At 44.0% G+C, this 288,358-nt stretch overlaps 7 protein-coding genes, 1 long non-coding RNA gene, 23 other non-coding genes and 1 pseudogene across 31 annotated transcripts; 15 read left to right on the top strand and 17 right to left on the bottom strand.

Annotated features, from left to right (window-relative positions):
- Nucleotides 1–48,026: 48,026 nt before the first annotated feature.
- LOC145362558 (putative G-protein coupled receptor 139) lies at nucleotides 48,027–55,119 on the bottom strand. The gene is made up of 3 exons (XM_080218563.1): nucleotides 54,996–55,119; nucleotides 50,906–51,001; nucleotides 48,027–48,925 (listed from the first exon to the last, which is right to left on the bottom strand). Exons 1-3 carry the CDS (start codon nucleotides 55,117–55,119, stop codon nucleotides 48,027–48,029), a joined length of 1,119 nt encoding a protein of 372 aa, XP_080074689.1.
- A 54,642-nt stretch (nucleotides 55,120–109,761) lies between these two features.
- LOC145362557 (Ig heavy chain V region pseudogene) lies at nucleotides 109,762–110,319 on the top strand (annotated as a pseudogene).
- A 25,358-nt stretch (nucleotides 110,320–135,677) lies between these two features.
- Nucleotides 135,678–135,748, top strand: trnag-ccc (transfer RNA glycine (anticodon CCC)). The gene has a single exon. It is a non-coding gene; the product is annotated as a tRNA-Gly (tRNA).
- A 409-nt stretch (nucleotides 135,749–136,157) lies between these two features.
- Nucleotides 136,158–136,231, top strand: trnan-guu (transfer RNA asparagine (anticodon GUU)). The gene has a single exon. It is a non-coding gene; the product is annotated as a tRNA-Asn (tRNA).
- Nucleotides 136,232–138,019: 1,788 nt separating this feature from the next.
- trnan-auu (transfer RNA asparagine (anticodon AUU)) lies at nucleotides 138,020–138,093 on the top strand. The gene has a single exon. It is a non-coding gene; the product is annotated as a tRNA-Asn (tRNA).
- Nucleotides 138,094–140,498: 2,405 nt separating this feature from the next.
- trnak-uuu (transfer RNA lysine (anticodon UUU)) lies at nucleotides 140,499–140,570 on the top strand. Its single transcript has one exon. It is a non-coding gene; the product is annotated as a tRNA-Lys (tRNA).
- Nucleotides 140,571–143,361: 2,791 nt separating this feature from the next.
- Nucleotides 143,362–143,434, top strand: trnaf-gaa (transfer RNA phenylalanine (anticodon GAA)). The gene has a single exon. It is a non-coding gene; the product is annotated as a tRNA-Phe (tRNA).
- Nucleotides 143,435–144,822: 1,388 nt separating this feature from the next.
- On the top strand, nucleotides 144,823–144,895 carry trnar-acg (transfer RNA arginine (anticodon ACG)). Its single transcript has one exon. It is a non-coding gene; the product is annotated as a tRNA-Arg (tRNA).
- Nucleotides 144,896–147,582: 2,687 nt separating this feature from the next.
- On the top strand, nucleotides 147,583–147,677 carry trnai-uau (transfer RNA isoleucine (anticodon UAU)). Its single transcript has 2 exons — nucleotides 147,583–147,620; nucleotides 147,642–147,677. It is a non-coding gene; the product is annotated as a tRNA-Ile (tRNA).
- Nucleotides 147,678–150,208: 2,531 nt separating this feature from the next.
- On the bottom strand, nucleotides 150,209–150,282 carry trnaf-gaa (transfer RNA phenylalanine (anticodon GAA)). The gene has a single exon. It is a non-coding gene; the product is annotated as a tRNA-Phe (tRNA).
- A 983-nt stretch (nucleotides 150,283–151,265) lies between these two features.
- Nucleotides 151,266–151,338, bottom strand: trnav-uac (transfer RNA valine (anticodon UAC)). The gene has a single exon. It is a non-coding gene; the product is annotated as a tRNA-Val (tRNA).
- Nucleotides 151,339–152,793: 1,455 nt separating this feature from the next.
- On the bottom strand, nucleotides 152,794–152,883 carry trnap-agg (transfer RNA proline (anticodon AGG)). The gene is given in 2 exon segments: nucleotides 152,794–152,829; nucleotides 152,848–152,883. It is a non-coding gene; the product is annotated as a tRNA-Pro (tRNA).
- Nucleotides 152,884–154,523: 1,640 nt separating this feature from the next.
- trnaq-uug (transfer RNA glutamine (anticodon UUG)) lies at nucleotides 154,524–154,595 on the top strand. The gene has a single exon. It is a non-coding gene; the product is annotated as a tRNA-Gln (tRNA).
- A 9,540-nt stretch (nucleotides 154,596–164,135) lies between these two features.
- On the bottom strand, nucleotides 164,136–164,208 carry trnae-uuc (transfer RNA glutamic acid (anticodon UUC)). Its single transcript has one exon. It is a non-coding gene; the product is annotated as a tRNA-Glu (tRNA).
- Nucleotides 164,209–165,399: 1,191 nt separating this feature from the next.
- Nucleotides 165,400–165,473, bottom strand: trnan-guu (transfer RNA asparagine (anticodon GUU)). Its single transcript has one exon. It is a non-coding gene; the product is annotated as a tRNA-Asn (tRNA).
- An 851-nt stretch (nucleotides 165,474–166,324) lies between these two features.
- trnav-aac (transfer RNA valine (anticodon AAC)) lies at nucleotides 166,325–166,397 on the bottom strand. The gene has a single exon. It is a non-coding gene; the product is annotated as a tRNA-Val (tRNA).
- Nucleotides 166,398–167,413: 1,016 nt separating this feature from the next.
- trnat-ugu (transfer RNA threonine (anticodon UGU)) lies at nucleotides 167,414–167,486 on the top strand. Its single transcript has one exon. It is a non-coding gene; the product is annotated as a tRNA-Thr (tRNA).
- A 1,819-nt stretch (nucleotides 167,487–169,305) lies between these two features.
- On the bottom strand, nucleotides 169,306–169,377 carry trnae-cuc (transfer RNA glutamic acid (anticodon CUC)). The gene has a single exon. It is a non-coding gene; the product is annotated as a tRNA-Glu (tRNA).
- Nucleotides 169,378–170,661: 1,284 nt separating this feature from the next.
- On the bottom strand, nucleotides 170,662–170,734 carry trnav-cac (transfer RNA valine (anticodon CAC)). Its single transcript has one exon. It is a non-coding gene; the product is annotated as a tRNA-Val (tRNA).
- Nucleotides 170,735–171,154: 420 nt separating this feature from the next.
- On the bottom strand, nucleotides 171,155–171,226 carry trnae-uuc (transfer RNA glutamic acid (anticodon UUC)). The gene has a single exon. It is a non-coding gene; the product is annotated as a tRNA-Glu (tRNA).
- Nucleotides 171,227–171,774: 548 nt separating this feature from the next.
- trnan-auu (transfer RNA asparagine (anticodon AUU)) lies at nucleotides 171,775–171,848 on the bottom strand. The gene has a single exon. It is a non-coding gene; the product is annotated as a tRNA-Asn (tRNA).
- A 1,685-nt stretch (nucleotides 171,849–173,533) lies between these two features.
- On the bottom strand, nucleotides 173,534–173,607 carry trnan-guu (transfer RNA asparagine (anticodon GUU)). The gene has a single exon. It is a non-coding gene; the product is annotated as a tRNA-Asn (tRNA).
- A 415-nt stretch (nucleotides 173,608–174,022) lies between these two features.
- trnag-ccc (transfer RNA glycine (anticodon CCC)) lies at nucleotides 174,023–174,093 on the bottom strand. The gene has a single exon. It is a non-coding gene; the product is annotated as a tRNA-Gly (tRNA).
- A 1,060-nt stretch (nucleotides 174,094–175,153) lies between these two features.
- trnaq-cug (transfer RNA glutamine (anticodon CUG)) lies at nucleotides 175,154–175,225 on the top strand. The gene has a single exon. It is a non-coding gene; the product is annotated as a tRNA-Gln (tRNA).
- Nucleotides 175,226–175,485: 260 nt separating this feature from the next.
- trnar-acg (transfer RNA arginine (anticodon ACG)) lies at nucleotides 175,486–175,559 on the top strand. The gene has a single exon. It is a non-coding gene; the product is annotated as a tRNA-Arg (tRNA).
- Nucleotides 175,560–182,115: 6,556 nt separating this feature from the next.
- Nucleotides 182,116–231,765, top strand: LOC145362537 (uncharacterized). Its single transcript, XM_080218558.1, has 7 exons — nucleotides 182,116–182,186; nucleotides 182,690–183,011; nucleotides 188,306–189,249; nucleotides 189,728–189,734; nucleotides 230,428–230,661; nucleotides 230,746–230,980; nucleotides 231,065–231,765. Exons 3-7 carry the CDS (start codon nucleotides 188,663–188,665, stop codon nucleotides 231,685–231,687), a joined length of 1,686 nt encoding a protein of 561 aa, XP_080074684.1. The 5' UTR covers nucleotides 182,116–182,186; nucleotides 182,690–183,011; nucleotides 188,306–188,662; the 3' UTR covers nucleotides 231,688–231,765.
- On the bottom strand, nucleotides 194,080–218,827 carry LOC145362490 (uncharacterized). Its single transcript, XM_080218509.1, is given in 5 exon segments — nucleotides 194,080–194,757; nucleotide 194,862; nucleotides 195,011–195,400; nucleotides 211,663–212,346; nucleotides 217,931–218,827. Coding segments are annotated over 5 exon segments (2,205 nt in total). The 5' UTR covers nucleotides 218,602–218,827; the 3' UTR covers nucleotides 194,080–194,298.
- A 3,796-nt stretch (nucleotides 231,766–235,561) lies between the features above and the next one.
- On the top strand, nucleotides 235,562–278,659 carry LOC145362465 (uncharacterized). Its single transcript, XM_080218478.1, has 5 exons — nucleotides 235,562–236,761; nucleotides 253,205–253,269; nucleotides 256,376–257,131; nucleotides 264,510–265,265; nucleotides 277,397–278,659. The coding sequence occupies exons 1-5, from the start codon at nucleotides 235,562–235,564 to the stop codon at nucleotides 278,229–278,231; spliced, it is 3,612 nt and encodes a 1,203-aa protein (XP_080074604.1). The 3' UTR covers nucleotides 278,232–278,659.
- Nucleotides 246,516–249,850, bottom strand: LOC145362540 (uncharacterized). Its single transcript, XR_013889991.1, has 3 exons — nucleotides 249,735–249,850; nucleotides 249,278–249,366; nucleotides 246,516–247,937 (listed from the first exon to the last, which is right to left on the bottom strand). It is a non-coding gene; the product is annotated as an uncharacterized LOC145362540 (long non-coding RNA).
- LOC145362521 (uncharacterized) lies at nucleotides 260,089–261,669 on the bottom strand. The gene has a single exon (XM_080218541.1). The coding sequence runs from the start codon at nucleotides 261,442–261,444 to the stop codon at nucleotides 260,599–260,601; it is 846 nt and encodes a 281-aa protein (XP_080074667.1). The 5' UTR covers nucleotides 261,445–261,669; the 3' UTR covers nucleotides 260,089–260,598.
- LOC145362523 (uncharacterized) lies at nucleotides 271,351–273,019 on the bottom strand. The gene has a single exon (XM_080218543.1). The coding sequence runs from the start codon at nucleotides 272,924–272,926 to the stop codon at nucleotides 272,084–272,086; it is 843 nt and encodes a 280-aa protein (XP_080074669.1). The 5' UTR covers nucleotides 272,927–273,019; the 3' UTR covers nucleotides 271,351–272,083.
- A 5,649-nt stretch (nucleotides 278,660–284,308) lies between the features above and the next one.
- Nucleotides 284,309–285,642, top strand: LOC145362511 (uncharacterized). Its single transcript, XM_080218531.1, has one exon. The coding sequence runs from the start codon at nucleotides 284,327–284,329 to the stop codon at nucleotides 285,305–285,307; it is 981 nt and encodes a 326-aa protein (XP_080074657.1). The 5' UTR covers nucleotides 284,309–284,326; the 3' UTR covers nucleotides 285,308–285,642.
- The last annotated feature ends 2,716 nt before the right edge of the window (nucleotides 285,643–288,358 follow it).

The raw sequence follows: 288,358 nt of genomic DNA, 5'->3' as shown, positions 1-288,358 counted from the left end.
CACCTTAAACCTGTGTCCTCTTGTAGCGACTGTTTCAGCCCTGGGAAATAACCTCTGAGAATCCACCCTATCTATTCCTCTCAACATTTTATAAACCTCTATCAGGTCGCCTCTCAACCTTCGTCTCTCCAGGGAGGAGAGCCCTATTCATCCGGATAAACCCATGAACAGGAAGAGCATCAATAGAGAAAGCTGGGATTCAGCCTGGGCTGGACACAGAGAGAGTTCCAGAATAGAGTGTCTCCAGGTCAAAGTGGGAGATTGGTGACCCCAGCGGTTCTGCAACCTCACTGCACCCCCGCCCACTCAACCCCCCTCCTCCCCACCCTCCCCACCCTCCATCTCATTGATGAATGTCCTCTATTCAATCTATTGATGGTGAATCGAAGAAGTGGAATCGAGCTGAGTGACTGGTGTTAGTCTGGGGACAGGGAAGGGGGGGAGTGGTCGGGGAAAGAGATGGGACGGGGGGACGGAGGCGTTGGGGGGCGTGGAGGGATAGAGGGGGGAGGGCATGGGAAATTGTGATGGATACTGGGATGAAAATGTCCATGAAATACTCGCCCTAAACTCCCATTGAGTAACTTTCAGAGTCAGATTGCAGCTGGGAGCAGAAAATTGGAGAGTCTGTGACTACATTTAATAAAATCCAGTGTTAGCACTGGACAGTGAGATTGGTCTAATCACTCAAATCAGTGCACAGAAAGTCACTTTGGAGCGTTCATGCAATTTGCAGTGTGTGTGTTTTATAGATCAGAGTGAGTTAGGGATGGAAATGTGCTGGGGTCAAAAATTATAACAAGGAACTCCATTTAAATCTACACAGAACAGAACATAGAGACTGGGTTCGGCTAGAATTCTGAAGGGGCTAAGGAAAAAGATGCGAGTAAAATAAATGGAAAATTCAGCGAAAACGAGATATGTGTCCAATTATAATGAACAATTATTTAATAATATCTGGGTGAGAAAGCAGACAAATCTTTCAATCAATAAAAGATAAGGTTATAAAATAATTAGCTGGTAATCGACATATTTACTCGCGGGAGGTATTAAATCCACTATCCTCCGGCCAGATTTCCCTGTGAATATTACTGACAGAGAGATTAATGCAGTTACTTTACTAATTGTTCCCATTCTGGAGAAACAGGGAAATAAATTTTCCCCAAATCTCTCCTCAAACCTGCTGCACTTTCTTGTGATTAGAGTGATACAGCACCACCGTCTGCTGGCGCCCCACTGTAACTGCAGGCGCTGGTGTTTGTGAGTCTGGGAACCGCTGAAATGTGAATACTGAACGATATTATCCGTGATTGGAGTTTCCAGAAGGAGTTCCCCCTTTTTTATAACCTGACACCGCACATAAACCGTGTTCTTCATTCCCCACAGGGGGGATATTGTCCGGAGATTGAAGTTGGGATTATTTCAGACTGCAAATTGTACATTCGATGCAGTTATCAGATGCCTTAAAATGATAGTGTTTTCAATCGTGCAAGTATCTTTGTGTGAAATTTAGATAATTATAATGGAAATATTAAAGGTTATTTACTAGTGTCACAAGTAGGATTACATTAACATTGCAATGAATTTACTGTGACAATCCTTTCGCAGGATCTGTGTGTATGTTCGCACCCTTGTAAGTCTGTGTGTGTGTGTTTGTTAGTATGTGTATGTGTTTGTCAGTGTGAGTGTGTGTGTGTGTGTGTGCCCCTGTAAGTCTGTGTATGTGTGTGTGTGTGTGTGTGTCTGTATGTGTGTGTGTGTGTATGTGTGTGTGTGAGTCTGTGTGTCCCTTGAAAATGTCTCTGCCCTTGTGCCCTTGAAAGACAAAACCTTGAAAAATTCTGAGAAACGGAGTACAGAAGACAGAAAAGTTTACCCACTAAGATTCTGAATGTGATTAACATGTGATAGCTGCATCGAATGTACAATTTACAGTCTGAAATAATCCCAACATCAATCTCCAGACAATATCCCCCTGTGGGGAATGAAGAACACGGTTTATGTGCGGTGTCAGGTTATAAAAAAGGGGGAACTCCTGGAAACTCCAATCACGGATAATATCGTTCAATATTCACATTTCAGCGGTTCCCAGACTCACAAACACCACCGCCTGCAGTTACAGTGGGCCACCAGCAGATGGTGGTGCTGTATCACTCTAATCACAAGAAAGTGCAGCAGGTTTGAGGAGATATTTGGGGAAAATTGATTTCCCTGTTTCTCCAGAAAGGGAACAATTAGTAAAGCAACTGCATTAATCTCTCTGTCAGTAGTATTCATTTTAACGGCGTTTATTAACATTGTGTCCGTCCTGGATAGATAAAATATTCCCATTTTGAAGCTTTTGGTCTACATTACACAAGTTACCCTGATGCAGGAAAAGATCACCGGCGTTGGAATGAAAATGCTGAACCCTCATTCCTGTCCCGATTTTCCCTGCCAGTTATAAACATCAACAGCTTTCACATTTATTTAGCAGGAAATGTTTTGGTGTTGGTTCTTGCGCAACAGGCGGTCCCTAAAACACAATAAACAAAGAGGTTAAATGTTGCTTCAATTGTTTCTGTTGGTTCTTCCCTTTCTCTGATGAACGGGCATCTCTGACATCTCCTCCACTCACACAACCCTGTGAGATGTCTGTACTGATCTTATTGTGGCATCATGAGTGTTCCACATACAACATGACTTGTATCTATAAACTCTCATCTTGAACATTTCAATTGAAATTTCAAGGCGAGCAGAGTTGTTTGAGCAGAATGGTGCAGATTCCCATCCCCTTCAATGTGAACAAGTTGTTTCTGATTTCCCTACAGAGCTTGTCTATTAAACAATGACTGAACACAGGGGGTGAATGTGAGAAGCTGAAGTTTCCAGTTGAAGAGGTTCCCAGTGTCTCTGAGCAGCTGAACTGGGGAAGCATTTGGGCGGAGACTGTGCTGCTGCTATTTCCCTTCCTGACCACCGGGGGTCGCTGTAACACGCCCGGGCGCTGCTCCGCCCAGTGTCACCTCTTGCCCGCTCCGGCCCGGCCGCTGCTCGTTGGCGGAACATCCAGGGCCTGTAGAGAGGCGGGGCCAGCCGCCATATTGCCGCGACGTCACCATCAGCCCCTCCCCCCCGTCGAGGAAAAAGCGGCGGTTCAGAAATGTAGAAAGTGAGAGAAATTCCCACCCGGAAATCCCGCCCGGAGCGGAATTAAAATTAAATAAAATACATATTTTTATAAAGAGGCAGGTGGCGGAACCGCGCATGTGCTGTAGTATTTTCCCAGAGCGCACCGCGCGGGTGTGATTGAAAAACAGACGGAATAAAAAACAGAAACGATTTTCCCGAATGGAGAAGGAACCGAAAGTCTGACGGGTGAGAATGTGAATAATAATCATCAAGATTCAAAATATTAAAAGATTAACATGTAACTGTCTGGGCGCATGTGCAGGAGGGGAATTCCCCCATAGTGCAGCGCGCGGGACGCCGTCTCCCCGGCAACGCAAGATGGACGCCGGCCGTCTCCCCTGGCAACGCAAGATGGACGCTGCCGGCGGCGGGTGTGATTGTGGCGCAGGCGCAGTGAGGTCTGCCTGCAGCCCATTGTCCAGATTGCCCCCAGTGGATGTGGTGGGGATGGTGCAGCAGATGGAGCAACAATCCCAGTTTCAATGGGGGGAGAGAAGCTGCAATGCTGCTTCCTGTTGTTCACTCCTCTCCCCAGTCTCAGCATTGCAGAGTGGTTAAACAAGAGGGTGCAATGTCACAGCAGCAGGGTCTCCACGTCCTTCCGGTAGTAAGGTGACCAGAACTGGACGCAGTACTCCAAATGCGGTCTAACCAACGTTCGGTACAACTGCAGCATTAGACCCCAGCTCTAATACTCTATACCCCTTCCTATAAAGGCTAGCATTACGTAAGCTTTCTTTGCAACCTTTTCCACCTGTGTTGCCACCTTCAGAGACTTGATCACTTGCACTCCCGGGTCCCTCTGCATTTCTGTACTCTTAATTGCTCTACCCTTTATCATGTTACTCCCCTCCACATTATTCCTTCCAAAATGCATCACCTCGCATTTATCAGGATCAATATATATCTTGAGAAATTTGCCTACCTCGGAATTACTCTCGCAGAGATATTACCACGATGCCACTGTCACCCTTTGAACATTGATAGTGTACTTACAGCAGAGAAGGAGGCCATTTCGAAGCGTCATGTGTGTGTTCGCCCTCTAAAGGACCAATTCATCGAATAAAACTCTGTACCCCACAGTCTAGCGTTTAGTTCATTTTCAGACAATTATCCAATCCCATTTTGAACCCATTAATTGGCTTTGCCTGCAGCACACTCTCAAACAGCACATTCCAGGTCTGGGTCACTCACTGTCTGAAAATGTTTTTTCGTGATGTCTCAATGTTTCCTTCACCAATTTACTTCAAACCGTGCCCTCTGTGTCAAAATCCTTCTGCCATTGAAAGTTTATCTCTATCTACTCTGTCAAGACCCCTCAGGATTTTGAATGCCTCATTAAAGTCACATCAGCAACTTTCTGTCAAGAAAATTAGTCCCAAACTCTCCAAAATATATTCGCCACTGAAGTTTCTGATCTCTGGATCTATTCTCGTGTTTTTTCTCCTGCATCCAGTCCACTGATTTTACATTCTGCCTTACGTTCGGTCAGTTAGTGCCTGCTTGAACACATGAAACACAATCTTTCTTCATGCCTTGGAGTGAAGATTCGGAGCAAATTCATTTCTCATTTCTGGCGGACTAAGGGGAATCAGACAAGGTTAAGGGCAGTTTAAATGCTGCTGGTTCTCCATTAGAACATAAGAAAGAAACATGAGAAATAGGAGCAGGAGTAGGCCATCTAGCCCTTCGAGCCTGCCCCGCCAGTCAATAAGATCATGGCTGATCTAAAATGGATCAGTTCCACTTTCCCGCTTTCTCCCCATAACCCTTAATTCCCCTGTCTGTCAGAAACCTAGCTACCCGCGACTTAAATATATTTAGCGAGGCAGCCTCCAACACTTCAACGGGCAGAGAATTCCAGAAATTCACCACCCTTTAATTGAAGAAGTTCCTCCTCAACTCTGATCTAAACTGCACCCCTCCCCCCCACCTCCCTCCCTCCCTCTACCCTATGCATCCCTTTCATTATCTTATACGTCTCTATAACATCCCCCCTCATCCTTCTAAACTCCATGACAGACCAGTTTATGAGTGAATTCACCGAGGTTCTCCTCATTCTTCACTCATTCTGTCTCTGGATTTGATCAGAAAAAGGCAGAGATGAAGGTGTCTTTACACGGGTGGGTCACTGGGTGGCGCAGTGACTCTGTCTCTAAAGGGTCCTGAGTTCAACCACATCCCACCCATGACTGGGGGGGACATGCCTGTCTGGGGAAGGGGGGAAACCGTGTCACAGGGAAATGGAGCGGAGTTGATCGGTTCAGGAGAACGGAATTAAGCCAAGACAGGGATGGTTAAACTTTTATTCAAAATTTATTTAAAAATTCAGAGAATATTTTACAGCGAAATTGTTTTTTTTTAAAGTTAGAAAAGTGAACATAGCGATCGAGGGTCACATTGAGAACAGGAGACATGTACAGAGAATCCGTCAATATTTGTACATCTGTTACATACACCAGAAAGAGAATACAGATCCTTAATAGAAAGAGGAATTAACAAACGGGAATAAGGAATGAGAAATTATTTATACATGAAATTTAAACTAGGGGGAAACTATTAACCACAATAACATTATAACAAAAAAAAACTCGTACTTTTCACACTGAAAACTGAAATAATGTCTAATGTTGCCTCAGTTACAGATCCAGAATGATAAACTGAGAGAAATTTACTGATAGATTCACCGAGAGCAGATATTGTATTGGAGACATACACAGATCTTTATAATCAGCTGAGGGAAATCTGCAGCGTCCAAAATTCAACCCATCATTTGATCTGTAAAATAAAGAGGCAATATTGAAGCAGATGTTTCTGATGCAGGACGTTAATCTTTTTAATCAGTGAAACATTGAGAGATTTTTCAAATCCATTCTGCCAGTTTGAAATGTGAGTGAATTGAATCATCTCACCTTCATCAGGGTGACGGCAATGCTGTAGAAAATGCTCAGGAAGAACAGGACGATGAATGTGGAAGCGGTTGTCCAGATGTTGCTGTTATCATCCTCATTGCCTTCAATCCAGATGCGGTCGGTGGGGTCTAGGGGACAGAGACCAGGAAATGGAATTAGATTACTTTATTTATCCAGGGAATCTCATTGTTTTCTTTTCCCTGTTCTCCTTCATAAACTGTTCATTCATTCTCATGTCTAATTTTCAATGTATATCTCCTGTTAAATTCAGGACACTCAGTAACAGATCTCCATAACTATTTTCACACCTGATCCTTATTGGTATTCCATGGAGAGTCCATGTCAGAAAGCACTGAAGGTGTTTTCTTGAGAATCAGTTCATTTTGAACTATTTGCCACGAACCCTTATTGAAGAATGTTCTGACTGATATGGAGGAACATTCCCCTGTCAATGATTGTTTCCACAGATGGTGACTGATCTGTAAACTGTGAATGCTGCTGTTTAAGATCTGGGATGCAATTTCTAATCTTTGCTTTTTTACGGTGGAAATGTTTAGTAAATCATGAGCTTAATTCAGTTTCTCAACGTGTTTGGCAGTGTTTTGAGAATTGGGATAGTTATCGGTGTGCATGTCCATTCAAATTCACACTTAAATTTTACTTTCATCATTTACCTTCCGTTTATATTTAAGATTGTGTGTGTGTGTGTGTGTGTGTGTGTGTGTGTGTCTGTGTGTGTGTGTGTGTGTGTCTGTGTGTGAACACTTCCTGAGCTGCATTAATCTTTGGTCCTGAGTTAATCTGTGTGTATGAGGGATTCATTTGCCTGTGTTTGTTGATTTGTGTAGTTGTATGTCTGTGTGTATAATTTATTCTTCAGACATTGTGGATAATTTGTATAATTTATTCTTCAGACATTGTGGATAATTTGTATAATTTATTCTTCAGACATTGTGGATATATGACTATTATTGTGTGAAGTCTCTGTATATTTATTAATGTCACTCTCAACCTGTGCCCGTGTTTCTGCCTACTTCAATATCTGAATTTCTGTCACTCGAGTAATGTTTCCTTCCCTTTCTGTGTGTGCCTGTTCCTCCGTGTGCTTGTGTGTGTATCTTGGAACATGTTAGTGCATGTAAATCCGTGTTGACAGTTATTTATAACAATGTGTCAGCATATACCTGTGTTTCCATGTGTAGTATTGTGTCCCGTGGTGTTCTGTTCTGTGTGAGCATGTGAATGTTTGCATCCACATGCTTGTGTGAAAATATTTTGCTCTCTGTTTATCTATATGCAGTGTGTTAATATTGTTACATGTATTTCCCTGTATAAGTGATAATGTGTATAACATTGTGGGTCTCTATATCTGTAATCATTTCAGCGTGAACATGTGAGAATATGCATTTGTTTGAGTGAATGTATCTTTTGTGTATGTTTTGGACCTGCATGCATGTTATCTGTCCGCATTGTGTGTACACATGTATGTGTTTGTGTTTGGGTCTGTGTACCTAGTCACGTATGTTTAGGTAAGTGTGTACTTGTGTGTTTGTATGTGGTTCTGCGTGCGTTTGTACATATTTGATAATTTGTGTGCATGTTTTGTTTTGTGCCTTCTTGTACAAGTACGTGCCTGTGTGTGCGGGTGTGGCTGTATGCCCCCTTGTGCATGCATGTGTGTGTGTGTGTGTGTGTGTGTATGTGTGTGTGTGTGTTTGTGCGTGTGTGCATGGTGCGTGTGGGACAGAGAGAGCGAAAGAGAAACGGAGAGAGAGTATTTGTGTACGCATGTATTTTTGTTTGTATACGTGTGGTCCATTAGTGTATTTGTGGGAGCGTGCTTGTTTGAGTTCGTTTGTGCGTATATTGTGTGTTCTTCTGATCCATGAATGCGCATTTTTATTTATGAATGTATCTGTGTTTTTGTTGTGTATGTATTTGTGTGTATTGTGTATTTGTGAGATTCTGTGTCTGTATTTGAATGTGCCTGTCTATATTTCTGTGTGTGGGAGTATGTGTATGCGTATGTGTGTGTACATTAACATTCTGTATTCGTGTGCATACGTATGAGTATGTATATTTGTGCAATTGTGTCCACGTGCCTGTGTGTGCATATGTGTGTGTGTGAGTGTGTGTGCCTGTGTGTGTGTGTGAGTGTGTGTATGAGTGTGTGAGTGTGTGTATGTGTGTGTGAGTGTGTAGTGTGTGTAGTGTGTGAGTGTGTGTATGAGTGTGTGAGTGTGTGAGTGTGTGAGTGTGTGAGAGTGAGTGTGTGAGTGTGTGTGTGAGTGTGGGTGTGTACGCCTATGTATGTATGTATAATTGTGACAGTTGTGTGCAGTATTATCAGTGTGTGTATTTTTTTAACTGTTGCTCCAAGTTTCACCGACAACAGTGAACTGAATATGATCCAGACAACCCGAATAATGGAACATATTTTCAATGTTTTGTTGTAGAAATGTATTTTATGTGAGGGGCACGGTGATACCAGGAGAGAGAATGAAATAATTCATTGATGTATCGCAGAAACCTCAGGACAGAACAGTTAAAACCCGGGGAGGAATCAATGACTTGTTTAAATTTGTATTCTGGGAAATCAATGCCAGCACATGGTTAACAGGAACAAGAGTGTTGAGACATTTTAAAATTATGTTGCATTCGTATAGATATATTTCAATGATTAAGATAATGATACTTCAAAATCTGTAGCAAATAAACCGGAAACTAATTTGTACTGTTAGAAACTGGTCCTTATAGTAGAGAACTGTTCCCTTCCAAACAAGGGAGAGGGAGGAGAGTGAGCTCAGAGTTTCCCTCTCTCTACCCGGTGGTACAATGTCCCTGATGGTTCTAACCACTGAGGAGGTGGAGGTGAGTGGATTAAAGAATGACATTCCTCCTCTTTTCATTGAGGAAGTTTTGGGACATGGATTAGCTCCTGCTCCTTCCCTCTCTTTGCTGGGTTAGTGGGAATCCAGGATGTTAACAATTTCACTCTCCCTCAATCCGATGGGGGGAATATTTTTCCATGTCTTTTTGTGTGACCCTCACTTCAGTTCCCAGTGGGTGCGGTGCAACAGCTTAAAGAGGTGGTCAATGAGAGAAGCAGGGACACAGAGATCTAAATGTTGTGTTTGTGTGTCAGACATGTTAAAAATGTCGGATTTTTTCCCCTCAGCGGGAGGAAAGTCAGTGAAGATATTTTGCAGAATCCTGTAATGAATGTGCTCTATTCTATCCCTGACCCAGTGTCTATCTCCGCTGGGAGCACTGGTTCAACAATGTTGGGTCCGAGACATGAAAATATCTGACTCAAAATCAAAGATATGGAAGTAAAACTGAAAAACAACCAATTAAACAATTGGGTATTTCATTGATCGTTAGAGGAAAATGTTTTTATTCTTTTTATTGTAGTTTTTAATGGAAGTGAGAGACTCTCAGTGACATGAATTAACCGTGTCCATCAGTGCAAGGGAAATGTTCACAAAACTGGGTTTACCGCTGGATTTGTCAACTGTTCTGTTGATGATCTTCAAGGGGATGGCTTCATGTCCCACCACACAGGAGTAAGAAGCGCCGCTGGACCATTCCTCTGCTGCAATGGATAACAGGCTGTACATGAAGAAGGAGCTATCGCCGTTCTCCGCCACCACCTCGGTGTTCCTGTAGTTGCCGGGATTCACCGGCTTGTCGTTGATGGTCCACTTGACGAAGATCTCTCGGGGGGAGAAACCTCTCACTAAGCAGCTGAGGGAGACGGAACTCTGAGTGGAGACTTCTTCTGCCGAGGGCAGGAGGACAGAGACGACCGGTTCCCGCGGATTTGGATCTGCAGAAAATGTACAATAAATGTCAATAAACTGGAGAGTTCTGGAGACAATGAACCCACTGGTTAGACCTCAGGAAAATGTGCTTCGCTTCTGATTTTAACTGTTCCCATTTTTGATTTGCAGCTTGGAAGAGAGGTGAACACAATTGTTTTCTCAAATAACTCGGGGGGGGGGCGGGGGTGGAGTGGAAAGATTCAGAAAGTTTACAGCACAGAATCACGCCATTCGGCCCAACTGATCTACTTTTTCTTTTTGGTTTTCCGGTTTTTGATGCTCCACATCAGACTCCTCCCTTCTTCTTCGATCTAAACCCAATAACATCGCCTTCAGTTCACTTTTCACTCATCAACACATCAAACTCCCCAGAAAAATATCACTCGGCTCAGAGTCGTTTCGTTCAGGGGAGAACATTAATGCACTGAATACTAAATATTGAGTAGTACACTTTCACTGGAGATAGACACAGTGATGCATTTACATAGAAACATAGAACATTACAGCACAGTACAGGCCCTTCGGCACTCAATGTTGTGCCGAGCTATGTCCGAACCCAAGATCAAGCTATCCCACTCCCTATCATTCTGGTGTGCTCCATGTGCCTATCCAATAACCGCTTGAAAGTTCCAAATGTGTCCGACTCCACTATCACAGCAGGCAGTGCATTCCACACCCCAACCACTCTCTGAGTGAAGAACCAGCCTCGGACATCCCTCCTATATCTCCCACCGTGAACCTTATGGCAATGCCCCCCTAGTGACAGTTACATCCACCCGAGGAAATAGTCACTGAACATCCACTCTATCAATGCCCCCTCATCATCTTATAAACCTCTATTTAGTCGTCTCTCATGCTCCTCTGCTCTAAAGAGAAAAGCCCCAGCTCCCTCAACCTTTCTTCATAAGACCTACCCTCCAAACCAGGCAGCATCCTGGTAAATCTCCTCTGCATTCTCTCCAATGCTTCCACATCCTTCTTATAGTGAGGTGACCAGAACTGCACACAATATTCCAAATGTGGTCTCACCAAGGTCCTGTATAGTTGCAGCATAACCCCACGGCTCTTAAACTCAAACCCCCTGTTAATAAACACTAACACACTATAAGCCTTCTTCACGGCTCTATCCACTTGAGTGGCAACCTTCAGAGATCTGTGGATATGAACCCCAAGATCTCCCTGTTCCTCCACATTGCTCAGAACCCTGCCGTTGACGCTACATTTATTGCTTCAATCTCTCAGATCACCTGTTTCCTTGTGGATAGATGTTCTTAGAGGAGTCGGCAGATCCTGATGGCTCACCACGCACTCAAACACAGCCGCACTCAGCCAGGCTTGTGTGGAGATGCTTAATTTGCTGATCACGCTGTCACGATCCGCTCCGGGCTTTTCGGCAATCTCTGATTTCAAATACTTCCTGTCTCGGATCCAGGACACGTTAACTCCATCAGGGGCATGAGAAATGATGCAGGTTAAGGTCGCGGTCGCCTCCAGTAAGACCTGTTCTATTGGTGGTGGCTGTATCTTCACTGTGGTATCAAGGCACTGGGGAGGATCTGTGAATGAGAAATGGAAATGAACCCTAGTTCCCCTTCAGAAGCAGGTCAGCAGTCTTCAGCCTGAAGGAGACAAAGTCGCCTTCAATATATCAATCTCTAACTATCGCCTTTCACCTTCCATGGCGAATGGGAAACCAGCTTGCTCTATGGAATTATTCCCTGTATTAAATATTGGAGCAGCGGTAACAGTTCCATGAATCAGAATTGGAGAATTCCCAAACAAATACACCATCCTGAACTCAGGGAAAAAGTACTGACCGTTGGTTTATAAATAGGGTGGATGCACTTTCTAATATTTTACCCCTGTGCTGTGACCTGTGAAACAGTCTCACACCTACTGTCTCTCCAAATTTTACCAGCTGTCTCAGGGACAAGCTGACATCAAGGCCACCTCACTCACTATATTGCTTCAAACTGAAAGGGGGCACTCTTTTAAGGGGAGGCAGTGGCATATGGTGTTGTCAATGGACTTATAACCTCGGGCAAGACTCTGGGGACACAGATTCGAATCCCATCATTGCAAATATGAAATTTGAATTTTGTAAAAATCTATAATTAAAAGTTGAAATGGTTCTCATGAAGCTATTGCTGTAAAACCCCTCCTAGTTCACAAATGCTCCTTAGCAAAATCAACCTGCTGTCTTTATCTGGCCTGGCATGCATGTGACTCCAGATTCACAGCAACGTGAGTGACACTTCAGTGCCCTCAGGTTTGGGAAATAAACACACATCTCAGGAAAGGATAACAAAAAAATTGTTTTTCTGATGAAATTCTGAATGAAATATTGTCCTAATGCAGCAAACTACATGACAATAACTTACAAGTTGTTCTATGCTTATTACCAACTTTAATAGATCCCTAATTCTGATTAACATCAGAATGATATATGTTGTCCTCTGTTTGAGTCTCTTACCCTGAGATGCGCTGATGTCCAGACTCTGAGTGTGTCCTTGGTGAGTGACCTGGCAGGTATAGACTGCTTTGCTGAACCATTCCCCAGCGGAGACTGTCAGCCGACTGCTGGCCGAAAAGTTCCCGTTCACTTCACAGGGGGAAGAGGTGACAATTCCTGAATGCGTGGGTTCCCCATTCTTCAGCCAACTCACTTCCATTGACCCTGGCTGGAAATCGATGATTGAACAGACGATGATTGCGAATTTCCTGTGTGAGATTTCTTCACTGGAACTCACGGTGAGGATAACAGTTGGATGGATCTTAGGCTTAGGATCACCTTCAGGAAATAAAAACATACCAATTAAACATTTGTCAACAGAGGGTAATAAGGGCGTGGAATGCCCTGCCTGCAGCAGTTGCGGACTCACCAACTTCACGGGCGTTCAAATGGTCAGTGGATAGGCATATGGATAACATTGGAATAGTTTAGGTCAGAGGGTCATTAGATTGGTTCCACTGGTCGGCGCAACATCGAGGGCCGAAGGGCCTGTACTGCTCTGCAATGTTCTATGTTCTAACTCATTTGCAGTCAATAGACACTATCTGGACCAATCCAGAGGGCCGGATTATGCACATCTATTTCAATGAGTTCTCACCAAGGCCCGACATGTTAACCACAGTGTTTCTGTTTCACACAAGTTCCACAACACTTACATGGTATTTTAACGCTCTTGACTGTGCTGATGTGTCGAACCTCACAGTCAATTCTGGGACATTCTCCCGCTGAGTCGCTGATGGTTAACTGGCTGCTCAGGGTGTAGGTTCCCTTCGTGTTTCTCACTGATGGGTAAGTCTTAAACCCACTGGGGACCGTTTGCCCATTTTTCTTCCAGGTCAGTTTGGAAACATCTGGAGAGTAATCCATCGCCAAACATCCGAAGGTGATGGAGCCGTCGGAGTTCTGTTGCTGACAGGAGGAGACCAGGCCGTAGAGATTGGGCGCAGATGGTGTCGCTGGGAAAGAATAGCCAATTGAACAAGTTAGACTCGTGCGTTTATTAAGTCAACAAACATATTGTTACAAATAGGTTTCTATATGAGATATAGCTCTTGGTGTTAAAGGGATGAAGGGATATGGGTAGTAGGTGTGATCAGGACAGTGATGAGCTCTGACCAAAGTGAATGGCGGAGTAGGCTCCAAGGGCCGAATGGCCTACTCCAGCTTCTATTTTCTATTTTTCTATCTCGAACATTCATTAGAATTATGAACTTATCCCTAATATTTCCCGATTAAATCTTTCATCCGCCTTTGAGATGATGTTACTTCTATCATTTGGGAATTGTCATCTCTGTAGAAACTCATATCCCTGTCTCCACTTCTATCAAATTAGGAAAAAAAAACACATTCTGTTAGTCTCACAATGACATGTCATTCATTGGATTAACAGAGAACAGCAAAAATTTTCTCCATTATTGCAGCAACTATTTATTTCTCAACAACAGCAGTGTGTGATGAACCGCTGTTTATTTCTCAAACAACAACACTTTGTAATGAAGAAGTTCTCCCTTCATTCAGACTATCCACTCACCTGATGAGGGAGCTCCAACAGCTTGTGATTCCAAATAAACCTGTTGGACTTTAACCTGGTGTTGTGAGAATCCTTACTGTGCCCACACCAACCTCACTCTGGCATCTCCACACTAGTTTTGGAAATTGCCTGGGTTCAAACTGATTGGTGCCCCTTACTCTCTCCAACTCACTGTCTCTCACTGCACAAAACGGAGATTAGTGACTTTGCTTCAAACATACCTCCGGAATGAATACTTACTGAATGATCAGGAAACTCTAAATGTGATTATAAATTCAAATAAATCCAACACTGACTCATTGAAGGATCATACATTAATAGCAGGAGTTGGCCATTCGGGCCCTGAAGTCTCCTCCATCATTCACTGAGATTACAGATGAGCTGACTGTGGTGCTAGCTCTATTCTGAACCTCCTCACGCCGCCCGTCCATCACCCGCCCTCTGCCCATTTCCCCAGCTCTTTGCCCTTTCCCCTGGCTCTCTGGCTTTCACGGTGGCTCTTTTCCCCTTTCATCCGGCTCTCTGTATTTCCACCTGGTTCTCTACACTTCCCTCCAGCTCTGTGCCCTCTCTCCCGGCTCTCTGCTCTTTCCCTCAGCTCCCTACGCTTTCCCTCAGCTCTCTGCCCTCTGTCCCTGCTCCCTCCCCTCTATCTCCTTTCCCCCAGCTCTCTGACCTTTCCCCCTGACTCTCCTGCCCTTTCCCCTGGGCTCTCTGCCCTTTCCCTCGGCTCTCTGGCCTTTCTCCTGCCTCCCTGCCCTTTTACGTGCCTCCCTGCCCTTTCTCCTGGTACTTTCCCCTTTTCCTGGTCTTTCTACCCTTTCCCCCATCCCTCTGCCCTTTCTTTCGGCTCTCTCCCCTTTCACTGGTCTCTCTCCCCTTTCCCCCTGCTCCCTGCCCTTTCCCCCCTCTCTCTACCCTTTCCCCTGGCTTTCCGCCCTGTTCCCCGGCTATGTGCCCTATTCCCCGCCTCTCTGCCCTTCCCCCAGCTCTCTGCTGTTTCCCCTGGCTCTCTGCCCTCCCCCCACCCCGGCTCTCTGCCCTTTCCCCCGCCTCCTGTTCTCCCCTGACTCTTTGCCATTGTCCCTGGCCCCGAGCCCCCAGCGATTCCCTCCAGCTCTCTGCACTCCCAGGGCAGCTCCCACCTTTGAACACCAAACTGCCGCTTGAGATCTTTCTTCTCTCTCGTTGCAGGCCTTCCCCACACAGATTCAGTGAGTGTGAGTGGGAGAATGTGAGTGTGTGAGGGTGAGTGATTAAATGAGTGAGAGTGGATGAGTGATGTGTGAAGGAAGGTGCGTAAGTGAGGGTGAGTGAGTCAAGTTCTTTGAGTGAGGATGATTGATTGAGGGTGAGTAAGTGTGGGTGAGGGTGAGAGAGCGTGAGTAAATGAGGGTGTGTGAGAGAGGGTCGGTGAGTGAAGGAGGCTGAATGTGAGTGAAGGTGGCTGGATGAGTGTAGGTAAGCAAGAGTGAAAAAGTGTGGGAGAGTGAGTGAGGATGTGTGAAGGTTAGTTGAGATGGGTGAGTGGAAGTGAGTGAGATTGAGTGAATGAGGGTGAGGGAGTGAATGTAACTGTGTTTGTGAGGGGTGAGAGTGAATGAATCAGGGTGTGTTATTGAGGGTGGTGTGTGAGGGAGAATGAATGTGGATGGGTGGGAGAGTGAGGGTGAGTGAGTGAAGGTGTTTGAGTGAGGATGAGTGATTGAGGATCTGTGAGTTAGGGTGCGTGATGTTGAGTGATGATGAGGATGTGAGGGTGTGTGAGTGAATGTAAGTGCGTGAGTCTGAGTGAGTCTGAATGGGTGAGGTGGCGCAAGTGAGAAAGACACAGAGAGAGGGTCATTGAGCTTGAGTCTGTGGGGGTGAGTCTGGGTGATTGAGGGTGGGTAGGTGAGTAAGTGAGTGAGTGTGAGTGAGAGTGAGTGAGACCGGCTGAGTGAGGGTGGGTAAGTCCGGTAAGTGAGTGACTGTGAGAGAATGGGGTGAGTGAGTGAGAGTGAGTGAGACTGGGTGAGTGAAGGTGGATTAGTAGGATGAGTGAATGACGGTGAGTATGAATGTTGGTGACTGACTGAGGGTCTAAGTCAGTGAGTGTGGTTTAGTGAGTGAGGTTGAGTGAGTGATGGTGTATGAGTGTGGGTGGCTGAGTGACAGTGAGTTAATGACGGCGCATGAGGGTGAGTGCGTGAGGGTGAGTGCGTGTGAGTGAGTGAGTGAATGTGGGTGCGTGATGAGGGTGTGAGAGTGAGTAAATGTGAGTGAATCAGTCAGGGTGTGAGAGTGAGTGAGGCAGGGTGTGTGATTGAGGTTGAACGAGTGAGGTTGAATGAGTGTTTGTGGGTGAGTGAGGATGGATGAGAGTGAGTGAGCGAATATGAGTGAGTGACTGTGAGTCAGTGAGTGTGTGAGGGTGTGAGGATGAGTGAGTCAGGGCGTGTGTTTGAGTGAACGAGTGAGGTTGAATGAGGGTGTGTGAGTGCTTGTGTGTGTGAGTGGCGATGGATGAGAGTGAGTGAGTGAATATGAGTGAGTGATTATGAGTGAGTGAGTGTGTGAGGGTGAGTGACTCAGGGTGAATCAGGATCAGTGAGTTTCTGAGTTTGAGTGCATGAGTTTGAGTGCTTGAGGTTGAGTGCATGAGGTTGAGTGCATGAGGTTGAGTGCATGAGGATGAGTGCGTGAGGGCGAGTGCGTGAGGTTGAGTGCATGGGGATGAGTGCGTGAGGGCGAGTGCATGAGAGCGAGTGTGTGTGAGGGCGAGTGCGTGAGGGTGGATGAGTGAGCAAGGGTGAGTGAATGAGGGCGATTGAGTAAGCGTAAATGAGAATGAGTGACTGTGGGTGAGTGATTGTGGTTGAGTGAGTGAGGGTGAGTGAATGAGGGTGAGTGAGTAAGATTGTGTCAGTGAGGGAAGGTTGGTAAGTGAGGGTGAGTGAGTGAAGTTATTTGAGTGAGGATGAGAGATTGAGGGTGAGTGAGTGAGTGTGGGTGAGGGTGAGAGAGTCAGTGAGCCACCTCCTCCTCTCCCTCTCCATCGATCTTTTCCCGATTCTCTCCATTGATCAGCTTTCAGTAACAGGGCTGTGTAAAGTCAGGAATCAGTGTAGATCACCGGGCAGCTGCTTTAATGTCGGGGCCTTTCTTTCAGAAACACGGATCAGTGAACAAATAGACAGACTGAGGGAGCTGGAAGGGAAGCTTCCAGCAAAACTAGGGTCACACAGGAATCAAACAGCAAGTTTACACCAGTATTGGGGAGCCAGGCGGACTTAGTCTCAGCCAGATCCCTTCTTATTGATCGTGTCTTTGTGTCCGGTGTAACACATGGAAATCCCTACTTCTGACCTCATGTTGGATGGAATGTGTCATTGATGAAGCAATAGAAGATTGTTGGTCCCAGAACAGTCCCCTGCCGAACTCCTGCAGTGATTTCTCAACTTAGATGTTTGACCTCCAACAACCATCACCATCTTGCTTTGTGCTAAATATGACTCCAAACAGAGAAGAATTTCCCGCTGAAACTTATTCACATGAGTTTTACTCGGGCTCCTCGATCCCACCCTCATTCAAATGTTAGTGCGGGAGGGGGAGGGGGTGGCCGAGGTGGCACAGTGATTAACGCTGCTGCCTCACAGTTCAATTCCCGATATGAGACATTGTGTATGGAGTTAGTAAGTTCACCCCGTGTCTGCTTGGGTTTCCTTCGGTTGCTCTTGTTTCCTCCCACAGTCCAAAGAAGTTTGGGTTCAGGGGACTGGCCGTGCTAAATTGCCCCTTAGTTTCAGGAGGTCTAGTTAGAGTAAACACATGTGGTTATGGGGATAGGGCTTTGGTGGGATTCCTGTTGATGCAGACTCGATGGGCTGAATGGCCTCCTTCTGTACTGTAGGATCTTGTGATTCTATTCTATGATGCAAATGACTGTCTCTCTGACGTATGTGAGATGGAAAGTGTGTGAGGTGTGTTTGGGTGTGTGTTTGATAGAGAGAGAGGGGTGAATGTGTGTGTGTGAAGGTGCCTGTGTGTGATAGACTGTGTTTGCACATGTGTGTGACAGTGGGCTGCGTTTGCAAGAGGGGGCAGTGTGCCTACTGGAATGCAAAATAATCTGTTCATGAGTGTGTGGAAGTGTGCATGGGATTGTGTGTGAGAGAGAAAGATGTGTGCAATGTGCGTGGGTGATAGAAGCAAAGTGTGTGTGTGTGTGTGTGTGTGTGTGTGTGTGTGTGTGTGTGTGTGTGTGTGTGTGTCAGAGAATGTTTGCGCGAGACTGTGCTTATGTGAGAGACTGTGTCTGCGTATAAGTTAGAGTGTGTGCATAGGTCTATGTTTGTGAGAAAGTGTTTGTGAGAGAGCTCGTGTGAGAGGGCAAGAATGTGCAGGTGTGAGATAGTGTGTGCAAAAGGGATAGAAATATGTGTGTGTGTGAGAGAGAGCGATGCGTGTGCAAGAGGAATTGTGAGAGAGTGTGTGTGAATAAATGTGAGACAACTTGAGCGTGTGTGACAGAGTTTGGGAGAGAGAGTGCGTGTGCGAGAGCGTGAGACTATGCTTATGTGTGTGTGTGTCTGAGTGTAAGAGAGAATGTGTGTGGACTTGTGTGCGTGTGAGTGTTTTTGTGTATGAGAGATGAGAGACTGATTGAGAGAGCGAGAGTATGTCTGTATTTGTATTTGAGACAGAGTCTGTCGGCCGTGAGAGAAAGAGGATGTGTGTGAGATATCGTATGAGAGAGAAAGTGAGTGTTTGTATGTATGTGTGAGAGAATATGAGTGTCTGTATGTGTGTATTTATGTGTGTGAGAGTGTGTGATGTGGGTAAGTCTCTATCTGGCTGATTCAGTCTGGAAAAGCACCCTCACTCCACACATACTCACCCACTCACACAGTAAGTGGGAGTGACAAGCGAGCACAATACGGACTGTGGGGCACGGGTTGGAAAAACATTCAAATCTTTCACAAGTCAGTCACAATTCAATAATTTCCTCTTTCCTCAATGAGAGAAATTTGTAAAACCTCACGGAATCTGACACAATCCAGGGCAAAGCCACCCACAAGTTTACCCACCTCCTCATTCACCCTATTCACTCTCTCCATCACTAACAAGCAGTGCCAGCACTGTGTGTATTATATACAACATGCACTGCAGCAACTCACCAAGGCTCCATAGATTACACTGTCCAAACCCGCTGCCTTAACATCCTAACAGGACAAGGGCAGCAGCCACATCTGAAACACTATAACCTGTAAGCTCCCCTCCAAAACACACACCATCCTGACCTGAAACAATTTCTCAATTCATTCATAATCGCTGGGTCAAAATCCTGGAACTTCCTGCCTAACAGCAGGGTGGATGCCTGCAGCATATGGACTGCAGTTGTTCAAGGATGCTTCATATCAACACTTTGTGAAGGAACAATTAGATTAAAAATTCTGGCCGAGCAAATGACTCTAAAATGCTTTTAGAAGATTAAAAATAATATGCAAGTGAATTTGACCCTCAGCTGTCAAACTGAACAGTTCAGGGGCTGCTGTAGTACGGAGCACAATAGAGTAAATCTCACTTTGTATTTGTTCATCGAACATTCCCAAGGCCGGTACATCACTGCTTAAAAATCACCCAATTCTCCCTCTACAGCCTGATGTTTCTGCTTCTCTGATGGACACAATATGCTTCAGGGATTTAATTTCTGAGACACCGAGTCAAATAGTCACATGTCTCACAGATACAAGTGCACTGAAGAAATAAATCAAATTTCACTTCCTGCAGTACAGGAGAAGGAACCAGAGGATTTATAACCAGTCAGGGAGATTCCTGGTCCCAACACAGTGACCACACGCCCAGAAACAGAACAGACACAAACAGTTCAACAGCCGAGTTCCCAGCAGAAAGATCTGTTCAATCTGTCAATTTCAAACTACTGGATTCTCATTGATCAATAGTCAACTTACAACAGAAAATCAATAACCTATTTTAAATTAAACTGATATTCATTTCAGAACTCCTCTCGACTTTTAATTATTTCTCCCTGTCTGTCTCACTTCTCGAAAACTGTGTAAAAATGTAATTTCGCTGAAAATGAGCAAAAATAACAGATTCAGGACAGTTCAATGTCCCTAACAGAGATACAGTGACACACTAACAGTTCAATGTCTCTAACAGAGAAACAGTGACACAGTAACAGTTCAATGTCCCTAACAGAGATGCAGTGACACAGTAACAGTTCAATGTCCCTAACAGAGATACAGTGACACAGTAACAGTTCAATGTCCCTAACAGAGATACAGTGACACAGTAACAGGTCAATGTCCCTAACAGAGATACAGTGACACTGTAAGAATTAAACAAACCGGGAAATATTTACATTGGATCTAATTTATTAATTAAATGTAATGAACAAAATAATCAAAGCAAATCACTTTATCGAAAAATATTCAAGGTCTTTTGTTTTGAATTAAGCAGCGTCAATATTACATTTTAAGTTATTGTTAATTGTCCTGCCAGCTGATTTGAACTCTGTAATAAAATGAGTTTTCAATCATTCAAAACGTGCTTCTGCCCCCAACATTGTTAAATAATTAGGTTACAATTAAATCTCAATGTTAAACTATAATTTCAAATTACTGAATGGAAACATTCAAACATCTGTCATTCATTTACTTAAATCTAATCACATTGTAACATTTTACTTTTTCACTTTTACTACAAATGCCTTCTTATAACCAACAAACGTGTTCAAAATGCAGATTTCTGAGTTTGTATAGACTGTAACTGCCTGGCCGTTTGAAATCAATAATACTGCTTCCCAGATTTAATAATTTAGACCACTCGTATAACTTCATTACTGAACACATTGTTTAATTAAAGAAGATCTGAATTAAACAGTGCAAACACAGAGACGACAATTGATTCAAATCCTCCGTAACGCTAAAAACACGATGCAGAATATAAGTCTCAACCTTTTCTTCATTATAATATTTAATAAGAATTAAACATAAGCTTCAGTTAGTATGAATTCTTCCATTTTGTCATTTATTCTTCCTATAATTCTATCCTGTGTTTAACATTAATGGGAGACATGATGTTATTAAGTGCAGAGCTAATACTATTTTTATAATATTTATAATATCATACTATTTTCATACAAAGTAATCTTTTTGAATTTCAAGCATTTAATTGTCAATCTGTAACCAGTTTCTGTTGACACTTTACTGCAATTCAAACACAATCAGTTGAACAATTTTGCTTGAGTGTCAGCGAATTCCATTTGTCAGAAAACTGTGTTCAGTCTGTCAAATTTTTATAAACTGTTTGATTCTAATTGATCAAAGGTCAAATTACAACAGTGAAAACAAATCAATAAACATTTTAAATCAACCTGATGTTCATTTTAAAACTCCCTTTGCCTTTTTGCTATCTCTCCCTGACGGTCTCAAATCCCACAAACAGGGCAATTATTTTTTCTGAAAATGAGAACTTCGAATATAACAGATTCAGGGCAGTGTAATGTCCCTAACAGAGATACAGTGAATTGTAATTCATGTTTTATTTTAATATGTAAACATTAGTTAACATGAATAAAATGCCCTAACATATGTGTATTTTATTTTCCAAAACTTTTCTGCTTTATCCCTACAAGAATATTCAAACGCAATTTTATTTTCGTTTAGCCAAAACTGCTCAGTTTCACTGAGCTGAAGCATTGTAAAAACAATGGAAGAACACCAAACAATTTCACAAAGTTTGAGATGAGATAAATAATTAATTATCTCGGTATCTAATTTTAAAAAAAACTTAGAACGAATAATCTGGTTCCAATTGCATAGAAAAAAATTAATAATCGGATACAAAAATTTCCAAAAAGGAAATTATTCTGCAAAACTCGTATTCCAGTAAATGCGAACTTAATCTGGGATATACCGATTAATGCAAAATATGTTGTTCAACTGAGCGCTGCTGTGAAAACAGCAGGTTATCATTGAAATAGCTTCTGGAATTGTCACAAAGTATTTCCGGTGTGGAAAATGTTCTAGTCATGTTAATTGTTAGAAAAACACAACACAACTATTAAAAGGGATTATTGCTAAATTATTAATATAAAATAATCTGTGGTGAATATGGAGTTAAATTACTGATTAATAATTCTTTGATTTACATTAATTTTACTATTAAACTTGTTTATGAGAAGTTTGTGATTGCAGCAAAGACTAAGTGTCGGAATGAGCGTTGTAAGTCATGACTCACTTGAATTTGTAAGAGTTAGTTAAAATTTATAAAAATGCTGTGATATCTTTTAGATTTTTTTTCCCCAAACCTGCTTGTTTTCTCCCTACAAGGATTTTCAAACTCAAAGATTGTTTGCATTCAACCAGAAAACATCTAAACTCTCAACGGCACCGTTGAAACACTATCCAAACAACACAGAAATAATGCCACAAAGCCAAACCATTGCACAAATTTTAAACATTCACAGTGACTGCACCACAGAATCTCCTCAGCAGAAACACAACAAAATACATCAATGAGGGAATGAATCAATTTCACAGAAAAACAGCTCAATTATCCATTCAACAGAATCAAATGTAACATTGCAAAATAAATCTCAATATCGAATCCAGCAAACCAGCTCTTAACCAATTATTAAACGAATCAGAAATCTGGAATAATAGCCATAGCATTGCGAGGAGGTGGAATATGTCCAACAAATTAGTATTGAAACTTTATCACATCTTATTCATATTGGGTCATATTTCAAACATATTTAAACATTTGGATGGTAAAAGTTCCAGCCATCAAATGCCACCGAGATTAAACATTGCTGGTACCCCAAAATCTGAATGCAGTGACAAACTATGTTCCGAACCAGCAGCGTAAGCCGTTATCACTAAAGATTTTAAACATACAAGTACAATAAAGCCTGCTTTATTTCTCCCTGCAGTCATGCATCAAGCAGTTGCGACCCGCAGAATGTTGTTTTTCAATCACAAAGTGTGTAACAGCTCAGTGTCACTAAGTTCAAACAATGCAGAAACACCAAATTAATTCACAAATTTTACGTGTTTAGAGTCACCCAGATACATAATCTCGTCACCAGAGAAAAAAACGCATCACCGAGAGACTGAACTCCGCTTCTTGCAGAAGCAGCACAAATCTTCAAACACTTTCAACTGGATCAAATATAACATTTACAGAAATGTTTAATATAAATTCCAGCCAATTCGCCCAACACCGAACTAATTAATGTTTAGAATAAGCAGAAAATATTGCACAGCAGCGCCAGCATTGAGAGTGAGTGGAACAGTTTCACTGGATCTAGAAATTTTAGATTTTTGAAAATTTTTGGTTTAAATTTCAAACAGTTGTGCAGTAGATGGTACAACCCGCAGCCACTAGATGTCGGCGAGATTAAACGCTGCAGAAACGCTGAATTGTTTAACAGACATTCGGATTTTAAAGTAATCCAACCACACAGTAATCTCAACAGATAAACACAAAATCCCAACAATTTGGGATTGAATCCCTCAGCAGCACCTATTGTCCAGAAAGAGCGGAATTCTAAAACCCCTTTGCAGCAGAATCACAGGAAATATTGTAACAATTCTCAACCGAGAATCCACCAAACTCACATTTATGTTACCACATGGATTATTAGTACAGATAAAAATATAAAACAAAGACACATGTAAACCAATTACTCAATAAGTGGATGGTTCTTACCTGTAGTCACCGTTACCATGGTGCCTTGTCCCCAGTAGTCGAAAGCATCAGGTATCACAGTGAGACACAGCATGACAAACATTGAGACGGACTGTTAGCTGTAAAATACAGACAGTTAATTTCCCTGCTATTTCAAAAGCCTGTTTCCAGCTCGTTAAGGGTGACTCAGTGAGATATTTCAATTTTTACTGGTCATGATATTGATAAAGGGGGTTAGAAACTTTTACACTCTCTGTGCACATTCAGCGTGTAAATCAATAACAATAAAATTGAAGCATTTTACATCTTAAAAGAAACAATGCGGTTTCTTAGTGTTATTTTGTTGAACCCTCATTTACTTTGGCATTCGGCAATGGCATTGGTCACAAATTTAAGCAACGTCCTTTTCTGAGGTTTTTGTATGAGGATGGCGCTTTTCTCAGCACTGTGACTCCCATAGTATATCACAGTGACACACACCCATACAAAAACTGCGCTCACTCTGTTCAGTACTGCTGTTCAATATTCACTTTAAATGGACCATGAGTTTTGATCCAATGTAAAATGTAGACAACTGTTTATATAACACAATCTATCAGAAATATTAAAAAGAGCAATATATCGTGTGTCCTACTTGCTGAAGCTACAATGAATATAAAGACAGTGAAAAGCTCAGGTGAGTTTGGGAAGTTTTACTGTTAAATGTTTTCTGTCTTACTTTTTTTTAAACACCATTATAGTTTGTTTCTGACCACTGTCGATCATATTGCATTTAAAACAGATACTGACCTTCAGGTTATGATGGAAGTTGCGGAATCCCCTCTCGGGCTGTTCTTGTCCGGGTGCAGCCCTGGATCCTCTCGCTGTGGTTTCTTGCACAGTAATAGATGGCCGTGTCTTCAATCTTTAGGCTCGTCATGTCCAAAGAGAAGATGTTGTTTGAAGTGTCTTTGGACGCAGTAAATCGACCCTGAATTGATGGCGCGTAGTTGCTGCTGCCGGAGCTATGGTAGCTAACCAGCCACTCCAGGCCCTGTCCGGGAACCTGCCGGATCCAACCCATCCAGTAGTTGCTAACATCGAAGCCGGTTTTACAGGTCAGTTTCAGGGAGCCTCCGGGATGCCCGGTCTCTGCCTCTGGCTGGGTCAACACAACATCCGACTGGACACCTGTAAAAATAGATCAAAAACACCAGGGATTAATCTTAGTGAATTTATTGCTGACTCTGGAGCATTCCAGAGAGAGACTAACACTGAGACAGTAACAGTGAGAGACTTGAAGAATAAAAAAAACTACTCACCAGATAAGAAAGTCAGCAACAAACTGAGAGAAATGGCCGACCTCATCTTTCTGGTGATTTGGGGGAAATGGTTGTGTCAGGAACTCAGTGAACAAACCAGCTCCCGGACTGTTGGATTCCGGTCCCAGTGAGCGGTATTTAAATACCCGGCAGAAGGGGGCGGCTTTCCAGGCGCCGCCTGTTGATTCCCTGCTGGAGGCGGCGCCTGGATCCACGTCCCACCTTCCGCACCCCCAACAGAATGGAGTCCGAAATTTACAATAGATTAATATTAAAATGGACATTTCATCTGTATCAGGACAATTGTTTGGCTAAAATGTTCATTGTATTGCCCCCATTATTTCTGATGATGATATTACAATTCATCATCTCTTTACTTTTACAATAACTCATTCCATTGTAAATATGATGATTTCATTACCACACCCCCAACAAGAAAAGAAATCTAAAAATGATGAACTAACATTTTGGAACATTAGACAATTTTGCAACAATTCCGTGTCTCTGCCACATTATAACAATAAAGCACAATTTATCAGAAGAAAAAACATCGATTTCTGTAACTAGTTGTGTACAATATACAAAGTGATTCTATTTACAGTGTGGATGGCTTTCACTGTACAATTTGGGTTTGGACATGAGAAGAAACTCTCACACAACACAATGTTTCACCTTATATTTTCAAACTGCCCCAATCTCGAAGGCAGGCCTTTGAAAATAATAAGAATCCCAACCTCCTGATAATTAAATTGTGAGTTGACAGAGAAACATAAAATTAAATTGATTTTTGACACAGAAGTTAATGAATCGGAACGTACTTGGAGATCATTAAAGTTCTCCTTCAGTATCCAGTTCATTGCAACTCATTCTATTGGCCACCGGCTGTCTAACATTTGCTGGTATTGGGAACACACATCGCACATTGCACAGTGTCACAAGAATAAATGTTTTATCTTCCACTGAATCAGGTTATGAACTGATCATTTCTCCACTCATTGGCAGTTATGAGAGGAACTTTTCAATAACAGAAATGAGATTATACTGTACAATAGAGCACGGTGCTAATCAGGTACAAGAGACGCTGCTGTTTCAATGTGATACAGAAATTTCAGAATATTACAGGAATCCCCGTTGTTCATGTCAGTTTTATGATGTTGTTTTAATATTATTTCATGTCATTGCATCGATTTCACTTCGCTGGGGAATTGGTCCCATCAACATCTCTCTCTCACATTTCATGAAGTGGTTAATAAAGATTAACTATTGGAATGAAATTTACTTGGAAACTATACAAATGAAAAAAAAGAACATTTGGTTACTTTATTGTTTTGTGATGCTATTTACATACATAATGAACAGGACATTGAAGGGAAATATTTGATTAGAATGATTACGCTTTAAAATGTGTCTTTCTTGAGGGAATCAAACATTTATTGTTTAAATGGCTGAATCCCATGTTGTCCATTCAGGTTCACGCTAATCTGTCCCACACAGTATTTGGCAGCAATCCAGGTTGCTGTCAAATGCTCAAAGTCATTGACAGGAAACATCTGGGGCTGTTTGTGCAGTAGATCAAAGACCTGTTTCCTCAGTACTGACCACTTGGCTGCAAGCCAACTTAAAACCCTTCATGTTGTCAATGCGGACTATTTATATACAAATCTACCCAGCAACAGTATTGGAGGCACTTTAATTTTTAAAAGTTGTGAATTTAGATGATGTTTCCCATCTCTAAAGAAAGGAAAGTCACCCAGATTCTTTGGCACCCCGTTAGCAACAAATATGTTTTTTTTCCCCAAGGCATCAGGATATTGTGATAGATGGATGGGTATAAAGAATTACATGCAAACTGAGAGATGTCTCAGACAGATGATACATGAACATGTATGTTTGCGTTTTATTTCCCTTATTTTTCCTTGGAATGTTTGAGTTGGTAGAAAGACCAGCAGTTTTGCCTGCCACAAATTCCCTTGGACTGACTCCTTCTCTAGGCCACTTCTGAGAAAACATTCAGTCTTGGGCTAATGAATGGCAAGTAACATTAATGCCACACAAGTGGCAGGCAATGACCATCTCCAATAAGGGAGATTCCAACGATTTCCCCTTGACAATAATTAGCATTATTATCGCAGAATCCCTCACTATCAACGTCCTGGGCATTAGAATTCATGAAAATCTGAACTGGAACAGGCATTTAAATCATGCGGCTGCAAGAGCAGTTCAGATGCCAGGAGTTCTGCTGTGAACAGCTGACTTCCTGAATTCCCAAACCCTATCCGTCATCTACAAGACAAAAGTGAGGAGTATGAACAAAGAAAAAAGGGCAACACCGCACATGAACAGGCCTCTGTTGCAACATAAACGATTGAATATTCTCTACTTGTCCGACTTGTGCCACTTAAAAATCTCAATACCATTCGGGAAAAAGTAGCTGTGTCGAAGAATACCTCACTCACCAGCTTTCCAAAGCCTGTCACCACATTCTCAAAGGAAATTAGGATATAACAACAAAAGTTGACTTCACCAGTGACGCCAACATCTTATGAAATAAGGAGGCTAGGGGAGAGAAAAAAAAAGAGGGCATAGGTTAAGGGTGAAAGGAGAAAAGTTTAAAGGGAATATTGGGCGTGGGGGGGGGGTCGTTCTTCACGCAGAAAGTGGTAGGAGTGTGGAATGAGCTGCCGGATAACGTGGTAAATGCGGGGTCACATTTAACATTTGAGAAAAACTTGGACGGGTTCATGGATGAGAGGGGTGTGGAGGGATATGGTCCAAGTGCAGGTCAGTGGGACTAGGCAAAAAAATGGTTCGGCACAGACAAGAAGGGCCAAAAGGCCTGATTCTGAGCTGCAATTTTCTATGTTTGTTTTTCTAATTTTAAACTATTATATTTCTGCCTATACTCAACTCGCCTCTGACTCTGTAGTGTTACACTAAAGTCTGCTTGGATCACATTCTAGGAGGTGCTATCTAAGTTTTATCTTCCTGCACTCGGCTCAATTTCAGTTATTCATATATGAGGTAGCGCCCCTGTTAATATTATAATTTCTAAGTTATGATCACAATTACCTGTGTCTCTTCTAATCTGACAAGAGGCTGTATCTTAATTCTTACTGCCTCACAACATTTGCCGCTGCATACTAATCTGGAAATACAGTCTTCATGCGTTACACATGGTTCTGCCACAGTTACTATGCTAATAGTTCATTAGTCATGTCTAAGTCATGTCTACGTTTACGCTGCACAATCAATGTGTTTGATTATTTAAGACTACGCCATATCTCAATTTTATTGCAGTTTGCAACACTTTCTCTTTGCTGCATTGTCCGAATCTCAGGGTGTATCAGTCTCGGTTCTGTATCAACAATTATTACGAATAAAGTAGGCTCTGTCTTAATTTGTATCAGTCAGGATTCTGTATCAGTAGTTATCACTAATATTCTGGACTCTGTCTCAGATTAAACGTGTCTCAATCCTGTACCAGTCATTATTACTAATGTACTTGGCTCCACCTCAGCTCATATAAATCTCGGTCCAGTATCATTAATTAGTGGGCAATGTCTCAGTTCATGTCACACAAGCTCCAATAACAGTAAAACTGCAGAATACACTGTCTCAGTTTTCTTTTCCTTGACAATGACATTTCTTTTTAATGTTTCTTTCATGGGATGTGGGTGTCATTGGAATCTGGCATTTGACCGCCCCCACATGGCACTCGGCACTCACTCATTTCTATTTTGTTGGATCAGGCCCCTGTTTATATTAAAATACAGTCTGGCTCTGTTAATACTCTGCTAGATCAGAACTCAGTTTACATTGCACTCGACATTCTCTGTGGGTATGTAATGTTCGATACTGACCCTGTATATATTTCAGTAGAATGTGTCAGTGTTATTCCTGCACTTAAGTAAACCTCTATTTGAATTATGTCTGTATTAATACACCGTTCTTCGAGAAGAAGAGATAATATGTCGGGATAAAATTATTGCTATCAGGCAGGATCCAGAAACGGGCAGTATTGGGTCGTCAGTATTTGGTTGGTGCAGTCTTGGAGGGCCGAAGGGCCTTTTCTTGTGCTGTAATTGTCTTTGATTTTTGTTCTTTGTTGACAGTGCATTCTACACAGGAATTGGTATCCATTTTGAATGCAGTCAGCAGAAGTAGAATTCAGAAATCGCTTCTTCTTTTACAAAGCCCAAAATCTCATAGAGTTTGCAGTTGCAGAAGAATGCAGAAAATTGTGCTCTTCCGGCCAGTTTTATCATTACTGGCCTTGACCAGTGCAATAAAAACTGAGACCATGTCTCATGCAATATATACATGGACACGGTCAATTTCAGAAACAAGAATGCATCTAGTTTGATACAAACCGAGAAATATCTAAATTAATATAAGCAGAGACAACGTCTCGCTTTACATAAAGAGCAAAATTACGTACAACATAAACAGGGACAGCGTCTAACTTAGTATAAACAGATAAAAGATTAAGTTTAATATGAGTAGAGACAGGCAATATAAAATTCTACATGCAATACAAAATGAGTTAGGCTCCAGTGAAACATAAAGAAATACATAGCCTCATAATATAAGTTGACACAGGGTACATTTACTGTAATATGAAGAGACAAATTCAATCCCCATGAAATTTGCAGAGATGGCGATTGCATCATCATAAACTTGCAGGACAGGAGTAACATGGGCTTAGGTGCAGAATGCAAAATTCTGTCTGCATTGCCAAATTAAATACTCCCAAGTCAGGAATAGCATGAATCAGTACAAAGTGAATCTCCCTCTACAGTATTCAAATCCAACATTCCCGGAACAGTATCGTGTACAGAAACAGAGTGAACCTTCCTGTACAAACTCAACTCAAACAAAATGAAGGCAGAAAAAGAATGGACTCTATTCGACGTAAACCTTCTCCTGTACTTTTTCTTTAGACATTCGGGATGCAGATGCTAGGTACAGAGGAAAAATCGGCTACACACTTCAATAAAACACATCCAGGTCAGGTACAACAGAGATTAGATACGGATTAAATTTTGATATTGACAAAGTCACATCGAACATTCAGAAGGCAGCTGCAGTGAGTTGAGATGCAGAGTAAATGTTCCTCCACACTGTCCAGTCAAACACTCCAAGGACAGGGATCACACCGGCTAAAACTAGGGAAAGGTCCCTTGGTGCTGCCACATCGAATTTTTACCATTAGCTACACCCGAGGTTAGATGCAAAAGAAAATGTAGCAAGCATTTCAAGATCATGGAATGTCCAAGAGATCTTTTAGAGCACATCTCACTGACGGATTCAAATTAATTTAATTGTATATTTTAGAAGCTTGTAACTCTGGCTCAGAGAATACTTTGGGCAGATATTGACTTTATCTGTGGAGTGAAGACGATGAACCATCGTGGAGAAACACGACACAGAACTACACAGGAGAAAGACAGAGAAAGAGATGAAACACAGGAGATGTTCTGTGTTTTCTGTGTCATTTTATTTCGGGATCAGAGGGATTACTTCCTAACTTCGAATATAGATATCATCATGATGTTTTTCCTCACATAACTGATGAATAAACGATGTTGAAAAACAATCATTACTGGAATCCGTTGATTGATTTGCATGGTTGTCTCTATTTCTGTGCTGTGTTGGTGGGGAAACATTTCTTGTGTTTTTGTCTGTCAATAATCTAATTTGAAATTTCTATTTTTGTATTTATTAACATAAATACCTCACTGTTTACAATGAAATGTTCATGACAGCAAAAACAGATAAACCGTCACTTATTGATCATTTTCAACTCAAAATAGCGATTTATCTTAAGAATTTTAACAGTTGGTTCGAAATGAATAGGATCTTTTGAACATTCATAACACCAGTTGTATTTAATTAAAAGAAAATGATACATTTCATTTCAGAATTAGTTCTGAAAGTTCTGATGTCACAATTAATGAAGCATCTGTGAACAGACAGGTATTCTTCTGAATGTTAATCTGATTGAGGTTTTAATCTGTTTAAACTAGACAACTTCAATTAAAAAAAAGAGACCTGATGTCTCAATATTCCTGTCACAAATAGTGATTACACTCACACGACAGAAGAGTAAAAAATCCAATGTGGTTATCACTAAGAGATACAATTAATTTTGCTGCCTCACAGGGAAACGCGTTCGATTCCAACCCTGGGTGAATGTGAGTGGTTTTCACATTCGACCCATATCCATGTGAATTCCCTCTGAGTGCTCCAGTTTCCTTCCACAGTCCAAGGATATGCAGGTTAGGTGGATTGGCTTTGATACATTGCCCCTTAGCGTCCAAAGATGTGCAACGTAGAATCACGGAATCCCTACAGTGCAGAAGGAGACCATACTGTTCATCAAGTCTGCACCAGCTATCCAGCAGAGCATCCTTCACAAGGTGGATTGTCTATGTTAAATGTCCTGTTAGTGTCCAGCGATGTGTAGGTTCGGGGGATTAGCCTGTGAATATGTGTCGTTGTCGGGATAGGGTGAAGGCTGTGCCCAGGTAGGGTGCTCTGCTGGAGAGCCGCTGCAGACTTTTTGGACCAAATGGCCTCCTTTTGAACTGTAGGGATTCTATGATTTGATGCTGCTATGATCAGGCAGAAGAATGAATATATCCACAATAATCTCAGCGCTTCGAAAAAAAATGCAACGTTCATTTTGGTGGAACTTGCATTTATAGAACATTTTACCCGACCTCATGCCGACCCAACGTTCTTACAGCTCACTAATGTACCTTTGCTGAATTTAGTCACTGCTATAATGTTGGAAATACCGTAGGTAATGTACGTATAACTTGCTCTAACAAACCGAGATATGATAAATGACCATCACAATGCGATTTTATTTGAAAAATGAGGATTTGTGTCGGATATTGGGACTTATAGTGATATCAAGAGATTTTGCATCCTCGCATCGACCTTAGATGTGAATCTGCTTCTCTCTCTGCTGATTCCCACTGAGCTGCTAAGTAGCGTTTTTATTGTTTAGATTTCTGGAACCTGCAGCAGTTTGCGCTGTTTTCATTGATCCTCTGGATGTGAGCATCGCCGACAAAGCCAACATTATTTACCCCTGCTGAAAAGGCGGATGTGAACCACCTTGGTGAAACTTGCCCTCGAGATGATTTTATTGTTTGACTCTCTGTAAAAGCTTTGATACAACTGGGTGGTTTGCTCGGAAATTTCAGTGGTGGTGAAGGGTCATTTTCCTCACAGTGGAACTGGAGTCTATCTGGGACAGACAGAGTAAAGGTAGGAATATTTGGTACTAGTGTTATTTCCAAAGAACGGTGTTGTTTGAAGTATAAAAGTAAATTACTGTGTATTCTGGAATTGAAACCAACAGAAAAAAAAAATGCTGGAAAATCTCAGCAGGCCTGATAATATCTGTAAGGAGAGAAAAGAGCTGACGTTTCGAATCCAGATGACCTTTTGACAAAGCGTTGGTGAAGGGTCATTGGACTCGAAATGTCAGCTCTTCTCTCTCCTTACAGACGCTACCAGACTTGCTGAGATTTTCCAGAGTTTTCTCATTACGTTTTTTTACGTGTCTTTGGGCGGAGTGAATTGATTCTGAATCCCTGGGACGAAGGAATTGTAGGTTGATCCAAGACTGTTGTACGGAAGAAGACCCTATAATATTGTCCAGGGACCTGTGGGAACCAGGCCAAGCTTTTCTTGAAAGCTTGGGATGAAACTTGTAGCGTTCTCTTGCCCAAAAGAGATTGAAGAACATAATAAACGCATGCCACTTTGCACTGTAAATGGACACTAAATGGTAACTGAGCATGGCCATTCCTACCACCCTGTACATCTTTGGAATGTAGAGGGAAAGCGGTAAACCTGGGGGAAACCCACGCACACACGGGGTGATTTTTCAAACACCATACAGTTACACAAGGCCGAAATGGAACCTGTGTCCGTAACAGTGTGAAGTTCCAGTGCTAACCACTGTGTAAATAATTCTTACTAACTTGAAAAACGATATGAGTAACATATTCAGCATTTACTTGCACATTCTATGTCTCAGTCAATGCCTAAATGTAATGATTTGCCCGGGGCTCCCTTGAATGTGATGTACAGCTGACCATTCCGCTGCCAGTGCAATGCATCTTTCAAATGACTCACTGAACTTCTCGCCTATCTTTCTCTGCCTCAGACTGCACCTAAATCAGATAAATTTTGTTCTCTCCCTCAGTCTCCATGAACTCACTTACACGGGTACCCAGGAAACGGATCTGGCTACTCGTTGATAAAAAAAGTTTATTTACTTTTTTGGTTACGACACCTTTGACTAAAAAGGTGAAGCACAAAAGTCTCAACAGTGGAAAATTCAGTGTCGGAAACAAACCAGCTCAATCGCTTAAACCCCTCTCCTCAACTCTGTTACACAGCACTGAACACACTTAAACTTCCTACTTTAAAACACCTCGGCGGGAAAGAAATGTTGCTTTAACGTTTCCTCTCAGTGACAATCTTTAGTCCATTTCCCTTCAATTAATCTGTTTAAACCTCCTAATATGATAATTTTCTGGATTCATTAAAATGGGAATGGGGGTGACTGTAATGCTGAGACGGGCAGCAATCTGTATGGTTGTTCTTGATGGTTTCAGAGTGAGTTCACCCTCACAGGCAGGAAGACTGTTCACGGTGATAACATCAAACTGGCCCCGGTTGTTTCATTCTCAGGTAACACAACTTCCTGTTTCTCTGCTGCCGGTTCCAAACCGCACATCTCACTTCTGAGCAGAAAATAAATCCAGAGACCACAATCTGGTGAGAACATCTGTCAGTGCGGCTTATATCCGCCCACAGAGTCTGGGCAGAGTCACACAGATCACATTGCGGTGACATTAACAAATGATTCTATTGCGATCTGTTCAGAGGTTCCATTCCCGGACATTATCGGAATGGTCAGTGGATCAGTCACTGAACTCCCCCGGATTCCGTGAAGGAAGGGAATGATAGCTGTTATCTTTCCTTGTTTGATCATTTTCTGTCCATCTGTTATTTATTTTTGTTCCTCAGCTTTTATCTGTCAGCACCCTGTTCTTCTTTCTCCCAAATTTCCTTTTGTCTCTCTCCATTTCCTTGTCAATCATTTGAACACTTTAATTCGAGTTCAAAATCGTGAAGTTGTGAGTGGGGTAATTAAAGAGAGAATATTTCTACTCGAAGGACGGTCGGTAACCAATGGGAAAAGATTTATTTTATTGAACAGGGCGACAGAATTTTAATTGTTCACCTTGACACAGCAGTTGTCATGAAATGGAATAAAGAGCTTGAAAGGCTGATAGAATCAGATTTCACAGTAACTTTGGAAAATTAATGAGATATATCCTTCATAGAGTTAAAATTTGAAGGATTTTTCGAGAATAGGTCCATTTTAATGGCCTTTAAGTGTCATTGTCCAAGCACCGATTCGGTACCCCTCCCCCCACCACCTCCCCCCCCCCCACCCCCCCGCACCCCCGGCCTTCATTGAGCCTGAATAAAATGCAACATTCATACAGCTTTCATCTTGTGCTACTCTTATCTTGTGACAGCACTTGTGTTTGTGTGTGTTTGTGTGTGTGCGTGGGGGAGGAGTGCTGGGGGGTGGGGAGGGTGGGGGCGGGGAGGTGGACTGTTCCGAAATTCAATTACTCAATTCTATATACAAGCCGTCACTTTGAACAAATTAGCATTGGATCGAACTTGTTTAGGAAAAGCACAACAATCGTTAACATTTATTGCACTGTTCTTTTTGCCTCCGATGATGTTTTTATATTTAGTTTTTTCAGTCTTCACGTGTCCTAATTTTGACTGTAACTGCAGGACTATTTGTAAGAATGAGAGGGACCAGATTATTCACAATTATTCACCATTATTGCCTCAGATAACAGGAAAATATGGAGTCTCCCATGACTAACTGCCCCCCCCCCCCCCCCCCACCTTGGGAATAACAACTCTTAGTCAGGTGGAGTCAGTCACTCCTGCGGTTGCCATAGGGTTTCCAATCCGTGTTTGCCACACAAATCCCTGCGTCACTCGTCATGACAACGACACCCGGGCTAAGGCCCTAGAAATAATTGTTTTTTTTATATCAGGTCCCAGTCTGCCTCCGGGCCCAGCTGTCTCTGTTAGTGCTACACTGAAACTAGTCATTCACATTATAATGTTCTAATTCCCTGTGGCTATTTTTTGGAAAGCGTTACCCAATCAGTTGTGAATTAGAACCTGAATCTGATTTCCTTCATTGGACACCTGTCGATTATTATTGAACAAATTACTTTTTTCCAGAATTATCAAACGCACAAGAAATGTTTATTTAAATATGATATCATGCTCTGTCTCTCTTACTCTAGAGATCCCATACATTGCTTTACATGACTCTCTTGGTCAGTTTATGTCATCATTGTGCGAGAATATCTGTCTATATTAGATTCGATTCTTCCTCTGTTGTTACTGCATAATTTTTAATCATAGGTGTGGGCAGCACTGACACCTGTTGCCCTTCTCTAATTGCCCCTGACAAAGTTGTGATGAGCTGCTATCTTGAATCGCTGCAGTCCATGTTCACCAGGCAACATCACTGTTCATATCACATAAGTTCTGGCCATCCTTATGATACACCTGATCCTGATTCATCGTATTACGTCGATTGTACAACCTATACACAATAGAAAATATTCAGGGTGGTTACCATGGGATTGGTGAAGGTAACGGTTAAACAGAAATATTGTTCCTTCTGTAGAGAGTAGCAGATGTTTCACTCCTTTGTATCAATAGAAATAAGAAGCCTGAGAATTCCAGGTGTAATTATCTCCTGTCGGCTATATATCCAGGGTCATTTTCGCCAACATTTTCACAAATCAGCACACAATTGAGTCGTACATCAGGGAGTTTAGTGAGACACTGAGATCAATTTTCATAATCTCCCCGTCATTCGAGATGTGATTTATCCATTTTCCAACAGATCTCGAAAGACAGATATGTCAACGCCGGGAACAAAATAGTGAGGCTGGAATCATTTTGGACGCAACAGCACACAACAGAATGGTTGCCAATAAATAGTTACATATTAAATGTTCTTCAGTTGAAGCTCATGAACTGTTTGGTGTTTTCATGCATTCATGGAAGGCAGTGATGGGCTGACGGTTATCTCTGGGAAAACTGAAGGGGAATTGCTAAAAGAGATCATTTCTCCAAAGGGGGTTATTAGAAAATACAATATATAAAATAAACAAGCACACAAATGTCTATGATATTTCTTAGACATAGAACCGTAGAATTCCTACAGTTCAGAAGAAAGGCCATCTGGCCCACCGAGTCTGCGTCCCACCCCAGGTTCTCCCCTCTGCCCTATCCCCGTTACCCCACACATTTACCATGGCCAATCCACATACTCTAAGGTAAAATAACGGGCATTTTTGCATGGCCAATCCAACTAATATGATCTGTTGTAATATAAACGAGGAATGGGTTTTGTGCAGTAATACAGAGGCAGAGCCGAATGCACTAGGTATCGATACAGCACCTGTCCTAATATGAATGCAGACTGGGTCCAGTTCAATCATTACTGAGGGAGTGTATACAGTATATTACGAACCAGAATGGTGGTTTCTCATCTAAGTAGAGACTTGGCATACTGAGTTTTGACAAAGACAAGGTCTATTCTAATATATGCAGAGATCCAGGAAGAGGGGAAAGAAGCAATTGGGGGGACAACCCCCTGGGGCTGTTCCCCTCCAAAATAGGTTTTCGGTCCTGGAGGCTACAGTTGAGGAGGAATCAACTGGGGATAACCGAAGGGAGCAGGTCTCTGGGGGTGAGCCTAGTGTGAAAGCTCAGGTGGTTAGGAGATGTAAAAGATTGGGCCTCGTGATTGGGGACTCTATAGTTAAGGGGACGGATAGGAGAGTCGGAAGTAATGGTAGGGATTCAGGGCTGGTGTGTTGCCTACCAGGGGCTGGGGTCCGCGATGTATCGGAAAGGGTATTCAGGACTCTTAGGGGAGAGGGAGATCAACCCCAAGTTATAGTTCATGTGGGGACGCATGACATAGGGAAGTTAAGGGAAGGGGATATTAAGCAGAGATTTATGGAGTTGGGGTGGAAACTAAAGGCCAAGTCAGAAAGAGTGGTTATCTTCGGACTCTTGCCTGTGCCACGGGATAGTTTAGAGAGGAATAGAGAGAGGGAAAGTTTGAACTCGTGGCTGAGGGGATGGTGCAGGAGGGAGGGGTTCAGGTACTTGAGCAATTGGGGCTCGTTCTGGGGAAGGTGGGACCTCTATAAGAGTGATGGTCTACACCTGAATCAGAGGGGAACCAATACCCTGGGGGGTAAATTTGCTAAGGCTATGCAGGGAGGTTTAAACTGATTCGGAGGGAGGGGTGGGATCCTGAGTAGAGGGGGTGAAAGTGAGGGGGGAATAGATGGGGACTGCAATGCACGACATTGTGGGGGTAGGGCAGAGCAGGGGTTGAAATGCGTATACTTTAATGCGAGGAGTATTCGCAATAAAGTGGATGAACTTGCAGCGTGGATCAGTACCTGGGACTTTGATGTTGTGGCCATTTCAGAGACAGGGATAGAGCAGGGTCAGGAATGGCTGTTGCAGGTCCCGGGGTTCAAATGCTTTAGTCGGAGTAGAGAAGGAGGTAGAAGGGGGGGAGGGGTAGCATTATTGGTCAAAGACTGTATCACAGTGTCAGAGAGGAAGTTTGATGAGGACTTGTCTGTTGAGGTAGTATGGGCGGAGATTAGAAATAGGAGAGGAGAGGTCACCCTGTTGGGAGTCTTTTACAGACCTCCTAAAAGTTCTAGAGAGGTTGAGGAAAGGATTGCGGAGACGATCCTGGTTAGGAGTGAAAGTAATAGGGTAATTGTTATGGGGGACTTTAACGTTACTAATATTGATTGGAATTGCTATACCTCTAGCTCGTTAGAGGGGTCAGTTATTGTACAAAGCGTGCAGGAAGGTTTTTTGACTCAGTATGTAGATAGGCCAACTAGAGGTGAGGCTATATTGGATTTGGTGCTGGGAAATGAGCCAGACCAGGTGCTAGACTTGGAAGTTGGTGTGCATTTTGGTGATAGTGACCACAATTCGGTTACGTTCACCTTAGTGATGGAAAGGGATAGGCATGAACCTCGGGCCAGTAGTTTTAGCTGGGGGAAGGGTAATTATGAGGCTATTAGGAGAGAATTAGGAAGCATGGGTTGGACGAGGAGATTACAGGGACTGGGAACGGCCGAAATGTGGAGTTTTTTCAAGGAGCAGCTACTGCGAGTCCGTGATAGGTATGTCCCTGTCAGGCAAGGAGGAATTGGTAGGGCTAGGGAACCGTGGTGCACTAAAAAAGTTGATTCGTTGGTTAAAAAGAAAAAGGAGGCTTATGTTCGGATGAGACTTGAGGGTTCGGGTAGTGCACTAGAAAACTTTAGATTGGCTAGGAGGGAGTTGAAGAGTGAGTTAAGAAGGGCTAAAAGAGGACATGAGAAGACTTTGGCTGATAGGATTAAGGAGAATCCTAAGGCGTTCTATAGGTATGTCAAGAACAGAAGGTTGGTTAGGGCAAGATTAGGGCCAGTTATAGACAGCAGAGGGAAGTTATGTGTGGAACCGGAAGAGATTGGAGAGGCATTGAACCAATATTTATCTTCGGTGTTCACGCAAGGGGACATGGATATAGCTGAGGAGGACACTGGGTTGCAGGGGAGTAGAATAGACAGAATTACAGTTGATAAGGAGGATGTGCTGGATATTCTTGAGGGTTTGAAAATAGATAAGTCCCCTGGTCCGGATGGGATTTACCCTAGGATTCTCTGGGAGGCAAGAGAAGTGATTGCAGAGCCTCTGGCTCTGATCTTCAGGTCGTCGTTGGCCTCTGGTATAGTACCGGAAGATTGGAGGATAGCGAATGTCGTCCCATTGTTTAAAAAGGGGAACAGAGGCTTCCCCGGGAATTATAGACCGGTGAGTCTCACTTCTGTTGTGGGCAAGGTTTCAGAAAAAATTATTAGGGATAGGATTTATAGTTATTTGGAGAGTAATGAATTGATTGGAGATAGTCAGCATGGTTTTGTAGCGGGTAGGTCGTGCCTTACTAACCTTACTGAGTTTTTTGAGAAAGTGACCAAAGAGGTGGATGGGGGTAAGGCAGTTGACGTGGTATATATGGATTTTAGTAAGGCGTTTGATAAGGTTCACCATGGTAGGCTTCTGCAGAAAATGCAGGTGTATGGGATTGACGGTAAGCTAGGAAATTGGATCCGGAATTGGCTAGCAGATAGGAGACAGAGGGTGGTGGTTGATGGTAAATATTCGTCATGGAGTTCGGTTACGAGTGGTATCTGTTTTGGGGCCACTGCTGTTTGTATTTTTTATTAATGATCTGGATGAGGGTATAGTTGGGTGGATTAGTAAATTTGCTGATGACACCAAAGTCGGAGGTGTGGTAGATTGTGAGGAAGGGTGTCATAGTTTGCAGGAAGACTTGGGCAGGTTGCCGAGCTGGGCCGAGAGGTGGCAGATGGAGTTTAATGCGGAGAAGTGTGAGGTAATTCACTTTGGCAGGAATAACAGACATGTTGAGTATAGGGCTAACGGGAGGACTTTGAAGAGTGTGGATGAACAGAGGGATCTAGGTGTATGTGTACATAGATCCCTGAAAGTTGGGAATCAAGTAGACAGGGTTGTTAAGAAGGCATACGGTGTCTTGGCGTTTATTGGTAGGGGGATTGAACTTAGGAGTCGCAGCGTCATGTTGCAACTGTACACAACTCTGGTGCGGCCGCACTTGGAGTACTGTGTGCAGTTCTGGTCTCCACATTACAGGAAGGATGTGGAGGCTTTGGAGAGGGTGCAGAGGAGGTTTACCAGGATGTTGCCTGGTATGGAGGGGAGATCCTATGAGGAGAGGCTGAGGGATTTGGGGTTGTTTTCGCTGGGAAGAAGGCGGCTAAGAGGGGATCTTATGGAAACATATAAGATGATTAGAAGTTTAGATAGGGGGGACAGTGATAGCCTTTTTCCTCGGATGGAGAAAGCTAGCACGAGGGGGCATGGCTTTAAATTAAGGGGGGGTAGTTAAAGGACGGATGTCAGGGGTAGGTTCTTTACCCAGAGGGTGGTGAAGGATTAGAATGCCCTGCCTGCTGCGGTTGTAAATGCGCCTAGTTTGGGGGCGTTTAAGAGATCAGTGGATAGGTTTATGGACGAAAAGGGATTGGTTTAGGTTAGAGGGTCATTGTTTTGTAACTGGTCGGCGCAACATCGTGGGCCGAAGGGCCTGTTCTGCGCTGTAATGTTCTATGTTCTATGTTCTATAATGTGCGTTGTAATTTAAGCTGAGACTGGTTCCAGCGTATCACCGCTAACAGAAAATAGGGACATGATCTAGTGTGATATAAACAGAGATGTGGCCCAGTGGAATAAAAAGTGAGGCAATGCAGAGTAAAGTAATAATTGAGAAAGGATAATGTGTAAAATGAACAGAGGTATGGTTTGGCACACTGATAAAGGAAAGCATCTAGCACAATAAAACTGTCACCCAGTGTAATTCTGTCTGATTCTGGTCATTTTATGATATAAACTGAGACAAAGCCGATGCAGTAATTCCAAACCAAGCCTTTAGATTGATATAAGCTTTGACAGGGGCAATTGCAGAAATAAATAAATCATGAAACAGAATAATAATTAGAGACAGGATATTATTCGGTATAAACAGGGAGGCGGACTAGTGCAGCAGTGATTGAGATATTGTCAATGTTTCTTTTTGCCTGGCAGGTTCCAGCAATGTAATAACTGAGACAGAGCCTCGTGTAATGCAGGCAGTAACATGTCCTGGTGCATTATTGGGAGAGAGAGGACCCAGTGAAGTAACAGCGGAGATATGGAGTTTCATGACATTAAACAAGAATTAATTCCGTGCTGTCATAACTGCCAGAATGAATGGTGCAATGAGGCTTGGTGCAGTATAGTAACAACTGGGATTTTGCTGAGCACAGAATCAACTGAGAATTATTGTTATATAATCAGAAATATGATTTCGTGTCATATAAACTGGGTCACGTTTAGGATGGACAAAGACTGAGTCTATTACAGAAATAACTGAGGCGATCATCTGTATCGTGTCGTGCCAAAACAAACACTTTTTCACTGCCATCTGCTGGACTAGCTTTGCTATTGCCGGTGGTGTGAAATCATGATTTCAGTTGCAATTTCTTATTTTTTGGCGGTCTGTATATCCAGATGGTAAGGCCAGCATATATTGGCAATCGCTAATACACTGAATTTACTGGTTTTCTAGACCATCATAAAAGGCACGTAATCGCCAAACACGTGTGCGCCTGGAGTCAACTCTGGGCCAAACTGGGGGATGATGGAAATTTTCCTTTTCTTCAGGACATTAGAGAATCTGACATATTTCTTGTCATGGCAACAGTTACAGAAACGAACTATAAATTCAAAATTGTAATTGTGTTTTAAAATCTTTTGTAAGTGGACTTGAAGTTCTATCTTGAGAAATTTGCCTACCTCGGAATTTCTCTCGCAGAGATATTACCACTCTGACACTGTCTCCCTTTCAACATTGATAGATTACTTACAGCAGAGAAGAAAGCCAGTTTGAAGCGTCATGTGTGTGTTGCCCCTCTAAAGGAGCAATTCGTCCAATAACACTCTGTACCCCACAGTCTAGCATTTTGTTCATTTTCAGACAATTATCCAATCCCATTTTGAACCCATTAATTGGCGCTGCCTGCACCACACTCTCAAACAGCACATTCCAGGTCTGGATCACTCACTGTCTGAAAATGTTTTTCCTGATGTCTCTATGTTTCTTCCACCAATTAACCTCAACCCGCGCCCTCTGTGTCAAAATCCATCTGCCATTGACCAGTTTCTCACTACCTACTCTGTCAAGACCCCTTAGGATTTTGAATGTCTCATTAAAGTCACATCAGCAACTTCCTGTCAAGGAAATTAGTCCGAACCTCTCCAAAATATTTTCGTCACTGAAGTTTCTGACCTCTGGACTTTTTCTCGTGTTTTCCGTTACATCCAGCTTATTGACTTTACATTCTGCCTGAGTTCGGTGCCGAAAATTGGACCGAATTTTTCGTTTGACGATTTTCAAAGTGTTTTCTACAAGTTTTCTACAAATTTAGCACAACTTCCTTGCTTCTGTATTGTTTTCCCCAATAGACAAAAACTATTCCTTTTTTTTGTTTGCAGTTGTCTCAACCTGTCTTGCATCATGAATGATTTATACACATATTCACTCAAGTCCCTCGGCGTCTATATTCAGTTTCATCATTTCCATTTTTCTCTTCACATTCTGTTGAACAAAACTGATCATGTAACTTTTCTCTGCAATAAATTATTTATGCAAATTTCTCGTCTATTCAACCAATTAGTTCTTTTTGCCCTGTCACCATTTACCTTAAATCACCATCCTCTGCTTTCCAAGCTTTCCCCCAATGTGCCGATTATCCCCAAGCTGATTCCCCAATTTCCTTCAATTCATTTATATATCTATGACAAACAGCAAAGGTCTCAGAACTGATCCCTGAGTCACAACACAGCATTCAGAAACACACACTTGCACAGCTACACTCTGTTTTCTATGACCGAGCCAGTTCTCCATCCACCTAGCCAGGTCACCTCTGGTCTCATTTTACTGCACCTTCTGTACCAGTCTGCCATGAGGGACCTTGTCAGAGTGTTTACTGGTGTCCATGTAGATAATATCCACTGCTCTGTCCTCATCAATCATCTTCGTCACTTCCTCGAAAAAACTCGATCACGTTATTGGCACACGATCTGGCCTTCAAAAAAAAGTTACCTCTCACTAATACATCCACTTATTTCCAAGTGGGATTAAATCCTGTCTCGAAGAATTTTCTTCAATAATTTCCTGACTACTGACATAAGGCTCATTGGCCTGTGCTTATCTGGATTATGGTAGCTATTCTTGCTGAACAAAAATCAGCTCTTCTCCAATCCTCGTACTTCCACTATAGCCAGTGATGATACAAAGATTTCTCTCAAGACCCTAGCAATTTCCTCCTGGCCTCTCGCATTATTCTGCGGTATATCACATCAGGCCCTGGGGACTTGTCTACCTTAATGTTTCTCAAGAACCCCAATATCTCCTCCTTTTTGATCTCAACATGACTCAAACTATCTGTGCATCCTTTCCCAGACTCATCATGCACTAAGTACTTCTCTTTAGTGAATACCGATGTAAAGTATTTAATACCTCGCCATTTCCCTGGCTCCACGCACAGAATCCCTCACCTGCCCTCGGGTGTGCCAACCCCTTGCCTGGCTAAACATTTGCCCTTTATGTATGTGTAAAACGCCTTCAGATTTTCTTCCATCCTGCGGCCAAATAATTCTCGTGACCCCTCTTCGCCCTCTTTATTCTTTGCTTAAGTTTTGTTTTACTTTCCTTGTATTTCATAATTGTTTTGTGTCTTCCTAGGTTAGAAAAAATCTTTTTTTTCACTTTAACGAGGCTCATAATTTCTCTCGTTTTACAATGTTCCCGAAATTTGCCATACCTACCCTTCATTCTCACTGGAATGTGCCAGTCCGGAATTCCTATCAACTTGCACTTGAAAGCCTCCCACGTGCCAGATGTTGATTTGCCCTCAAATATTTGCCCCAATCTACATTCTTCAGTTTCTGCCTAATATTGTTATAATTAATCATCCCCCAGTTTAGTGTCTTCACTTGAGTATTACACTTACCTTTCTCTGTCCGTACCTTAACGCTTACTGAGTTGTGCTCTCTGTTCCCCAACTGCTCCCCCACTGAAATGTCGACCGCCTGTCCAGGCTGATTCCCTATTTCCAGGTCCAGTTCAGCAGCTTCCCTAGTTGGACTACCGACATAATGTTTCGGGAAGCCCTCCTGAATGCTCCTTACAAACTCTGCCCCATCCACACACTCAGCACAAAATGAGTCCCCGTCAATTTAGAGGAAATTAACTCTCCCACCACAATAACCCTGTTATTTTTCCATCTTGCCAAATTCTCATTCATATCTCTTTCTCAATCTGCCGCAGGTTGTTGGGAGGCCAATAGAAAATGCCGAATCTTGTGAGTACACCCTTCCTATTCCTGTACTCTACCCATACTGCCTCGCTGTATAAGCCATGTGAAGTACATTGGGTGCAGTCCTCCTGCAGTGCTGCTGCAATATTCTCCTTACCAGTCTTGAAAATGTCCTTCCCCTGTTACATCACTCTCTATCCTGCTTGAATCATCTGTATCCTTGTACGTTAAGCTGTCATTCCTCTCCTTTCCTTAACAAAGTCTCTGTAATAGCAGCAACATCACAGTTCCAAGAACGAATCCAAGCTCCAAGTCCATCAGCCTGTCCTGTTACACTTTTTGTATTGAAACAAATGCAGTTCAGCCTGCCGGACCCGCTTTAATTAGGAGCCACACTATTTCTGCTCTTTCTCTGAGTCTTACTGGCCCTGTTCTCTAGTTCCACTTCAGCGAATTCACCTTTGCTTTATTCCCCTCTCCCTGGTAGATTTCCTTCCCTAAAGGACATTAGTGAAAGGAATTGGTCCTTTCGACAATCAAATATGGTTTTATGGTCATCAGTAGATTTTCATTTCCAGACATTTTTTATTTAATTCAAGTTCCATCAGCTGCAGTTACCGGATTCGTACCTAGAACATTAACAACATGAGGAATCCTTCCTGAAGTTATGACATCAGTAGGAGCTACTCAGAAAATTTCCTCAGTTTTCCTTTCAAAGACTTACTCAACAATCAGCTGCTTCTGTTGGTCCCACGTCACTTTCTGAACTGTAATACCTGATAGACAGCTACCCAACTGGACATTGCAGTATGGACCGGGTAGTAAGGGACACAAGACACAGCAACACCTCTCTACCCACTTCCCTAAACTCCCACACTTTCCCCAACTCTCAGCGTTTCACTCTCTGCAACTTACAGTCTGTGGAGATCCCTCAATAGGCAGATTTCACAGGCCTCAGTTCCGAAGTTCATACTTGGTCATGCCCAAATCATTAATCGATTTTAAGTTATTACACCCCTCCCCCTCTCGGTCTGAGTAACCGCCGAGGGCTGACGGGCTTGGAAGCCTTTCTTTGAAATTTCAATGCTGGGTCTGGTTCCTCCTGCTCAGCCTCGGAAGTGAGTGGGGTTCAGCAGACCGGGGCTCGCCTCTTCCACCATGAGCGTTGTGGCCCGAGTTACCTTTATCGGGAGACAATGTGGCCGAGAGGCTAAACCCGCTGTGTCCATTTCAGACTCCGAGTTTCTCACTGGTGGAGATGGAGAGCAGGAGCCGGAGTATCTGGAATTCTTTCCAAAGTTCTGGGTGTGCCGGGAATTGATTTTCCCTGCATGTCTTGGGGTTTCACGGTTTGTAGATGTTTGAAACATTCCCATAGGATGGTATCTCCCAAGCGGACTTGATAGAAAACTGGCCCTGTTCCTGACCTGAACGTGCCTCATAACCAGCGTATCCATTGCCATGATTCTTAACTAATAGCCTAACAACTGCCTTTAACAGCCTGTCCCAGTTGATGGAAACGGCACTGGGTGTCAGCTCCCACCCTCGGAGGATCAGACTTAACTTTGGGAAGAGTGATCATGAGCAACTCTGCTTGGGCTGTTCCATTTGTTGAAGAGGGGAGGGGACTGGTGATTGGGGGGATGTTGCCCTGTAACTGAAGCTGAATCTGGATAGTTTGGTGTCAAAGGAGACTGTGGGATAGTTTTTTGAACCTCTTTTTACTGTTTGGGCCGCTCTTTCTGCCAGACCGTTGGATGATGGGGAATATGGACACTGTCCTAACGTGTCAAATTCTGTTCAATTTGTTGCAATGCACAAAGTCCTGGCAGTTGAAGGGTGGTCCATGTTCAGAAACCAACGCCTGTGGGATCCCGGGTGTCAAGAAAGAGGAGTGAGGTTTCTCCACTCTTGTCCTTGTGTTTGATGATCTCACCCTCTGTACGGCCATCCATTGTGAATCAGCATCTACCATTATCAGGAACATAGACCCCATGAACGGTCCGGCACTGACCATGTGCAGCCACGTCTACGGCTGTTCCAGCCATTCCCAAGTGTGAAGAGTAGTGACTGGTGACATTCGTCCCTTGTTGACATTGCCAACACTGACCCACGACCAAATACCTGTCCTCATACCTGGCCACAGACGTGGCAATTTGGAGGTTATTCAGTTTGTCACTCCTGGGTGGCCACGAGTACCGTGAGGATAAGATGGTGAACCTTGGCTCAGGATGATACTCTTGAACCCAATTGGCGTGTGCCATCTTCCACAGTCAGCTGTCCTCTGCCACTCCAATATGGGTACAATTCAGGCTGTAACGGCCTTTTGGTTTCCCCCATCAGCGCTCGCTGCTTCAGTTTATTCAGGACTGGGTAATTTTGTATCCAAAGCCAAATATTATTGGTTGCCACTGGGAGAGTTTTGAAAAAGTTCATGATTACCTTCTCTTCCACTGGGGATATGACCAGTGTATGTTAATTGTAGCCAACTCAAGGCATCCTCCTTTGCAAATCTGATGCCTAGTTGCCCATGTTCAGAGGGCAATGAAGTGTCAACCACATTGCTGTGGCCCTTCCCTGGGACATTGATAAACACAGTAAAAAGTCTGACAACACCAGGTTTAAGTCCAACCGATTTATTTGATAGTAAATTCACTAGCTTTCGAGGTTACCCTCTTTGTCAGGTGAATGGAGAGTTCTGGTGACGAACATTCACCTGACGAAGAGGGTAACCTCGAAAGCTAGTGAATTTACTATCAAATAAATCGATTGGACTTAACCTTGGTGTTGTCAGACTTTTTACTGTGTTTACCCCAGTCCAACGCCGGCAAATCCACATCATGACATTGATAAACCAGATGGGTCTTTCTGAAAATGGACAATGTTTTTATGGTCACTAACGAATTCTAAACTCCAGATATATTTACTCAAGTTCCACCATCTGCGGTGACGTGATCAGAATCCGTGTGCCCAGAACATTAGCTGAGTTCTTGCATTACTGTTCAAGTGATAAAACCAACAGTCCATCACATCCACACCTGAGTGTACACATCCTGAATTCCAGTTACCCAGACACACCATACTATGCATGTCTGCAGGGCTCCCGGATTGGACAGCATTAACTGCCTCAATCAGGGAGCTCATATTCCAAAGCTCCACTTGATGGTTATCGTTGAAGTCCTTAGATATATCTCTCTACCTCTTTCTATGTTTCTTGTGGCTCTCTCTCTGTCACTCTTTCTCTATGTCTCTCTGTGCCTCTGTCTCTCTCGATGTTTCACTCTGTCTTTTGCCGTCTCTCCGCCTCTCCCCCACTCTCCCTCTGTCTCTCCTGCCCCCCACCCCCCCGTGTCACTCTCCTACTCCCACTCCCTATCCCTCTTTAATTTATTTGTCTCTCTGCCCTCCCACCCACCTCACTCTGACTTTTGCTCTTGCTTTGTCCATTGTGCTTTTTCAGTCCCACTCCTTCCCATTCACTCCTGCTCTGTGTCTCGATATCTCTGTTTCTATCTGACTCTGGCTATTTCCTTCTGCATCACTTTTTGTCTCCCGTTCCCCCACCCGCCTTGTCTCCCTCTCCCTCTCGCATTACAAACTCCAATCTGTCTTCCTCTATCTCCCTTTCTCATTTCCTGTATATCTGTCTCGCCATTTTCCTCATTATTTCTGTCTTTCTCATTCCCTGTTTATCTCTCTCGCCATTTTCCTCACTATTTCTGTCTTTCACATTCTGTGAGGCTCTGTCTTTGTCTCTCTTCTATCTCTCTGTCTCCCTGTTTATTTTCCTGTACCTGTTAGAAACTCTTTCAAACTCTTTGCTCTCCAAGTCTTCGTGCCTTTCCCTCTCTTTGCCACTCTCTGTCTAATAATCTCACTGTTGCTAACATTGTCCTCTCTATCTATCTGTCAGTCTTTCTATCTCTGTGAGGCTGTTTGGTGATTTACAGTTTGAATGCCCAATAGGAAGAGTCAGAGGTCTTGTTGTTGTCATTTCCTCTCAGGCTGTATTGAGTTGAAAAATTGCAGTAAGGGGATATTTCAGTAGATTTTTTAGCTGCTGCCTGAACTGAGTTTGTGTCACAGCATAAATGGCAGTATTTGTACAGCAACTTGTGAGTTGCAGCATGAAGCCCAATTCCATAACATAAAAATCTAATCGCAAATGATAGCCCAAATCATACATGCGATTCCATACTGAATAAGCCATGAATGTTGACCATAAGATGATGAAATTGGCTGAGATAACAAATAGGAAAATGATGGATTTCCTTCGGCTCTCCAACTCTGGGTCTCTGGGCTTCTCACCGCTGCGGTGAGCCCGGAGTCTCCTCCGGGCTCTGCTGCTCACTAAAATGTGTCTGACGGTAAAAGCATTCAGCAGCAGAATCAGGACGAATGGGACACACGGGTTTAGAATGTAATGGAGGAACTCGATTGTTCCCCAGGCCAGAGATTCTGTGGCATCGCCTGTGAAGTGACAAAACCAGGGGAGGTTCCGCAGCCGATATGTATTTAATAACATAAAATACCAGATAATGTTCTTTAAACAGCTCAGCACCGTCACTGTTCCCAGAACCACAGCCGCCGATTTCTCAGTGCAATATCTACTTCTCAGCTTGGGGCAGCAAATGGCCACAAATCGATCAAAGGTGAAAGTGACGGTGAACCAGACAGAACAGTCAGTGGCTGCATAAAGCAGGACGGCGTGGATGTTACACACGGGGAGCGAGCGCACAAAATAAAAGTGTTCCAGATAAAGAATGGGAATGTGTCTCAATATCAGGTCGAGGATAATGACCAGCAGATCCCCCGCTGACATGGCCACCAGGTAACGAGTGACACATTTGGACAGACCACAGTTTCTGCTCGTCAACGTCACAATTGTGATTATGTTCACTGTCAGGAAGGAAGTAAAGAATAAAATTAGACATGATTCAATGGAAGGAATTACCATTTAGACTTACGATGGGTTAATTTTTTTAAAAAAGTACAAAAACATAACAATTGGAATATATATTTTTAAGCCAGCATGTCTTTCGGAGTGTGAGAGGAAAGTAGAGCATCTGGAGTAAACCTGTACAGACACAGAGAGAATGTACAAACTCAACACAGACAATGACCCAAAACTGGAACCGAACCCACGTCCCTGATGCTGTGAGTCAGCAGTACTAACCACTATACCACCGTACTGCTCCTTGGCAGAGACACAAAGTTAACATTTGGGCGAGAGCTTTCCAGTGAGTCCTCAACATTATCCCTCACTCAGCTACAGGTAAATATCCCCTCTGCCTGTGAAGGATTTGGAGGGTAAGAAGGATGAGGCAGTAAACCCTAACAGAAGATGCGGAGTGGAGTCCTGTAGGTGGTAATCTGTTGTCTCTCAGACAGCTCACTGACAACTCCCACAACAGAGCTGGTACCAAACTGTGTTGGTTTGACCCTTTCCTCTGGACAATACTAACAGTTGGCAGAGGGAGATCCTGATGCCCTGAAGCACAGAATCTCTATTATATTTACATCTCCATGAGTCCTCCCTTGGCAGGAATGTTGTCAATATATGCACCAGGTAAAAACTCAAACAAAGGCCAGTAGCAAAGGAAAAGCCAAGCAAGCTGCCTAATGATTCTCATCCTGTGACTCCGACATCCAATATTATGAAATGCATGAAAAGGTTAGTCATGGCATGAATCAGTTCTGGCTTCCCAGGCACCCTAGATCCACTACAGTTCACTACATCCACAACAGGTCCAAAATGCCATCTCTCTGACACTACAGTCAACCCTGTAACACCGACTCATGTTTATCAACGACAGCTCAGCCATTAACACCATTATTCCTGTGCATGTGTGTGTGTGTGTGTGTGTGTGTGTGTGTGGGTGTGGGTGGGTGTGTGTGGGTGTGTTGTGTGTGACCACCAGACTACCTGATGAGTGTTCTTAAGTGTATGTTATTCCGGAGCCTTACAACAATTTTGGCTTCTGAATTTGTGTGTGAGTGGGAGTAAGTGCCTAAATCTGATTGCTTCTATCAGTAAATGTTTCTCTTAATATATGTACGTTTGTGTTTCTGTGACTCCAGGAAAGTTTGTGGTGGTACAGGGGACAATGTTGCCTCATAGCACTAGGTTCCCTGGTTCAATTTCAGGCTTGGCTACTCTCTGTGCAGAGTCTACTCGTTCTCACTGTGTCTGCGTGGGTTTCCTCCAGGTGCTCCGGTTTCCTCCCAAAATCTGAAAGTTGTGCTGGTTTGATGCATTGGCCGTGCTAAATTCTCCCTCAGTGTACCTGAACAGGCGCCGGAGTGTGGCAACTCGGGGATTTTTATAGCAACTTCATTGCAGTGTTAATGTTTGCATACTTGTGACATTGATGAATGAATTTCAATATGAAATATTTTTTCTCTTGAGATCCTGCTGTGCAAACAGGATCAATTAAATGCATCCTGCAGCCCGGTGACTGGGTGGGCAATTGCAGTGAACTGGCGTTACATGTAGATGGTAAAAAAACGATTCTGCTTTATATTTTTCTCACAAAGGATTTGTGTTAGGTCACATGTCTATGGATAGTCACAGCACACAGAAGACACCCTAGCCCATAGGCCCTGAGACAATTGTCAGCGGCTGAAAGAATTAATAACAGGATATAGGGATTCAACAGAAACAACAAGAGCAGCAAACCCAGTACAGTAAATGACAAGGAAATCAATACAGTTAAACAGCCTTTCTAGAATTAGGAACTGGGGACAGAACTTTACAGCCTCAATTTTCCGAAAACTGCAAAATCCTACCCGTGTTCAACAGACCATCCCATGCTCTGACGCCTGCCTGCTCCGATTCCAGTGGCAGTCGGACTGGTACAATTCCAGACAGGGACTTACCTGGAACTCCAACAATCGCCAAGATGGGATAGTAAACGTACTGAATCACCTTCAGTAGACTTTCAATCCGATAAGCTAATGGCATCCTCCAATCATCTAAGGTAAACAAATAAATCCAATAGTTTAAACTTTTGTCCATGGCTGGAATCTTCCAATCCATTGTTCCCAGATTCTGATCAATTGTTGGAACATTCTGGGCCATTGCTCCCAGATTCTGATCTCTCCTCTCTCTCCCTCTCTCTCCACAGCCGCTGATCGCTGTTAGTGTTGGAGTTGTCGCTCCCGCTGACTCAATGGGACAACACACTGAACGGAATCCCTTATTATTAGAAGGGGGAAATCCCTCCAGGCACACTAATCAGATCCATGGAGACTCACATCAATTACAGTCACTAAACAAACAGCTTCACCTCACCCTGTTCAATCCAACACTTTTTACACGCAAAGAAGAGAATTTACAGCCTAGATGGGGTGTTGAGGTTCAGGGAAGTATGGGAAGTTGGAAATAATGGAGAGGCAGACATGACTGTGCAGAAGGAGGCCATATGGCCCATTGAGTCTGCACCGAGTCTCCGACAGACCATCCTACCCGCATTGGAATGATCATAGTATATGTTTTCTTTTTAAGATCAATGTAAAGGTTTAAGTGTGGAGACCTGAACGCGCCTCTCAATGCACACATATTATTGGTTTCGAGGTATTTTACATTAGCATTAACATAAACCCATTTATATTATATCAGGATATGCCCCTAAATATTACCGTAAGGATAATATACATCATTGAACTTTTTGCCATTCATCGCCTCCAATAAATTTGTGACTTGATTCATTCAGCGCTAAAATCATTCATCATTTTTTTTCAGGCTTTAGAGTAAGAACAAAGAAAATTACAGCACAGGAACAGGCCCGTTTGGCCCGCGAAGTCTGCACTGACCATGCTGCGTCGACTGAACTAAAATCATCCCCCTTCCAGGGTCCATATTCCTCCGTTCCCATCCTATTCATGTACTTGTCAAGACGCCTCTTAAAAGTCACTACCGTATCCGCTTCCACTACTTCCCCCGGCAATGAGTTACAGGCACCCACCACCACTTCTGTAGAAAAAAAAATCTGCCTCGTAATCTCCTTTAAACCTTGACCGTCGCACCTTGAACCTGTGCCACCGAGTAAATGACTCTTCCACTCTGGGAAAAAAAAGCTTCTGACTACCCACTCTGTCCACCCCTCTCATAATCGTGTAGACTTCTATCAGGTCACCCCTCAACCTCCGTCATTCCAGTGAGGTCAAATTACGTTTTTCCACCTCTCCGCCCAAGTCTCCAATCGATCCATATCTTGCTGTATCCTCTTATGGTCCTCACCGCTATCTGCAAATCCATCAACTTTTATATCATCCACAAACTTGCAACCGTTGTGTCATACACAATGTTGCAAAAAGGGAAGTTCTCAGCTCTGATCCTGAGGAATGCCACTTGTCATAACCATCATTCAGAAAAAGACAACCTCCCACTGCTACACTCTGTCTTCTTTGACCAAGCCAGTTTTGTATCGACCTTGCCAGCTCACCTCTGATCCCATGTGATTTCATGTTCTGCATTAGTCTGCTAAGAGGGATCTTGTCAAAGGCCTTACTGAAGTCCATGTAGATAACATCCACTACCTTAACCTCATTAAACATCTTCCTCGAAAACATTCGATCAAGTTAGTGAGACACGATCTCCCCTTCACAAAACCATGTTGCCTCTCACTAATACGTCCACTTACTTCCAAATGGGAACAGATCCTTCTCGAATAATCCTCTTCAATAACTTTCCTACCGTTGATGTAGGGCTCATGGCCTGCAATTAACTGGATTGTTCTTGCCACTTGAAGCATAGACAGCAAAATCACTAGCGACTGCATTGTGGTGGCACATTAGTTAATAGTGTTGCCTCACAGTGCCAGGGACCAGATTTTGAGTGCTGGCCTTGTTCACTGTGTGGAGTTTGTGTGTCCTCCCCTGTGTCATCATGGGTTTCCTCCAGGTGCTCCGGTTTCCTCCCACAGTCCAAAAGACCTGCTCGTTAAGGTGCATTTGCCATGCTAAATTCTCCATCAGTTTTGCCCGAACAGGCGCCAGAGTGTGGCTACACTTGGATTTCCACGTGTTGATATAAGCAGACTTGTGACATTACTAAATAAGCTAAACTCTTCGTCTCCATCCAAACCAAAGATATATTCCAATAACCTCAACATAAGTTAGGGAGGAAATGGCCGAGTGGTATTATCACTTAGACTATTAATTGAAAAACTCACCTCATGTCTGGTGGATCATTGGGTCGAATCCCACTACAGTAGATGGTGGAATTCGAACTGAAGGAACGTGTCAGTCTATCGCTCTCAGAATCTGAGGCATTGCTGTCTATTGTTCTCAGTTTTTTATCCAGTATTGGAACATTGTAGCCTATTGTTCTCAGATTCTGATCCAGAATTGTAACATTGCAGTCTATTGTTCTCCAGTGCTGCGGAATTTTTGTTATGAAGTGAAGTTGAATAGACTGGGGAATCCGCCCCCCTTTCCTATTCTGGCCTACACATCACTCCAAATCCTCATCACTATGCCTACTTCATAACTATCCTGTAAAAGGGTTAAGCAAGCCATTGAGTTGATTGGTAACTAGACACAAGCTACAAATGCTGGCCCAGCCAGCGACATCACGTCCATGAATGAATGAAAATAAAAATAGTCATTCACATTGTGTTTGCTTTCTTATGGAAAATGGTGACACATCTGGTGTATTATTATTATTTAAAATGGGTTTCCTTTCCTTATTAACCTTACCTAACCAGTGGATTGGTGTGATGTCTCACAGCACCAGGGACCTGGGCTCGATTCCTGGCTTGGGTCACTATCTGTTCAGAGACGACATGTTCTTTCCGCGTCTGGGTGGGCTTCCCCCGGCTGTTACGATTTCCTGCCAAATTCCAGAGATGTGCGGGTTAGGTGGATTGGTCATGCAAAGTTGCCCCTTATTGTCAGGGGGATTAGCGAGGGTAAATGCGTGGGGTTATGGAGATAGGGCATGGGCTGGTTTGTGTTCAGTGCAGACTAGAATCGCCTCCATCTTCACTGAAGGATTCTATGATATTCCCTATGTTATTAAGGCAGGTGTGGTTCAGAACGGGAAAACTGAACAACCTTTACCCAAAGACAAGACATTGCACATATTACAAATGCCATCTCACAACAGAACATTTTGTGAAACTGAGGGAAATGGAGAGCATGTTTCATTTCGGTGGTTTTTTATTAGGAAGAATTCAGATATTTAGGTTTTTTCTAACCAGTGCAGAGTCAGGGAAAAGACAGAGGGAGAGGAAGAAAGAACAAATGGTCTTGTGATAAGAGGGAAGGCTGGAGTTTTTTTTTATTATTTGACAAAGAGAATGATGCTAAGAGACAATAAGAAATCTCACAACACCTGGTTAATGTCCAAAAAGTTTATTTGGAATCAAAAACTTCTGGAGCGTTGCTCCATCCTCAGGTGAGTGGAGAACTGGGTTTACAAACACGGCATATATATACTATAAACACACACAGATGCAAATGCAAGTAAGTAGTTGGAATGCGGGTATCTACAGGTAATTAAGTCTTTAGAGCTACAGAAAACGCAATTGTCGAGAGGATGACTCGCAGGTTAAAGAAGTATGAATTGTCTCAAGGCAGGATAGTTAGCAAGATTTCACAAGCTCAGGCCAAATACTGAGAACGATGTGCAGTACAGCAAGAACTCAACGTTGAGGCCGCCCTCGTGCAGAACTTGGCTATCAGTTTCTGCCCGGTGATTATGCATTGCTGTGTGTCTTGAAGGCCACCTTTGCAGGACGCTGACCCAAAGATCGGAAGATGAGCGGGATTGACTGCTGACATTTTCCCCGATCAGCATTGCATTGACCCCCTCAGAATTTAAACAGAGGACATGACAGACACATTATCCTTCATCATCCAGTACTTTCACGGACCAGAAAAGCTATGAGATCTTCTTCGGAGCCTTCAACATGTCATCGATGAAGACAAACATCTGGTCAAGGCCTCCCCATACTCCCAATACCTGCCTTCAGACAACCACACAACCTCAAACAGACAATTGTTGCAGCAAACGACCCAACCTTCAGGAAAATAGCGATCTGGACACCAGACAACAACTTCTGTAGGACGTGCCGGATCATCGACATGGATATCACCATCACAAATGAGGACACTATCCAGCAGGCACACGATATATACTCATGTGACTCGGCCAATGTGGTCTACCTTATACACTGCAGGAAAGGATGTCCCGAGGTGTGGTCCGTTGGTGAAACAAAGGAGACGCTACGACATTGTATAAATAGATACCGCAGGACAACCACCAGGCAGGAGTGTCTCCTTCCTGTCGGAGAACAGGTCAGCGGTCAGGGGCAATCAGCCTCTGATCATTGGGTCAGCGTTCTCCAAGGCAGCTTTCAAGACATATGACAACACCAAATCACTGAGCAGAGACTGATAGCCAAGTTCCACATGTGTGAGGATGGTTTCAACCCGGACCTTGGGTTCGTGTCACACTATATTTAAACACAAACATTTGGCCAGAGCTTGCAAAATTCTACGAATTGTCATGGTTTGAGACAATGCATACCTCTTTAACCTGTGATCATCTCTCTCTCTATTCGCATTATCTGTAACTGTAAAGACTTGATTACTTGCAAAGACTTCAGTTGCAACCATTACCTTGCAATTCTGTCGATCTATATAGGCCCTGTTTGTGAACTCTCCATTCACCTGATGAAGGAGCAGTGCTCCAAAAGTTGCTACCAAATACAGCTGTTGGACTTTAACTTGGTGTTGTGAGACTTCTTTCTGTGACGACTCCAGTCCAATGCCAGCACCTCTACATCATGGCTATCACCAACAGCCACAAACCATCGGTTCAAAGTGGAGAGGATCTTCAACGATACCACCCACATCAACACAAACATCAAATTCCTACAAAATGCAAGAAAGCAAACAAGGTCCCAAAAGGATACAGGTCACGAACTCAGTCAATGCGGCCGACAATACAGATTATGCCGAGAGACGTTGCTGTTGCATCTCTCTCACACTCCTCACTCACCTTGTACATTACTCTACAGCGGATGTCACAGCCTGGAAACTAAGGTAGAGGCAATATTGAAGGTGGCAGTGCAAGTGGAGAGTGTGGTGAAGAAAGCCTATGGTATGTTAGCCTTTATAGGAAGGGGTATAGAATATAAGAGCTGGAGTCTAATGTTGCAGTTGTACAGAACGTTAGTTAGGCCGCATTTGGAGTACTGCGTCCAGTTCTGGTTGCCTTACTACGGGAAGGACATGGAGAATCCGGAGAGAGTGCAGAGGAGGGTTACCAGGATGTTGCCTGGTATGGAAGGACTGGGGTATGAGGAAGGATTGAAGAAATTGGGGCTCTTTTCCCTTGAACGACGCCAACTGAGGGGGGATCTTATAGAGGTATATAAGATTATGAAGGGTATAGATAGAGTAAACAGAGGTAAGCTATTTCCTGTAATAGAGACACGTAGGGCAAGGGGCCATGGACTTAAGGTGAGGGGGGAGAGGTACAACACAGATATTAGAGGGAGATTTTTCACACAGAGGGTAGTGGGGGTATGGAATGCTCTGCCAGGTAAGGTGGTGGAGGCAAACACGCTAGAGTCCTTTAAGAGCAACTTAGACAGGCACATGACTGAGTTGGAGATGGGTGGATATAGGAGATCCTTTTAAATAAGGGTCATTGACAGTGGGGCGTCCCTGGTAATGTAAATGGGTATAGTATGATAATAATGCTTTCTCTCTTTTCATTCACAGGTTTAAAACGGCCCACCTCGTGTCCAACGAGGGGCATACACGCGATGGGTCGTACTGGGGCTGCTCTCGGTTGTTCGAGATTGGCCTCGTGCTTCATGTTGTTAGTGTGTGCCTAAACTGGACCAGATACTGGGCAAGACGACAGCTCAGTGACTATCGCTGATTGCTGTGCAGACACATGGATTTGGGCCGGTGTCTGTGGGAGTTTGCGCATTCTCCCCGTGCTTGCGTGGGTTTTCTCCGGGTGCTCCGGTTTCCTCCCACACCCCAAAGAGGTGCTGTTAGACTGATTGGCAGGAATAAATTGTCCCTAAATCAGTTTCCCTCAATCTGGATGGCCATAAAATATTAGACAGGGGTCGTGGGTAGAGAGGTGGACTGGCGGTGTTGAGATGGCAGCGTGGGCTCGTTGGGCCGAAGGGCCTGTTTCCCGGGCTGATTTTGTTCTTTTTCTTTGTTCTTATTCTGAACTTGTGCTCATGACACAGCAGACCAGAAAGTACAGGCCACCAAACAGACAAGACAACAAAACTACACCATCTGCATGGACAACAAGAAGATGAAACTTGAGAAACTCGACATTCCCACCAGCAGCAACCAAGCCTCCCCCATACCACAGTGGAAAACAGTACCAATACAGTGAAGTCCATTGTCAACTTGCCGGACTACACCCTTCAACCAGATGAAATCGAAGCTCTCAGTCGAGGGCCCAATTTCTGCCCCACTAACAAAATGGACCCATTGGTCATGCGGCAGAAGGAGAGAAAAACATCAGTCGAATGAGGCTCAGGCAGCCCTTCGACAAGCCTCTTGAGGCTCACAGCCAACCCAATGAGACAACCAGATTATCTCAGCTGATGAAGGAGCAGCCCTCCAAAAGTTCACAGTCACAAATAAAACTACTGGACTTTAAGCTGGTTTAGCAATCAAATATCTGTTTGACTGAAAAAGTCGTTTAGCAATCCTGACTCTGATTGGCTGAGGCGGTCGCTCTACATTCCAGTTCCTTACATGATGATGCGCTCAGTTATGGAATTAGTCTCTGATTGGCTGAGTTGGCTGTTTGGCCAACTAGTCCCTTATTGGCCGAAGCAGTCATTTAGCGATCTAACCTCTGATTGGCTGAGGTTGTCGGTCGCTACTTTATCGGAGGGAGGAGATTGCACGAGGTGGATGTACTGGCAAAGGATATACTGGCTCTGGAGAGGGTGCACAGGAGATTCACTGGGTTGATTGCGGAGTTGAGAGGTTTGGCTTATGAGGAGAGACTGGGCTATACTTACTGGAATTCAGAAGAATGAGAGGTGATCTTATCGAAACATATAGGAATATGAAGAGAATAGATAATATGGAAGCAAGGAAATTGTTTCCACTGGCGGATGAAACTAGAACTTGGGGGCATAACCTCAAAATAAGGTGAAGCAGACTTAAGAATGTGTTGAGGAGCAACTTCTCACACAAAGATTTGAGAATCTGCAGAATTCCTGCCCAGTGAAGCAGTTGAGGCCACCTCACTGAAAGTTTTTAAGGCAAGAATAGACACATTTTAGAAAGGTAAAGGAATTAAGGGTTGTGGTGAGCGGGCGGGTAAGTGGAGCTGAGTCCATGAAAAGATCAGCCATGATCTTATTGAATGGCGGAGCAGGCTCAAGGGTCCAGATGGCCTACCCCTGCTCCTTGTTCTCATGTTCTTATGTAGAGGAGATTCACTAGGATGCTGCCTGGTATGGAATATCAATGTTTTGAAAAAAAAATGGATAGGCTTGGGTTGTTTTTGTTGGAACAGAAATGACTGAGGTGCAATCTGATCGTGTTGTCCAACATTGTGGGACAGAGGGACAGAGTGGAGAAGAAAGAGTTGTTCCCCTCAGTTGGATGGCCAGTCACAAGGTTTAAGGTGAGGGTAAGGAGGGTTGTGAAGTTTTTTTTTTAACCCAGTAGGCAGTGACAGTATCGAATGCCCTGTATTGCAGATTGGTAGGAGTGATTTGATTCGCAAACTTTAAAAGAAGTATCTGGATGAACACTTCACACTTCCGTGCTATGGGCCAAGTGCTGGCAGATGGGGTTAGATGTGATTTTAACTGTTTATCGCGTGCAGGTGCAGACACATTTGGCCAAAGTGCCCCTGCGCTGTATGATTCTATCGTTCTATACCTCTCTCTTTTTTGTCTCCTTACTGTCCCATTTCCTCCATTTCTCCATAGGGATCTCCAAACAGAATCTTCGAAAACTAAATAAAATGTTCGTCCTCCCCCACCCCCTTCTCCTGTCCCAATCTCAGTGTCCAGAAGCTACTCAACTCCCTCTCTCAGTTTGGGATGGGGCTGCAGATTCCTTCCTGACACTTCTAAAATCATTCTCCCAGGATATTTCTCCACAAGTTCAGACTATCTGAAAGGGTATGATTGGAGTTGCATCTAGTGACTATACTCTGGAGGCTTTCACGTCATGTCTCTTTCTCATATTCTCTTCCTCCCTCACCATCTCTATTTTGACCTTTTGTTCCCCCTCCCTCTGTTTCACCTACATGCTTCCTTTCTCACCTTCTGCTCACTCTCTGTAATTGTGAAGATGGATGATCTTATCTAGGTCGTGACCCCGCATCAACCCACCCACAACCTCTCCTTCTATCCTCCTTCTAAGTACTTCTAACTGTCCATATCTTTTCAACTTTCCCTGCCTCTCATGCACTCTGTTTTCAAAGGAGTGATGCAATATTTCTGACCATCTTTGCCAATAACCACAAATCAAATTGCTGCGAGGGGCTGAGAAGTGACACAGGATCTGGGGTCTCCAGGTTGGGGTTATTGCCCAGCTGCCAGTCTCTGAAGAAAAGCATCAGCAACAACCCTCTGGGATTGCTGATTTATAGACATCAATCAATGTATAAATAAACAAACAAATTAATACATTAATAAGTACGGGGTGGTGGGGGGGGGCTTATTTTAAAACAAACTACCAAAGGAATTTACACAGTATGTTGTCATACTGTGTGCGAGTGTGTGTGTGTGTGTGTGTGTGTGTGTGTGTGTGTGTGTGTGTGTGTGTGTGTGTATGTGTGTGTGTGAGAGAGAGAGAGAGAGAGAGAGAGAAAGCACGTGCATGCGTGTGTGTGTGTGTGTGTGTGTGTGTGTATGTGTGTGTGTGAGAGAGAGAGAGAGAGAGAGAGAGAAAGCACGTGCATGCGTGTGTGTGTGTGTGTGTGTGTGTGTATGTGTGTGTGTGAGAGAGAGAGAGAGAGAAAGCACGTGCATGCGTGTGTGTGTGTGTGTGTGTGTGTGTGTGTGTGTGTGTGTGTGTGTGTGTGTGTGAGAGAGAGAGAGACAGAGAGAGATAGATGCTGGGGGAGATGAAAAGGAATAGAGACAAATAGAGAGAGATGGGGAGAAATGTCTTTAAATATATTGCCAGTAGGGTTGACAAGGGGGAGCCAGTCCAAGTGGTATACTTGGACTTTCAGAAAGCGTTTGCCAAAGTCACCTATAAGAAATTATCCTGCAAGATTAAATCACATAGGATTGGGGGAGTTGGATTGAGATGGTTAGAAAACTCGTTGGCAATGATGAAACAAAGAGTAGGAATTAATTGGTTCTTTGGAAATTGGCAGGCAGTAGGTAGTGTGATGCTAGAGGGATCAGTGCTGAGGCCCTAGCTGTTCATAACATATATCACTTATTTGACGCGTGAACAAAATATAAATACAAAATATGGCATCTCAAAGCTTGTAGTTGATACCGAATTGGGTGGAAGGGAGAAGAGTGACGAGGATGCAGAGGTCCATCAGCATGACGTGGATAGGTTGGGTGAGTGGGTAAATTAATGACAGATGCAGTATAATTTGGATAAATGTGAGGTTATTCACTTCGGAAATAAAAACAGACAAGAAGACAGATTACTGCCTGAATGGCTGTAAATTGGGACACAGGAATGTACAATGGATCCTGGGTATCCATGTGGACCAATCGCTGAATGTAACCGTGCAGGTGCAGCAAACAGTATAGAAGGCAAATTGTATGTGGGCCTTCATGGCGAGAAACTTCGAAGTAGAGAAGCAGGAATGTGTGTTACAATGTGGCTTGGTGAGGCACAATTGCCATATTGTGTGCAGTTTTTGTTCGGTTTTCAGAGGAAGGATGTTCTTGCTCTCGAGGAAGTACAGCGACGTTTAATAGGCTAATTCCAGGGGTGGCCGAACTGATCTATGAGGAGAGATTGGTTAGCTTTGGATAGTTTTCGCTGAAATTCAGGTGAATGAGTGGGATTAAGAACATAAGAAGTAGGAGCAGGAGTAGGCCATCTAGCCCTTCGAGCCTGTCCCACCACTCAATAAGATCATGGCTGATCTGAAGTGAATCAGTTCCACTTTCCCACTTTCTCCCCATAACCCTTAATTCCCCTGTCTATCAGAAACCTATCTACCCGTGACTTAAATATATTCAGCGAGGTAGCCTCCACCACTTCAACAGGCAGAGAATTCCAGAGCTTCACCACCCTTTCAGTGAAGAAGTTCCTCCTCAACTCTGTTCTAAACAGCCCACCACCCTTATCTTGAGGCTGTGCCCTTTCGTCCTGCTATCCTTTCTAAGCGGGAAGAATCTCTCTACCTCTACCCTATCCATCCCTTTCATTATCTTATACGAGTCGATAAGATACCCCCTCATCCTTCTGAAATCCAACGAGTACAGACCCAGTCTATTTAGTCTCTCTTCATAGTCTAACCCCCTCATCTCCGGTATCAGCCTAGTAAACCTCCTCTGCACTCCCTCCAAGGCCAAAATATCCTTGTGCAGGTGCGGTGACCAAAACTGCACACAGTACTCCAGCTGTGGCCAAATCAGTGCCCTGTACAGTTGCAGCAAGACCTCCCTGTTTTTACATTCAATCCCCCTCGCTATGAAGGCCAGCATTCCATTCACCTTCTTGAACACATGCTGCACCTGCAGACTCATGCACAAGGACCCCCAGGTCCCTCTGCACCGTAGCATGCTGCAGCTTTTCACCCTTTAAATAGTAATCCCTCCTACTATTATTTCTGCCAAAGTGGATAACCTCACACTTGCTAACATTATACCCCATCTGCCAGGTCCTTGCCCACTCGCTCAGCCTATCCAGATCCCTCTGCAGACCTTCCTCACCTTCCACGCAATTTGCTTTACCACTCATCTTCGTGTCATCAGCAAATTTCGTTACCCTACACTCAGCCCCCTCCTCCAGATCATCTATATAAATGGTAAACAGCTGATGCCCCAGCACCGATCCCTGCGGCACTCCACTAGTCACCAACCGCCAATCAGAATAGCACCCAGAATATCACCCTTTGATACCATTTCATACAGACTCATAAAATTCTAACAGCGCGAGAACAGATGTTTCCGATGGTGAGAGTGTCCAGAACCAGGGGTAACAGTCTGAGGAAACAGGGTAAACCGTTTAAGACCGGGATGTGGAGCCATTTCTTCACTCAAGCAGTTGGGAGATTGTGAAATTCATTACTGCAGGAAGCACTTGATGTCAAAATGTGTAGTGTATTAAAAAGGCGACTAGATATAGCATTTGGGCTGAATGGGATGGAAATTTATGGGAAGAAAGCAGCATTAGGCTATTGAGTTGAATGATCAGCCATGATTGTGATGAATAGCGGAGCAGGCTCGAAGGGCCAAATGGCCTCTTCCTGTCACTATCTTCTTTGATTCTATGTTAAACAGAGAGTGAGAGAGATGTTGGAGACAGGCAGAATAGATATGGGGAAAGTGAGCGAGAAATATTCGAAGATAGATGGATAAATATGGGGAAAAAGCTGGACTGCGAGTTAAGAATGGAAAGAGGTTGGATGGGACAGAAACCTGGAGATCGAGGAAGAAAACTGCAAAGGGAGAAAGGGATAGGATGGCAAGAGTCAGATTAGGAAAGAAGTAGGGGAGATGTAGAGACAGGGAGACAAGAATGGAAAGAAAGACAACCAGAACAAGGAATCTGGAAACTAGAATCAGAAAAAGCTGGGGGGAAATAACAGATTGAGGAAGAGATTTGAGAAGGGAACGAACAATCCTGAAGTGACATCAAAATTCATCAGCTGACCCGTCTAAAGAAGTGTTCAATCTGCTGTGGTCTTTTACAATTGGGTGCAGGAACAGATGGCAGATTGTACTGCCAATCTCTGACATACTTCTGTCCATTTCGGGTCTAATTAGAAAACCCGCCCTGTGTCAGCTAATCCTGTAACACAGATCAGATGAGAAATCCAACCTCTCGGTAATATTTGTCTGATCATAATTTGCAGATGTGCTCCATCAAATTGATAGAAGTGCAATAAACAGATTTCTGATCCCCTGCCCCGATTAACCAGGAATGGTGTATTGGCTGTTACCAATCTGCAATGCTAATCGTGAACTGAACTCCTCTAACAACAGCACCACATAGGAAAGTCCTGCCCGTTAGATTGATGCTGAAATCTTCTCCTTATTGTCAGTTCAGAGATGGAGAAATATTCACATTTTTTGTCACTAATTTTCAGGTTCTTATCCCTTGTTTTTTTTTCTCTGACAGTTAATGTACTGGGAATTGTGATCCTGAGTCGGGGAAAGTGTGGCCTCTCCACCTGCACAACTCGCTACCTGGTGGCGATGGCAGTGGTGGATCTACTGTTCATCATCATAAACCCCATTCTCAACTACATAAATAATTATTATTTCCCCCTGAATTTCCTGTCCCTCACATCTGTATGTCGGATGAAAGCTGTCCTGGAGACTTCAACTGCAGACTGTTCTGTCTGGTTCACTGTCACTTTCTCCTTTGATCGATTTGTGGCCATTCGCTGCCAAAAAATGAAAACTAAATGTTGCACTGGGAAAACTGCAGCTGTGGTTCTGGCAACAACTGGCATCCTGCTCTTTGTGAAAAATATTCCCTTCTACTTTGTATTTCAACCTCAACTGATAATCGACAATGCCGATTGGGGCTGTAATGCCAAGCCAAGTGTTTGGACTGATCCCTGGTGGATTGGTTTTAACTGGTTTAATCAGGTTTTAACCCCACTGCTCCCGTTCAGTTTAATCTTGTTGATTAATGCTCTAACAGTCAGTCACATTTTAGTGACCAGTCGAGTGCGGAAGGGTCTGAGGGCTCAAAGTAAAGGAGATAATCGCAGAGACCCTGAAATGGAAAACAGAAGGAAGTCAATGATTTTACTCTTTAGCATATCCTGAGCTTTCATTCTGCTCTGGTCGGTTTAAGTTGTGAAATTTTTCTATGTAGATATGAGAAGATTAATGTATCTCACTATTCCTGAATATACATTTCAAATAGTTGGATTTATCCTGCGGGATTTAAATTGCTGCACAAACACATTTATTTACGCAGTGACTCAATCCAAATTCAGGGAGCAGAACAGAATCGCGGTGAAATATCCGGTGATAGCAATTACTAATTTAATGAAGAGACAAAACTGAGTGACATCCAACAAGCTCGGGATGATTAACTGACGTCCTCAGCCAATAATAGGCTGGATCAATAACTCACCATCTCAGACAATCAAAGACTAGATTTCTAACAACTGCCAGAGCCAATCAGAGACAGGATTGCTAAACGACAACCTCAGCCAATCAGAGGTTAGATCGCTAAATGACTGTTTCGGCCAGTAAGGGTTTCGGCCAGTAAGGGTTGAGGTGTCTGTTGGCTGAACAGGCACCTCAACCAATGAGAGACTAATTCCATAACTGACCGCATCATCATGTAAGAAACTGGAATGTACAGCGACCGCCTCAGCCAATCAGAGGCGGGATTACTAAACGACTGTTTCAGTCAAACAGATATTTGATTGCTAAACCAGCTTAAAGTCCAGTAGTTTTATTTGTGATCGTGGCTTTTGGAGGGCTCCCCTTTCATCAGCTGAGATAATCTGGTTGTCTCATTGGGTTGGCTGTTATCCTCAAGAGGCTTGTCGAAGGGCTGCCTGACCCTCATTCGACTGATGTTTTTCTCTCCTTCTGCCGCATGACCAATGGGTCCATTTTGTTAGTGGGGCAGAAATTGGGCCCTCGACTGAGAACTTCGATTTCATCTGGTTGAAGGGTGTAGTCCGGCAAGTTGACAATGGACTTCACTTTATTGGTACTGTTTTCTACTGTGGTACGGGGGAGGCTTGGTTGCTGCTGGTGGGAATGTCGAGTTTCTCAAGTTTCATCTTCTTGTTGTCCATGCAGATGGTGTAGTTTTGTTGTCTTGTCTGTTTGGTGGCCTGTACTTTCTGGTCTGCTGTGTCATGAGCACAAGTTCAGAATAAGAACAAAGAAAAAGAACAAAAACAGCCCGGCAAACAGGCCCTTCGGCCCAACGAGCCCACACCGCCATCTCAACACCGCCAGTCCACCTCTCTACCCACGACACTTGTCTAATATTTTATGGCCATCCAGATTGAGGGAAACTGATTTAGGGACAATTTATTTCTGCCAATCAGCCTAACAGCACCTCTTTGGGGTGTGGGAGGAAACAGGAGCACCCGGAGAAATCCCACACAAGCACAGGGAGAATGTGCAAACTCCCACAGACACCGGCCCAAATCCACGTGTCTGCACAACAATCAGTGATAGTCACTGAGCTGTCGTCTTGCCCCGTATCTGGTCCAGTTTAGGCACACACTAACGACATGAAGCACGAGGCCAATCTCGAACAACCAAGAGCAGTCCCAGTACGACCCATCGCGTGTATGCCCCTCGTTGGACACGAGGTGGGCCGTTTTAAACCTGTGAATGAAAAGAGAAAAAACGTTATTATCATACTATACCCATTTACATTACCAGGAACGCCCCAATGTTAATGACCCTTATTTAAAAGGATCTCCTATATCCACCAATCTCCAACTCAGTCGTGTGCCTGTCTAAGTTACTCTTAAAGGACTCTAGCGTGTTTGCCTCCACCACCTTACATGGCAGACCATTCCATACCCCCACTACCCTCTGTGTGAAAAACCTCCCTCTAATATCTGTGCTGTACCTCTCCCCTCTCACCTTAAGTCCATGGCCCCTTGCCCTACGTGTCTCTATTATAGGAAATAGCTTACCTCTGTTTACTCTATCTATACCCTTCATAATCTTATATACCTCTACTAGATCCCCCCTCAGTCGGCGTCGTTCAAGGGAAAAGAGCCCCAATTTCTTCAATCCTTCCTCATACCCCAGTCCTTCCATACCAGGCAACATCCTGGTAACCCTCCTCTGCACTCTCTCCAGATTCTCCATGTCCTTCCAGTAGTAAGGCGACCAGAACTGGACGCAGTACTCCAAATGCGGCCTAACCAACGTTCTGTACAACTGCAACATTAGACTCCAGCTCTTATATTCTATACCCCTTCCTATAAAGGCTAACATACCATAGGCTTTCTTCACCACACTCTCCACTTGCACTGCCACCTTCAATATTGTCTCTACCATAGTTTCCAGGCTGTGACATCCGCTGTAGAGTAATGTACAAGGTGGGTGAGGAGTGTGAGAGAGATGCAACAGCAACGTCTCTCGGCATAATCTGTATTGTCGGCTGCATTGACTGAGTTCGTGACCTGTATCCTTTTGGGACCTTGTTTGCTTTCTTGCATTTTGTAGGAATTTGATGTTTCTGTTGATGTGGGTGGTATCGTTGAAGATCCTCTCCACTTTGAACCGATGGTTTGTTGCTGTTGGTGATAGCCATGATGTAGAGGTGCTGGCATTGGACTGGAGTCGTCACAGAAAGAAGTCTCACAACACCAAGTTAAAGTCGAACAGCTGTATTTGGTAGCAACTTTTGGAGCACTGTTCCTTCATCAGGTGAATGGAGAGTTCACAAACAGGGCCTATATAGATCGACAGAATTGCAAGGTAATGGTTGCAACTGAAGTCTTTGCAGGTAATCAAGTCTTTACAGTTACAGGTAATGCGAATGGAGAGAGAGATAATCACAGGTTAAAGAGGTATGCATTGTCTCAAACCATGACAATTCGTAGAATTTTGCGAGCCCTGGCCAAATGTTTTAGTCTAAATATAGTGTGACACGAACCCAAGGTCCGGGTTGAAACCATCCTCACACAGGTGGAACTTGGCTATCGGTCTCTGCTCAGTGATTTGGTGTTGTCATGTGTCTTGAAAGCTGCCTTGGAGAACGCTGACCCAATGGTCAGAGGCTGATTGCCCCTGACTGCTAACCTGTTCTCTGACAGGAAGGGGACACTCCTGCCTGCTGATTGTCCTGCGGTATCTATTTATACAATGTCATAGCGTCTGCATTGTTTCACCAATGTACCACACCTCGGGATATCCTTTCCTGCCGTGTATAAGGTAGACCAAATTGACCAAGTCACACGAGTATATATTGTGTGCCTGCTGGATAGTGTCCCCATTTGTGATGGTGATATCCATGTCGATGATCCGGCACGTCCTACAGAGGTTGTATCTGGTGTCCAGATCGCTATTTTCCTGAAGGCTGGGTCGTTTGCTGCAACAATTGTCTGTTTGAGGTTGTGTGGTTGTCTGAAGGCAGGTACTGGGGGTATGGGGAGGCCTTGACCAGATGTTCGTCTTCATCGATGACATGTTGAAGGCTCCGAAGAAGATCTCATAGCTTTTCTGGTCCGGGAAAGTACTGGGTGATGAAGGATAATGTGTCGGTCATGTCCTGTGTTTAAATTCTGAGGAGGTCGATGCAATGCTGATCGGAGAAAATGTCAGCAGTCAAGCCCGCTCATCTTCCGATCTTTGGGTCAGTGTCCTGCAAAGGTGGCCTTCAAGACACACGGCAATGCAAAATCACCGGGCAGAAACTGATAGCCAAGTTCTGCACGAGGACGGCCTCAACGTTGAGTCCTTGCTACACTGCATATCGTTCTCAGTATTTGGCCTGAGCTTGTGAAATCTTGTTAACTATCCTGCCTTGAGACAATTCATACATCTTTAACCTGTGAGTCATCCTCTCAACAATTGCATTTTCTGTAGCTCTAAAGACTTAATTACCTGTCGAGACTCGCATTCCAACTATTTACTTGCATTTGCATCTGTGTGTGTTTATAGTATATGTATGCCGTGTTTGTAAGCCCAGTTCTCCACTCACCTGAGGATGGAGCAACGCTCCAAAAGTTTGTGATTCCTAAATAAACCTTTTGGACATTAACCAGGTGTTGTGAGATTTCTTATTGTCTCTTAGCATCATTCCCTTTGTCAAATAATAAAAAAAAACTCCAGCCTTCCCTCTTATCACAAGACCATTTGTTCTTTCTTCCTCTCCCTCTGTCTTTTCCCTGACTCTGCACTGGTTAGAAAAAACCTAAATATCTGAATTCTTCCTAATAAAAGACCACCGAAATGAAACATGCTCTCCATTTCCCTCAGTTTCACAAAATGTTCTGTTGTGAGATGGCATTTGTAATATGTGCAATGTCTTGTCTTTGGGTAAAGGTTGATCAGTTTTCCCGTTCTGAACCACACCTGCCTTAATAACATAGGGAATATCATAGAATCCTTCAGTGAAGGTGGAGGCGATTCTAGTCTGCACTGAACACAAACCAGCCCATGCCCTATCTCCATAACCCCACACATTTACCCTCGCTAATCCCCCTGACAATAAGGGGCAACTTTGCACGACCAATCCACCTAACCCGCACATCTTTGGAATTTGGGAGGAAATCGTAACAGCCGGGGGAAGCCCACCCAGACGCGGAAAGAACATGTCGTCTCTGAACAGATAGTGACCCAAGCCAGGAATCGAGCCCAGGTCCCTGGTGCTGTGAGACATCACACCAATCCACTGGTTAGGTAAGGTTAATAAGTAAAGGAAACCCATTTTAAATAATAATAATACACCAGTTGTGTCATCATTTTCCACAAGAAAGCAAACACAATGTGAATGACTATTTTTATTTTCATTCATTCATGGACGTGATGTCGCTGGCTGGGCCAGCATCTGTAGCTTGTGTCGAGTTACCAATCAACTCAATGGCTTGCTTAACCCTTTTACAGGATAGTTATGAAATAAGAATAGTGATGAGGATTTGGAGTGATATGTAGGCCAGAATAGGAAAGAGCGGCGGATTCCCCAGTCTATTCAACTTCACTTCATAACAAAAATTCCGCAGCACTGGAGAACAATAGACTGCAATGTTACAATTCTGGATCATAATCTGAGATCAATACGCTACGATGTTCCAATACTGGATAAAAACCTGAGAAGAATAGACAACAATGCCTCAGATTCTGAGAGCAATCGACTGTAATGTCCCTTCAGTTCGGGTTCCACCATCTGCTGTAGTGGGATTCGACCCAATGATCCACCAGACATGAGGTGAATTTTTCAATTAATAGTCAAAGTGATAATACCACTCGGCCATTTCCTCCCTAACTTATGTTGCGGTTATTGGAATATATCTTTGGTTTGGATGGAGACGAGTTTAGTTTTTTTAGTAATGTCACAAGTCTGCTTATATTAACATTGTAATGAAGTTACTGTGGAAATCCACGTGTCGCCACACTCTGGCGCCTGTTCGGGCAAAACTGATGGAGAATTTAGCATGGCAAATGCGCCTTGACGAGCAGGTCTTTTGGACTGTAGGAGGAAACCGGAGCACCTGGAGGAAACCCATGATGACACAGGGGAGGACACACAAACTCCACACAGTGAACAAGGCCAGCACTCAAAATCTGGTCCCTGGCACTGTGAGGCAACACTATTAACTACTGTGCCACCACAATGCAGCCGCTAGTGATTTTGCTCTCTATGCTTCAAGTGGCAAGGACAATCCAGTTAATTGCAGGCCATGAGCCCTACATCAACGGTAGGAAAGTTATTGAAGAGGATTCTTCGAGAAGGATCTGTTCCCATTTGGAAGTAAGCTGACGTATTAGTGAGAGGCAACGTGGTTTTGTGAAGGGGAAATTGTGTCTCACTAGCTTGATCGAGTGTTTTCGGATAAGATGATTAATGAGGTTAAGGTAGTGGATGTTATTTACATGGACTTGAGTAAGGCCTTTGACAAGATCCCTCTTAGCAGACTAATGAAGAACATGAAATCGCATGGGATCAGAGGTGAGCTGGCAAGGTTGATACAAAACTGGCTCGGTCAAAGAAGACAGAGTGTAGCAGTGGGAGGTTGTTTTTGTTCTGAATGATGGTTTTGACAAGTGGCACTCCTCAGGGATCAGAGCTGGGAACTTTGCTCTTTGCAACATTGTGTATGACAGAAAGGTTGCAATTTTGCGGATGATACAAAAGTTGGTGGATTTGCAGATGACGGTTAGGACCATAAGAGGATACAACAAGATCAGGATTGATTGGAGACTTGGGAGAAGAGGTGGAAAAACGTAATTTGACCTCACTGGAATGACGGAGGTTGAGGGGTGACCTGATAGAAGTCTACACGATTATGAGAGGGGTGGACAGAGTGGATAGTCAGAAGCTTTTTTTTTCCCAGAGTGGAAGAGTCATTTACTCGGTGGCACAGGTTCAAGGTGCGACGGTCAAGGTTTAAAGGGGATTACAAGGCAGATTTTTTTTACAAAAATGGTTGTGGGTGCCTGTAACTCATTGCCGGGGGAAGTAGTGGAAGCGGATACGATAGTGACTTTTAACAGGCGTCTTGACAACTACATGAATCGGATGGGAACGGAGGAGTATGGACCCTAGAAGGGGAAAGATTTTACTTCAGTCGACGCAGCATGGTCAGTGCAGGCTTCGAGGGCCAAACGGGCCTGTTCCTGTGCTGTAATTTTCTTTGTTCTTACTCTAAAGCCTGAAAAAAAGATGAATGATTTTAGCGCTTAATGAATCAAGTCACGAATTTATTGGAGGCGATGAATGGCAAAAAGTTCAATGATGTATATTATCCTTACGGTAATATTTGCGGGCATATCCTGATATAATATAAATGGGTTTATGTTAATGCTGAAGTAAATTATCTCGAAACCAATAATATTTGTGCATTGAGAGGTGCGTTCAGGTCTCCACACTTAAACCTTTACATTGATCTTAAAAGGAAACATATACTATGATCATTCCAATGCGGGTAGGATGGTCTGTCGGAGACTCGGTACAGACTCGTTGGGCCATATGGCCTCCTTCTGCACAGTCATGTCTGCCTCTCCATTATTTCCAACTTCCCATACTTCCCTGAACTTCAACGCCGCATCTAGGCTGTAAATTCTCTTCTTTGCGTGTAAAAAGTGTTGGGTTGAACAGGGTGAGGTGAGGCTGTTTGTTTAGTGACTGTAATTGATGTGAGTCTCCATGGACCTGATTAGTGTGCCTGGAGGGATTTCCCCCTTCGAATAATAAGGGATTCCGTTCAGTGTGTTGTCCCATTGAGTCAGCGGGAGCGACAACTCCAACACTAACAGCGATCAGCGGCTGTGGAGAGAGAGGGAGCGAGAGGAGAGATCAGAATCTGGGAGCAATGGCCCAGAATGTTCCAACAGTGGATCAGAATCTGGGAACAATGGATTGGAAGCTTCCAGTCATCGACAACAGTTTTTACTATTGGATTTCTATATTTACCTTAGATGATTGGAGGATGCCATCAGCTTATCGGATTGAAAGTCTACTGAAGGTGATTCAGTACGTTTACTATCCCATCTTGGCGATTGTTGGAGTTCCGGGTAAGTCCCTGTCTGGAATTGTACCAGTCCGACTGCCACTGGAATCGGAGCAGGCAGGGGTCAGAGCATGGGAAGGTCTGTTGAACATGGCTAGGATTTTGCAGTTTTCGGGAAAGTGAGGCTGTAAAGTTCTGTCCCCAGTTCCTAATTCTAGAAAGGCTGTTTAACTGTATTGATTTCCTTATCATTTACTGTACTGGGTTAGCTGCTCTTGTTGTTTCTGTTGAATCACTATATCCTGTTATTAATTCTTTCAGCCGCTGACAATTGTCTCAGGGCCTATGGGCTAGGGTGTCTTCTGTGTGCTGTGACTATCCATAGACATGTGACCTAACACTAATCCTTTGTGAGAAAAATATAAAGCAGAATCGTTTTTTACCATCTGTATGTAACGCCAGCTCACTGCCAATTGCCCACCCAGTCACCACGCTGCAGAATGCATTTTATTGATCATGTTTGCACAGCAGGATCTCAAGAGAAAACATGTTTCGTATTGAAATTCATTCATCAATGTCACAAGTATGCAAACATTAACACTGCAATGAAGTTGCTATAAAAATTCCCGAGTTGCCACACTCCGGCGCCTGTTCAGGTACACTGAGGGAGAATTTAGCATGGCCAATGCATCAAACCAGCACAACTTTCAGATTTTTGGGGGAAACCGGAGCACCTGGAGGAAACCCACGCAGACACAGTGAGAACGAGTAGACTCTGCACAGTCAGTAGCCAAGCCTGAAATTGAACCAGGGAGCCTAGTGCTATGAGGCAACAACACTGTCCCCTGTACCACCACAAACTTTCCTGGAGTCACAGAAACACAAACATACATGTATTAATAGAAACATTTACTGATAGAAGCAATCAGATTTAGACACTTACTCCCACTCACACAGAAATTCAGAAGCCAAAATTGTTGTAAGCCTCCGGAATAACACACACTTAGGAGCACTCATCAGGTACTCTGGTGCTCACACACAACACGCCCACACACGCACATACACACAGACACATGCATAGGAATAATGGTGTTAATGGCTGAGCTGTCGTCGAAAAACATGAGTTGGTGTTACAGGGTTGACTGTAGTGTCAGAGAGATGGGATTTTGGACCGGTTGTGGATGTAGTGAACCGTAGTGGATCCAGGAAATCTGGGAAGCCGGAACTGATTCATGCCATGACTAACCTTTTCATGCATTTCATAATATTGGATGTCGGAGTCACAGGATGAGAATCATTAGGCAGCTTGCTTGGCTTTTCCTTTGCTACTGGCCTTTGTTTGAGTTTTTACCTGGTGCATATATTGACAACATTCCTGCCAAGGGAGGACTCATGGAGATGTAAATATCATAGAGATTCTGTGCTTCAGGGCATCAGGATCTCCCTCTGCCAACTGTTAGTATTGTCCAGAGGAAAGGGTCAAACCAACACTGTTTGGTTCCAGCTCTGTTGCGGGAGTTGTCAGTGAGCTGTCTGAGAGACAACAGATTACCACCTACAGGACTCCACTCCGCATCTTCTGTTAGGGTTTACTGCCTCATCCTTCTTACCCTCCAAATCCTTCACAGGCCCAGGAGATATTTACCTGTAGCTGAGTAAGGGATAATGTTGAGGACTCCCTGGAAAGCTCTTTCCCAAATGTTAACGGTGTGTCACTACCAAGGAGCAGTACAGTGGCATAGTGGTTAGTACTGCTGACTCACAGCATCAGGAACCTGGGTTCAGTTCCAGTTTTGGGTCATTGTCTGTGTTGAGTTTGTACATTCTCTCTGTGTCTGTACAGGTTTACTCCAGATGCTCTACTTTCCCCTCACACTCCGAAAGACGTGCTGGCTTAAAAAATGTATTCCAATTGTTATGATAATGTACTTTTTAAAAAAAAACCATCGTAAGTCTAAATGGCAATTCCTTCCATTGAATCATATCTAATTTTATTCTGTATTTCCTTCCTGACAGTGAACATAATCACAATTGTGACACTGACGAGCAGAAACTGTGGTCTGTCCAAATGTGTCACTCGTTACCTGGTGGCCATGTCAGCGGGGGATCTGCTGGTCATTCTCCTCGACCTGATATTGAGACACATTCCCATTGTTTATTGGGAACACTTTTATTTCCTGCTGTCACTCCCCGTGTGTAACATCCACGCTGTCCTGCTTTGTGCAGCCACTGACTGTTCTGTCTGGTTCACCGTCACTTTCACCTTTGATCGATTTGTGGCCATTTGCTGCTCCAAGCTGAGAAGTAAATATTGCACTGAGAAATCGGCGGCTGTGGTTCTGGGAACAGTGACGGTGCTGAGCTGTTTAAAGAACATTATCTGGTATTTTATGTTATTAAATACATATCGGCTCGGGAACTTCCCCTGGTTTTGTCACGTCACAACTGGTGTTACGTACTCTCTGGTCTGGGGAACAATCGAGTTCCTCCATTACATTCTAAACCCGTGTGCCCCATTCGTCCTGATTCTGCTGCTGAATGCTCTCACCGTCAGACACATTTTAGTGAGCAGCAGAGTCCGCAGGAGACTCCGGGCTCACCGCAGCGGTGAGAATCCCAGGGACCCAGAGTTGGAGAGTCGAAGGAAATCCATCATTTTCCTATTTGTTATCTCAGCCAATTTCATTATCTTATGGTCAATATTCATGGTTTATTCAGCATGGAATCGCATGTATGATTTGGGGGTTAAATTTAGATTAGACTTTTATGTTATGGAATTGGGCTTCATGCTGCAACTCACAAGTTGCTGTACAAATACTGTTATTTACGCTGTGACACAAACTCAGTTCAGGCAGCAGCTAAAAAATCTACTGAAATATCCCCTTATGCAATTTTTCAACTCAATACAGCCTGAGAGGAAATGACAACAACAAGACCTCTGACTCTTCCTATTGGGCATTCAAACTGTAAATCACCAAACAGCCTCACAGAGATAGAAAGACTGACAGATAGATAGAGAGGACAATGTTAGCAACAGTGAGATTATTAGACAGAGAGTAGCAAAGAGAGGGAAAGGCACGAAGACTTGGAGAGCAAAGAATTTGAAAGAGTTTCTAACAGGTACAGGAAAATAAACAGGGAGACAGTGAGATAGAAGAGAGACAAAGGCAGAGCCTCACAGAATGTGAAAGACAGAAATAGTGAGGAAAATGGCGAGAGAGATATACAGGGAATGAGAAAGGGAGATAGAGGAAGACAGATTGGAGTTTGTAATACGAGAGGGAGAGGGAGACAAGGGCGGGGGGTGGGGGAACGGGAGGCAAAAAGTGATGAAGAAGGAAATAGCCAGAGACAGATAGAAACAGAGATATCGAGACACAGAGCAGGAGTGAATGGGAAAGAGTGGGACTCAAAAAGCACAATGGACAAAGCAAGAGCAAAAGTCAGAGTGAGGTGGGTGGGGGTGCAGAGAGACAAATAAATTAAAGAGGGACAGGGAGTAGGAGAGTGACACTGGCGGGGGGGGGGGGGCAGGAGAGACAGAGGGAGAGTGGGGGAGAGGCGGAGAGACGGCAAAAGACAGAGTGAAACATCGAGAGAGACAGAGGCACAGAGAGACATAGAGAAAGAGTGACAGAGAGAGAGCCACAAGAAACATAGAAAGAGGTAGAGAGATATATCTAAGGACTTCAACGATAACCATCAAGTGGAGCTTTGGAATATGAGCTCCCTGATTGAGGCAGTTAATGCTGTCCAATCCGGGAGCCCTGCAGACATGCATAGTATGGTGTGTCTGGGTAACTGGAGTTCAGGATGTGTACACTCAGGTGTGGATGTGATGGACTGTAGGTTTTATCACTTGAGCATTAATGCAAGAACTCAGCTAATGTTCTGGGCACACGGATTCTGATCACGTCACCGCAGATGGTGGAACTTGAGTAAATATATCTGGAGTTTAGAATTCATGAGTGACCATAAAAACATTGTCCATTTTCAGAAAGACCCATCTGGTTTATCAATGTCATGATGTGGATGTGCCGGCGTTGGACTGGGGTAAACACAGTAAAAAGTCTGACAACACCAGGTTTAAGTCCAATCGATTTATGTGATAGTAAATTCACTAGCTTTCGAGGTTACCCTCTTCGTCAGGTGAATGTTCGTCGCCAGAACTCTCCATTCACCTGACAAAGAGGGTAACCTCGAAAGCTAGTGAATTTACTATCAAATAAATCAGTTGGACTTAAACCTGGTGTTGTCAGACTTTTTACTGTGTTTATCAATGTCCCAGGGAAGGGCCACAGCAATACGGTTGACACTTCATTGCCCCCTGAACATGGGCAACTAGGCATCAGATTTGCAAAGAAAGATGCCTTGAGTTGGCTACAATTAACAGACACTGGTCAGATCCCCAGTGGAAGAGACAGCAATCATGAACTTTTTCAAAACTCTCCCAGTGGCAGCCAATAATATTTGGCTTTGGATACAAAATTACCCAGTCCTGAATAAACTGAAGCAGTGAGTGCTTATGAAGGACACCAAAAGGCCGTTACAGCCTGAATTGTACCCATCTTGGAGTGGCAGAGGACAGCTGACTGTGGAAGATGGCACACGCCGATGGGGTTCAAGAGTGTCATCCTGAGCCAAGGTTCACCATCTCACCCTCGCGGTACTCGTGGCCACCCAGGAGTGACAAACTGAATAACCTCCAAATTGCCACGTCTGTGGCCAGGTATGAATACAGGTATTTGGTCGTGGGTCAGTGTTGGCAATGTCAACAAGGGACGAATGTCACCAGTCACTACTCTTCACATTTGGGAATGGCTGGAACGGCCGTAGACGTGGCTGCACATGGTCAGTGCCGGACCGTTCATGGGGTCTATGTTCCTGATAATGGTAGATGCTGATTCACAATGGATGGCCATACAGAGGGTGAGATCATCAAACACAAGGACAAGAGTGGAGAAACTTCACACCTCTTTCTTGACACCCGGGATCCCGCAGCTGTTGGCTTCTGAAAATGGTCCACCCTTCATGAGCCAGGAATTTGTGCATTGCATGAAGTTGAACAGAATTTAACACTTTAGGACAGAGTCGATATTCCCCATCATCCAACGGCCTGGCAGAAAGAGCGGCACAAACAGTAAAAACAGGTTCAAAAAACTATCCCACAGCCTCCTTTGACACCAAACTATCAAGATTCAGCTTCAGATACAGGACAACAGCCCCCCCCCCCCACCCCCTCCCAATCACCAGTCCCCTCCCCTCTTCAACAAATGGAATAGCCCAAGCAGAGTTGCTCATAATCACTCTTCCCAAAGTTAACTCTGATCCTCCGAGGGTGGGAGCTGACACCCAGTGCCGTTTCCATCAACTGGGGCAGGCTGTTAAAGACAGTTGTTAGGCTATTAGTTAAGAATCATGGCAATGGATACGCTGGTTATGAGGCACGTTCAGGTCAGGAACAGGGCCAGTTTTCTATCAAGTCCGCTTGGCAGATACCATCGATGGGAATGTTTCAAACATCTACAAACCGTGAAACCCCAAGACATGCAGGAAAAATCAATTCCCGGCACACCCGGGACTTCGGAAAGAATTCCAGATACTCCGGCTCCTGCTCTCCATCTCCACCAGTGAGAAACTCGGAGTCTGAAATGGACACAGCGAGTTTAGCCTCTCGGCCACATTGTCTCCCGATAAAGGTAACTCGGGCCACAACGCTCATGGTGGAAGAGGCGAGCCCCGGTCTGCTGAACCCCACTCACTTCCGGCTGAGCAGGAGGAACCAGACCCAGCATTGAAATTTCAGAAAAAAGGCTTCCAAGTCGGTCAGCCCTCGGCGGTTACTCAGACCTAGAGGGGGAGGGGTGTAATAACTTAAAATCGATTAATGAGTTGGCATGACCAAGTATGAACTTCGGAACTGAGGCCTGTGAAATCTGCCTATTGAAGGATCTCCACAGACTGTAAGTTGCAGAGAGTGAAACGCTGAGAGTTGGGGAAAGTGTGGGAGTTGAGGGAAGTGGGTGGAGAGGTGTTGCTGTGTCTTGTGTCCCTTACTACCCGGTCCATACTGCCATGTCCAGTTGGGTAGGTGTCTATCAGGTATTACAGTTCAGAAAGTGACGTGGGGCAAACAGAAGCAGCTGATTGTTGAGTAAGTCCTTGGAAGGAAAACTGAGGAAATTTTCTGAGTAGCTCCTACTGATGTCATAACTTCAGGAAGGATTCCTCATGTTGTTAATGTTCTAGGTACAAATCCGGTCACTGCAGCTGATGGAACTTGAATTAAATAAAAAAATGTCTGGAAATGAAAATCTACTGATGACCATAAAACCATATTTGATTGTCGAAAGGACCAATTCCTTTCACTAATGTCCTTTAGGGAAGGAAATCTACCAGGGAGAGGGGAATAAAGCAAAGGTGAATTCGCTGAAGTGGAACTAGAGAACAGGGCCAGTAAGACTCAGAGAAAGAGCAGAAATAGTGTGGCTCCTAATTAAAGCGGGTCCGGCAGGCTGAACTGCATTTGTTTCAATACAAGAAGTGTAACAGGTCAGGCTGATGGACTTGGAGCTTGGATTTGTTCTTGGAACTGTGATGTTGCTGCTATTACAGAGACTTGGTTAAGGAAAGGAGAGGAATGACAGCTTAACGTACAAGGATACAGAATATTCAAGCAGGATAGAGAGTGATGTAACAGGGGAGGGACATTTTCAAGACTGGTAAGGGGAATATTGCAGCAGTACTGCAGGTGGACTGCACCCAGTGTACTTTGCATGGCTTATTCAGCGAGGCAGTATGGGTAGAGTGCAGGAATAGAAAGGGTGTACTGGCAAGATTCGGCAGTTTCTATTGGCCTCCCAACAACCAGCAGGAGATTGAGAAAGAGATGTGAATGAGAACTTGGAAAAATGTAAAAGTAACAGGGTTGTTGTGGTGGGAGAGTTAACTTCCTCAAAATTGACGGGGACTCATTTTGTGCTGAGTGTGTGGATGGGGCAGTGTTTGTAAGGAGCATCCAAGAGGGTTTGCCGAAACATTATATAGGTAATCCAACTAGGGAAGCTGCTGAACTGGACCTGGAAATAAGGAATCAGCCTGGACAGGTGGTCGACATTTCAGTAAGGGAGCAGTTGGGGAACAGAGATCACAACTCAGTAAGCGTTAAGGTACGGACAGAGAATGGTAAGTGTAATACGCAAGTGAAGACTCTAAACTGGGGGATGACTAATTATAACAATATTAGGCAGAAACTGAAGAATGTAGAATAGGGCAGATGTTTGAGGGCAAATCAACATCTGGTACATGGGAGGCTTTCAAGTGCAAGTTGATAGGAATTCCGGACTGGCGCATTCCAATGAGGATGAAGGGTAGGTATGGCAAATTTCGGGAACATTGTAAAACGAGAGAAATTATGAGCCTCGTCAAAGTGGAAAAAAAAGATTTTTTCTAGCCTAGGAAGGCACAAAACAATTATGAAATACAAGGAAAGTAAAACGAAACTTAAGCAAAGAGTAAAGAGGGCGAAAACGGGTCACGAGAATTATTTGGCCGCAGGATGGAAGAATATCCGAAGGCGTTTTACACATATATAAAGGGCAAAAGTTTAGCCAGGGAGGGGGTTGGCACACCCGAGGACAGGTGAGGGATTCGATGCGCGGAGCCAGGGAAATGACGAGGTATTGAATACTTGACGTTAGTATTCACCAAAGAGAAGTACTTAGTGCATGATGAGTCTGGGAAAGTATGCGCAGATAGTTTGAGTCATGTTGAGAGCAAAAAAGAGGAGAAATTGGGGTTCTTGAGAAACGTTAAGGTAGACAAGTCCCCAGGGCCTGATGTGATATACCACAGAATACTGAGAGAGGCCAGGAGGAAATTGCTGGGACCTCGAGAGAAATCTTTGTATCATCACTGGCTATAGTGGAAGTACGAGGATTGGAGAATAGCCGGTTTTTGTTTAGGAAGAATAGCAACCATAATCCAGATAAGCACAAGCCAATGAGCCGTATGTCAGTTGTCAGGAAATTATTGAAGAAAATTCTTCGAGACAGGATTTAATCCCTCTTTGAAATAAGTGGATGTATTAGTGAAAGGCAACATGTTTTGTTTTTGAAGACCTGATCATGTCTGACTAACGCGATCAAGTTTTTTTTTGAGGAAGTGACGAAGATGATTGATGATGGTAGAGCAGTGGATATTATCTACATGGACACCAGTAAACCCTCTGACAAGGTCCCTCATGGCAGAGAGGTACAGAATTTGCAGTAAATTGAGATCAGATGTGAGCTGGCTAGGTGGATGGAGAACTGGCTCAGTCATAGAAAACAGAGTGTAGCTGTGCAAGTGTGCGTTTCTGAATGGAGTGTTGTGGCTCAGGGATCAGTTCTGGTACCTTTGCTGCTTGTCATGGATATATAAATGATTAGAAGGAAATTGGGGAATCAGCTTGGGGATAATCGGCACATTGGGGGAAAGATTGGAAAGCAGAGGATGGTGATTTAAGGTAAATGGTGACAGGGCAAAAAGAACTAATTGGTTAAATGGACGAGTAATTTGCATATTTAATATATTGCAGAGAAAAGTTACATGATCAGTTTTGCTCAACAGAATATGGAGAGAAAAATGGAAATGATGAAAGTGAATATAGACGCGGACGGACTTGAGTGAATATGCGTATAAATCATTCACGATGCAAGATAGGTTGAGACAGCTGCAAACAAAAAAAAGTGAATAGTTTTTGTCTATTGGGGAAAAGAATACAGAAGCAAGGAAGTTGTGCTAAATTTGTAGAAAACACTTGGAAAATCGTCAACCGAAAAATTCGGTCCAATTTTCGGCACCGAACTCAGGCAGAATGTAAAGTCAATAGGCTGGATGGAAAGGAAAACACGAGAATAAGTCCAGAGATCAGAAACTTCAGTGACGAAAATATTTTGGAGAGGTTCGGACTAATTTCCTTGACAGGAAGTTGCTGATGTGACCTTAACGAGGTATTCAAAATCCTGAGGGGTCTTGATAGAGTAGATAGAGAGAAACTGTTCATTGGCAGAAGGATCTTGACACAGAGGGCGCGGGTTGAATTCAATTGGTGGAAGAAACGTGGAGGCATCAGGAAAAACATTTTCAGACAGTGAGTGATCCAGATCTGGAATGTGCTGTTTGAGAGTATGGTGCAGGCAGCGCCAATTAATAGTTTCAAAATGGGATTGGATAAGTGTCTGAAAATGAACAAAATGCTAGACTGTGGGGTACAGAGTGTTATTGGATGAATTGCTCCTTTCGAAGGCCAACACACACATGACGCTTCAAAATGGCTTTCTTCTCTGCTGTAAATACTTTATCAATGTTGAAAGGGTGACAGTGACAGAGTGGTAATATCTCTGTGAGGGTAGGCCAATTTCTCAAGATAAATGTTCAAGTCCAACTACAGCAGGCTTCAAAATGCAATTACAATTTTGAATGTAAAGGTCATTTCCGTGATTGCGGCCATGACCTGAAATATATCAGATTCTCTAATGCCCTGCAGAAAAGAAAACTTTCCATCATTTCCCAGTTTAGCCCAGAGGTGACTCTAGGCGCACACGTGCTTGGCTATTACGTGCCTTTTATGATGGTCTAGAAAACCAGTAAATTCAGTGTATTAGCGATTGCCAATATATGCTGGCCTTACCAGCTGGATATACAGCCCATGAAAGAATAAGAAACAGCAACTGAAATCAGCATTTTACAACACCTGCAATAGCAAAGCTTGTCCAGGAGATGGCAGTGAAACTGCATTTTTTTGGCACGACAAGATACAGGAGATCGTCTCAGTTGTTTCTGTAATAGACTCAGTCTTTGTCCATCCTAAACGTGACCCAGTTTATATGACACGAAATCATATTTCTGATTATATGACAATAATTCTCAGTTGATTCTGTACTCAGCAAAATCCCAGTTGTTTGAGTATGGCATGTCTCTGTTTATATGAGAAAACACCACGCTGGTTAGAGAGTGTTCGATACTGTATACACCCTCTCAGTAATGACTGAACTGGACCCAGTCTGCATTTATATTAGTACAGGTGCTATATTGATATCTGGTGTATTCGGCCCTGTCTCAATATTACTGCACGAAACCAGTCTCTCGATTATATTGCAACAGATAGTATTAGTTGGATTCGCCATGCAAAATTGCCCGTTATTTTCCCTCAGAGTATGTGGAATAGCCATGGTAAATGTGTGGGGCTAACGGGGATATGGCAGAGGGGAGGACCTGGGGTGGGATGCAGACTCGATGGGCCAGATGGCCTCTGAACTGCAGGAATTCTATGGTTCTATGTCTAACAAACATCATAAACATTTGCGTGCTTACTTATTTTAAATATTCTATTTTCTAATAACCCCCCATTGGAGAAATGATCTCTTTTAGCAATTCCCCTTCAGTTTTCCCAGTGATAACCTTCAGCCCACTCTGCCTTCCACGAGTGCATGAAAACACAAAACAGTTCATGTGTTTCAACTGAAGAATGTTCAATATGTAATTATTTACTGACAACCCTTCTGTTGTGTGCTCTTGCATATAAAATTATTGCAGCCTCACTATTTTGTTCCCGGTGATGACTTATCTGCCTTTAGAGATCTGTTGGAAAATGGATAAATCTCATCTCGAATGACGGGGAGATTATAAAATTTGTTCTTCTCAATGTCTCATTAAACTTCCTGATATATGACTCAACTCTGTGCTGATTTGTGAAAATGATGGTGAAAATGACCCTGGATATATAGCCGACAGGAGATAATTACACCTGGAATTCTCAGACTTCTTATTTCTATTGATGCAAAGGATTGAAACATCTGCTCCTCTCCAGAGAAGGAACAATATTTCTGTTTAACCGTTACCTTCTCCAATTCCATGGTAACCATCCTAAATATTTTCTACTGTTTGTGGGTTGTACAATATCGGTAATACGATGAATCAGGATCAAGTGTATCATAAGGGTGGCCAGACCCTGTGTGATATAAACAGTGATATCACCTGGTGAACATGGACTGCAGCGATTCAAGATAGCAGGTCATCACCACACTGTCAGGGGCAATTAGAGAAGGGAAACAGATGTCAGTGCTGCCCACATCCTATAAATGATTAAACATAATGCTCCAACAACAGAAGAAGGATCTAATCTAATATAGACAGATATGCTCGCGCAATGATGACATAAACTGACCAGGAGAATCACGTAAACCAACGTATGGGTTCTTTCGAGTAAGAGAGACAGAACATGATATAACATTTAAATAAACATTTTTTGTGCGTGTGATCATTCTAGAAAAAGTGATTTGTCCAATAATGACAGACAGGGGTCATATGAAGCAAAATCAGATGCAGGTTCTAATTCACAACGGATTGGGTAACGGTTTCCAAAAATAACCATAGAGAATTAAAACATTACAATGTGAATGACTGGCTCCAGTGTATCACTGACAGAGACAGCTGGGCCCGGAGTCAGACTGGGACCTGATATAAGGAAGGAATCATTTCTGGGGCCTGAGGGCAGGCTTCTTTGTCATGAGGAGTGAGGCAGGGATTTGTGTGGCAAACACGGATTGGAAACCCTACCACAACCGCAGGAGTGACTGACTCCACCTGACTGAGGCTTGTATTCACAAGGTGGGACAGTCATGGAGGACTCCATACATTTCTGTTATCTGAGGTACCGATGGCGAATCTGTCAGAGGAACAGAAAATAATCTCTTCCTTCTCATTTTTACAAGCAGTTTCACATTTACAGACAGAATTAGCACACGTGAGGACTGAAACGACGAACTATGAAACCCTCATCGGAGGGAGAAAAACAGTGCAATAAATGTTAAGGATTATTGTGTTTTTCCTTAAAAAAAGTTCGATCCGATGCTAATCTGTTCAAAGTGATGTTTTTTAAATAGAATGGACTTTCGGAATGGTTCCTGGCAATTACACACGCACAAAACACACAGATTCACACATACACACACACACACACACACACACACACACACACACACACACACACAACACACAAACACACACACACAAACATACACACACACAAACACATATACAAACACACACTCACACACACACACAAACACACACACACACAAACACATATACAAACACACACACACACACAAACACACACACAACACACACAACGCGCACACACAATCACAAACACAAACACACACACAACACACACGAACACACACAACACACGCAAACACACATACACAGACCCACACACACAACACACACACACAACACACAGGTGCTGTCAAAAGATAAGATTAGCACAAGACGACAGTTGTATAAATATTCCATTTTATTCCGTCTTAATGAAGGACAGGGAGAGACACAAAAAGGATGCTGGGACACTGATATAGATGAACCTTAAAATGCTCTCATTCTCGAGAATCCTTCAAAACTTCATCCCATGAAGGATATATCGAATTTATTTTCCAAAGTTTCTGTGAAATCTAATTCCATCACCCTTCCAAGCTGTTCATTCCAGTTCTTCACAACTCTTGTGTAAAAGTAAACACTTATCTTTCTGTCTCGCTGCTCAATAAAATAAATTTGTGCCCATTGGGTGCTGACCTTCCCACAGTTGAAAGATTCTCTCTTTAATTAACCCGATCACATAAGGACATAAGAACATAAGAAATAGGAGCAGGAATAGGCCAACTAGCCCTTCCAGCCTGCCCCGCCATTCAATAAGATCATGGCTGATCTGTCGTGGCTCAGTTCCACTTTCCCGTCCTCTCCCCATAACCCTTAATCCCCTCTCTTATCAAAAACCCATCAACACGCGTCTTAAAAATATTTAGCGAGGCAGCCTCCACAACTCCATGATTATGAACACTAATAAATGTGTTGAAAAGACTGGCAAGGAGATAGAGACAGCGGGAGAGTTAGGAGAAAGCAAACCGGGGGGCGGGGGGGGGGGGCTGACAGATAAAAGCTGAGGAACAAAAATAAATAGCAGATGGAGAGAAAATGATCAAACAATGAAAGATAACAGCTATCATTCCCTCCCTTCACAGATCCCGGGGGAGTTCAGTGACTGATCCACTGACCATCCAGTTATGTCCGGGAATGGAAACTTTAACCAGATCACACCAGGCTCATTTGTAAATGTCACCGCAATGTGACCTGTCTGACTCTGCCCTGACTCTGTGGGCAGATATAAGCCGCACTGACAGATGTTCTCACCAGATTGTGGTCTCTGGATTTATTTTCTGCTCGGAAGTGAGATGTGCGGTTTGGAACCGGCAGCAGAGAAACGGGAAGTTGTGTTACCTGAGAATGAAACAACCGGGGCCACTTTGATGTTATCACCGTGAACAGTCTTCCTGCCTGTGAGGGTGAACTCACTCTGAAAGCATCAAGAACAGTCACACAGATTGCTGCCGGTCTCAGCATTACAGTCACCCCCATTCCCATGTTAATGAATCAAGAAAATGGTCATATTTGGGGTTTAAACAGATTAATTGAAGGGAAGATGGGCCGAGGGTTACCACTGAGGGAAAAGAGGGAAAATTAAAGCAACCTTTTTTTTCCTGCAGAGGTATTCCAAAATAGAAATTTTAAGTGTGCTGGGTGTTGTGTGCGAGAAATAGAGGAGAGAGGTTAATTGAGTGAAATGGTTAAGTTCCTACAATGAATTTTCCTCCACTGAGATCTTTGTGCTTTATCTTTTCAGTCACAAGGTGCCTTAAGGGAAAACAAGAAATAATCTTGGAGTCAGATCCGTCTCCTGGGAAGCTGTGTGAGTTAATGGAGACTGAGAGAGAGAAGAGAGGTTATCTGATTTAGGTTCAGTCTGAGACAGAGAAAGAGAGAAGTTCAGTGAATCATTTGAAAGATGCATTGCCTTGGCAGTGGAATGACCAGCTGTACATCACGTTCAAGAGCGTCCAGGACCATTTATTAACTTTATTTGTTGACTGAGACATAGAATGTGCAAGAAATACTGAATAAATTACAATATCATGCTTAAAGTTAATAGCAATTATTTACACAGTAATTAGCACTGGTACCTCACACTGTTAGGGACACAGGTCCAATTTAAGCCTTGTATAACTGTGTGGTGTTTACACATTCACCCCGTATGTGCGTGGGTTTCCTCCAGGTTTACTGCTTTCTTCCTACAGTCTAAAGATGTACAGCTTAGTTGGAGTGGCCATGTTGAATTGTCCTTTAATGCCCATTTGCAGTGCAATGTGGCATACATGCATTCTGTTCCTCAATCTCTTTTGAACAAGAGGATGTCACAAGTTTCATCCCAAGCTTTCAATAAAATATTCCAGGCAATGCGAGAGCAATTAAATATGATGCACAACACCCAGTAGTTATTAACAAGACGAAACACATTCTTCGAACCCCATTCATCGACACAATTGTATTACATTTTTAAAGCTAATTTCCATCTTTTCATCTCGTTCTCTCCTTTTCTTTCCATCTGTCTAACGCATTTTACAGAAAACCAGTTACTGAGACAGTGTTAGCTTCACTATTAGTGTCCAATATAATACAAAGTAAGGCACGGATGTGTTCAGTAGTGCATGACACAGAGCCTAACACAATCATATCTGAGATGGAGCCTAATGTCGCAGGAATGTTCTCTTGGCCGAACAAGAACTCAGAAATGATGATTTGTAGCATTTATCACGGCGTGTCATCGTATAATAATAAATGGAATGGTGTGTTATGTAATATAAACAAATATAAGATCTATTGCAATAATGATTCAAATGAGTCGCATGCAGTAAATAAAGATACAAAGCCCAGTGTCTTGCTGTACATGTCTACAACAAATGCGTGTGCGAGAGAGAGGGAGAGAGAGAGAGGGCGGCAGGGGCAGAGGCGGGGGGAGAGAGAGACAGAGAGAGAGAGAGAGAGAGAGAGAGGGAGGCTGGGGCAGAGGCGGAGGGAGAGAGAGACAGAGAGACAGAGAGAGAGCCGTAAACCTCTCCACTGATGATGAATGATCCACTGAGTGTTTCTAGCATTTTCTGTTCGGATCTCAGGCACCCACAGCATCTTGCTTTTGACCAACGAGATATTTGAACAGGTGACTGAAAGGATGGCCAATACAGGGACAGTTTTATGGATTGACTTAGACGAGGAAAGTGAAATAAGGAGATTTAGGGAGGGAATTACAAAGCTTAGGCATTGGCAGATGAAGACATCCGAAAGTGAAAAATAATTTCGAAGGTATCAATACAAATTACAGAATATATAATTCTATTCAAACATAACCTAACTGTCAACACTCGTTCTGTGGCGATTTCGTTTTATTTCTCTCCGAAACAGATAAGTAATTAATGAGTGGATAGATATTTAGCCTCTGGGAGACCATCTGGCGATATTGCGAGTACAGAATTCTGTCTCACTCTGTCAGTGTGTCTGTTGGATGCTATAAATAAGACAGGTCAATCTTTATCTCTAAAGTCTGTGTCAAATTGACACAGTGCAGTGCAATATTCAACTAATAAAATGTATCACAACGGTGGTTGTTTGAAGATATTGTAATGAGCACTGTAGGATTATTCAGATATTGACCTGTCCCCGAATACCAGTGAATCACTGAGAAATTGTTCAAACTGAATATTACTCACACAATAACAGAGCAATTAGATATTTCTCACAGCTACTTATCGAAATTAGTAAAAATTAAACTTACTGCTCCAAACAAGAATGATTAGTGTCAGACAGGCACACCCATATTATATCGGACTGATAATATCTCGGCAGGCAACATATTCATGGTCGTATGTTAGGTTAACAGAGACAAATTCTGATGTCATTCAAAGGGACAAATCCCGTGTAATATCAAAAAGAGATGAGATCTGATGAAATATGAACAGATCCGTGGTCTACTGTCGTATTAATTGCAGTTGTAAATGCGCCTAGTTTGGGGGCGTTTAAGAGATCCGTGGATAGGTTTATGGACGAAAAGGGATTGGTTTAGGTTAGTGGGGTCATTGTTTTTTTTTAAACTGGTCGGCGCAACATCGTGGGCCGAAGGGCCTGTTCTGCGCTGTAGTGTTCTATGTTCTATGTTCTATGACCTAATGCAGCATAAATAGAGAGATGGCCGAGGGTGGCATAACGAGAGAAATAATCGAATGCAGTGTAAAAAGAGACAAGAACTACTGTCATATAATCAAAGACTGGCTCTGGTACAACACAAATAGGAGTAATAAATAAAGTGGCATTTTATGTAAGGTAAACAAATATAAGGTCCGTTGTAATAATGAATCATTTGAGTCACATTCAGTACATGAAGAGGCATATCCTAGTGTATTGTAATCAATCTTCTGTATACTGGCCCTCTTGTCAGTGGGTAACAGTTTCTTTCTAATGAGTAAAACATTCCCATTCATCACTTTGAGCGTCTGTACTCAATCTCCCATAAACTGCTCAGTTCTAAGGGAGCCAGTCCAAGTGTTCAGCTGTTCTGATAGTGCAGCTTATACACGATTAACGTCAAGCCCGATATGACCTTCTCTACCTCACCTGTTCCCCCTTGTCATTTCATGAATTGATGGAACTTTTACATGGATTCCCATGAATCATTGTCATTCTGTCAGAATAAGATTCAAGGCCAGGAGAAGACTTGCTTCTGACAGTTAAATGCCAGGCAACATATACATGGTCATATGTTGAATGAACAGAGATGGATGTAGATATACAAATCCTGTGTAATATAAACAGAGATGGGATCAGATGTAATAGGATCTACTCGGGTACTGATTGAGAGGACCTAATGTAGCATAAATAGATGGCTTAGTGTACATAACGAGACAAGTAACCGAATGTAGCATAAATTCATCTGTAATGTATTCGTGTTATAAATGTATAGTGTAATATTGGACATAGATCTCAGTCTTTAGGCACACTGAGTTAAATGCCATCATGCCAAAACACAAAATGTGATCAGTTAAGAATGGAAACAACATCATTTCTGAGTCAAATGGTAATGTATTCAATTCGCACAAGATACCTCACGATCCAACCTGTGACCCAGTACTGAATGTTCAATTATTCCATTAATAAATGTGATGATATTTCAGTCTCAGGTGTAGTATAGCAATATCATGATTAAGCTAGTATTCCAGAAGCTTGGGGCAGGAGTTCCAGTTCCACCCTGGCAGCTGGGGAATTTCAACTCAGTTTATTGATAAAGACATCGTGTGTATTTAAAGGTTTGAAGTTTATTTATTCGTCACATATAGGTTTACATTCACACTGTAATGAAGTTACTGTGAAAATCATATATGGTCAAAGCTCATCTTTTTCTCGGATGTCTTTCAGGGGAGGAAATGTTACTTCTTAGTTAAAAGATACATAAAATTACCAGAAGAAGAAACAAGCCTGAGGTTTTGGAGCGTTTTAAAATTCAACAAAAAGAAGTCCGAATAATCGACGGGGGAAATAGAGAATGGGAATAAAATTGCAGGGAACATAAAAATTAATTATAACCGTTCATATCAATACCTGAAGAGAGAAGGATTTTTTAAGATAAATGTAAATCCCTTAGAGCCCGAATCCAGGGAAATTATAATGGGGAATAAAGAAATATTGAATGAATAGAACACTAAGTTTGACACTACCTTCACACAAGTACCATCCCAGAAATGTTCGGGAACCAAGGGGGTAGTTGTAAGACGGTATTGAGGGAAACCAGTATTAGTAAAATCATTCTGGGTAAAATAATAGGGTGAAATTCTGGTAGGTCACTAGGGCCTGATCATCCCAGAATATGGAAGGAAATGGCCCAGGAAATGTTGGATACATTGCTGCCCATCTTCTAAAATTCTATACAGGCCGAAACAGTTCCTACAGATTGGAGGGTGACAAATGTAACCCCGATATATACAGAGAAAGACTGAATAAAACTGATAAATTACAGACTGACTTTAGCATCAGTTAGAGATTGTTATCAAATCCATGATAGGAGAATATTTGGAAAGCATTGACGGAGTTTGATGAAACCAGTATGGGCTTAAGAAAGACATGTTTATCTTAACAAAACTACTTGCATATTTTGAGGATGTAAATAATAGGTGGGGGCGGGGGAGGGAGGGGGAGGGGGTTCTTTCGGGTAGAGAGGGGGAGGGATGCAACCAGTTTACGTGATGTATTTGCACTTTCAGAAGATATGTGAGAAGGTTCTTCATAAAATATTGGGAGGCCCAATGAAAGCACGTGAGATGGGGAGTGATGTGTTGGCCCAGGAAAAGAATTCATTGACAGATAAGAAACAGAGAGTGGAAATAAATGGGTCTTCTTCCGAGTGACGGTCAGCTAACGGTGGGGTACCGCAGGGCCCCACATGTTAAATGTTCATTTGTCACAAATAAGCGTATGTTAACACTGCAATGAAGTTACTTTGAAAATCCCCCTAGTCGCCCACACTCCGGGGCCTGTTCGGGTTACACTGAGGGAGAATTTAACACGGCCCAATGCACCCTAACCAGAACATCTTTTGAACTATGGGAGGAAATCGGAGCACCCGGAAGAAACCCATATAGGCACGGGGAGAACGTGCAGACTCCGTACAGACAGTGACCCATGCCAGGAATCGAACCCAGGTCCCTGGCGCTGTGCCACTGTGGGATCTGGATGAGAGAGACAAATGTAACATATCCAAAAGGATTGGTGATGCGGAACTGGGGGGAATTGTGAGCTGTGAAGAGGATGGGTGGGGGTGGGTTGGGCGGTGCTTCAATGTAATCTGGACAAGTTGTTTGAATGGGCGGACACATGGAATTTGGAGTACAATGTAGCTAAATGTGCAGTTATATACTGGTGTGTAAAGCAGAAAGCAATATATATGAGGAAGTGTAATGTACAAATGGATCTGTGTGTCCTTGTACACCAGTTAATGAAATTGGAGAGACATATACAGCAAACAGTTTGGAAAACCTTCATTGCAAGAAGATTGGAGTTTGGAATTAGGGAGGTATTCCTGTGGTTATGCCGGGTCTTCATCAGACCACCCGTGGTGTAGTACATGGAGTTCTGATCTCACTCAATAAGAAAGGGTCTGGGGAGAGTACAGTTGATACCAAGATTGTTGGGGCTGTCCTATGAGGCGAGATTGATTTGACTGGGCCTTTATTCGCTTGACTCACCTGATGAAGAAGCAGTGCTCCGAAAGCTTGTGATTCCAAATAAACATGTTACACTTCAACCTGGTGTTGTGAGATTTCTTTCTGTGTCCACACCAGTCCATCACCGGCATCTCCACCTCATGTATTCACTTGAGTTTAGAAGGATGAGAGGAGATCTGATTGAAACCCATAAAATTGTGATTGAACCATATAAAACATATAACATGAGGGCGGGGCGGTGGTACAGTTGCTGGCACTGCTGCCTCGATTCCCACAGTAGGAATTGAGACTCAGCCAGATTAAAGTTTTTAAAATTACTTATTAGTGTCAAAAGTAGGTTTCCATTAACAATGCAATTAAGTAAATGTGAAGATCCCCCAATAGCCTGTTCGGGTAGAATTTAGGGGAGAATTTAGCCTGGCCAAAACGGACCTAAACAGCAAATCTTTCGGACTGTGTGAAGAAAGCGGAGGATCCGGATGAAACTCACCCAGACACAGGGAGAACTTGCAGATGCCAACAGATAGTCCCCATAGCTGGGAATTGAAGCCGGGTCCCTGGTGATATTAGACAGCAGTGATAACTATTGTGTCACCGTGCCGCCATCTTAACTGAAGCATAGTTCAGTAATCCAGTTTTAACTTAGAAAGTATCGTCTATCATGTAGGAGCAACTGATAATGAGCCGAGTAGAGAACTAAAGGAAATGTTGTATTGTTATCGAGACATGGCCTATTGCAATACAAACAGAGATGGGAGCTAGTTGAATGTAAGCAGAGATATGACACGGGCTCCCGGGCTCGAGTAGCCAACTCCTGTTCCAATCTTATCCTGTGAAAGGTATTGAACTGCTTGGAAACTGGCATCTGCGATGCTGGGGGCCTCAGGAGGAGGCCGAGATGGAAAATCCTCTCGGCACTTCTGGCGGAAGATTGTAGCAATTGTTTCAGGTTTGTTCTTCTCCATTTGCTGAGTTCTCACATCATTAAGAATGGGGGTTTTATTTGAGGCTCCTGCTGCTGTTAATTGCTTTAATGTCCACCACCATTCAGAACTGTATGTGGCAGAACTGCAAAGTTAGATCCGAACTGGAGAAATTCGGATCAAGGTGATTGTGTGATGTATACATTGACTTGTACTGGTGCAATACATGTTTAAACAGCGTGCTATATGTTATAGTATATTATAATCATGGACAGGGTCCATTCTAACATATATACATACGGAGGCCAATTCAAAATGAACAGATGCAGGGTCCAGTGTATTGCGGCAGTACACGCTTCATGTTATGTCACCCACCAAGATTTATTTCCATCTGCTGGCAAAACCTTGTAATTACAGTTAGTGTGAAAATATCATTGTCAGGTATGATCTATGGTATCAATGGAACAAGAATTCACACCCATTAATGTCATATCATATCCCCTTCTGCAAGGTGCCAAAATTTGTGGTGCAATGAATTGTACATGTCCGTTGCTGAATTATGCAGATGAAGTGGTGTATGCAGGAATCTGTCTGGGGCCTCAATTATTTACAATGTTCATTAAGGGCTTAGATAATGGGACAAAGAGTCAAATATCCAAATGATAGATCAAGATATAATTTTTAGAAGGGACAACGCTAAATTTAGTGGGTGCCAAACAGGATTTGGGGTTCGGCACATAGTTTCTTGAAATGTCACGATCTGCTGCAGAAAATAATCATTAAGACCAATGGAATGCCTCCCTTCATATCCAAAGGACTGGGGATACGGAGGCAGATGTTGTGCTGCAATTGTGCACAATCCTTGTTCCGCCCCAATTAGAGTACTGTGAGCAAGTATGGGCAACACATCTTTGGGAAAATGTTGACTCTGGACGGAGTTCAACGCAAGTTGCAAGGAGAGATCAGACGAATTAAGATATTTTTCTCTCGAATTCAGAAGGTTGAGGGCTGTTCTGATAGAAACCTATGGAATACCTACAGGGAAGGACTGTTTCCATTAGTTGAAGGTTCGAGATTAAAAGACCATAGTTTAAAAAAAAATAGGGAAAGGCCTTTCAGGAGAGTTGATAGAAAACATTAGTACATGTCATAGAACATAGAACATAGGACACTACAGCACAAACAGGCCCTTCGGCCCACAAGTTGCGCCGATCACATCATCACCTACCAACCTACAGACCTATCTATAACCCTCAATCTCATTAAACCCCATATACTCATCCAGGAGTCTTTTAAAAGACCCCAGCGAGTTCGCCTCCACCACCACTGACGGCAGCCGATTCCATTCACTCACCACCCTCTGAGTGAAAAACTTACCCCTAACATCACTTCTGAACCTCCCTCCCCGCACCTTAAATCTGTGTCCTCTCGTAGCGACCATTTCAACCCGGGGAAATAGCCTCTGAGAGTCCACCCTATCTATTCCTCTCAACATTTTGTAAACTTCTATCAGGTCGCCTCTCAACCTTCGTCTCTCCAGGGAAAAGATTCCCAGCTCCCTCAACCTAACTTCATAAGGCATGCCTCCCAGTCCAGGCAACATCCTTGTAAATCTCCTCTGTACCCTTTCAATAGCTTCTACATCTTGCCTATAGTGAGGCGACCAGAACTGCACACAATACTCTAAATGAGGCCTGACAAGGGTCTTATAAAGTTCCAGCATTACCTCCCGACTCCTAAACTCAATCCCTCGATTAATGAAGGCCAGTACACCATACGCCTTCTTGACCACCTCCTCCACCTGCGAGGCCGATTTAAGAGTCCTGTGGACCCGGACCCCAAGATCCTTCTGCTCCTCAACACTACTCAGACTTCTGCCCTTGATAGTGTACTCGTTCATCCCGTTGGTTCTGCCAAAATGGACGACTACACATTTATCCGCGTTGAAGTCCATCTGCCACTTCTCTGCCCAGTCCTGCATCCTATCTATGTCCTGCTGCAACTTTTGCCATCCTTCCAGATCATCCACAACACCACCGACCTTCGTGTCATCAGCGAACTTACTTACCCATCCCTCCACTTCCTCATCCAGGTCATTTATGAAAATGACAAACAACAAGGGTCCCAGAACAGATCCTTGAGGCACTCCGCTGGTGACTGACCTCCATTCAGAAAAAGCCCCATCCACAACCACTCTCTGCCTTCTGCAGGCAAGCCAGTTCTGGATCCACAAGGCCAAAGGCCCTTGGATCCCATGCCCTCTCACCTTCTCAAGAAGTCTTGCATGGGGGACCTTATCAAACGCCTTGCTGAAGTCCATGTACACTACGTCCACGGCAGAGAGGTGAATGATTGGAACTCTCTTTGGCAATTGCCGGTGGGAGCTGGTACAATTGTTAGATACAAGTCTGAGGTCTTTTTTAACTGAACAGGTGTATCAAGAGATATAGACTTAGCGAAGCCAAAATGGATTCAGCCACAGATTAGCCATGATCTTATTAAATGGTGGGGCGAGTTCCAGGAGCTGAGTGGCCTACTCCTGTGGCTGTGTCCCGATGTTGCCAGGGCAGCATCAGATGAAAATGGCTCAATCCATGGGAATGTATTTTTGTTGATTTTGGTTAAAAGTAGGGATGTTGCCCAGGGAGCTGTTGGAGACCACGGGACCTTTAATGTCCAGCTCAGCAAACATGGCGTTGGGGAAAATGTTCGTCATTCCATTTGAAATGTAGTTGGGTCTCTGAAGACTCCCAGGAAGCCAAGATGTAGTTTTAAGTTGAAAGAAAATGTGTGTGTGTGTGTGTGTGTGTGTGTGTGTGTGTGAAAGGGAAACAATTTGTGGGAAAGAATGAGAACGACAGAATATATGTGTGTGTGTCTTTGTGTGTTGTCTGATAAATGTCATATAGTTTACAAATCAACATCACAATTAAAACCGGCATCCTTCCATTTCCAATAGAAAAGTTAGAATCACAGTAAACAAATGTCCACGGTCGGCAAGTGGGAGGCTTTCAAGGGAAAACTGAAAAGGTTGCAGGAAAGACATGTGCCGGTTAAGAGGAAGGATGGAAAAGGTAGCATTAGAGAGCTATGGATTACAGGGGATATTGAGGACTTGGTCAGGAAGAAGAGAGAGGCATATGTTAGGTCTAAGCAACTGGGAACGGAGAGAGCACTGGAGGAATATAGAGAGAGTATGAGGGATCTCAAAAGGGGAGTCAGAAGGGCGAAAGGGGGCATGAAATGGCTTTGGCGGATAGGATTAAGGAAAATCCAAAGGCATTTTACTTTTACATTAGGAACAAAAGGGTGGTTAGAGGGAAAATCGGTCCTCTTAGGGACAAAGGAGGGGAACTGTGCTTAGAGTCTGAGGGAATGGGGGAGATCCTGAATGAATACTTTGCGTCGGTATTCACGAAGGAGAGGGGCTTGGTGTCTTGTAATGCCTTGGAGGGAGCTGTAGACCAGTTGAAGGAAATATCCATTACGAGGGAGGAAGTGTTCGGGTTTTTAGGCAGCATAAAAACTGATAAAGCTCCGGGGCCTGATGGCATTTATCCTCGGCTGCTTAGGGAGGTGAGAGATGAAATTGCTAGGCCTCTGACGCAAATCTTTGTCTCTCTTTGGACACAGGTGAGGTCCCAGAGGACTGGAGGGTAGCTAATGTGGTACCGTTGTTTCAAAAGAGAAGTAGGGATAACCCTGGTAATTATAGGCAGTGGTAGGAAAGTTGTTGGAAAAAATTGGATGTATCAGCATTTGGAGTGTTGCGACCTGATTAGGGATACGCAGCATGTCTTTGTTAAGGGGAGGTCTTGCCTTACGAATCTGGTAGAATTTTTTGAGGAGGTGACAAAAACGGTTGAAGAAGGACGATGTTGTCTATATGGATTTCAGTAAGGCGTTTGACAAAGTCCCTCATGGTGGGTTGGTTGAAAAGGTTAAGGCTCATGGCATACAGGGACAAGTATCTAGATGGATTGAAAACTGGCTAGTTAACAGGAGACAGAGAGTAGTAGTGGAAGGGTCCTTTTCTCGCTGGAGGTCTGTCACCAGTGATGTGTCGCAGGGCTCAGTACTGGGACCTCTTCTATTCGAAATATATATAAATGATTTGGAAAAGGGCGTACGTGGTGTGATCAGCAAGTTTGCAGATGACACAAAGATGGCTGGATTGGCGGCCAGTGAGGAGCAGTGTCTGGCAATACAGCAGGATATAGATAGGCTGGTATATTGGGCAGATAAATGGCAGATGGAATTTAATCCTGATAAATGCGAGGTGATGCATTTTGGAAGGAATAATGTAGAGGAGAGTTACATGATAAAGGGTAGACCTATTAAGAGTATAGAAATGCAGAGGGACCTGGGAGTGCAAGTTCACAAGTCTTTGAAGGTGGCAACACAGGTGGAGAAGGTTGCGAAGAAAGCTTATGATATGCTAGCCTTTATAGGAAGGGGTATAGAGTACAAGAGCTGGCGTCTAATGCTACACTTGTACAGAACGTTGGTTAGACCACATCTGGAGTACTGCGTCCGGTTCTGGTCACCAAACTACCGGAAGGACGTGGAGACCTGGAGAGAGTGCAGAGGAGGTTTACCAGGATGCTGCCTGGTATGGAAGGACTGGGTTATGAGGAAAGATTGAGTAAACTTGGGCTGTTTTCCTTAGAAAGACAGAGATTGAGGGGGGATTTAATAGAGTTGTATAAAATAATGAAGGGTGTAGATAGAATAAAAGTGGCAAGCTTTTTCTTAGATTGGAGACAAATATCACGAGGGGCCACGGGCTTAAGGTGAGGGATTTGGATGCGAGAGGGAGGTTTTTCACACAGAGGGTCGTGGGGGTATGGAATGCACTGCCAGGTAAGGTGGTGGAGGCAGGCACGCTGGACTTGTTTAAGGTTTACTTGGATAGACACATGAGCAAATTGGGGATGGAGGGTTACAGGAGACTGTTTTAAATAAGGATCAGAGCCTCGGGACGTTACTGGAAATCTAATGCTACACGTGTTGATGTTTTTCTTTTTTACTCCACAGGTGTGTCGGCCCACCTTGTTGTCTAACGAGGGGCATGCACACGGTGGATCGTGCGTGGGCTGCTCTTGGATGTTTCGAGCGTAACCTAGTACTTTGCGTCGTTTGTGTATGCTTAAAATTGGACCAGCAGATGGGCACCACAACTGCTCAGTGACTATCACTGTTAGCTGTGCAGATACATGGATTTGGGCCAGTGTCTGTGGGAGTTTGTGCATTCTCCCTATGGTTGCATGGGTTTTCTCAGGGTTCTCCGGTTTCTTCCCACATCCCAAAGAAGTGCTATTAGGCTGATTGGTGTAACAAATTGTCCCTAAATTATTCTCCCCTTAATCTGGTTTCCAATGGGGGTACCATAAGCATAGACACGGGTCAAGGGTGGAGGAGGAAAAACACATTGTTAAGACGGCGGCGCGGGCTCGTTGGGCTAGATGGCCTGTTTCCCGTGCTGTGTTGTTCTTTGTTCTTTGTTCTATTCATTTTAGTTTGGTGTCTTTTTTCATACTTCACATTTGTTGATGACTGAGGAGGACAATTTTTGAGAGGTTGATTCAACCCTAAGTGTTGTCCATGAAGCTATCAGTTGTGTTGTAAATTGTCCTTTTCTGTGCCATAAATGAGACCGAGAATTTTTTGATGGCGAGCTTAGTTCCCCCAAATGTTGTCGTCTCTGACCTGATGTTAGTGTCGAATGTCTTACTGAGATACACCAATGTATGGGTATGATATGTATACCTCTATACATATCATATCTCTATACATATCTCTATATATAGATATACATATCTCTATGCATATCATACCCATACATTCCCATACCCATACATGGTGATACCCATCATCCCAACACAAACATAACACTGCGCTTCAGCTTAATCCCGGTCTTCAAGCAGGTGAGTAACAAAATTGTCATCCTATCAAAGGCCTGTCCCGTAATGTTATGATTGAGATACACCTACAGATGTTACCGTCTCTTCTATCCGCCTTGTCTTCGGATAATGTGATGTTTCTGAATCATGAATCTCCTGTGGAACGGAACCTCTCTTCTGGCAGAGAAAGAGAAGGTCATAAATGTTCAGAAAGTTGATATTTATTTCCATCAACTGCTATCCATTTACAAAGATGCCCAATTGTGTTCATTAGTTATCATCCATTCATAAACATTGATATGTTGGTGTTTTAATTTAAGGGATATGGGCGTTGCTGGCCTAGTCAGTATTTGTTGCCTATTCCTCATTGCCTTTAGTAAACTGGTGGTAAGCTACCTTCTTGAATTGCTGCAGATCCTGTGGTGTAGATACCCATACAGTCCTGTTACAGAGGGAGTTCTAGGATCTCGGTCCCGCGATAGTGATGGAAGGATGATATATTTCCACATCAGGTATATGGCTGACTTGGAGGGGAATTTATAGGTGATATTTCCTGGTAACTGTAACCCCTGTCCTTGCAAATGGCAACCCACCGTGTGGCTGCCTAAGGAGCCTTGGTGAGGTTCGGAAGTGAAACTTGTAGATGGTACATAATGATGCTCTGTGTGGTGGAGGGAGTGAGCATTTGCAAATATTATTCCTGTCAAGCCGGCTGTTTTGGCCTGAATGGAATGAGGATTTTTGAATGTTGTTTGAGGTGTACTTATTCAGGTAAGTGGAGAGAACCATTTTTGTCTCCTAATATGTGTCGTGCAGGTGGTGCACAGGTTTGGGGAGTTAGGAGGTGGTTTACTCACAGCAGGCTGAGCTGATATTCCAGCTGGAGCATGTATATACCCAGCTAACTTAGCGATTAGCCAATGGTAACCTCGAAGATGCTGATAGTTATTGATTCAGTGTTGCAATATCATTGAGTGACAAGGGGCAACTGTCAGATTCTCCCTTTTTGGAGATGGTCATCGCCTGACGCCAATATTACCAATAATTCTCCAGTCACAAAAATAAATAGTAACAATTCACAAAAATAAATAAAAATAAATAAATTCACAAAAATAAACAATAGTAGGAGGGATTACTATTTAAAGGTAGAAAAGCTGCGGCTTGCTCTGGTGCAGAGGGACCTGGGGGTCCTTGTGCACGAATCGCAAAAACCCAGTCTGCAGGTGCAGCAGGTGGTCAGGAAGGCAAATGGGATGCTGGCCTTTATAGCGAGGGGGATAGAATATACAAGCAGGGAGGTCTTGCTGCAACTGTACAGGGTACTGGTGAGGCTGCAGCTGGAGTACTGTGTGCAGTTTTGGTCGCCGCACTTGTGGAAGGATATTTTGGCCTTGGAGGGAATGCAGAGGAGGTTCACTAGGCTGATACCGGAGATGAGGGGGTTGAACTTTGAAGAGAGGCTGAATAGACTGGGTCTGTACTCGTTGGAACTTAGAAGGATGAGGGGGGATCTTATAGAGACGTATAAGATAATGAATGGGATGGATAGGGTAGAGGTAGAGAGATTCTTCCCGCTCAGAAAGGACAGCAGGACGAGAGGGCACAGCCTCAAGATAAGTGGGGGGCAGCAGTTTAGAATGGAATTGAGGAGGAACTTCTTCACTCAAAGGGTGGTGAATCTCTGGAACTAAATTAAATTAAATTGAGATTAAATCCGACCATGGCAGCTGGTGGAATTTGAATTCAATCAATAAATCTTGGTTCATACTGATAGCGACGAGATAACCCTCTGATTCCCCAATGAAGGACATCTGCCATCCCTACTTGGTCTCAGCAGGGTGTAACTCAAGATGGACCGCCATATATATAACTGGGCAATGCCTTCTGAGATGCCCTAACACACCACTCAGCTGAAAAGGAATTAAGCACAGGAAATAAATGTTGTTCTTTCCAGGGAATCCCGCGTCCCATGGAAGAATAAAGTGAAATAAAACACCAGCCTACATATTTATGCAGTATAAGATATACCACCTCTCTGAATCAACTCTCACAATCAGCCTGTATTTATTTCTATCCATCCATCACAGTGTATTGTTGGGTCGGAGAGATCATCATTGTTACTAACAAGGTGCCAGAGAATCTGGGTAGCTTTTTTTCCCAATGAAATGGAAGCATTCATATCGGTTTACAGCTTTAAAAAAATAATACTTAAGATTGCCTCCAGTTGTTGCTGGGCAGATTTGTTTATAAATAGGCTCTATTGACAATGCTAAGAGTTTGAAGTTGGCTTGCAGCCAACTGTTCAGTACTGAGGAAACAGATCTTTGACTTACTGAACAAACACCGTCAGGTGCTTCCTGTAAATATCTTCGGGCAGTTGGCAGCAGGTTGGACTGCTGCCAAATACTGCGTGGGACAGATTAACGTGAATATGTAAGGATAAAATGGGACTTATCCAGTTATACAATAAATGCTTGATTCCCATAATAAAGACACGTTTTTAAATGGTATTCCTTCCAAGCAAATATTTTAAAGGGCTGCACTGTGATTAAACAGTATGGGGAACGAGTAAATTGGCCAGATGCTATTTCATTTGTCTAACTTCCAAATAAATGTCCTTCCAACAATTAAAGCCACTTTGTGAGTAACTTCATGGCCTGCAAGGAAGAGATTTTGACCTCCCCACCTCTTCAGTCCAATGAGATCAGTGCAATGGCCCCAAAATGAAAATAATTAAAAGTAAAATAAAATCATATAATTGTCTTGCAAAGCGCGGATACCTGGAATATTCTAAGTGTTCTGCACCTCTTTAAAAAGACAACCTCTCTTATACCTGATCAGCACCATGTTCTGTTGTCCAGCACAATCTGATTTCGATTGTTTAACAGTCGCTCTCATAGCTGCCAATGAGTGAAGAAACGGCCTGGTTTAGTGGAAGACCAAACATTTATTTTTTGTGATATTGTGCAATATGCCACAAAGTCCTAATATCCTGACTTCCCACTACCAGTGAATGTTCGACAGCCGATGGCCAATAAAATGAGCAGCAATGATTTGGATGTTGACGAAGAGCTCTCCTGATCACCATGTCCGTTCGGATTCTATAAATTCTCTGTCAAAGGTTGATGTCGATGTCATGTTTCCCTGTCAACTCAGTCAATTATAAGTCAACCAGTTTTCTTTCAGTGTTAATTTTCACAGGGTAAAGGAGCCGTTGGGGAAATCTAACGTGTAATATTGCATCATATGAGGATTGTCCTTTTTGAATTAATTTGTGGATGGCACGGTGGCATATATGTTAGGGCTTCTGCCTCAAAGCGCCAGGGTACCCGGGTTCAACTCCCGGTTTGGGTCTGTCTGTGTGGAGCCTGCATATTCTCCAATTGCCTGCTCGTTTACTCACATTGTTCAAGGATATGCCGCTTCGGTTGATCCACAATGATGAATAGTCCAATCGTGTCAAGAGAATTCGCAGGGAGTATACGTGGGGTGATGGGGATAGACTTAGGTGGGAATGTTGTGCGTTTGGGCCTGACAGGCCAAAAGGCCTCCTTCTGCTCTGTAATGATTCTATGGACATGGGCATCTTTGGCTGATCAGAATTGATTGCCTACTTCTTGCCCGAGGTCAGTGAGAGCCAATCACATTGCTGTGGCTCTTGGATCACACATAGGCCAGACCAGGTAAGGACGGCAGATTCCCTTCTCTAAAATACATTCGTGAAGCAGGTAGGTTTTTACACAATCGACAATGATATCATGACCATAAGTGGATTCTTATTTCCAGATGCTTTTTTTTTACTGAATTTAAATCCCACCATCTGTGGTGGTGGGATTCGAAGTCGGGTCCTGAGAACATTAGTTAAGTTTGTGCATTAATTGCCGAGCGATAACATGAGGCCATTTCTTCCCTCCTTCTTGTACCCAGTCCCAAATTACAGTGACAGCTATCCACGCCTGAAATAAAATCATTCCAGCAATTAGTTACATAAATCAAGAACAATTCTTCAAATGGATTATATTTTTGCTGCCATGTGCAAATCAGACTGACGTTTTTACCCTGGTAAGGTAATGTCATCTTCTTTATGTCTATTCTCTTGTGAAGGGGGTGCAGAATTAAGGACTTGATTTACAATCAAATTGTTTTTCTCTCTATAACAGAGGCTCAAATATAATTTCACCTTTTGGACTAGCAGATACGTTCCAATGGATTTCACTCTTTCTGCCTCAGTGTTAGTCTGTCTCTTGAATATTCCAGTGTCAGCAATCAATTCACTGGGAATAACCCTCGGTGTTTATTGATATATTTTATTTGATTTATTATTATCACACAGACTAGTCCACAGTCTTGCGCACTGTACAGACAGAGCATACTGTGCATAGAGAAGGAAGGGAGAGTGTGAAGAATATTATGTTGTAGTCACAGCTCGGGTCTAGAAAAATATCAATTTAATGCGAGGTAGATCCATTCAAAAATCAGATTGCAGCTGTAAAGAAATTGTTTCTGAGTCGGTTTGTAGTGCCCTCAGACTTTGTTTTTATCTAGTCCCCGGTGGAAAAAGGTGAGAGAGTATGTCCGGGGTGAGTTGCGTTTTCTTTTCATTGTTTTTTTTTTAAGTGTCGAATCAGAGGTTGTGTTGACTCAGCGAGAGGCAGAAACCGGGCATCCCTGAGGCTCCCTGAGACTGAGCTGTAAAGACAAAGTGTTCAATATGGGCAGCAACTGGATGGTCTGGGTCCGACCCGTCCCTGATAGTGTTTATAGTCTCTCCTTCAGTATGATAGTCTTGGATCAACCCACAATTCCTCCGCCCCAGAGATTCAGAATCAATTTATTCCACCCAAAGACACTTAAAACAACGTGAAGAGAAAATGCTGGACAGTCTCAGGACATCTGGACTCGAAACGTCAGCTGTTCCCTCTCCTTACAAATATTGCCAGGCCTGCTGAAATTTTCCAGCATTTTCTCTTCGGGTTTGAATTCCAGAATCCACAGAATGGTTTTTATACTTCAAACAACACATTCTCTTTGCAAATAACAATAAACGGAGTATTCCTATCTTTCCCCTGTCTGTCCTACACAGACTCCAGTTCCATGTGATGAAAATAACCCTTCACCACCACTGAAATATCCGAGAAAGACACCCAGTTGTATTAAAGCGGCACTGGAAAGTCACCCATCCAGAGGGCAGGTTTCAGCAAGGTGGTTCACAATCACCAATTAATGTTCGCTTTGTCAGTGACGCTCGCATCCAGAGATTCAATAAAATCAGTGCAAATTGCTGCAGATTCCGGAAATCTAAAACTGAAACAGCAACAGTGCTACTCAGCATCTCAATGGACATCATCAGAGAGAGAGAACCAGATTCGTATCTAACATCAATGCCAGGATGTAAAATCTCTTGATATAATTATGAACAGCAAGTCTGTTCTGTCCAATATCCTACCCAAATCCTCATCTGTCAAATAAAATCGCAAATTAGTTGGCCATTTATTACGTCCCGGTCTGTGGGAGTCTGTGGTACACAACTTCCCTGGTTAGTTGCAACATGAGAACAGTGACTAAATTCAGAAAAGGTACATCAGTGAGTTTTAAGAACTTTGGGGCGACATGAGGTCGGGTAAAATGTTCTATACATTCGAGTTCCCCCATGATTTGTAAAACTTTGGAATCGTTGAGATTAATGTGAATATGATCACTCCTCTGCCTGAACATAGTAGCATAAAATCATAGAATCCCTACAGTTCAACATGGTCATTCGGCCCAATAACTCTGCAGCGGGCTCTCCAGCAGAGCATCCAACCTAGCAAGCTTTCATCTGATCCGGGCAACCACACATATTCACAGGCTAATCCCCCGAACCTACACATTATTGGACACTAACAGGAAATTTAGCATAGACAATTTACATTGGGCCTGGGAAGGATGCTCTGCCGGATAGCAGACTTGATGAACCGAATGGTCTCCTTCTGCACTGGAGGGATTCTATGATTCGACTTTGCACATCATTGGGCGCTAAGGGGCAATTTATCATAGCCAATCCACCTAACCTGCACATCCTGGGACTGTGGAAGGAAACTGGAGCACTCGGAGGAAACTCACATGGATAAGGATAGAATGTGAAAACCACACACAGTCACTCAATGTTAGAATCGAACCTGCTTCCCTGTCGCCTGTGAGGGAGCAAAAATAATTGTATCTCTTAGTGATAACCATATTTTTTACTCTTCCCTCGTGTGAGTGTGATCACTATTTGTGAAGGAATATTTCAGACATCAGATCTGTTTTTTTTAATTTAACTTGTCTAGTTGAAACAGATTAAATCCTCAATCAAATTATCATTCAGTGGAATATCTGCCTGTTCACAGATACTTTATTAATTGTGACATCAGAACTTTCAGAACTAATTCTGAAATGAAATGTATCATTTTATTTTAATTAAATACAACTGGTGTTATGAATGTTCAAAAAGTTTCTATTCATTTTGAACCAACTGTTAAAATTCTTAAAATAAATCGTTATTTTGAGTTGAAACCGATCAATAAGTGACGGTTTATCTGGTTTTGCTGTCATGAACATTTCATTGTCAACAGTGAGGTATTTATGTAAATTAATACAAGAATAGTAATTCCAAATGAGATTGTTGACAGACAAAAACACAACAAATATTTCCCCACCAACACAGCACAGAAATAGAGAGAACCATGCAAATCAATCAACGGATTCCAGTAATGGTTGTTTTTCAACATTATTTATTCATCAGTTATGTGAGGAAAAACATTATGATGATATCTATGTTCAGAATTAAGAAATAATCCTTCTGATCCCGAAATAAAATGACACAGAAAACACAGAACATCTCCTGTGTTTCATCTCTCTCTCTGTCTTTCTCCTGTCTGGTTCTGTGTCTTGTCTCTCCACGATGGTTCATCGTCTTCACTCCACAGATAAAGTCAATGTCTGCCCAATGTGTTCTCTCAGCCACAGTTACAGGTTTCTAAAAGAATATAATTCAATAAAATGGAATCCATGACTCAGATTTACTCTAAAAGATCTCTTGAGAAATCAATGATTTGAAATGCTTGATACATTTTCTTCTGCACCTAACCTCGGCTACACCTGGTGATAAGGATTCAATGTGGAATCTTTCCCTATGTTTAGCCGGTGTTGTCCCTGTCCTTGGAGTATTTGACTGGACAGTGTAGAGGAACATTTACTCTGCGTCTAAACTCATTGTTCCTGGCTTATGAATGGTTGATATATCTTTGTCAGGGAAGATTTAATCCGTATCTAATCTCTGCTGTACCTGGCCTGGGTGTGTTTTGTGGAACTGTGTGGACGGCTCTTTCCCCTATACCTAACACTAATTTAAACCTGCCTCCTGGATCTCTGAAGGAAGAGTGCAGGAGAGTTTTTACATAGAAGAGTGTCCATGCTCTTTCTGCCTTAATTTTGTTTGAACAGATTTGTAGACGGAGTTTCACTCTGTTTATAGACAGTATACTGTTGTGAGAATGTTTGAATTGGATAGTTTGGAGGGAGATTCACTTTGCATCTCACTCATGCTATTCCTGCTTTGGGAGTTATTAATTTGCCAGTACAGAGGGGACTTTGCATTCTGCAGCTAACCCCATGTTACTCCTGTCCTGTAAGATTTTGATGGGACAGTCGGCCGTCTTTACAAATTTCATGGGGATTGAACCAGTCTCTTTATATTACAGTAAATTTACCCTGTGTCAGCTTGTATTATGAGCCATGCCTTTGTTTATTTTCCACTAGACCCTAGCTCTTTTTATCTTGCACGTAGAATGTTATGTTGTCTGTCTCTGCACATAGTAAATTGGATATATTATTTGTCTGGACTAAATTAGACGCTGTCCCTGTTTATATGATATGTCACCATGTTTCTGTTTATATTAAACTAGACATTGTCTCTGTTTATATTAATTTAGATCTCTCTCTGTTTGTATCAAAGTAGATGCAATCTTATTTCTGCAATTGTCCATATCCACGTTTATATTGTATTAGACATGGTATCAGTTTTTACTGCACTGGTCAATGCCACTAATGATTAAAGTGGCTGGGAGAACACAATTCTCTGCATCCTTCTGCAAGGGCAAACCGTATGAGGTTTTGGACAGTGGAAAAGAAATCTGAAATCTACTTCTGCTGGCTGCAGTGAAAGTGGATATCAACTCCTGTGTAGCATGCACTGTCAATGAAGAACAAAAAATCAAAGAAAATTACAGCACAATAAAATACTGGTGATCCAATACTGCCCGTTTCTGGATCTTGCCTGATAGCAATCTTTTTTATCCCAACATATTATCTCTTCTTCTCACAAAACCGTGGAGTAAAACAAACATAATTCAAAGAGAGGCATAGTGAAGTGCAGGAACAAAATTGCCACAGTGAAATATATACAGGGTGAGTATCAAATATTACATAACCAGAGAGAATGCCGTGTGCAATGTAAACTGAGCTCTGGTCTAGCAGAGTATTAACAGAGCCAGGCTGTATTTTAATATAAACAGGGGCCTGGTTCAAGAAAATAGTAATGATTTAGTGCCGAGTGCCATGTGGGGATGGTCGAATGCCAAATTCCAATGAGACCCATATCCCGTGAAAGAAACATTTTTAAAAATAACATTGTCAAGGAAAATAAAACTGAGACAGTGTCTCGCACAGTCTAACTGATATAGGAACTTCTTATGCATGAACTGGGACAGCGCCGAGTAATTAATGATACTGGACCGAATAAGGAGAATATAGAATAAATGTCCAGAAAGATAATAATTATTTTCACGAATTACCATCCATTTGCAATTTGATTATTTCATTCACCAGATCTCATTCATATATAATGAGGAGTATACTTAAAATTAGTCTATGATAGGAAGGCGACGTTGTCTAGGCCCCCATTTATTCCCCATTGCTAATTGCATTCGGTAAGCTGGTGGTGAGCCGGCTTATTCAATTGCTGCAGAACCTGCAGTGTAGGTACACCAACAGTGCTCTTCGGGAGGGTGCTCCTGGACTCGGACGAAGCGTAAGTAAAGGACTGGTCCAAGTGAGGATTGTGAGTGTCATGGAGAGGAATTTGCAGCCGGGGTTGTTCCAATTCCCCAGTTATCATCAATTCATACAGATAAACAATTAGTTCACCAATTATGTTCATCAGTTTGATAAAAGCAAAATACTGCAGATTCTGGAAACTGAAACAAAAATAATGAATGCTGGAAAATCTCAACGGGTCTGATAGCATCTGTGGAGAGAGAATAGAGCCAACGTTTCGAGTCAGTGTGATTTTTTTTTGGAAGAAATTGAAGAGGGTGATGACATTGAGAAATGATGTGGGTGGATAGGGATTAGGATGCTTTTTTAGGATATAGTTCGTGATTGAGACGTTGATTAGTTTAGGATGAAGAAGTTTGTTGTGATATTTGGGATCACTCTGTGAATTGTTGCAACTTGTGTGTGGCTTGAAATAGTATCTATTATTTCTGTTATTCCCATCTCACAGGAAATTTATGCAGCATTCCTGACACGTTGTAGGAAACAATGATGATCTCTCCAAAGCAGTAGGAATACTCTGCTGAAGGGTCATCCAGATGTGAAACAAAGGCTGTATTCTGTCTCCACAGATGTTACTGAGATTCTCCAGTATTTTCTGTTTATTTTCGGCATTTCATTCTATTTAATATATAACTGTACTTTGCTTCGTATAATTTATTGATTTTAAATTTTATTGACAATATATTGGCTTTTTTGACACCAAGGAATGAAATCTGTCCCAGAATTCAGTGGGGAATGGAATTCATTCAGACCGAGGAGAATGAACAGCTACCCAGCAGCCTCTGCGCTTCATTGACAAGTCATCACCTCATCATCACACAGAAAGTCCTGGTACATAGCTGGGGTGTGTGATGGTTTTCAAAGTGATGATATAAATGGAACTACCTGTACTTCATGTGAAGTTACTGAATCTTTAAATTCCGATTCATTATTACACTGTTTTGGGAAATAATGTGACAGTTGTAGTTTTCCAGTGAGTTTCACAAATATTTCTGTTGCCACCTTATTTACTTTTCACCCTGTTGCCTTCACTAATTTGGGTGAGGGTTTGTTGATTGATTTGTTGTATATGAAAGAGCCAGTATTTTTTACAGTACAATCATTCCTCCTTAACCAAATCATGCTCTCTCTTTCTGTCCTGGATATGAAGATTCAGCATCAGCAGAGAAATGAACCATCCGAACTGCAGGGAAATCTCCCCCTACTCTTCAAGAGGATCAGCTTGCTAACTCCCGAGAAACTCGGAATGTATTTCACCCAGACACTCTGGAAGGATTGAAGGTATTAGATGGGCACACATTGAATAAAGGAGTCGTTTCAATTTATGAAGTAGTCAAACACAAATATGGAAATGTAGAACAGCATCATTCAGTACCACTTATCAATGAATCCACCAATCCATTCACTAATTCCTCAATCAAAATATTCAGGCATCCAACAGTCATTCAACCATCAGTCATTCAAATGTCATTCATTCCTGTGTCAACACAGTCATACATTTATTGTTTGTGTAGATGGTGACATCAATTATTTTAGTTGATCCAGCGATCCAGAGGCCCAGGGCAATGATGTGAGGACAGGGATTTAAGTCGGGCCGTTCCCACAGGTAGATTTTGAATTCTATTGATAAATCTGGAATGGATACTAATTGCGATCATTGGAACCGCTCTGATTCCCCAATGGAGGAAATCTGCCATCGGCTACATTGCCTCACAAGGATATAACTGCAGACTGAAAGCAAAATAGCTGACTCTTTAATATCTTCAGAAGTGTCCGAGAAAACCAATCAATTTAAGGGAATTTGGGACAGGCAAAGAGTGTCGGTCTTTCCAAACAAACATCCCATGGAAAGAAAAAAGGAAATAAAATATAAATGTGCATGCTCAAATATAACAGCATGTATCATCTCTCTGAGCCATTTTTCAGTCAGCCTGTGATTATTTCTGTCCGTCCATCACAATATCCTGATGTGTTGGAAAAATCATCATTGTTGTTAATAGGGTACCAGAGAAGGTGGAAAATAATCCTTTCTTTAGAGATGAGAAAACATCATCTAGATTTATAACTTCCAAAAATTCAAGTGCCTCCAGTACTGTTGCTGGGTAGATTTGTTTATAAATAGACCTTACCGACAACATGCAGTGTTTTAAGTTGGCTTGTAGCCAAGCGGTCAGTGCTGATGAAACTGATCTTTGATCTACTGCACAAACACCCCCAGATGTTTCCTGTCAATAACTTTGAGCATTTGACAGCAGCCTGGATTGCTGCCAAATACTGTGTGGGACAGATTAGCGTGAAGCTGAATGGACAACAAGGGATTCAGACATTTAAACAGTAAATGTTTGATTCCCACAAGAAAGACACATTTTAAATCGTAATCATTCGAATCAAATATTTTCATTCAGTGTTCTGTTCATTATCTGAGTAAATAGTATCGCAAAACAATAAAGTGACCGGATGATTTTTTTCATTTGTATAGTTTCCGAGCAAATTTCATTCCAATAATTAAAGTCTGTTTATTAATCACTTCATGAAATGCGAGAGAGAGAGAGATGTTGATGGGCCCAGACAGCCCGGCTAATAGAGTGAGCTGCAAAGATTTGGATACTGAAGGAGAACTTTAATGATCTCAGTGTCCGTTCCGATTCATTAACTTCTGTGTCAAAAATCAATTTAATTTTATGTTTGTCTGTCAACTCACTATTTAATTATCAGGAGGTTGGGATTCTCATTATTTTCAAAGGCCTGTCTTCGAGATTGAGACAGTTTGAAAATATAAGGAGAAACATTGTATTGTGTGAAAGTTTCTTCTCATCTCCAAACCCAAATTGTTCAGTGATAGCCATCCACACTGTAAATAGAATCACTTTGTATATTCTACACATTTAATTACAGAAATCGATGGTATTTCTTCTGATAAAAAGTGCTTTATTATTATAATGTGGCAGAGACACGGAATTGTTGCAAAATTGTCTAATGCTCCAAAATGTTATTTCATCATTTTTAGATTTATTTTCTTGTTGCGGGTGTGGTAATAAAATCGCCATATTTACAATGGAATGAGTTATTTTAAAAGTAAAGAGATGATGAACTGTAATATCATCATCAGAAATAATGGGGACAATACAATGAACATTTCAGCCAAACAAATATCCTGATACAGATAAAATGTCCATTTTAATATTAATCTATTGTAAATCTCCGAGTCCATTCTGTTGGGGGTGTGGGAGGAGGGACGTGGATCCAGGCGCCGCCTCCAGCAGGGAATCAACAGGCGGCGCCTGGAAAGCCGCCCCCTTCTGCCGGGTATTTAAATACCGCTCACTGGGACCGGAATCCAACAGTCCGGGAGCTGGTTTGTTCACTGAGTTCCTGACACAACCACTTCCCCCAAATCACCAGAAAGATGAGGTCGGCCATTTCTCTCAGTTTGTTGCTGACTTTCTTATCTGGTGAGTTTTTTTTTATTATTGTTCAAGTCTCTCACTGTTACTGTCTCAGTGTTAGTCTCTCTCTGGATTGTTCCAGACTCAGCAATCATTTCACTAAGATTAACCCCCGGTGTTTTTGATCTATTTTTACAGGTGTCCAGTCGGATGTTGTGTTGACCCAGCCAGAGGCAGAGACCGGGAGTCCCGGAGGTTCCCTGAAACTGACCTGTAAAGCCAGCGGGTTCGATCTTAGCAGCTACTACATGGGTTGGATCCGGCAGGTTCCCGGACAGGGCCTGGAGTGGCTGGCACGCTATGATAGTGACGACGGCAGTTCCTACTACGCGCCATCAATTCAGGGTCGATTTACTGTGTCCGGAGACACTTCAAACAACATCTTCTCTTTGGACATGACGAGACTGAAGATTGAAGACACGGCCATCTATTACTGTGCAAGATACCACAGCGAGAGGATCCAGGGCTGCACCCGGACAAGAACAGCCCGAGAGGGGATTCTGCAACTTCCATCATAACCTGAAGGTCAGTATGTGTTTTAAATGCAACATGATCGAGGGTGGTCAGAACCAAACTATAATCGTGTTTAAAATAAAAGTAACACAGAAAGCATTTAACAGTAAAACTTCCCAAACTCACCGATATAACTGGTGAGCTTTTCACTGACTTTATATTCATTGTAGTTTCAGCAAGTACCACACACGATATATTACTCTTTTTAATATTTCTGATAGATTGTGTTATATAAACAGTTGCCTACATTTTACATTAGAGCAAAACTAATGGTCCATTTGAAGTGAATATTGAACAGCAGGACTGAACAGAGTGAGTGCAGTTTTTGTATGGGTGTGTGTCACTGTGATACTACAGCAGTGGGTCACAGTGCTGAGAAAAGCGCCATCCTCATACAAAAACCGCAGAAAAGGACGTTGCTTAAATTTGTGACCAATGCCATTGCCGAATGCCAAAGTAAATGAGGGTTCAACAAAATAATACTTAGACACAGCATTGTGTTTTTTTTAAGATGTAAAATGCTTCAATTTTATTGTTATTGATTTACACGCTGAATGTGCACAGAGAGTGCAAACGTTTCTAACCCCCTTTATCAATATCATGACCAGTAAAAATTGAAATATCTCACTGAGTCACCCTTAACGAGCTGGAAACAGGCTTTTGAAATAGCAGTGAAATTAACTGTCTGTATTTTACTGCTAACAGTCCGCCTCAGTATTTGTCATGCTGTGTCTCACTGTGATACCTGGGATGGCACAGCAGTTACTGTCAATACAAAAACCCCTCAGCACTGATTGACTGAAACTGGATCAGTGTGACTTTTAAATTCCAACTGTAATCACAGCACAGTATTATTTATGTCCAGCACTGACCACATGACAAGAATAAACATGGAAAATCTTGATAATTACTCAATTATCGATGTGTGGTTTCAACAACATGTTCACCTGTAACTCTGAGAAATATAAAACATTAGGGTCATTTATGAATGTCAAATGATATCCAGAAATACAATTATAATTTAATGAACATTAATTGTCTTTGCTTTTCCTTGGGTTTGTGGATGTTTAAAATAATGGTGATTTTGTGTCTATTTTGTACAGGGACGGTTATTGTATGACACAGCCTACGGAATGTGACACTGTGATGCTTTCGACTACTGGGGACAAGGGACCATGGTGACGGTGACTACAGGTAAGAACCATCCACTTATTGAGTAACTGGTTTACATGTGTCTTTGTTTTATATTTTTATCTGTACTGATAATCCATGTGGTGACATAAATGTGAGTTTGGTGGATTCTCGGTTGAGAATTGTTACAATGTTTCCTGTGATTCTGCTGCAAAGGGGTTTTAGAATTCCGCTCTTTCTGGGCAATAGGTGCTGCTGAGGGATTCAATCTCAGATTGTTGGGATTTTGTGTTTATCTGTTGAGGTTACTGTGTGGTTGGTTTACTTTGAAAGCCGAATGTCTGTTAAACAATTCAGCGTTTCTGCAGCGTTTAATCTCGGTGACATCTAGTGGCTGTGGGTCGAACCACCTACTGCACAAGTGTTTGAAATTTAAACCAAAAATAGTAAAAAATCTAAAATGTCTATATTTATCCAGTGAAAATGTTCCACTCACTCACAATGCTGGTGCTGCTGTGCAATGTTTTCTGCTTATTCTAAACATTAATTAGTTTGATGATGGGAGAATTGGCTGGAATTTATATTAAACATTTCTGTAAATGTTATATTTGATTCTGTTGAAAGTGTTTGTAGAATTGTGCTGCTTCTGCATCAAACGGGGTTCAGTCTCTCAGTGATGCTTTTTTTTTTCCCTCTGGTGAGGAGATTATGTATTTGGGTGACTTTAAATACGTAAAATTTGTGAATTAATTTGTTGTTTCTGCATTGTTTGAACTCAGTGACACTGAGCTGTTACACGTTTTGTGATTGAATATGAACATTCTGCCGGTTCGCAACTGCTTGACGCATAACTGCAGACAGAAATAAAGCAGGCTTTATTGTGTTTGTACGTTTAAAATCTTTAGTGATAACGGCTTACGCCACTCGTTCAGAACATAGTTTGTCACTGCATTCACAATTTGGGGTACCTGCAATGTTTAATCTCGGTGGCATTTGATGGCTGCAACTTTTACCATCCAAATGTTTAAATATGTTTGAAATATGACCCAATGTGAATAAGATGTGATAAAGTTTCAATACTAATTTGTTGGACATATTCCACCTCGTCGCAATGTTACTGCTCGTATTCCAGATTTCTGGTTAGCATAATAATTGGTTAAGAGCTTTTTTTGCTGGATTCGATATTGAAATTTCTTTTTGCAATGTTACATTTGATTCTGTTGAATGGATAATTGAGCTGTTTTTCTGTGAAGCGGATTCATTCCCTCATTGATGTGTTTTGTTGTGTTTCTGCTGAGGAGATTCTGTGGTGCAGTCACTGTGAATGTTTAAAATTTGCGCTGTTATTTGGCTTTGTGGCATTATTTCTGTGTTGTTTAAATAGTGTTTTAACGGTGCCGTTGTGAGTTTAGATGTTTTCTGGTTGAACACAAACAATCTTTGAGTTTGAAAATCCTTGTAGGGAGGAAACAAGCAGGTTTTGGAAAAAAAAACTAAAAGATATCACAGCATTTTTATAAATTTTAAATAACGCTTACAAATTCAAGTAAGTCATGACTTACAACGCTCATTCGGACACTTAGTCTTTGCTGCAATCACAAACTTCTCATTTACAAGTTTAATAGTAAAATCAATATAAATCAAAGAATTATTAATCAGTAATATAACTCCTTATTCACCACAGATTATTTTATATTAATAATTTAGCAATAATCCCCTTTAATAGTCTTGCTGTGTTTTTCACACAAATAACATGACCAGAACATTTTCCAGACTGGAAATATTTTGTGACAATTCCAGAAGCTATTTCAATGATAACCTGCTGTTTTCACAGCAGCGCTCAGTTGAACAAGATACTTTGCATTAATCGGTATATCCCAGATTAAGTTCGCATTTACTGGAATCCGAGTTTTGCAGAATAATTTCCTTTTTGGAAATTTTTGTATCCGATTATTATCTTTTTCTATGCAATTGGAACCATATTATTCGTTCTAAGTATTTTTTAAAATTAGATACCGAGATAATTAATCACTTATCTCATCTCAAAATTTGTGAAATTGTTTGGTGTTCCTCAATTGTTTTTACATTGTTTCAGCTCAGTGAAACTGAGCAGTTCTGGCTAAATGAAAATAAAATTGCGGTTGAACATTCTTGAAGGGATAAAGCAGAAAAGTTTCGGAAAATAAAATAAATATATGTTGGGGCATTTTATTCATGTTAACTAATGGTTACATAATAATATAAAACATGGATTACAATTCACTGTATCTCTGTTAGGGACATTACACTGCCCTGAATCTGTTATATTCGAAATTCTCATTTTCAGAAAAAATAATTGCCCAGTTTTTGGGATTTGAGACAGTCAGGGAGAGTTAGTAAAAAGGCAAAGGGAGTTTTAAAATGAACATCAGGTTAATTTAAAATGTTTATTGATTTTTTTTCACTGTTGTAATTTGACCTTTGATCAATTAGAATCAAACAGTTTATAAAAATTTGACAGACTGAACACAGTTTTCTGACAGATGGAATTCACTGACACTCAGACAAAATTGTTCAACTGATTGTGTTTGAATTGTAGTGAAGTGTCAACAGAAACGGGCTACACATTAACAATTAAATGCTTGAAATTCAAAAATATTACTTTATATAAAAATAGTATGATATTATAAATATTATAAAAATAATATTAGCTCTGCACTTAATAACATCATGTCTCCCATTAATGTTAAACACAGAATAGAATTATAAGAAGAATGAATGATAGAATCGAAGAATTCATACTAACTGAAGCTTATGCTTAATTCTTATTAAATATTATAATGAAGAAAAGGTTGAGATTTATATTCTGCATCGTGTTTTTAGCGTTACAGAGGGTTTGAATCAATTGTCGTCTGTGTGTTTGCACTGTTTAATTCAGATCTTCTTTAATTAAACAATGTGTTCAGTAATGAAGTTGTTATTTGGGTGGTCTAAATTATTAAACCTGGGAAGCAGTATTATTGATTTCAAACGGCCAGGCCGTTACAGTCTATACGAACTCAGAAGTATGCATTTTTAACACGATTGTTGGTTATAATAAGACATTTGTCGTAAAAGTGAAAAAGTAAAATATTACGATGTGATTAGATTTAAGTAAATGAATGACAGATGTTTGAATGTTTCCATTCAGTAATTTGAAATAATAGTTTAACATTGAGATTTAATTGGAACCTAATTATTTAACAATGTTGGGGGCAGAAGGACGTTTTGAATGATTGAAAACTCATTTTATTACAGAGTTCAAATCAGCTGGCAGGAGAACTAACTGACAATTAACAATAACTTAAAATGTAATATTAACGCTGATTAATTCAAAACAAAAGACCTTGAATATTGCAACAGCGTGCAAAATATCATCAGTTTTAGAGAATATTTAATTGTATCAAAATGAATTCCAAAACAAAACATTTCTTTACTCAGCTGTGCTCGGCTCGATAAAGTGTTTTGCCTTGATTATTTTGTTGGTTACATTTAATTAAGAAATTAGATCGAATCAGGTAACGATTTTCAATGAAAATATTTCCCGGTTTGTTTAATTCTTAGCGTCACTGCATCTCTGTTAGGGATATTGAACTGTTACTGTGTCACTGCATCTCTGTTAGGGACATTGAACTGTTACTGTGTCACTGTATCTCTGTTAGGGACATTGAACTGTTACTGTGTCACTGTATCTCTGTTAGGGACATTGAACTGTCCTGAATCTGTTATTTTTGCTCATTTTCAGCGAAATTCCATTTTTACACAGTTTTCGAGAAGTGAGACAGGCAGAGAGAAATAATTAAAAGTCGAGAGGAGTTCTGAAATGAATATCAGTTTAATTTAAAATAGGTTATTGATTTTCTGTTGTAAGTTGACTATTGATCAATTAGAATCCAACAGTTTGAAATTGACAGATTGAACAGATCTTTCTGCTGGGAACTCGGCTATTGAACTGTTTGTGTCTGTTCTGTTTCTGGGCATGTGGTCACTGTGTTGGGACCAGGAATCTCCCTAACTGGTTATAAATCTTCTGGTTCCTTCTCCTGTACTGCAGGAAGTGAAATTTGATTTATTTCTTCAATGCACTTGTATCTGTGAGAAATGTGACTGTTTGACTCGGCGTCTCAGAAATTAAATCCCTGAAGCATATTGTGTCCATCAGAGAAGCAGAAACATCAGACTGTAGAGGGAGAATTGGGTGATTTTTAAGCAGTGATGTACCGGCCTTGGGAATGTTCGATGAACAAATACAAAGTGAGATTTACTATATTGTGCTCCGTACTACAGCAGCCCCTGAACTGTTTAGTTTGACAGCTGAAGGGTCAAATTCACTTGCATATTATTTTTAATCTTCTAAAGGCATTTTAGAGACATTTGCTCGGCCAGAATTTTTAATCTAATTGTTCCTTCACAAAGTGTTGATATGAAGCATCCTTGAACAACTGCAGTCCATATGCTGCAGGCATCCATCCTGCTGTTAGGCAGGGAGTTCCAGGATTTTGACCCAGCGATTATGAATGAATTGAGATATTGTTTCAGGTCAGGATGGTGTGTGTTTTGGAGGGAAGCTTACAGGTTATAGTGTTTCAGATGTGGATGCTGCCCTTGTCCTGTTAGGATGTAAAGGCAGCGGGTTTGGACAGTGTATTCTATGGAGCCTTGGTGAGTTGCTGCAGTGCATGTTGTATATAATACACACAGTGCTGACACTGCTTGTTAGTGATGGAGAGAGTGAATAGGGTGAATGAGGGGCCGGGTAATCTTGTGGGTGGCTTTGCCCTGGATTGTGTCAGATTGCGTGAGGTTTTACAAGTTTCTCTCATTGAGGAAAGAGAAAAGTGTTCAATTGTGACTGATTTGTGAAAGATTTAAATGTTTTTCCAACCCGTGCCCCAAAGTCCGTATTATGCACGCTTGTCACTCCCACTTACTGTGTGAGTGGGTGAGTATGTGTGGAGTGAGGGTGCTTTTCCAGACTGAATCAGCCAGATAGAGACTTACACACATCACACACTCTCACACACATAAATACACACATACAGACGCTCATATTCTCTCGCACATACAGACACACACTTATTTTCTCTCTCATACGATATCTCACACACATTCTCTTTCTCTCACGGTCTACATAGTCTGTCTCAGATACAAATCCAGACATCCTTCCGCTCTCTCAATCAGTCTCTCATCTCTCAAACACAAAAACACTCACACGCACACACCTCCACATACATTCTCTCTTACACGCAGACACACACACACACACATAAGCATAGTCTCACGCTTTCGCACACGCACTCTCTCTCCCACACTCTGTCACACACGCTCAAGTTGTCTCACATTTATTCACACACACTCTCTCTCAATTCCTCTTGCACACGCATCCCTCTCTCTCTCTCTCACACACACACATATATTTCTATCTCTCTTGCACACACTACCTCACAACTGTACATTCTTGCTTTCTCACACGAGCTCACACATAAACACTCTCTCACAAATATAGACCTATGCACACACTCTAACTTACACACAGACACAATCTCTCACATAAGCACAGTCTCGCGCAAACATTCTCTCTCTCTCTCTCTCTCTCACACACACACACACACACACACACACACACACACACACACACACACACACACACACACACACACACACACACACTTTGCTTCTGTCACCCACACACATTGCACACATCTTTCTCACTCACACGCAATTCCATGCACATTTCCACACAGTCATGAACAGTTTATTTTGCTTTCCAATAGGCACACTGCCCCCTCTTGCAAACTCAGCGCACTGTCTCACACATGTGCAAACACAGTATATCACACACAGGTACCTTCACACACACATTCATCCTCTCTCTCTATCAAACACACACCCAAACACCCTCTCACACACTTTCCACCTCACATATGTCAGAGCGACTGTCATTTACATCATAGAATAGAATCACGAGATCCTACAGTACAGAAGGAGGCCATTCAGCCCATCGAGTCTGCATCAACAGGAACCCCACCAAAGCCCTATCCCCATAACCACATGTGTTTACTCTAACTAGACCTCCTGAAACGAAGGGGCAATTTAGCACGGCCACTCCCCTGAACCCAAACTTCTTTGGACTGTGGGAGGAAAGAGGAGCACCCGAAGGAAACCCAAGCAGACACGGGGTGAACTTACTAACTCCATACACAATGACCCATATCGGGAATTGAACTGTGAGGCAGCAGCGCTAATCACTGTGCCACCTCGGCCACCCCCTCCCCCTCCCCCACTAACATTTGAATGAGGGTGGGATCGAGGAGCCCGAGTAAAACTCATGTGAATAAGTTTCAGCAGGAAATTCTTCTCTGTTTGGAATCATATTTAGCACAAAGCAAGATGGTGATGGTTTTTGGAGGTCAAACATCTAAGTTGAGATATCACTGCAGGAGTTCGGCAGGGGACTGTTCTGGGACCAACAATCTTCTATTGCTTCATCAATGACACATTCCATCCAACATGAGGTCAGAAGTAGGGATTTCCATGTGTTACACCGGACACAAAGACACAATCAATAAGAAGGGATCTGGCTGAGACTAAGTCCGCCTGGCTCCCCAATACTGGTGTAAACTTGGTGTTTGATTCCTGTGTGACCCTAGTTTTGCTGGAAGCTTCCCTTCCAGCTCCCTCAGTCTGTCTATTTGTTCACTGATCCGTGTTTCTGAAAGAAAGGCCCCGACATTAAAGCAGCTGCCCGGTGATCTACACTGATTCCTGACTTTACACAGCCCTGTTCCTGAAAGCTGATCAATGGAGAGAATCGGGAAAAGATCGATGGAGAGGGAGAGGAGGAGGTGGCTCACTGACTCTCTCACCCTCACCCACACTCACTCAGTCACCCTCAATCTCTCATCCTCACTCAAATAACTTCACTCACTCACCCTCACTTACCCACCTTCCCTCACTGACACACTCTCACTCACTCACCCTCATTCACTCACCCTCAATCTCTCATCCTCACTCAAACAACTTCACTCACTCACTCTCACTTACCCACCTTCCCTCACTGACACACTCTCACTCACTCACCCTCATTCACTCACCCTCAATCTCTCATCCTCACTCAAAGATCTTCACTCACTCACCTTATCTTACCTACCTTCCCTCTCTGGCACACTCTCTCACTCACTCTCCCTCATTCACTCACCCTCACTCACTCATCCACAATCACTCACCCTTACTCATTCTCATTCACGCTTACTCACTCGCCCTCACTCACTCATCCTTGCTCACTCATCCACCCTCCCACACACTCCTTCACACTCACTCATCCGCACTCACTCACCATTACTCACTCACCCTTACTCACACATTCTCAACCGCCCTCACGCACTGGCTCTCACGCACTCGCCCTCACACACTTGCCCTCACACACTCAATGATCCTGTTTCACCCTGAGTCACTCACCCTCACATACTCACTCACTCACTCACTCACTCATATTTGCTCACTCACTATCACCCATCCTCACTCACTCACCCATAAGCACTCATTCAACCTCACTCGTTCACTCAAACACAAGCCCTGACTCACTCATCCTCACGCCCTCACACACTCATTCTCTCACTCAATCTCATCCATCCTCACTCACTCACCCACACTCACCCACAAAACACTGATTCAACCTCACTCGTTCATCCTCAATCTCATGCCCTGACTTTCTCATTCTCACACCCTCACTGACTCACACATTCACTCACTCTCACACCCTCAGTCACGCACCCACATTCACTCACTCACCCTCACGCACTCACCCTCACGCGCCCTCATTAACTCACTGTCACTGAGCCACCCACACTCATACACCATCACTCACTCAACCTCACTCACTAAACCTCACTCACTGACTTAGACCCTCAGTCAGTCACCAACATTCATACTCACCTTCATTCACTCATCCCACTAATCCACCCTCACTCACCCAGTCTCACTCACTCTCACTCACTCATCCCACTAATCCACCCTCACTCACCCAGTCTCACTCACCCTCACTCACTCACCCCATTCTCTCACACTCACTCACTCACCCCACTTACTCACCCTCACTCATCCAGTCTCACTCACTCTCACTCAGACTTACTCACTCACCTACCCACCCTCAATCACCCAGACTCGCCCCCACAGACTCAAGCTCAATGACCTTCTCTCTGTCTCTCTCACTTACGCCACCTCACCCATTCAAACTCACTCAGACTCACGCACCTACCTTCACTGACACACCCTCACATACTCAGCATCACTCAACATCACGCAACCTAACTCACAAATCCTCAGTCACTCATCCTCATCAAACACCTTCACTCACTCACCCTCACTCTCCCACCCATCCACATTCATTCTCCCTCACACACTCTCACACAACACCCTCAATAACACACCCTGACTCATTTACTCTCACCCCTCACTTACTCGGTTACATTCACTCCCTCACCCTCATTCACTCAATCTCACTCACTTTCACTCACCCACCTCCACTAACCTTCACACATCCTCACTCACTCTCCCTTAATCTTTCAATCTTGCTTACCGACACTCATCCAGCCACCTTCACTCACATTCAGCCACCTTCACTCACACACCCTCATTTACTCACGCTCTCTCACGCTCACCCACACTTACTCACCCTCAGTCACTCATCCTCACTCAAAGAACTTCACTCACTCACCCTCACTTACCCACCTTCCTTCACACATCACTCATCCACTCTGACTCATTTAATCAGTCACCATCACACACTCACATTCCCTCACTCACACTCACTGAATCTGTGTGGGGAGGGTCTGCAACCAGAGAGAAGAAAGATCTCAAGCGGCAGTTGGTGTTCAAAGGTGGGAGCTGCCCTGGGAGTGCAGAGAGCTGGAGGGAATCGCTGGGGGCTCGGGGCCAGGGACAGTGGCAAAGAGTCAGGGGAGAACAGGAGGCGGGGGAAAGGGCAGAGAGCCGGGGTGGGGGGAGGGCAGAGAGCCAGGGGAAACAGCAGAGAGCTGGGGGAAGGGCAGAGAGGCGGGGAACAGGGCACACAGCCGGGGAACAGGGCGGAAAGCCAGGGGAAAGGGTAGAGAGAGAGGGGAAAGGACAGGGAGCAGGGGAAAGGGCAGAGAGACCCGTGAAAGGGGAGAGAGCTGAAAGAAAGGGCAGAGAGATGGGGCAAAGGGCAGAAAGACCAGGGAAAGGGGAGAGAACCAGGAAACAGGGCGGGGAGGCACGAAAAAGGGCAGGGAGGCAGGAGAAAGGGCAGAGAGCCGAGGGGAAGGGCAGAGAGCCCAGGGGAAAGGGCAGGAGAGTCAGGGGGAAAGGTCAGAGAGCTGGGGGAAAGGAGAAAGAGGGGAGGGAGCAGGGACAGAGGGCAGAGAGCTGAGGGACAGCGTAGGGAGTTGAGGGAAAGAGCAGAGAGCCGGGAGAGAGGGCACAGAGCTGGAGGGAAGTGTAGAGAACCAGGTGGAAATACAGAGAGCTGGATAAAAGGGGAAAAGAGCCACCGTGAAAGGCACAGAGCCAGGGGAAAGGGCAAAGAGCTGGGGAAATGGGCAGAGAGCAGGTGATGGATGGGCGGAGTGAGGGGGTTCAGAATAGAGCTAGCACCACAATCAGCTCATCTGTAATCTCAGTGAATGATGGAGGAGACTTCAGGGCCTGAATGGGAAACTCTTGCTATTAATATATGATCCCTCAATGAGTCAATGTTGGATTTATTTGAATTTATAATCACATTTCGAGTTTCCTGATCATTCAGTAAGTATTCATTCCGGAGGTATTTTTGAAGCAAAGTCACTAATCTCCGTTTTGTGGAGTGAGAGGCAGTGAGTTGGAGAGAGGAAGGGGCACCAATCAGTTTGAACACAGGCAATTTCCAAAACTAGTGTGGAGATGCCGGAGTGAGGTTGGTGTGGGCACAGTAAGGATTCTCACAACACCAGGTTAAAGTCCAACAGGTTTATTTGGAATCACAAGCTGTTGGAGCTCCCTCATCAGGTGAGTGGATAGTCTGAATGAAGGGAGAACTTCTTCATCACAAAGTGTTGTTGTTTGAGAAATAAACAGCGGTTTATCACACACTGCTGTTGTTTGAGAAGTAAATAGTTGCTGCAATAATGGAGAAAATTTTTGCTGTTCTCTGTTTATCCAATGAATGACATGTCATTGTGAGACTAACAGAATGTGTTTTTTTTCTTCCTAATTTGATAGAAGTGGAGACAGGGATATGAGTTTCTACAGAGATGACAATTCCCAAATGATAGAAGTAACATCATCTCAAAGGCGGATGAAAGATTTATTCGGGAAATATTAGGGATAAGTTCATAATTCTAATCAATGTTCGAGATAGAAACATAGAAAATAGAAGCTGGAGTTGGCCATTCGGCCCTTGGAGCCTACTCCGCCATTCGCTTTGGTCAGAGCTCATCACTATCCTGATCACACCTACTACCCATATCCCTTCATCCCTTTAACACCAAGAGCTATATCTAATATAGAAACCTATTTGTAACAATATGTTTGTTGACTTAATAAACGCACGAGTCTAACTTGTTCAATTGGCTATTCTTTCCCAGCGACACCATCTGCGCCCACTCTCTACGGCCTGGTCTCCTCCTGTCAGCAACAGAACTCCGACGGCTCCATCACCTTCGGATGTTTGGCGATGAATTACTCTCCAGATGTTGCCAAACTAACCTGGAAGAAAAAAGGGCAGCCGTTTACCATTGGGTCTAAGACGTTCCCGTCAGTGAGAAATACAGATGGAACCTACACCATGAGCAGCCAGTTAACCATCAGCGACTCAGCGGGAGAATGTCCCACAATTGACTGTGAGGTTCGACACATCAACACAGTCAAGAGCATTGGAATGCAATGTAAGTGTTGTGGAGTTTCTGTAAAACAAAAACACTGTGGTTAACATGTAGGGCCTTGGTTATAACTCATTTAAATAGATGTGCATAATCCTGCCCTCTGGATTGGTCCAGTTAGTGTCTATTGACTTCAAATGAGTTAGAACATAGAACATAGAACATTCCAGCGCAGTACAGGCCCTTCGGCCCTCGATGTTGCGCCGACCAGTGGAACCAATCTAATGACCCTCTAACGTAAACTATTCCAATGTTATCCATATGCCTATCCACTGACCATTTGAACGCCCTGAAAGTTGGCGCGTCCACAACTGCTGCAGGCAGGGCATTCCACGCCTTCACAACCCGCTGTTGACAAAAGTTTAATTGATCCACATCTTCTGCAGGAAATGACTGATCTGTTTTTTTATTCTGAAGGCCCTCCGATTGTGATCCATCCAACTGTTATCCTCACCGTGAGTTCCAGTGAAGAAATCTCAAACAGGAAATTCGCAATCATCGTCTGTTCAATCATCGATTTCCAGCCAGGGTCAATGGAAGTGAGTTGGCTGAAGAATGGGGAACCCACGCATTCAGGAATTGTCACCTCTCCCCCCTGTGAAGTGAACGGGAACTTCTCGGCCAGCAGTCGGCTGACAGTCTCCGCTGGGGAATGGTTCAGCAAAGCGGTCTATACCTGCCAGGTCACTCATCAAGGGCACACTCAGCGTCTGGACATCAGCGCATCTCAGGGTAAGAGACTCAAACAGAGGACAACATATATCATTCTGATGTTAATCAGAATTAGGGATCTATTAAAGTTGGTGCAAAGCATAGAATAACTTGTAAGTTATTGTCATGTAGTTTGCTGCATTAGGACAATATCTCATTCAGAATTTCATCAGAAAAACAATTTTTTGTTATCCCGTCCTGAGATGTGCATTTATTTCCCAAACCTGAGGGCACTTAAGTGTCACTCACGTTGCTGTGAATCTAGAGTCACATGCATGCCAGGCCAGATAAAGACAGCAGGTTGATTTTGCTAAGGAGCATTTGTGAACTAGGAGGGGTTTTACAGCAATAGCTTCATGAGAACCATTTCAACTTTAAATTATAGATTTTTACACAATTCAAATTTCACATTTGCAATGATGGGATTCGAATCTGTGTCCCCAGAGTCTTAGCCCGAGGTTATAAGTCCATTGACAACACCATATGCCACTGCCTCCCCCTAAAAGAGTGCCCCCTTTCGGTTTGAAGCAACATAGTGAGCGAGGTGGCCTTGATGTCAGCTTGTTCCTGAGACAGCTGGTAAAATTTGGAGAGACAGTAGGTGTGGGACTGTTTCACAGGTCACAGCACAGGGGTAAAATATTAGAAAGCGCATCCACCCTATTTATAAACCAACGGTCAGTGCTTTTTCCCTGAGTTCAGGATGGTGTGTTTGTTTGGGAATTCGCCAATCCTGATTCATGGAAATGTTACCGCTGCTCCAATATTTAATACGGGGAATAATTCCATAGAGCAAGCTGGTTTCCCATTCGCCATGGAAGGTGAAAGGCGAGAGTTAGAGATTGATATATTGAAGGCGACTTTGTCTCCTTCAGGCTGAAGACTGCTGTCCTGCTTCTGAAGGGGAACTAGGGTTCATTTCCATTTCTCATTCACAGATCCTCCCCAGTGCCTTGATACCACAGTGAAGATACAGCCACCACCAATCGAACAGGTCTTACTGGAGGCGACTGCGACCTTAACCTGCATCATTTCTCATCCTCCTGATGGAGTTAACGTGTCCTGGATCCGAGACAGGAAGTATTTGAAATCAGAGATTGCCAAAAAGCCCGGAGCGGATCGTGACAGCGTGATCAGCAAATTAAGCATCTCCACACAAGCCTGGCTGAGTGCGGCTGTGTTTGAGTGCGTGGTGAGCCATCAGGATCTGCCGACTCCTCTAAGAACATCTATCCACAAGGAAACAGGTGAGCTGAGAGATTGAAACAATAAATGTAGGGTCAACGACAGGGTTCTGAGCAATGTGGAGGAACAGGGAGATCTTGGGGTTCATATCCACAGATCTCTGAAGGTTGCCACTCAAGTGGATAGAGCCGTGAAGAAGGCTTATAGTGTGTTAGTGTTTATTAACAGGGGGTTTGAGTTTAAGAGCCGTGGGGTTATGCTGCAACTGTACAGGGCCTTGGTGAGACCACATTTGGAATATTGTGTTCAGTTCTGGTCACCTCACTATAAGGAGGATGTGGAAGCATTGGAGAGAGTGCAGAGGAGATTTACCAGGACGCTGCCTGGTTTGGAGGGTAGGTCTTATGAGGAAAGGTTGAGGGAGCTGGGGCTTTTCTCTTTGGAGCGGAGGAGGTTGAGAGACGACTAAATAGAGGTTTATAAGATGGTGAGGGGGAATTGATAGAGTGGATGTTCAGAGACTATTTCCTCGGGTGGATGTAACTGTTACTAGGGGGGCATTGCCATAAGGTTCATGGTGGGAGATATAGGAGGGATGTCCGAGGTAGATTCTTCACTCAGAGAGTGGTTGGGGTGTGGAATACACTGCCTGCTGTGATAGTGGAGTCGGACACTTTTGGAACTTTCAAGCAGTTATTGGATAGGCACATGGAGCACACCAGAATGATAGGGAGTGGGATAGCTTGATCTTGGGTTCGGACATAGCTCGGCACAACATTGAGTGCCGAAGGGCCTGTACTGTGCTGTAATGTTCTATGTTTCTATGTAAATGCATCACTGTGTCTATCCCCAGTGAAAGTGTACTCGTCAATATTTAGTATTCAGTGCATTAATGTTCTACCCTGAAATAAACGACTCTGGGCCGATTGATATGTTTATGGGGAGTTTGATGTGTTGATGAGTGAAAAGTGAACTGAAGGCGATGTTATTGGGTTTGGATCGAAGAAGAAGGGAGGAGCCAGATGTGGAGCATCAAAAACCAGAAAACCAAAAAGGAAAAGTAGATCAGTTGGGCCGAATGGCCTGATTCTGTGCTGTAAACTTTCTGAATCTTTCCACTTCGCCCCCCCCTGAGTTATTTGAGAAAACAATTGTGTTCGCCTCTCCTCCAAGCTGCAAATCAAAAATGGGAAGGGTTAAAATCAGAAACGAAGCACATTTTCCTGATATCTAACCAGTGGTTTCATTGTCTCCAGAATTCTCCAGTTTATTGATATTTATTGTACATTTTCTGCAGATCCAAATCCGCGGGAACCGGTCGTCTCTGTCCTCCTGCCCTCGGCAGAAGACGTCTCCGCTCAGAGTTTCGTCTCCCTCAGCTGCTTAGTGAGAGGTTTCTCCCCCCGAGAGATCTTCGTCAAGTGGACCATCAACGACAAGCCGGTGAATCCCGGCAACTACAGGAACACCGAGGTGGTGGCGGAGAACGGCGATAGCTCCTTCTTCATGTACAGCCTGTTATCCATTGCAGCAGAGGAATGGTCCAGCGGCGCTTCTTACTCCTGTGTGGTCGGACATGAAGCCATCCCCTTGAAGATCATCAACAGAACAGTTGACAAATCCAGCGGTAAACCCAGTTTTGTGAACATTTCCCTTGCACTGATGGACACGGTTAATTCATGTCAATGAGAGTCACTCACTTCCATTAAAAACTACAATAAAAAGAATAAAAACATTTTCCTCTAACGATCAATGAAATGCCCAATTGTTTAATTGGTTGTTTTTCAGTTTTACTTCCATATCTTTGATTTTGAGTCAGATATTTTCATGTCTCGGACCCAACATTGTTGAACCAGTGCTCCCAGCGGAGATAGACACTGGGTCAGGGATAGAATAGAGCACATTCATTACAGGATTCTGCAAAATATCTTCACTGACTTTCCTCCCGCTGAGAGGAAAAAAATCCGACATTTTTAACATGTCTGACACACAAACACAACATTTAGATCTCTGTGTCCCTGCTTCTCTCATTGACCACCTCTTTAAGCTGCTGCACCGCACCCACTGGGAACTGAAGTGAGGGTCACACACAAAAAACATGGAGAAATATTCCCCCCATCGGATTGAGGGAGAGTGAAATTGTTAACATCCTGGATTCCCACTAACCCAGCAAAGAGAGGGGAGGAGCAGGAGCTAATCCATGTCCCAAAACTTCCTCAATGAAAAGAGGAGGAATGTCATTATTTAATCCACTCACCTCCACCTCCTCAGTGGTTAGAACCATCAGGGACATTGTATCACCGGGTAGAGAGAGGGAAACTCTGAGCTCACTCTCCTCCCTCCCCCGTGTTTGGAAGGGAACAGTCCTCTACTATAAGGACCCAGTTGCTCACAGTACAAATTAGTTGCCGGTTTACTTGCTGCAGATTTTGAAGTATCATTATCTTAATCATTGAAATATATATATACTAATGCAACATAATTTTAAAATGTCTCAACACTTTTGTTCCTGTTAACCATGCGCTGACATTGATTTCCCAGAATACAAATTTAAACAAGTCATAGATCCCTCCCCGGGCTTTAATGTTCTGTCCCTGAGGTCTCTGAGATACATCAATGAATTCTTTCATTCTCTCTCCTGATATCACCGTGCTCCTCACATAAAATATATTTCTACAGCAAAACATTGAAAATATGTTCCGTTATTCGGGTTGTCTGGATCATATTCAGTTCACTATTGTCGGTGAAACTTGGAGCAATAGTTAAAAAAAACACACACTGTCAAAACTGCCCCAAACTGTCACAATTATACATACATACATAGGCGTTCACACGCACACTCACACACTCACACACACATACACACACACACACACACTCACACACACACACACATACACACACTCACACACGCACACACTCATACACACACTCACACACTACACACACATACACACACTCACACACTACACACACTACACACTCACACACACTCACACACTCACTCTCACACACTCACACACACACACTCACACACACATGCATACACAGACTACACACTCACACATACACACACTCACACACTCACATATACAGACACACTACACACTCACACACTCATTCACACACTCACACACACACAAACACACACACATACACACACACAGACACGTGGACACAATTGCACAAATACACATACTCATACATATGCACACGAATACAGAATGTTAATATACACACACAAACGCATACACATACTCCCACACACAGAAATATAGACAGGCACATTCAGATACAGACACAGAATCTCACAAATACACAATACACACAAATACATACACAACAAAAACACAGATACATTCATAAATAAAAATGCACATTCACAGATCAGAAGAACACACAATATACGCACAAACGAACTCAAACAAGCACGATCCTACAAATACACTAATGGACCACACATATACAAACAAAAATACATGCATACACAAATACTTCCCTCTCTTTCTCTTTCGCTTTCTCTCTGTCCCCACACGCACCATGCACACAAACACACACACACACACACACATGGATGCACACAAATTATCAAATATATACAAACGCACGCAGAAACCATGCAAACACACAAGTACATATTACCTAAACATACGTGACTAGGTACACAGACCCAAACGCAAACACATACATGCATACACACAATACGGACAGATAACACGCATGCAGGTCCAAAACATACACAAACAGATACACACACTCAAACAAATGCATATTCTCACACGTTCTCGCTGAAATGAATACTGATATAGAGACCCACAATGTTATACACATTATCACTTATACAGGGAAATAGATGTAACAATATTAACACACTGTATATAGGTAAACAGAGAGCAAAATATTTTCACACAAACATGTGGATGCAAACATTCACATGCTCATACAGAACAGAACACCACAGCACACAATACTACACATGGAAACACAGCCATACACTGACACATTGTTATAAATAACTATCAACACGGATTTACATGCACTAACATGTTAACAGATCCGCACACAAACACACGGAGGAACAGACACACACAGAAAGGGAAGGAAACATTACTCGAGTGACAGAAATTCACACATTGAAATAGGCAGAAACACGAGCACAGGTTAAGAGTGGCATTAATAAATATACAGAGACTTCACACAATAATAGTCATATATCCACAATGTCTGAAGAATAAATTATACACACAGACACACAACTACACAATTCAACAAACACAGGCAAATGAACACGTTCATTATCCCTCATACACACAGATTAACTCAGGACCAAAGATTAATGCAGCTCAGGAAGTGTTCACACACACGCACACACACATATACAAACACACACACACACACACACACACACACAGACACACACAAATACACACAGACACACACACACAGAGACACACACACATACACACACACACAGGCACACACACACACACACACACACACACAATCTTAAATACAAACGGCAGGTAAATGATGAAAGTAAAATTTAAATGTGAACTTGAATGGACATACACACCGATAACTATCCCAATTCTCAAAACACCGCCAAACACGTTGAGAAATTGAATTAAGCTCATGATTTACTAAACATTTCCACTGTAAATTAGCAAAGATTGGAAATTACATCACAGATCTTAAACAGCAGCATTCACAGTTTACAGATCAGTCACCATCTGTGGAAACAATCATTGACAGGGGAATGTTCCTCCATATCAGTCAGAACATTCTTCAATAAGGGTTCGTGGCAAATAGTTCAAAATGAACTGATTCTCAAGAAAACACCTTCAGTGCTTTCTGACATGGACTCTCCAAGGAATACCAATAAGGATCAGGTGTGAAAATAGTTATGGAGATCTGTTACTGAGTGTCCTGAATTTAACAGGAGATATACATTGAAAATTAGACATGAGAATGAATGAACAGTTTATGAAGGAGAACAGGGAAAAGAAAACAATAAGATTCCCTGGATAAATAAAGTAATCTAATTCCATTTCCTGGTCTCTGTCCCTCAGATCCCACCGACCGCATCTGGATTGAAGACAGTGAGGATGATAACAGCAACATTTGGACAACCGCTTCCACATTCATCGTCCTGTTCTTCCTGAGCATTTTCTACAGCACTGCCGTCACTCTGATGAAGGTGAGATGATTCAATTCACTCACATTTCAAACTGGCAGAATGGATTTGAAAAATCTCTCAATGTTTCACTGATTAAAAACATTAATGTCCCGCATCAGAAACATCTGCTTCAATATTGTCTCTTTATTTTACAGATCAAATGATGGGTTGAATTTTGGACGCTGCAGATTTCCCTCAGCTGATTATAAAGATCTGTGTATGGTTCCAATACAATATCTGATCTCGGTGAATCTATCAGTAAATTTCTCTCAATTTATCATTCTGGATCTGTAACTGAGGCAACATCAGACATTATTTCAGTTTTCAGTGTGAAAAGTACTAGTTTTTTTTGTTATAATGTTATTGTGGTTAATAGATTCCCCCCTAGTTTAAATTTCATGTATAAATAATTTCTCATTCCTTATTCCCGTTTGTTAATTCCTCTTTCTATTAAGGATCTGTATTCTCTTTCTGGTGTATGTAACAGATGTACAAATATTGACGGGTTCTCTGTACATGTCTCCTGTTCTCAATGTCAACCTCGATCGCTATGTTCACTTTCCTAACTTAAAAAAAACAATTTCGCTGTAAATATTCTCTGAATTTTTAAATAAATTTTGAATAAAAATTTAACCATCCCTATCTTGGCTTAATTCCGTTCTCCTAAACCCATCGACTCCGCTCCATTTCCCTATTACACGGTTTCCCCCCACTTTCCCAGACAGGCATGTCCCCCCCAGTCATGGGTGGGATGTGGTTGAACTCAGGACCCTTTAGAGACAGAGTCACTGCGGCACCCAGTGACCCACCCGTGTAAAGACACCTTCATCTCTGCCTTTTTCTGATCAAATCCAGAGACAGAATGAGAGAAGACTGAGGAGAACCTCGGTGAATTCACTCATAAACTGGGCTGTCATGGAGTTGAGAAGGATGAGGGGGGATGTTACAGGGACGTATAAGATAATGAAAGGGATAGATAGGGTAGAGGGAGAGACATTGTTCCCGCTTAGAAAGGACAGCAGTACAAGAGGGCACAGCCTCAAGATAAGGCGGGGAGGGGTGCAGTTTAGATCAGAGTTGAGGAGGAACTTCTTCACTCAAAGGGTGATGAATCTCTGGAATTCTCTGCCCATTGAAGTGGCGGAAGCTGCCTCGCTAAATATATTTAAGTCACGGGTAGATAGGTTTCTGATAGACAGGGGAATTAAGGGTTATGGGGAGAAAGCGGGAAAGTGGAACTGATCCACTTCAGGTCAGCCATGATCTTATTGAATGGCGGGGCAGGCTCGAAGGGCTAGATGGCCTATTCCTGCTCCTATTTCTCATGTTCCTTTCTTATGTCCTTATGGAGGACCAGCAGCTTTTAAACTGCCCTTAACCTTGTCTGATTCCCCTTAGTCCGCCAGAAATGAGAAATGAATTTGCTCCGAATCTTCACTCCAGGGCATGAAGAAAGATTGTGTTTCATGTGTTCAAGCAGGCACTAACTGACCGAACGTAAGGCAGAATGTAAAATCAGTGGACTGGATGCAGGAGAAAAACACGAGAATAGTTCCAGAGATCAGAAACTTCAGTGGCGAATATATTTTGGAGAGTTTGGGACTAATTTTCTTGACAGAAAGTTGCTGATGTGACTTTAATGAGGCATTCAAAATCCTGAGGGATTTTTACAGAGTAGATAGAGAGAAACTTTCAATGGCAGAAGGATTTTGACACAGAGGGCACGGGTTGAAGTAAATTGGTGAAGGAAACGTGGAGACATCAGGAAAAAACATTTTCAGACAGTGAGTGACCCAGACCTGGAATGTGCTGTTTGAGAGTGTGGTGCAGGCAGCGCCAATTAATGGGTTCAAAATGGGATTGGATAATTGTCTGTAAATGAACTAAATAAGAGACTGTGGGGTACAGAGTGTTATTGGATGAACTGGTCCTTTAGAGGGCCAACACACACATGACGCTTCAAAGCGGCCTTCTTCTCTGCTGTAAGTACTCTATCAATGTTGAAAGGGTGACAGTGGCATCGTGGTAATATCTCTGCGAGAGTAATTCCGAGGTAGGCAAATTTCTCAAGATATATATTGATCCTGATAAATGCGAGGTGATGCGTTTTGGAAGGAATAATGTAGAGAGAAGTTGCATGATAAAGGGTAGACCAGTTAAGAGTATAGAAATGCAGAGGGACCCGGGAGTGCAAGTGCTCAAGTCTCTGAAGGTGGCAACACAGGTGGAGAAGGTTGCCAAGAAAGCTTACAGAATGCTAGCTTTTATAGGAAGGGGTATATAGTATAAGAGCTGGCGTCTAATGCTGCAGTTGTACAGAACGTTGGTTAGACTGCATTTGGAGAACTACGTCCAGTTCTGGTCACCTTACTACCGGAAGGACGTGGAGACGCTGCTGCTGTGACAATGCACCCTCTTGTTTAAACACTCTGCAATGCTGAGACTGGGGAGAGGAGTGAACAACAGGGAGCAGCATTGCAGCTTCTCTCCCCCCATTGAAACTGGGATTGTTGCTCCATCTGCTGCACCATCCCCACCACATCCACTGGGGGGCAATCTGGACAATTGGCTGCAGGCAGACCTCACTGCGCCTGCGCCACAATCACTCACCGCCAGCGGCCATCTTGCGTTGTCAGGGGAGACGGCCGGCGTCCATCTTGCGTTGCCAGGGGAGACGGCCGGCGTCCATCTTGCGTTGCCAGGGGAGACGGCGTCCCACGCGCTGCACTCTGGGGGAATTCTCCTCCGCACATGCGCCCAGGCAGTTACATTTTAATCTTTTAATATGTTGAATCTTGATGATTATTATTCACATCCTCACCCGTCAGACTTTCGGTTCCTTCTCCATTCGGGAAAATCGTTTCTATTTTTTATTCCGTCTGTTTTTCAATCACTGCCGCGCGGTGTGCTCTGGGAAAATACTACAGCACATGCGCGGTTCCGCCACCTGCCTCTTTATAAAAATATGTATTTTATTTAATTTTAATTCCTTTCCGGGTGGGAATTTCTCTCACTTTCTACATTTCTGAACCGTCGCTTTTACCTCGACGGGGGAGGGGCTGATGGTGACGTCACTGCAATATGGCGGCTGTCCCCGCCTCTCTACAGGACCCGGATGTTCCGCCAACGAGCAGCGGCCGGGCCGGAGTGAGCAAGAGGTGACACTGGGCGGAGCAGCGCCCGGGCGTGTTACAGCGACCCCCGGTGGTCAGGAAGGGAAATAGCAGCAGGACAGTCTCTGCCCAAAGGCTTCCCCAGTTCAGCTGCTCAGAGACACTGGGAACCTCTTCAACTGGAAACTTCAGCTTCTCACATTCACCCCCTGTGTTCAGTCATTGTTTCATAGACAACCCCTGTTGTGAAATCAGAAATAACTTGTTCACATTAAAAGGGGATGGGAATCTGAACCATTTTGCTCAAAAAGCTCTGCTCGCCTTGAAATTTCAATTGAAACGTTCAAGATGAGAATTTATAGATACAAGTCATGTTGTATGTGGAACGCTCATGATGCCACAATAAGATCAGTATAGACATCTCACAGGGTTGTGTGACTGGAGATGTCAGAGATGGAGTGGTTAAACATAGAGCTACGGAGTCTGAAGCTCAGTTTTGGGTAAAGAAGAACGGCAGTACAAAGAACAAAGAAAATTACAGCCTAGGATCATGCCATTCGGCCCTTCAAACCTTCACTGACCCTGCTGCCCCACTTAACTAAAACCCCCTATCCTTCCGGGACTATATCCCTCTATTCCCATCCTATTCATGTACTTGTCAACTGACTTAAAAGTCACAACTGCATCCTCTTCTACTATGTCTCCCCGGCAGCGAGTTCCAGGAACCCACTACTCTCTGTGCAAACAATCTGCCATATTCATCTCCTTTAAACCTTGCCCCTCGCACCTTAAAGCATGCCTTCATCGGCCCGGCCATTTTGTTCCTGAACATTATCTGAATCTCGATGTTACACCCATAGTACCTTCGCTCTGACCTCGGCCTCAAATGCTTTGTGTGAAATAAGAAATGATAAATTGTTTGATGCAATGCCAGGAATGAAACGTTCCTATTTTGACACCTGCACATATCAGCAAGTCATCCAGTCTACAGGACAATTCAATAGGTTTAGGCGCAGACTAACATAGTTCATCAACATCTGAAACATGCTAGGGTGAGGGAAGTCTGTATGATTTCAGTTTGGTGCTGAATATTATCACAAACTCGATGTTACAGTCATATTATCTTTGCACTGACCTCAGCTTGAAATGCTTTCTCCAAAATCAGAAATGCGGAATTTTATGAAAAAAATGATAAAATTCTGTAAATTTTCTAAGACATGTTGAATTTTGTCCAAAATGTATTTGAGTTTAGCATTTATTTAATATCCTAATCTTATTAAACGATTTTTTTTCGAAAAAAAATAACTTAAAATAGTCGGTTGCTCTTCTTTAGCAATCTCCTAAAATTACTTTCTCCAGAGAAGCTGAAAATATGCTTGCCTGCATTTGTCTGAATAAGTATAAAGATATTGAATAACTTTTTCATCGAAAGTAACAAGGAATTAGTAAACACCTTTTAAAGGTTGGTACTGAGCCAACCACGAGTCGAACCGGGAATCTTCTGATCCGTAGTCAGACGCGTTATCCATTACGCCACTGGCCCACATGCAATCATTAGGATAGTTGTTACATATTAGCTCGATGTTTCGAAAGTTTCAGGCACAAGAACTGTCAGAAAGTTTGCTTTTACTTGTGAGGAAAAGGTCCATGATTGAGATTGTCTTTGTTCATTTACTACCAATCCTAATTGCCCTTGAATTGAGTAACAGCAGTTGAACAGGCTGTCAATTTTTTCTTTCGATTAGGATTTGGTGATAAACTTAAACGAAACGCCCTTCAGCCAATCCATCATCTGTATTTGCAAATTAAAACAAGGTTCATGCAGAGATTTGAACTCGGATCCCTGGATTCAGAGTCCAGAGTGCTCACCATTACACCACAGAACCCAACATGTGGTGAAACTTGAAAATCGTGGATCAATACTTGTGCCAATTTGAACAGCAGGGATAAATACCAGTCCCGTTGTACAATTATTCATATTTATATTTCCCTTGCTGGTTCCTCCTGTAAAAGCGAGTAGGCTCCCTTCCACTGCATTAAATTTCACTGTAACTGACCACATTCAAACGCCAATGTTTGCATCGAATTGATATAAACCTTACTGCAGTAAATCCACTGAACAACATCAGCTTATCACAGCTCTGCTTTCATCACACTGGAAGCCAATGTGGAAAATATAAACAATTTCAAATCTTAACAGACAGGAAGGAGTGTGTGAGTGCGGACAATCGGCGCTGTGCACATTCCTGTAACCAGTATCTGGGAGAATCAGGTAGACGGGATGCTGGTAGTCTCGTGGTTAGAACAAAGAACAAAGAACAAAGAACAACACAGCACGGGAAACAGGCCCTTCGGCCCAACGAGCCCGCGCCGCCGTCCTACTATCTCAGTGACCTATTCATGATTTTAGTCTACGCCTAACGTGCGAGGATCAGGGAGGTCCAATTTAGGGACAATTTTAGTACCCATTTTTTGGTTTTTTTTGGTTAGAATTCATTGCTTTCAGATGTCACAGACTGGCCTCGATATATGAAGATTTAATGCATGTTTTTAACGTAAGAGTAAAAAGCTTTGGGGTTTTCCTTTATCCAACTTGGCAAGGACTTCTCATGCCTCCTCCTAGCTCGCCTAAGCCCTATTTTTTTAACTCATTCCGAGCTAACTTGTAACCCTATATAGGCGCCATCAAGTGTTGAAAGTGGAAGTTTGGCCTGGTGTCGCACTGGGTACCAGCTTTGAAGAAATGTAGCAGCTTAAAGCTTTTGCAGAATTGCATGGTGCGTATTGTAGTGATATGAGTTGAGTGGAAGAGACAGTGTGCAAATGATTTGAATACGTTTTAAGCGTGTTTAGACTGATGTGGTGAAAGCAGAGGCATATTTGGGAGAATGAGACGGTGTGAGAGGGGAATTGTTGCAGAGTGCTTGTGTTTTGGAGGAAGGTTCAAAGTTTGAAATGCGGTTGTGAATGAAAGGAAGGTGTTGAGCAGCATGAGAGGCTTGTGCGATATTGCGTTGAGATTTGAGTGAGAGTTTTTGTGGGCATTTGGGGAACGAAAGGACAAAGTAAGGAAATTACAATGCTGCTGAGTGTGAAGGAAGAGAGAGCATGTGGGGGTTGCATTAGCAAGAGCAGCATTGGTGGTTCAGTGGTAGAATTCTCGCTTCCCACGCGGGAGGGCCGGGTTCGATTCCGGGCCAATGCAAAGCTTCTTCTTTCTCCATTTACTCTGTATATTGAAGTGAATCTCCTGTCAAAATTGGGGGAAAACAAGGGAAATATTAAGTCTTGGAACTAAATCCTGAGGGAAATGGTTCACAATATTCGGAAGGAGGTGCAGCTGTGAATGGTGTTATTGATGATTGAGTGGAATATATTGGATCTTTGCGCTACTGGTCGTTAGTTCCCTTCCTGCCTGTGATAAGAGACATGGATTCGTTTTACCTGCCCGTTCATAGGAGAAACACACTCCAGCAGTGCTGCAGGATCAACGGAACTAAAGAGACTTGCATCGAATTGTAAACAGTGCGGTCATGCTGCAGTTCTGGAACAGGTTTTCAGAAATAGAATTGCGGCCAGTGACACACTAGTTTAGAATATATTTAATTACTGCTGTCTCTGTGGCGCAATTGGTCAGCGTGTTCGGCTGTTAATCGAAAGGTTGGTGGTTCAAGACCACTCAGGGACGGAATTTTGCTATTTTTCTCACTATCAGCATTCACGGGCAAACAGTTGCCTGCTTGAACTCATTGAAAAGTCTGGAACTACGAGAGAGAATTCGGCAGTGTACAAGCTGAGACATTGTATATGCCTCTGATTCTGTGTGTGCCCTTGTATCTTTCGAGTTACGAGGATCTCTATATGTCTGCGCCTGAATCTAGTGTGCCCCTACATCTATATGTGTCCCTGAATCTGTGTATGCCCCCCTGTATCCCTGTAGGCTCCAATACCTGCGTGTGTGTGTGTGTGTGTGTGTGTGTGTGTGTGTGTGTGTGTGTGTGTGTGTGTGTGTGTGTGTGTGTGTGTGTGTGTGTGTGTGTGTCCCTGGAAATGTCTGATTCTTTGTGCCTTTTTTGAGACTAAACCGTGAAAATGTCTGACAAACGAATTGTAGAGGGCAGCAATGTTTACCCACTAAGATTCTGAATTTGATTAACGTCTGATAACTGCACCGAATGTACAATTTGAAGTTTCAAATAATACCAACTTCAACCTCCAGACATTATCTCCCAATGGGAAATGAAGAACACGATTTATCTGCGGTACCTGGTTATAAAAAGGGCGAATACGCCAGCCGAGATCCTTCTATAAACTCCAATCTCGGACAATATCGTTCAATATTATTATTTCAGCAACCCGTTCGCAGACTCACAAGCACCAGCGCCTGCAGTTTCCGTGGTCCGCCAGCAGATGGTGGTGTTGTATCACTTTAATCGCAAGGTTAGTGCAGCAGGTTTGAGAAGAAATTTGAGGAAAATTTATTTCCCTGTTTCCATGGAAAGGGAACAATCAGTAAAGCAATGGCATTAATATCTCTGTCAGTAACATTCACAGGGATATCTGGCCGAAGGATAGTGAATTTAATACTTGCATTCATATTTACCTTCCGGCTAGTGAACATGTCGATTACCAGCTAATTATTGAATAACTTTACATTTTTGTGATTTAAAGATTTGTCTATTTTATCATCCAGACATTATCAAATAATATTTAATTATAATTGGACACATGTCTCTTTATCGCTGGATTTTCCATTCCTCGGCTCTCATTTTTTTCCTTAGTCCGTTTAGAAATCCAGCCGAACCCTGCCTCTATGTTATGTTCTGTGTATATGTTAATATAGTTCCTTGTTATAATTTTTGACTTCAGCACAGTTCGAGCCCTAACTCACTCTGATCTATAACACAATTTCATCCACACAATTATATTGCACTTTTTAGTTCATATCCATCTATTCTTCTCACTCGCTCTTTGTTCGATTCCATCTATTAGACACATTTTATAGAAAAACAATTAGTGAGAAAGTGTCTGCTTTATTAGTGATACACGGGTGTGTTCAGTAGTGCATGACATAGAGCCTAGCACAATAATATCTGAGATGGAGCCTAATGTAACGTAAGTGAACTCTTGCCTAAGTAATAATAGTTCAGAGACGATGACTTGTCGCATTTATCATGGCATGTCTACATGTATTAATAAATGAAGCGGCATGTAATGTAGTGTAAACAGTGCAAAGTCTATTGCAATAATGATTCAAATGAGTCAAACGCAGTATATAAAGAGACTTGGCCTAGTGCATTACTGTACAAGACTGCACCAAATTGTAGTGAACACTGCCATGAACAGTCATAAATGAGACAGGGTTAATTGTAGCCCTTATAGAAGCAAAGCCCAGTGCATTAATAACGAAATTAAGCTTCAGATTGCGTGATCATTGGTCACAAACTGGTTTAGAATATGTTTTGCGGCTGTTTCAGTTTCTGTGGCGCAATTGGTCAGCGCGTTCGGCTATTAACCGAAAGGTTGGTGGTTTGAAGCCACCCAGGGACGGAATTTTATTATTTCCTCACCATCAGCATTCATGGTTAAACAGTTGCCTGTTGGCAATGGGTTCGTGGGTGCCAATAAAAAATAGGTGCGAATTGTTCCCGGCTGTACTGTTATCTGGTATTACCAACATTATATAATGACGATTGACTTCAAGCATATTACATATAACATTATATATACATATACACATATATATATCTGTGCACCATTACATATATATCATAGATATATAATATGTATGTGTAATTATACCTTTAAACATAAAAAAAACACGATTGAAAAATGAACTTGTGGCTGAGTATTTGTTCCAATTCCATATTCCTGTTTCCATTCATTCCTGGAATGATCATAAATCTGTCTAACCCAAACTGAAATGTGTTCAATGATGGAGCATCAGAACCCTCTGGAGTAGAGAATTCCCAAGATTCACCAGCCTTTGAGTGAAGCAATTTCTCCTCATCTCAGTCCTAAATCATCAGCTCCTTATCCTGAAATTGTGTTCCCTGTGTAGAAATGAAACAAAAGGCAGGTGGCTCATGGATAAATTAATATTTCCAAATTAGCCAGTTTCCCTGGTGGTCTAGTGGTTAGGATTCGGCGCTCTCCCCGCTGCGGCCCTAGTTCGATTCCCGGTCAGGGAATGTAGATTTATTGCTGTACAACAGTCCTGCGTTACTTCCCAGTCTGTACCAGTTCTGTCGGAATCAGTATCAGGGAGATTTCCTTTTCAGTATCTGAATTGGAAATGTCAGATTTAAAGAACAAAGAAAAAAGGGAGCGACAGGTTACAAAGCGCTGATGATACAAATGCTGAGATTATTCGAAGAAAGATGAAAATGATGCATTAATGAATGGGTAGAAATCATTGCTCCCTTAGATATTTGCGAGACGAACGCTTTTAAATGTTGATGTTGGGGATAAGATGTACAATCAGATTGAAAGTAACGGTTATCTTCCTGAATTCAGTGACATGGGCTCTCAGTCTGACTATCGGAACCTGCAGGAGCACAGCGTAGTTGAACATTGCAGACAGGCTGATTTGCTCCATTAGTTTTCTAGTTGTTTCTGTAGTGTAGTGGTTATCACGTTCGCCTTAAACGCGAAAAGTTCCCGGTTCGAAACCGAGCAAGAACAATCATTTATCTTGCTTATGTCGGGGAAGGGAAATTATTTGGTTTCAGTTTGTTGCTGCACATTATCCGAACCTCGATGTTACATGTTATCATTTCTCTGATTTCATCTTCAAATACTTTCTGTGAAATAAGGTGCACTGACGGGGAAGTTCGATTTTGACACCGAACATTTATTCGCATCTCGTTCAGTCTCCAACAGAATTTAATAGGTTTATAGGTGCAGACGAATATGGTTAATCACCATCAGAAATTTCTGGTAGTAGTGTGTGCTCAAACAGACAGATACAAGTAATACTGTAAGTGAACTAGAGGAAAAGGCGCACATTTCACAGAAGAATCACCTGACGAAAACAACACTGCACACACTCCTGCATTCAATCTTACAACAGCAGTAAGTATCAAAATTTAAATCCATTTTGCTCGCGTTGGGATTTGAACCCACACCTCCACGGAGAGTGGAGCCTTAGACCACTCGGCCATACAAGCACATTAACATACGTCACAATCATATTATTTAATGGAAATGTTACTGAAATTCGTTTAAAGAAATGGAGTTGGGAAAGGCCATCGGGAGGATTGAGCCTGATCCTTCTCTGAATTAGGTCAGCTTGAACTGTGTAACAAACAGAAATCATCTCACTTTAGAAACACAATGAGCTGCACTGAAGGGACACCATCATTTAAACTGTCCTTAAGCTCGTCGTTTCTTAATTTCCTGTTGCTCTGTTTTTTGAAGGGAAGTAGTGGGGGCGTGGAGATGGCCTTCGCGTGATATTCGTCTCCATCGAGTACACACTGAAGGCTCTGAAGAAGATGTCACAGCTTCTGAACTCTGGGGACTTACTGGGGGTGGGAGAACACTCTGACTGCCGGGTCCCGGAGTAACAAGGTAACACTGAGCTGGTGATGGCGGAACCCGGGTGTTCCAATGGTGCAACGCCATCGTTTTCACCACCATGGGCTCGATGACAGGTGTCAAGTGTGGAAATAAGCAGAGTATGTTTTTATAATGAGAAACCTGCCTATTGTGTGACGGAAGAGAACGAAGAGAATGGCTAAAATGACGATGATCCACTGATTGGGAAAGTCAGCTTCCCTGTTGGATCAGTGGTTTGGATTCTGCACTGTGGCCACAAGTTTATATCACTTGTGTGTGATATAAACATGAAAATGTGAAGGAGAAACTTGTATTTGGTGAATAAAAAGACAGAAACAAAACAAAAGGCAGGTGGCTCATGGATAAATTAATATTTTATAAAGTTCTCATCAGTTTCCCTGGTGGTCTAGTGGTTAGGATTCGGCGCTTTTACCGCCGCGGCCCGGGTTCGATTTCCGGTTAGGGAATGTAGATTTTATTGCGGTACAACAATCCTGTGTTACTTCCCGGTCTGCACCAGTTCTGTCGGAATCAGTATCAGGGAGATTTCCTCTTTAGTATCTGAATTGGAAATGTCACATTTAAAGAACAAAGAAAAAAGCGAGCGACAGGTTACAAAGCGCTGATGATACAAAATGCGGATGATTATTCGAAGAAAGATGAAAATTTATGGGTAGAAATCATTGCTCCCTTAGATATTTGCCAGACGAACGCTTTTAAATGTTGATGCTGGGGATAAGTTGTTAAATCAGATTGAAAGTAACGGTTATCTTCCTGAATTCAGTGACATGGACTCTCAGTCTGACCATCGGAACCTTCAGCAACACAGCCTAGTTGAACATTGCAGACAGGCAGATTTGCTCTTCTCTGTTACCAGTTGTTTCTGTGGTGTAGCGGTTATCACCCTCGCCTCACACGCGAACCGTCCTTGGTTCGCATTCGGGCAGAAACTTTCATTAAGCTTTCTCATGTCGGGTAAGAGAAAATTGATTGATTTCAGTTTGTTGCTCAACATGATCCATACCTCGGTGTTAAAGACATGTTATCACTGTTCTGATTTCACCCTCAAATGTTTTCTGTGAAATAACGTGCACTGAGGGGAAAGTTCGATTTCGACACCGAGCATTTATTCGCATTTCGTTCAGTCCCCAACAGAATTTAATGGGTTTATAGGCGCAGATTAAAATGGTTAATCACCATCTGAAATATCTGATAGTAGTGTGTGCTCAAAAAGGCAGATACAAGTGATACTGGAAGTGTTTGCAGTCTCGATGTTGTGCTAGTTGTTATAATTCACACTCAGTTACTGGTTTGAAAAGAATCATATTGAACTCGGAAACTTAACTCCACATTTGTTGCAAACCCTGCTGAGAAATTCCAGTCCTTTCTGTTTTTATTCTAACAGGAATCATAGGAGGAGGAGCAGACCACTCGGTCCATCGCGATTTCCACCATTCAATACCATCATGGCTGATCTTGGGATACAACTTAGTTTTTCCACCAGCTCCCCGTATCCCTGAATTCTCCAAGAGATCAGAAACCTGCTTATCACAACCTTAAATGTGCTCGATGATGGGGCGAACATAACTGTCAGGCACAGAAAATATCAAAGATTCTCACCCTTTGAGTGAAGTAATTTCTCCTTATCTTAGCCCTAAATGACCAACCCTTCATCTGTGTAGCAGGGGGTTAGATTCCCGACCAGCAGAGAAAAAGAAAATCTCTCAGCCTCCATCCTATCAAACCGAATCCGCACTGTGTAAGTTTAAATAGATCACCGCTTATTCTTCTAAACTCCAGAGAATTTCATCATAGGACAACTCACTGACCCCAGGGAACAATCTGGTGAACCTTCTCTTTACCGTTTCTAATGCAAAGCATAAACATTTTTAAATGTGACTGTCACTTCTGCGCAGAATATTCAACCTGATTTCAACAAAATCCTGTGTAACAGCAGAAACACCTCATTATTTGTAAACTCCAGTCTGCCGGCAATGAGAACAAAATGTAATTTCCCTTCCAATTACCTGCTGCACCTACATGCTAACTTTATACATTCCTTATACAAACGCATCTACTCTATTCTTAATGTCAACATTTATATTTCTCAGCTCGTCAAATATGTTCTGCTCTTTCAATTTCTTTTCGCGAAGAAGAATATCGTCTTGTTTTCCAAATTAGCATCTAATCAGCCCCTCCACTCATAAGAGGACTCCGTTTCACCTCCCACTCCATTTGCCTTTTTCCAACAGTTTGTATTAGCTAAACCTTGGGCGGAGGCTCCATCAAGAATTGAACTCACGACTCATGGTTTTACAAGACCAGTGCTCTAACCACTGAGCTATGGAGCCAAATGCAACTTGCACCTTCCGGTACTAGTAAGATTATCAGTGGATTGAGGAGCAGGATGGGGTTTGTGGTGGGGGATTTTTGATGAATGTGGAAATGTCTGAGGTGGAGAGCAGGAAGTTAAAAGACACACCTTGAAAGTGACATGATTTGACATGTGTGTTGTGTGTGTATCTGACATGTATGTTGTGTATCTGGCATGTATGTTCTTCAGAGTTTACCATTAGTGTTACATCTCTGACTTCCCCAGCTCCGATGCCAGTTCATCCAGCTGGAAGATTTAGATGTTGTTCCCTTCACAGACGCTGTGGGGCGTGTTTTCATTAAATAAAGAATTGAACAAAAAATGATTCACTTCGTGACTGGGAATCGAAACCGCGTCACGGCGCCGATCCTGATCACTGGACCTTCAGTGATGCTGATGTAAGAGATTTGTAATGAATTGACCATCTCTGTGCCCATTGCTTTATTTCCAGTAATTTTCAACAAAAATAAGTCACGATGAGAAATGACGGAAGCGAAAATGACAGGATTTGAACCTCAGTTAGAAAGTCCCAATCCATCCTCTGGGCAGGGATTGCAGTCTCAATGTTGGCAATTCTGTCTCTTACACCGACAAACGGCCATTCAGCCTGTGTTCCTGTCTGTCTTCTCGATCGGAGTAACTCCGTTTGATAAATTGTCATCTGGACTCGAAACGTCCGCCCTTTTCACTCCTTACAGGTGCTGTCAGACATTGGGATATTTTGGAGCATTTCCTCTTTTCCCATCCGCAGTAATTTGTTTTTATCACTGAGGAAATTTGGTTGAGATTATTTGAAGAAAGATGAAAATGATGCACTAACGAATGGACAGAAATCATTGCTGTCTTAGATATTTGGGAGACGAAAGCTTCTAGCTTTCCCGCTAGCCGAAGTAGCTCAGTTGGGAGAGCGTTAGACTGAAGATCTAAAGGTCCCTGGTTCAATCCCGGGTTTCGGCAGGATCACGTTGTTGGTTTTCTGTGCTATATGCTAATTAGCGCAGCATTTTGCCTCACACTGTCTTCAAACATCAGTTCACACAAACTGTAACAGACCAAATACCAAATGGCTTTCTGCTGACTGGCTCTGTAAAAAGGCAGAGTTTAAGAGCACGGAAAGAGCCCACTCGGACACCCACATGGCAGGCGCCCACACCCATCTTGGACGGGACAAGTTAGTTCTGATTCCCGCTCCACAGATAGTGCCAAACGTACTGACATTACCCAGTATTTTCTGTTTTTATTTCAGATTTCGGGAAGTCCGCAGTCGGCTACTTTATGTTTGTGTTTGGAGCTGACAAATGGCAAGCAACATTGGCGCCACACAGAAAGCTGAGAGGCTTGGTGATGCTGTTGTCTGTGTGGTGTTGGAGGGGTGCGGGGGTGCTGCCGGGTGGAAGTGGTCTTGTGTTTGGAAGGTGCTGTCTAAGGTGCCTTTGGTGGATTCCTGCATCATGCAGACAAGTGGGGAACATTCTATCGCACTCCTGACTTGTGCCACGTCGATGGTGGACTGTTCCACTGATTCAGGGACTATTTCCTCGGGTGGATGTAGCTGTCACTCGGGGGCATAGCTATAAGGTTCATATAGGAGGATGTCCGAGGTATGTTCTTTACTCAGAAAGTGTTTGAGGTGTGGAATGGACTCACTGCTGTGATAGTGGAGTCAGACACTTTAGGAACTTACAAGCGGTTATTGGGTCGGCACATGGAGCACTCCAGAATGATAGGGAGTGGGATAGCTTGATCTTGATCTTGATCTTGGGTTCGGACAAAGCTCAGCACAACATCGTGGGACGAATGACCTGTACTGTGATGTACTGTTCTATGTTCGATGTTTTTTGGGAGTCAGGAGGAAAGTTACTCCTGCAGGATTCCCAGCCTCTGACCTGCTCTTTTAGCCACTGAACGAACTGATAAAATGTGTGCTGAGTCAGAATAGGTCTATCTTCTTTCCTGCTCTGTGTTGTCCTGAATTTTCAGCACTTTTGTCTTTTCCTGAATGTATTTTGAGGCTGAAGTAAGAGCCAATGTCATATGATTGTAAGATCTGTGTTCAGGTAATATTCAATAGTGGATTCACTGGCGGGAGGGGTGCGGTTTCCAGCCATGTTGTTGACGCTGGATTGATAACGCAGAGAAGCAAATGGACGCTCTGAGAACCAGGGTTCGAATTCCAACACAGCAGGTTAACTCAATTCAAGGCAAAGTAGAATGACTGTGAGTGAGAATAGCAAATTTCAATTATGTAACATTTCCTCACTAAATCGAATATGTTTTGACCATGTTTCCGCCAATTTTGAAGCTTCGGACGGATATGTAAATAGTGCTGCAGGTGGTTTTGCTGTGGGCCAGTGGCGCAATGGATAACGCGTCTGACTACGGATCAGAAGATTCCAGGTTCGACTCCTGGCTGGCTCGTTATGATACTTTACTTCGAAAACTCCATGTTCGTGTTGATGAAAAATATTTTTTCATTAATTTTAGACCAATTCAGGGAAATGTTGACCAAATGCAATCAGCTTCTGTGAAGATATTTATCTTAGCTACTTATTTTTCAAAAAAACAATGTTGACAAAAAAAATGAAAAAACTTTTCTTTTGAAAGAAAAATGTTTCTTTTTTAAATGAAAAATTCTCGTTAAAGTATTTGGGAAAAATACGTCAGCAAGCTTAAGCTACCTTTTAAAAGTTGGAAATTTCTCGAAAAATAAACATGGAAACATTACATTTTTCAGAATGGTGAAAATAGTTTCTAAAAAAGTTGATGAAATCTGTTGAAGAATTTATTTTAAGCATGTTTAATTTTAAGAAGCAAAATACAGAGATTTTTTTAAGCTGACAAATTTCAATTAAAACAGATGGAGGAATTTCTTCGGAGTAAGTTTTATTCTGAAAAGTTCAAATTAGCCAGAAGTTTCTGGTTTGTGATGCTGGGATTGTTGTCCATTGGGGAGGAGATTGAGGAGTGATTTAATCGAGGTGAACTAGATTAGGGCAAGTTTATAGGGGGAGCGGCAATTTATAAAATTTGGGGCAAGTCGGGGACATCACACATGCACACACACCGACACACTCTCTATCTCTCTCTCTCACGCTCACACACACACACACACTTGCTCAATAATTGCCAGACTCGAGTCGAATTGCTATTATGCGACACAAACCGCTTCTTTTTATTTTCCAACAGAGGAATTAAAGAGCAGCAAAAAAACGAAAAGCACTGACATTGCAGACACCTGGCACCAGAGGATTATCACACTGTGCATTGTCAGACCAATTGAACTGGCTGACAAATTGTGCTCTCGATTGGTGCTTTGTGATACTTTTAAACAAAACACTCTTCAGCAAATCAACCATCTGCATGTGAAAACAAGGTCCCACCCAGATTTGAACTCGGATCGCTGGATTCAGAGTCCAGAGTGCTCACCAGTACACCACGGAACCACACAAGCGCACCGAAAATCCTCATTCAATATTTCTGCCGCCTTGAATAGCAGAGAGAAATGTAAATCCCGTTGAGCAATCCCCTCAATGGCCAACACCCATTCATACTTGCATTGCCCTTACTGGTTCCTCCTATAAGAATGCTGGAAAATCTCAACATCTTTAACGAGAAACAATAAATAGTACTACAAAACTGAAACGTTAGTTCTCCTGATCCGGGAATCTCAAACACGGGGACACAATCTCAGGATAAGGCGCTGATGATTTAGGACTGCAATGAGGAGAAATTGCTTCACTCAAAGACTCGTGAATCTTCGGAATTCTCTACTCCAGAAGGTTCCGATGTTCCATCATTGAACACATTTCAGTTTGAGTTAGACAGATTCATGATCTATCCAGGAATGAATGGAAGCAGGAACATGGAATTGGAACAAATGCTTAGCCACAAGTTTATGTTTCAATTGTATTTCTTTAATAGTATAATGGAAGCATATATATAATATGTTTGAAGTCAGTTGTCATTAAATAATGTTGGTAACTCCAGATAACAGTACAGCTGGGAACAATTGAGAGCTTTTTTTATTGGCATCCACGGACACTTTGCAAACAGGCAAGTGTTTGCCGATGAAGAGAAAATAATGAAATTCCGTCCCAGTGTGAGTCTCGAACCACCAACCTTTCGCTTAATAGCCGAACGCGCTGACCAATTGCGCCGCAGAGACTAAGATAACCGCCGTTAAATACATTCTAAACTAGTGTGTCAATGACCACAATTCTATTACTGTAAAACCTGTTCCAGAACTGCAGCATGACGGCACTGTTTACAATTCTATACAAGTCTCTTTCGTTCCGTTGATCCCGCAGCACTGCTGTAGTGTGTTGGTTATTCACTTTCTCCTATGAACGGACAGGTAAAATAAATCCATTTCTCTTATCACAGGGAGGAATTTAACGGGAGGGAAGGGAACTGACCACCAGTAGTCCAACATCCAATGGTTTCCACTCAATCATCAATAATACCATTCACAACTGCACCTCCTTCCGAATATTGTGATCCATTTCCCTCAGGATTTCTTCCAAGATTTAATATTTCCCTTGTTTTCTTCTAATTTTGATATAAGATTCGCTTCAATATACAACACAAATGGAATTTCAAACCTGAGGTTAAACCTGGGAAACAAGTCACTGGATAGCACAAATCCCATGGTGCTCATTTCCAGATTCCCAACACTCAGCTTTTCAACCAAATGGAGGAATTTATCACTGAAAAGTTTTGGAAAGTTGGTGTGAATTTTGTTTGTGAATCACTCGGGTGTTGTGTAAATGCTACTCGAAGGTTCAGTGAGCGGGATATAATCTATCTGCGTTTTGCTGAGCTTGTGTTCGGTGTATGGGGAGGTTTGAACGGGGTTGGACCTTGTGTCCCGGGGATGGGCAGTAACCCGCTGATTGAAGCTGCAGTCACCGCTTTCTGCTGGCGACTGGAGACTGCGGGATATAATCCTGCTGCTTCTCCCTGTCTCACTCACTGTGGAGCCGGGGAAAAGAGAATCGTTGATGGGTTTGTTTCCCGGTCTGAAATGTGGCCTCGAATAGCGGTTATTAACGGAGGTAACGCTGCGGGAGCCTTTAATAACCGGACAAAAATGTGCGCAACGTAGTGCTCCAGTGGCGCAATCGGTTAGCGCGCGGTACTTATACAGCAGTACAGCCAGCGGGCTATGCCGCGGTTGTGAGTTCGAGCCTCACCTGGAGCATCTGTTTTAGGTGAGCGGATCGTCCAGTGGTCTAATCCCACCAGCTCATCATCTGGCAATCACCAGAACGGTCGTGGAATTTGAATACAACAAATAAGATTGGAATAGAAATGCATTGATGAGCATGAAACTGCTGTCTATTGTTGGAAAAAAAAACATGATTCACGAAATCATTCATTTCGGGTGCAGAAAATGCGAGTGGAGAGTGGGATAGTGACAGGTTAAAGCAGTGTGAATTGTCTCACGCCTGGCCAGTTTGTAGGATTTTGCAAGCCCAGGAAAAATGGTGGGGGTTAAAAGTCGTGTGACATGAACCCAAGATCACGATTGAGGCCATTCTCATGTATATGGAATTGGGTTATCAGTTTCTGATCAGAGATTCTGTGTTGTCGTGTGTCTTGAAGGCCGCCTTGGAGAATGCTTATCGGAAGTTTGGTGGTTAATGCCCTTGACTTCTTTAGTGTTCCCCACGGGAAGGGAATATTCTTGCCGGTGATTACTGAGAGATGATCCTGAAATGTGCAGCAAACAAAACCCATCTCCAGTCAGAAACACAATGAGCTGCAGTGAAGAGCCCGCTCTATTTAAACTGAATTAACCTCGTCTGGACCCCAGAAAGAACAATATGGTTTCCTGTTGAATTGGCTCAGGGTCTTCACTTGAGAAAGGACAGGATACAAGGCGAGACTGAGATTGAGCGTTCTGCCAGGAAATAACTGATATTTATTGTCACGGATTGGAGGAGGGCAATAAATCTTCATTCCCTGACCTGCAATCAAAACAGCAGTGAAAGCTTCAAACTCTAACCACCAGACCAACAGATTACAGCGGGTTTTACAATTTGCTTTGTCCACGATCCTTTTGTTATTTTAATTTCCACGTCAGACCACTTGAACCACAATCTGACACCTGCAAAATGGCACCTTCTTTTTCAACACCAGGGACATGATCTAGTCTGATATAAACAGAGATGTGGCCCGCTGGACTAAAACGTGAGGCAATGCAGAATAAAGTAATAACTGAGAGAGGATAATGTGTAATATGAACTGTGGTATGCTTTCGCGCAGAAATAAAGGAGAGAACGTCTAACACAATAAAACTGACACCGCGCCTAGTATAATTCTGTGTGGTGCTGAACATTGTATAATATAAACTAAGAAAAAAATCAGGCCAAGCCGTTAGATTGATGTAAGATTTGACAGGGGCAAGTTCAGCAATAACTGAATGATGGAATGGAACAATAATTAGAGACAGGGTATTATTCGGTATAAACAGAGAGGTGAACTGGTGCTGCAGTGAGTGAGATATTGGCGAGGTTCCTTTATACGTGGCAGATTCCAGCAATGTAATAACTGACATAGAGCCTCGTGTATGCAATCAGTAACATGTTCTGGTGTAGTATCAGGAGAGAAAGGTTTCAGTGAAGTAAGAACAGAGATATGGAGTATAATGACATCAGCCAAGAATTAATTCCGTGCTGCCATAACTGCCAGAATACCCTGTGTAACTTCAAATGAGACTTGGTGCAAGATAATAACAAGCGGGATTTTGCTGAGTGCAGAATCAACTGAGAATCACTGTCATATAGTCGGAAATATGATTTTGTATCATATAATCTGTGTCCAGTTCAGGGTAGCCAAAGGCTAAATCTATTGCAGCAATAACTGAGACGTTCTATGTTTCGTGTTCGTGCCAAAAATCACTGCTTCACTGCCATCTCGTGGATCTCCTTTGCTATTGCAGATGTTGTGAAGCGCTCGTTTTCGTCGCTGTTTCTTATTCTTTCATTGGCTGTCTCGCCTGCTGCAGTAATTTCTGTTTAAGGCCTTAGATTGATATAAGCTTCGACAGGGACAAGTACAGCAATAATTGAAACATAAAATTGGTCAATAATTAGAGTCAGGATATTATTCGGTCTAAAGAGGGAGATGGACTGGTGCAGCAGTGAGTGAGATATTGTCAATCTTTCATCATACGTGGCAGGTTGCAATGTAATAACAGAGATGGAGCCGTGTGTAATGCGTGTTCTGGTGCAGTATCAGGAGCGAGGGGGTCTAATGGAGTCACAACAGAGATATGAAATATTGTGGCATTAGCCGAGAATTAATTCTGTGCTGTAATAACTGGCAGAATGAACGGTGTATAATCAAATGAGGCTTGGTGTAGTATAGTAACAACTGGGATTTTGCTGAATGTATTTTCACTGCCATGTAAAAGCGGACCTGACATCTGCACTGAAATGTGATGAGGTTGGAAAAACTCAGGATGTTACATGGCATGTGTGCATAAGGAAACAAAGATAAGCCTTCACCTCCATCACCTTTCATTAACATCGGGAGTGTTTAGAAATAGAGGAAGTTTTTTTAAAGAAGTGAAATCCAACAAGGAGGAAATATAACAACATCTGGTAGGATGGAAATTGCGATGGGTATGTGGTCTGTTACAGCTTGTGTGAAATGAGGTTTGAAGACAGTGCGAGACAAAACACAGTGCCAATTAGTAGGTAGCACAGAAAACCAGCAAGGGCATGCTGCCGAAGCCCGGGATTGAACCACGGACCTTTAAGATTTTCAGTCTAACGCTCTCCCACCTGAGCTATTTCGGCTGCCTGGCTAGCTAAACGCTTCCGTCTCCCAAATATCTAAGAGAGCAATGATTTCTGCTCACTAGTTAATGCATCATTTTCATCTTTCTTCGAATAATCTGAATCAATTGTACTCAGTGATAAAAGCAAATTACTGCGGATGGGAAAAGAAGAAATGCTGCAAATTTTCCCAATGTCTGACAGCACCTGTAAGGAGTGAAAAGGGCAGACTTTTCGAGCCAGATGACACTTCATCAAAGTTCATTGTACAATTGTACTCACTATTCATTTCAATATTTCGTATCAATGCATTTATCACATACGTCTTCATTATGAATTAAATATTTCTGAACTTGAACATCACTGAATTGAAAACATAACTGACCAACAGAACCAATCCAATCACCGGGTAATACAAATCACATTTTTGAGATTGACTATCGTTAGCTTTTAAAAAAAGTCAACTTCATTTAAATGGAGGAAAATCAAGAATTATCTGTTCATGACACTTGAGCGTTTTTTATTATGGGTGTGAAACATTCAGGCGCATACATTCCGGCCCATTTCAGGAAAGTCCAGTAGATCCCCACTGAGTTTCGATTCCCTTATCTGTCTGAGTGGCTTTTCCTGTTTCTTAGAGATGAAAAACGATTTAAAAAAAAATTCTTCTGTGAAATGTTCACCATTTCCCCTAGTTCACTTACAGTATCACTTGTATTTGTCTGTTTGAGCTCACAGAACTATCAGATATTTCAGATGGTGATTAACCATATTAGTCTGCTCCTATAAACCCATTAAATTCTGTTGGAGAATGAACGGGATGGGAATAAATGCTCGATGTCAAAATCGAACTTTCTCGTCAGTGCACCTTATTTCACAGAAAGTATTTGAGGGTGAAATCAGAGCAATGATAACATGTCTTTAACACTGAATTTCGGATAATGTTGAGCAGTAAACTTAAATTTAACAATTTTCCCTTATCCAACATGAGGAAGCTTAATGAATGCTCCTACCCGGTTTCGAACCAGGGACCTTTCGCGTGTAAGGTGAATGTGATAACCACTACACTACAGAAACAGCTGGAGGCATAACAGAGGAAAACTGCCTGTCTGCAATGTTCAACTAGGCTGTGTTGCTGCAGGTTCCGATGGTCAGACTGAGAGCCCATGTCACTGAATTCAGGAAGATAACCGTTACTTTCAATCTGATTGTACAACTTATCCCCAACATCAACATTTAAAAGCGTTCGTCTCGCAAATATCTAAGGGGGCAATGATTTCTACCCATTTATTAATGCATCATTTTCATCTTTCCTCCAATAATCATCCGCATTTTGTATCATCAGCGCTTTGTAGCCTGTCGCTCCCGTTTTACTTTGTTCTTTAAATGTGACATTTGCAATTCAGATACTAAAGAGGAAATCTCCCTGATACTGATTCCGACAGAACTAGAAGTAACACAGGATTGTTGTACAGCAATAAACCTACATTCCCTGAGCGCGAATACGAACCGGTGTCACGGTGGTGAAAGCGCCGAATCCTAACCACTAGACCACCAGGAAAGCTTGTGCAAGTTTCATAAAATATTACTTCATCCATGATCCACCTGCCTTTTGATTTATTTCTGTGTTTTTTCACCAAATGCAAGTTTATCCTTCACATTGCCATGTTTATATCTCACACAAGTGACTGTTTCAGCCAATGAAAGCAGTGATTCCTGTTAGCTGGCACAGGAAATGGACAGTGAGGTGAAATAGTCCCGCAAACTGCTCATGTGACACTTTCAATTTCCAAAACCCACCAACCTCATCACTGTGTCTCCTGTGAAACTTGGAAGGTAACACACGGCAGGAATTCATCACGGAGGGTAACGGGCACAAGACATTTACCAAACGGTATCATGTCGCTTCTCTTCCCGTTTCTGTCGCTGCCTCTCATTCAGCTCGCTTTGGTTGTCCAGCTCCAAGGTTAAATTAGCCATGGAAATGTGGAGACTGTGGGAAGGCATTCGATTACCCACCCCAGCTGTAGATTCATCGGCGCAGTCACAGTGGGGAGAGATCATTCTCACCTGCTAACAGTGGGCGATTCAGTGATGGAAAAACTATTGAATGTCAAGGGGCTGTGATTAGATTTTCTCTTACTGGTGATGGACATTGTCTGGCATTTGTGTGGCGCGAATGTTACTTGCCACTTGTCAGCACTTGCTAGCCCAAAACATAAAGCCTAATAGAACGTAACATACTGCGGGCTTTCGAAATCTGAAATAAAATCAGAAAATACTGGGTGCTGTCGGTATTTCTGGCACTATCTGTGGAGCGAGAATCAGAACGAATGTTTCCTGTCCAGATGTCACATGGCAGACGCGGACATGATGAGTGTGGGCTCCTGCCATGTGGGTGTCTGAGTGGGCTCTTTCCGTGCTCGAAAGCTCTGCGCCTTTTTTTTCGGAGCCAGTCAGCAGAAAGCCATCCCGCCGTTTGCGCCTTAAACAAATCACAATGTTTGACTTGGTCAAAAAGAAGCGAACAAAGGGCTCGTCCGGGATTTGAACCCGGGACCTCTCGCATGCTAATATCTTGAGATACCCTAAGCGAGAATCATACCCCTAGACCAACGAGCCCATACGTCAGTAGACAGCAAAATAAAATTGTTTAACTTTCTACAAAGCAGTTCTGACACCTCGAGTGAAAGTCGAAACTGGTGAAAACAAACTGACCGCATCAGCATTTGTGAACTTTAATCTGCCAAATATTGTTATCTCGACTGTTTGCAACTGGGGGCTTTTGTTTATAAAGTACACATGTTACAGTCAGTAATTTTAACTCAGCGACTTCAGTATGTAGCAACTCTGATTCTGCCTTTGATATTTGATCACTGTTGAAAGGTGTGCTCTGTCAGACAGTTGAAAGATCTGGAACAGTTAAAGTACAGATTGATGACGTTGTTCACCTGGGAGATCTGCGGGTTTGTGTGAATGGGGAAGGATTGGACTTGATCCGATAGTAATATGAGTAAATTATGAGTATATGTCAAATTCCCCAACAGTGACAATCCTGAACCTCAGTGAGGCATTGGACTGTATTGTCACGTTCACTATGAGTAAATTTTCTCTGATGTTCAACCCCATGTGTTGCCCTGACATTGAATCATTGATTATCACCATGTGCCAGATTATCTATGAGGCCAGCGAGAGCCTCATTCTCTGTGGCTCTCAGTGCACAGTAATACACGGCGCTGCCTGTCACCTGCTAATCCTTCATGGACAAGTGAAAATTGTTTTGCTTTAGGTTGAGATTCCCGCTGAAGTTTTCAAAACCCGTTGTTTTTAAACTTTGCTGTTTTTCTGGGTGAACTTCAGCTCTCTATTCTCCCGGCAGTGCCGCCTCTCAAACTGAGACTTTCTCCATTCTGCTTTGTTAATCTCACAGTTACTGCTTCCTGAATGGAAACTGCTTGCAATCGGTCAAGGTCAAAAAGTTTAGTGTTCCATTCATGGAGAAGTTTTCTTGTCATTTTATTCAGAAATGAGTGATAATTCTGTCAAAACAAATGGTTAAATTTGACCCGTTACCATCCAGATTTGACCTTGTATCACCATCTCTGTCGGCAGCGTTTTACATCATATCACTGTCTTTCACTATCTGTGTTTGTTCTTGACCTGCTGCTCATGTGACATTTCCAACCCGGAATCAAAAGTGCAAATCTCACTCCACCGATTCTGGCAGAGCTGCTTTGGACTAGGAAGGATTGCTGGTTTGTTTATAAAAAAAATCATTAAATCTGAATGTATCAAAGACAGCCTGTGACCCTGAAAGTGTCGAATCCTAACCACAAGGCCATCAGGATCCCATCTGCCTGATTCTCCCAGATACTGATTACAGGAATGTGTACAGCGCCAATTGTCCGCACTCACACACTCCTTCCTGTCTGCGAAGATTTGAAATTGTTTATATTTTCACAGTGGCTTCCAGCGTGGTGAAAGCAGAGCTATGATAAGCTGTTGCTGTTCAGTAGATTTACCGCAGTAATGTCTCTATCAGTTCGATGCTAACATTGTTCATTGAGTATAGTCAGCTACAGTGAACTGTAATGCAGTTGAAGGTAGCCTACTCATTTTTACAGGGGGGGCCAGCAAGGACAATGTAAATATGAATTGGTGTTGGCCATTGACGGGATTGGACAATGGGACTGATATTTCTCTACGATGTTCAAAATGGCACAAGATTTGAGCGACGATTTTCAGCCTGCGACTGTGGCTTGGGTTATGTGGTGTAATGGTGAGCACTCTGGACTTTGAATCTAGTGATCCGAGTTCAAATCTCGGCGGGACCTTTCTTTAATTTGGAAATGCAGATGATTTGTTTGCTGAAGGGAACTTCGTTTAACTTTCTCACGAAGTTCTCATTGAGTGGGCTATTTGTCAGCCAGATTGAATCTGCCTATTGACTTTAATGGTGCTGATCTGAACATCGAGTGCAACTATGCTGAAATGGATCAGGTAATATTTAATTAAAACACATAAGCAGGATCTGGCTCACCGCATGTAAGTGTGTTAACCTGTATAGTTCCACAATGAATGCACTGACAGATGTAATAAACTGCACAGTCCGAGAGATTTTCCACAAGAAGGAACATGATTGCTCATCGTGTAGACTGGATATTGACCAGGAGAGAGAATTAGGCAGCGTTTTCATTCTTGACTTGAACAAAACTGTTCATTATTATTTGATGCAGAGACTACTTAACTCAGCATGAACTGATTAAACCCATTTATTGTCTTTTGTACAATGCTCATTTCACTACTTAAAAAATCCACGATTTAATTCTCATTATTTTTATGGAATAATTTAACAGGGAACATACTATACACTCTGAGTGTGGAAACACATCAGAACCTATGAAAAAAAATCTTAAACACATGGTGCACAATAACTTTGCCAATGTGTTTGTTTTGATTAGCACAATCCATGTATAAAAAAAAAACAGATCACTTAATTGTCTCCCTGGAGCCTGACACCAAGGATAAATGTGGTAATCTCTGAGTACAGTGGAGAAGACAATTGGGGACTTTGATCGAAATGCACTCATCACCGAAAGGTCTTCTGTTTGCCATTTACTATCCCGTCATTGCTGCTATTGGAGTTCCAGGTAAAGTCTAACGATGAATTATTCATTATGAAAATCATTGTTTATCCCTCCCGCAATTCTATTTTCTTTTCCCAAAATGTTTCTCTACAGTGCCGATATTGTGGGATTTTTTTCTCAGTTAAGTTGACAATCTTCTTCTTACCTGCTGTGATTTACCCTATTTTGCTGGAGATTCACCTTCTGCACCATGACAGTTTTCATCCTCCATTTTAATCATTACATTTTTCCCTCTGTCTGGCATAATTACTCGACCTGGCTGGAAATACAATTAGTTGTGCTCTCATTGAACATGAAGAGAACAGAGAATCCAAGGCTGGGCGAGTGGAAACACAATGGGTACCATTATTCTGGCAATTTGGCAGCAGATATTATCAATATAGTGAATGACAACATGCATCACAAACAATGTCTATTACTTAAAGTGTAAGGAGCAAATTTCCTGACGTAATTAACGATTTGGGTCTCATGATTGCGTATGAATTGAAGCAAGCTTACTGTAATGTGTTGTTTCTCGCTTTTACCGATATGTCTCTGCATTATCTGCATAACTTACCCTCTTTAACAATATACTATATTACCTTAACCAGGGTAATGTTATCACTTCAATCTTACAAGTTCGCCTTCTTTCTATTCCCAACTCATATTGTAGGTGAACCATTTGGTTGTTCATGCTGTCACTGTGGCTGCATTACCACAACACTATCCTCAGAGTAAAGTAAATTCTGGTGTGATTTGTCACTGTGAATGTGGGAACATTGCCGTACTCTAAATGTAGCTCTGTTATGTTGTTGAGGCTGTTAGTGAATAGTCGCACATTTATCCCGATGTGCGTGTTTTTTTGTTGTTTTTATTGTTTTGTTACTTGCAATGGGAAAGACAGTCCTCTGTAAAGTTGGTGTTGATTTTCTTTTAACGTTTTATTTAGACAGTGTCTCAGGTTATTGTTTTTATTCCAGAGATGAAATCATAGCCAATGCAAAACTCCATGTGTGCTGAACTCTTGGAGTAGATCTAAAGTCCACAACCATTCGGCAGTTCCACTGACTGAATCGTGTTGTTAACATTTCAAGTAGAGGATATTTTATTCACAACTCTGAACCATTTTTTCAACAGTTTCAATGAATGAAAAACCTGGAGTCCAAAACCATTCTCAATTGAAAACACATTCTTGTGTTCTAAATGAAATACATTTCCAGTTTTCTTCTCGCTTATGAGGGACTTGACGTGTTTGTACAATGAAAATTATGTGATGCATTTCTGCTATATTAATATATATTTAATATTAATAGCCATCGGATTTGCCAATGACTTGGTCGTGTCTTCTCTCTTCTCTATTGGTGGGACAAGACGCAAACTGATTGTATTTCCTGTAGCTGATCAAACAGTGAGGTTAACATTCAATATGTTTTTGTACTGACAGTTCAGTGCAGTATTGAAAAAATGCTTCATTTTAGGAGTTTTTTTTACTCAGTGAATCAGAGGGTTCTTCAACTAGGATTGCCAATTCTGATCTCTCATCATGTTTGCTTCCTGATGCTTCAACAGTATAATGATTTTCTCTTCTATTTTTCTATTTTGCATACTCATTGAGCTTATTTTGTCTCCAACACAGCAAATTTGGCAGTGATTGTGATCCTAGCCCGTGGAAGATGCGGTCTTTCTGGATGTATCACTTACTATTTGATATCAATGGCGGCCACAGATCTCATGGTCATTATTGCAGCTGTGATATTAAACCGGATTGCCCGTATTTATTTCCCATTCAGCTTCCTCTCCATCACTCCGGTCTGTAGTCTCAGTTTTGTGATAATTTATGGAGTCAGAGATTGTTCTGTCTGGACAACAGTCGCGTTTACCTTTGATCGATTCGTTGCCATTTGTTGCCAGAAGCTGAAGACGAAATATTGCAGCAAGAAAACGGCGGTGAGGGTTATAGGGACAGTTTGTGTTCTGAGTGGTGTTGTTAATACTCCCTGGTACTTTACATATGAGCCGTCATTTATCATCGACGGCATACCTTGGTTTTGTAATGGAATAGCAACATTTTATACGTCACTAATATGGACTGCATTTGACTGGACTCTTATCATTTTAACACCTTGTCTCCCATTCATTCTGATTTTATTGCTTAATGTGCTGACTGTCAGGCACATTGTAATGGCCAACAGAGCCCGCAGGAGACTCCGGGCACAGAGCAATGGAGAGAAGCCGAGTGACCCAGAGATGAAGAAACGGAGGAAGTCTATTGTTTTACTCTTCTGTATCTCGGGGAGTTTCATCTTGTTGTATTTGTTATTTTTTATAACCATTCTCTATGTTCAACTTGCGAATGTTACATACTCCTCAGTTTCTGATTCCAGCAACTTAGCATACATGCTGGATGAAAGTGGGACTATGCTTCAGCTTTTGAGTTCCTGCGTCAACCCTTTTATTTATGCAGGGACCCAGAGTCAGTTTAGGAAAGAATTAAAGAATGGGGTAAAATATCCCCTGACACTCATTGGCAAATTATTTAATTAATCAATTCAGTGTAATCCACCTGAATTGCATATTAATATCAAACTTTAGCCCTGATTGTCTATGTAAGGTCAAGCATTCACTCCCATATCCACAGTGGCATATTAAGGCACGATATGTAGTAAATAATATATAACTTGTCTAAACTGTTGTCAGTTAATCCCCAATCCATTATCTGAACTAACTGGCGTCAGGCGCTTTCCAGGAAGCCCTGAGAGCCCCATAGTTACTCTACATTCACGTAGAGACACAGAGTCCGATTATTAACTGTTACTGGCTTACCAGATTAAAGAAATATAAATATCCAGCTTTGGTATCATTCAACCCGAGATGATAGAAAATTTTCTGAAATTTAACGTAAACATGCCCTCAAACTCTGTCATCTGCGCACGAGGCGCTTTTCCACGTCCAGATTCCTGGGCCCACAAACATAGAAGACAGGATTTGACACAGGACAATTGATAAAGACTAAATGCAACTAGTTCAGCTTCCATAAAAGAAGAGAAGTACTCCGGAAGGTGAAGATAAAAACATAAAATGCTGGATAAGCGCAGCAGGCCCGGCCTCATCTATGAGGACAGAAACAGCGTGAATATTTCGAGTTCACATGACATTTCTTATTTTTTTTCCATTCGGTGATGCTGCCAGGGCTTTTATGGTTATCTAGCTTTTCCATTTTTACTTTATCTTCCATTAGGGATATTGACCAACAATGCCTAAATATCCAGGGCTATCGAAAGTTATAAAATGAAGGGAACAAAAGTACATATTTGGAAATATTAATTCACAAATACATCGTTACAATGTTTCAACTGTAAGGAGAATCTTATCTCCACTGTCTCCAAAACATAAATTTCGTCTGATAGCCGCAAGATACAACAGTAAAGCTGTTCTCTCATATTTACAATCAATCTGAATCAATTCGTTCACAAAAGATTCATGGAATGAGATAGGCCTCTTTCCAATTTGTGCAACTTTTAGTAAAAGGGAGCCGAAATTCTTTGCATGGGTGCAAAGGAGCACGGGTGACTTCCTGTATTGGGTCTGATGGCAGCAAGCTGCTTCCGGTATGGAAAAAAAAGGAGAGCAACGATGTACCTTTTGTGTTTCCAAACAAGGCTTTCCTGACGACACAAACAACATTCCCTGATGTGATTCCAATATTCCTGATTTGGTCCAGGAGGAAACAAGCGAGGTAAATGTGCATCCCACTGCAACGGATAAGATGTATATTGAATCCAGAATGCCTTTGGTAACTTGATTGCATACAAATAAATTGTCAATGCCCTATATATCCTGTTCCAATGTGTTTGGAAGTATCCTGGACTGGATTGGAGTGGCAGTGATGAGCTTCTGAATTTCACAGAGAGTTTTGTCATACGGATGATGCTATGGACTTGGTGACTTGCAAATGCTGCTCTGATCCATACTGATGTTATGACTGGATACGTCACATCCGAAGATGGGACTTAGAATGATCGATCATAACATTGAAGAGTGTGACAGAGGTTACTGATGAACATACCAAAAAAAAATACGAGAACATGCAGACATTGGGACCAGAAACAGAGGTACGAAACTTCAGCCCTTTGAGACTGTTCTGCCATTCAATCGCATCATGGCTGATCTCTCCCTGGCCTCAAATTCACCTCCCCACTTGTTCCCCTTGTCCCTTTTTACGTTAAAAATATATGTATCACCATCTTGAAAGCCGCGGAGCAAGTGCGACGGGGCTCGAAGTAGATGAAGGCAGCTCACATGAGAGTCGAGATTTCCAGTGTTACTTTGAAAAGTGATTAGTTATTCCCTTGATCATGAAAGTAGCAAAAAGGGGCACGTTTGAAAAGCTGATGGTAGTGTTTGTTTGTACAAGGAACGCAGGAATTCGTTTGCGAGCAATCAGTTCGAAAGAGAAATGGCATTTTGAGCTTTCTTGTCAAAGGATTGGCGTACAGCAATAAATAGGTATTACTGCAGTTAATAGAGTTTATTGAGACCGCATGAGGAAAATTCTGCGCAATGCAGGTCACCATATTTAAGAAAAGATATTCTTGCATTGCAGACAGTGTGGTGAAGGGTCACTAGTTTGCTCCGTAAGCTCGGGTTTATTCTGTGATGAGGGGTTGAGTAAATTGGGCTGAAATTATCTTGTGTTTAGAGGAATGAGAGGTGATCTCATAAAAACCTGCTCCATTCTGAATGGGGTCGAGAGGATGGACGCTGAGAGATTGTTTCCTCTGTGCGGGAATCTAAAACAGCATCAGCAAAAAGAGCGTTTAGGGCAGTATGGAGCTTGTACATTCTCCCCGTTTATACATAGGTTTCCTCCCTGTACTCTGGTTTCCTCCAACAGCTCAAAGATGTGCTGGTTAAGTCGATTGGACTTGGCAAATTGTCCCTTAGTGCCCAAAGGTGTGTAGGTTAGAGGGATTAGCAGGATGGGTGCGTGGGGCTGCGGGAATGGGACCTTGATGTGGTCTCAGTCGGATAGTCGTTGCAGAGTCAGACGGGCCGTATGGCCTCTTTCAGCAGGGCAGTGGTTCTATGAGATCAGAGGAATTTACTTCATGCAAAGTGCTGTGCATCTTTGAAACTCTCTCCCAAAGAGGGTTATCGCTGCTCCTTCATTGAACACGTTTCAGTCTGTGATGGGAAAAAAATACGGTCTGTCTGGGAATTAAGGGATATAGGGAGCTAGTGGGAAAATGGAGTTGAAGTCCAAGGTCGGATATGATGGCATTGAATGGTAGAGCAGGCTCGATAGGCCGAGTGATCCATTCCTGCTCCTATTTATTGTGTTCATGTGTATGAGAAAAACAGTAATTCATGTTTTCAATAAAAACAGATTGCTCCAGAGGTTCTCAGCAGGTTGGGAAGTCTTGTTGAAGTTGTACAAGACATTTTAAGGGCACATTCGTAAAACCGTGTGCAAATTCTGGTTGTCCTATTATAGAAAGGATGTTATTAAACTAGAAAAATTGCAGAAAAGTTTTATTAGGATTTATTAGTACTTGACGGATTGAGTTATAAGGAGGGACTTTTATTTTCTCTGGAGCTTAGGAGGCTGAGGAGTGACCTTATAGAGGTCTATAAAATAATGAGGGACATAGACAAGGTAGATAGTCAATATTTCTTCCCAAAGGTAGGGGAGTATAAAGCTAGAGGGCTTAGACTTAAGGTGAGAGGGGAGAAATCCAGAAGTGTCCAGGTGGGAATTTTTTACTTCATACAGAAAATTCCTGGGGTGGTAATGGATGCGGGTACAATTTTATCTTTAAAAAAATAGATAGTTACATGAGTACGATGGGAATAGAAAAATATTGGCCAAATGCGGGCAATTGGGATTAGTTTCGGGGTTTAAAAAACGATGGCATGGACAAGTTGGGCCGGAGGGCCTGTTTCCATGCTGTTAACCTCTATGTCTCTATGAGCAGGTCTGGCAGCAAACATAAAGAGAAAAACAGAGTTAAGTTTCAGAATCCAATATAATGTTATTCAAAACAGTAACATCTTCGAGTTATAACAATTTGCACAACATCTAGACAGGGAATTGAATTCAATCCAGGCAACGAATGTCCTGAATTTAAACTACTGCTATATTCCTGTAGTAAAATTATTCAGGAAAGTTAGCTGTTATTTGAAAGGCTGGAGGCTTGATCGCACCGTGAGCCACACAGTTTTCCTCTATTCCTGCTTCTACTTATATTCTCAACATAGACACACTGTGTGTCCTTCTGCAACAAAGAAACGTGGTTCAAGCTTTGCTGTTCTCACTGTTATTCAGTAAGTTGATATACAAATAGATATATGAATATTGATTTCAAATAATACAAGAGCTATTAGATTACGCTTTGGTATATTTCCAAACTATTAGAAACACTGTGTTCACAGTAACTGATAGAAGTTGTTGCTGTGATTGCAGATATAGAACTGGAACCCACCATCACACCGAGTGAATCCACTGACTGTTTAAGTGTTGATCAGTGAAAATGCCAGTTATCCTCTGTGACATACAGATACCACATCAATAAGTAAAAGCCAATCAAAATAGAAACCAGAATCAGTCAATCTTTCTCTCTGCTTTCAAACATGTTGTTATTTTCTGTACCATTTGCCAGTGAGGTGAATGAAAAAGTGAACACAGTTTGTGATGTAAAAATGTGCTCACTCCTTCTGGGAACAAAATCACATTGATGCACAGAGCAACACACACACACACACAAAGACGGACTGAAACTTGGGGAGATGCAAACATCCAGAAATCAAGGATGTCAACAATTGGTTTCAGTCTTGTTCAATTTCTGGCTGGAGTTTAGCAAGTTATCGCTGATGAGCATTAATGAAGGAATCTGAAAGTGAAACAAGAAAAAAAACTGGAATATTTGGAAGGATTTGATTGCATTGAACGAAGAATTAATTCTGCAGTCACCTAAAGGAATGAATGCTGAGCAGAGCAGTGGGTGAGGTTCAAATCTTCGTGAGAAAACATCAGTTTCAAATCCACTTTCACTGCTGTTTTGATTGCAGGTCAGGAAATGAAGGTTTATTGCTCTCCTCCAATCCGTGAAAATGAATATCAGTTATTTCCCGGCAGCAGACACAAATCTCAGTCTCGCCTTGTGTCCTGTCCTTTCTCAAGTAAAGACTCGCAGCAAATTCAACAGGAAGCCATATTCTCCCATCTGAGGAGCAGACGAGGTTAAGGACAGTTTAAATGGAGCCGGCTCTTCACTGCAGCTCATTGTGTTTCTGACTGGAGATGGTTTTTGCTTGCTGCACATCTGATTCGGTGACGATTTCTTCATCGCCCATTCCAACTCCACTGATTTTAACATGTTTCAGTATCAATGCAGTGAAATGACATGATTATCACCTCTCCCTATGTGGTAATGTGGCCGAGCGGTCTAAGGCGTTGGTTTTAAGCTCCAGCCTCTATCGAGGCGTGGGTTTGAATCCCACCACTACTAAAGAGCGGTTGAGTGAAGGGGTGTGTGTGGTCTCGTGCTTTTTTTTGACAAACACCCTTGTAAGAACGGGATATTGCGCTTGACTCATCGATCGACAGTTCCGACGCGCCATTGCAAAAAGAAAAACTCACCGACCTCCTCAGAAAGCATACAGGGGACAACGTTAGAGTCCCTTCCTTCTCCAGTACGTCCCCAGAGTGGAGAAGCGACGGCATCTTCTTGGGAACCTTCAGCATGCAACTGATGAAGACAAATATCTCGCGAAGGCCATCTCCACACCCCCCTACTTGCCTTCAAAACACAGTTCAACCTCAAACAGGCCATTGTTCGCAGAAAACTACCCAGCCTGCAGGAGAACAGCGACAATGACACCACACACCACCGCCACGGCAACCTCTGCAAGATGTGATGGATCATCGAAATGGATGCCATCATCAAACGTGAGGACAGAATCCACCAGGTAGACGATATATACACATGTAACTGAGCCACCGTGGCCTACCTCATCCACTGCATGAAAGGATATTCCGTGTCATGATATATCGCCCAGACCATGCAGACGCTACCACAACAGATGAATGGACACCGCTTCACAGCCGACAAGGCTATTCCATTCCTGTCGGGGAGCACTTAAGCAGTCAAGGGCATTCAACCACCCATCTTCGGGTAAGCTTTCTCCAAGGCGGCCTTCAAGACACACCACAACACAGAATCGCTAAACAGATCTGATAGACAAATTCCAAATACACAGAACGGCTTCAACCGGGATTTTGCGTTCATGAAACACGACTTGTAACCCCTACCTTTTGGCACGGGCTTGCAAAATACTAGTAACTGTCCTGGCTTGGGATATTTCACACTGCTTTAACCTGTCCTTATCCCCCTCTCCACTTAATCTCACAGTTACTGCTTCTGAGTGAAAACTGCCTCTTCTTCACTGGAGGTAGGAGAGTTCCTGCTTAATTCAATGAAAGTGTTTTCTTGTCACTGAGCACAAGATTTGGACCCAGATCTGCGAGATATTTGTGTCAGTAGAAGGAATAAATTTTCCCCAATTAACAGCCAGATTTTAACATCAGCATTTTATATCATCTGCGCTTTGTAGTCTATCGCTCTCTCTTTTTTTTTCGTTCTTTTCATGTGACATTTCTAATTCAGATGTAAACGAGGAAATCTCCCTGCTACTGATTCCGACAGAACTGGAAGTAACGCAGGATTGTTGTACAGCAATAAATCCACATTCCCTGACCGGGAATTCGAACCCGGGCCGCGGCAGTGAAAGCGCCGAATCCTAACCACTAGACCACCAGGGAAGCTGATGCAAATTTTTTAAAAGATGAACTTATCCATGAACCAATTTCTATTTATTTTATTTCAGACTTTTAAATACACCAAATACAAGTTTATCCTTCACATTGCCATGTTTAGATCACACACAAGTGACTGTTTCAGCCAATGAAAGCAGTGATTCCTGTTAGCTGGAACAGGAAATGGGCAGTGAGGTGAAATAGTCCCGCAAACTGCTCATGTGACACTTTCAATTTCCAAAACCCACCAAACCAATCACTGTGGTTCCTGTGAAACTTGTAAGGTAACACACGGCAGGAATTCATCACGGAGGGTAACGGGCACAAGTCATTTACCAAACTGGAAAGCAGGGAAAGCGAAGGGATGATACACGGCATTGAGAGGAGATGGAGTTTACAGGTAACAGTACAAAGAAACACAGATATCTTATCTTCCCGATCCAGTTACTGATTACAGGAATGTACCCAGTGAGAATTATCCACTCTCACACTCTCCTTCCAGCCTTGAGCACGGAGTTAAGTTTTGAAGTGTTTGAAGCCTTGCTCCAGTAATTCACGGTTTTGTTGAGACCACATTTGGAACAGTGTGTGCAGTTTGGATACCCGCATTTTAAACAGCATCTTAGCAAAATCTGAGGATGGTGGAATCTGAATCAAAAACAGAAAATGCTGGAAAATCTCAACAGCTTTAACGGGAAAGAATAGATAGCATTGAAAAACTGAAACATTATTTCCTCTGATCCGGGAATCTGAAACACGGAGACACAATCTCAGGATAAGATGCTGATGATTTAGGACTGAGATGAGGAGAAATTGCTTCACTCAAAGGCTGGTGAATCTTGGGAATTCTCTACTCCAGAGGGTTCTGATGTTCCATCATTGAACACATTTCAGTTTGGGTTAGACAGATTTATGATCTATCCAGGAATGAATGGAAGCAGGAATATGGAATTGGAACAAATGCTCAGCCACAAATTCATGTTCCGACTGTATTTTTTTTATGTTTAGTGGTGTAATGGAACATATAATGTAATATGTGATGATTAGAAATCAATCGTCATTAAATAATGTTGGTAACACCAGATAACAGTACAACCGGGAACAATTGACAGCAATTTTTTTATTGGCACCCACGGACCCATTGCCAACAGGGAACTGTTTACTGTGAATGCTGATGGTGAGAAAACAGTAAAATTCCGTCCCTAGGTGGGATCGAACCACCAACCTTTCGGTTAACAGCCGAACGCGCTGACCAATTGCGCCACAGAGACTGAGATAGTACAAGGTAAGTATATTCTAAAGTAGTGTGTCAATGACCACAATTCTATTTCTGAAAACCTGTTCCAGAACTGCAGCATGACCGCACTGTTTACAATTCTATACAAGTCTCTTTAGTTCCGTTGATCCCGCAGCACTGCTGTAGTGTGTTGGTTATTCCCTTTCTCCTATGAACGGGCAGGTAAAATAAATCCACGTCTCTTACCACAGGGAGAAATTCAACGGAAGGCAAAGGAACTCACCACCATTTTTATTATGGGATTGAAACATTCAGGCACATAAATCCGGTCCGTTACAGGAAAGCCCAGTAGATCCGCACTGAGTCGCGATTCCCTCATCTGCCTGAGTGAATTTTCCTGTTTCTTAGTGATGAAAAACGATTTAAATAAAAGATTCTTCAGTGAAATGTGCGTCTTTTCCCTAGTTCATCAACGGAACTAAAGAGACTTGTATAGAATTGTTACCAGTACGGTCATGCTGCAGTTCTGGAATAGGTTTTCAGAAATAGAATTGTGGTCATTGACACGCTACTTTAGAATATACTTAGTTCACTTTTTGAGCACACACTACTATCAGATATTTCAGATGGTGATTAACCATATTAGTCTGCACCTAGAAACCCATTAAATCTGTTGGGGACTGAACGAGATGCAGATAAATGCTGGGTGTGAAAATCGACTTCCCTGACTTTTCGTCAAAATAACGTATTTATAATTTCACAGAAAGTATTTGAGGGTGATATCAGATCAACAATAACGTGTTTAACGTCGAAGTTCGGTTCATGTTGAGCAACAAACTGAAATCAAACAGTTTTCTCTTCCACCACATGAGAAAGCTTAATAAATGTTTCTGCCCGGTTTTGAACCGGGGCCCTTTCGCGTGTTAGGCGAACGTGATAACCACTACACTACAGAAACAGCTGAAAACACGGTATGGCGAACCTGCCTGTCTGCAATGTTCAACTGCGCTGTGTTGCTGCAGGTTCCGATGGTCAGACTGAGAGCCCATGTCACTGAATTCAGGAAGATAACCGTTACTTTCAATCTGATTGTACAACATATCCCGAACGCCAAAACTTAAAAGAGTTCATCTGGCAAATATCTAAGGGAGCAATGATTTCTGCCCATTCATTAATGCATCATTTTCAACTTTCTTCGAATAATCTCAATCAATTGTACTCAGTGATAAATTCTCCCAATGTCTGACAGCACCTGTAAGGAGTGAAAAGGGCGGACGTTTCGAGTCCAGATGACACTTTATCAAACGGAGTTACTCCGATCGAGAAGACAGACAGGAACACAGGCTGAATGGCTGTTTGTTGATATAAGCGACAGAATTGCAAACATTGAGACTGCAATCCCTGCCGAGAGGATGGATTGGGACTTTCTAACTGAGGTTCAAATCCTGTCATTTTCTCTTCCCGTCATTTCTCATCGTGACTTATTTTTGTTGAAAATTATTGGAAATAAAGCAATGGGTGCAGAGATGGTCAATTCATTACAAATCTCTCACATCAGCAACACTGAAGGTCCAGTGATCAGGATCGGCGCCGTGACGAGATTTCGATTCCCAGTCACGGAGTGAATCATTTTCTGTTTGATTCTTTATTTAATGAAAACACGCCTCACAGAGTCTGTGAAGGGAACAACATCTAAATCTTCCAGCTGGATGAACTGGCATTGGAGCTGGAGAAGTCAGAGATGTAACACTAACGGAAAACTCTGAAGCAGAATCACATGACAGGCACAACATACATGTCAGAAACACACACAGCACACATGTCAAATCATGTCACTTTCAAGGTGTGTCTTTTAACTTCCTGCTCTCCACCTCAGACATTTCCACATTCATCAAAAATCCCCCACCACAAACCCCATCCTTCTCCTCAATCCACTGATAATGCTATTCGTACCGGGGGATTCTGACAGTATTTGGCTCCATAGCTCAGTGGTTAGAGCACTGGTCTTGTAAACCAGGGGTCGCGGGTTCAATTCTCGCTGGAGCCTCCGTCCAAAGTTTAGCTACTACAAACTGTTGGAAAAAGGCAGACAGAGTGGGAGGCGAAACGGAGTCCTCTTATGAGTGGAGGGGCAGATTAGGTGCTAATTCGGAAAGCAAAACGATTTTCTTCTTCGTGAAAAGAAATCGAAAGAGCAGAACATATTTGACGAGCTGATAAATATAAATGTTGATATTAAGAATGGAATAGATGCGTTTGTACAAGGAATGCTTAAAGTTAGCATGTAGGTGCAGCAGATATTTGGAAAGGAAATTACATTTTGTTCTTATTGCCGGCAGACTGGAGTTTAAAAATAACGAGGTGTTTCTGCTGCTACACAGGATTTTGTGGAAACCAGGTTGAATATTCTGCGCAGATGTGACAGTCACATTTAAAAAGGGATATGCTTTGCATTAGAAACGGTAAAGAGAAGGTTCACCAGATTGTTCCCTGGGGTCAGTGAGTTGTCCTGTGATGAAATTCTCTGGAGTTTAGAAGAATAAGTGGTGATCTATTTAAACTTACACAGTTCTGATTCGGTTTGATAGGATGGAGGCTGAGAGATTTTCTTTTTCTCTGCTGGTCGGGAATCTAACCCCCTGCGGCACAGATCACCGGCTGGTCATTTAGGGCTAAGATAAGGAGAAATTCCTTCACTCAAAGGGCAAGAATCTTTGGCATTTTCTGTACCTGACAGTTATGTACGCCCCATCATCGAGCACATTTAAGGTTGGGATAAACAGGTTTCTGATCTCTTGGAGAATTCAGGGATAAGGGGAGCGGTTGGAGAAACGAAATTTTATCCCAAGATCAGCCATGATGGTATTGAATGGTGGAAATCTCGATGGACCGAGTGGGCTGCTCCTCCTCCTCTGATTCCTGTTAGAATAAAAACAGAAAGGACTGGAATTTCTCAGCAGTGTTTGCAATAAAGGTGGAGCAAGACACAGAGTTAAGTTTCCGAGTTCAATATGATTATTTTCAAACGAGTAACTGAGTGTGAATTATAACAACTAGTACAACATCGAGACGGCAAACACTTCCAGTATCACTTGTATCTGTCTTTTTGAGCGCACACTACTATCAGATATTTCAGATGGTGATTAACCATATTAGTCTGCACCTATAAACCCATTAAATTCTGTTGGGGACTGAACGAAATGCGAATAAATGCCCGGTGTCAAAATCGAACTTTCCCCTCAGTGCACTTTATTTCACAGAAAACATTTGAGGGTGAAATCAGAGCAGTGATAACATGTCTTGAACGTCGAGGTTCAGATAATGTTGAGCAACAAACTGAAATCAAACAATTTTCCCTTCCCCGACATGAGAAAGCTTACTGAAGGTTTACTGCCTGGTTTGCGAAGCGGGGACCTTCCGCAGGTGAGGCGAATGTGATAACCGCTACACTACAGAAACAGCGTGAAACGCGGTGGAGCAAATCTGCCCGTCTGCAATGTTCAACTGCGCTGTGTTGCTGCAGGTTCCGATGGTTAGACTGAGAGCCCATGTCACAGAATTCAGGAAGATAACCGCTACTTTCAATCTGATTGTACAACTTATCCCCAACATCAACATTAAAAAGCGTTCGTCTGTCAAATATCTAAGGGAGCAATGATTTCTGCCCATTTATTAATGCATCATTTTCATCTTTCTTCCAATAATCATCCGCATTTTGTAGCCTGTCGCTCCCTTATTTCTTTGTTCTTAAAATCTGACATTTCCAATTCAGGTACTGAAGAGGAAATCTCCCTGACACTGATTCCGCCAGAACTGGTGCAGACCGGGAAGTAACACAGGATTGTTGTACAGCAATAAATTCTACATTCCCTGACCGGGAATCGAACCCGGGCCGCGGCGGTGAGAACGCCGAATCCTAACCACTAGACCACCAGGGAAGCTGGCAAACGCTTTATAAAATATTAATTTATCCATGAACCACCTGCCTTTTGTTTTGTTTCTGTCTTTTTATTCACCAAATACAAGTTTCTCCTTCACATTGTCATGTTTATATCACACACAAGTGATATCAACTTGTGGCCACAGTGCAGAATCCAAACCACTGATCCAACAGGGAAGCTGACAGTGACTTTCCCAATCAGCGGATCATCGTCATTTTAGCCTTTCTCTTCGTTCTCTTCCGTCACACAATAGGCAGGTTTCTCATGAAAAAAAAAACGCACTCTGCTGATTTCCACACTTGACACCTGTCATCGAGCCCATGGTGGTGAAAACGAAGGCGTTGCACCATTGGAACACCGGGGTTCCGCCATCACCAGCTCAGTGTTACCTTGTTACTCCGGGACCCGGCAGTCAGAGTGTTCTCCCACACCCAGTAAGTCCCCAGAGTTCAAAAGCTGTGACATCTTCTTCAGAGCCTTCAGTGTATACTCGATGGAGACGAATATCACGCGAAGGCCATCTCCACGCCCCCACTACTTCCCTTCAAAAAACAGAGCAACAGGAAATTAAGAAACGACGAGCTTCAGGACAGTTTAAATGATGGTGTCCCTTCAGTGCAGCTCATTGTGTTTCTAAAGTGAGATGATTTCTGTTTGTTACACAGTTCAGGCTGACCTGATTCAGAGAAGGATCAGGCTCAATCCTCCCGATGGCCTTTCCCAACTCCATTTCTTTAAACGAATTTCAGGAACATTTCCATTAAATAATATGATTGTGACATACGTCAATGTGGTTGTATGGCCGAGCGCTCTAAGGCTCCAATCTCCGTGGAGGTGTGGGTTCGAATCCCAACGCGAACGAAATAGATTTAAATTTTGATACTTGCTGCTTTTGTAAGATTGAATGCAGGAGTGTGTGCAGTGTCGTTTTCGTCATGTGATTCTTCTGTGAAATGTGCGCCTTTTCCTCCAGTTCACTTACAGTATTACTTGTATCTGACTGTTTGAGCACACACTACTATCTGAAATTTCTGATGGTGATTAACCATATTCGTCTGCACCTATAAACCCATTAAATTCTGTTGGAGACTGAACGAGATGCGAATAAATGCTCGGTGTCAAAATCGAACTTCCCCGTCAGTGCACCTTATTTCACAGAAAGTATTTGAGGATGAAATCAGAGAAATGATAACATGTCTTTAACATCGAGGTTCGGATAATGTGCAGCAACAAACTGAGACCAAATAATTCCCCTTCCCCAACATAAGCAAGCTTAATGATTGTTTCTGCCCGGTTTTGAACCGGGGACCTTTCGCGTGTGAGGCGAACGTGATAACCACTACACTACAGAAACAACTGGAAAACTAATGGAGCAAATCAGCCTGTCTGCAATGTTCAACTAGGCTGTGTTGCTGCAGGTTCCGATGGTTAGACTGAGAGCCCATGTCACTGAATTCAGGAAGATAACCTTTACTTTCAATCTGATTGTACAACTTATCCCCAACATCAACATTTAAAAGCGTTCGTCTCACAAATATCTAAGGGATCAATGATTTCTAACCATTTATTAATGCATCATTTTCATCTTTCGTCGAATAATCTCAGCATTTGTATCATCAGCGCTTTGTAGCCTGTCGCACTCTTATTTCTTTGTTCTTTAAATGTGACAGTTCCAATTCAGATACTAAAGAGGAAATCTCCCTGATACTGATTCCGAAAGAACTGGTGCAGACCGGGAAGTAACGCAGGATTGTTACACAGCAATAAATCTACATTCCCTGACCGGGAATCGAACCCGGGCCGCGGCGGTGAAAGCGCCAAATCCTAACCACTAGACCACCAGGGAAGCTGGCTGCTTGAAAAATGTTAATTTATCCATGAGCCACCTGCCTTTTGTTTTATTTCTACACGGGGACACAATCTCAGGATAAGGAGCTGATGGTTCAGAACTGAGATGAGGAGAAATTGCTTCACTCAAAGGCTCGTGAATTTAGGGAATTCTCTACTCCAGAGGGTTCCGATGCTCCATCATTGAACACATTTCAGTTTGAGTTAGACAGATTTATGATCTATCCAGGAATGAATGGAAGCAGGAATATGGAATTGGAACAAATGCTCAGCCACAAGTTCATTTTTCAATTGTATTTTTTTTTATGTTTAAAGGTATAATGGAAGCATTTATATATGTAATGGTGTACAGGTATATATATATATGTATATATAATGTTATATGTAATATGTTTGAAGTCAATCGCCATTAAATAATGTTGGTAATACCAGATAACAGTACAGCCGGGAACAATTGACAGCTATTTTTTATTGGCACCCACGGACCCATTGCCAACAGGCAACTGTTTACCCGTGAATGCTGATGGTGAGGAAATAGTAAAATTCCGTCCCTGGGTGGTTTCGAACCACCAACCTTTCGGTTAATAGCTGAACGCGCTGACCGATTGCGCCATAGAGACTGAGACAGCAGCAGCTTCTGACCAATGATCACGCAATCTGAAGCTTAATTTCATTATTCCTGCACTGGGCTTTGCTTTTATAAGGGCTACAATTAACCTTGTCTCATTTATGACTGTTCATGGCAGTGTTCACTACAATCACACATTTGGTGCAGTCTTGTACAGTAATGCACTAGGCCATGTCTCTTTATATACTGCGTTTGACTCATTTGAATCATTATTGCAATAGACTTTGCAACTGTTTACACTACATTACATGCCGCTTCATTTATTAATACATGTGGACATGCCATGATAAATGCTACAAATCATCGTCTCTGAACTATTATTACTTAGTCAAGAGTTCACTTACGTTACATTAGGCTCCATCTCAGATATTATTGTGCTCGGCTCTATGTCATGTACTACTGAACACACCCGTGTATCACTAATAAAGCAGACACTTTCTCACTAATTGTTTTTCTGTAAAATGTGTCTAATAGATGGACTCGAACCAAGAGCGAGTGAGAAGAATAGATGCATATTAACTAAAAAGTGCAATATAATTGTGTGGATGAAATTGTGTTATAAATCAGAGTGAGTTAGGGCTCGAATTGTGCTGAAGTCAAAAATTATAACAAGGAACTATATTTACATATACACAGAACATATTACAGAGGCAGGGTTCGGCTGGATTTCTGAACGGACTAAGGAAAAAAACGAGCGCAGAGGAATGGAAAATCCAGCGAAAAAGAGGCATGTATCCAATTATAATGAAATATTATTTGATAATGTCTGGATGATAAAATAGACAAATCTTTAAATCACTAAAAGGTAAGGTTATTCAATAATTAGCTGGTAATCGACATGTTCACTAGCGGGAAGGTAAATAGGAATGCAAGTATTAAATTCGCTATCCTTCTGCCAGATTTTCCTGTGAATGTTACTGACAGGGATATTAATACCATTGCTTTACTGATTGTTCCCTTTCCATGGAAACAGGGAAATAAATTGTCCTCAAATATCTCCTCAAACCTGCTGCACTAACCTTGTGATTAAAATGATACATCACCGCCATCTGCTGGCGGACCACAAAGACTGCAGGCGCTGGTGCTTGTGAGCCTGTGAACCGGTTACTGAAATATGAATATTGAACGATATTGTCCGAGATTGGAGTTTGTAGAAGGATCTCGGCTGGCGTATTCGCCCTTTTTATAACCAGACACCGCAGATAAACCGTGTTCTTCATTTCCCATTGGGTGATAATGTCTGGAGATTGAAGTCGGGATTATTTGAAACTTCAAATTGCACATTCGATGCAGTTATCAGACGTTAATCAAATTCAGAATCTTAGTGGGGAAACATTGCTGCCCTCTGCAATTCGTTTGTCAGACATTTTCACGGTTTAGTCTTAAAAAAGGCACAAAGAATCAGACATTTACAGACACACACACACTCACACACACACACACACACACACACACAGAGGGGCATACACAGATTCAGGAGTACACTAGATTCAGACGCAGACATGTGGAGATCCTGGTAACTCGAAAGGTACAAGGGCACACACAGAATCAGAGACATGTACAATGTCTCAGCTTGTACACTACCAAATTCTCTCTCGTAGTTCCAGACTTTTCAATGAGTTGAAGCAGGCAACTGTTCACCCGTGAATGCTGATAGTGAGAAAAATAGCAAAAATCCGTCCCTGGGTGGTCTCGAACCACCAACCTTTCGGTTAACAGCCGAACGCGCTGACCAATTGCGCCACATAGACTGAGGCAGTAACTATTAAATATATTCTAACCTACTGTGTCACTGGCCGCAATTCTATTTCTGAAAACCTGTTCCAGAACTGCAGCATGACGGCACTGTTTGCAATTCTATACAAGTCTCTTTAGTTCGGTTGATCCTGCAGCACTGCTGTAGTGTGTTTCTCCTATGAACGGGCAGGTAAAATGAACCCATGTCTCTTATCACAGGCAGGAAGGGAACTGACCACCAGTAGCCCAAAGATCCAATACATTCCACTCAATCATCAATAACACCATTCACAACTGCACCTCCTTCCGAATATTGTGATCCATTTCCCTCAGGATTTAGTTCCAAGACTTAATATTTTCCTTGTTTTCCCTCAATTTTGACAGGAGATTCGCTTCAATATACAGAGTGAACGGAGAAAGAAGAAGCTTTGCATTGGCCGGGAATTGAACCCAGGCCTCCCGCGTGGGAAGCGAGAATTCTACCACTGAACCACCAATGCTGCTCTTAGCAGTGCTAACCCCCACATGCTCTCTCGTCCTTCACACTCAGCAGCATTGTAATTTCCTTACTTTGTCCTTTCGTTCCCCAAATGCCCACAAGTGCTGTCACTCAAATCTCACACGCAACATCGCACAAGCCTCTCATGCTGTTCAACACTTTCCTTTCATTCACAACCGCATCTCAAACTTTCAACCTTCCTCCAAAACACATCCACTCTGCAACAGTCCCCCTCTCACACCGCCTCATTCTCCTAAATACGCCTCTGCTTTCACCACATCAGTCTAAACACGCTTAAAACGTGTTCAAATCATTTGCACACTGCCTCTTACACTCAACTCATATCACTACAATATGCATCATACCATTCTGCAAAAGCTTTAAGTTGCTACATTTCTTCAAAGCTGGTACCCAGTGCGACACCAGGCCAAACTTCCACTTTCAAGACTTGATGGCACCTATCTAGGGTTACAAGTTAGCTCGGAATGAGTTAAAAAATAGGGCTTAGGACAGCTAGTAGGGGGCACGAGAAGTCCTTGGCAAGTCGGATAAAGGAAAACCCCAAAGCTTTTTACTCTGACGTTAAAAAAATGCATTAAATCTTCATATATCGAGGCCAGTCTGCGACATCTGAAAGCAATGAATCCTAACCACGAGACCACCAGCATCCCATCTGCCTGATTCTCCCAGATACTGGTTACAGGAATGTGCACAGCGCCAATTGTCCGCACTCACACACTCCTTCCTGTCTGTTAAGATTTGAAAATGTTTATATTTTTCACATTGGCTTCCAGTGTGATGAAAGCAGAGCTGTGAAAAGCTGATGTTGTTCAGTGGATTTACTGCAGTAAGGTTTATGTCAGTTCGATGCAAACATTGGTGTTTGAATGTGGTCAGTTACAGTGAAATTTAATGCAGTGGAAAGTAGCCTACTCATTTTTACAGGAGGAACCAGCAAGGGAAATATAAATATGAACTGTGCAACGGGACGGATATTTCTCCCTGCTGTTCAAATTGGCACAAGTATTGATCCACGATTTTCAGATCGCCACTTTGTGTTGGGTTATGTGGTGTAATGGTGAGCACTCTGGACTCTGTATCCAGCGATCCGAGTTCAAATCTCGGTGTAACCTTGTTTTAATTTGCAAATACAGATGATGGATTGGCTGAAGGTTGTTTCATTTAAATTTATCACCAAGTCCTAATCGAGAGGAGAATTTGCCAGCCCGTTCAACTGCTGTTACTCAATTCAAGGGCGATTCGGGTTGATAGGAAATGAATCAAGACAATCTCAATAATGGACCTTTCCCTCACAAACTTTCTGACAGTTCTTGCGCCTGAAACTTTCGAAACATCGAGCTAATATGTAACAACTATCATAAAGTTCGCATGTGGGTCAGTGGCGCAATGGATAACGCGTCTGACTACGGATCAGAATGATTCCAGGTTCGATTCCTGGTTGGCTCAGTGCAAACCTTTAAAAGGTGTTCATAAATTCCTTGTTACTTTCGATGAAAAAAGTATTTAATATCTTTATACTTTTTCAGACAAATGTTGGCAAGCATATTTTCAGCTTCTCTGGAGAAAGTAATGTTAGGAGATTGCTAATGAACAGCAACTGACTATTTTACGTTATTTTTTTCGGAAAAAAAATCATTCAATAAGATTAGGATATTAAATAAATGCTAACCGCAAATACATTTTGGACAAAATTCAACATGCCTTTGAGAATTTACACAATTTTGTCAATTTTTTCATAAAATTCAGCATTTCTGATTTTGGAGAAAGCGTTTCAAGCTGAGGTCAGTGCAAAGATAATATGACTGTAACATCGAGATTCTGATAATATTCAGCACCAAACTGAAATCATACAGACTTCCCTCACCCTAGCATGTTTCAGATGGTGATTAACTATGTTAGTCTGCACCTAAACCTATTCAATTGTCTTGTAGACTGGATGACTTGCTGATATGTGCAGGTGTCAAAGTAGGAACGTTTCTTTCCTGGCATTGCATCAAACAATTTATCATTTCTTATTTGACACAAAGCATTTGAGGCCGAGGCCAGAGCGAAGATACTATGGGTGTAACATTGAGATTCAGATAATGTTCAGGGACAAAATGGCCCGGCCGATGAAGGCATGCTTTAAGGTGCGAGGGGCAAGGTTTAAAGGGGATGGACATGGCGGATTTTTTTGCACAGAGAGTAGTGGGTTCCTGGAACTCGCTGCCTGGGAGAGATAGTAGAAGCGGATGCAGTTGTGACTTTTAAGTCACTTGACAAGTACATGAATAGGATGGGAATAGAGGGATATGGTCCCGGAAGGATAGGGGGGTTTAGTTAAGTCAGGCAGCATGGTCAGTGAAGCTTTGAAGGGCCGAATGGCATGATCCTGGGCTGTAATTTTCTTTGTTCTTTGTACAGCCATTGTTCTTTACCCAAAACTGAGCTTCAGACCCTGTAGCTCTATATTTAACCATTCCATCTCTGACATCTTCTCCAGTCACACAACCGTGTGAGCTGTCTGTACCGATCTTATTGTGGCATCATGAGCGTTCCACATACAACATGACTTGTATCTATAAATTCTCATCTTGAACATTTCAATTGAAATTTCAAGGCGAGCAGAGCCTTTTGAGCAGAATTGTTCAGATTCCCATCCCTTTTAATGTGAACAAGTTGTTTCTGATTTCACTACAGAACTTGTCTATTAAACAATGACTGAACACAGAGTGTGAATGTGAGAAGCTGAAGTTTCCAGTTGAAGAGGTTCCCAGTGTCTCTGAGCAGCTGAACTGGGGAAGCCTTTGGGCAGAAACTGCGCTGCTGCTATTTCCCTTCCTGGCCACCGGGGGTCGCTGTAACACGCCCGGGCGCTGCTCCGCCCAGTGTCACCTCTTGCCCACTCCGGCCCGGCCGCTGCTCGTTGGCGGAACATCCGGGTCCTGTAGAGAGGCGGGGCCAGCCGCCATATTGCCGTGACGTCACCATCAGCCCCTCCCCCCCCGTCGAGGGAAAAGCGACGGTTCAGAAATGTAGAAAGTGAGAGAAATTCCCACCCGGAAATCCCGCCCGGAGCGGAATTAAAATTAAATAAAATACATATTTTTATAAAGAGGCAGGTGGCGGGACCGCGCATGTGCTGTAGTATTTTCCCAGAGCCCACCGCGCGGGTGTGATTGAAAAAAAAACGCAATAAAAAAAACGATGTTCCCGAATGGAGAAGGAACCGAAAGTTTGTCGGGTGAGGATTTGAATAATAATTATCAAGATTCAAAATATTAAAAGATTCAAATGGGACTGCCTGGGCGCATGTGCAGGAGGGGAATTCAACCAAAGCGCAGGGCGCGGGACGCCGTCTCCCTTGGCAACGCAATATGGCCGCTGGCCGTCTCCCCTGGCAACGCAAGATGGCCGCCGGCCGTCTCCCCTGGCAACGCAAGATGGCCGCTGGCCGTCTCCCCTGGCAACGCAAGATGGCCGCTGGCGGTGAGTGATTGTGGCGCAGGCGCAGTGAGGTCTGTCTGCAGCCCATTGTCCAGATTGCCCCCCAGTGGATGTGGTGGGGATGGTGCAGCAGATGGAGCAACAATCCCAGTTTCAATGGGGGGAGAGAAGCTGCAATGCTGCTCCCTGTTGTTCACTCCTCTCCCCAGTCTCAGCATTGCAGAGTGTTTAAACAAGAGGGTGCATTGTCACAGCGGCACCTTGACCTGCAGTTTAGTTTTATTTATTAGTATCACGAATAATTAGGCTTACATTCACACTGCAACGCAATTCCTGTGAAAATTCTCTAGTCGCCACATTCCTGTTCGGGAAACACTGATGGAGAATTTGGCATGGCCAATGCATCTAACCAGCAAGTCTTTTGGACTGCTGGAGGAAAGCAGAGCATCTGGAGGAAACCCGTGCAGACATGGGGAGAATGTGCAAACTCTACACAGACAGTGACCCAAGCTGGGAATCGAGTTTGGGGCCCTAGCGCTTAGAGGCAGCAATGCTAACCACCGTGCCACTGTGTTGCAACACTCTCCCCCAGATATCAAACTACATCCCCCGCCCCCACCCCCCCCCCCCCACCATTAAAATCATAAAATCCCGACAGTGCATCAAGTCTATATCAAGAGTATTTAGCCCGATTCCCGTAACCCCACATTACTCTCAAATCCCCCTAACCTTCACATCTTTGGACATTAAGGGATGGTCAATCCACCTAACCTGCCCATCTTTCAGACCCCACAGATATTCTGGTCACCCTATTATAAAAAGTATATTATTAAACTAGAAAGAGTGCAGAAAAGATTTACAAGGATGCTACTGGTTCTTGATGGATTGAGTGATAAGGAGAAGCTGGATAGACTGTGACTTTTTTCACTGGAGCATAGAAGGCTGAGGGGTGATCTTATAGAGGTCTATAAAATAATGAGGGGCACAGATCAGCTCGATAGTCAATATCTCTTCCCAAAGTTAGGGGAGTCTAAAACTCGAGTGCCTAAGTTTAAGATGGGAGGGGAAAGATACAGAAGTGTCCAGAGGAGCATTTTTTTTCACACAGAGGGTGGTGAGCATCTGGAACAAGCTGCCAGGTTTAGTCGTAGACATGGGTGCAATTTTGTCTTTTAAAATGCATTTAGACAGTTACATGGGTGTGATGGGTATAGAGGGATATGGGCCAAATACAAGCATTTGGGATTAGCTTAGGGGTTTTTGAAAAGGGCAGCATGGAGCAGTTGGGCTGAAGGGCCTGTTTCCATGCTGTAAACCTCTATGACTCTATATGGGAGGAACATGAAAACTCCACACAGACAATGACCCGAGGCTGGAATTGAACACGGGTCCTTGGCACTAGGAGGCTGCAGTGCTAACCACTGTGCTAATGTGCTGCCACTCAGGCAAATGTATTTGGAGGGAACACAGGACAGGTGGGCGTGGGGGGGTGGGGGGCGGTGGGATGACTTCTAACTCACTTTGATGTGGGGAGGGGTGGAAATCAGAAAAAAAATCAGCTTTGCCTCAACATTTTCCCTCATTCCTGCTCTTGTTACTAACTAAAGACCAGCTCACTCCTCCATTCTGCCCATCAGTAGGGCAATAGGGAAAAGGTTGTGGCACAGAAAGAGGCCATTCAGCCCATCATATCTTCACCAGCTTGGGAAATAAAGATTTGCCATTCATTCTAATCCCACTTTCCAGCGATCCAGCCCCTAGCCCCCCCTTACTACAGGTTCCAGCATTTCAGCTATAGATCTGTGTGCGAGGCGAGTGAGCCGAGAGATTTCTGCCTGAACCATCAGTTTAGGCAGCAAATTCCAGACACCCACCATCCCTTGAATGAGAACCCTTTTCCTAATGCCCCCTCTAATCCTTCCACCAATCACTTTATATCTGTGCAGCCCCCACTAACCCCCCTCCCACCTCCCCCATCCCCACCCACCCACAATAAGTGACCTCTCTCTGCTCAGGGGAAACAGGCCTTTTCTATCCACCCTGTCTTGGCTCCCTCATAATTTTGGACACCTCAGTTCGGTCCCCCTCAGCCTCCTCTGCTCTGAGGAAAACAAACCTTGCCAATCCAGTCTTTCCTCATCACCACAATTCCCCAGCCCTGGCAACACTGTTGTAAATCCAAATGGTTATCCAATCCGACTAAACTGTCCATTTAACATTGTCCCATCGCCAACTGTGAACAACCACCAGATACTGGCACCACTGTGGCACACTGGTTCGCACTGCTGCCTCAAAGGGACTTGGTTCAGTTCTGGCCTCGTGTGACTGTGTGGAGTTTGCATGTTCTCCCCATGTCTGCGAGGGTTTCCTCTGGGTGCTCCAGTTTCTTCCCACTGTTTAAAGATTTACGGGATAAGTTGATTGGTCATGCTTTAGTGACAGGGGGAGTTGCAGGGTAAATGTGTGGGATACGGGGACAGGGCATGGATGGGATTGTGGTTAGTGCAGACTTGATGGACCGAATGGCCTCCCCGTGTACTGTAGGGATTTTACACACAAATGAGAAACAGAGACTTTGCAAATGTCGGGGTAATTATTCAGGAATCAATGCGATATCTGTTGACATGTTCAGGTAAATCTCAATGATGGTCATTGTCCAGGTCTACAATAATGCAATCCAAGGTTAAAAGTCATTTATCCTGAAATTGGACATTGCCACTGACTCCCAATATAACCAAGAGATGCAAACTCACACCACACCCTGATGTGGTGAAGGCGACCCCTCTCAGTTATTACAATCTGGGCCTTGTGTCAGTAATCTCTTCCCAAAACCCATCTCAGTTATTACAATCTGGGCCTTGTGTCAGTAATCTCTGCCCTAAACCTCTCTCAGTTATTACAATCTGGGCCTTGTATCAGTAATCTCTGCCCTAAACCTCTCTCAGTTATTACAATCTGGGCCTTGTATCAGTAATTTCTGCCCTAAACCTCTCTCAGTTATTAAAATCTGGGCCTTGTATCAGTAATCTCTGCCCTAAACCTCTCTCAGTTATTACAATCTGGGCCTTGTATTAGTAATCTCTGCCCTAAACCTCCCTCAGTTATTACGATCTAGACCTTAAGCAGAGGACACAGAGATTTAATATAATTGACAACAGAGTTGAAGGGGGTGAAAGGAGATTTTCTTATACAATAGTATGATCTGGAATGCACAACCTGACAGGTGCTAGAAGCAGGTTTAATCATAACTTTAAAAGGAAATTGGATGAATATTGACAGAGTTATTGTGAATTGGATTAATGAAATAGTTCACTCATCCTTGTGACATTTTGAATGGTTCCCCCGTAAGATTTTAATATTGAATCTTTTCCTTCACAACGTGTCTGAAACAGAAGATTAAACCCTTGGGTTTGATGAACTGTCAGATCTGTTTCCTATGTGTCTGTGTAACTTGAGAACTGCAGATAACCATGAGAAGGAACTGATTATTTTCAGTTCCTCTAACAGATATACCTCAGATATCAGAAATCTCAGGAGATCCTCATGCCTTCATTATTCTCGCCACAAATATAACAGCTCTCAGTCAGGCTGAGTCAGTCACATGTGTCACTGTTATGATGTTTCCACTTCTATTTCATCACTCACTTCCCAGTGACACTCACCATAACACAGACACCTTAAAATATCATTGCTCCCTTACATCTTGTCCTCCTATTGTAATCGGATGTTTGTTGGGCCTCTTGTCTCCCTTAAGGTCAGATTACCTGCAGTTCAAATGACCTCTGAGATACTGAAACCGACCTTTGTGATTATTATTATACCAGACTCCAGTCAGCCCCAGGAGCTGCAGTTGTAAAAAACAATAAGAAGTCTCACAACGCCAGGTTTAAGTTCAACCAGCTTATTTGATAGTAAAGCTTGTGGGATTACTATCAAATAAACTGGTTGAACTTAAACCTAGTGTTGTGAGACTTCTTATTGTGTTTACCCCAGTCCAACGCCAGCATCTTTATGTCATGACTACCATCGACGTTGTAAAATACAGCAGAATTGGAATAACAGACAGGTTATTGGTTGATACTGACAGTGGCAGAGTCACACACACTGGAATTTAAATACATTATATCAATAGACCATGACTCACTCACACTATCAAATGAAACCTAAACTTTGGTTATGGTGCACTGGATACTGACTGTATTATCATTACATTGGATCTAATGCTGTGTTCACTAACATACTGCAATGTGACTCTTATTATGTGAACAAACACTGTTTATGTTACACTCAGAGTCAGTCAGTGTTTTGCTGGGTTTTCTCTGTGCTCCATCTCCACTCTGATTGGACTGGAGCCTGTGTGTGAGTCATTGTTACACTGAGACTCTGTTATTATTGGACAAGCAGCAAGTCACTGTCACAATGCCCGGCTGATCGACGGCGACGCGAACCAATGGGAAGAGGAGGCGGTGCTGGAGGACTGAACGGGAGCGCTCGGTCCTCCAACCAATAGGAGCGAAAGAGGGGCGGGCCCAGCTCTGATTGGAGCATGCGCACTGTGAGTAATGGCGGTGGAAAGCCGGTTTTGTTTTGGGCTCGGAAATCTGTTAGAGCTGATTGACGGTACGGAGAGAGCAATGGATCGCCCAGGTGGGTGAAAACGCTGCGTAAGCATGTGGTGTAAGCAGCAAATCGCGGAAGAGAGCTTCCCGGACCTGGTTTGTTCCGAGCAGGGCCGCAGCTCCTCAGGTTCGCTCCGGGTTAACGTTCGTCATCTTTATTGGGGGCCACACAGCAGTGCGCACGCGCGGTCGCCATGTTTGTAGAGGGCAATGATGTCATTGAGTGGGAGGAGCTTGTTCCCCATTGTTCAGAATGGAGACAACTTGTCCATCAAACTGCATCAACCCTCTGAGTCCCAATGTCTCATTGATGAGGCAGAGCGGTGACAGAGAAGGAAAAATAAAGGGAAATAAAAACAGAAAATACTGGAAAATCTCAGCAGATCTGACAGCATCTGTGGAGAGAGAATAGAACGCTCTCTCCACTCACATTGTCTGTACCTTTAAGACTTGATTACCTGTAAAAATTTGCATTTTAATCATTATTTTGTGAATTGAGTTTGTGTCTTTCTATGCCTTGTTTGTGGACAGAACTCCCACTCACCTGACAAAGAAGCATCGCTCCGAAAGCTAGTGGATTTTGCTATCAAATAAACCCATTGGACTTTAATCTGGTGTACTGAGACTTCTTACTGGGTTTACCCCAGTCCAACACCGCCATCTCCACGTCAGAGAGAATAGAACCAACGTTTCGAGACTGGATGACCCTTAAAGCTTGTACATGTGTACAAAGAGCATGTAAACTTCAACACCTCCATGTACCTTTGTACACCTCTATCAATCTACTTTGCTCCAAGGAAAACAACCCCGATTTATCTTAAAAGAAAGACACTGCAACAAGGTAAAAGTGAAGGTAAGAGTTTTATAAATTTTCTTAAATAATTGGTACTCGAAATGTCAGCCTGTGGGGTTAAGTGCTGCACTTGTGAGATGTGGGAGATCTGTGATGCTTCCAGTGTCACAGATGACTACGTCTACAGGAAGTGCACCCAATTGCAGCTCCTTACGGACCGCATGGATAGGTTGGAGCAGCAGTTGGATGCATTTCGGAGCATGAAGGTGGTGGAAAGTGTCACAGTTAGGAGCTTTAGAGGCATGGTCACACTCAAGGTGCAGGCAGATAAATGCATGACTGCTAGAAGGGGCAGGCAGTCAGTACAGGAATCCCCTGTGGTCATCTCCTTCTCTGACAAATATACCGTTTGGATACCATTGGGAGGGGGTATAGCTTATCAGGGGATAAATAGAGCAGCCAGAGACCTGGCACCACGGCTGGCTTTGTTGTTAAGCAGGGAGGTACAAAGACCACTCGAACAATAATTACAAGGAGCTCTGTACTTAGGGGTGCAGATAGGTGCTTCTGTGGATATGAAAGAGACTCCAGGATGTTGTGTTGCCTCCCTGATGTCAGGGTCCAGGAAGTCTCTAAAAGGGCAGAAAGCATTCTGAAACGAGAGGGTGAACCAGCCAGTGGTCATGGTACATATTGGCACAAAGGTAGGACGAGGTCCTACAACAGCAGTTAAGGGAGTTAGGTAGAAAGTTAAAAAGCAGGACCTCTTCGGTTGTAATCACAGGATTGCTCCCTGTGCCACCTATCCACTGTCATCTCTTTAAGTAACTCTCCCCAGTTTATCAAGGCTAACTCACGCCATTTGTCAGCCCACTGGCCCAATTGATCAAGATCTCATTGCAATCCTAGATAACCTTCTTCACTGTCCACTATGCCAGCAATCTTGGTGTCATCTGCAAACTTACTAACCATGCCTCCTATGTTCTCATCCAAATAATTAATATAAATGACAAATAACAGTGGACCCAACACTGATCCCTGAGGCACACTGCTGGTCACAGAGTTCCAATCTGAGAAACAACATCCACTCTCTGGCTTCTGTCATCAAGCCAATTTTGTATCCATTTAGCTACCTTATCGTGGATCCAGTAAGATTTAACCTTGTGCAACAACCTCCCATGCGGTACCTTGTCAAATGCCTTGCTAAAGTCCTTTTAATCTGTACAGATGCTGCCAGATCTGCTGAGATTTTCCAGAATTTTCTCTTTTGGCTTGCTAAAGTCCAGATTGACAACATCAACTGCATTCCCCTCATCAACTTTCTTGGTTACCCCTTCAAAAAACTCAATCAAATCTGTGAGACACTCACAAAGCCATGCTGACTGTCCCTAATCAGTCCCTGTGTTTTTAAATGCCTGTGGATCCTGTCTCAAAATATCTTCTAACAGCTTACCCACTACAGATGAAAGGCTCACCGGCCTGTAGTTCCCAGGCTTTTCCCTGCAGCCCTTTTTAAACAAAGGCACAACATTTGCCACCCTCCAATCTTCAGGCACCTCGTCTATGATTATCGATGATCGAGGGGACCCACAATTTCCTCCCTAGCCTCCCACAATGTCCTGGGATACTCTTCATCACGTCCAGGGGATTTATCCATCTTGATGTGCTTTAAGCCATCCAGCACCTCCTTCTTTGTTATATGTACACTCCTCAAGACATCACTATTTATTTCCTCAAGTTCCCTAACATCCATGCACAGTGTCAGCTATTTCTGTAGTGTAGTGGTTATCGTGGATGCTTCCCACACAGTAAGTCCTCAGTTCAAAACCGAGTAAAAAAAATTCTTCTTGTAATTATAGGCCAGTTAGTCTTACTTCAGTGGTCGGTAAGTTAGTGGAAAAGGTCCTGAGGGATAGCATTTATGACCATTTGGAAAGATGCAGCTTAATCTGGGATGGTCAGCACGGATTCATGAGGGCTAAGTCTTGCCTCACAAATTTGATTGAATTCTTTGAGGAGGTAACTAAGTGTGTGGATGAAGGTAGAGCATTTGATGTTGTATACGTGGATCTTTATAAGGCATTTGATAAGGTTCCCTATGGTAGGCTCATGAAGAAAATAGGGAGGTGTGGGATAGAAGGAAATTTGCCGGTTGGATAAGTAACTGGCTATCTCATAGAAGACAGAGGGTGGTGGTGGAGGGAAAATTTTCAGACTGGAGGCCAGTTACCAGCTGTGTACCACAGGGAACAGTGCTGGGTCCTCTGCTATTTGTAACTTTTATCAATGACTTGGAAGACGGGGGCTAGTAAATTTGCTGATGACACCAAGATTAGTGGAGTAGTGGATGAGGTGGAGGGCTCTTGCAGGCTGCAAAGAGACATTGTTAGGATGCAGAGCTGGGCTGAGGTGCAAAGTGATTCATTTTGGTAGGACAAACTTGAATGCGGATTACAGAGTCAACAGCAGGGTTCTGAGGAATATGGAGGAACAAAGAGATCTTGGGGTTCATATCCACAGATCTCTGAAGGTTGCCACTCAAGTGGATAGAGCTGTGAAGAAAGCCTATAGTGTGTTAGTGTTTATTAATAGGGGGTTTGAGTTTAAGAGCAGTGTGGTTATGCTGCAACTATACAGGACCTTGGTAAGACCACATTTGGAATATTGCGTTCAATTCTGGTCAACTCACTATAAGAAGGATGTGGAAACATTGGAGAGAGTGCAGAGGAGATTTACCAAGAAGCTGCCTGCTTTGGAGGGCAGGTCTTATGAGGAAAGGTTGAGGGAGCTGCAGCTTTTCTCTTTAGAGCGGAGGAGGATGAGAGGCGACTTAATAGAAGTTTATAAGATCCTGTAAGAGGGCTTTAGAAAAATAATCAGTGTCAGTATAGGATAGAAATTCAGAACAGGTAATTGTAATTTCTATGGAACATTCTTTCCTCTCTCATTCCCCAAAAGTTGTAAATCTCCATCCCACACACACTCTGGAATTCTCTGCCCATTGAAGTGGTGGAGGCTGCCTCACTAAATATATTTAAGGCGCGGGTAGATAGGTTTTTGATAGGCAAGGGGATTAGGGGTTATGGGGAGAAGGCGGGAAAGTGGAACTGAGCCACGTCAGATCAGCCATGATCTTATTGAATGGCGGGGCAGGCTCGAAGGGCTAGATGGCCTACTCCTGCTCCTATTTCTTATGTTCTCTCCCTCCATTCTCACTCTGCTGTATCTAATATTCACCCTCCCAATACTCCTAAAGGTGCTGATTGACAGATCCATGCTTCCTGTCCTGGAGGCACATAGCTGAAACTCTCCATACAGGCTGTCATACAGATATACATCTATATGACTGGACTAAAAATGTGTGGAATATATAGACTGGATTCACTTCCTTTCCCTTCAGTTGCTGCAAGTCCCCAATTTCCCCCAGAACGAGAAAAGAAATGGAAACCGGAAAACATTGATTTCCTCCCAGATGTTCCCCCCCCAGATGGGTTGCATGGTAGCACAGTGGTTAGCACTGCTGCTTCACAGCTCCAGGGATCTGGGTTTGATTCCCGGCTTGGGTCACTGTCCGTGTGGAGTTTGCACAGTCTCCTTGTGTCTGCGTGGGTTTCCTTCGGGTGCTCCTGTTTCCTCCCACAGTCCAAAGATGTGCAGGTTAGGTGATTGGCCATGCTAACAATTGCCCCTTCGAGTCCTGAGATGCATAGGTTAGAGGGATTAATGGGTAAATATGTAGGGATAAAGGGGTAGGGCCTGGGTGGGATTATGGTGAGTGCAGACTCGATGGGCCGAAGGGCCTCTTTCTGCACTGAAGGGATTCTGTGATCATTTGTTGCACAGAGGAAGCTTTACCCTGAAGCTCATTGGCTAACATCCGCATTGTGATGTCACATTGGAGCCCGAATTAAATCAGCCAATAGGAATCACTGCCCCGCGGTGATGTCTCCGGATTCCAGTGCGCAGGCGCGCGGACCCGGGAGCCCCGCCCCCACCCACTGCTCCCCTCCCCCTCCCGGGAGCCCCGCCCCCACCCACTGTTCCCCTTCTCCTCCTCGAGCCAAGGTTTCCAGACAAGCGGCTGGCGGCTCCGGCCAGAGCGAGAAGCTGCTCGGTGGTCTGCCCCTCCCCCCCGGGCCAGGAGTGCGCATGTCCAAGGGAGAGGGGAACCTGTGCATGTGCGGGGCTGTGTCCACCTCTTCCGTGACCAGCAAGCTTAGATGGGAGAGTTGGAGGACTGGAAGAACTCTGGTCCTCCAGCCAATCACGGGCTTTGTGTGAGTGAAGATTGAGCTTCAGAAAATCTAAAACTTGCTCCTGTCTCCAACATTTGTGAGTAAAACACTTTCCTTCCCCCACCCCCTTTCCATTTCTTATTATTTCTAGTTCTGTAATATATTACTGTAGCCATATTATATATTTCCAGTCATAAACTCATTGCAGCACAGGAGTCTATTGGGCAACTCGAGTCATGGAATCCCTACAGTGCAGAAGGAGGCCTTTCGGCCCATCAAGTCTGCACTGACTCTCCAACAGAGCTTTCTTCAGAGACTCTCTCCCTGTAGTATGACAGATTTATCCTGCTAATCCCCCAACCCACACATCCTGGGACACTAAGTGGCAATTGAGTTTGGCTAATCAACCTAACCTGTACATCTTATGGACAGTAAGAAGTCTCACAATACCAGGTTAAAGTCCAACAGGTTTATTTGTTACCAGGAGCTTTCGGAGCACTGCTCCTTCATCAGGTGAGTGGCCACTCACCTGATGAACCTGGTGTTGTGTGCCCACCACTGTCCACCTTCGACATCTCCACATCATCTTATAGACTGCAGATTGATTCTCTGCAGAACGAACCAATTAGTCCTTTTCTATCTCTCTATCAATATTCCTCTGCAAGTTTTATTTCCTTCAAGTACCCACCCAATTTCATTTTGAAATGATTGAACATCTTCTGTTCCACCATCCTCATAGGCAGCGAGTTCTAGATATGTGCTCTCCCTACCTAGATATAAATCTTCCTCACATCCCCATTCTACCACATCTCAGTTAATAATTACACTTTTATCCATTATTACAGACATCTGTCTGACAACCTGCATGGAGATTTTCAGCTCTCTGTATCCAGGATGGGAAGCAGTGAGCATGGATCTGTCAATCAGCCTCAATCAGCACCTTCAGGAGAATTGGGAGGGTGAATATTAGATACAGCAGAGTGAGAATGGAGGGAGAGTGTGTGGGATGGAGATTTACAGCTTCTGGGGAATGAGAGAGGAAAGAATGTTCCATAGAAACTAGAATTGTCTGTTCTGAATTTCTATGACAGAGATGACTTTTGTAAATTTGTTTTATAGGGGAACAGAAGGTGAGGATTTATATACAGAAATCTCAAACCAAACATCACATCAAGATCTGACAGAGTCACTCAATTCATCGGGACCTCAATGTCATCGGCCTTTGGATCTAGAAGGAGAAATGTTTCTCTGTTCTGTCTGCTTAAGGAGATTTTAAGCAACAGTGTGACTAGAAAAGCAGTGAGATGCACAAACACAGTTGAGTCAGAGTGTTCCAGTGCACTGAGTGTGGAAAGAGCTTTAACCAGTTACACAGCCTGAAAATACATCTCAGCGTTCACAGCGGGGAGAGACGGTACCCGTGTTCTGTGTGAGATTTAACTGTTTAACCTGGAGAGTCGGAAGGACACCAGCACCATGGAGAAACAGTGGAAATGTGAGGACTGTGGGAGAGGATTCAGTTTTCCATCTCAGCTGGAAATTCATCGGCGCAGTCACTCTGGGGAGAGGCCGTTCACCTGCTCTGTGTGTGGGAAGGGATACACTCAGATAATTGATTTACAGAGACACCAGCGAGTTCACACTGGGGAGAGGCCGTTCACCTGCACTGAGTGTGGGAAAGGATTCAGTGTGGCATCAGGCCTGCGGAGACACCAGTTAGTTCACACTGGGGAGAGGCCGTTCACTTGCTCTGTGTGTGGGAAGGGTTTCAGTCAGTTGCCCTACTTGCAGAGGCACAATGTCACTCACACCCAGGAGAGACCCTTTAAATGCTCTGACTGTGGGAGGGATTTCAAAAGCTCTCAGCTAATGATGTCCCATCAGCGCATTCACACTGGGGAGAGACCGTTCAGCTGCTCTCACTGCACAAAGAGATTCAGATCATCATCTGCCCTGCGGACACACCAGCGAGTTCACACTGGGGAGAGACCGTTCACCTGCACTGTGTGTGGGACGGGATTCACTCAGTCATCCCGACTGCAGAAACACCAGCGAGTTCACAAGTCATAGTCATAGTTTCAGCCCATTGAGTCTGCACTGACAACACCATACTAAATTTACACTAATGCATTTTCTAGCACTTGGCTGATAGAGTTTGAACTGTCAAAACATTCAAGTGCTTTTCAATATGCTTTTTAAAAGTTCTGAGGTTTCCTGCCTCTACTACCCTCCCAGTGAATTCCAGATTCCCACCACCTTCTGGGTGAAAACATTTTTCCTCACATCCCCCAAAACATAAGAACATAAGAACATAAGAAATAGGAGCAGGAGTAGGCCATCTAGCCCTTCGAGCCTGCCCCGCCATTCAATAAGATCATGGCTGATCTGTCGTGGCTCAGTTCCACATTCCTGCCCTCTCCCCATAACCCTTAATCCCCTCTCTTATCAAAAACCCATCAACCCGCGTCTTAAAAATATTTAGCAAGGCAGCCTCCACCACTTCAACGGGCAGAGAATTCCAGAGATTCACCACCCTTTGAGTGAAGAAGTTCCTCCTCAACTCCGTTCTAAACCGCCCCCCCTTTATCTTGAGGCTGTGCCCCCTAGTCCTACTGTCCTTTCTGAGCGGGAAGAGTCTCTCCACCTCTATCCTATCCATCCCATTCATCATCTTATATGTCTCAATGAGATCTCCCCTCATTCTTCTAAACTCTAACGAGTACAAGCCTAGTTTATTCCATCTCTCCTCATAGCTCAACCCCCTCAACTCCGGTATCACCTAGTAAACCTCCTCTGCACTCCCTCCAAGGCCAAAATATCCTTGTGTAAGTGCGGCGACCAAAACTGCACACAGTACTCCAGCTGCGGCCTCACCAATGCCCTATACAGCTGCAGCAAGACCTCTCTACTTTTATATTCAATCCCCCTCGCTATGAAGGCCAGCATCCCATTAGCCTTCCTGACCACCTGCTGCACCTGCAGGCTGGGTTTTTGCGACTCATGCACAAGGACCCCGAGGTCCCTCTGCACCATCGCCTGCTGCAGTTTTTCGCCACGTAAGTAATAGTCCTTCCTACCATTATTCCTACCAAAGTGGACCACCTCGCACTTGCCAACATTAAATTCCATTTGCCAGTTCCTGGCCCATTCGCCCAGCCTATCTAGATCCTTCTGCAGACTCTCCACACCCTCCGCGCAATTTGCCGTTCCACCAATCTTGGTGTCATCAGCAAATTTCGACACCATACACTCGGTTCCCTCCTCCAGATCATCTATATAATGAGAGAAGAATTGGCGAATGTTGACTGGGGGAGCGCGTTGGAGGGAGGGTCTGCTGAGGAGCAGTGGAGGATCTTTAAGGAGATCTTTCTTGGTGCTCAGCAGAAATTTATTCCGATGGTCAAAAAGGACCGTAGGAGGAGAGGTAATAAGCCGTGGATAACGAAGGAGGTGAAGGAAAGTGTTAAATTAAAAGCGGAGGAATTTAGAGTAGCTAAGAGTAGTGGGCGAGAAGAGGATTGGGAGAGGTTTAAATGTCAACAAAGATTGACAAAGAAGTTGATAAAGAAGGGTAGGAGAAACTATGAAGCTGGGCTAGCGCTTAATATAAAAAAGGACAGCAAGAGTTTTTATAAATATATAAAAAGGAAGAGGCTGGCTAGGGTGAACGTTGGTCCTTTAGAGGATGAGAAAGGGGAACTAGTGGTAGGGGATGGGGATATGGCTAAGGTATTGAATAACTTTTTTGTTTCTGTCTTCACGGAGGAGGACGTGAATAATTTGCCGGGTGTTAGCGATGGAAAGGTGGTAGGACTGGAGGGTCTTAATGACATTACTGTTACTAGAGAGGCGGTGCTCGACAGACTAGAGGGGGCTGATTGTGGACAAGTCGCCAGGACCGGATGGAATGCATCCGAGGGTTCTGAAAGAAATGGCGGAGGTGATAGTGGATGCCTTGGTGGTTATTTTCCAGATGTCGCTGGATTCCGGGGAAGTGCCGGAAGATTGGAAAACGGCTAATGTTACGCCGTTGTTTAAGAAGGGTGCCAGGCAAAAGGCGGGGAATTATAGGCCGGTTAGTTTAACGTCTGTGGTAGGTAAAATGTTAGAATCCGTCATCAAGGAGGAAATTGCGAGGCATCTTGAAGGGAATTGCTTGATAGAGCAGACGCAGCACGGCCCCACCGAAGGGAAGTCATGTCTGAAAATCCACCGGAGTTCTATGAGGATGCGTCCAGGGCAGTGGACAGAGGACAGCCGGTGGACGCGGTCCCTCCGGACCCCCAGAAGGCGCTTGACAAAGCACCCCACAAGAGGCCACCGCAGAAGGCCGGGGGACATGGAGCCGGGGGTAGGGCGCCAGCGCGGACAGAGGACTGGCCGCCAAACAGGAGGCAGAGAGTGGGGGTCAACGGGCGCCACCCAGACCGGCGGACGGCGACCAGTGGAGTGCCCCAGGGGTCGGCGCCGGGGCCTCAGCTCTTCACCATTTATATAGATGATCTGGAGGAGGGAACCCCTAAGCAATAGGGGAAGCATGTCAGCAATAGGGGGAGGAAGTGTCCGGATTCTATGGACAAATTAAATCCCATTGTGTCAGAGGATAAAATGGAATTTGCTGAAGTAAATGACAAACGTAATTAATGATTTTTTTATATGGAAAATGATTGGTTCACACCTAATGAAAGGCAGGAGAATTTGACATGAAGAATGTATAATTGATCTATCCTAAGCATTTACGTCAGTGTTATTGCAGAGATCAGAACGCTTCTCTTCGTGTTATTACACTGTCCAATAATGTTTCCCTTCGATTGTTGGTCAAATAAAAGATAAGTCTTTAAACTGGGACACTGGCTTTCGTGAGTCTTTGTATTGTCTGAAGGTTTTGGTAATACCTGGTCTCCAGTGGTAAAGTACCCAGTGTGTTGGGGGCAATGAACTCAGAAGAATCATTCAACACTCAAGGATTCAGTCAACAAACAGTTTATTGAGTTACCATTACCACCTGTTAGATTTTTGTTCTTTATCTGGGGTTGAGGTGACAACGAGAGAATTCTCAGTTATTCCAAATTCCTCCAGGCTACATTTAAAATTTTCAGATTTAACTGGTTCGAATAAATCCACAATTATAAACTAAAATAGACATGAGTTTCTGAGCGATTTAAAAATAAATCAACTGATTGCTGAAAGGGTTAACTTTTCTACAGAGCCTTTTGTACAGAGCCTAAAGCAAGTGAGAAAAAAAAACTTGGCACTCAATTAAGGCATTTTACATAATTTAAAAAAAACTTTTCTAACAAAACAAACTCAATTTTAAAATTCATTATTCATTTTTTTGTTACATTCTTCAACCTAATCATTGTAATTTGGTCAGTTATTGTTAGGGATGGGTAACTTTTGTGCTTTATAAACTGATTCACTCATTGTGTAAATTCTACATGGGCTCGGAGAATCAGAAGCCAGACTTCTTCATTCTTATCCTTATTTTCCTCTCCCACCACTCCCTCTGTTTTGGGGGAGGGTCGTGGGGATTCCAAATCTCATTTTATCATAAAAGTGAAATACTGCGGATGCTGGAATCTGAAACAAAAACACGAAATGCTGGAAAATCTCAGCAGGTCTGACAGCATCTGTGGAGAGAGAATAGAATCAATGTCTCAAATCTGAGCCATCGAAATGGCTCTATTCTCGAACCATTTTATTGATAGATTTTGTGTTCTTACTTTCCAAATGGCAGGTAAGTGACCTGTCTGGTACCCAATTGAGCTCTGATTTTTCACTGGCCATGATGGAGTAAGATAATAACCATTAGAATCTCTCAGAGGGTCCGCTTTTCAGTCCTGTGCTACTTGGAATATACCGTCACTTCACTGACTATCGGGTCACAAATCAGTCACAGTTTTTATCACAAATTTAGGATAAATTAATTTAAACAATGCCTCAGAATGCTTCTTAATTTCTTATCCAACTACCTACCACTTTGTTGACTTGTTGGACCCCCCTTTTTACAGATTCGGGTATCTCAGCCACTGAACACCAGCCGGTCCTGGGATAAGTTTAATTCCAACTCATTCCCAGTAAATATTCTCACCAGGTCCTCCCCGGGGGCCCTGCTAAGCAGCTTTAATGGTCAGTAATTACAGAAACTGAGCTGTCACAGGAATGTGGTCAAGACAGTCCAGTCCCATAATGCCTCACATTCAATCTACAGTCCTTCCATTATAACAGAATATGTGTCTGTCTGTAGCTGCCTCGGCCATGGTCAGCCCCAACACTGCCTTCCTGAACTGCTACAATGCCTGTAAATACACCCACAGTGCTGTTAGGGAGTGATTTCCAGCTACACATTCCAGACTTTCACTAACTGTAGGTGGATACCAGATTGATATATTCCATTCAACCACACCCAAGCTGAGTTATCCCAGTTTCATTATTGTCCAGAATAATATATTCACAATATCTTTAAAACAGGAATTAAACATTCCCATTTGATTTCAGGTACTAACATATTCTGTTAGTTTGTTCTTTATTGTCGATGTCAGGCTGGGGTTGTTCCCCTTGGAGCAAAGGAGGTTGAGGGGAGATTTGAACGAGGTGGACAAGATTCTGACAGGTTTAGATAAGGTGGACAAAGAAAAGTTGTTCCCATTCGCTGATGGGACAGGGACGAGGGGGACACAGATTTAAGATTTTGAGTCAGAGATGCAGGGGGAGGGATGTGAGGAAGTATATTTTGCTGCAGCGAATGGTATTGGCTCGGAACCCGCTCCCAACAAGGGTGGAGGGAGTGGAAACAATCTATTACAAAGGAAATTGGATGGGCATTTGGAGGTGTGGGGGCGGGGGGTGGTGGGTTCAGACAGAAATGCTGATTAAATATCCCTGACCTTCCTAACACCCTGTCACTCTGTGATCCTTATGAGATTTAAAACCAGTATTCACAACAAGACTCAAACAGCATCAGCCCACTGGAGGCAAAGTCATGAGTCCTGCCAGTCCAGCAGAAAGAAACCCTCTGACCCTCTCCAATGACCAACCATGAGAATGAACAAAATGCAGTCCTGGATGTAACTGAGAGCTGAAACAGTAACAGCAGAATCCAACGCTGAATATCACTCGTGAACTTGTTGGTGTCTCAGCAGCTGGGATGAAACTCTGAATCCCTTCCCACACTGAGAGCAGATGAACGGCCTCTCCGCAGTGTGAACTCGCTGGTGTGTCTGCAGGTGGGATAACTGAGTGAATCCCTTCCCACACTGAGAGCAGGTGTATGGCCTCTCCCCAGTGTGAACTCGCTGGTGTATCTGCAGGCTGGATGACCGAGTGAATCTCTTCCCACACTGAGAGCAGGTGAATGGTCTCTCCCCCGTGTGAATTCGCTGGTGTATCAGCAGGTGGGATGACTGAGTGAATCCCTCCCCACAATGAGAACAAGTGAACAGTCTCTCCCCAGTGTGAATTCGCTGGTGTCTCTGCAAGATGGATAACTGGTTGAATCCCTTCCCACACTGAGAGCAGGTGAATGGTCTCTCTCCAGTGTGAACTCGCTGGTGTATCTGCAGGTGGGATGACTGAGTGAATCCCTTCCCACACTGAGAGCAGGTGAATAGTCTGTCCCCAGTGTGAACTCGCTGGTGTCTCTGCAGGCTGGATGCTTGACTGAATCGCTTCCCACACTGAGAGCAAGTGAACAACTTTTCCCCAGTGTGAATTCGCTGGTGTCTCTGCAAAGTGGATAACACAGTGAATCCCTCCCCACATTGAGAGCAGGTGAATGGTCTCTCTCCAGCGTGAATTCTCTGATGTGTCCGCAGATTGGATAACTGGTTGAATCTCTTCCCACACTGAGGGCAGGTAAACGGCCTCTCCCCAGTGTGAACTTGCTGGTGTCTCTGCAGGGTGGATGAGTCAGTGAATCCCTTCCCACACTGAGAGCAGGTGAACGGCTTCTCCCCAGTGTGAACTTGCTGGTGTTTCCGCAGGGTGGATGAGTCAGTGAATCCCTCCCCACACTGAGAGCAGGTGAACCATCTCTTTCCACTGTGAACTCGCTGGTGTCTCTGCAGGCTGGATGACCAACTGAATCCCTCCCCACACTGAGAGCAGGTGAACGGCCTCTCCCCAGTGTGAACTCGCTGGTGTGACTGCAGGTGAGGGAATCGAATGAATCCCTTCCCACACTGAGAGCAGGTAAACGGCCTCTCCCCAGTGTGGCTGCGCCGATGAGCATCCAACAGAGAGGGGATACTGTATCTCTTCCCACAGTCCACACATTTCCATGGTTTATGCATGGTGCAGGTGACCCTGCCTCTCGCTTGGGTGGACAATTAGTTGAAGCCTCGTCCACACACACAATACGAGGATAGTCTCTCCCCGCTGTGAATGGTGTGATATTTATTCAGGCTGTGTAACTGGTTAAAGCTCTTCAGTCAGTGCACTAGAACACTCTCACTTGAGTGTGGAAGTGTGTTGATGCTTTTTCAGTCACACTGATGTTTAAAATCTTTTCAAATCTCCTTCCAGATTCATTGGCCAATGATATTCAGGTCCCAAGGAATATGACTCTGCCAGATCTAGACCTGATGTTTGAGATTTCAGCCTGTGATTCCGCTTTCAATATCCTGTAAAACAAGTTGACACAAGTCATCAGTGTCAGTACAGGATCAAAATTCAGAACAGACAATTCTACTTTCTATGGAAATGTTTTCTTCTATAATTCCCCAAAAGTTGTAAATCTCCATCCCACACTTTCCCTCTGTTCTCACTCTGCTGTATCTAATATTCACCCTCCCAATTCCCCTGAAGGTGCTGATTGAGGCTGATTGACAGATCCATGCTCACTGCTTCCTGTCCTGGACACAGAGAGCTGAAAATCTCCATGCAGGCTGCCAGACAGATCTATGCACATATGACTGGACTAAAAATGTGTGGAACGTAAGACTGAATTCACTTCCTTTTTCTTCAGTTGGTGCAAGTCCCCAATTTCCCCGAGAATGAGAAAAGAAATGGAAAGGGAGAAACATTGATTTCCTCCCAGATGTTGCACAGAGGAGGAAGTTTCACTCTGAAGCTCATTGGCCAACTTCTGCATTACGACTCTCTCTCTCAAAGACATTGACATCCTTTGCTCCCTCAGCTTGACACATTTATTTGGCTAAAAGGATGGTCTCTTTCCTAATGTTCACAATTAAAGGGCTGGTTTCCCTAGGGGATGGCTGACATTTAAGACAATAATAAATTATTAGAGGACAGAGATATGCCGAGTGTTGTTATATTGTGGATCTGATATACTATTTATGGTTCTGTAAGAAAGTACATTTATTATTTCTCATCTTGTAATGAGGCTCTGTAGCTCTGTTATATATTTCCACTCATCGAGTCATTACAACACAGAAAGAATCCATTCAGTAACTCAAGACCATGTTGACTTCTGTCAAACAATCCAGTCAGTCTCATTCCCCTTTTATATTCCCTTTCCCCTGCAAGTTTATTTCCTTCATGTGCCCATCTAATTTACACAGACATTGACTCAATCCAGGAATCGAACCAGGTCTCTGATGCAGTGAAACAACAGGACTAACTACTGTGCTGCAAGGATAATTAGAAATGGACAATAAATGCTGGTCCAGCCAGTAACTCCCACATCCCCATGGACAAATAATAAACTCCTGGAGACTCCAGTCCAATCCGGGAGAGTTGGTAACTGGTCCAGACTCACAGCGCATGCGCCCTGTTGTACATTGTTCCTATAAAGATGGCGGCCGGTAACCCGGGCCTGGAGCCGCTCAGCTTCGACTCTATTCGGTGCCCGATTGAAACGGTACCGGGAACATATTACCTGGATTGAGGTATCCACAAGGTGTTTATGAAGCCTCCCAGCCCACTCCGCTGCTTCTCTCCCTCCCCGGTCACCCAGCGGCTCCATTACTGAACCTCACTCCATTGTTTCTCTCCGGCTCCAGTCACAGCCCGGAATGCGCATGCTCCGGTCGGAGTGCCGACACTGCGCATGTCCCAGTCAGAGCCGGGTAGCGCGCTTGCGCAACGATTGTAGTAATGTGGATAGGGCACATTCTCGCCCGCAGAGCATGTTGGGTAATCGCCTCGCCATTCAAACGCATGTTGTTCAACAGAAAATACGATATGCCAACTTTAAGGGCGTTCAAATGGTCAGTGGATAGGCATATGGATAACATGGGAATAGTTTAGGTTAGAGGGTCATTAGATTGGTTCCACTGGTTGGCGCAACATCGAGGGCTGGAGGGCCTGTACTGCGCTGTAATGTTCTATGTTCTATGATTATGATTGGTACCATTAGGCCAAGGTTCAAATGTGTTACATCAATTTATTTGGCAACTAAGCAGCATAGGCCTTCCAGCACACTTCTGTCCCGGGTGTGATGGAGTACAATGTTAGCAAGTGTGAGGTTATCCACTTTGGCAGAAATGATAGTAGGAGGGATTATTATTTAAAGGGCGACAAGCTGCAGCATGCTACGGTGCAGAGGGACCTGGGGGTCCTTGTGCATGCATCGCAAAAACCCAGTCCACAGGTGCAGCAGGTGATCAAGAAGGCAAATGGTATACTGGCCTTTATGGCGAGGGGGATAGAATATAAAAGCAGGGAGGTCTTGCTGTAACTGTACAGGGTACTGGTGAGGTCGCAGCTGGAGTACTGTGTGCAGTTTTGGTCGCCGCACTTGCGGAAGGATATATTGGCCTTGGAGGGAGTGCAGGGGAGGTTCACTAGGCTGATACCAGAGATGAGGGGGTTGGACTATGAGGAGAGACTGAATAGACTGGGTCTGTACTTGTTGGAGTTTTGAAGGATGAGGGGGAATCTTATAGAGACGTATAAGATAATGAAAGGGATGGATAGGGTAGAGGTAGAGAGTTTCTTCCTGCTTAGAAAGGATAGCAGGACTCGAGGGCACAGCCTCAAGTTAAGGGGGGGCGCAGTTTAGATCGGAGTTGAGGATGAACTTCTTCACTCAAAGGGTGGTGAATCTCTGGAATTCTCTGCCCGTTGAAGTGGTGGAGGCTACCTCGCTGAATATGTTTAAGTCACGGGTAGATAGGTTTCTGATAGACAAGGGAATTAAGGGTTATGGGGAGAAAGCGGGAAAGTGGAACTGATCCACTTCAGATCAGCCATGATTTTATTGAATGGCGGGGCAGGCTCGAAGGGCTAGATGGCCTACTCCTCCTCCTAGTTCTTATGTGTGACTGACAACGTAACAATCACCTGCATTTCGATGTGAACTCGTTGGGGTGAACAAGTGATTGTGCCATCATAGACAGAACAGACTGAGCGAATCAGTTTACACATTAAGCTGGGAAATAATTTTTTGATGGTGGGATTTAATCCAAAGGTTTACAGCTCAGATGGGAATCTCAAAAATTGGGCAAAAAATGCTGGCCTCGCCAGCAATGCTCACACCCCATGAATTATTATTATTATTTTAAAATAGTTCCTTTTGAAGGGCTCTCCCTCTCCCTGTCTCCTTCCTCAGAGCATCAAACTTAACGGAAAAGCGTAAAGCTACACAAAGGTGAGTGGCAGGTCAGGTGATTGGCTGGAATATAAAGAACAGCAGAGAATGGCTAAAAGGTTAATTGGAAGAAAAACATTTGAGTATGAGAGGAAGTTAGCTGCTAATGTGAAAATGAACAAGAGTTTCTATAGGTATTATTAGAGGAGGAAAGATATTTTGGCCTTGGAGGGAGTGCAGAGGAGGTTTACTAGGCTGATACTGGAGTTGAGGGGGTTGAGCTATGAGGAGAGGCTGAATAAACTAGGCTTGTACTCGTTAGAGTTTAGAAGAATGAGGGGAGATCTCATTGAGACGTATAAGATGATGAATGGGATGGATAGGATAGAGGTGGAGAGACTCTTCCCGCTCAAAAAAGACAGTAGGACTAGGGGGCACAGCCTCAAGATAAAGGGGGGGTGCGGTTTAGAACGGAGTTGAGGAGGAACTTCTTCACTCAAAGGGTGGTGAATCTCTGGAATTCTCTGCCCGTTGAAGTGGTGGAGGCTGCCTCGCTAAATATTTTTAAGACGCGGGTTGATGGGTTTTTAATAAGAGAGGGGATTAAGGGCTATGGGGAGAGGGCGGGAAAGTGGAACTGAGCCACGACAGATCAGCCATGATCTTATTGAATGATGGGGCAGGCTCGAAGGGCTGGATGGCCTACTCCTGCTCCTATTATGTTCTTATGTTCTTATAAAGTGAGGATTGGCTCTCTAAAGCATGGGGAATAATAGTAGATAATAAATGGCTGTTGAAATAAACAAATCTTTGCTTCTGTCTTCACTATAGAAAATACAAAACCAGCCAGTGCTAGCTGTAAATCAGGAGGTGGAAGGGAGAGAGGAACTAGGAGAAATTACACTGATGTGGGAAGCTGTACTAAGCAAACTGATGGAGCTACGGCTGCCAAGTCTCTGGGTCAGGATGGATTTCACCCCAGCATCTTAAGAAGGTGGTTAATGAGACAGTGACAGTAAATTTATTGGTGTTAATTTTCAAAGTTTCCTAGATTCTGGACAGGCTCCATCAGACTGGAAAGTAGCAATTATAAGCCTGCTAATTCAAGAACAGATGGTGGCATAAGACAGGAAATTTAGGCCAATTAGATAGTCATCTTTTGTGGGGAAGATGCTAGAACCAATCATTAAAGAGGTTATAGCTGGCCACTTTGATAAACTGAAGGTAATCAAGAAGGGTTAGCATAGAACATAGAACATTACAGCACAGTACAGGCCCTTCGGCCCTCGATGTTGCGCCAACCAGTGGAACCAATCTAATGACCCTCTAACCTAAACTATTCCAATGTTATCCATATGCCTATCCACTGACCATTTGAGCGCCCTTAAAGTTGGCGAGTCCACAACTGCTGCAGGCAGGGCATTCCACACCCTTACTACCCTCTGAGTAAAGAACCTACCTCTGACATCCGTCCTATAGTTACCACCCCTCAATTTAAAGCTATGTCCCCTCGTGTTAGCCATCACCAATCGAGGAAAAAGGCTCTCACTGTCCACCCTATCTAACCCTCTGATCATCTTGTATGCCTCAATTAGGTCACCTCTTAACCTTCTTCTCTCTAACGAAAACAACCTCAAGTCCCTCAGCCTTTCCCCATACGATCTTCCCACCATACCAGGCAACATCCCGGTAAACCTCCTCTGCACCCCTTCCAATGCCTCCACATCTTTCTTATAACACGGCGACCAGAACATAGAACATAGAACATTACAGCGCAGAACAGGCCCTTCGGCCCACGATGTTGCGCCGACCAGTTTTTTAAAAAAAAAACACTGACCCACTAATCTAAACCAATCCCTTTTCGTCCATAAACCTATCCACAGATCTCTTAAACGCCCCCAAACTAGGCGCATTTACAACCGCAGCAGGCAGGGCATTCCAATCCCTCACCACCCTCTGGGTAAAGAACCTACCCCTGACATCCGTCCTATAACTACCCCCCCTTAATTTAAAGCCATGCCCCCTCGTGCTAGCTTTCTCCATCCGAGGAAAAAGGCTATCACTATCCACCCTATCTAAACCTCTAATCATCTTATATGTTTCAATAAGATCCCCTCTTAGCCTCCTTCTTTCCAGCGAAAATAACCCCAAATCCCTCAGTCTCTCCTCACAGGACCTCCCCTCCATACCAGGCAACATCCTGGTAAACCTCCTCTGCACCCTCTCCAAAGCCTCCACGTCCTTCCTGTAATGTGGGGACCAGAACTGCACACAGTACTCCAAGTGCGGCCGCACCAGAGTTTTGTACAGTTGCAACATGACCTCACGGCTCCGAAATTCAATCTGTCTGCCAATAAAAGCTAACACACCATATTAGTGAGAGACAACATGGTTTTGTGAAGGGGAGGTCGTGTCTCATGAGCTTGAGCAAGTTTTTTGAGGAAGTGATGAAGATGATTGATGAGGGTAGGGCAGTGGATGTTGTCTACATGGACTTCAGTAAGGCCTTTGACAAGGTCCCTCATGGCAGACCTTGTGCAGAAGGTGAAGTCAATCGGGATCAGAGGTGAGCTGGCAAGGTGGATACAAAACTGGCTCGGTCATAGAAGACAGAGGGTAACAGTGGAAGGGTGTGTTTCTGAATGGAGGGCTGTGACAAGTGGCATTCTTCAGGGATCAGTGCTGGGACCTTTGTTGTTTGTAATATATATATATACATGATTTGGAGGAAAATGTAACTGGATTGATTAGTAAGTTTGCCAAAGATTGGCAGATTTGCAGATAGCGATCAGGACCATCAGAGGATGTAGATCAGTTGGAGACTTGGGCGGAGAGATGGCAGATGGAGTTTAATCCGGACAAATGTGAGGTGAATGCATTTTGGAAGGTCTAATACAGACAGGAAATATACAGTAAATGGCAGAACCCTTCAGAGTATTGATAGGCAGAGGGATCTGGGTGTACAGGTACACAGGTCACTGAAAGCGGCAATGCAGATGGAGAAGGTAGTCAAGAAGGCATACAGCATGCTTGCCTTCATCGGCCGGGATATTGAGTTTAAAAATTGGCAGCTTTATAGAGTCTTAGTTAGGCCGCATTTGGAATATAGTGTTCAATTCTGGTCGCCACACTACCAGAAGGGTGTGGAGGTTTTGGAGAGGGTACAGAAAAGATTTACCAGGATGTTGCCCTGGTATGGAGGACATTAGCTATGAGGAGAGGTTGGAGAAACTTGGTTTGTTCTCACTGGAGCGACAGAGGTTGAGGGGAGACCTGATAGAAGTCTACAAGATTATGAGGGGCATGGACAGAGTGGATAGTCAGAAGCTTTTTCCCAGGGTGGAAGAGTCAATTACTAGGGGCATAGGTTTAAAGTGTGAGGGGCAACGTTTAAAGGAGATGTACAAACAAGTTTTGTTTTACACAGAGGGTGTTGGGTGCAATACAGCACAGAAACAGGCCCTTCATCACTTCTGATCCAGGCAAACCAGCTGATCCCAATTGCCTGCATTTGGCCCATATCCTTGTAATCCTTTCAACTGGAACCAGCTGGGAGAACAGCGTGGGCCAGAAATGGTGAAGGGCCTGTTTCTGTGCTGTATTGCTCTATGACTGTTCGCTAAAAGGGTACCTTCAAGCCAGTTCACCTAACATTTTTTGCAGGGTAAATATGAGAAGCCAGTCTCTTTCTCAAAAGGCAGTGGAAGCAGAGCCTTTGAGCATTTTTAAAGCAGAGCTAATTAAATCCTCAGTGAGAGGGTGAGAGATTAGAATGGGAAGCGGGAATGTGGAGTCGAGGTTACAACCAGATTGTAATTCTTTCCATCCATGTTTGGGCGGCACAGTGGGTTAGCACTGCTGCTTCACAGCTCCTGGGTCCGATTCCCGGCTCGGGTCACTGTCTGTGTGGAGTTTGCACGTTCTCCTCGTGTCTGCATGGGTTTTCTCCGGGTGCTCCGGTTTCCTCCCAAAGATGTGCGGGTTAGGTTGATTGGCCATGCTAAGAAATTGCCCCTTAGTGTCCAGGGATGTGTAGGTTAGAGGGATTAGTGGGTATAATATGTAGGGATATGGGGGTAGGGCCTGGGTGGGATTGTGTTCGGGACAGACTCGATGGGCCGAAGGGCCTCTCTCTGCACTGTAGGGGTTCTATGATTTTTCAATATGATGAAATCTTTGCTGAATCAACACAATTTCGGAAAATTAAAACCAATGCACCAACTATCACATTAGCCTCTCCTCAGGGTGAAGTCCATGTCGACCAGAGAATTTGTCATCCCGCTTTCCAAACAATTTGCTCAATACCACTTTCCTGGCATCCGGAATTCTCCGATTTCTTTCACTTGGTGATTACAGATAGTTCTGGGCGGTTACTTGTTTCCTCTGTAGAGAAGATGGGTTCAAAATACCTGCTCAATTCATCCACCGTAGCCCCACTTTCCACTAACAGTTCCCCAGATGCATTTTCTATGGGACCAATGCTCACTTTGTTAGCTCTTTTCTGATTAAAATATTTATAGAAACCCTTATTTCCTGCCTTTATATTACTGGCTCACTTTCTCTTTTTACTCTAGTTTTTCCATCCTTATCAATCTTTTTATTTCTCGGTGATATTCTTTCCAATCTTCTCACCTGCCACTCAACTTTGCACAAATATATGCTTTTTTCTTTAAGTTTAATACAGACTTTAACTTTTTTAGTCAGCCACAAATGATGCGCCTTTTCTGTGAATATTTTTCTCATTGAGATGTGTCTACTCTATGTATCCTGAAATATCGTTTTAGATGTCTGTTACCGAACATTCCTTGCTCTACCCAATTAAGTACATTGGACCTGGGTTCACTGTCCATGTGGAGTCTGCATGTTCTCCCCATGTCTGCGTGGGTTTCCTCCGTCTGCTCCAGTTTCCTCCCACTGTCCGAATGATGTGCTGGTTAGGGTGCATTGGCCGTGCTAAATTCTCCCTCAGTGTACCCGAACAGGCCCCGGAGTGTGGCGACTAAGGGATTTTTCCAGTAACTTAAATGTAAGCCTACTTGTGACAATAATAAAAACACTTTAAGCTTTAATAATCACCCTTATTTCCCTCAAACCGAGTGTAAAATTCTCTTATGGAAATGGAGGATCGGCAGGCAGAAAACTCGAACCAAACATCACGTCTGGCAAAGTCATTCAGTTCATTAGGAGCTGAATATCATCGGTGTTTGAATGTGAAAGGAGAAATATTTGTCTGTTCTGCCTGTGGGCAAAGATTTTAAACATCAGTGTGACTGGAAAAGCATCAAGACAAAAATACTCCTGAGTGAGAGTGTTCCAGTGCACTGAGTGTGGAGAGAGCTTTAGCCAGTTACACAGCCTGAAAAACATCACAGCGTTCACAGCAGGGTGAAATTATTGTCGTGTGTGGGCGAGGCTTCAACTGATCATTCAACCTGGAGAAACACAAGGGTACCAGCACCATGGAGAAACCGTGGAAATGTGTGGAGTGTGGGAAGGGATTTGGTTTCCCGTCACAATTGGAAGTTCATCAGCGCAGTCACACTGGGGAGACACCATTCACCTGCCTGGTGTGTGGGAAGGGATTCACCCATTCATATAACCTTCTGACACACCAACAGGTTCACACTGGGGAGAGGCTCTTCTCCTGCCCTGTGTGTGGGAAGGGATTCGCCCATTCATATAACCTACTGTGAGCAACAGGTAAAGATGCTGTTAACACGTATATCTGTACACCATAGCAAAATAGCCTAAAGTTAGGTAGACTGGATATAGTCAGGCACATTGCTAACCCACATTATGGGAACAACTGTGACTTTAGTCACAAACACAGGACATAAAATTCGCTGATGCTAACAGAGCAATAGTCAGGGACAATAAAGAGACTGCCTGTGGTGTAGGAATAACACCAGATGTGTGGTGTGCAGTGAAGCATACACCACATCCTGAAGGAATGTACAAGGTCCAGGTTGTAAAAACAAATGGTATGCAAGATGTGTTGTTTCTACAACTGAGCATAAAAGGGGGAAAAAGGTCACTGAGATAGTCGGGACAGCAGTGATTAAGTTGGCAAAAGATTGATTACCGCCGATCTGAACTGGACATGTAACAGTGTTAGGTAAGACGGATGAGTTTACTAATGCACTCTTGTGATAACAGGAGACATGGTTAGATGGGGAGTAGAGGGGATGGAAACTTGGGGCACCTTGAGCCAATAGGGGGATGACAACACATAGATGGGACAGGGACCACAATTAGGGGAGAACAACACATTGCAAAGCCATTACAATGCTTGTAAAAAAAAGTATAAAAATGTGCTGCAAATCGATGTAAGGTGTGCCTTTTTTTTGGACACCCGGTCTTGCAAGAACGTTAAATAAAATATCTTGCTCCTTCGGAATTTGACTCGATTAAAATTGTTTGACTGTGAGCTGCGTTTCTCACACTACTGACACACCAGCGAGTTCACACTGGGGAGAGACTGTTCACCTGCTCTGTGTGTGGGAAAGGATTCAGCCATTCATATAACCGACTGACACACCAGCGAGTTCACACTGGGGAGAGGCCGTTCACCTGCTCTGTGTGTGTGGAGCTCTGAAAGGTCAGTCTGGGGGTGGATCATACAGCAGGAACAGAACTTCATTCCTGACGCAGTCCCTCATGCTGAGAGGGACACACCGCACTTGGGTCTTTTTCGTCACTTTTCACTGTGTGGGAGCATCCTGAGGTGTGTAAGAAATGTGTCCCAGTCGCTCTTTTCTATGGTTCAGAGCTCCTAGACGTGGAACAGAAACTCCTTCATAACTGTGTTTAGAGTCAGGAAGAATAACAGTGAATGCTGGTAATGTGCTGCTAAATTGGTGTAAAACTGGAACTTGTTCCTGACTGAGAGTGAAACGGCAGGTTTCGATTTCCAGACTATTTTAAACCTGTTTGTGTCAGTGCCGGATCATTGAAATAGAAATCAGCTCAAAGTAGAGTGGCTGAAATCTGCGTTATAGTCAGAGCTGGAGGATTTCGGAGGAGCTGTTAACTGCTGGGATAATTAGACAACAGTTTGATTCCCAGGTAGGGAAGGAGTGCAGTGTGTGTCCAGGATTTCCATGATTTATTGATCATGCTTCCCACATACTGTCCTCTTAAATAAACCTCACTCCTATCAGACTTTAACCATTGTTTACAGAACAGAGGGAAGAGTGCAGCTGTGCCTGCCCCTTTAACTGGACGCTGAGCAGCATCAGAGCCCCGACTGCCCCTTTAAGAATGAATATTGTGTTCAGCTGAAGATTCCTGTAGTTTTCTGGGTGAGCTCCTCATTTTGATCATTCTCAGTGATCTTTGGGTGTGTGAACCTGTTCTCACTCAATATCTCTCACTTACCATCGCTCTGCTTTCTCTCACACTCAGTACACATCTCTTCTCTCTCTGACATTCACACACCTCACTTACCTTCCACCCCTACACTCAATGAAACACACTTCTTTCTCTCACTCAATCTCTCTCTCAGATACTGTTTAAGTCACTTAACCTCTGTCTATCTTTCTCTCAGACACTCAATTTAACTTTTCTATGTTTGTGTCTAAACTGACTTAAGTTTTTCTTTCTCTCATTACCTCTCTCTCAAAAAGCATCGAAAACACTGAATCTCTCTTCTCTGTCTGAGACAACGTCTAACTTGCAGAGACTCAATCCTCCTTTCCCTGTTTCTCTCTCCCACTTCCTCTGACAGGCCCTGACCTGCTGTAAATCTCAAATTTTCTGCTAACTGTTTTTGAGGAAAAGTCATTGTTTGATATAATTATCCCTCATCTCTCCTGGTTATGACCCTCAGTCCATCTCCCAATTCAGTGACAATGTTAAAAACCCAAAAGAATCTCCTTTATATATAGTTTAATATGGGGATGGGGGTGACTGTAATGCTGAGACCAGCAGCAGTCTGTCTGTCTGTTCTTGATGCTGTCACAGTGAGTTCACCCTCACAGGCAGGAAGACTGTTCACGGCGATAACATCAAACTGTTTCATTCTCAGGTAACACAACTTCCTCTTTCTCTGCTGCCGGTTCCAAACCGCACATCTCACTTCCGAGCAGAAAATAAATCCAGGGACCACAATCTGGTCAGAACATCTGTCAATGAGGCCTATATATGTCCACAGAGTCGCACTGCGGTGACATTTACCAGTGAGCCTATTATTTCTGTTCAGACTTTCATTTCCAGATATAACCGGCTGTGTTTGTGGATCAGTCAGGGTTTGCTCTGATACCCATAGCGAGGAACTGATAGCCTGCTTCTTATATTTTACATTATTCTGTGTTGCTTGTTTCCCGTTTCTCAGCTTTTATCTTTGACGACCTCATCTTTCTGTTTTTTAAAATCTCCCAATTTTTTTTCTGTCTCTCTGTCCCTCCTTTCCTCTGTATCTCTCTGTCTCTGTGTGCTCCTCTTTAACCGAGATGTTCAAAACCATGAAGGGTTTCTGATTGAAGGAAAATCAGGGAGAAAAGCAGAAAAACTCGGCAGGTCTGTGTTCAGAGATAAACAGTTAACATTTCGAGTCCATACGATTCTTCAGGGCAGGAAAAACGTGGGTTTTTAGATCAGGGAATATGATGGGGAGATTCAGAACAAAGAACAACGCAGCCCGGGAAACAGACCCTTCGGCCCAACGAGCCTGCGCCGCCATTTTAACATTGTGAGTCCCTCCTCCACCCATGACCCTTGTCTACCCTTATGGCATTCCACATTGGAAACCAGATTGAGGGAAGACTAATTTAGGGACAATTTGTTACACCAATCAGCCTAGTAGCACATCTTTGGGGTGTGGGAGGAAACTGGAGCACCCGGAGAAAACCCACGCAAGCACAGGGAGAATGTGCAAACTCCCACAGACACCGGCCCAAATCCATGTATCTGCACAGCAAACAGTGATAGTCACTGAGCTGTCGTCTTGCCCAGCATGTGGTCCAGTTTAAGCGTACACTAACGACATGAAGTACTAGGCTATTCTCGAAACAACCAAGAGCAGCCCTCGTACGACCCACCGCGTGTAAACCCCTTGTTGGGCAACAAGACGGACTGAATCCCCTGTGGATTAAAAGAGAAAAACATCAATACCATGCACATCCTTATACACACATTCAAGGGAATCCCCGAGTGAAACAAGTGAGCCAGAAAATATGTATAATAGAGATGTTTAAAATGACAAATGATTTATGATAGTGTCAATAAAGAGGAACTGTTTCCCAGGAGCAAGAGGATCTGTCAATGGAGAAAATCTATTTCCCAGGAACAGGAGGCTCTGTTAGCAGAGGACACAGAGATTTAACACAATTGACAGCCTAACTGGAGGGCATGATAAGGAGATCTTTTTTACGCAATGATTCAAAGAGATCTGGAACGTACAAGCTGACAGGTGCTCGAAGCAGGTTTAATAGTAACTTCCAAAGGAAATGGGAGAAATACTTGCAGAGGGTAAATTAGCAGTGACGGTGAATGGGATTAATTGGACAGTTCACTCGTCTTCGTGACATTCTGAGTATTTCTATCCTGAAGTTTTCACATTTGCTCTTTTCAGTCACACTGTGTCTCAAACAGAAGATTAAAGCATTACTTTCTGTGAGCTGTCAGATTTATTTCCTGACTGCAATCCAAGGACTGCAAATAGCCTTGAGAATGTTATCAGGCAACAAATTTTATGAAATTGGGCACACAATATGAAAGCAGACTAAAGTTATCCTCAGAGCCTCTCCACTAAAAATCACAAAGTAACAGACATCGATCAGTCAGCAAGAGCATGCTTTTAGAATGCAAATGAGGGCTGGCACACAAGGGAAGCTGGACAGGATGGCGACTACAGGAACTAAATCTCCACCCCATCAAAATCAGCACCTTTAAAACAGTCAAACAACCCATGGAGATGCCTAAAATTAGCATAGTTAAGGATACATTCCTGGCCCCTCAAAACCTCTTTTGAGATCAATGACACACCAATGGTTCAAACCCCAGAGATTCTAGACTATTAAATAACCAATCAGACAAAACAATTAACACACACCTAAAACAATTTCCTCAACACTTGGAAACATCAAGATGGGATGGCTAAGGTCGAATACTGTAAATAAAGTATTAGCATTTGAATCGCGGAGTTCAGGTATAACCATAGCCTGCTGCGAGGGACGGGCAGAGAGCTTTCAGGACAGTCCGATTGTATGTCCTGACTGCACTTCTCCGTCAACATATAGAAAATAAAGCTGTGCCGTTATTGAACTTCATCCTGAGTCCATAGTGGTCGTTTTGTTTCAGATTCTTTTCAATTCTTCTCTCAGAAACTCCTCAGATATCAGAAATCTCTGGAGTTCCCCGTGTCCATCATTGTTCTCCCTTTGAGGTTCACAGCTCTGAGCCAGGCAGAGTCAGTCACATTTAAGTGTCATGATGTTTCCACTCCTATTTTATCACACACCTCCCAGTGACACTCATCATAAAAACAAAGAACAACACAGCCCGGGAAACAGGTCCTTCGACCCAACGAGCCCGCGCCGCCATTTTAACATTACCAGTCCCCCCCCTCCACCCATGACCCTTGTCTATGGCATTCCACATTGAGGGGAGACTAATTTAGGGACAATTTGTTACACTAATCAGCCTAATAGCACATCTTTGGGGTGTGGGAGGAAACCGGAGCACCCGGAGAAAACCCACGCAAGCACGGGGAGAATGTGCAAACTCCCACAGACACCGGCCCAAATCCATGTATCTGCACAGCAAACAGTGATAGTCACTGAGCTGTCGTGTTGCCCAGCATTTGGTCCAGTTTAAGCACACACTAACAACATGAAGCACTAGGCTATTCTCGAAACAACCAAGAGCAGCCCTCGTACGACCCATCGTGTGGATGCCCCTTGTTGGACAACAAGGCAGACCGAAGCACCTGTGGATTAAAAGAGAAAAACATCAGTATCATCCACATCCTTATACACACATTCAAGGGAATCCCTGAGTGAAACAAGTGAGCCAGAAAATATGTTGGAAGGTCCATAGGAATCAACTGATTCCCAGGGATGTCCCAAGGCTCCTGAACTTTATTTAAAACAGTCTCCTGTATCCCTCCATCTCCATCCCGCTCATGTGCCTATCTAAGTAACTTTTAAACACCAATCATAACACACAAATGTTATTGCTCCCTTACACCTTGTTCTCCTCTTACAATCAGATGTTGATTGGGCCTCTGGTTTGAAGTTTATTTGTTAGTGTCACAAGCAGGCTTACGTTAACACTGCAATGAGGTTACTGTGAAAATCCCTTAGTCGCCACCTATTCGAGTACACTGAGAGAGAATTTAGCATTATTGATGCACTGAACCAGCACGTCTTTTGGTGTAGGGGAGGAAACCAGAGATGAAACCCATGCAGACACAGGGAGAACGTGCAGACTCTGCAGACAGTGAGCCGTGCCGGGTCTCTGTCGCTATGAAATAGCAGTGCTAACCACTGTGCCACCTGATTCCCTTAGGGTTAGATTAGCTGCAGTTAAAATGATCTCAGAGACATTAGAACTGGTCTTTGTGATTATTATTATACCAAACACCAATCAGTCCCAGGATCTGCAGATGGAGTATAATGTTAGCAAGTGTGAGGTTATCCACTTTGGCAGAAATAATAGTAGGAGGGATTACTATTTAAAGGGTGAAAAGCTGCTGCATGCTACAGTGCAGAGGGACCTGGGGGTCCTTGTCCATGAGTCGCAAAAACCCAGTCTGCAGGTGCAGCAGGTGATCAAGAAGGCGAATGGGATGCTGGCCTTTATAGCAAGGGGGATTGAATATAAAAGCAGGGAGGTCTTGCTGCAGCTGTACAGGGTACTGGTGAGGCCGCAACTGGAGTACTGTGTGCAGTTTTGGTCGCCGCACTTACGCAAGGATATTTTGGCCTTGGAGGGAGTGCAGAGGAGGTTTACTAGGCTGATTCCGGAGTTGAGGAGATTGAGCTATGAGGAGAGGCTGAATAAACTAGGCTTGTACTCGTTAGAGTTTAGAAGAATGAGGGGAGATCTCATTGAGACGTATAAGATGATGAATGGGATGGATAGGATAGAGGTGGAGAGACTCTTCCTGCTCAGAAAGGACAGTAGGACTAGGGGGCACAGCCTCAAGATAAAGGGGAGGCGGTTTAGAACGGAGTTGAGGAGGAACTTCTTCACTCAAAGGGTGGTGAATCTCTGGAATTCTCTGCCCGTTGAAGTGGTGGAGGCTACCTCGCTAAATATTTTTAAGAAGCGGGTTGATGGGTTTTTGATAAGAGAGGGGATTAAGGGTTATGGGGAGAGGGCGGGAAAGTGGAACTGAGCCACGACAGATCAGCCATGATCTTATTGAATGGCGGGGCAGGCTCGAAGGGCTAGATGGCCTACTCCTGCTCCTATTTCTTATGTTCTTATTTGTCCCAAAGATCAATGTAGTAAAAGTTCAGAATCTTGTTGTAAACTAATTTCTGATGAGAGTTGCTGAGTTATGAGGAAAGATCAGAGGCAGCGGTCCTTAAAGGGAAGCCGCAGCCTTGAGAACACATTCAGCTCCAGATCCAGAATCTTAAACCTCAGCCCAGTTACTGGGATTATTAACATCAACAAAACAAAATCTGTACGAGATAAAACTAGAACCAGAGAGGGCACAACCTCAGGCTAAAGGGACGCTCCTTTAAAACAGAGGCAAGGAGGAATTTCTTCAGCCAGAGAGTGGGGAATGTGTGGAACTCTTTGCTGCAGAAGGCTGTGGAGGGCCAGGTCATTGAGTGTCTTTAAGACAGAGATAGATAGGGTCTTGATGAATAAGGGGATCAGGGGTTATGGGGAAAAGGCGGGAGAATCGGGATGAGAAAAATATCAGCCATGATTGAATGGTGGAGCAGATGGGCCGAGTGGCCTCATTCTTCTCCTATATCTGATGAACAATCAGTATTGAACTGCACGAACATCAGAATCCAAACCCTACAGTTAATTGTGAATGTGTTGGTGCCTCAGCAGGCTGCCAGACTGAGTGAATCCCTTCCCGCACTGGGAGCAGGAGAACGGCCTCTCCCTCGTGTGGACTCGCTGGTGTCTCCTCAGGTGGGATGAACAAGTGAATTTGTTCCCACACTCAGAGCAGGTGAACGGTCTCTCCCCAGTGTGTGTTCGCTGGTGTGTCTGCAGGTGAGAGAACTGAGCAAATTTATTCCCACACTCGGAGCAGGTGAACGGTCTCTCCCCAGTGTGAACTCGCTGGTGTACACCGAGCTGGGCTGAAGACCTGAATCTCTTCCCACAGGAAGTGCAGCCAAACAGCTTCTCCTCAGTGTGAACTCGCTGGTGACTTAGCAAATCAGAGGACCGAGTGAATCCTTTCCCACACACAGGGCAGGTGAACGGTCTCTCCCCAGTGTGAACTTGCTGGTGTTTCAGTAAATTGGATGACTGAATGAATCCCTTCCCACACTCAGGGCAGGTGAACTGTGTCTCCCCAGTGTGAACTCGCTGGTGTCTCCGCAGGTCAGATAACTGAGTGAATCCCTTCCCACACTCCGAGCAGGTGAACGGCCTCTCCCCAGTGTGAAACCGCTGGTGCGTTAGCAATTGGGAGGACTGAGTGAATCCCTTCCCACACTCTGAGCAGATGAACGGCCTCTCCCCAGTGTGACTGCGCTGATGAATTTCCAGCAGGGATGGAGAACTGAATCCTTTCCCACACTCCCCACATTTCCACGGTTTCTCCATGGTGTTAGTGCCCTCGTGTCCCTCCAAGGTGGATGATCACACACAAGAACTGTGTACAATTTCTCCTCACTGTGAACGGTGTGATGTTTTTTCAGGCTGTGTAACTGGTTAAAGCTCTTTCCACACTCAGTTCACTGGAACACTCTCATTCAGGTGTGTCTCGGTGCTCCTCCAGTCACACTGATGTTTCAAACCTTTTCCCACAGGCAGAACAGACAAACATTTCTTCTTTCACATTCGAAGACTGATGATATTCAAATCCTGATTAATCGAGCGACTCTGTTGGCTCTTTACGTGATACTTGGTTTGAGTTTCTTGTCTGCAAATCCTCCCGTTCTAATTCTCTGCGAAAAGAGTTTACAAAGTCATCACCGGAAGAACAGGAAATTCTCGCTCCTATGCAACACTTTGATCCCCAAAGTTGCAAATTTCTGTCCCTCTCATGTCTTCAGTTTAAAATTCTCCTCCTTGCATTCAAATCTCTCCAGGGCTTCATCCCTCCCTATCTCTGTATTATCCTCTAACCCTGCTGCCCGCTGAGATATCTGTGCTGCTCTAATTCTGGCACCTTGTACATTCACTATTTAATCCCTCCACCATTTGAGACAAAGCCTTCAGTCTCTCATCCCCAAACTCTGAAACCGTCCTCCTTCACCTCTCCCTCTATCTACTATATTTTGTCCTGGAATATTGCTAAAAACCTTTTGTATCTTATACTCATCTGGACAGACACAAGCATGCCAAATTGTAAAGATTATCAGTTGGACTTGTAAAGTGTTTTATTTACACTTGCGAGAAGCTATATGTTGTCAAACACAGGGAGCTGCCTTCTGCATGTAGAAGGAACATGTCCAAGCAATGGGCCTTTTCTGAAACTAAACAAAGGCAGGAGTGATAGTTCCCTGGTGCATTCTCCATGGCCACATCCTAACCAATCAGAACTGACTGTCAAACCAGTCAATACATGTTCCTCATCCAGCAGCAATTATTATTTGCTTTGAAATTTGGTATTTCTGCATCTGTCTGGATGAGTGCAAGATGAAAAGCTTCAAAAACACGTGTCTTTCAATGAGCAATACTTAAATTCCATACGACTGAGTGACCATAGGTTTACAATTCTATTACTGCTGATCTGAAAGTCCCAGTGAACACACATTTTATGAATGGCTCATTGCCACCAATAAAGATAGAAAACACTGGATAAACTCAGCAAGAATGACAGCAACTGTGGAGAGCGACAAAGTTAATGTTTTGAGTCCATGTGACCCTTCTATCAAATATAAACAAGATATAAATTTTGGACAGAATGGAAAGCTGGTGATCAGTCAGAGTTAAGGAGAGATTGACAATGATGTTGGGGCCTGAGAAAAAAGGGGGAGTTAATGGAATCATTAGGACTGAAGAATGTTGACTGCGGCAAAGGTTAGATACGGAATGTGTTAATGGAAGATCAGAGCTCAGAACAAAACTGAACAAGGGGCAGCAGCCATGTGGGGCAGGGGTTGTGTTGGGACAAGCCAAGGGAAACTGGATAACAGAAAACAAAAAAAGGAGAGCGGAGATGGAAGGGAAAGTTCACATTCTGAAGATGTTGAACGTAACGTTGAATTCAGAAGGTTGTAACTTGCCCAACTGGAAGATGAGGTGTTTTTCATTGAGTTTGCATTGTGTACAACTGGAGCATTGCAGCAGACCGAGGGTGGGCATGAGAGCAAGACACTGAGCTGAAATGTGACCGGAAGGTTGTGGTCAGGTTTGGGGATGGAGTGAAAGATGTCTCCACAAAGCAGATATCCAGTGTACATTTAATATCCCCAATGTAGAGGAGACCACAAAGGGAGCAGTAAATATAATTCACCGAGTTGGAGGAGATACAAATGAAATGCTGCATCACCTGAAAGGAGGATTTCTCCCTGGGGTAATCAGCAGGGAGAGGTTACACATTCTGTGATAGCATAGCGAGTGCGCATGCGCCTTGTGCACATTGTCCCTTATAAAGATGGCAGCCGCGCATGCGCTTTGGTGAACATCGCCTCTATAAAGATGGCGGCGGCGCATGCACTTTGGTGCACATTGCCCCTTATAAAGATGGCAGCACCGCATGCGCTTTGGTGAACATCGGCTATATAAAGATGGCAGCAGCGCAAGCGCTTTGGTGCACATTGCCCCTTATAAAGATGGCAGCAGCGCATGCGCTGTGATGCACATCGCCTCTACAAAGATGGCGGCCGGTATCTCGGCTCTCTCCTGGAGAAAGGTCGCATCGCCGAGCAAACGCGGCACCAAAACCTTATTGAGGGTTTAGTGACCGCACAGTAAGCTTATGAAGCCTCTCTGACTTACCTGCTGGCTCTGTTTATCTTTACGGATTTAATTTTGTCTCTGGATCCGCGCTCGGCCTTTGGAAAACTCGCATTTTAAAACCTCTCGCGCGAGCTCCTGCCCTCCGTCTCTAGCGACTGCGCATGTGCCAACATAATGATTGACACCGACTCTGGACCAATCGGAGGTGGTGATGCTGGAGGTCAGAGGGTGAGTGGCTGATACGTCAACCAATCAGACTGAATGGGGGGGCGGGGTCGGGCTGAGGCTGAAACATGCGCAGTGGGGGTGCTGTATCTGAATGAAGGCGGTCAGATTCTCAATACACCGCCAGGGGGACACAGTGAGACTCATCCAGACACTGAACTGGGTTCTCAGCCCAGAGAGAGAGACTCATCCAGACACTGAACTGGGATCTCAGCCCAGAGAGAGACTCATCCAGACACTGAACTGGGATCTCAGCCCAGAGAGAGACTCATCCAAACACTGAACTGGGATCTCAGCCCAGAGAGAGACTCATCCAGACACTGAACCGGGATCTCAGCCCAGAGAGAGACTCATCCAGACACTGAACCGGGATCTCAGCCCAGAGAGAGACTCATCCAGACACTGAACTGGGATCTCAGCCCAGGGACAGACTCATCCAGACACTGAACTGGGATCTCAGCCTGGGGAGAGACTCATCCAGACACTGAACTGGGATCTCAGCCCAGGGAGAGACTCATCCAGACAGTGAACTGGGATCTCGGCCCAGGGAGGAGGGAAAGTATAAGTATGGGTCTGTACTAGTTGGCGTTAACGCTGAGGGGGGACCTTATAGAGACGTATAAGATAATGAGGGGGATGGATAGGGTAGAGGTAGAGAGATTCTTCCTGCTCAGAAAGGACAGCAGGACTAGAGGGCACAGCCTCAAGATAAGTGGGGGGGGCGCAGTTTAGATCGGAGTTGAGGAGGAAATTCTTCACTCAAAGGGTGGTGAATCTCTAGAATTCTCTGCCTGTTGAAGTGGTGGACGTTACCTTGCTGAATATATTTAAGTCACGGGCAGATAGGTTTCTGATAGGCAAGGGAATTAAGGGTTATGGGGAGAAAGCGGGAAAGTGGAACTGATTCACTTCGGATCAGCCATGATCTTATTGAATGGCGGGGCAGGCTCGAAGGGCTAGACAGCCTACTCCTGCTCCTATTTCTTATGTTCTTACTCAGTCTCTCCTCATAAGCCGACCCTCTCAACTCTGATAGGAAGTTTAACCAAAGTTCAATACAACACAGGATTGGTCAGAATTATTTCACATCTCCCAAATTTTAAATAACCATGACAAATTAAAACTCTCATTCTCACGTGTGTGAATTGTATCCGGATTAAAATTCCCACATGTTTAGTAACACACCCTGGAACCAGGTCAGTAAATATGGCTCCAGGCTCATAGCTTTTGAAAAAAAAGCTTTATTATTAATTATACTTTGTTTTGGAAATCTGTTTGATTTAAATCACAGACAGAAATCCTCAAAGCTTGAAGCATTCAACCCACAAATATCATCCATACACGAGCAGAGAAACTTAGCATATGCTTTATAAGAATGACCAAAATTAATTCCTTAAGCGTTCTTGTGGTTCTGTTTTTAAACTTCTAAAAATACTTCCAATTAAAGACACAAGGTTAAATCCCCAGAAAGACAAACCTTAACAAATGTAGCCCAAAACCATGATAAAACATATCTACAAACACCCACATAAACAAACAAAACGTACAGGGTTTCACAGCTCGTAAATATCAAACCATGAATCTTCATCATTCTCTCTCACATCTATAGTTTCTTAAAGTGATAGAGCACTACAAGCTCACAATTCCTCAAATAAAATAAGATACAAGATGCTTAATTCTCCTTTATTACAACTCAAACTTTTTTTTGTTCCATCTAATGATAGGATTAGAATCTCTCAGAGGGTCCGCTTTTCAGTCCAGTGTTACTCGGAGTCACTTCACTGACTGTCAGGTCACAAATCCCTCACAAATTTGTAATAAAATAATTGATCTGATGCCTGAGAATGCTTCTTAACTTCTGAACTAACTACCTACCGCTGTTTCTGGATTGGTCAGACCCCCTTTTTACAGATTCAGGTTCTCAGCCACTAAACTGGAAGAAGTTTAATTCTAATTCATTCTGAGTAAATATTCTCACCAGGTCCTCCCTGGGGGCCCTGCTCAGCAGCTTTAATGGTCAGTAATTACAGAAACTGAGCTGTCACAGGAATGTGGTCAAGACAGTCCAGTCCCATAATGCCTCACATTCAATCTGCACTCCTTCCATTATAACAGAATATGTGTCTGTCTGTAGCTGCCTCGGCCATGGTCAACCCCAACACTGCCTTCCTGAACTGCTACAATGCCTGTAAATACACCCACAGTGCTGTTAGGGAGTGATTTCCTGCTACACGTTCCAGACTTTCACTAACTGTAGGTGGTTAACAGATTGATATATTCCATTCAACCACACCCAAGCTGAGTTATCCCAGTTTCATTATTGTCCAGAATAATATATTCACAATATCTTTAAAACAGGAATTAAACATTCCCATTTGATTTCAGGTACTAACATATTCTGTTAGTTTGTTCTTTATTGTCGATGTCAGGCTGGGGTTGTTCCCCTTGGAGCAAAGGAGGTTGAGGGGAGATTTGAACGAGGTGGACAAGATTCTGACAGGTTTAAATAAGGTGGACAAAGAAAAGTTGTTCCCATTCGCTGATGGGACAGGGACGAGGGGGACACAGATTTAAAGTTTTGGGTCAGAGATGTAGGGGGTGGAATGTGAGGAAGAATATTTCGATGCAGCGAATGGTAATGACTTGGAACTTGCTGCCTACGAGGGGGGAGGAAATGGACACACTAAACAATTAAAGGAAATTGGATGGATATTTGTGGGGGGGGAGATTTCAAACAGAAATGCTCATTAAATATCCCTGAACGTCCTAACACCCTGTCACTCTGTGATCCTTGTGAAATTTAAAACAAAGTATTCGCAACAAGACTCAAAGAGAATCAGCCCACTGGAGGCTGAGACTGGCCAGTCCAGCAGAAAGAAACCCTCCCCATTGACCAACCGTGAGAATGAACAAAATACAGTCCTGGATATAACTGAGAGCTGAAACAGTAACAGCAGAATCCAAACCCCTGGAATCACTCGTGAATTCGCTGGTGTCTCAGCAGCTGGGATGAAACTCTGAATCCCTTCCTACACTGAGAGCAGGTGAACGGTCTCTCCCCAGTGTGACGTCGCTGGTGTGTCTGCAGGTGGGATGACTGCGTGAATTTCTCCCCACACTGCGAGCAGGTGAAAGGCCTCTCCCCGGTGTGAACTCGCTGGTGTCTCTGCAGGTGGGATGACTGAGTGAATTCTTTCCCACACTGCGAGCAGGTGAACGGCCGCTCCCCAGTGTGAATCCGCTGGTGTCTCTGCAGATGGGCTGACCAAGTGAATCCCTCCCCACACTGAGAGCAGGTGAAAGGCCTCTCCCCAGTGTGAACTCGCTGGTGTCTCTGCAGGTGGGATAACCGAGTGAATCCCTTCCCACACTGAGAGCAGGCGAACGGCCTCTCCCCAGTGTGAACTCGCTGGTGTGTCTGCAGGCTGGATAACTGAATGAATCCCTCCCCACACTGAGAGCAAGTAAATGGTCTCTCCCCAGTGTGAACTCGCTGGTGTCTCTGGAGGCTGGATGACTGGTTGAATCCCTTCTTACACTGAGAGCAGATGAATGGCCTCTCCCCAGTGTGGCTGCACTTATGTATTTCCAGCTTAGATGGGACTCTGTATCTCTTCCCACAGTCCGCACATTTCCATGGTTTCTCCATGGTGCATGTGATCTTGCCTCAGTTGCAGCCTCGTCCACACACAGAGCACAAGTACAGTTTCTCCCAGCTGTGATATCTATTCAGGCTTTGTAACTGGTTAAAGCTCTTTAGTCAGTGCACTGGAACACGGTTGGTGCTTTTCCAGTCACACTGATGTTTGAAATCTTTTCAAATCAACAGACCGGACAGCCATTTCTCCTCCTGGATTCAAAGGACAATTCAGGTCCCAAGGAATGTGACTGTGTCACATCTCGATGTGACTTTTGAGAATTCTGCCCACGATTCCTCTCTCAATATCCTATAAAACGAGTTGAAAAAAAGTCATCAGTGTCAGAACAGAAAATTCTACTTTCCACGGAACATTCTTTCCTCTCTCATTCCCCAAAAGCTGTAAATCTCTGTCCCACACACACTCTCCCTCCATTCTCACTCTAATATTCACCCTTCCAATTCTCCTGAAGATGCTGATTCAGGCCGATTGAAAGATCCACACTCACTGCCTCCACTCCAGCACACGGAAATTGTAAGCAATAGAAGCAACAAGTTGGGCCATTCAGCCCATCAGATTGCCACAACCATTGATTGAGAATTGGCCGATAGCCACATTTCCCATGCTATCCCCCAGATGCCTCGATGCCCCAGTGTCTTCGATATCTCAAAATCTTATCAATCCCTGACTTGAAATTTCTTGATGACTGAGGGTTTTTGTGGTCCAAAAACTTCACCACATCCTTGAGTGAGGAAATCCCTCCTTTCTCTCCACTTTCCTACCTGTTCCCCATAACTCTTGACTCGTTTATCAATCAAAAATCAGTCTAACTCACCCTGGGATATATTCACTGAGCCTCAGCCTCCCCTGATCCCTGTGGAAGAGAAAACCAAACAGCTAATGATAGGCAGGAGATTAATGCCTGGAAATATCTAAGGTAGTTCCAGGACAATATTAATCTGTCTTCATTCAGACAGAGGGAGGAGCAGCAGCAATGCTGGGCCACAATACAGGAAGCTCCATTCAGCCAAATCTCAGACTCTGATTGGCTGGAGGACCAACGCCTCATCCGGTCCGCCAGGCGTTCCCATTGGTCAATATCCCCGCACGCAAACAATGGCGGGCGGAACCCGAGCCCACGTGGGGTTTTTTTCCCGCCCAGCCGCGCTCAGCTGGTGTCCAATCCGCAAGTGCTCTGCTTCTATAGCCAGTGCCCGTGGCCGCCAATGGGAGGCTGTGTGCTGGGCACGCCCCTGTGACGGCACAATGGAGCCCGGCCTGAATCAGCCAATCAGTCTGATCCGCGGTGACGTCTCCGGAGCCCCGCCCCCGCCCATTCATTCATTCCCCTCCAGTCTGTACATTCCGCACATTGTTACTCCATTCATTCATACAGAGATCTGCCTGGCAGCCGAATGGAGACTGTCAGCTCTGTGTGTGTGTCCAGGACTGAGATCTGTCTGGCAGCCTGAATGGAGACTGTCAGCTCTGTGTGTGTGTGTGTCCAGGACTGAGATCTGTCTGGCAGCCTGCATGGAGACTGTCAGCTCTGTGTGTGTGTCCAGGACATGGATCTATCTGGCAGCCTGAATGGAGACTGTCAGCTCTGTGTGTGTGTGTGTCCAGGACAGAGATCTGCCTGGCAGCCTGAATGGAGACTGTCAGCTCTGTGTGTGTGTGTGTGTCCAGGACTGAGATCTGTCTGGCAGCCTGCATGGAGACTGTCAGCTCTGTGTGTGTGTCCAGGACATGGATCTATCTGGCAGCCTGAATGGAGACTGTCAGCTCTGTGTGTGTGCGTGTGTGTGTGTCCAGGACAGGGATCTGTCTGGGCAGCCTGCATGGAGACTGTCAGCTCTGTGTGTGTGTGTCCAGGACAGAGATCTGTCTGGCAGCCTGAATGGAGACTGTCAGCTGTGTGTGTGTGTGTCCAGGACAGAGATCCGTCTGGCAGCCTGCATGGAGACTGTCAGCTCTGTGTGTGTGTCCAGGACATGGATCTATCTGGCAGCCTGAATGGAGACTGTCAGCTCTGTGTGTGTGTGTGTCCAGGACAGAGATCTGCCTGGCAGCCTGAATGGAGACTGTCAGCTCTGTGTGTGTGTGTGTGTCCAGGACTGAGATCTGTCTGGCAGCCTGCATGGAGACTGTCAGCTCTGTGTGTGTGTCCAGGACATGGATCTATCTGGCAGCCTGAATGGAGACTGTCAGCTCTGTGTGTGTGCGTGTGTGTGTGTCCAGGACAGGGATCTGTCTGGGCAGCCTGCATGGAGACTGTCAGCTCTGTGTGTGTGTGTCCAGGACAGAGATCTGTCTGGCAGCCTGAATGGAGACTGTCAGCTGTGTGTGTGTGTGTCCAGGACAGAGATCCGTCTGGCAGCCTGCATGGAGACTGTCAGCTCTGTGTGTGTGTCCAGGACATGGATCTATCTGGCAGCCTGAATGGAGACTGTCAGCTCTGTGTGTGTGTGTGTCCAGGACAGGGATCTGTCTGGGCAGCCTGCATGGAGACTGTCAGCTCTGTGTGTGTGTGTCCAGGACAGAGATCTGCCTGGCAGCCTGCATGGAGACTGTCAGCTCTGTGTGTGTGTGTGTCCAGGACAGAGATCTGTCTGGCAGCCTGAATGGAGACCGTCAGCTCTGTGTGTGTGTGTGTGTGTGTGTGTGTGTGTGTGTCCAGGGCATGGATCTGTCTGGCAGCCTGCATGGGGACTGTCAGCTCAGTGTGTGTGTGTGTGTGTGTCCAGGACAGGGATCTGTCTGGCAGCCTGAATGGAGACTGTCAGCTCTGTGTGTGTGTGTCCAGGACTGAGATCTGTCAATAAGCACCTTCAGGGGAATTGGGAGAGAGAATATTAGATGCAGCATGGAGGGAGAGTGTGTAAGACAGGGATTCACAGCTTTTGGGGAATGAGAATTACTACATCTGACCAACCATCCCTGAACGTTCACAATAAATCTCTCAGGACACTCTTATCTCTGACTTGTCTGTACTTGTAGCAGTCTCACAAGTATGTGTGCTGATATGAGAGGCTCTGCTCGGCAAGTTTAATGCCCCATGATTGTGTCTTTAATGACTAAATAGGAATGTGCTCAAGCCAGCTACACCCCATAATGCTTTATATATCAGTTAGTAACAATTCATTTGTTAACACAGTCCACAAGGATATATAAATACATTTAAAGGCAAAATACTGCGAAACAAAAACAGAAAATGCTGGAAAATCTCAGCAGGTCTAACAGCATCTGTGGAGAACTCTGACGCTCCAAACGTTGGTCTATTCTCTTTTCTAAATAAAGCTTTTTTAAAGTCATGATCTTATTGAATGGCGGGGCAGGCTGGAAGGGCTAGATGGCCTACTCCTGCTCCCATTTGTTATGTTCTTAAATATATATAACACAGCTGCCTCAGTCTTGGCCCATTCTGACACATACGATGGTGACTGGCAGGTCAGCCAATTGGTCAGAATATTTAAAATGGCCAAGAATGAGGAAAAGAATGACAAGGGAGGAAAAATGAGAGTATGAGGGAAAGACCGATAACAAATGGAGCACCGGCCATAGAGCAATAAAGCACAGAAACAGGCCCTTGGGCCAACTGGTCCAGGCCAAGCTCTGAACCTGTGCCTCAGAATTCCCTCCAGTAACTTATCCAGCACTGATGTGAGGCTCAGCGGCCTACAATCACCAGGCTTCTCTTTACTCCTTAAACAATGGAACAAGATCTGCCACACTTCAATCTTCCACAACTTTGCCAGTGGAAAGAAAGAAGCAAATCTCTCTTGAAGGGCCTCTGCAATTTCTTCCCTAACCTCTCAAAAGATCTGAGAATACATTTTAATTAGGCCCAGGGGATTTATTTACCTTAATGCACTTTAAGGTTGAAGATTTCTCCACGAGTATATCTCCACTGCGTGGGTTTTCTCCGGGTGCTCTGGTTTCCTCCCACACCGCAAAGATGTGCCCTTAGGCTGATTGGTGTAACAAATTGTCCCTAAATTAGTCTCCCCTCAATCTGGTTTCCAATGTGGAGTGCCATAAGCATAGACAAGGGTCATGGGTGGAAGAGGGAACTCACAATGTTAAAATGGGCAGCGTGGGCTTGTTAGGCCAAAGGGCCTGTTTCCCGTGCTGTGTTGTTCTTTGTTCTAAGTACATAAGAACATAAGAAATAGGAGGAGGAGTAGGCCATCTAGCCCTTCGAGCCTGCCCCGCCATTCAATAAGATCATGGCTGATCTGAAGTGGATCAGTTCCATTTTCCCGCTTTCTCCCCTTAATTCCCTTGTCTATCAGAAACCTATCTACCCGGAACTTAAATATATTCAGTGAGGTAACCTCCACCACTTGGCAGATGGAATACAACGTTGGCAAGTGTGAGGTTATCCACTTTGGTAGGAATAATAGTAGGAAGGACTACTACTTACAGGGCGAAAAGCTGCAACAGGCGACGGTGCAGAGGGACCTGGGGGTCCTTGTGCATGAGTCACAAAAACCCAGTCTGCAGGTGCAGCAGGTGGTCAGGAAGGCGAATGGGATGCTGGCCTTCATAGCGAGGGGGATTGAATATAAAAGTAGGGAGGTCTTGCTGTAACAGTACAGGGCACCGGTGAGGCCGCAGCTGGAGTACTGTGTGCAGTTTTGGTCGCCGCACTTGCGCAAGGATATTTTGGCCTTGGTGGGAGTGCAGAGGAGGTTCACTAGGCTGATACCGGAGTTGAGGGGGTTGAGCTATGAGGAGAGGCTGAATACACTGGGCTTGTACTCATTAGAGTTTAGGAGGATGAGGGGAGATCTCATTGAGACGTATAAGATGATGAAAGAGATGGATAGGATAGAGGTGGAGAGGTTCTTCCTGCTCAGAAAGGACAGCAGGACTAGAGGGCACAGCCTCAAGATAAATTTAGATCAGAGTTGAGGAGGAACTTCTTCACTCAAAGGGTGGTGAATCTCTAGAATTCTCTGCCCGTTGAAGTGGTGGAGGCTACCTCGCTAAATATATTTAAGTCACAGGTGGATAGATTTCTGATAGACAAGGGAATTAAGGGTTATGGGGAGAAAGCGGGAAAGTGGAACTGATCCACTTCAGATCAGCCATGATCTTATTGAATGGCGGGGCAGGCTCGAAGGGCTAGATGGCCTACTCCTGCTCCTATTTCTTATGTTCTTACTTCAACGGGCAGAGAATTCCAGAGATTCACCACACTTTGAGTGAAGAAGTTCCTTCTTGACTCTGATCTAAACTGGTCCCCCCCCCAACTCATTTTGAGGCTGTGCCCTCCAGTCTTGCTATCCTTTCTGAGTGGGAAGAATCTCTCTACCTCTACCCTATCCATCCCCTGTAATACATATAAGTAATAGGTGTGTGGCCCAGTACATAACCTCTTATTCCTTTAGCACCTATGATACTCTCCTCAGTCAACAAGGGGGAGAAATATTCATTTAAAAACTCAGCGATCTCCTGTGGTTCCACACACAGATGGCCACGCTGATTTTTAAGGCGATCTATTCTCTCTGTAGCCACACTTTTATTCTTAATATAGCTACAGAGCCTCTTGGGATTTTCTTTAATCTTATCTGCCAGATCCATATCATACTCTCTTTTCGCCCTCCTGACTGCCCTCTGAAGTGTTCCCTTACACTTTGTAATCACATGGAGTGATTCACTTGTCCCTGTTCGTCTAAACCCAACGTATGTTTCCTCTTTTATCTGAGCGGAGCCTCGATATTCCTTGTCAGCCAGGGAATCCCTGGCGACGTGACCTGATGTGGAGATGCCGGCGTTGGACTGGGGTAAACACAGTAAGAAGTCTGACAACACCAGGTTTAAGTCCAACCGATTTATTTGATAGTAAACTCACAAGCTTTCGAGGGGACTCCCTCTTCGTCAGGTGAATGGAGAGTTCTGGCCTCGGACAGAGCATATAAAGCACAGACAGTTTACAGATTACTGATTAGAATGCGAATCTTTACACCTAACCTGCTGTTCAAGTCCTAAAGTGGCCGACAATGTGAGTGGAAGGAGCACTGATCACAGTTTAAAGAGATGTGTACTGTCTCCAGACAGTACAGTGAGTGAGGTTTTGCAAACCCAGGCAAGTCACGGGGGTTACAGATAGTGCGACATGAACCCAAGATCCCTGTTGAGACCGTCCTCATGTGTGCGGAACTTGGCTATCAGTCTCTGCTCAGCGACTCTGCGCTGTCGTGTGTCGTGAAGGCCGCCTTGGAGAATGCTTACCCGAAGGTCAGAGGCCAAATGCCCGGCCTTCACGACACACGACAGCGCAGAGTCGCTGAGCAGAGACTGATAGCCAAGTTCCGCACACATGAGGACGGCCTCAACAGGGATCTTGGGTTCATGTCGCACTATCTGTAACCCCCGTGACTTGCCTGGGTTTGCAAAACCTCACTTACTGTGCTGTCTGGAGACAATACACATCTCTTTAACCCGTGATCAGTGCTCCTTCCACACACATTGTCAGCCACTTCAGGTCTTGAACAGCAGGTTAGGTGTAAGGATTCGCATTCTAATCAGTAATCTGTAAACTGTCTGTGCTTTATATGCTCTGTCTGAGGCCAGAACTCTCCATTCACCTGACAAAGAGGGGAACCTCGAAAGCTTGTGAGTTTACTATCAAATAAATCAGTTGGACTTTAACCTGGTGTTGTCAGATTTCTTACTGCCTCCCTGAACTGCTACAATGCCTGTAAATACATCCACAGTGCATTAGGGAGTGATTTCCAGCTACACATTCCAAACTTTCACTAACTATAGGTGGATACCAGATTGATATATTCCATTCAACCACACCCAAGCTGAGTTATCCCAATTATTGTCCAGGACAATATATTCACAATCCTCATTGATCCTTGGGAGCACCGAAGAGAGCCAGATATTTGTAACAGGAGAGCTTGAGGGTAAGTTAGAGCGATTTTTAAAACTAGTTTTTTTCTCTTTAAATTTTATTCCGGAAACCAGAAGCAGTTTGCAAAAAGACTTGGGTAGGTTTTTTTCCTTAACGTAAATTGGAACGGTGAAGAATCCCGAAACTCTTCACAGGTAGAGTATCCCACCCTCCCACCTCCTCTAACCCAAAAAAAGAGACACAGAGAGAGAGAGAGAGGGGCTCGGAGTGAAAGCAGGTAAGTTTGTTTTTGTGTGAGCTGGAAGGACTTTGACTCACAGGGCCTAAGCGAAAAGGGTGTGGCAAGGTAAGTTTATAAGTATTTTTAATTACTGTTTTCTCTGTGTTTCTAAAAAGGGCAAGTATGAGTGTGAGGCCAGTATGTTGCTCCCAATGCAACATGTGGGAGGTCCTGGAGGCTCCTGGTCTCCCAGACATCCATATCTGTGCTTGGTGTGTGGAACTGCAGTCCCTACGGGACCTGGTAAAGGAACTGGAAATGCAACTCGAGGACTTTCATCTCATTAGAGAGAATGAGGAGATAATTGACAGGAGCTACCAGTAAGTGGTCACACTGGGGCAACAGGAAGAAGGCAAGTGGGTAACGGTTAGGAAGGGGAAAGCTCACGTGATGGAGAGCGCGCCAGTGAATGTCCCCCTCTAAAATAAGTACTCCTGTCTGAGTAGTGCTGGGGGGGACAGCTCACCTCGGGGAGGAAGCAGTGGCCAGGTCTCTGGAGCTGAGCCTGACCCAGTATTTCAAAAAAGTAAGGAAAAGAGCAGTAAGGCAGTGTTAATAGGGGACTCCATAGTGAGGGGATCAGACAGGTGTTTTTGCAGACGCAGACGGGAGTTGCTGATGGTGGTTTGCCTCCCTGGAGCTGGGACCCAGGATGTCTCTGGATGCTTCCCAGACATCCTGAAAGGGGAGGGTGAGGAGCCGGAGGTTGTGGTTCATCTTGATACCATTGACATAGGCAGGAAGAGGGAAGGGGTCATGAAAAGGGATTATAGGGAACTGGGTAGACAGCTGAGAAAGAGGAAAGCGAAGGTAGTAATCTCAGGATTGCTGCCTGTGCCACAGAGTGAGAGCAGGAATGGAATGAGGTGGAGGGTGAATGCGTGGCTGAGGGACTGGAGCAGGGGGCAGGGATTCTGGTTCCTGGATCATTGGGACCTCTTTAGGGGCAGGTGTGACCTGTACAGTAAAGACGGGTGGCACTTGAATCCCAGGGGGACTAATCCCTTGGTGGGAAGACTGGCTAGGGGCTACTGGGGGGACTTTAAACTAGAATGGTTGCAGGGAGGGAATAGAGATGAGGAGACTGCGAGCGAGGAGGTTAGCTCCTGAGTAGGGAAGGACTGTAGACAGTATGAGAGGGAGGTTAGACGGGTGATGGAGAAGAGAAATGTCCAGACCGAGGGGCTGAGGTGTGTCTATTTTAACGCCAGGAGTGTAGTAAATAAGGTAGATGAGCTTCGGGCGTGGATTGCTGCTTGGGAATGTGATGTGGTGGCCATTACAGAGACTTGGATGTCTCAGGGACAGGACTGGGTATTAAGGTGCCAGGATTCAGATGCTTCAGGAAGGACAGGGAGGAAGAATTTTCAATCTGTCTGTTGCCCCATCTTCATTCACCCAAAAACCCACGCTCTGATTGGCTGGAAGAACAGCGGCCTTCCGGTCCTCCAATTCTTTCCATTGGCCAGAGTTGGTGAGGGGACAGTGAATCAAAGGTGCGCATGTGCGGGTGTTTGGAGTGAATGCGCATGTGCATTTTTGTAGTGAATGCGCATGTGCGAGTTTTGGAGTGACTGCACGTGCAGATTTTTGGAGTGAATGCGCAAGTGCGGGTTTTTGGAGTGAATGCGCATGTGCGGATTTTTGGAGTGAATGCGCATGTGCAGCCGTGGGGCGGGGCCGGCGCCCTGATCATTGTCTTCCAGCCTTTCCCATTGGACAGCAGCTCAGCGCGACTGGGACGGCATCTCCCGCCCCGCCCCCCCAGCGTAGGCCTCCGCCCCCCATTGTCTGTCTGCGGGTGGATTGGCCAATGGGAACTCTGGAGGACCGGAAGGACTGTGCTACGATCGCTGGCTCTCAATCGTTCTGGCCAATGGGAAAAGCTGGAGGACCGGAAGGAATCTGGTCCTCCAGCCAATCAAAGCTCCGCCATTGTCTGAATGCGGAAGTTGGTCAGTGAGCTTGTTGAGCTGCTTATTCCTGCACAGGAAAGGTGCTGCTCTCTCTGAATAAAGATTGAGCTTCAGACTGAGTCAGACTTCCTCCTGTCTCCAACATCTGTGAGTAAAACACTTTCTTTTCTCCCCCCTTTCCATTCATTAGGAGTAATAGAAGCAGGAATGGCCACCAGGCCCTTCAAGCCTGTCCAGCCACTCAATCCGATCATTGGCTGAACCATACGGCCTTCAACTCCTTGCCTTTTCCCAATGATCGAGGAAAAGGCTTATCAACTATTTATCCACCTCCACTCCTAACGATCCAGCCTCCACAACCCCTCTGGGGCAGAGAATACCAGGGATGCAAGAAGAAATTTCTACACACCTCAATTTTAAATGACTGACTCTTTATCTTATTCGGGGCTATCTGAAAATATCTCATTGTCTACCCTGTCAAGCTCCCGCAGGATCTTATATGTTTCAATAAAGTCACCTCTTTATCTTCAAAGCTTCAAGGAATAAATAGACAATTTATTTGCTCTTAATAGGACAACCCTCTCATCCCAGGAATTAGCCTGGTGATCCTCCGTTGGACGACTTCTAATATTACTATAATCCTTGTTTAAGTAAGGGGGATCAAAACTGTGCGCAGTATTCCAGGCAAGGTCTCACCAACACCCTGTGCAGTTGCCACAAAACCTCCCTGTTTTTAAACTCCAATCCTTTGCAATAAAGGTCAAAATTCCATTTTCCTTTTTAGCAATTGTGGGACTTGGCTGATAGCTTTTTGTGGTTCGTGCACAAGAACACTTCGATCCCTCTGTACTTCACTCACCCTGCAGTGTCTCCCCACGTAGATAATCTCCATTTTGATTCTTCCTACTGAAATACATGACCTCACACTTCCCCACGTTGAAGTCCGTTTGCCAGGTTTTCATTCACCCAATCTATCCATATCCCACTGCAGAATCAAAATATCCTCGTCATAACATGTCCATTCACCTATCTTTGTATCATTCTATTCCTTCTCCAGGTTTCCACTCTGAAAGTGACCCATTTGTTCCAACTCCCTGTTTTCTATGTGACAGCCAGTTTTCAATCCATGTTAACACACTTGCACCAATTTCATTGGCCTTTACTTAATGCACCAGCCTCTTATGTGGCATTTTGACAAATGCCTTTTGGAAATCATAGAATCCCTCGAGTGCAGTAGGAGGCCGTTTGGCTCATCTCGTCTGCACTGACTCATGAACAGAGCATCTTTCCCAGGCCCTAATCTCATCACCCTACACTTTTTCCCCACTAATCCCCCAATTCTAAATCTAAGGGCTAATTTAGCGTGGCCAATCAACCTGAACTGGAGCACTTGGTGGAAACCCACACAGACATGGGGAGAATGTGCAGACTCCACACAGACAGTGACCCAAGGCTGGAATTGAACCCTTGTCCCAGGCACTGTGAGGCAGTGTTAAGCACTGTGCCAGCCTATCTAAATACACAACATCTATAGATTACTCTCCGTTTACTTGACCTCTTGCATCCTCAAAGAAGTTGAGCAAATTTGTCAAACTTTCATAAAACTGCTGCTAAATTAAATGGGGCAGCACAGGATGGCTTGTTGGCACAGTGGTTGGCACTGCTGCCCCACAGCACCAGGGACCTGTGGAGTTTGCATGTTCTCCCCATGCCTGCGTGGGTTTTCTCTGGGTGCTCCGATTTCCTACCTCATTCCAAAGAAATGCGGGTTAGATTGATTGGCCGTGATGAATTGTCCCTTAGCGTTGACACATTAAGAGGGTAAATACTTGGGGTTGCGGGAATCGAATCTGGATGGGATTGTTGTCAGTGCAGGCTTGATGGGCCAAATGTACTGTAGATTCTATGGTTTTATAAACCGGTTTATAGTTCACTCCCTTCTGCCTTTATCCCTCTTTGAACAAAGGCGGCACATTGGATGTTTTCCAATCTTCTGATACCCCCCCCAGAATTTAACAAGTCACAAAAAATTTTAACTAAAGTATCCACAATCTCTTCAGCAACCTCCAATAAAAGCCTAGTGTGCAGTTCATTGGGCCCTGGTAACTTGTTTGTCCTTAGCCGCTGAAGGGAAAGGAAGTGAGTCCAGTGTGTATATTCCACACATTGTTAGTCCAGTCGTGTGGGCATAGATCTGTCTGGAAGCCTGCATGGAGATTTTCAGCTCTCTGTGTCCAGGACAGGAAGCCGTGAGCGTGGATCTGTCAGTCAGCACCTTCAGGGGAATTGGGAGGGTGAATATTAGATACAGCAGAGTGAGAGTGGAGGGAGAGTGTGTGGGATGGAGATTTACAGCTTTTGGGGAATGAGAGAGGAAAAGAATATTCCGTAGAAACTAGAATTGTCTGTTCTGAATTTTTATCCTGTACTGACACCAATCACTTTTATAAACTCCTTTTACAGGATATTTGAAGGTACGGATTTACAGACAGTAATCTCAAACCAAACGTCACATCAACATCTGACAGAGTCACTCAGTCCATTGGGACCTCAATATCATCGGCCTTTAAATCTAGAAGGAGAAATGTTTCTCTGAGCTGCCTGTTTGTGGAGATTTTAAGTATCAGCGCAAGTGGAAATGTACCAAGACACACACCTGAGTGAGTGTGTTCCAGAGTCTGAAAATACATGGCAGCGTTCACAGCGGGGAGAGAGTGTAGCCGTGTTCTGTGTGAGATTTAACTGATTGGAGAGTCACACCTGCACCATGGAGAAACCGTGGAAATGTGGGGACTGTGGGAAGGCATTCATGGTCCCATCTCGGCTGGAAGTTCATCAGCGCAGTCACTCTGGGGAGAGGCCGTTCACCTGCCCTGTGTGTGGGAAGGGATTCACTGACTTGCCTCACCTGCGGAGACACCAGCGAGTTCACACCGGGGAGAGGCCGTTCACCTGCTCTGACTGTGGGAAAGGATTCACTCAGTTATCCCACCTGCTGAGTCACAATGTCACTCACACCAACGAGAGACCCTTTAAATGTTCTGACTGTGGGAGTGGTTTCAAAAGCTCTGGAGAGCTGGTGTCCCACCAGCGCACTCACACTGAGGAGAGACCGTTCGGCTGCTCTCACTGCGCCAAGAGATTCAGAACATCGTCCAACCTGCAGACACACCAGCGAGTTCATACCGGGGAGAGGCCGTTCACCTGCTCTGACTGTGGGAAAGGATTCACTCAGTTATCCCACCTGCTGAGTCACAATGTCACTCACACCAACGAGAGACCCTTTAAATGTTCTGACTGTGGGAGTGGTTTCAAAAGCTCTGGAGAGCTGGTGTCCCACCAGCGCACTCACACTGAGGAGAGACTGTTCGGCTGCTCTCACTGCGCCAAGAGATTCAGAACATCGTCCAACCTGCAGACACACCAGCGAGTTCACACCGGGGAGAGACCGTTCACCTGCTCTGACTGTGGGATGGGATTTACTCAGTTATCCCACCTGCTGAGTCACAAAGTCACTCACACCAATGAGAGAAACTTTAAATGCTCTGAGTGTGGGAGTGCCTTCAAACACGCCTCAGATCTGAGGGTCCACAAGCGCATTCACACCGGGGACAGACCGTTCAGCTGCTGTCACTGCACAAAGAGGTTTAGAACGTCCTCGCACTTGCAGGTACACCAGCGCACTCACACCGGGGAGAAACCATTTATCTGCTGTGTGTGTGGGAAGGGCTTCACTCAGTCATCTGCCCTGTCGACGCACACAGTCACTCACACCCAGGAGAGACCCTTTAAATGCTCTGACTGCGGGAGGGATTTCAAAAGCTCTCAGGAACTGATGGTCCACCAGCGCGTTCACACCGAGGAGAGACCCTTCGGCTGCTCTCACTGCTCAAAGAGGTTTAGAACAGCGTCCAACCTGCAGAGACACCAGCGAGTTCACACCGGGGAGAGACCGTTCACCTGCTCCGTGTGTGGGAAGAGATTCACTGTTTCATCCTCTCTGCAGAGACACCAGCGAGTTCACGAGCGATAACAGGAGTTAGATTCTGCTGTTATTGTTTCTGCTCTGAATTATAGCAAGGTCTGCAATTTATTCATTCTGACAGTAGGTCACTGGCGAGGGTTTCTTTCTGCTGGACTGGCCGCTCTCATGACTTTGCTCCCAGTGGGCTGATGCTCTTTGAACCTGGGAGAGCACATTTCCTACTGAAATGATCCACAAAAGCTGATGAAGGACATTTGTTTTTTTTCCGGGTTAGTAAATAGCCTCTTCCCCTCAACTACAGCTAGATCAAAAATAAATACAGAAAGAACCAGAAAAATGCAGCAAGTCTGGCAGCAACAGTGGAGAGAGAAACCGAGTTAATGTTTCACGCCCAACGTAACTCAACCTCAGAAGGAGAGGGGGAAACGGGATGGGTTTGATGCTGGTAAGAAAGAACGGAGGGTCAGGGAGAACGAGAGGGAAAATCAGGGATTGGTCAGAGAGCGGGTGAGATTAAATGACAAAAATGTCCTAGAACAAAAGGCGAAGGGAGAGGTAATGGTTGTAATAAAGACACAAAGCATTGGTCCAGAGTAAGTGTTAATGGCAGAATAAAGGACAGCTCTGTCTGGAAGCAAAACAACAGGAAAAATGTGTAGTGGTCCATTTTGGCAGGACCAATGGGATGAAGGAGTACAATATCAAGGGTAGGAGTCTTAGCTGTGTTGAGCAGAAGGACCTTGGGGTCCGGGTCCATAGGACTCTTAAATTGGCCTCGCAGGTGGAGGATGTGGTCAAGAAGGCGTATGGTGTGCTGGCCTTCATTAATCGAGGGATTGAGTTTAGGAGTCGGGAGGTAATGCTGCAACTTTATAAGACCCTTGTCAGACCCCACTTGGAGTACTGTGCGCAGTTCTGGTTGCCTCAGTACAGGAGGGATGTGGAAGCTATTGAGAGGGTGCAGAGGAGATTTACAAGGATGTTCCCTGGATTGGGAGGCATGCCTTATGAAGATAGGTTGAGGGAGCTAGGTCTCTTCTCCCTGGAGAGACGAAGATTGAGAGGCGACCTAATAGAGGTTTATAAAATGTTGAGAGGAATAGATAGGGTGCATTCTCAGAGGCTATTTCCCAGGGTTTTATCTTACATGGTCTCCCCAATGTACGCTACGACTACGACAATGACAACGGATGAATGAACATCGCTCGACAATCACCAGGCAAGACTGTTCCCTTCCTGTTGGCGAACACTTCCGTGGTCACGGGCATTCAGCCTCTGACCTTCGGGTAAGCATTCTCCAAGGCGGCCTTCACGACACACGACAGCACAGAGTCGCTGAGCAGAGACTGATAGCCAAGTTCCACACACATGAGGACGGTCTCAACAGGGATCTTGGGTTCATGTCACACTATCTGTAACCCCCGTGACTTGCCTGGGTTTGCAAAATCTCACTCACTGTGCTGTGTGGAGACAATACACATCCCCTTAACCTGTGATCAGTGCTCCTTCCACACACATTGTCAGCCACTTTAGGACTTGAACAGCAGGTTAGGTGTAAAGATTCGCATTCTAATCAGTAATCTCTAAACTGTCTGTGCTTTATATGCTCTGTCTGAGGCCAGAACTCTCCATTCACCTGACGAAGAGGGAGTCCCCTCGAAAGCTTGTGAGTTTACTATCAAATAAATCGGTTGGACTAAAACCTGGTGTTGTCAGACTTCTTACTGTGTTTACCCCAGTCCAACGCCGGCACATCCACATCATGGGTTCAGTTCTCCAGCTCCTGTCTGCAGACTGACAATAAAACCAATGGGTCTTATGGGGGTGTTGGGTCCTCCAGCGGGTGTTTGTGAATCCTCCCAGGGTTTCCTTCCCAGAGATCAGAGTCCTCATTGATTTGAGGCCAAAGTGAAACCTCTTATTTACTGTCCCCCTCCCCCATCCTCTGATGTGAACCATCCTCCAGTGGCTGAGCCAAAATGGGGCCGTTAACCTGGGTCTGTTCCCAGGAGGGAGAGGCCCCGCAGCTGCAAACCAGGGGGCTGACAATGATTCTGAAGCGGATCCACAAAGTGTTTCCAGACCCGCCCAGCCACCGCCTAACGCTGACTCCGCTTCTCCGGGACAAACCAGCACCACTGACACTGCGCATGCTCCACATCACAATGCCCGGGGAACTGATTGACGGCAGATACGGACCAATAGGAAGAAGGGGGCGGGGCTGGAGGACCGATCAGGAGCGGCTGGTCCTCCAACCAATCGGAGTGAATGAGGGGGCGGGGCTGGAGTTCACCGTACGGAAGGAATGCACATGCGCACTCAGCAACGGCGTTTGCAGCACGCGCAGTGTGGGAGACCGCATTCGGAGCGAAGTTCCTCTGTCTCATCAGCAGCCGGTAAGGATGGGGAAACATAGAGGGAGCAATGGAACCGGCGGATGGACGTGGAGGGTTTCTAAATATCTGGTGAAGGTCTCAAACCTCGAATATGAGCCCGTAGGTCCCGTGTTTGCAGCTTCCGGTCTTTTTTCGGAGACGAATCTCAGGTTAACGGCCGCCATCTTGATTGAGCAAAGAGCAGAGCGCATGCGCTGGTGTCTTGGTGACGCAACCATGAGTGGGTGGGTCTTTGTGTTTCTGCTCCCACCGGGTCCTAGTGCTCGGGATGCACTGGGCAATGAGTAACAGGTTTTCAAACAGCTTCACCCACTCCCAGGCTGCACCTGACATTTGCAGCCGGGAGAAGTTTATGGGTCATGTACATATTCAGTATGAGTGGTTGCATCCCTGTATAGTTACCTGAATCAGGCTTTTGTACTCGTTGGAGTTTAGAAGGATGAGGGGGGAATCTTATTGAAACTTACAGGATGCTGTGAGGCTCTGGATAGAGTGGACATGGAGAGGATGTTTCCATTAATAGGAAAAACTAGAACCAGAGAGGGCACAACCTTAGACTAAAGGGACAATCCTTTAAAACAGACGAGGAGGGATCTCTTCAGCCAGAGAATGGGGGAATGTGTGAAAATTTGCTGCAGAGAAGGCTGGGCCATTGAGTGTCTTTAAGACAGAGATAGATAGGTTCTTGATTAATAAGGGGATCAGGGGGTTATGGGGAAAAGATAGGAGAATGGGGATGAGAAAAATATCAGCCATGCCTGAATGGTGGAGTAGACTCGATGGGCAGAGTGGCCTAATTCTGCTCCTATGTCTTATGGTTGTTTTGGTTACACTTCTGCCCCAGGCTCTTAATGTTTACACAGAAACATAGATAGAAAATAGAAACGGAAGTAGGCCATTCAGCCCTTTGAGCATTCCCTGCCATTCATTATGGTCATGGCTGATCCTCAGATTCAATTCCTAATCCACCCCCCACCATTAAATCCCCTTAGCCCCAAGAGATATATCTAATTGAAACCAAGGTCTACTTCCACTTTTGAGGAACGGCGCTCCAAAGATAGCATTAACAACATAACCCAAATTATTTACCCCACTAATCTCCCTAACCTACACATCCTGGGGGGGAAATAATGGATAATTTAACATGGTCAATTCACCTAACCTGAATATCTTTGGACTGTGGGAGAAAACTGGAGCACCCGGAGGAAACCCACACAGACAAGTGGAGAATGTGTAAACTCCACACAGACAGGTAACCAAGGCTGGAATCGAACCCAAGTCCCTGGCACTGTGAGGCAGGAGTACTAACCACTTTGCCAGTCATGTAATTCTTTATAAACTAATTTTACAGGAAATAGAAGAGGGGGATTTGCAGTCTGGACAAACAAATCTCACGTCAGACAGAGTGAAGCAGTTCATTGGGATTTGTACATCTGAAGGGATTTAATTGTCCATCTCAGTTGGAAACTGGTGAGAATCTGTTTCCTTTCTCCTCCTGTGGGAAGGGATTGATACAGTTGGAAAACATGCTGACACGACAGCGAGCTCGCAATACTGAGAGTTCATTCACCTGCTCCGTGTGTGGGAAGAAATTCATGTGTTCGTCCAACCTGCTGGCTCACCAACTCAACCACATTATTCAAAAGCCTCTTCAAAGCTCTGATTCTGGGGAAAGCATTGAAACCTCTGAGGAACAGGCCCAACAGCAGCTCCTTCACACTGCCGAGAGACCGTTCAGCTGCTCCCACTGCGGAAAGAGGTTCACTCAGTCCTCCCGCCTCGCAGAGCACCAGCTCCTTCACACACACGAGAGACCGTTCAGCTGCTCCCACTGTGGGGAGTCATTCAGTGACTCAGTGCATCTCACTGAGCACCAACAAGTTCACACCAAGGACAGGCCATTCAGCTGCTCCCAGTGTGGGAAGAGATTCACTCAGTCCTCCCACTGCACCGTTCACCAACAGGTTCATTTTGAGAAGAGACATTTTAAATGCTTTAAATGTGAGAAGACCTTCAAAAGGAGGATTAGTCTGCTGATACACCAGGGCACTCACACTGGGGAGAGACTGTACGTTTGCCCTGTGTGTGGGAAAGCATTTCCTTCTTTACAGCATCTGCTAAGTCACCGGCATATTCACACCACGGAGAGGGCATTCATCTGCTCTGTGTGTGGGAAGGCTTTCACAGAGTCATCCAGCCTCCAGAGACACCGCCGCACTCACACAGGGGAGAAGCCATTCTCCTGTTCCATTTGTGGCAAAAGATTTGCTCAGTTTTCCTACTGCAATCAACACCAACACATTCACTCTGATAAGAGACCTTTTCAATGCTCAGAATGCAATAAGAGCTTTAAAAGAAGTGATGATCTGCTGAAACACAAACGCATTCACACCGGGGAGAGACCGTTCCTGTGCTCTGTGTGTGGAAAGAGATTCGCTCAGTCGTCTGGCCTGCTGAGGCACCAACGCATTCACACCGGGGAGAAACCGTTCACCTGCTCTGTGTGTGGGAAGGGATTCACTGATTCATCCTATATGCTGAAACACCAGCGAGCTCACACTGCGACAGAACCGTTCACCTGTTCCCTGTGTGGGAAGGGATTCACTGATCCATCCCGCCTGCAGAGACACCAGCGAGTTCACACTGGCTCGAAACCGTTCAACTGCTCCATGTGTGGGAAGGGATTTAATCAGTATTACAGCCTGCTGAAACATAGACGACGTCATGTGTGACCCACAAAGCTGGATTCTGTTGTTCCTGCACCCTGAGATAAACAATAACAATTGGATCAATAGGGGAGGCAGTGACCCAGTGGAATTATCACTGGGCTCAGGGTAAGGCTCTGGGGACCCAGGTTCGAATCCCACCACAGTTGATGGTGAAATTTGTGTTCAATTAAAATCTGGAATTAAAAGTCTGACAAACCTTAACCATTGTCAATTGTGGTAAAAACCCATTTGGTTCAGTAACGTCCTTTAGAAAAGGAAAGCTGCCGTCCTAACCTGGCCTGACCTACATGTGAACTCCAGACTGACAGCAATGTGGTTGATTCTCAAATACCCTCTGAAATGGAGGGCAGTTAGGGATGGGCAAGAAATGCTGGTCCAGCAAGTGACGCCTACATCCTGTAACAATGAATAACAAAATACTCCAGTGGCCCTATTCCAGAGCCACTTAACCCTTTTGGTGATCTCCCAGCAGCTGTATATTTTGCTTTTGTTTTCAATTAATGTTACCCCCTCACACAGAGATATCTGTCTCGTGAGTTTTATATTGTCTATAGTTGAAGACTATCTCAAATTGTCAAATTACCCACAACACTAGTCATAATTTGGAAATTTGTAATCGATGATGTGTTTAAGTGAAATACACCTCAATTTCTTCGTTTCATGTCATGATTTGTATATCTGTTCTGTATGTCTCCTCTATCCAGCTTGTGGTTTGCCTGTCTGGGAAGTATTTCATCGGATGACATAAAGAGAGATACAGTCTGGTAACCCACCCTGTGGTGACACTGCTAACAGTTTTCTATGCACTGCCTCTTGGAAAAAAAACTATCTTCTGTCACACACTGTCCTGCATTGGCCTCGAATGAAGATGACATTTTGCTGTTTAGGATTACCTGAAACTCGTCAGTGACAGACCAGTTTATGTGTGAAATCGCCGTGGTTCTCTGCATTATTCACTCACGTCTCTGGATTTTATCATGAAAAGGCAGAGATGAATGTGTATTTAAACGGATGGGTCACTGGGTGGCAGAGTGGCTCTTTCACTGAAGGGTCTTGAGTTCAACCACATGCCACACTTGACTGGGAAAAATCCCTGCCTGGGAAAGAGGGGAAAACCGTATAATAGGGAAAATGGGGCAGAGTTGATGGGTTTTGAAGAGAAAGGAATTAATCCAAGCCAGAGTTAGTTAAAATTTCATTCAATATTTATTTTAAAAATTCAGAGAATATTTTACAGCGACATTTGTTTTAAGCTAGAAAAGTGAACATAACTATCGAGCTTCACATTGAGAACAGGACACATGCACAGGGAATCCATCAATATTTGTACATCTGGTACATACACCAGAAAGAGGAAACAGGATCTTAATAGAAAGAGGAATTATCAGATGCGAATGAGGAATGAGAAAAGTTTCTTAATTATACATGATATTTAAACTATTAACCACAATTACTTTCTAACAAAAATGCCCCGTACATTTCACACTGGAAACTAAAATAATGTCTATCATTACCTCAGATACAGATTCAGAATGACAAGCTGAGAATTTTTTTTACTGATAGTCACTGAGAGCAGATATTGTATCTGTGTCATCCAAAGATTTTGATAATCATCTGTGGTAAATTTACTGCGTTCAAAATTCAACTCATTGTTTGATCTGTAAAAGAAAGATACAATATCGAAGCAGATGTTTATGATGCGGGATATTAATGTTAGAGTTTTTAATCAGTGAAACGTTGAGAGATTTTCAAATCCATTTCTGCCAGTTTGAAACGTGAGTGAATTGAATCATCTCACCTTCACCAGAGTGACGGCAGTGCTGTAGGACATACTCAGGAAGAACAGGACGATGAATGTGGAAGCGGTTGTCCAGATGTTGCTGTTATCACCCTCATTGCCTTCAATCCAGATGTGATCGGTGAAGTCTAGGAGATGGACACCAGGAAATGAAATTAGATTACTTTATTGATCCAGGGAATCTTATTGTTATTTTTCTTTTCCCGTTCTCCTTCATAAACTGTTAATGTATTCTCTGTATAATTTTCGATATATATCTACGATTAAGTTCAGGGCACTCAGTAGCCGATCTCCATAATTATTTTCACAGCTGATCTTTCTTTACATTCCTTGGGCAGTCCATGTCAGAAGGACTGAAGATGTTTTCTTGAGCGTCAGTTCATTTTTGAACATTTCATAGCATTGAAGAATGTTATGACTGATGGAGAGGAACGTTCACTGATCAATGATTGTTTTCACAGATGTTTACTGATCTGTAAACTGTGAATGCTGCTGTTTAAGAGCCGGGATGTAATTTCCGATCTTTTCTCATTGGTGGAAATGCTTAGTAGATCATGAGCTTAAATTCAGTTTCTCAACGTGTTTATCGATGCAATTTGCGTTTGTGTGCATATGCATGAGAATCTCATGGTCTGCATTAACGTTTGGTCCTGCATTAACGTGTGTGCATGAGGGTTAATGAACGTGTTCATTTTCTTGTGCTTGTTGATTTGTGTTGTTGTGTGTCTGCGTCTGTGTATATTTTATTCAGCTGACGTTGTGGATGCATGGCTCTTATTGTGTGAAGTCGATACATGTTTACTAATGTCACGCACAATGTGTGCATGTGTTCATGCCGACTTTAATGTGTTGATTTCTGTCACAGGAGGATGGTTTCCTTCCCATTCTGTGTGAGCCTGTTCCTCGGTCTTTTTGTGCGCATGTCTGTTAACATATTAGTGTCTGTATATCCGTGTTGATAGTTCTTCATAACGATGTTTGTGTTTCCGTGTGTAGCAATGTGTGCTATGGTGTTCTGTTCTATTTGAACATGGTAATGTTTTGCGTGTAAAAATTTGACTCTCTGGCCATCTGTGTGCAGTCTGTTAATGTGTACATATGTATTTTCCATGTTTGAGTGTTAATGTGTAGAACATTACGTATCTCTGTACCTATATTCCTGTCAGTGTGAACATCGAATAACATGCATTCATCTGAATGTATGTATGTGTTTGTGTATGTATGTGGATCTGCATGCATGTGCTTCTGTCCGGAATGTGAATATGCATGTATCTGTTTGAGCTTGGATCTGTGTACCTATTTGCATATGTTTATGCGTGTGTTGTACTTGTGTGTTTGCATTTGTGTGTGTGTATGTGTGTTTGTACATATTTGATTATTTACGTGCATGTTGTTTTTCTGCCTGTTTGTACAAGTTCATGTCAATGAGTGCATGTGTATGTGTGTGTATGAGTATGCATGTGTAAGTGTGTGTGTGTGTGTGTGTGTGTGTGTGTGTGTGTGTGTGGTGAGGGAGAGAATGAATGTATGTGTGCCTCTGTACATTTGTGCATGGAAGTATTTGTGTCAGAGCGTATTTGTGTGTGTGTGTATTTTTGTTCGCATATGTGTTGCCCATGAGTGTATTTGCGTGAGCGTGCTTGTTTGTGTTCGTTTGTGTATATCTTGCATGAACTTATGGTGTATGAATACATATTTGTATGCATGCATGTTTCTCTGTGTTTTGTGAATGTATTTATGTGTGTTGTGCACGTGTGTGCCTTTGTGTTTGTACGTGAATGTGCTTGTCCATTTTTCTATACGCCGCCCCTTTTTTTAAATGACGAAGCTAGTCCCAATTGCCTGCATTTGGCCCATATCCCCTGATAGCAATCTTACTCGTAACAGTCTAAATGTTTTTCAAAAGACAAAATTGCACCCGCCTCGACTACTACCTCTGGCAACTTGTTCCAGACACTCACCATGCTGTGTCTGAAAAGTCACCCCTCTGGACCCTTTTGTATCTCTCCCCTCTCATCTTAAACCTATGGCCTCTAGTTTTAGACTTCCCCACCTTTGGAAAAAGATATTGACTATCTAGCTGATCTATGCCCCTCTATTTTATAAATTTCTATAAGATCACCCCTAAGCCTCCTATGCGCCAGAGGAAAAACATCCCAGTCTATCCAGCGTCTCCTTATAACTCAAACCATCCTAATAAATCTTTTCTGCATTCTTTCTAGTTTAATAATATCCTGTCTATAAGGTGACCGGAACTGTATACAGTATTACAAGTGGTCTTACCAATGTCTTGTGCAACTTCAACAAGACGTCCCAACTCCTGTATTCAATGTTCAGACCAATGAAACCAAGCATGCCGAATGCCTTCTTCACCACCCTGTCCATCTGTGATTCCACTTTCAATGAGCTATGAACATGTACCCCTAGATCTCTTTGTTCTACAACTCTCCCCAATGCACTACCATTAACTAAGCCCTACCCTGGTTTGATCTATCAAAATGCATCACCTCGCATTATATTAAATTCCATCTGTCAATCGTCAGCCCACTGGCCCAATTGATCAAGAACCCACTGCAATCCGAACTAACCTTCTTCACTGTCCACTATGCCACCCACCTTGGTGTTATCTGCAAACTTAGTGATCATGCCTCCTAAATTCTCATCCAAATCATTAATACAAATGACAAATAACAGTGGACCCAGCACTGATCCCTGAGGCACACCGCTGGTCACAGGCTTCCAGTTTGAAAAACAACTCTCTACATCTACCCTCTGGTTTCTGTCATCAAGCTAATTTTGCATACATTTAGCTACCTCACATTGGATCCCGTGAGATTTAATCTTATGCAACAACCTACTATGTGATACCTTGTCAAAGGCCTTGCGAAAGTTCATGTAGACAACATCAACTGCACTGCCCTCATCTACCTTCTTGGTTACCCTTTCAAAAAACTCAAACTTCTGAGACATGATTTTCCACTCTCAAAGTCATGCTGACTGTCCCTAATCAGTCCTTGCCTCTCTAAATGCCTGTAGATTCTGTCTCTCAGAATACCTTCTACCAGCATACCCACTACAGATGTGAGGCTCTTTAATGTGCATCAAGGTAGAGAAATCCCCAGGGCCTAATGAAGTGTATCCCAGGACACTGTGGGAGGCTAGGGAGGAAATTGCAAGTCCCCTAGCAGAGATATTTGAACTGACATCCACCGGTGAGGTGCCTGAAGATTGGAGGGTGGCAAATGTTGTGCCTTTGTTTAAAAACAGGGAAGCAAAGTTGTGAGACCGGCCAGTTAAGCAGAAAGAAACTCACTGACCCTCCCACTTCAACTGTCAGAGTGGACATATTTCAGTGCTGGATGTGATTAACAGCAGCAATAACAGCAGAATCCACCGATTGTAATCAATTATGAACTCGCTGGTGTCTCAACAGGGTAGATGACTGAGTGAATCCTTTCCCACAGTCAGAGCAGGTGAATGGTCTCTCCCCAGTGTGGACTCGTTGGTGTCTTCTCAGGTTGGACAAATCTCGGAAGTGCTTCCCACAATCAGAGCAGGTGAATGGTCTCTCCCCAGTGTGAACTCGCTGGTGTTTTTGCAGAGTGGATGAATCTTTGAATTTCTTTGCGCACACTGTGCAGATGAACGGCTTCTCCTCAGTGTGAATTCGTTGGTGTGTCAGCAGATGGGTTGAATTTTTGAATCCCTTCCCACAGTCAGAACAGATGAATGACCTCTCCTCGGTGTGAACCTGTCGGTGTCGCATCAGGTTGGATAACCATCTAAACCTTCTCGCGCAGAGAGAGCAGCTGAATTGTTTCTGGTCAGTGTGAACTCGCTGGTGTGTCTGCAGGTTGGATGACTGAGTGAATCCCTTCCCACACTGAGAGCAGGTAAACGGCCTCTCCCCAGTGTGAGCTCGCTGGTGTGTCAGCAAATCGGATAACTGATTGAATCTCTTCCCACACTCAGAGCAGCTAAATGGCCTCTCCCCAGTGTGAATTCGCTGATGTGTCTGCAAGTTGGATAACTGAGTGAATCCTTTCCCACACTCAGAACAAGTAAATGGCCTCTCCCCAGAGTGAACTCGCTGATGTATCTTCAGGGTGGATGAATGTTTGAAACCTTTCCCACATGCTGTGCAGGTGAATGGCCTTTCCTTCATGTGAATTCGCTGGTGTGTCAGCAGGTGGGATGAATTTGTGAATCCCTTCCCACAATCAGAGCAGGTAAACGGCCGCTCCCCAGTGTGAATACGTCGATGAGTTTCTAGTTTTGAGGGGGTTATGAATCTCTTTCCACAGTCCTCACATTTCCACGGTTTCTCCGTGGTGTAGGTGTCCTCGTGTCTCTCCATGTCAAACAATCAAATTAAGTTTCCGCACACTGGACACACATAGGGTCTTTCCTAGCTCCAAACGGGAATGTTTTTTCAAGCTGTGTAACTGGTTAAGGCTGGAACAATCAGTTCAAAGTGTGTGTGCGCTGATGCTTTTCTAGTCACACTGAGAATTAATAACTGATGAAGCTGATAGAGCAGACAATTATTTCTCCATCTAGATTCAAAGGCCACTGATCTTCACTTTGCAATGAATCAACTGAATCTTTCAGATCCTGATGCAACGTTTGGTTTGAGATTTCTGGCTTAAATCCTCATTTCTAACATCTGTAAAAGAAGTTGACAAAAGTAATCAGCATTAGTACAGGATAGACATTCAGAACAGACAATTCTAGTTTCTCTGGAGCATTTTTTCCCCCTTTCATTCCCCAAAAGCTGTAAGTTTCCATCTCACACATTGAGAGGCAAATCCCTCGTGGTATTATCGCTAGACTATTAATCCAAAATTCAGCTAATGTTTGGGGACCCAGGTTTGAATCCTGCCACGGCAAATGGTAGAATTTGAATTCAGTACAAACGTGTGGAATTAAGAATCTATTGATGATTGTGAAACTACTGTAGATTGTCGGAAAACCCCATCACTAATGCTTTTTAGGGAAGGAAATCTGCCATCCTCACCTGGCATGGCCTACATGTGCCACCAAAGGCACAGTAATGTGCTGATTCACATTGCCCTCTGAAACGCCCCAGTAAACCAATCGGTTCAAGGGCACTGAGGGATGGGCAATAAATGCTGGCCAGCCAGCAATGATGTGGAGATGCCGGCGTTGGACTGGGGTAAATACAGTCAGACAATTCACAACACCAGGTTAAAAGTCCAACAGGTTCATTTGGTAGCAAAAGCCAGCTTGCCCATATCTCATGAATGAAGAAAAAATAACTCTCCTTCCATTCTCATTCTGCTGGATATAATACTGAGCCTCCACAGGCTGATTGACAGAGCTGGGCCAAACTTTCCAGAGTCTGCAACCTCCCTAGATTCACTCCCTTTCCCTTTCGTTGCAGCAAGTCAACAATTCCCCCAGAATGAGAAGAAATAGAAAGTATTTTACTCACAGATGTTGGCCTCTTTTAGGTATGGCTTGTTATCCAACTGACCAACAAAAGAGGACATTTCAACCTGTCTGAAGTTCAATCTGCATTGTCACAAAGATCGCGCTCTGATTGGCTGGAGGGCCACAGTCCTTCCGGTCCTCCAACTCTTCCCATTGGTCAACAATTCAACGTGAAGGTCAGAGGGTGGGCTCTCCCCCGGCACATGCGCAGCTCCCCTCCCTTGGACATGCGCCGTCCAGGGCCGTGGGGGAGGGGGAGATCACCGAGCGGCTTCTCGCTCTGGCCGGAGCTGCCAGCCGCTTGTCTGGAAACCTTGGCTCGAGGAGAGGCAGGGGGAGGGGAGCAATGGGTGGGGGCGGGGCTCCCGGGTCCGCGCAGGCCCCGGCCTGCGCACTGGGACCCGCAGCCGTCACCGCGGAGCAGTGATTCCTATTGGTTGTTTCAGTGATGGCTCCGTTGTGACGTCTCAAAGCGGAAGTTGACCAGTGATGATGTAATTTAAACAATGTCTGAGGTCACCACTTGTTGCTCAGATCCCCTTTTCAGCCCAGTGCAACTTGGAGCACACTGTTAATTCACCGGCTGCTGGGTTACAGGTCCCTCACAGCTCTTACCACAAATTCATGATGAAATAATTTAAATAATGCCTGAAAACACTTTACTTCTTGGTCTGACCCCTTTTTCAGCGCAGTGCTATTTGGAGTATACCATCAGTGCATCGACTCTTGGGTTGCAAGTCCTTGCAGTTCTTATCACAAATTTATGATGAAATAATTTAAACAATGCCTGAAAACACTTCTTCTTCATCAACTACCTACCACTGTTTCTTGATTGATTACAGCTTCGGGTATCTCAATCGCTGAACACCAGCCAGTCCTGGAATAAGTTTAATTCTAACTCATTCTAAGTAAATATTCTCACCCGGCCCTCTGTTGAGACCCTGCTAAGCAGCTTTAATGGTTCATTGTAGCACAAACTGAGCAGTCATAGGAATGTGGTCAAGATAGTCCAGTCTCATCATGCCTCACATTCAATCTGCAGTCCTTCAGTTATGACAGTATATGTGCCTGTATGTAGCTGTCTTGGCTATTGTCAATCCCGACACTGCCAGTTTGAACGACTACAATGCGTGAGATGTAAATACGCCCACCGTGTTGTTAGGGAGGTATTTCCAGCCACACATTCCAGATTTCCTCTGGACTGTAGGTGGATACCAGATTGATACATTTCATTCAACCACACCCAAGCTGAGTTATTCAAATCTCTTTATTGTACAGAACAATATATTCACAATATCTTTAACACAGAATTTAAACATTCCAGTTTTGATTTCAAGTATTAAGATATTCTGTTAGTTTTTTTTATTGTCGCTGTCAGGCCTCTGTTGTTCTCCTTGGAACAAAGGAGGTTGAGGGGAGATTTGACAGAGGTGGACAAAATTCTGACAGGTTTAGACAAGGTGGACAAAGAAAAGCTGTTCCTATTAGCTGATGGGAAAAGGACGGGGTGGGGGTTGGGAGGCTGGGAACACAGATTTAAGGTTTTGGATCAGAGATACTGGGGAGGATGTGAGGAAGAATATTTTGATACAGCGAATTGTAATGACCTGGAACTCACTGCCTATGAGGGAGGAGGAAGTGGAGACAATAAACAATTACAAAGGAAATTGGATGGGCATTTGGGGGGTTTGAAACAGAAATGCTGACTATCTCTGAACTTCCTAATACCCTGTCACTCTGTGATCCTTGTGAAATTTGAAACCAGGTGTTCGCAACAAGACTCAAAGAGCATCAGCTCACTGGAGGCAAAGTTGTGAGACCGGCCAGTCCAGCAGAAGGTTGTGAATCTGTGGAATTCCCTGCACAGTGAGCAGTTGAGGCTACCTCATTGAATGCTTTTAAGGCAAGGATAGATGAGATTTTAACAGTAAAGGGATTAAGGGCTATGCTGAGCAAGCAGGTAAGTGGAGTTGAGTCCACAAAAAGAACAGCCATGATCTTATTGAATGGCACAGCAGGCTCGAGGGGCCAGATGGCCCACTCCTGCTCCTAGTTCTTATGTTCTTAAAGTCACCCTCTGCCCCTCCCCAGTGACCAACTGTAAGAATGAAAAAAAAGCAGCCCTTGACATAAGACAGCAGAAACAATAACTGCAGAATCCCACCCCTGGAATCACTCATGGTGTCTCAGCAGGGCGGACAAAGTTCTTAATCCTTTCCCACACTGACAGCAGGTGAATGGCCTCTCCCCAGTGTGAACTTGCTGGTGTTGCAGCAGGCTGGATGAGTCAGTGAACCCCTTCCCACACTAACAGCAGATATTTTTAAGACGCGGGTTGATGGGTTTTTGATAGGAGAGGGGATTAAGGGTTATGGGGAGAGGGCAGGAAAGTGGAACTGAGCAGCGACAGATCAGCCATGATCTTATTGAATGGCGGGGCAGGCTCGAAGGGCTGGATGGCCTACTCCTGCTCCTATTTCTTATGTTCTTATGTACAGCCTCTCCCCAGTGTGAACTCGCTTGTGTGACTGCAGGCTGGATGACCAAGTGAATCCCTTTCCACACTGAGAGCAGGTGAATGGCCTCTCCCCAGTGTGAACTCGCTGGTGTCTCTGCAAGTGGGTTAACTGAGTGAATCCGAATCCACACTGAGAGCAGGTGAATGGCCTGTTCCCAGTGTGAACTCGCTGGTGTCTCTGCAAGTGGGATAACTGGTTGAAACTCTTCCTGCACTGAGAGCAGGTGAACGGCCTCTCCCCAGTGTGAACTCGCTTATGTATCTGCAGGCTGGATGAGTCAATGAATCTCTTCCCACACTGAGAGCAGGGGAATGGCTTCTCCCCAGTGTGAATTCGCTGGTGTCTCCGCAGATGGGATAACACAGTGAATCCAGTTCCACACTGAGAGCAGGTGAACGGTCTCTCCCCAGTGTGAGTTCGCTGGTGTTTCTGCAAAGTGGATAATCGAGGGAATCCCTTTCCACACTGAGAGCAGGTGAATGGCTTTTCCCCAGTGTGAACTCGCTGGTGTCTCTGCAAGTGGGACAACTGAATGAATCTCTCTCCACACTGAGAGCAGGTGAATGGCCTGTCCCCAGTGTGAACTTGCTGGTGTCTCTGCAAGTGGGACAACTGAATGAATCTCTCTCCACACTGAGAGCAGGTGAACGGCCTCTCCCCAGTGTGAACTCGCTCATGTATCTGCAGGCTGGTTGAGTCAATGAATCTCTTCCCACAGTGACAGCAGATGAATGGCCTCTCCCCAGTGTGAATTCGCTGGTGTCTCCGCAGTTGGAATAACACAGTGAATCCCTTTCCACACTGAGAGCAGGTGAACGGTCTCTCCCCAGTGTGAACTCGCTGGTGTCTCTGCAAAGTGGATAATCAAGGGAATCCCTTTCCACACTGAAAGCAGGTGAATGGCCTCTCCCCAGTGTGAACTTGCTGGTGTCTCTGCAAGTGGAATAACTGGTTGAATCCCTTCCCACACTGAGAGCAGGTGAATGGCCTCTCTTCAGTGTGGATGCGCCGATGAGCATCCAGCAGAGATGGGGCTCTGTATCTCTTCCCACAGTCTGCACATTTCCATGGTTTCTCCATGGTGCAGGTGTCCTTGCCTCTCCCTTGGGTGGACAATCAGGTGAAGCCTCGCCCACACACAATACGTGTACAGTCTCTCCCCACTGTGAATGGTGTGATATTTATTCAGGCTGTGTAACTGGTTAAAGCTCTTCAGTCAGTGCACTGGAACACTTGAATGTGGGAGTGTGTTGATGCTTTTCCAGTCACACTGATGTTTGAAATCTTTTCAAATCTCTTTCCGGATTCAATGGCCGATGATATTCAGATCCTGAGGAATATGACTCTGCCAGATCTAGATGTGATGTTTGAGATTACAGCCTGTGATTCCTCTTTCAATATCCTGTAAAATAAATTGATACAAGTCATCAGTGTCAGTACAAGATAGAAATTCAGAACAATTCTAGTTTCCATGCAATTTTTTTTCCCTCTCTCATTCCCCAAAAGCTGTAAATCTCTATCCCACACACTCTCCCTCCATTCTCACTCTGCTGTATCTAATATTCGCCCTCCCAATTCTCCTGAAGGTGCTGATTGACAGATCTATGCTCAATCAGGCTCACTGCTTCCTGTCCTGGAGACTCACAGCTGAAAATCTCCATGCAGGCTGCCAGACAGATCTACGCCGATATGACTGGACTGAAAATGTGTGGAATATACAGACTGGATTCACTTCCTTTCCCTTCAGTTGCTGCAAGTCCCCAATTTTTCCCAGAATGAGAAAAGAAATGGAAAGGGGGAAACATTGATTTCCTCCCAGATGTTGCCCAGAGGAGGAAGTTTCACTCTGAAGCTCATTGGCTGACTTCTGCATTATGACTCTTTCTCAAAGACATTGACATCCTTTGCTCCCTCAGCTTGACACATTTATTTGTCTGGCTAAAAGGATGGTCTCTTTCCTAATGTTCACAATTAAAGGGCTGGTTTCCCTCGGAGATGGCTGACATTTAAGAGAATAATAAATTATTAGAGGACAGAGATATGCCGAGTGTTGTTAATATTGTGGATCTGATATACTATTTATGGTTCTGCAACAAAGTACATTTAGTTTTTCTCATCTTGTAATGAGGCTCTGTAGCTCTGTATGTTTCCACTCATCGAGTCATTATAGCACAGAAGGAATCCATTCAGTAACTCAAGTCCATGCTGACTTCTGTCGAACAATCCAGTGAGTCCCATTCCCCTTCTATATTCCCTTTCCCCTGCAAGTTTATGTCCTTCATGTGCCCATCTCATTTCTGAAATATATTAAAGGGGGCAGTATACTAATATAGGACAGAGACGTGTCTGATATTTTTATACGGCAGAGATTAGATATATTATTTATGGCTCTGTAATAAAATGCACTTATCTGGTTGTGTAACATTGGACTGGAGCGACATTATATATTTGGACAAATCTCTTCCCTCAGAGAATTGTTAGTATCTCGATTCCTGTCCATGGGGACCAGTGGAGGCATTGAATATCTTCAAGGTTGAGTTAGCCAGTTTTTGAATGACAAGGGGGTCAAGACTTATTGGAACAGGCTGGAAAATGGAGAGAAAGCTCAGATGAGGAAGGATTTCTTCACTCAAGGATGTGGTGAAGTTTTGGATCCCATTTTTGCAAATCCTTCCACGACATTATTGTTTCCTATTTCCAGTCACACAAGTGTTTGGATCTTTTTTCTACAGACATACTTACATTCAGGTTCTGATGAAAGGAGTGGACTCTGTCAGGTTTTGATCTGATGTCTGGTTTGAGTTTGCCTTCAAATTTTGTCATCAAATTTCCTGTAAAAAAGATCATCACCGTCAGTCAAGAATGGAAATTAAGTGAGGAACGTTTCTCTTGGGGTTGAGTTTTCTGTGTGTAAATCCTCCCCCTCTAACTCCCTGTAAAAGGAGGTTCCAAACAAAGTCCATCCCTGTCAGTCCCGGATAGAAATTCACAACATTCTCTCCTCCTGCTGGCAGGGAGCACCGCGCATGCGCAGCGCTTCCCTCAGGATGACAGCCGTTAACTCGGGGCCTCCAACTCCGGCATCTGTGCTCGCGGTCCCGGATGGGACGAAGGCGGCACCCAGCAGTTATTACTCGGGGTTTCCTGTCTCCACTGGGTGCTGATGAAGCCTCCCCACCCACCCCACCGCCTCCATTACCCTCCAGAATCAGCCGTTTCCCTGGAAACCCGGAGCCGATAAAACCGCCTTCCCGCGAGCGCAGCAGCAACACCCACTGCGCATGCGTTTCAGATCTACAGTGCGCATGCGCGAAATCTGTTCCGGGGCGAGGGCATATTCAGGTTCCCTGTGAATGCTGGGTAAGATAGCCGCCATTGAAGGGTGCTATTGCATCAAAATAATCATGTTTTGTGATTCAATTACAATTGAAGCTGAAGCACCAAGGTATACAATTTAAATAACTAACGCAGCAGCTAGTGTCAACAGGCAGCACAGCTCTGTCCTGAGTTTAGTTAGTTGTGAAACAAGCGTCTACACCTGAAGATGAACTTCTATCCTGGACTGACAGTGATGGTTTCTGTAAATTTACAGGGTGCTGGAAGTGGAGAATTGACAGACGGGAAACACAAATCAAACATCACATTGTGATCTGACTGAGTCATTCAACACAACAGGACCTGAATGTCAGCAGAATCTGAATGTGGAATGTTAAAGGTTTGTTGATTCTGTCAGTGAGCAAATTTCAGGTCTTTCTATGACTGGAAAAGCCCTGAGATTCACAAATCCTGATTAAGAAGCACCTCTACTCAGGATGGTAGAGGTTTAGAACTCTGTCCTACAGAAGGCAGTTGATGCTAAATTAGTTGCTCCCTTTAAATCTTGAGATAGATAAATTTTTGTCAATCCCTCTCCAACTCCCCCTCAGCCCCGTAACCCCCCTCACTGCCCAAACACTCCTCACTGCCCAAACCCTCTCCAATTCCCCTCCAAAATCCCTCTCAGCTCCATACACCCCACCACTGCCCAAACCCTCTTCAATCCCCCTCCAAATCCCTCTCAGCCCCGTACCCCCATCACTGCCCAAACCCTCGTCACTGTCCGAACCCTCATCAATTCCCCTTCAAAGTCCCTCTCAGCCCCATACCCCCCACTGCCCAAACCCTCTTCAATCCCCCTCCAAATCTCTCTCAGCCCCGTAACCTCCATTGCCCAAACCCTCTTCAATCCCCCTCCAAATCCCTCTCAGCCCCGGACCCCCCTCACTGCCCAAACCCTCCTCACTTGTCCAAGCCCTCGTCAGTTCCCCTCCAAAGTCCCTCTCAGTCCCGTACCCCCCACTGCCCAAACCCTCTTCAATCCCCCTCCAAATCCCTCTCAACCGTTCAAAATAAAACCTCACAATCAAAAGAGAAATGAGAGAGGGAGAGCACGAAAATCCACACTCCCATCCTGAAGTGGCTGCTGCACAGTTTATTGAACCACTGAATCCAGCCACTTAAACCCTGTTGGGGAATGCAAAAGGGCTCCTGAGAATTAGTCCTTGAAGTGAGGCCTAGTCACAGAGGCTGCATTATACCTCAGCTAGAAAGAACAAATTTCCCTCTCCCCAGTTAACCAGAACAATCCTCTCCATCCACACCCACAAATCCCAGCGCCCTGTCTAAAAACACAAGCAGGACTCTGGGTTTGAGACCAAGCCTTTCCCTCAGGCTCAGGAATTTGAATTTCAGCTCCCTCTCCCTCCTGAGTGCTTTACAGTGAGAGGGAGAGAGAGAGACTGAGAATGTTACAATCTGGATCCCACAAGGAATCTCACACTGCAGGAGGACACCCCCACCCTCAGAGCCTCTGTCTCTGTCCCCAACCCCCGTTCACTGAACCTTCGACACTCCCCACCCCTTCTCCATTCACCCTGTTTCTCTCTGCTACCCCACCCTCCTTCTTCTTCTCCATCTTTTTTACATTTAAATTGTGGGGCATAGTCACAGTGCGAGAAATGTGGGGGGTTGGGGGGAGAAACACAGAGCATGAGTGCGCAGCAAGATCCCACATATACACAGCCTGAACACGGCCAGATACAAAGTAATATTGTCAGGATTGGGGTCAAGTGAGTGGGAAATAAGGGAATCAGACATCTTCCTCTCTCTCCCTCTCCACATGTGACCCCACCCCCAGATTGTGTATCTCTTCTCACCCCCTCACCGCAACCCCCACAAGCCTCACCTTTTGCTGTCTTTTCCTATTTTCTCCTCACTCTGCCCTGCCTTTTTCCCATGTCTCTTTCTCTCTCCATCTGTCTCCCCGCCTGTGTCTCTCCCCCCTCTCTCTTCTCCCCCCCAATTGAATATTGTAATGAAGTTGCATTTATTAGGTAAAAAATGTGGTGTTTGCCCAATATAAATATTGAAAAGAAATGCTGAGAAAACTAAAATAAATCATCCAGCACTGAGTCTTTAGAAAGCCTGTGTCTTTGGGATTTTAAACTGCAGAAAGCAGGCTGCAGAAGACAACTTTACAACATTTGTGTCCAAAGCAGCAGCCAGAATCCCAGCAGCAAAACAGGCTCTGAATTGGACCAATGGTTTTAAAACAAGCTCTCAAACACACACAACCAATAGACAGTTTCATTTTACAGATATTTAATTTACGCTTTGCCACCCACCAAAGGGTTAACCTGTTTGTGACTAATTACAAAGCCGGGCTATTTTAACCCCAGGGTTTCCGGCTCCAGGCCCCCCCCAGCCCACAATCTAATCAGAACTGGTTCATCCGAGAGCCGGGGGAAAGGACAGAGTCTGGAAACACCCCACCCCACCCCATCCCACCCCACCTCCCCCTCCTCCAGTCCCTGGAAAGAGCTAAACTCCCCTCTTTAACCTGGTAACAAGCTGTGTCCATCCCCTGAGGGAGAGACTTTTGAAAATCACCTTCCCAGCATTGATTTATTTTTATCAATCAGTCACACCATTGTGGGCTTCCTGAGACATTTCTCCAGAGACTGGGAGCTGGCACTGACTCCACATGAGAGACCACTCCCACCCCGTCCCCTCACCCTCCCCCAGATCCTGTGTCTCTCACTGTCACACCCCACAAACTTCACTTCTTGTTGCCTTTTGCTCATTCTCAGTGGGGAAGAAGAGAGGAAAAAATGTCCTTAGAAACTAGAACTGTCTACTCTGGATTTCTATCCTGTACTGAGACTGATGACTTGTGTCAACTTGTTTTACAGGATATTGAAAGAGGAACCAGAGGCCAAAATCTCAAACGTCAGGTCTAGGTCTGGCAGAGTCATATTCCTTGGGATCTGAATATCATCAGCCATTGAATCCGGAAGGAGATTTGAAAAGATTTCAAACATCAGTGTGACTGGAAAAGCATCAACACACTGCCAAATTCAAGTGAGAGTTTTCCAGTGCACTGACTGAAGAGCTTTAACCAGTTACACAGCCTGAATAAATATCACACCATTCACAGTGGGGAGAGACTACACGTGTTATGTGTGTGGGTGAGGCTTCAACTGATTGTCCACCCAAGGCAGAGGCAGGGACACCTGCACCATGGATAAACCATGGAAATGTGTGGACTGTGGAAAGAGATATAGTGCCCCATCTCTGCTGGAAGCTCATCGGCGCAGCCACACTGGGGAGAGGCCGTTCACCTGCTCTCAGTGTGGGGAGAGATTCATTGACTCATCCAACCTGCAGACACATCAGCGAGTTCACACTGGGGAGAAGTCATTCACCTGCTCTGTGTGTGGAAAGGGATTCACTTGGTTATCCCATTTGCAGACACACCAGTGAGTTCACACTGGGGAGAAGCTGTTCACGTGTTGTCAGTGTGGGGAGGGATTCACTGATTCATCCAGCCTGCAGATACACCAGCGAGTTCACACTGGAGAGAGACCATTCACCTGCTCTCAATGTGGGAAGGGATTCACTGTGTTATCCACTTTGCAGAGACACCAGCGAATTCACACTGGGGAGAGGCCATTCACCTGCTCTCAGTGTGGGGAAGGATTCACTCAGTTATCCACTTTGCAGACACACCAGCGAGTTCACACTGGGGAGAGACCGTTCACCTGCTCTCGTGTGGGAAAGGATTCACTCGAATATCTGACCTGTGGATACACCAGTGAGTTCACACTGGGGAGAGACCGTTCACCTGCTCTCAGTGTGGGGAGGGATTCACTCGAATATCCGACCTGTGGATACACCAGCGAGTTCACACTGGGGAGAGGCCGTTCACCTGCTCTCAGCGTGGGAAAGGATTCACTCGAATATCTGACCTGTGGATACACCAGCGAGTTCACACTGGGGAGCGGCCGTTCACCTGCTCTCAGTGTGGGAAGGGATTCAGAATTTCATCCCAGCTGCTGAGACACCAACAACTTCACGAGTGATATTCAGGGTTGGATTCTGCTGTTACTGTTTCAGCTCTCAATTACATCCAGGACTGCATTTTGTTCATTCTCACAGTTGGTCAATGGGGAGGATCAGAGTATTTCTGCTGGGCTGGCCGGTCTCACAACCATGGCATGGTACATTGGGGAGACCATGCAGACGCTACATCAACGGATGAATGAACATCGCTTGACAATCACCAGGCAAGACTGTTCTCTTCCTGTTGGGGAACACTTCAGCAGTCATGGGCATTTGGCTTCTGGTCTTCGGGTAAGCGTTCTCCAAGGCATCCTTCACAATGCACGATAGTGCAGAGTCGCTGAGCAGAGACTGATAGTCAAGTTCCGCACACGAGGATGGCCTCAACTGGGATCTTGGGTTTATTTCACACTATCTGTAACCCCCATGACTTTCCTGCACTTGCAAAATCTCACAAACAGTCTGTCTGGAGACAATACACATCTTTTTAACTTGTGCTCATGCTCTCTCCACTTACATTGTACCTTTAAGCTGTAAAGTCTGGTGTTTCAATCACTATTCTGTGATTGAGTTTGTGTCTTTATATGCTCTGTTTGTGAAAAGATCTCCCAATCACCTGACGAAGGAGCAGCAAGCGAAAGCTAATGGTGTTTGCTACTAAATAAACCTGTTGGACTTTAACCTGGTGTTGTAAGACTTCTTACTATTGGAATATTTGATGCCTTAGCTAAAAAAGATATGTATCCCATATCCGTTCTTAACCACTTTATCAGTTTCGTCCTGCTGTCTTCAGGGTCTGATGGACATGCACCCCAAGATCCCTCTGGTCCTCTGTACTTCCTGGTGTCCTATTGTTCATTGTGTATTCCCTGCCTTGTAGTTTTTTCAAAATGCATCACCTCAGACATTTTGGGGTTAAATGACATTTGCCACTGTTCTGTCCATCTAACCAGCCAGTCATACCGTCCTGTAATCCAAGGCTTTCCTCTTCACTATTGACCACAACACCAATTTTTCTATCATCAGCAAACTTACTGATCGAACCCCCACATTCATGTCCACAGGAAGCTCCGCGAGGCAATTAATACAAGACTCTGATTGGCTGGAGGACCAGCGCCATGCGGTCCTCCACGCCTTGCCATTGGTCAATCTCCCGCATGAGGACAATGAGGAGACGGAACCCGAACTCACGTGAGGGTGGGCGGGGCTTTGACCGCCAGCCCTGAGCTGGTGTCCAATCCGCTGTGTTTTGCTTCGATGACCTTTGCTCGATAGGGGGGAGGGGGCGGGGGGGGAGGAGCATGGGGGCGGGGCTCCTGGGTTCGTGTGCCCGGGCGTGCGCATTGAAATCCTAGAACGTCACCGCGGAGTGATTCCTATTGGCTGATTCTGGCAGTGCTCGATTGTGACGTCACAATGCGGAAGTTAGCCAATGAGCTTGAGAAGCCGCTTCCTCCTCTGCGAGGAAATCAATGTCTCCCCCTTTCCATTTCTATTCTCATTCTGGGGGAAATTGGGGACCTGCAGCAACTGAAGGGTAAGGAAGTGAATCCAGTCTGTATATTCCACACATTTTTAGTCCAGTCATATCTGTCTGGCAGCCTGCATGGAGATTTTCAGATAGTGACGTTTGCTACCAAATAAACCTTTGGACTTTAACCTGGTGTTGTAAGACTTCTTACTGTGTTAACCCCAGTCCTACACCGACATCTCCACATCCAGGACAGGAATCAGTGAGTATGAATCTGTCAATCAGCCTCAATCATCAACTTCAGGAGAATTGGGAGGGTGAATGTTAGATACAGCAGCGTGAGAATGGAGGGAGTGTGTGGGATGGAGATTTGCAGCTTTTGGGGAATGAGAGAGGAAAGAATGTTCCATAGAAACTAGAATTGTCTGTTCTGAATTTCGATCCTGTACTGACACTGATGACTTGTGTCAACTTGTTTTACAGGATATTGAAAGAGGAATCACAGGCTGAAATTTCAAATGTCAGGTCTAGATCTGGCAGAGTCATGTTCCTTGGAAGCTGAATATCATCAACCATTGAATCTGGAAGGAGATTTGAAAAGATTTCAAACATCAGTGTGACTGGAAAAGCATCAACACACTTCCACATTCAAGTGAGAGTGTTCCAGTGCACTGACTGAAGAGCTTTAGCCAGTTACACAGCCTGAATAAATATCACACCATTCACAGCAGGGAGAGACTGTACATGTATTGTGTGTGTGGGTGAGGCTTCAACTGATTGTCCACCCAAGGCAGAGGCAAGGACACCTGCACCATGGAGAAACCATGGAAATGTGCAGACTGTGGAAAGAGATACAGATTCCCATCTCTGCTGGATGCTCATCGGCGCAGCCACACTGGGGAGAGGCCATTCATCTGCTCTCAGTGTGGAGAGGGATTCCTTCGACTCCCCCACCTGCAGTCACACAAGCGAGTTCACACTGGAGAAAGGCCATTCACCTGCTCTCAGTGTGGAAAAGGATTCACTGTGTTAACCACTTTGCAGAGACACCAGCGAATTCACACTGGGGAGAGGCCGTTCACCTGCTCTCAGTGTGGGAAGGGATTCAACCAGTTGTCCAATCTGCGGACACACCAGCGAGTTCACACTGGGGAGAGGCCATTCACCTGCTCTCAGTGTGAGAAGAGGTTCACTCGGTTATCCGACCTGCAGGCACATCAGCGCATCCACACTGGGGAGAGGCCGTTCACCTGCTCTCAGTGTGGGAAGAGATTCACTGTGTCATCCACCTTGCAGAGGCACAAACAAATTCACAATGGGGAGAGGCCATTCATCTGCTCTCAGTGTGGGAAGGGATTCATTCAATTGTCCAGCCTGCAGACACACCAGCGTGTTCATACTGGGGAGAGGCTGTTCATCTGCTCTCAGTGTGGGAAGGGATTCACTCAATTCTCCAGCCTGCTGACACACCAGCGTGTTCATACTGGGGAGAGGCTGTTCATCTGCTCTCAGTGTGGGAAGGGATTCACTCAATTCTCCAGCCTGCAGACACACCAGCGAGTTCATACTGGGGAGAGACCGTTCACCTGCTCTCAGTGTGGGAAGGGATTCACTCGACAATTCCACCTGCAGACACACCAGCGAGTTCACACTGGGGAGAAGCCGTTTACCTGCTCTCAGTGTGGGAAGGGTTTCAGTCAGTTATCCAACCTGCAGAGACATCAGCGAGTTCACACTGGGGAGAGGCTGTTTACCTGCTCTCAGTGTGGGAAGGAATTCACTCAGTTATCCCACCTGCTGAGACATCAGTGAGGTTACACTGGGGAGAAACTGTTCACCTGCTCAGTGTATAAAAGGGGTTCAGAATTTTATCACAGCTGCTGAGGCACCAACAAGTTCACAGAGATTGGATTCTGCTGTTATTGTTTCTGCTCTCAATTACGTCCAGGATGGCATTTTGTTCATTCTCACAGTTAGTCAATGGGGAGGGCCAGAGGGTTTCTTTCTGCTGGACTGGCCAGTCTCACGACTTTGCCTCCAGTGGGCTGATGCTCTTTGAGTCTTGTTGCAAATACCTGGTTTTAAATTTCACAAGGATCACAGAGTGACAGGGTGTTAGGAAGTTTAGAGATATTTAGTCAATATTTCTGTTTGAAACCCCCCCCACAAAATGTGCATCCAGTTTCCTTTGTAATTGTTTAGTGTCTCCATTTCCTCCACCCTCGGAGGCAGTGAGTTCCAGGTCATTACCATTCGCTGCATCAAAATATTCTTCCTCACATTCCTCCCCCTACATCTCTGACCCAAAACTTTAAATCTGTGTCCCCCTCGTCCCTGTCCCATCAGCGAATGGGAACAGCTTTACTTTGTCCACCTTATCTAAACCTGTCAGAATCTTGTCCACCTCGTTCAAATCTCCCCTCAACCTCCTTTGCTCCAAGGGGAACAACCCCAGCCTGACATCGACAATAAAGAACAAACTAACAGAATATGTTAGTACCTGAAATCAAATGGGAATGTTTAATTCCTGTTTTAAAGATATTGTGAATATATTATTCTGGACAATAATGAAACTGGGATAACTCAGCTTGGGTGTGGTTGAATGGAATATATCAATCTGTTATCCACCTACAGTTAGTGAAAGTCTGGAATGTGTAGCTGGAAATCACTCCCTAACAGCACTGTGGGTGTATTTACAGGCATTGTAGCAGTTCAGGAAGGCAGTGTTGGGGTTGACCATGGCCGAGGCAGCTACAGACAGACACATATTCTGTTATAATGGAAGGAGTGCAGATTGAATGTGAGGCATTATGGGACTGGACTGTCTTGACCACATTCCTGTGACAGCTCAGTTTCTGCAATTACAGACCATTAAAGCTGCTGAGCAGGGCCCCAACTGAGGACCTGGTGGGAATATTTACTGGGAATGAGTTGGAATTAAACTTATCCCAGGACCGGCTGGTGTTCAGCGGTTGAGATACCCGAATCTGTAAAAAGGGGGGTCTGACCAATTAACAAACAGTGGTAGGTAGTTGGATAAGAAATTAAGAAGCATTCTCAGGCATTGTTTAAATTAATTTATCCTAAATTTGTGATTAAAAACTGACTGATTTGTGACCCGATAGTCAGTGAAGTGATGGTATATTCCAAGTAGCACAGGACTGAAAAGCGGACCCTCTGAGAGATTCTAATGGTTATTATCTTACCCCATCATGGCCAGTGAAAAATCAGAGCTCAATTGGGTACCAGACAGGTCACTTACCTGCCATTTGGAAAGTAAGAACACAAAATCTATCAATAAAATAGAGCCATTTCGATGGCTCAGATTTGAGACATTGATTCTATTCTCGCTCCACAGATGCTGTCAGACCTGCGCAAGGATATTTTGGCCCTGGAGGGAGTGCAGAGGAGGTTTACTAGGCTGATGCCGGAGTTGAGGGGGTTGAGCTATGAGGAGAGGCTGAATAAACTAGGCTTGTACTCGTTAGAGTTTAGAAGAATGAGGGGAGATCTCATTGAGACGTATAAGATGATGAATGGGATGGATAGGATAGAGGTGGAGAGACTCTTCCCACTCAAAAAAGACAGTAGGACTAGGGGGCACAGCCTCAAGATAAAGGGGAGGCGGTTTAGAACGGAGTTGAGGAGGAACTTCTTCACTCAAAGGGTGGTGAATCTCTGGAATTCTCTGCCCATTGAAGTGGTGGAGGCTGCCTCGCTAAATATTTTTAAGAAGCGGGTTGATGGGTTCTTGATAAGAGAGGGGATTAAGGGTTATGGGGAGAGGGCGGGAAAGTGGAACTGAGACACGACAGATCAGCCATGATCTTATTGAGTGGCGGGGCAGGCTCGAAGGGCTAGATGGCCTACTCCTGCTCCTATTTCTTATGTTCTTATGATTTTCCAGCATTTTGTGTTTTTGTTTCAGATTCCAGCATTCGCAGTATTTCACTTTTATGATAAAATGAGATTTGGAATCCCCACGACCCTCCCCCAAAACAGACGGAGTGGTGGGAGAGGGAAAAAACGGATAAGAATGAAGAAGTCTGGCTTCTGATTCTCCGAGCCCATGTAGAATTTACACAATGAGTGAATCAGTTTATAAAGCACAAAAGTTATCCATCCCTAACAATAACTGATCAAATTACAATAATTAGGTTGAAGAATGTAACAAAAAAATGAATAATGAATTTTAAAATTGAGTTTGTTTTGTTAGAAAAGTTTTTTTAAATCATGTAAAATGCCTTAATTGAGTGCCAAGTTTTTTTTTCTCACTTGCTTTAGGCTCTGTACAAAAGGCTCTGTAGAAAAGTTAACCCTTTCAGCAATCAGTTGATTTATTTTTAAATCGCTCAGAAACTCATGTCTATTTTAGTTTATAATTGTGGATTTATTCGAACCAGTTAAATCTGAAAATTTTAAATGTAGCCTGGAGGAATTTGGAATAACTGAGAATTCTCTCGTTGTCACTTCAACCCCAGATAAAGAACAACAATCTAACAGGTGGTAATGGTAACTCAATAAACTGTTTGTTGAATCCTTGAATGTTGAATGATTCTTCTGAGTTCATTGTCCCCAACACACTGGGTACATTACCACTGGAGACCAGGTATTGCCAAAACCTTCAGACAATACAAAGACTCACGAAAGCCAGTGTCCCAGTTTAAAGACATCTTTTATTTGACCAACGATCGAAGGGAAACATTATTGGACAGTGTAATAACTCTAAGAGAAGCGTTCTGATCTCTGCAATAACACTGACGTAAATGCTTAGGATAGATCAATTATACATTCTTCATGTCAAATTCTCCTGCCTTTCATTAGGTGTGAACCAATCATTTTCCATATAAAAAAATCATTAATTACGTTTGTCATTTACTTCAGCAAATTCCACTTTATCCTCTGACACAATGGGATTTAATTTGTCCATAGAATCCGGACACTTCCTCCCCCTATTGCTGACATCCTTCCCCTATTGCTTAGGTTTTGGGGGATGTGAGGAAAAATGTTTTCACCCAGAAGGTGGTGGGAATCTGGAATTCACTGTCTGGGAGGGTAGTAGAGGCAGGAAACCTCACAATCTTTAAAAAGCACATTGACAAGCACTTGAATGTTTTGACAGTTCAAACTCTATCAGCCAAGTGCTGGAAAATGGATTAGTGTAAATTTAGTATGGTGTTGTCAGTGCAGACTCAATGGGCTGAAACTATGACTATGACTTGTGAACTCGCTGGTGTTTCTGCAGTCGGGATGACTGAGTGAATCCCGTCCCACACACAGTGCAGGTGAACGGTCTCTCCCCAGTGTGAACTCGCTGGTGTTTCTGCAGTCGGGATGACTGAGTGAATCCCGTCCCACACACAGTGCAGGTGAACGGTCTCTCCCCAGTGTGAACTCGCTGGTGTGTCCGCAGGGCAGATGATGATCTGAATCTCTTTGTGCAGTGAGAGCAGCTGAACGGTCTCTCCTCAGTGTGAACTCGCTGGTGGGACATCATTAGCTGAGAGCTTTTGAAATCCCTCCCACAGTCAGAGCATTTAAAGGGTCTCTCCAGGGTGTGAGTGACATTGTGCCTCTGCAAGTAGGGCAACTGACTGAAACCTTTCCCACACACAGAGCAAGTGAACGGCCTCTCCCCAGTGTGAACTAACTGGTGTCTCCGCAGACCTGATGCCACACTGAATCCTTTCCCACACTCAGTGCAGGTGAACGGCCTCTCCCCAGTGTGAACTCGCTGATGGCTCTGCAAATCAATTAACTGAGTGAATCCCTTCCCACACACAGAGCAGATGAAAGGTCTCTCTCCAGTGTGAAATCGATGGTGTCTCTGCAGACTGGATAACCGAGTGAATCCTTTCCCACACTCAGAGCAGGTGAACGGCCTCTCCCCAGTGTGAACTCGCTGGTGTCTCTGCAAATCAATTATCTGAGTGTATCCCTTCCCACACACACAGCAGGTGAACGGCCTCTCCCCAGAGTGACTGCGCTGATGAATTTCCAGCTGAGATGGAAAACTGAATCCTTTCCCACATTCCCTACATTTCCACGGTTTCTCCATGGTGCGGGTGTCCTTGTAATTCTCCAGGTTAAACAATCAGTTAAATCTCACACAGAACACGGGTACAGTCTCTCCCCGCTGTGAATGGTGTGATTTTTTTTCAGGTTGTGTAACTGGTTAAAGTTCTTTCTGTACTCAGTCCACTGGAACGCTCTCACTCAGCTGTGTGTATGTATCTCGCTGCTTTTTCAGTCACACTGATGCTTAAAATCTCTTTAAGCAGATAGAGCGGAGAAACCTTTCTCCTTCTAGATTCAAAAGTCGATGATATTGAGGTCCCGACGAACTGAGTGACTCTGTCAGATGTTGATGTGATGTTTGGTTTGAGATTTCTGTCTGTGAATCCTCACGTTCTGATATCACGTTCTGAAACATATTTACAAAAGTCATCAGTGTCAGGACAGAAATTTGGAACAGACAATTCTAGTGTCCATGGCACATTCTTTCCTGTCTCATTCTCCAAAAGCTGTAAACCTCCATCCCACACACTCTCCCTCCATTCTCACTCTGCTGTATCTAATATTCACCCTCCCAATTCTCCTGAAGGTGCTGGCTGAGGCTGATTGACAGATTCATGCTCACTGCTTCCTGTCCTGGACACAGAGCTGAAAATCTCCATGCAGGCTACCAAACAGATGTCTATAAATTGGATAAAAGTGTAATATACAGGACATTACTTGAGTAGTGGTACAGCAGGGATTTGAGGAAGATTTATACTAAGGTGGGGGGGGCACAAGGTCTGGAGCTCACTAACTATGAGGATGGTGGAACAGAAGTTGTTCAATCATTCCAAAATGAAATTGTGTTGGCACTTGAGGGAAATAAAACTTACAGAGGAATGTTGATAGAGAGATAGAAAAAAACTGATTGGTTTGTTCTACAGAGAATCAATCTGCAGTCTATAAGATGATGTAGAGATGTTGGCATTGGACTGGGGTGGCACACAGTGCAGTGCAGCGCATGACAGTGCAGAGTCGCTGAACAGAGACTGATAGCCAAGTTCCGCACACATGAGGACGGTCTCAACAGGGATCTTGGGTTCATGTCGCACTATCTGTAACCCCCGTGACTTGCCTGGGTTTGCAAAACCTCACTTACTGTACTGTCCGGAGACAATACACATCTCTTTAAACTGTGATCAGTGCTCCTTCCACTCACATTATCAGCCACTTCAGGTCTTGAACAGCAGGTTAGGTGTAAGGATTCGCATTCTAATCAGTAATCTGTAAACTGTCTGTGCTTTATATGCTCTGTCTGAGGCCAGAACTCTCCATTCACCTGACGAAGGGGCTAACCCCGAAGGCTTGTGAGTATATTATCAAATAAATAGTTGGACTAAAACCTGGTGTTGTCAGACTTTTTACTGTGGCACACAACATCAGGAAGGAGCAGCGCTCCGAATGCTCGTACTATCAAATAAACCTGTTGGACTTTAATCTGATGTTGTGAGGCTTCTTACTGTCTATAAGATGTACGGGTTAGGTTGATTAGCCATGATCAATTGCCACTTAGTGTCCCAGGATGTGTGGGTTGGGGGGATTAGTGGGGTAAATCCCTCGTACTACAGGGAGAGGGCCTGGGAAGAATGCCCTGTTGGAGAGTCAGCGCAAACTTGATGGGCCGAAAGGCCTCCTTCTGCACTGTAGGAATTCTATGACTCGAGTTACCCAATAGACTCCTGTGCTGCAATGACTTTATGACTGGAATGTAGCTACAGTAATATATTACAAAACTAGAAACAATAAGAAATGGAAAGGGGGTAAAAGAAAGTGTTTTACTCACAGACGGTGGTGACAGGGGGAAGGTTGAATCTGCCTGAAGCTCAATCTTCATTCAAACAAAGCCCGCCCTGTGATTGGCTGGAGGATCAGAGTCCTTCCGGTCCTCCAACTCTTCCCATTGGTCAACAGCTCCGCGTGAAGGTCAGGGGGGTGGGATCACCGCCGCGCGGACCCGGGAGCTCCGCCCTCACCCATTGTTCCCCTCCCCCTCCCGGGAGCCCCGCCCCTCCTCGAGCCAAGGTTTCCAGACAAGCGGCTGGCGGCCCCGGCCAGAGCGAGAAGCCGCTCAGTGATCTCCCCTTCCCCCCCCGGCCCGGGACGGCGCATGTCCAAGAGACGGGAGCAGCTGCGCATGTGCGGGGAGCGCCCACTCCTTGGCCGTCAGACTGAGGTATTGACCAATAGGAAGAGTTGGAGGACCGGAAGGACTCTTGTCCTCCAGCCAATCACATTTCCTCCATTGTCGGAATGCGGAAGTTGGCCGATGAGGTTCAAAACTTCCTCCTCTGTGCAACATCTGGGAGGAAATCCAAAGGTGTTCTTTCACCATGTGAAGGACAGGAGGTGACCAGAGAAAGAATAGGGTAGATTAGGGAGCAATGTGGTCATTTGTACGTGGAGGTGGGAGACATTGGTGGGGTTTTAAATGAATACCTTGTATCTGTATTCATTGTGGGGAGGGTGATGCAGTTATAGAAAGCACAGTAACAAGTCTCACAACACCAGGGTAAAGTCCAATAGGTTTATTTGGAATCACGAGCTTTTAGTTCCTTGTTTGAGACTGCACCTTCATCAGGTGAGTCATTTAGACACCAGGGAGCAGCTTTGTGATTTCAACAACTTAACATCAAGAGAGAGGAGGTATTAACGGTTTTAACTGGACCTAAAATTATATAAATCCCCAGCTCCAGATGAGGTGTATCCCAGGCTGTTGTGGGAGACAGGAGAGGAGATTGCAGTGACTCTGACAACAATTTTCAAATCTTCTTTGGCCACAGGAAAGGTCGTACAACACCAGGTTAAAGTCCAACAGGTTTATTTGGTAGCACAAGCCAGTAGCTTTCGGATTATTGCACCTTCATCAGATGAGTGGGAGTTCATTAGGGTGAGTTGTTAGGGCGACACTATACCCGTGTTCTGTGTGAGATTTAACTGACTGTTTAACCTAGACAATCACAAGGAAATCCACACCATGGAGAAACCGTGGAAATGTGGCGACTGTGAGAAGCGATTCAGAGCTCCATCTGATTTGGAAATTCATCGACGCAGTCACACTGGGGAGAGGCCATTCACCTGCTCGGTGTGCGGGAAGGGATTCAGTCAGTTATCCAACCTGCTGAATCACAAATTGACTCATACCAAGAAGAGCCCCTTTAAATGCTCTGATTGTGGGAGTGGATTCAAAAGCTCTGGTGAACTGGTGTCCCACCAACGCATTCACACTGAGGAGAGACCGTTTAGTTGCTCTCACTGCACAAAGCGATTTAAATGGTCATCCAACCTGCGGACACACCAGCGAGTTCACACTGGGGAGAAACCATTCACCTGCTCTCAGTGTGGGAAGAGATTCAGTCATTCATCCACCCTGCAGACACACCAGCGAGTTCACACTGGGAAGAGGCCATTCACCTGCTCTGAATGTGAGAAGGGTTTCACTCGGTTATCATACCTGCGGATACACCAGCGAATTCACAGTGGGGAGATGCCGTTCACCTGCTCTCAGTGTGGGAAGGGATTCATTGCATTACCCAGCCTGCAGAGACATCAGCGAGTTCACACTGGGGAGAAACCATTCAGCTGCTCTGAGTGTGGGGAGGGATTCACTCAGTTATCCAACCTGCAGACACACCGGCGAGTTCACACAGGGGAGAAACCATTTACCTGCTTTCAGTGTGAGAAGGGATTCACTCAATTGTCCAGCCTGCAAACACACCAGCGAGTTCACACTGGGGAGAGGCCGTTCACCTGCTCTCAGTGTGGGAAGGGATTCACTGACTCATCCGGCCTGCGGAGACACCAGCGAGTTCACACTGGGGAGAGGCCATTCACCTGCTCTCAGTGTGGAAAAGGGTTTAGAGTTTCATCCCAGCTCCTGAAACACCAACAAGTTCACGAGTGATTCCAGGGGTTGGATTCTGCCGTTATTGTTTCTGCTCTCAATTACATCCAGGACTGGATTTTGTTCATTTTCGCAGTTGGTCAATGAGGAGGGTCTGAGGGTTTCTTTCTGCTGGACTGGCCGGTCTCACAACTTTGCCTCCAGTGGGCTGATGCTCTTTGAGTCTTGTTTCAAATACCTGGTTTCAAATTTCACAAGGATCACAGAGTGACAGGGTGTTAGGAAGGTCAGAGATATTTAGTCAGCATTTCTGTTTGAAACCCTTCAAATGCGCATCTAATTTTCTTTGTAATTGTTTATTGTCTCCACTTCTTCTACTCTCGTAGGAAGTGAGTTCCAGGTCAATACCATTCACTGTATCAAAATATTCTTCCTCACATCCCCCCTTACATGTCTGATCCAAAACCTTAAATCTGTGTCCCCGTCATCCTTGTCCCATCAGCGAATGGGAACAACTTTACTTTGTCCACCTTATTTAAACCTGTCAGAATCTTGTCCACCTCGTTCAAATCTCCCCTCAACCTCCTTTGCTCCAAGGGGAACAACCCCAGTCTGACATCGACAATAAAGAGCAAACTAACAGAATATGTTAGTACCTGAAATCAAATGTTGAATTTATGTTTTAAAGATATTGAGAATATATTGTCCTGGACAATGAAGGAATTGAGATATCTCAGGTAAACAAACACAAAAAGAGGCTGGAATCTGAAACAAAAACAGAAAATAGTGGAAAATCTCAGCAGGTCTGACGCATCTGTGGAGAGAGATTAGAGCCAACATTTTGAGTTTTCTCGACTGCTGAGGTTTTATGCACTCATTTTATAATTGAGGATTTATATCGGAACAAGTTAAATGTGGAAATTTTAAGCCTGGAGGAATTTGGAATAACTGTGAAAATTTTATCGTGTTGTCACCTCAACTCCAGATAAAGAACAAAGATTTTGCAGTTGGTAACGTGTTTGGGATTTTAAAGCAATAAAGACTAGATATTGCCTATAAAATCAGGCCCAGGAAGTTGGCTTAAAAAAGGTTTTTAAGAATGAAGGGTCTTGTATCTTATTTCAGTCAAGGATTTGTGAGCTTGTAGTGCTCGGTCACTTTAAGAAGCTATAGCTGAGAGAGAGAATGCTGAAGATTCATTGTTTGAAGTTTACGAGCCATGAGAACCTATTTGTAGATGTGTTTTATTATTGTTTTGGACTACGTTTTTTAAAATGCATCTTTCTGGGGAATTAACCTCACCTTGTGTCTTTAATGAAAGGCATTTCTGGAAGTTTAAAAACGGAACCACAAAAATGCTTAATGTTCCTGGTTATTGTTGTTGTAAAGAACATAGAACATTACAGCGCAGAACAGGCCCTTCGGCCCACGATGTTGCGCCGACCAGTTAAAAAACAATGACCCTCTAACCTAAACCAAACCCTTTCCATCCATAAACCTATCCACGGATCTCTTAAACACCCCCAAACTAGGCGCATTTACAACTGCAGCAGGCAGGGCATTCCAATCCCTCACCGCCCTCTGGGTAAAGAACCTACCCCTGACATCCGTCCTATAACTACCCCCCCTTAACTTAAAGCTATGCCCCCTCGTGCTAGCTTTCTCCATCCGAGGAAAAAGGCTATCACTGTCCACCCTATCTAAACTTCTAATCATCTTATATGTTTCAATAAGGTCCCCTCTTAGCCGCCTTCTTTCTAACGAAAACAACCTCAAATCCCTCAGTCTCTCCTCATAGGACCTCCCCTCCATACCAGGCAACATCCTGGTAAACCTCCTCTGCACCCTCTCCAAAGCCTCCACATCCTTCCTATAATGTGGGGACCAGAACTGCACACAATACTCCAAGTGCAGCCGCACCAGAGTTTTGTACAGTTGCAACATGACGCTGCGGCTCCTAAATTCAATCCCCCTACCAATAAATGCCAGGACACCGTATGTCTTCCTAACAACCCTATCCACTTGATTCCCAACTTTCAGGGATCTATGTACACATACACCTAGATCCCTCTGTTCATCCACACTATTCAGAGTCCTACCGTCAGCCCTATACTCTACACATCTGTTATTCCTGCCAAAGTGAATTACCTCACACTTTTCTGCATTAAACTCCATCCGCCACCTCTCGGCCCAGCTCTGCAACTTGTCCAAGTCTCCCTGTAGACTAAGACACCCTTCCTCACTATCTACCACACCTCTGACTTTGGTGTCATCAGCAAATTTACTAATCCACCCAACTATACCCTCATCCAGATCATTTATAAAAATTACAAACAGCAGTGGCCCCAAAACAGATCCCTGAGGCACACCACTCGTAACTGAACTCCATGTCGAATACTTACCATCAACCACCACCCTCTGTCTCCTATCCGCCAGCCAATTCCTGATCCAATTAACTAAATCACCCTCAATCCCATACATCTGCAATTTCTGCAGAAGCCTTCCATGGTGAACCTTATCAAACGCCTTACTAAAGTCTATATATACCACGTCAACTGCCTTACTCCCATCCACCTCTTTGGTCACTTTCTCAAAAAACTCAATAAGGTTAGTAAGAACATGCTAAGTTTCTCTGCTTGTGTATGTGTGATATTTGTGAATTGCTTCAAGCTTTGAGGTTTTCTGTCTGTGATTTAAATCAAAGTTTTTTTTAAAAGCGTAATTAATAAAACTTTTTTTTCACGTTATATTTACTGACCAGAGACATGATTCCAGGATAGTTTACTAAACCTGCAGGAATTTTAATCCAGATACAATTCATACATGAGAATGATGGTTTTAATTTGTCTTGGTTATTTAAAATTTGGGAGATGTGAAATGATTCTGACCAATCCTGTGTTGGATTGACCTTGGGTTAAATTTCCTGTCAGGTCCAAAGATTTATTCCTGATGCAATTGACACAATGGAAAGGAAAATTCTAGGATTGGATACTGAAAGAAAAAGTTTCAAATGTGAGATTATTAAATAGAAATGATTCCCAGACTTTGTGGTAATTAGTTTAAAACAAAGGAAGGGTGCTGATGTCCATTTGAGAACTTTGAATCCACCCCTTTTCAAACTAAGGGAGTCTGTGTACCAAAGAAAGCCCAAGGATGGTAGATAAGGGGGTCTGGAAAACACAATGATGGGGGCACCTATCTGTTCGTGAGATGATCACAAAGCCCATGATGCCCAGATACTAATTTCATTGCACCTATGTGTAATGTATGTCATCTATAACCATCCTGATTGGATTGTGTCCAGCTGGGATGGGCTGAGTAACTGGACAAGAGTTGATGATTTTCTTTGGGTGGAGTTGCACACGGTCAGCTCCTGTAGCTTCTCCCCACTGGCATAACTCAATAAACTGTTTATCGATTGAATCAGGTTTAAGTGTTGAATGATTCTTCTGAGTTCATTCCCTCCAACACACTGGGTACATTACCACTTCATCCTTGGGAGTGGCCTGATAGGCCGTAGTCCAGACTACAGGTGGACTTTGGGGGACCTTTCATGAATCATGTGTTTGGTGGTTATAGATGCAAATTCCAAATGGTTGGAAGCACAGATTATGAGTAATATTCCAGCTCCTGTGACAATAGAGAAGCTGTCAAATTTTCACAAGCCCTGGGTTAGCAGATCCGCTTGTTTCAGATAACGACACACTGTTTACAAGTGAGGTGTTTCAGGAATTCATGTAAAGGAATGGTATACGCCATGTGTGTACTGCACCGTTTCATCTGGCTACAAATGGTCCAGCAGAAAGAGCTGTTCACACTCTGAAGGAGGGATTGAAAAGAATGGCAGGCGATACTTTAAGAACAAAGCTCCCAAGATTTTTGTTGCAGTTTCGTATCACACCACAATCCACAACCGGACTCTCTTCTGTGGAATTTTTAAGTAGAGGGCTGAAGTCTCATCTGGATCTGCTTCATCCAGATCTCAGAGCAAAAGTGAGCAGGAGACAAGAAAAGCAGGAGAGACATGACTGCCGCACCAAAGAGAGGCAGTTCAAACCAGGTGATCAGGTTTATATCAGGAACTTTGGGAGTAACGAAAGGTGGTTATTGGGAATAATTTTAAACCAAAGTGGTTCAGTATCTTGAGTGGTGAGACTGTAAAACGGACGAGTTATTTGTAGACACCAAGACCATATTCACTTGTGGTGTGACCCCGAGTCAGGAACATTTTCAGGGTCAGCAACCATTACTGAGAACACGGCAGAGGGTCATGCTGCTGTGGATGTTCACCAGGAAATGGTTCCAGCTTTGCCAGTTGACTCTGCTGTGGGAGTGGAAGAGGAACATTCATGTCCAGATTCTCAAATGACCTCTTCATCTCCCATTCCAGATCCATCATTACGAGATTTACCAGTGGTATTATACAGGTCGCAATGCAATCACAAAGCTCCTGACAGACTTCCATGTTGTTAAAGACATTACTTTTGTTGTAATTCTGTCCTGATGGGGGATTGAAATTTAAGAGAAGGAGAAGTGTTACAGAGTGTTCTTCTCAACCTCTCTCCCTTCTGAGCACGTGTGGCCTTTGGGCAGGGTTTCAGTCTGCAACTCCAGGCTGGTTTTAACGCTCCTGTTTCCTTTTGTTTACCACTGTTTTTAAACTTTGTCATTTATTTATATAAAGAACATCCTGCTTCAAACAATGCATTCGACTACCTTATTTGTGGACTGAAGTTCCCACAATTGTAAAGCAGCCAGATTAGTTAAATAGACAGCTTAAATTGTAAGACAATTAAAGAATAAATGATTCATAAATACAGATGTTAGAAAGGCTAGAATGTAGATTTGAACACAAAAGTTTTTAACATTTAGAATTATAAACATAATAAGAATGGTTAAAATGCTGTTGGAATTATAAGATATTGTCTTATATGTTATAGGAAAAACATAACAAGACTTGTTAGGGTGGCCCGGTGGCATACTGCTTAGCACTGCTGCCTCAGCACCAGGGACCTGGCTTTGATTCCCAGCTTGGGTGAATCTGTGAACTTTGCACGTTGTTGCTGTGTCTGCCTGGTTTTCTTCCAGATGCTCTGGTTTCCTCCCACAGTCCGAAAGATGTGCTGGTTAGGCGCATTGACCATGCTAAATTCTCCATCAGTGTACCTGAACAGATACCAGAGTGCGGTGACTAGGGGATTTTCCCAGGAACTTCATTTATTAGTGTCACAAGTTGGCTTACATTAATATTGCAATGAAGTTACTCTGAAAATCCCGGAGGCGCCATACTCAGGTGCCTGTTCGGGTACACTGAGGGAGAATTTAGCATGGCCAATGCATCTAACCAGCACGTCTTTTGGATGTAGGAGGAACTCGGAGCACGTGAAGGAAACCCACACAGACACAGGGAGAATGTGTAAAATCTGCAGACTGTGACCCAACCGGGAGTCGAACCCAGGTCCCTGGCACTATGAGACAGCAGTGCAAACCACTGTGCCCTACAGGGAGGTGTTGGGAGCTGTTGATTTTACAAGTTATCCATGTTTTCAGAGCCATAATTCATGTCCTGGTCTGAAAAGGATAGCGAGAAGTCTGTTCATAAGATCGTGGAGCAGAATTAGGCCATTTGGCCCATCAAGTCTGCTCTGTCATTCGATCCTGGCTGATGTGCTCCTCATCCCCATGTTCCTGCCTTCTCCCCATAACATTTCATAAGTTCGTATGTTCAATTGTTAAAGCTAAGCTTTCTCCTTTTACTGTTAATTGATACTTTCCTTTTTTATCTTTGACTTGTTACATTTTTAATGGTTAATAAACTTACTGAATTCACCATTTAAAGTATTCTTTCTAGCCATATGGTTAAGTCACTGGAACCTGGTGTGATTTACAGTTATGGAGTTATTGTAAACAAGAGAACCCCATAAATCTTTGTTCAAATAAATCAACATTCTCACAAATGGAATGCTATCCTTTATTACGAGAGAAATTGAACATTGAAGTAAAGATATTATGCTTCAGTTGTACAGGGCATTGCTGAGACTGCATCTTGAACACTGGGTGCAATTTTTGTCTCTTATTAAACAAAGGATCATAGAATCCCTGCAGTACACCCAGAGGCCATTCTGCCCATCGAGTCTGTACCCAACACCATCCACCCAGGTCTTCTTCCCATAATCCCACACATTTATCCTGCTAATCCCCCTAACACAAATTTAGCATAGCCAATCAACCTAACCCACATCTCTTTGGACTCTGGGAGGAAACCGGAGCACCTGGATGAAACCCACACAGACATGGGGAGAATGTGCAAACTCCACACAGACAGTGACCTGGGCTGGAATTGAACCTGGATCCCTGGTGTTGTGATGCAGCAGTGCACTGTGCTGTCCCATTTTATAAACACCATGGAAGCAGTTCAGAGGAGGTTTACTAGATTGATTCCCAATCTTGTAGTGCAAAATATTAACTCTGTTTCTCTCTCCACAGATGCGGCTAGACCTGCTGCGTTTTTCCAGTTCTTTCTGTATTTATTTCAGATCTATCTGTAGTGATAGGAAAAACATTATTTACTATCCAGGATAAAATAAATGTCCTTCATCAGCTTTTGTGGGTCATTTCAGTGGAAACGTGCTCTCCCAGGCTCAAAGAGCATCAGCCCACTGGAAGCAAAGTCATGAGACCAGCCAGTCCAGCAGAAAGAAACCCTCTGACCCTCCCATTTCACCAACTGTAAGAATTGACATGGTTAAGTCCTGGATGTGATGAACAGCAAAATAACAGCAGAATCCAACACCAGTTATCACTTGTGAACTTGCTGGTGTCTCCGCATACTGGATGACTGAGTGAATCCCTTCCCACACACACAGCAGATGAATGGTCTCTCCCCAGTGTGAACTCGCTGGTGTTGCTGCAGATTGGATGAGGTTTTGAACGTCTTTGTGCAGTGAGAGCAGCTGAACAGTCTCTCCTCAGTGTGACTGCGCTGATGGATCATCAGATCCCGAGAACGTTTGAAACCACGCCCACAATCAGAGCATTTAAAAGGTCTCTCCTGGGTGTGAGTGAGATTGTGGCTCAGCAGGCTGGATGAATGAGTGAATCCTTTCCCACACACAGAGCAGGTGAATGGTCTCTCTCTGGTGTGAATTCTCTGGTGCTCCCGCAGGTGGGATGACGTCCTAAATCTCTTTGTGCAGTGAGAGCAGCTGAACGGTCTCTCCCCAGTGTGAATGCGCTGATGAATCATCAGTTCCCGAGAGCTTTTGAAACCACTCTCACAGTCAGAGCATTTAAAGGGTCTCTCATTGCTGTGAGTGACTTTGTGTTTTGACAGGTTGGATAACTGCGTAAATCCTTTCCCACACTCTGAGCAGGTGAATGGTCTCTCTCCAGTGTGAATGCGCTGGTGTCTCTGCAGACTGGGTAAATTAGCGAATCCGTCCCCACACTCAAAGCAGATGAACGCTCTTTCTCCAGTGTGAACCAGTCGATGTCGCTGCAGATGAGATAACCGAGTGAACCCCTTCCCACACACAGAGCAGGTGTACGGCTTCTCTCCAGTGTGAATACGTTGATGAGTTTGCAGCTCAGAGGGGCTTTTGCAGCCCTTCCCACAGTCCCCACATTTCCACGGTTTCTCCATGTTGGAGGTGTCCTTTTGTTGCTCCAGGTTTGACTATCAGTTGAAGTCTCACACAGAACAAGATTATGATGCCCTGCTGTGATGGTGCAACAGTTTTTAATGGCTGTGTAACTGGGAAGCTCTTTCCACAGTCAATGCATGGGAGTGTGGGGGAAGGGGCGCTTGTCTGTGGGTGTGTGTGGGGAGGGGGGGAGTGTGTGTGTATGTGTTTGTGTGGGGGTGTGTGTGGGGTGTGTGTGTATGTATGTGGGGGGGATTGTGTGTGTGGGGGGGAGTCTGTGTGTATGTGGGGGACTGTGTGTGGGTGAATGTATGTGTGAGTGTGTGTGTGTCTGGGAGAGTGTGCGCGTGTGTGTGGAGGAGTGTGTGTGTAAGTGTGGGAGCGTGCAAATGTGGGAGCGTGCGAGTGTGGGAGCGTGAGTGTGTGGGAGCGTGAGTGTGTGGGAGTGTGTATGTGTGTGTGTGCTGTACCAGTCACACTGATGTTTCAAGAGTGCAAAAGCAGACAGACCATTGAAACATTTCTCTTTCTGGATTCAAAGGCCAATAGCATTCAGATCCTGATGAATTGAGTAACTCTGTCAGATGTTGACATGATGTTTGATTTGAGATTTCTGTCTGTAAATTCCTCACCTTCTGATATCCTGTGAAAGGAATTTACAAAATTCATCACTTTCAATATAGGACTGAAATTCAGAACAGACAATTCTAGTTTCTATGGAACATTCTTTCCTCTCTCATTCCCCAAAAGCTGTAAATCTCCATCCCACACACTCTCCCTCCATTCTCACTCTGCTGTATCTAATATTCACCCTCCCAATTCTCCTGAAGGTGCTGATCGAGGCTGACTGACAGATCCACTCTCACTGCTGCCTGTCTTGGCCTGGACACAGAGAGCTGAAAATGTTCAAGCCCACAGGCACGTTTCACTTTGGACATGAATGAACAGCCTGATGATGTGTGTAATACACTGTATTACCTGGTCACAAATACATGAAGAATCTGAGGATGATTTTTATTTAGTCAGCGAGTGTGACCTGGAAGTTCAAAATTGAAGCCCAAAATAAAAATGGAAAGCGGGAGAAAAGAAAGTGTTTTACTCACAGATGGTGAAGACAGGAGGAGGTTTGAGTCTGAAGCTCAATCTTCATTCAGAGGGAGAGCAGCAGCAACTTTACTGGGCAGGAATGAGCACATTGTCCAACTCCGTATTCAGACAATGAGGGAGCTCTGATTGGCTGGAGGACCAGAGTCCTTCCGGTCCTCCAACTCTTTTCATTGGTCAATCCCATCGCATGCGGGTCAGTGGGCGGACACTCCCCTGCACATGCGCAGTTTCCCTTGGACATGCGCCGTCCTGGGCCGGGGGAGACGGGGAGATCACCGAGCGGCTTCTCGCTCTGGGCGGAGCCGCCAGCCGCTTGTCTGGAAACCTTGGCTCGAGGAGGGGGAGGGGAACAATGGGTGGGGGCGGGGCTCCCAGGTCCGCGAGCCCGGGCCTGCGACTGGAACCCGGAGACGTCATAGCGGAGCAGTGATTCCTATTGGCAGGGTTCCATTGTGATGTCACAATGCGGAAGTCCGCGAATGAGTTTTAGAGTGAAACTTCCTCCTCTGGGCAACATCTGGGAGGAAATCAATGTTTCCCCCTTTCCATTTCTATTCTCATTCTGGGGGAAATTGGGGACTTGTAGCATCTGAAAAAACAGGAACTGAATCCAGGGAGAGTGCAGCCTCTGGAAAGTTTACAGACGAACATCGGAATTAGGAGCAGGACGAGATCCAGGTATCTATTTCAAAGACACTGACATCACTGAGCTCAGTTTGACACATTTATTCGTTTGGTTAATAGGATGGCCTCTTACCTAATGTTCACAATTAAAGCGGGAGTTTCCCAGGAGAGGGCTGATATTCACGTGAACAGTAAATTCGAATGGGATAGAGAAATATTTAACGTAGTTGTATGGTGTTTCCTATGTTGTTTATGATTCTCTACTCCTTGTCTTGAAATATATAGCAGTATATCAACGTTATGTATTTCCAGCCACGGAGACATTACAACATGGGAAGAATCCATTCGGCAACTCAAATCCATGCCAACCCCCTGTGGAACAATTCAGTCAGCATTCCCCGTCCATTATCCATATTCTCCTGAGTTTCACATCATGATGTAATGGATGAGAGTTCCAGATGAGCTGAGACTGGGGTGGAGACAAGCAATGATACTGAGCTGGAAATAGGTAGTCTTGATGATGATGCGGATATGTGGTTGGAAGCTCGTCTTGGGGTGAAATATTTCACCATGGTTGTGAATAGCCAGGTTCAGGTTCAGACAGTTGCCAAGAAGATAGAGTTGGTGGTGAGGGGGTGGAGTTTGTGGTGGGGATTGAAGACAATGGGTTCAGTCTTCCCAGTATTTGAGATAAATTTCTGTTCTTTTAGCACTGAATGTCAGACAAAACAGGGTGGTGTGTAAGTTGGAGGGAAACTCAGAGCTGATGATGTTCACATCCACCTGCTACCTTGGTCCTTCCTGGTGGGAGATTCTGTCAAAAGTTCTTGCAAAATTGTAGATGTATAAAATCCCTCTCCTTCACCCTGGCCTCTCCTACTTCTATCTCCTCCCACAGTGCCCAGAGTCTTGTGTAGAATCAGACTGGGTGGTGTCGTGGTTCCCCAAGACGACAACTTATTTAACCCGATTAAAACAGAGAGTCTGAGTTGTAATCTTCCAAGCAATAGACTTTATTTCTCAGTACAAGAGAAATACAGCCGGGAGGTCCGGAACACTCCACAGAGCCCTCGGCTTACAGTCTTTTTATGCACATTTCAGCTCCATATCTCAAGATTCTTATCTCGCTTTTACAATGTGACCTCGTTTAGCCACCATTGTTTCTGTACTGACCCCTTATTTACCTTGCATGAGATTGGTCACCCATTGTTACATCTCTTTTCCTCTCGAAACCATGGTAGTTACATCCTTTGCCCTTATCTTTACGACTCTGCTTGTACAACAATAGTGGTTTAGCTGACTTAGGCCGAATGTGAAGAAAAACATGCTCACTTTATTCTTTCTTGCTTGTTACAATCATATATTAAGCTGGACAGCTGTATAGTACCCATTGTCTCCCCAAGTGACTGCTGTTTACTTTCATTCGGGTCGCATGCACTGATTTCATCAGCTATACTTGATTATGTGAAGTAACCTACTAGTCCCATCCTATCACCCATCCTAAATCTATTTCAGGAAGACACTCTAATACTATCCGTGATTCCATATTTCATACCCAGTTTAGGTACAATTGTTCAGTACAAATTCTCTAAGTACTAACATGCTTACATACTGAGTACAAATTTCCTTACAGTGGCAGGTTTCCTTCCCTATAGTTCATCAATGAATCAGTTTGGTTTTTATGGCAATTTGTCATCAGTTTGTCATAGAATCCCTACAGTACAGATATAGGCCATTTGGGTCATTGAGTCTGTACCAACCACAATCCCACCCAGACCCTATTCCCAGAACCCCATGCATTTATCCTGCTAAGCCCCCTGAGACCAAGGGGCAATTTACTATGGCCATTCCACCTAACCAGCACATCCTTGGACTGTGGGAAGAAACCGGAGCATCCTGAGGAAGCCCATGCAGACACAGGGAGAACGTGCAAACTCCACAGAACAGTGACCCCAGGCCAGAATTGAACCTGGGACCCTGGGACCATTGCCTTCACTGCCACCAGATCTATGGGCACCCAGTTCCAGATCATGACCACTTGCTGCACCCACCATATCACCAACCAGGTAATGAGTGCCGCATAATGCACACATTTGAACAGGAAGTGATATGCATGGATTCATTAACCAACATGAATTGGCACCTTTAGGAGAATTGGGAGGCTGTTTATTGGGTTACAGCAGGGTAAGAATAGTGAGGAAAAGTGAAGCATTTTCTATAAAAACTAGACTGGTCTTTTCTGAATTTCTAAGTTGCACTGACAGTGATGAATTTTGGAAATTTGTGTTACAGGATATCAGAAGAGGATTTCCAGACAGAAATCTCAAAATAAATACTCGTGGTGATCTGACAGATTAACTCCATTCATCGGAACTTGGACAACATCAGCCTTTGGAATCTACAAGGAGAAATATTTATCTGTTCTGCCTGCTTCAAGAGATTTCAACCATAAGTGTGATTGGAAAAGCATGGAGTCACACAGATCTGAGTGAGAGTGTTCCAGTGAACTGACTGTGGAAAAAAACTCCAACACAGCTTGAAAAGACATCACCAGTCACATTTTGGGGTGAGACCGTTCAGGTGTTTTGTTGTGGATGAGGCTTCAGCTGACTGTCAAACTGCGAGAGACACATGGACACCGGCACCATGGAGAAGCCATGGAAATGTGGAGACTGTGGTAAAGGATTCCATTTTCCACACCAACTGGAAACTCATCGATGTAATCACACTGGGGAGAGGCCATTCATTTGCTTGGAGTGTGGGAAGGGATTTGCTCATTCATCCTCCCTGCAGACACACAAACGAGTTCACACAGGGGACTGGCCATTCACCTGCCCCGAGTGTGGGAAAGGATTCAAAAGTTCATCCCACCTGCAGAAACACAATCGGGTTCACAGCGGGGAGAAGCCATTCACCTGCTCCGATTGTGGGAAGGGATTCAGTGAATCATCCAACTTGCTGATGCACCAGCGAGTTCACACTGGGGAGAAATGGTTCACGTGCTCGGAGTGTGGGAAGGGATTCACTCAGTTATCCCACCTGCAGACACATGAGCGAGTTCACACCGGGGAGAGGCCATTCCTCTGCTCTGACTGTGGGAAGGGATTCAGTAATTCATCCAACCTGCAGAGGCACCAGCGAATTCACACCAGGGAGAGACTGTTCAGCTGCTCCGAGTGTGGGAAGGGATTCACTGATTCATCCTATCTGCTGATACATCAGCGCGTTCACACTGGGGAGAGGCCGTTCATCTGCTCTGAGTGTGGGAAGCGTTTCCCTTATGCATCAAATCTGCAAAAACACCGCCGATTGCACACTGGGGAGAGACCATTCACCTGCTCCGACTGTGGGAAAACATTCACTCAGTCATCCCACCTGCAGACACACCAGCGAGTTCACACCGGGGAGAGACCATTCACCTGCTCTCAGTGTGGGAAAGGATTCAGTAATTCATCCAACCTGCGGACACACCAGCAAGTTCACACTGGGGAGAGACCATTTACCTGCTCTGACTGTGGGAAAGGATTCACTAAATCATCACAACTGCTGAGACATCAGCGAATTCACAAGTGATGACAGGGGTTGGATTCTGCTGTTATTGCTGCTGTTAATCACATCCGGGACTGAACCCTGTTCATTCTGACAGTGGGTGAAGTGAGAGGGTTGGAGGGTTTCTTTCTGCTGGACCGGCCAGTCTCACGACTTTGCTTCCAGTGGGCTGATGTTCTTTAAATCTAGGAGAGCACATTTCCACTGAAATGATCCATAAAAGCTGATGAAGGACATTTATTCTATCCTGGATAGTAAATAGAGGTTTTTCCACCACGACAGGTAGATGTACAATAAGTACATTTGTCTCTGTTCCATTGAGTCTACAGCACGGGGCCAGGTCAGTCAGCTCAATTGGTCTATGTCAGTATTTATGCTCCACATGAGCCTCCACCCACCCCTCTTCATCTCCCCCCATCAGCATATCCTTCTATTCCTTTCTCCCTCATGTACGTATCTCACTTCCCCTTCAATGTATTCACGCTGTTCACCTCAACCGCTCACTGTGGTAGTGAGTTCCACATTCTCACCACTCGCTAGGTAAAGAGGTTTCCCATTAAATCCCTGTTGGATTATTGAACCCCTTCATAATCTTAGAGACTTCCACCAGGTCACCCTTCAGTCTTCTCGGGGTCCTTGTGCATGAGTCGCAAAAACCCAGCCTGCAGGTGGTCAGGAAGGCGAATGGGATGCTGGCCTTCATAGCGGGGGGGATTGAATATAAAAGTAGGGAGGTCTTGCTGCAGCTGTATAGGGCATTGGTGAGGCCGCAGCTGGAGTACTGTGTGCCGTTTTGGGCGCCGCACTTACGCAAGGATATTTTGGCCTTGGAGGGAGTGCAGAGGAGGTTTACTAGACTGATACCGGAGTTGAGGGGGTTGAGCTATGAGGAGAGGCTGAATAAACTAGGCTTGTACTTGTTAAAGTTTAGAAGAATGAGGGGAGATCTCATTGAGACGTATAAGATGATGAATGGGATGGATAGGATAGAGGTGGAGAGACTCTTCCCGCTCAGAAAGGACAGTAGGACTAGGGGGCACAGCCTTAAGATAAAAGGGGGGCGGTTTAGAACGGAGTTGAGGAGGAACTTCTTCACTCAAAGGGTGGTGAATCTGTGGAATTCTCTGCCCATGAAGTGGTGGAGGCTGCCTCGCTAAATATTTTTAAGATGCGGGTTGATGGGTTTTTGATAAGCGAGGGGATTAAGGGTTATGGGGAGAGGGTGGGAATGTGGAACTGAGCCACGACAGATCAGCCATGATCTTATTGAATGGCGGGGCAGGCTCGAAGGGCTAGATGGCCTACTCCTGCTCCTATTTCTTATGTTCCCGATCGGCCCTGACTTTCTATTTCATTGGTAGTCTCTTGGCTTTGAGGATGAATTGCCTGATCTGATTGTTAAATCCACCCATCTCCCTTGATTCCATAATCCTTAATACTCTCATCTCACAACCTTCTCACAATCTCAGTTTTTAAATTTTCTGTTGACTGAATCTGATCAGAATTCCAGATTTCTATTTTCCGTGAAGTGATTCCTGATATTGCTCCTGAACACCCCAGTCTCAGTTAAACAAATAAACATTGCTGATTTGTATATTTAAATGGTGACATTTTTAAAAAAAGCACAGTAGTTAGCACTGCTGGCTCATAGCAACAGGGACCCAGTTCAATTCTGGCCTTGGCTCTGTGTGGAGCTTGTACATTCTCCCCGTGTCTGTGTGGGTTTCCTCTGGGTGCTTCGGCTTCCACTCACCGTCTGAAAGATGTGCTGTTCGGTGCATTGACCCAAACAGATGCTGGAGTGTGGCGACTCAGGGAATTTCACAGTAACTTCATTGCCGTGTTAATGTAAGCCTTATTTGTGATTAATAAATAAATTTTAACTTCAAAAACAAAAAAAAAAGCAGTGGTTAGCACTGCTGCCTGACAGCGCCAGGGACCTGGGTTCGATTCCCGGCTTGGGTCACTATCTGTGTGGAGTTTGCACATTCTCCCCATATCTGCGTGAGTTTCCTCCGGGTGCTCCGGTTTCCTCCCCAGTCCAAAGATCTGCAGGCTAGGTGGACTGGCCATGCTAAATTGACCTTAGTACCCTCAGGGGGATTAACAGGGTAAATAGGTGAGATTACAGGGATAGGGCCTGAATGGGATTGTTGTTCAGTGCAGGCTCAATGGGCCAAATGGCCTGCTTCTGCACTGTAGGAATTCGATAATAATTGAGGTTAAAGACTGGAGAAGCTGGAAATGGGAAGTAAAAACAGTAAGTTGTGGAAACGGGAATTAAAAACAGAAAGTTGTGGAAATGGGAAGTAAAAACAGTAAGTTGTGTGGAAATGGGAAGTAAAAACAGAAAGTTGTGTGGAAATGGGAAGTAAAAACAGTAAATTGTGGAAATGGGAAGTAAAAACAGAAAGTTGTGGAAATGGGAAGTAAAAACAGAAAGTTGTGGAAATGAGAAGTAAAAACAGAAAGTTGTGGAAATGGGAAGTAAAAACAGAAAGTTGTGGAAATGGGAAGTAAAAACAGAAAGTTGTGGAAATGGGAAGCAAAAACAGTAAGTTGTGGAAATGGGAAGTAAAAACAGTAAGTTGTGGAAATGGGAAGTAAAAACAGTAAGTTGTGGAAATGGGAAGTAAAAACAGTAAGTTGTGGAAATGGGAAGTAAAAACAGTAAGTTGTGGAAATGGGAAGTAAAAACAGAAAGTTGTGGAAATGGGAAGTAAAAACAGTAAGTTGTGGAAATGGGAAGTAAAAACAGTAAGTTGTGGAAATGGGAAGTAAAAACAGAAAGTTGTGGAAATGGGAAGTAAAAACAGTAAGTTGTGGAAATGGGAAGTAAAAACAGTAAGTTGTGGAAATGGGAAGCAAAAACAGTAAGTTGTGGAAATGGGAAGTAAAAACAGTAAGTTGTGGAAATGGGAAGTAAAAACAGAAAGTTGTGGAAATGGGAAGTAAAAACAGAAAGTTGTGGAAATGGGAAGTAAAAACAGTAAGTTGTGGAAATGGGAAGTAAAAACAGAAAGTTGTGGAAATGGGAAGTAAAAACAGTAAGTTGTGGAAATGGGAAGTAAAAACAGTAAGTTGTGGAAATGGGAAGTAAAAACAGAAAGTTGTGGAAATGGGAAGTAAAAACAGAAAGTTGTGGAAATGAGAAGTAAAAACAGAAAGTTGTGGAAATGGGAAGTAAAAACAGAAAGTTGTGGAAATGGGAAGTAAAAACAGAAAGTTGTGGAAATGGGAAGTAAAAACAGAAAGTTGTGGAAATGGGAAGTAAAAACAGAAAGTTGTGGAAATGGGAAGTAAAAACAGTAAGTTGTGGAAATGGGAAGTAAAAACAGTAAGTTGTGGAAATGGGAAGTAAAAACAGAAAGTTGTGGAAATGGGAAGTAAAAACAGTAAGTTGTGGAAATGGGAAGTAAAAACAGTAAGTTGTGGAAATGGGAAGTAAAAACAGAAAGTTGTGGAAATGGGAAGTAAAAACAGTAAGTTGTGGAAATGGGAAGTAAAAACAGTAAGTTGTGGAAATGGGAAGCAAAAACAGTAAGTTGTGGAAATGGGAAGTAAAAACAGTAAGTTGTGGAAATGGGAAGTATAAACAGTAAGTTGTGGAAATGGGAAGTATAAACAAAGTTGTGGAAATGGGAAGTAAAAACAGTAAGTTGTGGAAATGGGAAGTATAAACAGTAAGTTGTGGAAATGGGAAGTATAAACAGAAAGTTGTGGAAATGGGAAGTAAAAACAGTAAGTTGTGGAAATGGGAAGTATAAACAGTAAGTTGTGGAAATGGGAAGTATAAACAGAAAGTTGTGGAAATGGGAAGTAAAAACAGTAAGTTGTGGAAATGGGAAGTAAAAACAGTAAGTTGTGGAAATGGGAAGTATAAACAGTAAGTTGTGGAAATGGGAAGTAAAAACAGAAAGTTGTGGAAATGGGAAGTATAAACAGTAAGTTGTGGAAATGGGAAGTAAAAACAGAAAGTTGTGGAAATGGGAAATATAAACAGAAAGTTGTGGAAATGGGAAGTATAAACAGAAAGTTGTGGAAATGGGAAGTAAAAACAGTAAGTTGTGGAAATGGGAAGTAAAAACAGAAAGTTGTGGAAATGGGAAGTAAAAACAGAAAGTTGTGGAAATGGGAAGTAAAAACAGTAAGTTGTGGAAATGGGAAGTATAAACAGTAAGTTGTGGAAATGGGAAGTATAAACAGTAAGTTGTGGAAATGGGAAGTATAAACAGAAAGTTGTGGAAATGGGAAGTATAAACAGTAAGTTGTGGAAATGGGAAGTAAAAACAGAAAGTTGTGGAAATGGGAAGTAAAAACAGTAAGTTGTGGAAATGGGAAGTAAAAACAGTAAGTTGTGGAAATCCTCAGCAGGTTTTGGCAGCTTCTGTGAAGAGAAACAGAGTTAACATTTACAATGCCAGGGGATTGTTGTTGATGAGCTGAGTATTTGCAGCATTGTGCTGAGCTTTGAGAAACATTCTGAATGTGAATTTCTAGTTCTTACACAGATCTGGATGTCAATCTGATTTCACACCTTCCTCTGAACACTTTCCAAACTCACCTCCAGCTCATTGTCCATTCCTTCACTAAACACCCGGATGGACAATCACCACCACAACATGGCGGCGCCCGCCGGTTGCCCGGGTAACCGGGCCCAGGCAACGGGGAGGAAGCCCGCCCACTCACCCCCTCCCTTACCAAGATGGCCGTCCCCGCGCTCCGCTCCCTGAACAAAAGACACGCCTTCCCCTCCCAAGATGGCGGCGGTGACCTGGGTTCAATCCAAGTCCCGGATGATCCTCTTCCTATTGGCCCGGATCTGCCCGTCAATCACTCCCCGGCCCATTGTGAGCTGGAGCATGCGCAGTGTGACTGTGAAGCTGGACTCAGGCGGGTGAGTGGAGGAGGTTCCAAACCCCCCAATAAGACCCATTGGGTTTACTGTCAGTCTGCAGACAGGAGCTGGAGAACTGAACCCAGACAGAGGACAGGGAGGGAAGGAAAGAAATGGTGAGATGGGTTTGGATTTCAGACCAAGGAGGAGGGAGAGTGTGTGGGACAGGGATTTACAGATTTAGAACAAAGAACAATGCAGTGCAGGAACAGGCCCTTTGGCCCACCAAGCCTGTGCTGATTCCTAATTTAGATCCACTACTTATTGTCCTTCCGTGGTTCCTATCCCTCTGTTCACCTCCTGTTCACATGTCTATCAAGACACGCCTTGAATGTTGCTAAAGTGCCTGCTTCCATCACCTCCATTGGCAGTACGTTCCAGGCACCCATAACCCTCTGTGTGAAAAACTTTCCCCATCTCATCTTGAACCTGTGCCCTCTCATAGTCGACCCTCCCGCCCTGGGAAAGAACCTCTGACTATCCATCCTATCTATGCATCTCATGATCTTGTAGACCTCTATCAGGTCACCCTCTCAAGCCTCTGTCTTTCCAGTGAAAACAATCCAGGTTTATCCAACCTCTTCTCGTACCTTAAACCCTCTAGACCGGGCAACGTCTGGTAAACCTTCTTTATACTCTCTCCAAAGCACCCACGTCCTTTTGGTCGTGAGGTGACCATAACTGCATGAAATACTCTAAATGTGGCCTAACTAAAGTTTTATGCAGCTGTAACACTTCTTGCCAACTTTTATACTTGATGTTCTGGCCAATGAAGGCAAGGAAGAGAGGAAAAAATGTTCCAGAGAAACTAAAATTGTTCAGAATTTTTATCCTGGACTGACTGATGACTTTTGTAAACTGTTTTACAGAATATTGGAAAGGAGGAATTACAGACAGAAACAGATATCACATTGAGATCTGACAGAGTCACTCGATTCATCAGGGTCTGAATATCATTGGCCTTTGAATGTGGAAGGAGAAATGTTTGTTCTGTCTGTGAGAAAAGATTTCAGACATCAATGTGACTGGAAAAGCACTGAGACACACAAATACCTGAGTGAGAGTATTTCTGTGAACTGACTACGGAAAGAGCTTTAACCAGATACACAGCCTGAAAGAACACCACACCATTCACCGCAAGGAGAAACCATTCACATGTTATGTGTGTGGATGAGGATTTAGCTGTGTGTCCAAACTGGAGAGACACAAGGACACCGGCACCATGGAGAAACCATGGAAATGTGGGGATTGTGGGAAGGGATTCAGTTACCCTTCTGAATTGGAAATGCATCGACGCGCTCACACTGGGGAGAGGCCGTTCACCTGCTCCACCTGTGGGAAGGGATTCACTCAGTCATCCAGCCTGCTGACACACCAGTATGTTCACACTGATCAGACACCTTTCAAATGTTCTGACTGTGAGAAGGCATTTAAAAGCAAAAAGTATCTGCTGAGGCACCAACACATTCACAGTGAGGAGAAGCCATTCACCTGCCCCTTGTGTGGGAAGGGATTCACTGCTACATCCAACCTGCAGAAACACCAACGAGTTCACACTGACAAGAGACCCTTTAAATGTCCAGACTGCAGGAAGTGCTTTAAAACCTCTGGTGAAGTGACGTGTCATCAACATGTTCACACTGATGAGAGACCATTCAGATGCTCTCACTGTGGGACTGGCTTCAGGCGATCATCTGAACTCACTGTACACCAGCGAATTCACACTGGAGAGAGACCATACAGCTGCTCTGTGTGTGGGAAGAACTTCATTCAGTCATACCACCTGCTGAAACACCAGCAAATTCATTCCGATATAAAACCTTTTAAATGTTTTGACTGTGAGCAGAGCTTTAAAAGCAGCAAAAATCTCGTGATGCACCAACGAGTTCACACTGGGGAGAGACCGTTCACCTGCTGTGTGTGTGGGAAGGGATTCACTCAGTCATACAACCTGTTGAAACATCAGCGGATTCACCCTGATATAAAACATTATAAATATTTTGATTATGAGCAGAACATTAAAAGTAGCAATGACCTAATGATACAGCAGCAAGTTCACACTGGAGAGAGACTGTTCACCTGTTCCGAGTGTGGGAATGTATTCACTGACTTACAGCAAATGCTCAGACACCAGCAATTTCATGAGTGTGTGCAGGGGTTGGATTCAACTGCTTTTACTGCTGTTAATCACATTGAGGACTGAATGTGTGGGTTAATCCTGAGGTGCGTAAGAAATGTGTCCCAGCCACTCTCTTCCATGGATCAGAGCTCCTTATCTGGGTAGAGAAAACAGGTCCACTCTGGGTTGTCACCCGGCAAGTTGCTGTGGAAGCTTTCTTCATAAGGAGAGAGGGAAGGACAGAGAGCCCTGTTCTGTTAATTTTCAAGGAATTTTTTTTACATCTTATGAAGATTATTAGATAGTGATTGTTTACAGGGCATGCTCTGAAATCAGATTGATATAGAACTGTGAGCTATTCCTGATCACAAGTGACTATTCCCAGTCTGAAAACGTCTCTGATCTGAAGTTTCCAAATGTTTTTGTGGCATTTGAGTTTTCAGATGAAAAGCGCTGACAATAACAAAACACAGAACATTACAGCGCAGAACAGGCCCTTTGGCCCACGATGTTGCGCCGACCAGTTAAAAAACAATGACCCACTAACCTAAACCAATCCCTTTTCGTCCATAAACCTATCCACGGATCTCTTAAACGCCCCCAAACTAGGCGCATTTACAACCGCAGCAGGCAGGGCATTCCAATCCCTCACCACCCTCTGGGTAAAGAACCAACCCCTGACATCCGTCCTATAACTACCCCCCCTTAATTTAAAGCCATGCCCCCTCGTGCTAGATTTCTCCATCAGAGGAAAAAGGCTATCACTGTCCACCCTATCTAAACCTCTAATCATCTTATATGTTTCAATAAGGTCCCCTCTTAGCCGCCTTCTTTCCAACGAAAACAACCCCAAATCCCTCAGTCTCTCCTCATAGGACCTTCCCTCCATACCAGGCAACATCCTGGTAAACCTCCTCTGCACCCTCTCCAAAGCCTCCACATCCTTCCTGTAATGTGGGGACCAGAACTGCACACAGTACTCCAAGTGCGGCCGCACCAGAGTTGTGTACAGTTGCAACATGACGCTGCGACTCCTAAATTCAATCTCCCTACCAATAAACGCCAAGACACCGTATGCCTTCTTAACAACCCTATCTACTTGATTCCCAACTTTCAGGGATCTATGTACATATACACCTAGATCCCTCTGTTCATCCACACTATTCAAAGTCCTCCCGTTAGCCCTATACTCAACACATCTGTTATTCCTACCAAAGTGAATTACCTCACACTTCTCCGCATTAAACTCCATCCGCCACCTCTCAGCCCAGCTCTGCAACCTGTCCAAGTCTTCCTGCAAACTATGACATCCTTCCTCACAATCTACCACACCTCTGACTTTGGTGTCATCAGCAAATTTACTAATCCACCCAACTATACCCTCATCCAGATCATTAATAAAAATTACAAACAGCAGTGGCCCCAAAACAGATCCCTGAGGCACACCACTCGTAACCGAACTCAGTTACTAACCGTAACAGTTAGTATTTATCCAGTAGCAGGTTAAAATGTACCAAGACCCTTCATAGACAGTAAGAAGCTGGATTGAAAAGGTAAGGAGGCAAATTTAGGAGGGATTTCCATCCTTTAGGACCTCAGCTGGTGAAAGTATAAGTGAAGTGAAGCCAGTTGGGGGAGCTGAAGAAGGTCAGGACATGTTATTTTGTTGTCTCCTGAGATGTGGGCATCACTGGAAAGGCCAGAACTTATTACCCATCCCTTATTGTCCTTCAACTGAGTGGCTTGCTCTGCCCTAGACTCAACCACATTGCTGTGAGTCCGGAGTCACACGTAGGCCAGACCAGATAAGGATGGCACATTTCCTTCTCTAAAGGAACTTAGTAAAGTTTTACAACAATTGATGATAACTAACGTGGACATCATTACTGAGACTAGCTTTAGAATTCCAGATTCATTAACTGAATTGGGAATTTGAACCCATGTCCCCAGAGCATTAGGCTGGACTTCAAGATGACTATTCCAGAAGTGGACATGGTTAACAGCTTCATGTTTTGAGGTGTCCAGATCACCAACAACCTGTCCTGGTCCCTCCACACTAACACTATAGGTCAGAAACTCAACCAACACCTCTGCTTTCTCAGGAGGCTAAGAAAATTTGGCATGTCCGCTACAACTCTCATTAGCTTTTACAGATGCATCATAGAAAGCATTCAAGTCTGAGATCACAGACCAACCAACTCAAGAACACCTTCTTCTCTACTGCCATCAGACTCTTGAATGGACCTACCTTGCATTAAGCTTTTCTCTACACCAGAATTATAGGGAGTGGGATAGCTTGATCTTGGAATTGGACATAGCTCGGCACAACATTGAGGGCCAAAGGGCCTGTACTGTGCTGTAATGTTCTATGTTCTAGCTATGACTCTAACACTATTTTCTGCACTGTCTCCTTTCTTTTTCCCTGATGTACTTTACAAACAATATGTTTTGTTTGTATGTTGTGCAAGAAACAATACTTTTCACTGTATCCCAATATAGGTGACAATAATAAATCCAATCAAAGACATTACCACTATGTCACCTTCTTCCCTAATTGGAGGAGGGCAGGGAGGTTGGAAGGTTAAGGGGCTGGTGGAGGTTCCACCTGACGCTAAATGTTTTCCAGACACACTGGCTACCTACGGAAGAAATCTGAAATTTTAAACACCACCCCCCCTTAAATTTAAAGACTTAAATATAAATTTACCATTTATATAGATGATCTGGAGGAGGGAACCGAGTGCAGGGTGTCGAAATTTGCTGATGACACCAAGATTGGGGGAAAGGCAAATTGTGCGGAGGGTGTGGAGAGTCTGCAGAAGGATCTAGATAGGCTGGGCGAATGGGCCAGGAAATGGCAAATGGAATTTAATGTTGGCAAGTGTGAGGTGGTCCACTTTGGTAGGAAGAATGGTAGGAAGGACTATTACTTACGTGGCGAAAAACTGCAGCAGGCGACGGTGCAGAGGGACCTCGGGGTCCTTGTGCATGAGTCGCAAAAACCCAGCTTGCAGGTGCAGCAGGTGGTCAGGAAGGCGAATGGGATGCTGGCCTTCATAGCGAGGGGGATTGAATATAAAAGTAGGGAGGTCTTGCTGCAGCTGTATAGGGCATTGGTGAGGCCGCAGCTGGAGT

The sequence above is a fragment of the Carcharhinus amblyrhynchos genome, unplaced genomic scaffold, assembly GCF_965287045.1.
Source record: "Carcharhinus amblyrhynchos unplaced genomic scaffold, sCarAmb.v2.hapA scaffold_38, whole genome shotgun sequence".
Classification (NCBI taxonomy): Eukaryota; Metazoa; Chordata; class Chondrichthyes; order Carcharhiniformes; family Carcharhinidae; genus Carcharhinus; species Carcharhinus amblyrhynchos.
Note: the sequence above shows the minus strand (reverse complement) of the source record. Positions and strands in the feature narration are given on the sequence as shown.

Bases quoted from the DNA above. Each gene is read 5' to 3' on its own strand.
- LOC145362558 (XM_080218563.1), bottom strand. From the start codon at position 55,119: ATGTCGATGATCCGGCACGTCCTACAGAAGTTGTTGTCTGGTGTCCAG. The intron at 51,002-54,995 runs GTATTGGGAGTA...TGTTTACCTTAG, and splicing joins GTGTGGTTGTCTGAAGGCAG to ATGATTGGAGGATGCCATTA. The intron at 48,926-50,905 runs GTAAGTCCCTGT...CCTTCCTGACAG, and splicing joins GGCGATTGTTGGAGTTCCAG to TGAACATAATCACAATTGTG.
- LOC145362537 (XM_080218558.1), top strand. From the start codon at position 188,663: ATGGAGAAACAGTGGAAATGTGAGGACTGTGGGAGAGGATTCAGTTTT. The intron at 230,662-230,745 runs GTCACTCACACC...GTGTCCCACCAG, and splicing joins CCCACCTGCTGAGTCACAAT to CGCACTCACACTGAGGAGAG. The intron at 230,981-231,064 runs AGCTGGTGTCCC...GAACATCGTCCA, and splicing joins TGGTTTCAAAAGCTCTGGAG to ACCTGCAGACACACCAGCGA.
- LOC145362465 (XM_080218478.1), top strand. From the start codon at position 235,562: ATGCTGACACGACAGCGAGCTCGCAATACTGAGAGTTCATTCACCTGC. The intron at 236,762-253,204 runs GTGTGACCCACA...ACCTGCTCTCAG, and splicing joins TGAAACATAGACGACGTCAT to TGTGGGGAGAGATTCATTGA. The intron at 253,270-256,375 runs GTCATTCACCTG...CACTGGAGAAAG, and splicing joins CGAGTTCACACTGGGGAGAA to GCCATTCACCTGCTCTCAGT.
- LOC145362521 (XM_080218541.1), bottom strand. From the start codon at position 261,444: ATGGAGAAACCGTGGAAATGTAGGGAATGTGGGAAAGGATTCAGTTTT.
- LOC145362523 (XM_080218543.1), bottom strand. From the start codon at position 272,926: ATGGAGAAACCGTGGAAATGTGGGGACTGTGGGAAGGGCTGCAAAAGC.
- LOC145362511 (XM_080218531.1), top strand. From the start codon at position 284,327: ATGGAGAAACCATGGAAATGTGGGGATTGTGGGAAGGGATTCAGTTAC.